The sequence below is a fragment of the Molossus molossus genome, unplaced genomic scaffold (genome assembly GCF_014108415.1).
Source record: "Molossus molossus isolate mMolMol1 unplaced genomic scaffold, mMolMol1.p scaffold_m16_p_19, whole genome shotgun sequence".
NCBI lineage: Eukaryota > Metazoa > Chordata > Mammalia > Chiroptera > Molossidae > Molossus > Molossus molossus.
In genome coordinates this window covers 32543140-32804628 of record NW_023425354.1, presented here as the reverse complement: position 1 = coordinate 32804628, position 261489 = coordinate 32543140, and the positions used below count along the sequence as shown (strand labels likewise).

General features: G+C 49.1%; 11 protein-coding genes, 1 long non-coding RNA gene, 1 other non-coding gene and 3 pseudogenes across 30 annotated transcripts; 7 read left to right on the top strand and 9 right to left on the bottom strand.

Moving 5' to 3' along the window:
* Positions 1 to 16422: 16422 nt before the first annotated feature.
* Positions 16423 to 31044, top strand: UBTF (upstream binding transcription factor). 7 transcript variants are annotated; one of them, XM_036268107.1, is made up of 21 exons: positions 16423 to 16838; positions 19682 to 19816; positions 21210 to 21385; positions 21998 to 22081; positions 22180 to 22335; positions 24708 to 24772; positions 25058 to 25178; positions 25528 to 25638; positions 25980 to 26113; positions 26261 to 26402; positions 26668 to 26709; positions 26834 to 26947; positions 27045 to 27200; positions 27536 to 27691; positions 27798 to 27908; positions 28603 to 28691; positions 28788 to 28977; positions 29737 to 29784; positions 29884 to 29955; positions 30046 to 30189; positions 30274 to 31044. In XM_036268107.1, the coding sequence occupies exons 2-21, from the start codon at positions 19759 to 19761 to the stop codon at positions 30397 to 30399; spliced, it is 2295 nt and encodes a 764-aa protein (XP_036124000.1). In that variant the 5' UTR covers positions 16423 to 16838; positions 19682 to 19758; the 3' UTR covers positions 30400 to 31044. The 7 variants fall into 7 exon arrangements, with proteins under 7 accessions (XP_036124000.1, XP_036124001.1, XP_036124004.1 ...); XM_036268108.1 differs by lacking the exon at positions 16423 to 16838 and adding an exon at positions 17114 to 17269; XM_036268106.1 differs by lacking the exon at positions 16423 to 16838 and adding an exon at positions 18502 to 18555.
* A 7035-nt stretch (positions 31045 to 38079) lies between these two features.
* Positions 38080 to 45176, top strand: ATXN7L3 (ataxin 7 like 3). The gene is given in 14 exon segments (XM_036268092.1): positions 38080 to 38511; positions 38514 to 38539; positions 39167 to 39277; positions 39576 to 39708; positions 39905 to 40076; positions 40251 to 40348; positions 40534 to 40556; positions 40837 to 40903; positions 41112 to 41140; positions 41459 to 41527; positions 41811 to 41854; positions 42127 to 42198; positions 42290 to 42447; positions 42548 to 45176. Coding segments are annotated over 14 exon segments (1386 nt in total). The 5' UTR covers positions 38080 to 38276; the 3' UTR covers positions 42697 to 45176.
* Positions 45177 to 45235: 59 nt separating this feature from the next.
* TMUB2 (transmembrane and ubiquitin like domain containing 2) lies at positions 45236 to 49674 on the bottom strand. Of its 2 annotated transcripts, none has more exons than XM_036268094.1 (3): positions 49618 to 49674; positions 46699 to 47265; positions 45236 to 46499 (listed from the first exon to the last, which is right to left on the bottom strand). In XM_036268094.1, exons 2-3 carry the CDS (start codon positions 47238 to 47240, stop codon positions 46133 to 46135), a joined length of 909 nt encoding a protein of 302 aa, XP_036123987.1. In that variant the 5' UTR covers positions 47241 to 47265; positions 49618 to 49674; the 3' UTR covers positions 45236 to 46132. The 2 variants fall into 2 exon arrangements, with proteins under 2 accessions (XP_036123987.1, XP_036123986.1); XM_036268093.1 differs by having other exon boundaries at positions 49564 to 49664.
* Positions 49675 to 55620: 5946 nt separating this feature from the next.
* Positions 55621 to 64097, bottom strand: ASB16 (ankyrin repeat and SOCS box containing 16). The gene is given in 9 exon segments (XM_036268465.1): positions 55621 to 55700; positions 55703 to 55805; positions 56320 to 56434; positions 56795 to 57218; positions 57221 to 57285; positions 59614 to 59863; positions 62276 to 62467; positions 62470 to 62573; positions 64066 to 64097. Coding segments are annotated over 9 exon segments (1365 nt in total).
* A 2145-nt stretch (positions 64098 to 66242) lies between these two features.
* LOC118635143 lies at positions 66243 to 66369 on the top strand. The gene has a single exon (XR_004960481.1). It is a non-coding gene; the product is annotated as a small nucleolar RNA SNORA25 (small nucleolar RNA).
* Positions 66370 to 67754: 1385 nt separating this feature from the next.
* Positions 67755 to 104962, bottom strand: HROB (homologous recombination factor with OB-fold). The gene is made up of 12 exons (XM_036268459.1): positions 104951 to 104962; positions 104460 to 104606; positions 104293 to 104376; positions 84757 to 84807; positions 79615 to 80781; positions 77366 to 77449; positions 76226 to 76366; positions 75307 to 75415; positions 75036 to 75121; positions 74555 to 74680; positions 71960 to 72074; positions 67755 to 67846 (listed from the first exon to the last, which is right to left on the bottom strand). The coding sequence occupies exons 1-12, from the start codon at positions 104960 to 104962 to the stop codon at positions 67755 to 67757; spliced, it is 2214 nt and encodes a 737-aa protein (XP_036124352.1).
* On the bottom strand, positions 97782 to 97879 carry LOC118635099 (annotated as a pseudogene).
* Positions 104582 to 142251, top strand: HDAC5 (histone deacetylase 5). 4 transcript variants are annotated; one of them, XM_036267852.1, is made up of 27 exons: positions 104582 to 104621; positions 109965 to 110175; positions 117167 to 117238; positions 129113 to 129372; positions 129464 to 129605; positions 129707 to 129821; positions 130097 to 130227; positions 130359 to 130505; positions 130594 to 130706; positions 131018 to 131149; positions 131499 to 131721; positions 132938 to 133149; positions 133411 to 133707; positions 134428 to 134593; positions 135466 to 135599; positions 135956 to 136076; positions 136555 to 136604; positions 136760 to 136867; positions 137277 to 137332; positions 137465 to 137552; positions 138475 to 138594; positions 138849 to 138946; positions 139118 to 139236; positions 139742 to 139875; positions 140142 to 140226; positions 140356 to 140521; positions 140600 to 142251. In XM_036267852.1, the coding sequence occupies exons 2-27, from the start codon at positions 110154 to 110156 to the stop codon at positions 140637 to 140639; spliced, it is 3351 nt and encodes a 1116-aa protein (XP_036123745.1). In that variant the 5' UTR covers positions 104582 to 104621; positions 109965 to 110153; the 3' UTR covers positions 140640 to 142251. The 4 variants fall into 4 exon arrangements, with proteins under 4 accessions (XP_036123745.1, XP_036123744.1, XP_036123746.1 ...); XM_036267851.1 differs by having other exon boundaries at positions 117164 to 117238; XM_036267853.1 differs by lacking the exons at positions 104582 to 104621; positions 109965 to 110175 and adding an exon at positions 110851 to 112626.
* A 392-nt stretch (positions 142252 to 142643) lies between these two features.
* On the bottom strand, positions 142644 to 148218 carry G6PC3 (glucose-6-phosphatase catalytic subunit 3). Of its 3 annotated transcripts, XM_036268742.1 has the most exons (6): positions 147860 to 148218; positions 144593 to 144699; positions 144120 to 144210; positions 143829 to 143947; positions 143483 to 143624; positions 142644 to 143290 (listed from the first exon to the last, which is right to left on the bottom strand). In XM_036268742.1, the coding sequence occupies exons 1-6, from the start codon at positions 148075 to 148077 to the stop codon at positions 142927 to 142929; spliced, it is 1041 nt and encodes a 346-aa protein (XP_036124635.1). In that variant the 5' UTR covers positions 148078 to 148218; the 3' UTR covers positions 142644 to 142926. The 3 variants fall into 3 exon arrangements, with proteins under 3 accessions (XP_036124635.1, XP_036124637.1, XP_036124636.1); XM_036268744.1 differs by lacking the exon at positions 143829 to 143947 and having other exon boundaries at positions 142645 to 143290; XM_036268743.1 differs by lacking the exons at positions 144593 to 144699; positions 147860 to 148218 and adding an exon at positions 144361 to 144581 and having other exon boundaries at positions 142645 to 143290.
* A 2678-nt stretch (positions 148219 to 150896) lies between these two features.
* Positions 150897 to 178784, top strand: LSM12 (LSM12 homolog). Of its 3 annotated transcripts, XR_004960325.1 has the most exons (6): positions 150988 to 151158; positions 153637 to 153770; positions 172567 to 172676; positions 174064 to 174190; positions 174986 to 175144; positions 178615 to 178784. XR_004960325.1 is itself a non-coding variant. In XM_036268347.1 (5 exons), exons 1-5 carry the CDS (start codon positions 151035 to 151037, stop codon positions 175076 to 175078), a joined length of 588 nt encoding a protein of 195 aa, XP_036124240.1. In that variant the 5' UTR covers positions 150897 to 151034; the 3' UTR covers positions 175079 to 176657. The 3 variants fall into 3 exon arrangements, 2 of the variants coding, with proteins under 2 accessions (XP_036124240.1, XP_036124241.1); XM_036268347.1 differs by lacking the exon at positions 178615 to 178784 and having other exon boundaries at positions 150897 to 151158; positions 174986 to 176657; XM_036268348.1 differs by lacking the exon at positions 178615 to 178784 and having other exon boundaries at positions 150987 to 151158; positions 153637 to 153761; positions 174986 to 176657.
* An 11137-nt stretch (positions 178785 to 189921) lies between these two features.
* On the top strand, positions 189922 to 193564 carry TMEM101 (transmembrane protein 101). The gene is made up of 4 exons (XM_036269952.1): positions 189922 to 190149; positions 190430 to 190610; positions 191400 to 191546; positions 192545 to 193564. Exons 1-4 carry the CDS (start codon positions 190013 to 190015, stop codon positions 192851 to 192853), a joined length of 774 nt encoding a protein of 257 aa, XP_036125845.1. The 5' UTR covers positions 189922 to 190012; the 3' UTR covers positions 192854 to 193564.
* Positions 193565 to 193803: 239 nt separating this feature from the next.
* On the bottom strand, positions 193804 to 199184 carry NAGS (N-acetylglutamate synthase). The gene is made up of 8 exons (XM_036269951.1): positions 198759 to 199184; positions 197917 to 198191; positions 197591 to 197804; positions 197163 to 197343; positions 196432 to 196603; positions 196159 to 196341; positions 195169 to 195444; positions 193804 to 193846 (listed from the first exon to the last, which is right to left on the bottom strand). The coding sequence occupies exons 1-7, from the start codon at positions 199182 to 199184 to the stop codon at positions 195264 to 195266; spliced, it is 1632 nt and encodes a 543-aa protein (XP_036125844.1). The 3' UTR covers positions 193804 to 193846; positions 195169 to 195263.
* A 10081-nt stretch (positions 199185 to 209265) lies between these two features.
* On the bottom strand, positions 209266 to 210076 carry LOC118634141 (annotated as a pseudogene).
* A 26256-nt stretch (positions 210077 to 236332) lies between these two features.
* PPY (pancreatic polypeptide) lies at positions 236333 to 246155 on the top strand. Of its 4 annotated transcripts, none has more exons than XM_036268698.1 (4): positions 236333 to 236492; positions 245417 to 245607; positions 245791 to 245862; positions 246010 to 246155. In XM_036268698.1, the coding sequence occupies exons 1-4, from the start codon at positions 236436 to 236438 to the stop codon at positions 246032 to 246034; spliced, it is 345 nt and encodes a 114-aa protein (XP_036124591.1). In that variant the 5' UTR covers positions 236333 to 236435; the 3' UTR covers positions 246035 to 246155. The 4 variants fall into 4 exon arrangements, 2 of the variants coding, with proteins under 2 accessions (XP_036124591.1, XP_036124593.1); XM_036268700.1 differs by lacking the exon at positions 236333 to 236492 and adding an exon at positions 244622 to 244658; XR_004960337.1 differs by lacking the exons at positions 245417 to 245607; positions 245791 to 245862; positions 246010 to 246155 and adding exons at positions 239365 to 239456; positions 239592 to 239838 and having other exon boundaries at positions 236380 to 236492.
* On the bottom strand, positions 241972 to 247872 carry LOC118634275. Its single transcript, XR_004960339.1, has 5 exons — positions 247805 to 247872; positions 243442 to 243549; positions 242755 to 242876; positions 242263 to 242495; positions 241972 to 242113 (listed from the first exon to the last, which is right to left on the bottom strand). It is a non-coding gene; the product is annotated as an uncharacterized LOC118634275 (long non-coding RNA).
* A 5087-nt stretch (positions 247873 to 252959) lies between these two features.
* On the bottom strand, positions 252960 to 256019 carry LOC118634139 (annotated as a pseudogene).
* Positions 256020 to 261489: the final 5470 nt, after the last annotated feature.

Here is a 261489-nt window from a genome sequence, read left to right as displayed (position 1 = left end):
AATGATGAGATGGTTGAGACTGAGAGTCACGGTGTGATAGAAAAAAGGAGGCTCTGGACCCCTGACAGAAGGCCCGTGGGTACATCCCTGAAGGCCGACGGGACAGCTGCCTCCCACCTCTTCACTTCTGTAAAATTGTCACGATAATGGCATCAGTCTCTAGAGTTGTTATAAGGATTAAATGAGACAGTGCGTGTAAAGTCCTGCTTAACACAAACCCTGGCCTCAGGCCTCAGAGGAAGAGCTCAATAAATATTAGCTGCTGGTTTTGTTATTCTGCTTGGGACATCCTTGCTCCCTCCTTCCCTCTGTTCCTTGAACACTGGAAAAAAAGTCACCCACTCTGCTAGCCCCTTCCCCTCCATGCCTGGGAACAGGCGCTGCCAATAAATGCGTCTGGTGGAGGGACTGCTGTGCTGGAGTTCCTCTCCGAGGGGTCTTGGTTGGACCAGGTGGACACGGTATGTGTGGTGCAGAGCGGGTGCAGGGCTGAAGCCCTGGGGGGCACGGAGAACTAGGCTGGGGGTGGCACGGGAGCTGGGGAGAAGGGGCAAGGCTGGTGGCCCCTGAGCTCTAGGGGCGGAGAGGGTCAGCACAGAGTGAGGGGCAGAGAGCAAAGGAAGCAAGTTTACACTCAGGACATCCTTCTTCTCCAGAAAAAGCAGGAGCCATGGGGGAGGGGAGGGGGCTGTAAAGAGGCCTGGCCCCTGCTTCTTGGACTGAGGACCCCACATCCCTTTGAACCAGTCGGTCCCTTAGCCTGGACTCTTCAACCTGGGCAACATCTCTGAGAGGGATCAGCAGAGAAGAAATGCAGTTGGCTGTCAGTCACAGAGGAACAGCATCTCTTTTTATTTTTATTTTTTGATATGAGCCCCTAGTGGTAACTGAACCTGGGACCCTCTGGTCCGCAGGCCAATGCTGCAAGCACGAGCCAAGCCGGCCAGGGCAGAACATCATCTCTTGACCAGCTTCCCACTAACCCCCACTCTGATCCCCTTGAAGACTCTGTCCCCCCAACCTCCCCAACCTGCTCCCAGACACTTTCAGCAATTTTAGGGAGCTGTTGGGTCAGATGTCACCCAAGACTGGAGAGGAAGATGCCAGAACATACTCTTTCCCCACCTTCCCCAGCCTTCCAGCTAGAGGTCAGTGCAGGGCTGGTCCGCCTGGCTTCCTTCCCTGGATCTATATTTACTTGCTGCCTATCCCCAGCTGCTCTCTCCCAGACTGGCCAGGGCAGCCACAAAGGACTAGGGAGCTACTGGAGCCCCAGGCAATCCCAGCCGCCCCCCTCCCACACACAGCAGCTTCATGTCCCACTGCCTTGGCCCTGTCCTGAGCTTGACAGAACCCCATTCCCCACCTTGAGCAAGGAAGGCAGTAGAAAAAATGTGAAGGGCACAGAAATCAATCAGGATCTGACTTCCTGTCTGGCCTGAGGCCTTACTCCCCCTGCATTTCCTGCCCCTGCACAGATGCCCTGTGTATCCCCACTCCCTGCATTTCCTTTCATGGAAACTCCCTCAACTTGAATTAACTGTCACAATGAGGTCCACCTTTTTAGGTGAACACAAAGTAACTCCACTCCTGGTAAGGGGATAGTTCAACAGAAGCAAAAAGCTCTAAACCTGAAGATATTCTTTGCAGGACTAGCTATGAAAGCAAAACACTAGAAAGAACCCAAATTCTCAGGAGTGAAAGAGCAGTTAGTAAATTACCCTACATCAACATAAATGGACCATAGGCAGGCCTTAAAAATAAGAATGATGAGCCCGGCCGGTGTGGCTCATTGGTTGAGCATTGACTCATGCACCATGAGGTCACCGGTTCGATTCCTGGTCAGGACACATGCCCAGGTTGTGAGCCTGATCCCCAGTAGGGGCCATGCTGGAGGCGGCCAACCGATGTTCTCTCTCATTGATGTTTTGATCTCTCTCTCCTTCTCCCTTCTTTTCTCTCTAAAATCAACAAAGGAAAAAAATTTAAAAAAAGAAAAGAATGATAATGAATAAGCTGTTGGATCAGCTTGGTACAATCATATACTCCTGGGTGTTTGAGGCAAAGGGGTTTGGAATTCCAACTTTGTCATGTATTAGGAAATAAACAAAGAACCTCCTTTCTGAGCTCAGTTTTCCACATCTGTAAAAGAGATACTGTGATCACAGACCTAGAGGCCCTAGCCCAGGGATGGCACTTGGTGAACACAAGTTCATTCCTATTACTTAAGCAAGGCACAAAGTCACATAGGCCATGGTGAAAGCCGTGCAGTCTAGTTGGTGTGCACAAGAGTGAAGGGTAGAGGCTTAGGCTGAGAAAGTTAGAGTGCCAAGGCGGTAGAATGATAGGACATAATTACAGGATATCAATTTCCTCCTCTTTTTTTTGGTCTTTAGGTGCAGAGGGTTAAGTTCATCCTCCTCAGTTCAGGGCAAATGATCATTGAGCATAAATGTTTCTTCCTTCCCTTTTGTCCTCATTTCCTGCTTCTATTTTCTTTCCCCTCCATGGACATGTTTGATGTGTATCTCTTTGTGTGATGATGTTCTTGAAAATATGTATCATTGATATTTTTATTTATGGTAAAAGTTTTAATATACATGCCAAAATAGAATAGTACAATAAACCCCTATATACTTATCTCCCAGACTCAATAACTATCAAGATTTTGCCTTGAAGTTTTGCTTAAATCTTTGTTTCATTTTTCCTTTCACTGAACTAAATACTTTAAAGTCCAACGCAGACATTTTATCCCTCTCTTTTCTATGCACCTCCTCCCACACTGAACCTAAATGTAATACCACCATCACACCCAACAAAATTAGCAACAATATCTAATATCTAAGTTATAATAAAATTTCTCAAAATGTCTCTTTGCATTTGGTTTGTGGTGTGTGTGTGTGTGTGTGTGTGTGTCTATATATTATCGCATTGTGTTGTGTGTGTTGTAGGCCTCACTCTGCTGGTCCTCTTCTCACCCAGCACTTGCTTTTAACCAGCTGCTTTGACAGCTACACAGTTCTCTGCAGGGCATCCCCCACCGTGGGCCTCTCCACTCCTCCAGGGAGGGACCCTCTGACTGCACCCAACTCCCCTCCCATGATGCTGCAGTGCCGTCCTCGGACTTATCCTCTTTGCATCTGGCGAGAATTTCTTTGAGTTCTATACCTAGGAGCCAGGAGCGGATTTACTAGGCCATAGGGTATAAATATATCTGTCTCAATTTGACTAGATACAGTCATGGTTTTTTTCTACACTGTCTGCACCAGTTCATGCTCCCCCAGAGTGCAGGAGGCTCCTGTGCTCCCTTGTGATTGACATTACCCAGCTTGTGATTGACATTATCCAGCTGTCCGATGTTTGCTGATCTGACTGAGGTATTAGCTCATTATTGTTTTACTTGCAGTTCTCTGATCACTAAAGAGTCTGATCAGCCCTGGCTGGTTTGGCTCAGCGTTAGAGCGTCGGCCTCCGGTCCGGAGAAACCCGGGTTCGGTTCCCGCTAAGGGCAGGTACCTCAATTGCATTTTGTCCCCGGCCCTGGTTGGGTCGTGCGGGTGGCAGCCACTCGATGTGTCCCTTTCACGTCGATGTTTCTCTCTCTCTCTCCCTCCCACTCTATCTGAACAAAAAATGGAAAAATGTCCTCGGGTGATGATAAAAAAAAGAGTTTGAGCAGCTCTGCATTGCTGGTTATTCTTTAAAGATTTCCTTTTATATAAATTGTCTTTTCATATCATTTGGTCATATTTCAATTGATGTTGATGTCCTTTGGATGTTGATTTGCAAGATATCCTGGAAGATTCTATCCTTTGTTGATTTTAGACCTTGCAAAAATATTCTCCCATCTGGTCATCTTGCTCTTAACTTTGTCCACCTCACTAAACAGAAATATTCCCTTTTGATGTAATTAAATACACTCAAGAGCAAGAGTTTGGACTTGATTCAGTAGGCACCAGGGAATCACTGCAGGTTCTTGAACTGCGGAGTGACGTGAAGTGATTCACGTGGGAGCTATGGAGAGGAGGGATTGGCTGCAAGGAGGCAAATTGAGACTGCATACAAGTGAGTCAGTAGCAGGCGGGTGGACATAAGCCCCTATCCTCACAGGGCCTCCAGTCAGCATGGGAGCCAGGTGTTCAACAAGAGTGATGAGTATTCTGCGGGAGTGGTGGGAGCAGAAGTGGGGCAGGGTTAGGCAAGGCTTCCTGGAGACAGAGACATTTGCTTTGACTGCTGAGGGTAAAGTAGGAGCTGGCCCAGTGACGAGAGGGGGAATGCCTTCAGGGAATAAGGGTTCGGAAAATGGAAAACATCCAAGAAATATCCTGAAGATAAAGGGGGTGAATTACTCAGCAAAGTCAAATGACATGGTGGAAAGCCTGCTGGGTTGGCAGGCCACATGGTGACCTCAGAAAGTTGTTTCTTTCCCAGGCCCCTGGGCCCAGAGCCAGATGACAGGAGGTGAGGAAGGAAGGGCTGGTAAGGAAGCAGAAGCAGGAGGTGTGGTCCGGGAGCTTGGCAAGAACAGGACAGGCAGAGAGTGTCCAGCTGACCTTTTTCCAACATGAGCAAGAGAACGCTTTGCAGGCTGAGAGGAAGCATTCATAGGCATGCAACCATCCCTCTTCTTCCCTATAAAACATATCTTTATATGTTCAAATTTCAGAAAGGATGCATGTATATTATAAAACACTTAGGATTATGGAACTATTTAACATAGAGAATAAAAGCCTTCAAATCCACCCCCAGTAACCACTGTTAATAATTTAGAGTATATTCCTCCAGATTTAATTATACGTAACACTAATTTACATATATATTTTAGTAGGGCATATATATATTTTTTTTTTCCAATTTTTTTTCTTTTATTGATTTTTTTTTAGAGAGAGAGGAAGAGAGAGGGAGAGAGAGACAGAAACATCGATGAGAGAGAACATCCATTGGCCACTTCCTGCATGCCCCCCACTGGGGATCGGGCCCACAACCTGGGCATGTGTCTCGACCAGGAATCGAACTGGTGACCTCTTAGTGCATGGGTCGATGCTCAACCACTGAGTCACACCAGCCAGATGGCATATATCATTTTTTTTTTTTTTTAATCCTCACCCGAGGACATTTTTCGATATTTTGTTCAGATAGAGTGAGAGGGAGAGAGAGAGAGAGAAACATCGACGTGAAAGCGACACATCGAGTGGTTGCCACCCACACGACCCAACCACGGCTGGGGACAAACTGCAACCAAGATACGTGCCCTTAGCGGGAACCGAACCCGGGTCTCTCCGGACCGCAGGCCAACGCTCTAACCGCTGAGCCAAACCGGCCAGGGCGATATATCATTTTTAACAGAGTTTCAAGTACACAAACCAAAGACTGATGGAACTGAAAGGAGATAGATAAATCCACAATCATAGTAGGAAACTACAACCACTCTCTCAGTAATCCATAGAACAAGTGGACAGAAAATTATTAAGGCAATAGAACACTTGAAGAGCATTATCAACTTACATGACCTAATTTATATTCATAGAACATTCCAACCAACAATAGCAAAATACTCACTCTCTTCAACTGCACATGGATCACTCACCAAAACAGACCACACTGTGGGCCATAAAACAAATCTTAGCAATTGTAAAAGAAATGAAATCATAGAAAGTATAATCTATGTCCACAACCGAATTAAATTAGAAATCAGTAACAGAACAACATATGGAAAACCCTAAATATTTGGAAATTAAGCAAAGAACTTCTAAATAACCCATAGATCAAAGATGAAGTCATAAAGAAAATTAGAAAGTATTCTGAACTGAATGAAGATACAAACATAAAAATTTGTGAGATGCAATTAATCAATGCTCAAAGGGGAACGTAGTATTAAATACTTAGCTTAGAAAATAAGAAAGATTTCGATCAGTAATGTAAGCTTCTACCTTAAAAGCTAGAAAAAGACCTGGCCATTTTTGCTCAGTGGTTAGAGCATCAGCCTGAGGACCAAAGGGTCACAGGTTCGATTCCTAGTCAAGGGCATGTACCTGGGTTGCAGGTTCGATTCCCAACCCAGTGGTTGGGGTCATGCAGAAGGCAACCAATTGATGTGTCTCTCTCACATGGTTGTTTCTCTCCCCACCCCCTTAACTTCCACTCTGTTTAAAAATCAATGGAGCCCTGGCCAGTTTGGCTCAGCGGTTAGAGTGTCAGCCTGCGGTCCGGAGAGACCTGGGTTCGGTTCCCGCTAAGGGCACGTACTTCGGTTGCAGTTTGTCCCCGGCCCTGGTTGGTCGTGCGGGTGGCAGCCACTCGATGTGTCCCTTCACGTCGATGTTTCTCTCTCTCTCTCCCTTCCTCTCTCTCCCTCCCACTCTATCTGTACAAAAAAATGGAAAAATATCCTCGGGTGAGGATAATAAAAAAAAAAAAAATCAATGGAAAAACATCGTTGGGTGAGGATTAAAATAAATATTCTAGAAAAAGAAGAGTAAATTAGATATAGAGTTGTACACTTGAAATATACATGGTTTTATTAACCAATGTTACCCCAATAAATTGAAACTTTAAAAAAAAGAATAAGTGAACCCTGGCTGGTTGCTCAGTGGTTAGAGCATTGGCCTGACATCCAGAGAGACCCGGGTTCGGTTCCCACTAAGGGCATGTACCTCATTTGCAGTTTGTCCCCGCCCTGGTTGGGTGGTGTGGGAGGCAGCTGCTCGATGTGTCCCTTTCATGTCGATGTTTCTCTCTCTCTCTCTCTCTCCCTCCCTCCCACTCTATCTGAACAAAAAATGGAAAAATGTCCTTGGGTAAGAATAAGGGGGAAAAAAAGAATAAATTAGACCCAAAGCAGGCAGAAAAGAAGGAAATAATAAAGATAAAATACAAATCAATAAAATAGAGAACAAACAATAGAGAAAATCAATAAAGTCAAAAGCTAGTTCCTTAGGGGAAATAAATCAAGAAAACTGATAAACCTCTTGCCAGACTGGCCAAGAACAAAAAAAGAAAAGACATAAATTATAAATAGTAAAAATGAGAGGACATCACTAAAGATATTAAATGGAAAACTACAAACATAAATATCCATAAATTTGAAAACTTAGATGAATTTTAAATTCCTTGAAAAACACAAACACTCAAAGCTCGCTCAAAATGAAATGGAGACTATGATTTCACTTATATTTGGAATCTAAAGAACAAAATAAACAAACAAACAAAATAGAAACAGACTCATAGATTCAGAGAACAGACTGACAGTTAACAGAGGGGAGTTGGGGGACTGGGTGAAAAAGGTGAAGAGATTAAGAAGTACAAATTGGGGCTAGGCCAGTGTGGCTCAGTGGTTGAGCATTGACCCATGCACCAAGAGGTCACCAGTTCGATTCCAGGTCAAGGCACATGCCCAGGTTGTGGGCCAAATACCCAGTAGGGGGCATGCAGGAGGCAGACAAACAATGTTCTCTCTCATTGATGTTTCTATCTCTCTCTCCCTCTCCCTTCTTCTCTGTCTAAAATCAATAAAGAAAAAAAAAAGTACAAATTGGCCCTGGTCGGTGTGGCTCAGCTGGTTGGGCACTGTCTCATGCAACAAGGGTTGCTGGTTCAATTCCTGGCCAGGGCACATGCCCAGGTTGTGGTTGTGAGCCCCATTCCCTGTGGGGGACATTAACCAATTGTTTCCCTCTTACATTTCTCACATAAATGTTTCTCTCTTTTTCCCTCTTCCTTCCTCTTTTTAAAAATCAATAAAAATATTTTGTTAAAAAGAAGTACATATTGGTAGTCACACAGATGTAAATTACAGCATAGAATGTAGTCAATAATATCATTATAACTTTGTATGGGGCCAGGTGGGTTCTATAAATATCAAGAGGACCACTCTGTAAAGTACATGATTGTCTAACCACTATGAAGTATATCTGAAACTGAATACTATTGAATGTAAACTATAATCTAAAAAAAAGAAAAGAAATAGAGACTGAACAATAACACAAACCAACCTGATTCAAAAATGAGCAAAGGAGCTGGACTGGTGTGGCTCAGTGGTTGAGTGTCCACCCATGTACCAAGAGGTCGCTGGTTCGATTCCTGGTCAGGGAACAGGCCCAGGTTGTGGGCCTGATCCCCAGTGGGGAGCATGCCGAAGGCAGCCAATCGATGTTCTCTCTCATCGATGTTTCTATCTCTCTCTTCCTCTCCCTTCCTCTTCCTCTAAAAATCAATAAAGAAAAAAAATAATTAAAAGAAAAAAAAACCCCGAAAACATAAAATACTTAGTTAAAACCACAAAAAGCCCTGGCTGGTTTGTCTCAGAGGTTAGAGCATCAGCCCTCAGATGAAAGGGTCTTGGGTTTAATTCCCAGTCAAGGGCAGGTACTTGGGTTGCAGGTTGATCCCCTCCCCCAGGTCGAAGTCCTGTGGGAGGCAACTAATCGATGTGTCTCTCTCACATCAATGTTTCTCTTTCTCTCCCTTCCACTCTATGCTTTTAATGAAAAAGTATCCTCAGGTGAGGAATGGCAAAAAAAAAAAAAACTGCCCTGGCCAGTTTGGCTCACTGGTAGAGCGGCGGCCTGCGGTCCCAAGAGACCCAGGTTTGGTTCCCGCTAAGGGCACGTACCTCGGTTGCAGTTTGTCCCCGGCCCTGGTGTTTCTCTCTCTCTCTCTCTCTCTCTCTCTCTCTCGCTCTCTCTTGCTCTCTCCCTCCCTCCCTCCTACTCTATCTGAACAAATATCAAAAAATGTCCTCCGGTGAGGATAAAAAAAAAAAGAAAAATGAATTGAACTATTAAATTCAACATACTAGATGTGTTTGTAAATAAACTTATGGCATGAAAAAATATATATATATATTCCAAGAACACATAACAATCCTTAATGTTTTGGGGGCCTAACAACAGAGTATCAAAATACATGAGGCAAGCTCTGGCCTGTGTGGTTCACTTGGTTGGAGCATTGTCCCATACACCCAAAGGTGGTGGGTTTGATTGCTGGTCAGGGCATATACCTAGGTTTCAATTTTGATCCCCAGTTGGGCGTGTTCAGGAAGCAATCAATTGATGTCTCTCTCTCTCTCTCTCTCTCTCTCTCTTCCCCCCTTCCTCTCTCTAAAACCAATTTAAAAAAAACACATTTAAAAAATTTTTTTTCTTTATTGATTTTAGAGAGAGAGGAAGTGAGAGGGAAAGAGAGGGAGAAACATCCGTGAGAGAGAACATTGATTGCCTGCTTTCTGCATGACCCCCCGCTGGGGATCAGGCCCATAACCTGGGCATGTACCCTGACCAGAAATTGATCCAGCGACCTCTTGGTGCATGGGTCAATGCTCAACCACTGAGCCACACTAGCTGGGCAATGACTTCATTATTATAGCTGGAGACTTTAACACTCCTCTATTAGCAATAGACAAATCTAGCAGGAGGCAGAAAAACCAGTAAGGAAATAGTTAAACTAAACAGCCCTGTGAATAAATTGTATAGAATTGACATCTGTACATTACTCACCCAAAACAGCAGATTGCACACAGATTCTCAAACTCACATGGAATATTCACCAAGTTACAGCACATTCTGGGCTAAAAAGCACATTGTAATGAATTTAAAATATTAGAAACATACAATGTCTAGTTTCAGACCACAATGGAATTAAACTAGAGATCAACAAGAGAAAGATAGCTGGAAATTCCCAAAATATTGAAAAGCACCCTTCTAAATAACACATGGGTCAAAGAACTCTCAAGAGAAATTTTTAAATATTTTGAACTAAATGAAAATGAAAATATCAAAATTTGTAGGATGCACCATAAACATTGTTTAGAGGAAAATTTATATCATCGAATGCATATATTATAAAAGAAGAAAGATCTAAAATCAATAGTCTAAGCTTCTACCTTCAGAGACAACAAAAAGAAGAACAAATTAAATCCAAATTTATCAGTAGAAAAGAAATAATAAAAATCAGGGCTGAAATCAATTAAATTGAACATAGGAAATCAGTAGAGAAAATCATCAAAACCAAGAGCTGGTTTTTCAAAAGAGCAATAAAATTGATAAGCCTATAGCCAAACTAACTAAGAAAAAAAGAGAGAAAACAAATGGCTAATATCATAAATGAAAAAGGGGACATGAACATTAACAGGATAATACAGAAATGTTAAAAATAATTCTATGCCCATACATTTTTTTTTTTAATGTTCACCCGAGGACATTCCTCCATCTTTTATTCAGACAGAGCGGGAGGGAAAGAGAGAAATATCAACGTGAAAGGGACACATGGAGTGGCTGCCACCCGCACGACCTAACAAGGGCTGGGGACAAAGTACATGCCCTTGGCGGGAACCAAACCCGGGTTTCTCTGGACCGTAGGCCGACGCTCTAACCGCTGAGCCAAACCAGCTAGGGCTATGCTCATGAATTTGATAACCTAGATGAAATGGATTAATCCCTTGGAAGATACAATCTGCCAAAATTTACACAAGAAACAGATAATCTGACTAGGCCTATACCTATTAAAAATTGAAGCAATAATTAATAACCTTTCAAAATAAGAAGCACCAGGCCTAGATGAGTTCACTGGTGATTTCCACTAAAGAGAAATTAAGGAAGAAATTATACCAATTCTCTTCCAGTATATAAAGCAGAGGAAATACTTCCTAACTCATTCTATGAGGCCAGCATTACCCTAATACCAAAACCAAAGACATTAGAAGAAAAGAAAACTATTGATCAATCTCTCTCATGAACAGAGATGCAAAAATTCTCAATAAAATATTAGGTAATTGAATTCAACAATGCATAAAAAGAATTATATACCCCACAACCAAACAGGATTTATCCTAGGTATATAAACATTTGAAAATCAAGTAATGTAATCTATCACATAAACTTGCTAAAGAAAAGAAATTACATGACTACATCAATAATGCATAAAAAATACTTGACAAAATTCTATATCCATGAATGAAAAAAAAAACTCTCAGCATACTAGGAATAGAGGGGAACTTTCTCAATTTGTTACAGAACAACTACAAAAAAATACATCATACTTGAAGTTTTCTCCCTAAGATTAAGAACAAGATAAGTATGTCCCCTCTCACCACTACTTTTTCAACATCTTACTGGAAATCCTAGTACTGTAATAAGAAGAGAAAAGAAAAGATACACAGATTGGGAAGGAAGAAATAAAACTATCTTTGTTTGCAGTTGACATGATTGTTTATGTCGGACATCTGAAAGAACCAACAAGAACAAAAAAACTTCTGGCCTGAAACTAATCAATTATTATAGCAAGGTTGCCAGATACAAGTCTAATATACAAAGGCAATAGCTTTCCTATATACCAGAAATGAACAAGAGAAATTTGAAATAAAAAACACATTGCCCTGGTCCTGGCCAGTTTGGTTCAGCAGTTAGAGCGTTGGCCTGTGGACCAAAGGGTCTCGGGTTCAATTCCTGGTCAAGAGCATATGCCTGGGTTGCAGGTTTGATCCCTGATCCTGGTCGAGGTTGTGTGGGAGGCAACCAATCAATGTTTCTCTCTCTCTCTCTCTCTCTCTCTCTCTCTCTCTCTCTCTCTCTCTCCCCCTCTCCCTCCCTCCCTCCACTCTCTCTCTCTCTCTTCCACTCTCTCTAAAAATCAATGGAAAAATACCCTCAGGTGAGGATTAACAAACAAATTATCATTTACATTAGCACTGAAAAAATGAAATACTTAAGTATAAAGCTAACAAAATATGTATAAGAACTATATAAGGAAGACTACATAACTCTGATGAAAGGTATCAAAGAAGAGCTAAATAAAAGGAGAGATTTCCATGTTCAATGATAGGAAAACTCAATATTGTCAAGATGTCAGTTCTTGACATTTTGATCTACAGATTGAAACCAATACCAATCAAAATCCTATCAAGTTATTTTGTGGATATCAACAAATTGATTCTGAAGTTTATATGGAGAGGCAAAGACCCAGAATAGCCAATACAATATGGAAGAAGAACACAGTTGAAGTATCAGTTCTTCAAGACATGATATAAAGCTACAGTAATCAAGACAGTGCCATGTTGGTGAGAGAATAGACAAATAGATCAATAGAACATAATAGCCCAGAAATAGACCCACATTAATGTAGTCAACTGATCTGCAACAAAGGAGCAAAGGCAATACAATGATGCAAGGATACTTTTTTCAGCAAATGATGCTGAAACAACTGGGCATTCACATGCAAGAAAAAAAAATGTAGTCTAGACGTAGATCTTATATCCTTCACACACACAAAAAAAAACTAACTCAAAATGGATCATAGACCTAAATGTAAATCACAAAACTATAAAATTTCTGGAAGATAACGTAAGAGAAAACCCAGATGATCTTGGGTGTGGTGAGGACTTTTTAGATAAAAAAAAAACAAAGGCGTGAAAGATATAACTGAGGAGCTGACCTTGACTAAAATAAAAACTTCTGCTTTGCAAAAGATAATATTGCCCGGCAGGTGTGGCTCGGTGGATTGAGAGTCATCCCAAGGACAGAGGTGCCGGTTAGATTCTAGTCAGGGCACAGTGCCGAGGTTTCAGGCTCCATCCCTTGCAGGTGTGTGTGTGTGTGTGTGTGTGTGTGCGTGTGTGCTGGAGGTGGTGGGGGCATGCAGGAGGCAGCTGATATTGTCTCTCACATGGATGTTTTTATCTCTCTCTCACTTCCTCTCTCTAAAAAATCAATAAATACATTTTATTTTATTAATTTATTTTTTTATCCTCACCTGAGGACATTTCTCCATTTTTTGTTCAGATAGAGTGGGGCCCTGGCCGGTTTGGCTCCGCGGTTAGAGCGTTGGCCTGCTGTTTGGAGAGACCCGGGTTCGGTTCCTGCTAAGGGCATGTACCTTGGTTGCAGTTTGTCCCCGGCCCTGGTTGGGTTGTGTGGGTGGCAGCCACTCAATGTGTCTCTTTCGCATAGATGTTTCTCTCTCTCTCTCTCTCTCTCCCTCGCATTCTATCTGAACAAAATATCGAAAGATGTCCGCGGGTGAGGATAAAAAATAACAACAACAAAAAGACAGGAAGAAATCTTTATGTCATTATCTTAAATAACAAATTAAAAACAGGACATTTCCAAAACACATTAAAATATATAACTTTGAAAATAATATGTTCATCTGTACACCATGTAAAATTACTCCATGAACACTGGGAATTCAAGTACCATGTTTTGATTAACGCATTCCAGGCACACTAGGGGTTTTATATGAGCTGCTGCTGGAATACTGGCAACCCAGGAAAAGGTTGGGGCCAAGTAGAGAGCTTGTAGTTAGGATTATGCCTTGTCACCAGCCTGGGCTGGGTTTGTGGAATGCTGAGGCTCTGCTCCAAGGCACAGGGCAGAAAACTGCAAGGGAGGGGAGGATGAACTGGGAAGGGAGGCAAAGAAAAAGGACCAAGGGCAGATTCCCTCATGCTCTGGCCCGGAGCCCACGTCCTAGACTTCTGACCTCACCAGAGACGCAATAGATGTAAAACAAGCAATCGGTTTCCAAGTAGGAAGAGTGCCAGCCATGATTTTTGCTGCCCAAGGAATGAAAAGTCAATAATAATCATTCTTATGATTCATGTTCATCCCGTTTTATTCCAAAGCACTTTACCAAAAGGTCCTTTAGCCCAGCCAATAAGTTCGGGGCCAGAAGCCAGGACACCTGGACTCCAGATCTGAGCGTGGACGACTTGGACATTTCTTGAGGTCTGTTTCTCCCACTGTCATTGTGGCAAGTAATATTGTGAAGAATTTTACAGTTTTACCTATATCATTTCACTTGACCCTCCAACACTGGTGAGGGAAGCCGAGAACATAGGATTGCTATTCTAATTTTTTTTTTTTATCCTCACTCAAGGACATTTTTTCATTTTTTGTTCAGATAGTGGGAGGGAGAAAGAGGAAGAGAGAGAGAGAAACATCGACATAAAATGGACACATCAAGTGGCTGTCACCCACACAACCCAACCAGGGCCGGGGACAAACTGCAACTGAGGTACACGCCCTTAGCGGGAACCAAACCCGGGTCTCTCTGGACCGCAGGCCCACACTCTAACTGTTGAGCCAAACTGGCCAGGGCTGCTATTCTAATTTTATAGATAAGGAAATTGGGATCTGGTGAGGTTAAGAGGCTCAAACTTACACACTGTTATCAAGGTGAGGAAGCTTGGGAAGCTGGGACTTCTCATTCCAAATCCTCTGCTGTTTCCCAGTCAGAACAAGAAAGTCAGTCCCTGTGAGATGGATTGATCCTACACAAAATGTCCTGTGTATGTTTCAAGAGCATACCTGGGTTTCTGGGACTTGTTTACTTTTTTTTTTTCCCCCTGGCGAGGGGAACTCTTTTTTTCTCTTTATTAATTTTTAGAGAGAGAGGTACAAAGAGGGAGAGACAGCCCTGGCCAGTTTGGCTCAGCGGTTAGGCGGTCCAGAGAGACCAGGGTTTGGTTCCCGCTAAGGGCACGTACCTCTGTTGCAGTTTGTCCCTGGCCCTGGTGGGGTCGTGCGGGTGGCAACTATTCGATGTGTCCCTTTCACGTTGATATTTCTCTCTCTCTCTCTCCATCCCTTCCACTCTATCTGAACAACAACAACAAAGAGAGGGAGAGATAGAATAGAAATATTGATATGAGAGAACATGACTGGCCGCCTCCTACATACCCCCACTAGGGATTGGACCCACTGGGCCCACAACCTGGGGATGTGCCCTGACCAGGAATTGAACGGTGAATGGGTCCACGCTCAACCACTGAGCCACACCGGCTGGGCAGGGGGCAAGTCTTTTTGTTTGTTTAATCCTCACCGGAGGATATTTTTCCATTTTTCTTCAGATAGCCTGGGATGGAGGGAGAGAGAGAGAGTGGAAGAGAGAAACATGAAAGGGACACATCAACTGGTTGCCTCCCGCAGGATCCGGGCCAGGGCCAGGGCCAACAGCAACCAAGATACCTGCCCTTGATGGAATCTAACCCGTGACTCTGGTCCGCGGGCTGAGGCACTCACCGCTGAGCCAAACCGGTCAGGGTGAGGGGTAACTAACAAAAATATCGATGGGTCAAAATTAAGTACAGGGCCTTATACGACCCTACAAACGAGGGGCCTTAAATTTCAACTGCATTAGCATTAAGGTAAATCCATCTCTCCTACAGGCTCTGCCCACTAAAAAATCTGGACACACCAAATCTTACCAGGGTTTTCCTCCCTGTTTGTGAAATGTGGCAGATGAGGGCTGTGTAAGTCCTGGGAAAGGAATCTCATTTCTCCCAAGGGACAAGATGGATTACAACAGCAGCGAGGCCCTTTTTGTGAGGATGGAGAAGCTGGTGGCCCAGCTGGCGGAGATGGGGGCAGGAGCAGTGTTGGTGTGGGAGACTGGCAGCCTGGGAGCAGGAGCAATGGCTGCTCCTGGAGCGATGGCCCAAACCGTGGGCACGCCTGTTGGAGGCAGGCGTTCTTTTACACTGTCTCCCGACTCCCGGCGTTCCGGTAAACCTTCCTTTGAAGAGGGGAGGCTGAGACAGACAACCACAGCCAACAGCGGTGGGAGGGTGGATCGTGGTCCCCGCCCAGGCCTTTCGATCCCCGGCCCGCAGAACGCTGGAGTGAGGGAGGCCTACGTGAAGGCGGCCCTACGGCGGCTGGGGCGGAGAGGCTAGGGTGCCAGGCTCCCTTCTCGGCTCCCCGCTGCCTGTGGGGTAGGGGAGGAGGAGAGGGGTGGGGGCAGCGCCCATGGCCTGCTTTCCCAGGGCTGGCGGAGCCTTTTTGACAAGCTGATTGCGTGGCGGGGATTGGCTGATCCCGGCGTGACGCCGGTTAACAACAAAGGTGGAGTTGGAAGAAATTAGATTAAAGGAGAGAAAAAAATTAAAGGGGGAGCTGGCTGGGGACTGGAGGCAGAGAGCGAAGGGGAAGATGTGCGAAGCCTGGTCTCCTGGCTCCGAATTCGCCCGGGAAGGGAAGCCCCTTCCGAAAACCCACCGGGATTTTGCTCTCCGCCCCCACCTCGGCCCAGCTAACGAAGCCTGGGTTTGAGGAATGGCTACCGCTTCTTGAGAAATCCCCCCAATTCCCACCTTGACACCCCTTGATATGGCTCAGGGAGAGAACTTTTTATTCGGACTCCTCGGATCCTAAACCCAGCGGAGGTGAGGGGCATTGAGAACCACGCGAGGCTCGCTCTAAAACCCGGAAGGTCCTAGCGGGGCACCGAGATCGGACAAGGCGGGGTGATCCCCTGGTTTTTCCATGTGTTGCAAATCTAAGAGCTTCTTTCTTGCCCTTTTTTTTTTTTTAAACAACCCCCCTCCCTTTACTCCCCCCCACCCCACCCCTCCGCTTTGGCTTCAGGGTTGCAAAAGCAAAGAGCAATAAAAAAAAAAAAAAAAAAAAAAAAACCGCGCACACACTCAGACACACACCAGTGGCGACAGGGGAGAGTTGGAAAGACGCAGGAGAGAAGCAGGAGGCAGCGGGGAGGGAGCAATGGGAGCGAGAAGCAGGAAGGTTGCCTCGCAAATTCCCCTCCGGCCCCACGTCGCCTCGTCGGCCCCGGCAGGGGAGCGAGGAGCCGGGCGAGCAGATGGAGGAGTGGAGCTCGCTCTAGGCAGCGGGCTTGGCCGGAGAATGGAGGAGCCGCCAAGCGACCGGCTGATTGGAAGAGAAACGCAGAGCGATGGAGGCGGGGGTAGGACGATTTCTCTGCGGGGACTGGCGGCGGCGTATACGCCCGGGTCGGGCGCTGCAGAGCTTGGCTAGCTTTCAACCCGCGCTCGCCGGCTCCAGCCCCGCGAGCCCCCACCCCCAGCCCTCCCGACAGCTCCGCAGGTGAGTGCGAGCTTGGGGCAAAAGACCCAAAAGTCTCAACACGCCCGCCCTGCCAAGAAAAAAAAAAAAGGAAAAGCATTTTTTTTTTTTTTTTTAATTTTCGTGCAGCCCCCAGCCTGGTGGGAGGGAAAGGGTGAGGCTGAGCAGCCCCGAGGAGGCGGAGGGGCCTGGCGAGGCCAGGATGGCCCGGGAGGCGGCGGCGCCGAGGCGGCTCTGACGGTCGAGCGCTCGGAGCGGCGCCGCGCTGCGCCGAGGCGGGCGGGCGGGCGGAGCGGGGCGGGCGGAGCGCGGCGCGTGGGGCTCGCCATTAGCCGTCGCTCCGCTTCGCCATCTCGGGCTTTGTCTGGCGACTCTCTGCCCCGGCATCGGCTGCGGCTCGGCTCGGCTGCACCCTTAGGTGCCCCTAGCCCGCACTTCCATTCACACGCTCGGTAAGTGAGCCCCAGCGCCGTGGATTTCAGGGGAGAGGGCTTGCTGCGAGTGGCAGTGGCGCCGATCTCCATGCGTCCGGGCAGGCCTGGGGAGACATGCCGGGCTGGATTGAACCGGCTCCCTGAGAGGCTCCTCCGCCGGAGCCCATCGCTCCCTGGCCCTTGCTAGGGTAGAAGAAACAAAGGGGATTTCTTTTTTTTTTAATTTACAGGAAGGGCATTTTGTAATAGTTTTTTTTGTTAAGTTTTGTGTGTATGCTGCTCAGCAGCGAGGGAACCGCGGGGTAGGCACCGAAGCCTGGCGCCGCGATCGGCGTGCGTGCGCCCCAAGCTGGTGGCTACGCTCGGGGATAAGGGTGGGCGCAGACCACCCGCTCCAAGAGGCGGGAGAAGGGAGCAGACAAGGGCTGGGGTGGAAGCCCGAATCTGAGCGGAGAGAGCTTGGGGCACAGCTCCTGGAGCTCCGGGCACCCCCAAGCCTCCCTGGCCGCCGAGGGGCCCTCCAGGCACCCTCTCTGCGACCGCGCCTCGCGCTCTCCCTCCCGCGCCGGCCAAGCATGCCAGTTCCCCCGCGGGTCTGGCGAGGTCGCTCTCGGAGCCCGCCCGCCCGTCCCGGCTCCGAGCTCCGCCGCCATCCGGGCGGCTGCGTGTCTCCCTGCCCCGGCCCCCCCTCCCCGGCAGCAGCCGCCGCCGCCACCACCACCACCGCCCCCCCTCCCCTTCTTCCTTCCCTCCGCCTCGGCCGCCCGGGTCCCCCCAGCTCCCGCCCCTCCTCCCAGCTGCCCCCCGCGGAGCCCGCCCGGGCAGGCTGTGGGAGGGAGCGGAGCCGGCAAGGCGGGCGGGCTGGCGCTCGCTCCCCGGGGGTCGGTGTGCGCTCCACGGGGAAGGACGCGTTCGCTGCCCTGCTTCTCCCGCCCCCCTCCCGCTCCTCCTCCTCCCTTCTCCCTCCTCCTCCCCGCTCCGGCGGCGGAGGCTGCGGCGGCGGCGGGGGGTGTGCGAGCTGAGGCCGGGGCCGGCGGGCGGGCGGCGGGCGGGCTGCCTGCAGGCGGAGGGCGCTGTGCTTTGTGCTTTTCGCCGCGAGGAGCAGCAGGCAGCAGCCACAGCCGCCGCCACAGCAGCAGCAGCAGCCGCCGCCCCAGCGCCGCCGCCGCCGCGCCCGGAGGAGGAGCCGCTGCCACCGCGGGAGGGAGCTGCGGCTGTGCCCGGCCGAGCGGGGGAGGGCGCCGCCGCTCAGAACCGGGGAGGGAGCCGCCGGAGCGGGAAGCCCGGAGGCCGCGCCGCGCCGGGTAACCGAAGAGGCTTGGGACGCATCTGCGATCAGGGCCGGGCGGCGGGGACAGAACAGCGGGTGCGGTGGACGCCCGGATGGGTCCTGGGTAGACCTCCGGGCAGAGGACTGGGCGAGAGAGGACCAGGGCACTGGAGAGGACGCCGAGAACCGGGGGAGGGGAGGGCAGGAAGCGAGGCCGGAGCTGAGCCCCGGCCGCGAGCGGAGGAGGCCGCGCTTCTCCGAGCCGGCAGGCGCAGTTCTCGCCGGCCGCCGGAGGGGGCGGCGGGGCCGGTGAGCGCTGCGCCCCCGCCTCCGGGCCGCCGTCCTCCCGCCCTCTCCTTGGCTCGGCTCCCCGGAGGCCGGGGCGGGGGCGCCGGCGGGGCTGGGCCGCAAGCTCGGGGAGGAGGCAGCGGTTCCCGCCGTGGTCGCGCCTCTGCGCCGGGTTCTTCCGTGCGCGTCGGGGTAGCTCGGCGGAGGCGGCCTCTCTGGCCCGGGTGGGTGGCTCGAGGGCGGGGGGCAGGCCTCTTCTCTCCGGCTGCTCGCCCGCCCAGGCGGGCAGGGACGGCGTCCGGAGCCCGACGGGGGGGGCGGCGGGAATCCGGATCCGGTCCCCGGGGGCGGTGCGGCCGCTGCGGTCCGGGGCTGGCGGCGGCTGCGCTGCGTCCGGGTCCCCGCCGGGTTGCGGAGGCGGGGGGAACCGGCCGGGGGGAGGCGGGAGGAGGAGACTGCGGCGCGTGCCCGCTTCCGCGGCCGCGCGCGCCCTTTACCCGCCCTTCCTCCTCCCCCGCCCTCCAGCCTGGGGCCTCCCGCGGGCGGGAGCTTAGGGGAGGAGGAGGTTTTTTTTTTTTTTTTTTTTTTGGCCTGGGTGGGGGAAGGAGGGCCGAGGGCGGGCGCTAGCTGCACGCGGGAGCTGGAAGCAGTCTCTCGCGTGGGCAGGGGAGGGCGCACGCCGCTGAGCCCGACTGCAAGAACTGGGGGGAAGGAGAGTTCTCTTACACCCACCCGCCCATTAAACCTACTAGGGCTCTGACGGGTCTCTTTGAGAGTGGGGACTTGTGTCCCCCTCCCCTCTGGGGGAGGGAGGAATAGAAAGTCCCTCACCTTTCTGCCTGCCTGAGTAGAGGCTGATATCTCTTCTAAAGGGTGAGGTGGCTTTGAACCCAGATTGCCAGGCCAACGTGACCGAGGAGGTGACTAGAGGTGGCTGGACAGCTGGAGAATGAACGGAGAAGCAGACTGCCCCACAGACCTGGAAATGGCCGCCCCCAAAGGCCAAGGTAGGAGCCCCCACCCTTAGCCCTCGTTAACTTAAATTCTCTTTTCTCACATGGCTGTCTCCATGGCCCACTCCCCTTCTAAAGGGTTTCTTCAGTCTGTGTTCTCTGAATTAAGATGTGGGGAGAGTGGCTGTAAGAGTCAAGCATCCCTCACTGGGGGTTTGGCTCTTTCCAAATTATTAGGCTTTGTATTTTTCACATTCCCCCCCCCCCCAACATTAGAGGGGGGGAGGCCCCTGCAAGCCTTCTGGGGTTTCTAGTCAGCCCAGGGTGTGTCCTCGCCCTGGGTCCTGGAATAGGAGGATGAGGAAAGTGGAGGAAGAAGAGAGGGATTGGGAAGGATTTTCAAGGTTTCCTATTACTAAGACAGGGTTTTTGGTGAGGTATTTGGAAAGGGTGTATTGGTGGTTTGAGATCCTAAGCCAAGGGACTTGTGTACATAACTAGACCCTACCCTAACCAGTAGGGATCCAGTGTGTATGGGGGCAGGGGATAGGATGAAGCTGAGCATCTGGCAAGGCCTGTGGGACACTGAGAGGAGAGAGGATTATGGGTTTATGTGACCTGGCTATAGAAACCCTGGCCCAGGTTACCAGATGTAAATGCAAATGAGGAGCCCTTTTGACTCCTAGCCTTGGACAGCTGTTCTTCCAGCTCACCTTCCAGGGTAGCCACCCTCCAGAGAGGCCTCACTGGAGCTGCATTTCAGAGACTGGAAATAGCTGCTCCTGAGCCCCTTCTGGGGGTTGTCCCTGGAGCAGGGCTTTGAGAGCTTTTGCCCACCTGCCTGCCTTGCCTTACAGCTTCCCTTTATGGAAATGAAAGAACCATTTCAATTCCATTTTTCTTACTTGCCCTAAATTCTCCTTTGGTCTTCCTTGAGAGGCCGAAGGGGTGGTGGTGGAATACCCATTTCTTTAATGTTAGTTTTCAGCTGTGCTAGAGAGAAACATCTCTACTGGTTTTCCTTACTGCCCACAGCCCATCCTCAGTTGTTGAATACCTAGGGTATCTACCTAGAACTTGGACTTGAACTTGGCAACCACATTTAGAAATGTTGCCTTCTTGCTTCCCTCCCCTCTCTGATAAGCTAGCTGTTTTCCTCCAGGGCCCCAAATCACAGTAGCTTCATTTTCTCCCGTCCCTATGAGGAATAGTACCTTGTGGTACTCAAGTCTGGCTTTCTAGGTATGACCTTGTCTGGGCTGGAATTCCTGCTCCAATTCATATGGCCAAAGTTTTTCCTTAGGGCTGGACCATGTTTTGTGTGTCTTCAGATGGGAGGTAACCAGGGACTGGAATGCTCTTGGGAGAGTTGAGCATATAGGGACTGGGGAACAGATGGGGTGGATAACATGAGCCAGGCATGATTGCCTTTCTTACCCCTCTCCAGACCGCTGGTCCCAGGAAGACATGCTGACTTTGCTAGAATGCATGAAGAACAACCTTCCGTCCAATGACAGTTCTAAGTTCAAAACCACTGAGTCACATATGGACTGGGAAAAAGTAGCATTTAAAGACTTTTCTGGAGACATGTGCAAGCTCAAATGGGTGGAGATTTCTAACGAGGTAACTGATACCACCCCCTTTCTGACACATAGGAGCACACATCTATACAGACCCCTGCCTTAACCTTCCTGGTGGGGGAAGACGAAACAGAAGTCTATAAACAGGAAGGAAAGAGATGGGGCGAGGTGCTCATGTGATTGCCCTTGTGCATTTTGGGAGGTGGCACGGTTGACAGCACTGGCCTAAAGTTCTCAGTTCTGCCACTTTCTGCTTTGTGGCCTTGAATACTTACCATCTTGGAACTTATTTGTCCTGAGCTGTTTTGGGGATTGAGTGATGTGCTGGCACGGACAACCATGTTGAGGTCAGGTGGTCCCCTCGTTGCTGTCCTTTAGTGTGTCTGACTGCCTGGGCCTCTGCAGTAACTCTTTGCCTGGTTTGTGCACCCTGGCTGTGGGCTCTTGTGCCCTTGGTTCTAGACCCAAAATAGAGGGAGTGTCTCCCTTGATGTCAGGAACTACCTGAGTTGTGTGGCTGTTGGCCTTTCCCCCTCCTCTTTTGATGAATTTAGTCTAGTGGAAAGTAGAGGAGACCCGTTGGAAAATGAGGGTATGCTACTGGGTAGTGTCCCCTCTTCTAAACTTCCCCTTCCACTCACTTCTCTTCTTCCAGGTGAGAAAGTTTCGTACGTTGACAGAATTGATCCTTGATGCTCAGGAACATGTTAAAAATCCTTACAAAGGCAAGAAACTCAAGGTGAGTTTTCAGGAGGGAGGAGCACAAGGGGTAGGAGAGGAATGGTCCAAAGAATGGATGGTGTCTCACCTTCACTGTGTCCTTGTCCCTCTTTCCAGAAACACCCGGACTTCCCAAAGAAGCCCCTGACCCCTTATTTCCGCTTCTTCATGGAGAAGCGAGCCAAGTATGCGAAACTTCACCCTGAGATGAGCAACCTGGACCTAACCAAGATTCTGTCCAAGAAATACAAGGAACTGCCTGAGAAGAAGAAGGTGGGGGGAGGGGGGCCAAGGTGGTTGGGAGGGAAAAGGCTGGGAGCAGCTGGTGTTGTGTGGGTCAGCTGTTGGGGTCAAGGGGTCAGCCTCAAACAGGGATTTGGCATCAGGAATGTGGGTGGGTCAGCAGAGCAGTGTAGGGTCTTGGGCAGCCAGACCTGATCACCCACTTCCAGGCCCATACACCATTAAGTATAGGCACTGTCACAGGTGTAACACAGGCTGAGGCAGGTGCTGGGACCAACCACAGTCACGGTGTTCTCTTATACAGCTCTTTTTCCATGCGTACGTCCGCACTGTTAGACCTGCACAACAGTTCTTCACCCTTTGACATGTCCTGACATGGTCTCATTTGATGCTTGCAGTGTCCTCATAAAGGCAACCTCAGGAGAACAGGTTATTCCAATTTTGTGAGCAAGGAACTGGAGTGCAGGAGGGTATCACATCCCAGGTCACACAACTAATGATGCTAGAGTAAGAACTTGGGTTTAGTGCTCCAGGCTCCCTGTCCAGTGCTCTTCTCATCCACATATTAGGTGGGCTTCTTACCCATGCACGTGTTTGCCCACGGATACTTATTGTCCCTGGTGACCTCATGCTACCCCAGACCATTGGAGGCTGTTAACCTTGAGCAGAGGTTGCCCTAGGCAGGGATGGATGGTCAAGTACAGTGAGGTCAAGCAGTCCCTCAAAGAGAGAGGCAGCAAAGCACTGGAGGACCCTGCAGCTGGGACATGAGTGAGATGGGGTAGGGAGAGAGATGGGCGTAAGTAAAGAAGAGATGCTAGACAGTGAAGGTGGAGCCAGGGAGAGGTGATGAGGGGCAGCAGGAGAAACGAGACAACAGAGTTGTCTACAGTCAGCTCTCAGGAGGTGGCACTGGCGACTGCTCTGTGAGTAGCTCTGCCTGGTTTGTGCACCCTGGCTGCGGGCTCTCATGCCCTTGGTTCTGGACCCAAAAAAGAAGGGAGGTTGGCTGGGTAAAACCAGCTGTGTGCAAGTGCTGCCTGAAATGAGCCCGAGCCTGAATTGCTGGAGTTGTTCTTGACCTTGGATGAAGATCTGACTACAAACAAAACCCAGTTACTCATAGGATGGGAGGGAGAGGCAGAGGGTTTGAGGGACCAGGAGGGATGGAAGAAACGATGTGGTAGAGGACAGTGTGCTGGCTTAGGGGACATGAGAGTTGGGCTCGTTCTAGCTCCCACTGAATCGCTGTGTGTGTGTGACCTTCGGTAAGTCACCTTATTTCTCCAGTCCTGGTCTTACCTGACTGAGGTGTGGAGGCTGAGCCTGAGCTCTGTGGTGCCTTCCAGCTCCAAAAGCTGCTGCTGTGTGTGAGGAGGGCTGAGATTGGGGTTGTGCAGGCTAGGCTCTGCTCCCAGTTTTCTGCGGGAACCTCAGAGGAAAGCGGGGCTTGCTTTCTGTGCGTGATGTCTCTTGAGAAGCAAGAGTTGGGCTCAGTCACCATGAGCTCCCGGCCCCTTCCAGTGCTGATGATTGTGAATCTAGGAAAAGGGGGGAGAAAGGAGAGATGAACACTGAATGGGAGCCAGGACAGGAGGTAGATCAGGAAGGAGAAAGATATAGGAAAGGAAGCAGAGAGGAGTGTGGAGAGGTAGGAAAGATGCAGGGAAGAGTCAGGTGATGGTTGGAAGGGAGGGCCAGGTTGATGGAAGGGGTGGAGGAGAAGACTGGGAAGCCAAGTGACGGGGAGAAGGGATGGCTAAGGAGGGAAGATGGTGTCAGAATTATGAAGGACAGCTGGGGACCCAGAAGTGGTGGATGGGGGAAAACATTCCAGTTTAGAAAACAGTTCTATTAGGATGTGATTTGCATTGAAAGAATTCACTCTGGGTTTCCTTCAACACACTCCCCTCATGCCTGCCTTGGAAGCAGGACTCAGCTTGCCCCTGGCCCTGTGGGCCACCTCTGAGGGGGTAGACCAGTATCAGTTGCCACAGACATGGGAGGAGGGAGCAATGGAGGCAAGTCCTACACCTCCTGATTCCTTACTGTGGGAGTTTTGAGGTATTAGGGAAAAACGTGGAGGGGTAGGTTTCGGGAGAGTCCCAGCCACATCACAGTTTACTATGTGACTGGGTAATGTCACGTCCCTCTCTAGGACTCCCTACCTTAAATGGAGGGAATAGGATGGATGCATTTTGGGAGACCCCTGTAAGCTCCCACTAATCTCGGCTACAGTTGAGCCCAGGCCCCACTGGAAGGCAGGCCAGCATCCCCTGCCTACCCATGCCATCCTCCTTTCCTCCACCAATTGGGAGGCAAACTAGCTAGCAAGAAGGACTCAGTGGTTTTTATAGCTCAGGCCTTGGGTTGTATGTGACCCCGTCCCCTCCTCCCCCCAGATGAAATATATTCAGGACTTCCAGAGGGAGAAACAGGAGTTCGAGCGAAACCTGGCCCGATTCAGGTAAGGCAGTGGAGCCCAGAGAAGGGCCACAGGGTGCTTGGTGTGACAGGATAGGGTAACACTGACCAGAGCCTCAAGCTTGCCATCCTTGAGGCATGGAAGACGGATGGGTCACGTGTAAACCCTAGTGGGTCATGCTCAAGGGCAGGGACAGTCAGGCAGCCACTGTCCCACTAGTCTCCAATTGATAGGCCTAGGAGCCTTGGTGGGCGGGGCAGCTGGCTGGGTCTGCCCTGGCAGGATTTCCCTCCAACTGCTGATTGTTGCTCCCCGCGCCCTGGCTAGGGAGGATCACCCTGACTTAATCCAGAATGCCAAGAAGTCGGACATCCCCGAGAAGCCCAAAACCCCCCAGCAGCTGTGGTATACCCACGAGAAGAAGGTGTATCTCAAAGTTCGGCCAGATGTGAGTGTCCGGCCAAGGGGTGGGGGCAGAGGGCACATGGTGGTGGCAAGGGGGGGAGCCGCGCCAGGTCGGCTGGGCACGGAGCAGGAGAGGAGGCCCCTCCCCAGGGGTGGGCTGCATGGACAGGGCCTGGGCCAGCTGGCGTGCAAGTGTGTGTGTGCGTGTGTGTGAGCCTGTCCCCTTGCACCCAGGCGGGACCCCCGCCTCTCTGCCTTCCCCTCCTGGCCTGTGGGGGACACTTGTGTGACCTCCTGTGGCCTGAGGGGGCGGGGGCCTCTGTGCCCCCTACCCCCCTCCCTTCCTCCTGCCCCTGGCTGCCTGTGTGTGTCTGACGGCTTTTGGTTTGCAGGCCACTACGAAGGAGGTGAAGGACTCCCTGGGGAAGCAGTGGTCTCAGCTCTCGGACAAAAAGAGGCTGAAATGGATTCATAAGGCCCTGGAGCAGCGGAAGGAGTACGAGGTTAGGCTTCCGCTGCGCTCCTCCCCATCCGGCTCTTCATGAGCCTCTGCCCTCTGACTCTGGCCTCCGCACTCCGCGGGAGGCAGTCACTCCCCATCCTTCCATTGAGGGAGGGGCCTTCTTGGCCCCTCACCTCTGCCCCTACCTTCCCCATGCCGCCCCCCCACCATGAGATCTCAGGCTAGGGCAGGGCAGGGCACCATTTCTCGTGTGACTCAACAGACACACGGCCATCCCCCAGCTTTGCTCCCTGCCTCCCCTTCCCAGCGGCTCTCCCCCTTTCCTGGCCCCGGCTAACCCCACACCCCCGTTGCCCTCCATCCTCCCACCTCACTCTGCAGGAGATTATGCGTGACTATATCCAGAAGCACCCTGAACTGAACATCAGTGAGGAGGGCATCACCAAGTCCACCCTCACCAAGGCCGAACGCCAACTCAAGGACAAGTTTGATGGGCGACCCACCAAGCCACCTCCGTGAGCATTGCCCTGGGGTGGGTGGGTAGGTGGGTAGGTAGAGCTGGCCAGTGAAGGACCTCAACCCAGGCTCTGGAAGTGAGGCCTGCTGCCCTGGGCCGCCCTGTTGCTCACGGAGATCCTCCTTCCCTGCTGCGGTTCTCATAGGAACAGCTACTCACTGTACTGCGCAGAGCTGATGGCCAACATGAAGGATGTGCCCAGCACAGAGCGCATGGTGCTATGCAGCCAGCAGTGGAAGCTGCTCTCCCAGAAGGAGAAGGATGCCTACCACAAGAAGTGTGACCAGGTGAGCTGTGGTGGGAACTACTCCTGGAGATCCTTGGGAGCCTTGGGGGTTTGAAGCATGAGGTCTGACCCCTTGGGCACCTGCTTCAAACTTGGTGTTGTGCTGGGTTTAGCATCTGGGCAGACCAACAGACATTGGGCCTTATGCTTACCATCTATGGAGGGACACAGGGCCCCATACAGGCTCTAGATGGCTTGCGGAGGGCTTCTGCCCTTGACCAGGGTGCCTGCCCTTAGATTGACCCTGATTCTCCTTCCTTACCCAGAAAAAGAAAGATTATGAGGTGGAACTGCTCCGTTTTCTAGAGGTGAGTAGGTGAGGCAGTGGGCAGAAAGAAGCTTTGGGAATAGTGGGCAAGGCCCTTTGGACGATTTGGGAGCAGATTGGGAACTGATCACGCAAACCCTTGCTACCTCTTCTTCTCGGACCAGAGCCTGCCTGAGGAGGAGCAGCAGCGGGTCCTGGGGGAAGAAAAGATGTTGAACATCAACAAGAAGCAAACCACAAGCCCAGCCTCCAAGAAGCCCTCCCAGGAAGGGGGCAAGGTGGGCAGGAGCACCACTAAGCTGGAGGGGATGGAGGATGCAAGCTGAGCATCCTCTCAACACTCCATCGACTCTGATCTTCTTTGCATATCTACAGGGCAGCTCAGAGAAGCCCAAGAGGCCAGTGTCAGCCATGTTCATCTTCTCTGAGGAGAAGCGGCGGCAGCTACAGGAGGAACGGCCAGAGCTCTCAGAAAGCGAGCTGACCCGCCTACTGGCCCGCATGTGGAACGACTTATCAGAGAAGAAGAAGGTCAGGCTGGCCAGACCGAAGGGCTGCCAGGCGTCTGGCTATGGGCTGCTTCTCCTCACCCTTGCCATGTGCCAGCCACACTAGTTCCCCGGCTCAGATGCTGAGGCTGGGAGCCCTGCAAGCCGGAAGGCGGGAAGCTGTCAGCTGAGGGCTGTTGGCTCCCTGGGGAGCGGGGCTGGTGGGCGGGGCCCAGCCCCAAGCTGGAGTTGTCTGCACCAGCCCTTGCCTCTGCTCCTCCCACCTTGGAAGCAGTGGGAGCCTTCAACTGCTGCATGGGGAACGCGCGCCCCCTGGGGGTGGCCGGAAGGCTGACGCCTGGTAACATCCCTCTGCAGGCCAAGTACAAGGCCCGGGAGGCTGCGCTGAAAGCCCAGTCTGAGAGGAAGCCTGGCGGGGAGCGCGAGGAAAGGGGCAAACTGCCGGAATCACCCAAGAGAGCGGAGGAGATCTGGCAGCAGAGTGTCATCGGTGACTACCTGGCCCGCTTCAAGGTAGCAAGGACAGGGAAAGGGGTGGTTCCTGCCGCAGCTGGCCCATGCAGACCTCCTCCAGCCCCAGGTGATCCCGCCCACAGCTGACACTCCTGTCTATCCCCAGAATGATCGGGTGAAGGCCTTGAAAGCCATGGAGATGACCTGGAATAACATGGAAAAGAAGGAGAAACTGATGTGGATTAAGAAGGCAGCTGAAGACCAAAAGCGATACGAGGTGGGAAGGGGCTGCTAGTGTAGTGCAGTGGGGTGGGATGGAACTGGGGCCACATCCCGCCACTTAAAACTTGGGAGTCCCCTTTTGGGTGTCCAGCTTTCTTTACTGCATGGGGCTTAGAGGCCAAAATCCCAGTCTTGGTTGTATGACCCAGACTAAGTCTCTTGACTTCCTTCTCTGAAACTCAGTCACACCTTAGTGAAGTAAAATGGATATGACGATTAAAGTCACATGAATGCAATTATGAAAGTACTTTCAGACAGCAGTGCCCAACACAGGTGTGAATTGTTAAGTTTCTCTCTGGCCAGTGTTCTCAGTGGTTAGAGTATCAGCCTGCGCACCAAAGGGTTGAGGGTTCAATTCTTGGTCAAGGGCACGAACCTGGATTGTAGGTTCGATCCCCAGTCCCATTTGGGAAGCATGTAGGGGGCAATTGATGGATGTGTCTCTCAAATTGATGTCTCCCTCTCTCTCCCTCCCTCCTTCCCTCCTCCCTTCCACTCTCTCTAAAAGGAAAAAGAAATCAATGGAAAATATATCCTTAGGTGAGGAGTAACAAAAAAAAAGTTGCTCCTTGGCTATGCCTTAGGTTCTCCTCGTTCCTGGCACATAAAAAGAGTTAGCAAGGACAAGAAGTAGGAATATGTTGGAGGTGGGGATGGGATGAGTGTAACCTTTCCGGGTATCCCCACAGAGAGAGCTGAGTGAGATGAGGGCACCCCCAGCCGCTGCAAACTCATCCAAGAAGATGAAGTTCCAGGGAGAACCCAAGAAGCCTCCCATGTGAGTCTGGAGCCCACCCTGGGAGTGGGGAGGGTCAGGGATGGAGGGTTGCTTGGATGGCATCTGGACCCTCCCTGCACCACCCCCACTTCCCAGGAACGGTTACCAGAAGTTCTCCCAGGAGCTGTTGTCTAATGGGGAGTTGAACCACCTGCCACTCAAGGAGCGCATGGTGGAGATTGGCAGCCGCTGGCAGCGCATCTCCCAGAGCCAGAAGGAGCACTACAAAAAGCTGGCTGAGGAGCAGCAGAAGCAATACAAAGTGCACCTGGACCTCTGGGTCAAGGTGAGAGGGGGCAGGGGACCCTTGGAAGAGGGAGGCATCATGCTGGCTGGTCTGCATTCATGATTTTATTCAGTGTCCCAGCAGTCCTACAAAGTAATGATTACTAGCAAAGACAAGAAGACCAAGGTTCAGAGAGGTTAAGTAACTTACCCAAGATCACACAGCTAGTAAGTAGAAAGATCCAACTCAGACTGCCTTTTCCTTCCCAGCTGGGACCAGGGCACCTCTCCTAGATTCTAGCTTGGCCTCCTTCTGTGCCTTGGTTTAGCAGTCAGATCTGTAAAGAGTCACTTATGTCCCCCTCAGCCACCCAGGCAGGTTGGCCAAGGACCCAAGGAAATAGCAGGGCTTAGGTATTCAAGAAGTTTGGCGAGTCCCAGACTGCTTTGTCAGAGTCCAGGCTTGGTGTTAGGGTGGGAGTGATGATGCCAAGCTCTGGGGCAGGGGCTGATATCATAGGGAGGCTTCTCTGAGTTGAGGAAGGCCCTGACTCTGGAGCTTTCATTTGAGTAAAATAATAGGGACATGAAAAACAACAGTCTTAGGACAGGGTGGCTAGAAAAGGATTCAGAGCAACTTAAGCAGATATAGTGGAGCTTGGTTCTCAAATCACAGGGGCTTTCTGCAGAGACCCAAGGTATAGGGAGATTGAGAAAGATAATGGTGGGTAGTGGTAGATACTTGGCCCACTGCCTGGCACTTGGTCAGCAGTAGTCTGGGTGGTGTTCCAACACTTACCTTCTCCTTTGTCTCCTTTAGAGTTTATCTCCCCAAGACCGCGCAGCATATAAAGAGTACATCTCCAATGTAAGTCTGGGAGCAGTGTGGCACTGGGGTAAGGGGTGATCAGAGGCCTCTGGGACTCATGGCTGTTTCCTTTGTCTGCATCTCCATCATCTCCTACAGAAACGTAAGAGCATGACCAAGCTGCGAGGCCCGAACCCCAAGTCTAGCCGGACTACCCTGCAGTCCAAATCTGTAAGGAATCCCCCTCAGGGTGGGGGCTGGGAGGTCCTTGGTGCCTGGAGTGGTTGGCAGAGACCACTGATGTATCTCTGTCCCTCCCAGGAGTCTGAGGAGGATGAGGATGAAGATGAGGATGAAGAGGACGAGGATGAAGAGGAAGATGATGATGAAAATGGGGACTCCTCTGAGGATGGCGGGGACTCCTCCGAGTCCAGCAGCGAGGATGAGAGCGAGGATGGGGATGAGGTGGGGTGGATGGACATGGTGGGAAGGGAGGGTGGGGCCCTGCCAGGATGGCCATCTAGTGATGGCATGTTTCTTGCCCCCCAGAATGAGGAGGATGATGAGGATGAAGATGATGATGAGGATGATGATGAGGATGAAGACAATGAGTCTGAGGGTAGCAGCTCCAGCTCTTCTTCCTCGGGGGACTCCTCGGACTCTGACTCCAACTGAGGCTCAGCTCCACCCGGGGCTCCCCTCTTCAACTGACCGCCTTTGTTTCTCCCTCTTGTTCTGTCCCCTGCCCCTGGCCTCCCCCACGTTCTTTCTTTCTTTCTTTTTTAAACAAAACATGGTGGGGGGTGGGGCTGGAGGAGCCCAGGCCAGGACTCTGCAGCCTCAGACATCAGCCCTGGGGGCCCTCCAGGGAGCGCAACCATCAGACTGAGCCACCACTGGACTGGACTGTCCCACCCCTCTTCTGCACTGTGGTTCCGGCATGGACAATGGACCTGGGAGTGGGGTGGGGGTCCCAAAGAGTTCAGTGAGGCCCTCTACACCTGCAGTCCAACTTAAGGGTGGGTGGAAGGTTGGGGAGGACCCCTCCCTTCACAGAGGGGCTTGCTGCCTAGACTGGATCCCTACGTTGGAACTGGAGGCAGGGAACTTGGAGAGAGGAGGGTAGGTGCCTATGAGAAAATAGGCACTGCCCCATAGCCCTCTCTCCTGCCCCCTGCAGGAAGGAGCTACCTGGACCCACTCGTGGGGGGAGGGGCAGAGGTGTTTTTTATATATGTGTATATATATTTTTTTTTAAGCTCTGAGCTGTCAACGAGACGTTTCCTACCGATCTCGGCTGCCGTCTCTGTTGTCATTTCTGGGAGAGGGAGGGTTTAGGGGGGTAGGTTTGGGACTTTTTAAAAACTTGATACATATGGAAAAGTGAGTGTGTGTGTGCGTGCGTGTGCGTGTCCTGTACATAGCATGGGTGTACCTGTGGATGTGTGCAAAGGCACATGTATATGTGTGTGTGTAAGAGAGGGGGGAGCCCATGTCAGTCCTTCAATCTGGTAAAAGGGTTGGTGAAGGCCAGGGAGACCTTCATCCTGGTGGGAACAGGGTGGGGTGGCCCCTTTCTCCACATCCTCTGCTTTGCCTAATCTCTGATTCAATTTAAGGGGGTGTACTGATGCCACTCTCTGATGCTTCCTACCACCTTCCCTCTGCCAGGGTCATATGACTCTGAGCTGCTGCTGGTCTCCAGTACTCTCAGCAGGATGGCAGGGAGGGGGACAGACCAGGTGAAACTTAGATTTTATTTGGTGGGAAACTCCTCTCAAACTCATCCAAGGGGTCACCTGGCCACCCTAGGCTTAGAACCTGGACTTCACAAAATGTGTTGCAAGCTCTTATCCCTCCTGCCTTTCCCTCATATCCTTCAGCTCCCCTGCCCCCATTTCCTTTGATTTCTCAGGTCTACTCCATTCCCAACCCCCAACCCCCAAACCTACAGCTGGGGAAGAGGTGTACAAAAGCTGCTTTTGCAGCTGTCCCTCTAACCCTTCCCAACCATCCCTAAAATTTTGGTACCTTGATTCCTAGACTTAATAAGCCAAGCCACCTTGTCTCTGTGGGTTTCATTTTTTGTTTTTGATTAAATTTTGGCTTTTTTTTTTTTTTGCAATCATGTCAATGACCTATTTAATTGGGGCTCTGCTTTTCCACCTTCCCCCTCTGAATGAAAGCCAGAGATGGGGGAAGAGTGGGAACTCCACCTAAGAGGTGGGATAGGAAAGGTGGATCCTGCTCCCAAAGGAAGGCAAATAATATGCCTTGGACGTGGTGCTGGGGTTGGGGGAGCTAGGGAGGGACACTCCCCACTCCCCCCCCCCTTTTGTCCCTATCCTGGAATAGGCACAGGGGTTCACAGGTTCTACTTCTTACCAAGAGCCCCTGCAAAGAACCCCATTCCCTGTTTGAGTGCCCCTGTGCTGTTGTGTTTTAGTGGAATGTGTTTTCATTTAAAAACAACTTTGGGGCGCTTTTTTTTCCCTGTTTTAAAAATTGAAAAATTCTTACAGTACAAACAGGGCTGTGGGGGTGGGGGTGTTGGTGCTGTAAGAGGTCACTCTGAGTGCATTTTGGCACTGGGATGGGATGGCTGGGGTGGGAGGACCCCCACTCCCCCCCCCTTTTTTTCTAATATTTAAGGAGTGTTTTTGTAGGTTTCAACAACAACCACAACTTGAATTTGTATCATGGGAGGGGGAGGGAATGGCTTAGAGATGTCTGCCTAAGCTTAAGGCCAACTGTGGAAGTTTTGTTTTCCCTTTTTTTGTACAATAAAGTGAAAAACAAAGGTTTGACTGCTGTGTGGTCACTGGAATCAATGAAGGTGGGAAGCAGGGTGACAGCAGGTTCAGTGTGGAAACACCACTGAAGCCAGCTTATTTGCCTCTTTTTCTAGGACTATCTTCCTCTTTCATGAAAATTCCATAGGCAACCTACCTTCACATTGTTCTGTGCTCCTGTTCTTGTACTTTGTCATTTCAGTTTGTTAACCTTGGGTGGTCAGACCACTAAGAACTGAGAAGAGAACAAGTGATATTATTTTCTCCCAGAGTGCATTGCCTTGGGAAATTGGGGGTGATGAACTATTAGGGTCAGGGTTTCTCCCTGGTCAAGCATTGGGAGTTGGGACAACCCTCCCACCTTGAGTTCTTGGCCTCAGCCTCACCCAAGGTTAGCAGTGACTTCCTAACCACCCAGATGTCTGATGGGAAGTGGGCTGGGCCTCGATGACTCGCTCTTTTCTGTTAAGGAAGACAGCCTTCCCTGCACATGCCTTGGCTGGGTTCCTGGAACCACCAGGGGCTGAAGACCCAGGCCCTGCCCAAGAGCTTTTGTCTGAACTCCACACCCCTCTCCTACTCTTGTTGATGCTTCTGAAAAGCGCATTGTCCCTCATGGTCTCCTATTTCCTCACCTCCCATTCACCACTCCCCTGAGGTGACTAAAATCACTAACATGTTCATGGTTACATCCAGTGGGTACTTGTTTGTCTCTTCTTGGTCTACTCTGCTGGTATCAGCTCCTCATTCTATCCTAGGTGTTCATGTCAGTCAATGAACTTCCAATTAGGTAAGCATTCCAAAAGGTGGTATCTACAGAAACCACTTCCAAACCACAGGCCTGTGTATACTTCTGCGTATCCTCTGAGATACCTTGCAGGCATCTCACACCTCAAGACGAAAAATGATCACCAATTATCTCATTATTCAATCTAGAAACCATGGTTTCAGCCTTGATTCCTCTCTCACTTCCACATTTATTCCTTTGCCCAGACCTGTCCATTTTACATCCTATATCTCTCTGAAACCTGTTTACCCTTCTCCACTGCTACCATCCCATTGCTCAACTTCCGTCAAGACTTCCTAAAGCTGGTCTTCCTGCTTGCACTCTTGCCCCCTACAGTCCATTCTGCACACAGCAACCCACATTGTCTTTTTTTTTTTTTCCCTAATCCTCACCCGAGGACATTTTTCCATATTTTGTTCCGATAGAGTGGGAGGGGGGGAGAGAGAGAGAGAGAGAGAAACATTGACGTGAAAGGGACACATTGAGTGGTTGCCACCCACAAACCAGGGCTGGGGACAAACCGCAAGTGAGGCGCATGCCCTTAGCAGGAACTGAACCCGGGTCTCTCTGGACCACAGGCCGATGCTCTAACCGCTGAGCCAAAACGGCCAGGGCCCCACACTGTCTTTTAAAAACAAATCTGAGCCCTTGTTAGTATGGCTAAGTGGTAAGAGCATCGCCTGTGGACCGAAGAGTCCTGGGTTCGAGTCCAAGGGCACGTACCTCAGTTGCAGTTTGTCCCCAGCCCTGGTTGGGGTTGTGCGGGTGGCAACCAATGGATGTGTCTCTCTCATGTCAATGTTTCTCTCTTTCCCTCTCTTCCTCCCTTTCTCCCTCCAGCTCTATCTGAAGATTAATGTAAAAATATCCTCGGGTGAGGATTAAAAAAATAAAAATAAAAACAAATCTGATAATTTCTGTACTTAATAATTTACCATGTCTTAACCATGACCCTACAAGGTCTGGCCCTGTTTTCCTTCCTCCCACCTTCATTTACCTCACTCTTCCTAACCACTCAAAATTATCCAGCCAAGTAATCTCTCTTTTGTTCCTCAAACATGCCTACCACAGGGCCCTTGCACTTGTTCTATCTGCCCAAAATGCTATGCCCCCAACTCTACACATAGCTGATTTTCTAATTTATCAGGCCTCAGCTCAAATGTCACCTCACAAACAGGCCTTCCCTGACCACCCTCTCTAGAAAGGCCTCTTAATAGAGCTCCTTGTTTGTGTATTTGTTTATTTTCTCTCTCTCCAAGTAGAAGATACCTTATCTGCTTGTTCATTACAGATAAGGTCCCAGTAAATCTGCCTGGCATACATTTGACATTCAAGGAACAACAGCCATCCATGTCTCAGACATACCACTCTCTTCTCGGGCCTGTACACATTCTGCCTATATATGTAACAGTTCCCTCTGCCTTGAATGTTCCTCTTTATCTGTCCACCTAGGTTAATTCAGGGTTCCACTTAAAAGATCACTTCCTCCAGGGAAGCCTCACTTGATCTTGACAAAAAAATCTCCATGCCATTTGTTTCTTCAATGATGAATGGCAAATTGGATGCCATCGTACTCAATTTTATTTCTTCCACATCAGCCTTTTGCTAGGCTGTAAGTTCCATTAGGACAAGTATGTCTCTCTGTAACCCCAGGGCCTTACCCAGAGCCTGAACCAGTGTAGTCTTTAGTGTTTATTGACTGGTACTAACTGTGGAGACTGGGCAGGGGCCCAAAGAGGTCACCATCACATAGCAGCCCAGGCCAAGTGCTGAATGAATATACAATCCAGTTGTAAAGAAGTTTGGTTTGAGGATGGCCACAGGTGGGTAAGCAACAGAATTTAGGCAAATGGGAGGAGACAGGAAGGCTTCCTGGGCATGTATAAATTCCTTAGGGCAGGATATACCTGGCATATTTATAGAAAGAGCTCTCACTGGAGTGGAGAATTCCTGATTCATGCTGTGGAGGTACTTGAAGGTCTGGCCTCACTCCTTTACTCTGCACCCAAGTTCAATCACCTCTGAGAGTCTCCACCAGCTGATCCCATAGTAACTCCAAAATATTCCAAAGTGAATTTTGTCATTCTGTATCATCTCCTCCTCAGAGTTCCCCATCTTGGTTAAAGAGCAGAGCGACCTTGGTGTTTTCAGGGTCTCTCCTTTACCCCAAACACCTCAATCAATAATAAAAACCTACTGCTTCCAATATTGTATCCAGACTCAATATTCCCGAGTGATCTACTTAAAATGCAAGTCTGTTCAAATGATTCCCCTTGAAGACTCCTCATGGCCTATAGCTTTACAGCCCACAAAACTCCTCAGCACACTCTTAGTCCTGTGTGGTCTGACCTACTCACCTGCTGCTACTTCCCCACCCATTCCTATGTTCCAGCCAGTATCCAGACTGAGCCATACTTCTGAAGCTTGCTGTTTGGGATGTCTAAGTGCCAGCGCCTTCTTGGCTTACTTTGACCTGGTTCATCTCCCACTACAAGAAGGCTTTCCTGACCAACTCTCTTACATCATTTGATCCCTCATCCTGGCCACCTGTCTCCTATGTATACCTTTTTTTATCACATAGTTTGGCAATTATTTTCCTACAGATCTGTCTACACCACAAATTGTGAACTTGGGAAAATATAATTGTCATATTTCATGTTTGCATCCCAGCACAGATAAGAATTCTTACAGAACTTCATAAGAGTAACAGCTAAGTTTTACCAGGCACTTACACTGAGCTAAGAGTTTCACATGCACTGACTTGTCAATCCTCACAACCATATGAGATAGGTACTATCATTATACCCACTGACAATAGAGGAAACCGAGGCAACAGAGACCATTTGCCCAAGTTCATTTGTCAAGTCCACAGATTTAAACTCAGATCTGATTCCTGGTCTTAACCACTTAGTACTATCTACTCTGTAAATGTTTGCTAAAGATTAAAGAGCCAGTGGTGGTCCCAAAATATATGATTTAAGACTTTCTTCGTTTAATCTTATTTTCTGAGGAGATAGACTGTCATACACACGTTCCAGGACTCCAGACAGAGTAACCGAGATGGAAGCGCCAGTCTAGGTATCGACTGTGGCTGGGAGGCTGGGAAAGGCCTTTTCCTCTAGAAGGTAAAGGGGGACTTGAGAGCTGGCGGATATGGGCACACCCAGGGGCGTAGAGCTGGATCGGGGGAAGGGTCCGGCCGGTGCCAGGCAATGTAAGAGGTGTGTGTGTGTGGTGGGGGGGGGGGGGTCGTCCAGCGTGGGTTCCGGAAGCAGGAAAGGCGAGCAGGTGTGGGATCTATATTAGGATGAGGGCGAGGAGGACGCTCTGCGCAGAAGGACACAGCTCGGCCTCCGCCCTCAGCGAAGCACCCTCATCTCCGGAGTTTGCTGGTTCGCAGGCCTGGAGTGGGCTAAGACCTATCCAGAAACGGGGAACGGAGGTTCAGACGAGCCCCTTCAACTCCACGGATTCTTTTGCCCTGAGGTGCTAACTGCGCCCCACTTTAACTCTGGCCTCTTCACAGAAGTGGCTGCACGCCTTCAGGGTAAACGCCGGACTGGGGGAACGGAGAAGTGGATGGAAGAGCCCGGAGCCCCGAGGGAAGGGCGGGGGAGCCTGGGCCGGAAGGCGTCCCAGGCTCGGCTGGGAGCCGGCGCTCTCTTTAGACGCCACCCGCTGCCCCCGCCCCGGAGCCGGCCGGGACGGCACAACGTCTCCGCCCCTAACGCACCGCGCACCTCACCTTGAACGCCGCCCCACCCACCGCCAACCTATTGGGCCGGCCGGGCCGAGGCGAGGCGACGATTGGTTGAGATGTCTCCCGAAGGCTCCGCCCCCGTCCCCGCCCCCATCCCCATCCGCCGGTACTTTGGACGGCGGCGTGGCGCCCCTCCTCCCCGCTCGGTCCCCGCCCCCTGGAGCAAATGCTGCCGAGCTGCGGCCGCGGGGCAGATGCACGCGCTCGGGCCCTTCTAGCAGGCGCGAGCCGTCGCTGGGCGCGCGAAAGCGAAAGAAGGAAGAGGAAGGGAGGGCGGGGGCGGGGTGTTGAGGAGGGGCGGGAGGAGGAAGAGGAGGAGGTTGGAGCGCGCTCACGCTTGGCCTCGAGCCCGCGCGGAGGGAGGGGGAGAGGGGCGCGCGCGCGCACGCTCGCGCTCTCGCTCGCTCCATCCATCCATCCTCCGGTCGCGGCACGCGCGCGCGCTCCGGGCTCGCGCCGCACCCCCCGCCCGGGAGAGGCGGGCTGGAGTGGGGGGCGGGGGGAGGGGCGCGCGGACGGCGCGCGGACTGCGCGCGGGCGGGGTGAGGTGAGGAGGAGGAGGAGGCGGCGACGGGACGAGAAGGGAGGGGAAGGGGCCATGGCCGCCCGGTGAGGCGGCGAGGCGGGGGGGCGGCCCGACCCCCCGGCCCCGGGCCCTGGGCCTCGGGGAGAGACGAGGACGGACCGACGGACATGGGGCTCCGGAGCAGCCGCCGCCGCCGCCGCCGCCGGAGGACGCGGCCCTGAGAGGCCGCCGGGCCCCGGCGCGGCCCCCCGGGCGGGGTGAGTACGGGACGGAGACGGACGGGGGAGGGGCCTGCGGGGGGCGGGGCCCGAGGCGGGGCTTGGGCCCCCTCCCCCCAGGTCTGGGTCAGCGCCCCTTCCCCTCCCCCCGGGCCGACGCGGAAACGCCCGGCTTCCCCCGGCTTCCCGGCCCGGCCGGGGGCCCCTGCACTCCCCCTGTCTGGGTCCCCCCTGGGCGGGGCAGGGCCGGCCGGGGAGGGGGCGCGGGGCCTTTGTTAGGGAGCCAGGCCCCAGCCCCCGGGACAATAGAGACACCCTCCCGGACTCCTCTCCCCGGCCGTCCGGGTCTGTCGGCGGGTGGGGAAGGAGAGTGGCCGGGACGCGTCCCACTCTGCCCACTCTCTAGGGGTCGGTCTGTCCCGGACCGGCGCCGGCCTCCGGCAGCTCGGCTCTCCTCCCCCCAGTCGGTATGATGCAGCAGCAGTGCCGCAGGGACGGGGGAAGAGCCGAGGCCCGGCCTCCTACTCTCCCCAGTGCCCCTGGCTCATTTGTCAGTCCCCACCCCACTCTAGGCCGGCTGCTCCTTAAACTCGTACCCACCACTCAGAGGGGCCCCGGACTGTGGGCACTGTTTCTGAATCCTTTGGTGCGAATTCCTGGACTTTGGGGCTCTTGGAGAGACTTCCGGGCAGGTCCTGAGGGAGGGAGGGTGGTTGTCTAAAAGAAGAACAGGTAAGGGGAGTGCCCACTGCTGGCATGCCATCCCACCGGGGTTCTACCCCGTCTTGCTCTTGGTGACTAGAAATGCCCCTCTAGCTCTAGGTTTCTATGGGCTCTGGCTCCCCTCCTGTAGTGGCAGGCTTATTTCAAGGGAAGACAGTAGGGTGAAGGTTGTAGGGTCTTAGGGCCATTCCTACTTCTGGTAGCAGTACCCCCCCAAGTGGACATCCTGGCTGAAAGCAGAGGTGACTCTGAGGAGAGCCTAGAGAAGGGGGGTTGTATTTAGGAGTCTGTGCAGTTCTTTGCCACACCCTATGGGGCCTTAGAGTTCCTTCTCCTCCCCCTGCTGCATTGCACCATGGGTATCAAAGAGGGGTTTGAGTTTTGGGGACCTGGGGTGAGCTGCTGCCTTCTATAGACCCAGACTCTGATTGGCAGTAGAGTCCAGGGCCTGGGTTAAGGCCTGGGAAGGACTAGGCCAGGTTCTGAAGGACCATCCAGACTTAGTGAGCCTAGGCCTTAGGGAGGGGTATATCCTGATGCCAGGATTAAGCTCTGGGCAGCGAGGTATGGAGGGGAGGTGGCAGTGTTCAGAGGTACCTTGGACTCATACCAACACCCCCATCCCCTTGTGTGCAGCCGTGTTGCCGCCCGCTGTGCTATGAGCAGTCAGAGCGCCGTCTCCACAAGAGTTTACAAATGAAAATGGAGGAAATGTCTTTGTCTGGCCTGGATAACAGCAAACTAGAGGTGAGGGCTCCCCCACGTGTGCCTCTAGTTCTTTCTCTTGATGTCTCTACGTCGTTATATCTGGCATCCACACCAAAGAGGAATTTGGGTAGTCAGCCTTGTTCCTTAAAGGGAATAGAGCCAGCTGAAAAGACCCAAGGATCCAGAAGAAGAAAGAAGGCAAAGTCAAGATGGGGGAAATGGCAAAGAAAGCATTATTTTTGGCCAGGGCCAATTGGCAGGAGATTGGTTGGTGAGAACTGCTTTCAGTCCACGGGGCTGTGACACTCATGACGATGGATGCTCTCCCCTACCCCAGGCCATCGCTCAGGAGATATACGCTGACCTGGTCGAGGATTCTTGTTTGGGATTCTGCTTTGAGGTACACCGGGCTGTCAAGTGTGGCTACTTCTTCCTGGACGACACGGATCCTGATAGCATGAAGGATTTTGGTGAGCTTCAAGGTTGAAGGAGAGCAGTCCAGCCCTGCCCTGGTAGTGCTTGGAAGTTCCTTCTCTGGAAATTGCATCACATGTAGCTCCTGAGAGCTCCTGAGAATTTAGGCAGGGAGTTGGAAGAGGCCATGGGGATGGGAATGAGGTGAGGGTCCCCTGCCTGCCCTGATCGCCACGCCTCTCCTGTCCCCAGAGATCGTGGACCAGCCGGGGTTGGACATCTTTGGACAGGTTTTCAACCAGTGGAAGAGCAAGGAGTGTGTTTGCCCCAATTGCAGCCGCAGCATTGCCGCTTCCCGCTTTGCTCCCCATCTGGAGAAGTGCCTAGGAATGGGTCGGAACAGCAGCCGAATTGCCAACCGCCGGTGAGGGCTTCTCCCCCTGCTGAAACCAGAGCTGCCTATCTTTTGCAACTTGTAACATGGTGTAGTTCCCTGGGGGCATTTGTAGGGTACAGAAGGTGGGTCATGCTGGCCCACCTATATGGGGGCAAGAGTGAGGTGGCAACCTTGGCCCTTTCTCTTTTCTACCCTTGTCAGGATTGCCAATAGCAACAGTATGAACAAGTCTGAGAGTGACCAAGAGGATAACGATGACATCAATGACAATGACTGGTCTTATGGCTCAGAGAAGAAAGGTGTTTGGGGATCTGGGGAACCTTGGGGGCAGTGGAGTGAGGTGGGCCAGTGGGAACTGGGTATGTAATGATCACAAGTTATTATTTTGAATAAGTGGGGAGAATGTAGCTTTGTACTTTCCTTTCGGTGCCCTTAGATTGGGAACTTAAAGTGACCCTGCCCTTTATCCTTTTGTCCTACACAGCCAAGAAGAGAAAATCAGACAAGGTGAGAGCTGGGGCAAGCATGAGGGAAATTTGGGCGAAGGACAGATACCCTCCCCTTTGGGCAGGGAGTCCTCGGGTATCTTGACTCAAGTCTGAGGTCTTTGGGTGCCTCTGGGTTCTGGGATGAGGGTGTCTGTGGTGGGCAGGAGGGCAGCAGAGGCCTTGGGGGGATGGAGATGGATATGGATAGAAAGAGTAGGAATTTGAGGATGTTTCTTTGTCAAATCTTTTTTCCTTCCCTGGGTTCTCGGCTCCCCCTTATCGTTACCCTTTCCCCAAAGCTATGGTATCTCCCATTCCAGAACCCCAATTCCCCTCGAAGATCCAAGTCTTTAAAACACAAAAATGGTAAGTGGGGCTAAAATAACGTTAGTAATTCTAGCTGTGCTTTCTGGGACTCGTTGCTGGAGGGTGGAGGTGGGAGGCTTGGGGGACAGGGGTATCGAGGGAGGGCCTGTGATCCTTCTGTCACCCCCACTTCCTCTCTGGTTATTTTCAGGGTTCTCTGTCTGTACCTCTGCATCAAACACCCTTCCCCTTCTTTTTTCTTCTTCAGGGGAACTTAGCAATTCGGATCCTTTTAAGGTGAGTAGGGGCTGCCCCTCTTAGGTTCCCTTTCATTTTCCTTGTTGTGGGTTGGCTGGGATTTAGACAAGTAGGGGTCAGAATGCTGACAGCCAGAAGCACACAGTGGGGTATTTAGACTTTGCATATTTATGTTCTTTCTGGGCTCCAACCCCTCACCATGTGCAGGTGGAATAGAAGGAATCATTGGAAAACTACTAGCAAGTCTTAAGGCTTCCTCACTTAGAAAGGGTTTAGAGGGATTGGTTCTCCACCCCATCCCCATCCTTCTTTCTTTGGCTGCTGCTTCTCTAACCTGTATCTCTGGTTCTCCCCCAGTATAACAGTTCAACTGGGATCAGCTATGAGACCCTGGGACCTGAAGAGCTGCGTAGCCTGCTCACCACGGTGAGGGACCAGGGAAGGGGAGGCCTTTGGGAGTGGGCCGAAGCCACAGGCAGTGGTCAAGGCCCTGGAGGAGGCTGGTGACATAGCGATCAGGGCTATATATATATATGTAGTTCCCTCTCTGAATTTAGATTTCCTGGCAAATGGTGGTCTGGGACCATCATCTCTGGACACTTGGGGACCTTTTTTGTTTGTGCAATCTAGCATTTATACAGAAGAAAATGTCTAGTGTCTAGAGTAGGTTCCCCTCCATCCCTCTTTTCAGCTTATATTCCTCTTCCAGCAATGTGGGGTGATTTCTGAACATACCAAGAAGATGTGCACAAGGTGAGCTCAGAACCTAGAAAGGGGTCCAGGAGGTTCTCCTGCACACTAACTCTGGGCATGGGCAGGAGTATCCCTGGACTTGAGCAATGGGACTCCCACCCTTCCCCTCCCCTCCTCAAATGGTCAGGCCTTAGGCCACAATCTGGGGGCTCTGTGTTCATCCCTTCCCTATTATTGTCCATCTCTTCTGCCTCTGCTGAGGGTAGGGGCTTCACTTGAGTTCCTTAGACCTTTACTGTCTTATCAGGGTCTGATCATTCTCTCCCCACCAGGTCCCTGCGCTGCCCGCAGCACACGGATGAGCAGCGGCGAGCCGTGCGGATTTACTTCCTCGGACCCTCTGCGTAAGTGGACCCTCCAAGAAGGGTAGTGGATTGTGAAAGGTTAGGATGATTGGTATCTGTAAAGTTCATCTCTGGCCCATCCCCTTTCCAGCGTCCTTCCAGAGGTCGAGAGTTCGCTGGATAATGACAGCTTTGACATGACTGACAGCCAGGCCCTGATCAGTCGGCTTCAGTGGGATGGCTCCTCTGATCTCTCACCCTCTGATTCAGGCTCCTCCAAAACGAGTGAGAATCAGGGATGGGGTCTAGGTAAGTGATTCAGCTGGGCCTGAAGCAAAGGAGTGGTCGGGGCACCTTGTGTTCTCCTGCTACAATCTTGCCCTCATCATTTGTGTCTCTTTATCTTCAGGTACCAACAGCTCCGAGTCAAGGAAAACCAAGAAAAAAAAGTCCCATCTAAGCCTGGTAGGGACTGCCTCCGGCCTGGGCTCCAACAAGAAGAAAAAGCCAAAGCCACCGGCACCCCCGACGCCCAGCATCTATGATGACATCAACTGACTTGGGTGCAGAGGATAGCCTTTGGCTAAGCAGAGCTCTCTCTCCCGACCCCCACCCAGGTGGCATAGCCTGGCAAATGGACGGCTGCTGGGGGTCTGGGCTTGGGAAGCTTGGTGGGCCAGGCAGGCAGAGGATCCAATTATGCGCCCCTGGGGGGTGTCCGGTCCTCTGCGATGGAGTACGACCCCTCGGCATGCAGGACTCAGACCTGGACATATTATGCCTTGGACATAAGTTCGGCGGGGAGGCGGTTTTCATATTTATTCTGTGAGTTACTGGATGTCCAGCTAGGCCAGGGGCCTGACATGGGCACTCTGCCAGGGCACTGCCTGCCCCCCAACCCAGGAACTGGACTAAGCCCTGCCGAGGAGCACTGAGGCTACCTGGGAGGCTGTGGGTTAGAAGCTGAGCCTGGAGGGGGCCTCCCCCAGCTGCCCTCAGCAATGTGAATGGGTCCGGTGCTTGGAGCTGAGGGGCAGGGCTGGGTGTTCCTGTGTGCAGAATCCTATCAAATGCCCCAAATCCCAGGGGTAGGCAGGCACAGGGAGCTGTCTGCTGAGGTAGGCGTCCAGAACTGCCGCCACCTTCCCTGCCCCTCACAGGGGCAGCCCTTTCCCCTCAGTTCCCATGGGCCTCCTCAGCAGCAGGAGCTGTCCTTTTGTTGTTGGGTGCCAGGAAAGGGCCTCCAGCCTCTACAGCTTCAAATAGGCAAGGGGAGGTAGGAAGAGGGAGCTCTGTATTAAAATGACTCCCCCTACCTTTTCTTCTTGACCCAGGGCTGGTGAGGAGTGGGGCCCCAAGGTGAGAGGGAACGGTGCTGCTTTATTTGAAATGTTTTCTTACCTCATTCCCTGCCCCAGGAAGGGGCTCAGCCTCAGCCTCACCCTCCTGGGGTGGCCCCATGTTCCTCCTGCCTACCCTGCCCCACTGGCCTTCCAGGGCAGCCCATGTTCCCAACTGCTGCTTGCCACGCCCCTCTTTCACCTTGACCAGCTTCAGTTCCTCTCTCAGTGCTCCTGCCTCCAAAGCCTGCCCTGTTTCCCTTTCCTTAGCCGCTTTTAAGTTATTTATTCTGTACTTGTGGTTTGGGGCTCCGAGGAAAATCCTGATCTTTTACCTCTTCCCCTTTGCTAGGAGTGGGGTGGGAAGAGAGGGTAGTCTCTATGCTCTGGGTTATCAGTGGAAGGGAAGGGGGGTATCATGTCTAGGCATTGCTCCTCTGTGGACCGTCATGCCAGTGTGCCCACCTGCCTGGTCTACATCCTGAAGAGATGTACCGTCCCACCTCCATGCAGGCGCCATCACTCCCAGGAGCTGAGCTGGAGGAATGCAGTCTGGGCTGGGAGCAGAGCTGACTGACACTGGTGGAGATGACCCTAAGCCAAGTTCTCTGGCATTTGCTGGATGTGTCCCCTGTCCTCCTCCCAGGAGGAGTTATCCCACATTGGGTAGCTAGTACCCAGGACTTGGACTGATTTGGATTAGGGATCCTAGAGGGTTAAGGGAGCAACATAGGTGGGGTTGTAGTGACCCTGTCTGGAACCCCAATCTCCTCCTGGGGTGGTTCTACTTGTGACTGATGCCTGGTTGCAAATTGGTTTTTAACCCAAGAATTGTGATTATTTTTTAAAAAGCCAAATTTTGTCAGGAGTTAGAATAAATCCTGGGGCCTGGGCTCCTCCGTTCTTTACCCTCCAGTCTTCTCCCTCTAAGGGGAAGCCAGAGGTAAAGGAGGATCTCAGCCAGCTTCCAGCCTGCTTCCAAATGACGTCTTGGAAGTAGGTTGAAGGTGAAGGGAGGAAGGCCAGGGGCCATTCTCCCTTCTGAGAGGCAGCTGCAGTTCAGGCCCTAATATACCCTTTCCCCTCTGGCCTCTCCCATTCTCCCTTCTGTTTGGAGGAGGGAGAAGTGGGAAGTAGTTTGGGAACTGGTTTGTCCACATCCACTTCCCCATTGTTCCTTGGCTTCCCTCAGGGCAGAGCCCCCTGCCCAGGCTGGGTAAGAGATGGGCTTGGTCCAAAAGGGACCCTGAGGGAACAAATCCCTTTCCTTCCCAGGAAAGTATGCCCCCCCTACCATGTAGCTGACCAGGGGCTAGGAGCTCCCCACTCCCCTCCCTCTAACAGCAGGCTGTGTGGGTTTCAATTCCCATCCTTCCCACCCTGGCTAGGTGTTGTCCACCCTGTATCCTATCATGTGTCTGAGTGTGTGTGGGGGGGGTTCTGTACTAATTTCCATGGCCGGTGGCTTTTCCTTCCATGCATCACTCCCCCCCGCATGCCCAGGGGCCACCCGCCTGGCATTACCGCATGCTGGGGTCATTGGGGGAGGGGGGTGGGGGCTCACGCTGTCCTGTGGTCTTGAGATTTTTATTTTTGCATATGTAATCCATCCTGTACAGGTAGCTAACTTTGTAAACGCTGTGTATTTCCCCTGCCCCCATGGCTGCTGGTGTAAATAAACTGCATCTCCCGTTGGTAGCCTGGCCTACCCACCCTCATTACCATGTTGCTGTGGGCAGAGCAAAGCCATTCTCTTAATTTCACAGAAGGAGGCTCCACAGCCACAAAATGGAACTTTATTCAGTCACAGACACTGACCAGAGGCATGGGCCTGGGGCACAGTGCTCCATACCTAGAGCTCCTTGGAGCTGGGCAGCACTGGCTGAGAGCCAGAGCTGTTTCTTGCTTACAGCCTTAGCCCTAGGGTAGCAGCAGCTGTGGCCTGGCCTCTCCCAATGCTGGGGGGCTTGGCTTTGTGCCCCAATTACCTTCCTGATGGAGTTCTATAAAGGACTATTAAAAAATAATAATAAAGAATACAAGCAAAGTGCTTTGAAAAAATAGAACACTGGAAACTGTCCAGAGCATGGAGAACACCATATTCCTGCTACAGGGGTAGAGGGAGAAGGGAGAGGCAGTTAGGTGCCTATAGGGCAAGCTGACACAGCCTTCATTCCTGCCTGTGTGATTTTAGTCTCAAAAAATGGGTATTCCACTAAGGAATTAAAAGATACTCCAGGCTCCCTACAGAAGTGTCCTGGGGCCATGCTAAGCTGCTCTGGCAGGTGGCCCTGGATGCTGAAGAACACACATGCAGGACAATGGGAAGAGCTAGGGTCACTGCTAGGAGAAAATCCTCAGAGCCTAGGCTCTCCACTAAGCTGGGCCACCAATGTGGCTCTGAACTCCAGGACCCTAAAAGTGAAGGAAGAGGACATCCTCATTTCTACCTGAGTTGTGCTTGCACAGAGGAGATGTCTGTACCCTCATGGACATGAAGGGGAAGCCCCATACCAGCCTCCTTTGTCCTATGGAAGGGGACCCACCTTATCCTTTCCACCCCTCCCTCCCAGGCCCTTGGGCCCAGCTCTGGCCAGGAAAGTGGGGAGGCTATAAAGGAGGAAGACCATGCCTTTCATTTTCTCCCTATGTCCTTATCGTCCATACATCCCGAATACTAGGAAGCTGAAGAAGACAGTGACCCCAACCAGGGAGACAGTGGCAGGTGCTGTGAAGAACTGGCGGTAATTGATACGGAAGTACCAGACTACACCTAACAGCACCACAAACACAGGCACCATGAGGCTGCCCACACTGACACCGAGACTGGGGGCCTCAGTGGCTGAGGAGGGGGCCAGGGAAGCTGAGGAGCCTGGAACAGCTGACCCTGGGGGTGAGCGGTGGCAGTGAATCACACAGTTGTTGGTAATGTTCAGGGAACGAAGTGTGCAGGCTGGGTCCTGCAGCAGGCGGCCCTGGTAGATCAGTTTCATCTGGCTCTCTTGTCCAGGGAAGTATTTACTGTTAGGAGGAAAGAAAAGGAAAGACAGAAGGCAAGGGATGAGAAGACAAATAGGCCTGAACCAATAAAGCAGGGCAACGGGAAAAACTGAAGGGTGGGTTTCAAAGAAATCTCACTCATTCCTAATAGGGGCTGGATCTGACACTTCCCGCTGGGGACATGGGGTAAAAACAGCCTCCCACTTTCCAGCTCACTCACCTCTTTAGTGTACCCACAGTATCTTCTGGCCTGGCCACAGCCAGCTCCTCGGTGTCATTGAGGAATTTGAGCCGCACATTGATGAGGCCAGGGCTGGGAGGCAGGCAGGTGCTATCCTCAGATCTCAGAGGGGCTTCTGGACTGCTGCTCTCTGGGCCTACTTGTCTCTTGGGCAGGCCTTGGATGTCAAGCAGATGCTCAAGGCTGGGCTCAACACCACCTCCAGCTCCAGGCTCCCCTGCAGAGTCTCCCCCACTTTCTCCAGCCTCTTCAGACTTCTCCTCATTACCCTCTGATGGATGGGGGAGTTCAGTTGGCTCAGGGGTGCCTTGGCCCACCACTAGATGGTCCACATGCCCCAGGTGGAGGACGGATGTGTCGCCAGCTGACACAATAGTGCCTAGGAAGTGGCTGCTACTGCTGTCTGCTACATAGGTAGAAAGCCAAGCTAGGACCAAGGCTAGAATCAGCACCACCACACCTGCCACCACAGTCACTTCATTACCTATACCCTCAATAAGGGTGACATCAGAGAGTTCCATGGCCTGGCTGCTGATGGGGTCCACACTGCAGGAACAAAGGGGGATAACATCAGCAGGGCCTATGGGGTTACAACCAGGTTTCTAGTTTGTTTAGGTTCTAACTGACTCAGCCCTGAAAGAAAATGGCATTTACTGCCCTGTAGAAGGGGAAACAAACCTTCCTAACTCTGAACCTCCAACCTAAATCTAAGGATTTACCCTTTACCTCTATTGTGAAACTCCTTCAGGTTCCACACCCTTCCTCTCTCACAATCCAACCCCCCCCCCCCCCCCCCCAATGAGCATGGATGGATCATCAGGAAAACCTTACAGCTTTGATGCTGTTGCAATTGTTTGTTGCTTTTCGGGCAGGTAGGAAAAAACATTTGCTTCTTTGAATCCTGAGTTTCTCTAGGACTTCTATCACTTGCTCAAGCAACTATGCCCCTTTGAAGAGCCTCCAAGGTGGCCTCAGAGAGACCAAAAAGCCTGTAATATTTCATTTTGGGGCCCCTTTGGAGGCATAATGCAACCATTCTTGCCAGATTGTCTCATTTAAAACCCTATCTCACTCATAGTCACATTCCTAGGACTAGATGTCAAGAGCCAAAGAAAATTAGTTTATCATCAAAAGCAATGTCAGCCCTGGCTGGTTTGGCTCAGCGGTTGGAGCGTTGACCTGCAGAACAGAGAGTCCCGGGTTCGGTTCCCGCTAAGGGCATGTACCAAAAAAAAAAAGCAATGTCAGATCTCCTCAAAGGACAAGAGAGTCAGAAAACCCCAAAGGCCTTGTAGACACTATACAGCAGGCACTATATAGCAGACACTGTGTCTGCCTCCTAAGAAACTCTTCTGGCAAGCTCTGGGGAGCAAAGTAGGTCTGACACCAGACACACCACCCTCCTGGGTCAGTATAGGCTCACAACTAAAAAACCACTACCTGAGGGGAACAGATCTGGAAAATTCCCAAAATATCTGTCACAATCTACATCTAGTCTCTCTTTCTGTACTGTGTAGGTTCTCCGTTGTCAATTTCTTAGAAAGGTAAGATCTCAGCTTGCTCCTTGGAGTACCTACTCTTTCCCTTGGAGAATCTGCTGCTTTCACAGCTGTCTCTGGGCAAATTCAGTCTAATGATTATGATTACCAGACTATCCTCACAGCAACTATAAGAACTCACTATATTCATCTAACTGTCCATCTCTCTGTATTAGACTCCTAGAAGACAAGGATTACATGTATTTCTCTATGTACTGTAGTGCCCAGCATGATATAGTAGTTGCTCAAACAATATCTGTGGAATGTACCAACATCTGACTAGTTTCCACATCCTAACTTAGTATATGGGCTCTGGAGTCAGGGAAAAAAAAACTAATTTATAATCTTGGTCTTGCCTCTTACTAGCTCTGTAAGTTTGGACAACTTTCTCAGAACCTCAGCTTTTTCATCAGTAAAACGGAGTTAAAAACAGCACCTACCTGCCCTGGCCGGGTGGCTCAGTTGGTTGGAGCATCCTCCCATACAACAAAAGGTTGCAGGTTTGATTCCTGGTCAGGGCACATACCTAGGTTGCAGGTTCGATCCCCAGTGGGGAATGTAGGGGAGGCAACTGGTCCTTCGATGTTTTCTCTCTCTCTCTCTAAAAATCAATGAAAACATATCCTCAGGTGAGGACTAAAAAAAACAAAACTGATCCCATTATTGCTCTGCTAAAAATAGTACCTACATCATAAGGTTGTTTTAAAGATGACAGGAAATCATCGAAGCAAAATACTTAGCAGAGTGCCTGGCACATTACAACTGTTCAATAATTAAATGGCACCAATTATTTATCACTCCCACAACTGACCCCTGATGGTAAGAAAGTTAATGTCATTAAACCCGATTTACAGAAAAGGAACTGCGGCGAACAGAGGCGAAAAAGGCACAGATACAGGGAACTTTCGTAGGTAGGGGGCCGGACAAGACCCCAGGTCTCCCGCGCCAGAGGCCTTCGCTCTCTCCTCAGCCTGTGAGCGACCCTGACCGCGCGGTGAGGGGGCGTCCCCTGCCTTTTCTGAGGCGAAGTCTCCGCGTTTGGGCGGTCCTATTCTCGCAGCACTGGAGAGGGGTCCGTGGGCCCACCCGAGCCGAAAGGTTGCCTGGTCCCAGCCGCCGAGCCCTAGCCCACTTCTACCAGCCGGTGAGGGGTGGAATCGGGTGAGTGGGTCACAAACCATCCACACCCCTCAAACTTCGGGGCGGGGCCGGGGGCTGAGGGCGGGGCTTGAGTACGCGGGGAGTCATGGGAAATTAAGAGGGGACTGGACCAGTACTACACCTGGATAGGGAAAGAAGTCCTCACCTGAAACGGCCAGACTAAGTGTTTTGACTTCGTCAGGACGGCCCATGGACTCACCTTTCCGTAGGGGCCGGGGAAGGGGCTTGCTAGCCCCGATTCTGTCCAGGATCCAGTCTCTTCCGGCTTCTCCCGGAAGCTGTTAGAACCAGAGACAGGAAGTCCCGCCTCCTCGCCTTGCACTGATGACGCAAAATCTACGTAAGGCGGGCTGACGTAAACATATTCTTTAAAGGGGACAGGTTTCCCAGCGGAGGGAGGGGCGGAGTCATTGTTGGCGGGATCTTGGCCCTCCCGGGGCAGGGCCACGCCTAGTGGGCGGGGTCAGAGAAGCCGTGAGTTAAGGGGCGGGGTTAGAGGGAGTAGGGGGAGGTGCTTGGAAGGGGCGTGGTTTCAGGTCTGGACGATCGAGCGAGCTGGCACCGCTGGGCAGAACCCGAGCAGCACTTCCCTCTTTCCAGTCTTATTCTTCCGGCCTTGCTTCCTGCCTCCCCGTCTGATACGATTTATTACTGCTCCGGGTTAGCGGGATCAGAAAGTTCTGATCTTTCTGACCTCCGAGAATTCAGGGCTAGTAGGAAGACAAACAGGGAGACAATTTTGTTACCATCCGGTGCCCCGAGAATGCGGCCCCAGGTAGTGTGGGACTTGGGTAAATTATGCAAGAAAGCTTTTCAAAAAAGGCACAGATTCAGCGCAGGTTTAGAACATAAAAAAAGCAGGAACCCAAGAAAAGGTTCAGCTTCTAAGAACTTATCCAGATTTTTGCAATACATTTTTTTTCTAAAGGCGTGCTAGGGTTTTTGCTGTTTTCTGGTAAACTATTGATTGAAGTATAAATAATGGAGACAGGGGCAAACCCGTAACGAAGAGCTCGGTGCTATTCGCCAACAGAACGCACCAGTGGAACTAGCATTTGGAGCAAGAGATAGAAAATGACCCATAACTCCCCTACTTGTCCTCTTCCAGGCACTAACTTACAAAGATTAGTCACAATCTGACTTCTGTCACCATAGATTAGTTTTCTCTGTTTCTGTGCTTTGTGTAAATGGGATCAAAGAGTATATGTACTCTTTGGTGTCTTAATTTTTTTTTTTTTTCCTCACTCGAGGACATTTTTCTATCTTTTTGTTCAGATAGAGTGGGAGGGAGAGAGAGGAAGAAAGAGAAACGTCGACGTGAAAGGGACACATTGAATGGTTGCCACCTGCACGACCCAACCAGGGCTGGGGACAAACTGCAACCGAGGTACGTGCCCTTAGCGGGAACCAAACCCGGGTCTCTCGGGACCGCAGGCCGACGCTCTAACCGCTGAGCCAAACCGGCTAGGGCTGGTGTCTGAATTTTTTTCAAGTCTTTTTTATTATGGGCAAATATACATAAAACTTACTTTAACCATTTTAAGTGGCTAGTTCAGTGGCCTGAAGTACATTCACAATATGCACCCATCACCACTATTCATTTCCTGTACCCATTCCTCCTCCTCCCTATATTCTGCTGTCTATGAATTTGCCTATTCTAGGCAACTCATATAAGTGGAATCATACAATATTTGCAATATTTGTCTTTTTGTATCTGGCTTCTTTCTTTTTGAGAAAGAAACATCAGCCTGACCAGGGATCTGTGTTCCCTGACTGGGTATCAAACCTGTAACCTTAGTGTATTGGACCAATACTTTAACCAACTGAGCTACCCAGCTAGGGCTGGCTTATTTCACTTAGCATGTTTTCAAGGGTCATTCATGTTGTAGACCATATCAAAATTGTATTCCTTTTTTTTTTTAGACCAGAAGCTCCCTTTTTTTTTTTCCTTTATTGACCTTTGAGAGAGAGGAAGGGAGAGGGAGAGATACAGAAACATTGATGAGAGAGAACATCAATTGGTGGTCCCCTGCATGCCCCCAACTGGGGATCAGGCCCACAACCTGGGCATGTGTCCTGACTGGGAATCGAACCAGCAAACTCTTGGTGAATGAGTCGACGCTCAACCACTGAGCCACACCAGCCATAGGGCTGTATTCCTTTAAAAAATTTTTGTTGCTGTTGTTAATCCTCACCCAAGGATATTTTTCCATTGCTTTTTAGAGAGAGTGGAAGGGAGGGAGAGAGAGAGAGAGATAAATATCTATGTGAGAGAGCGACTGGGGCCAGGGATCAAACCTGCAACCCAGGTAGGTGCCCTTGACCAAATTAAACCCATGACCCTTTGGTGCACAGGCCAACATTATAACCACTGAGTCAAATGGGCCAGGGCAAAATTGTATTCCTTTTTTTTTTTATCCTCCCCTGAGGACATTTTTCCATTTTTTGTTCAGATAGAGTGGGAGGGACAGAGAGGAAGAGGAGAGAGAGAGAAACATCGACGTGAAAGGGACACATTGAGTGGCTGCCACCCGCACAACCCAACCAGGGCCGGGGACATACACGCCCTTAGCGGGAACCAAACCCCGGTCTCTCCAAACCGCAGGCTGACGCTCTAACCTGTATTCCTTTTTAAGGTTGCTTAATATTCCTCTGTATGTATATACCACTTTTTCTTCATCCATTCATCTGTTAATGGACATTATGTTCTTTTCATTTGGGTTATTATGAATAATGTGTCTATGAACACTGATGTACAAGTATCTGTTTGAGTTGCTTTCAGTTTTTTTGTATGGCTTCTTTTGATCATATTTTTTGAGAGGAAAGGTACTGTTTTAATTTCTGCTTATATGTACCTTTTAGGTTTAAGTATTAGTGCTTTTATTTTGAAGGACACAGGATGGGGCATGACACTATAGGACGGTTCATGACACCATAGGACGGTTCAACAGAATTTTGAAGAATGAGTAGAGATTTACCAAGCAAAGTTCCAAACAGAGAGAGACTAAGAGGTTCAAGGCTCTCGGATATTTGAGGGAATGAATAAACTAATTAGTTAAACTACTGTTTATGCTTTTGAGAGTTTATTATGTGCTAGGTACTGTTCATTTGGAATCCCTCCCCAGTTCCTTCCTGATGTGGGTACTATCCTTTGTAAGGGCTGAATTGTATTCCAGAGCATGGATTTGTTTACCACCTCTCACTTGCCAAGTTGTTGCAAGCAATGTCAGAATGAGGATTCCCATATGCCAGCCTTTTGTGTAACTGGAGAGCAATACTTAAGGATACTGTTAAATTGCCCACCAAAGAGGCAATTTCCTTTCCCACCAATAGGGTGTGCAAGAACTTTTTTCTCCATATCTTCACAGGCTCTGCATATTATCAGTCTTTAGAAATTTCCCCAATCTAGTGGAATATCATATTGCTGTTTTAATTTGCACTTCTCTGATTGCTGGTGATGTTGAGTATCATTCATTTACTTGACAGGTATCTGAGTGTCCAGTCTCTTGCTAGGCACTGTAGAGGCACCAAGTCAACATTGGTAATAAAACAGATGTCATTCTTGCCCTCTCAAATCAAGGGAATAAAATATTTTAGCTGTACTACATTTTCCAATATTTTGCCTCTTTTTTTATCCTCACCCGGGGACATTTTTTCATTTTTTGTTCAGATAGAGCAGGAAGGAGAGAGAGGAAGAGAGAGAGAGAGAGAGAAACATCGATGTGAAAGGGACACATCGAGTGGCTGCCACCCACACGACCCAACCAGGAAAAAACTGCAACTGAGGTACATGCCCTTAGTGGGAACCGAACCCGGGTCTCTCTGGACCGCAGGCCGACGCTCTAACCGCTGAGCAAAACTGGTCAGGGCCAATATTTTGCCTTTCCCTGTATTTATGATTTGGTGTTTCCATAAAACTTTTACTGGATCCATATCTATTAATCTTTTCTTTTGTGCTTTTACCCTGAAAATCTCCTACCCTCAAATAATATACATAATCACATGTATCTTTTGTTTTCTTTAAACAGATATCTTGTAGTTGTAAATATAACAGAAAAGGCTGAGCTCGGTGGGGTCAGCCTGCTGTGAGAAGGTGGATAGCTCAGCAACCTCCCCTGAAAATGGGGCTCCCAGCTTGGGCCCAGGACTGGAGAGGATTTCACTCTCTTCTCTTGGGCCTTTGGCTCTGAAACTGTCATCCAGAAAGGAGAGGTTGCTGTGCTGCATACTGAGGTAAAAACCTGTCTTTGTGTTGGTCAAGGGGCATCTCGACAAATACAGTTCCATAGAGGAGGGGAGGATCAGCAACAGCTGCAGGAGGCCAACTCCAGGGCTCCTGACTTGTCTCTACTACATGACTCCAAATGGTAATGGTGCTGGGGATCCCAGGGTACCTCAGCAAAAGTACAGGAGTGCAGGCTGTTTGGAGCCCCTCCTCAGTTTCCTTCCTTGGTGGGGTGGGTGCTACAGGCTCAGGGGCTGGGAGGGGCCTCGTGTTGTTCTTATACCCTTTTTCCTATCACAAGAGTAACAGTTGCTCAGTGCAGACAACTTGGGAACCACAGAAGAGGACAACGTGGGGGAAATAAACACAGAGTGATAGGTATCTCAGCCACATTTCAACCTAATAACATTCACAGATTGGTACTGTGCACAAATCATTTATTTGCATTTATAAAAACTAGCTTGGCTTGAAAAGCTTCCTCTTAAAGATGAATGGTGGTACATTCGACTCTGGAACCAGAGGAGGAAGTGAGATAGAGAGCGGGGACAACTGGTGGCTGGTCTTCTTGTCACAAGCCCTCAGAGATCACGAGTGTGGTGACCACTGTTTAAGACACCATGTATCAGTGGGGTGGGGATGGGGTGGGGGCACAACACAACCATAAATGAGTCCTAGGCATCATGCATTTATTGCTCCCTCAACAAGCATTTACTGAAATGCCCATTCAAGGAATATAGTGCCAGTCTCAGCCTAGTTCAGGCAGACACAGGCTCTTTTTCTTTTCTTTTCTTTTCTTTTCTTTTCTTTTCTTTTCTTTTCTTTTCTTTTCTTTTCTTTTCTTTTCTTTTCTTTTCTTTTCTTTTTGTTAATCCTCACTCGAGGATATTTTTCCATTGACTTTTATCTTTTATTTATTTTATTTTATCCTCACCCAAGGACATTTTTCCTTTTTGTTGTTGTTGTTGTTGTTCAGATAGAGTGGGAGGGAGAGAGAGAGAGAGAAACATCAACATGAAAGGGACACATCGAGTGGCTGCCACCCACACGACCCAACCAGGGCTGAGGACACTGCAACCGAGGTACGTGCCCTTAGCGGGAACCAAACCCGGGTCTCTCTGGACCGCAGGCCAACGTTCTAACCGCTGAGCCAAACCGGCCAGGGCTTCCATTGGCTTTTAGATTGAGTGGGAGGGAAGGAGAGAGAGAGAGAGAAACCTCAATTGGTTGCCTCCCGCACGGCCCAGCTGGGGATCGAACCTGCAATCCAAGTACGTGCCCTTGACCAGGAATTGAACCCACGACCCTGTGATCCTCGGGCTGATGCTCTAACAACTAAGCCAAACCAGCCAGGGCCAGACACTGGCTCTTAAATAGGCATGATACCAAGGAAGGCTACCTGCTGTGTTGATCAAATAGTGCTGTTGTGCTGTCTTGAGGATAATTTCAGCTTCAACCAGTGGATAAGGGGAAATGTGGGAAGGGTATACCCAGGAAGGGGAATGCCTGGAAATAAAGGGTTTCAAGAACATAGGTTTCAAGACCAATCAGTGAAATCCTCCTTTCAAATGACAATGACAGGTTGGGCTGAGGCAGTATAGCTAGAGGCAGAGTCTGTCACTCTTTAGGAAGCTGGCTGTTCAGATACATTGGTGGCAGAAGATGAGAGGGTTGCTGCAAGGATCACCACCTCCTGGCTTGGAGCCTAGGTGGATAGAGGGGTCATAATCCACTTAGACAAAGAAGAGGAGGTGGTTGAGTCTTTAGACTGAGTCTTTAGACTTTCCCATCAGAGGGAGGAGCTGGAGCTCAGGTCGGGTTGGAGGTCAGCAGTTGGCTCAAGAAGCCAGTGGAAGAATGAGCTGGCCCAGGAGGATATGCAGAGTGTAGACAGAGGCCCAGGGACTGGTCCTCTAGGGTTGGTAGGATATGATAGATGGAGAAAGCAGGACAAGCTGTGGGAGCAGCCTGGCATGGGGCTCACTGGATGCGCCCCTCCACGTGCAGTAGCAGGTAGTCCCTGAGTAGCTGGGGCAGTGGGAGTCAGGTGGTGCCTGTCAGCAGCGGTTACCCAAGTGAGCACGTGCAGCCAGCCGGGCCAGGTGCTGCAGCTGCCTGGGCTGGTTCACCATGGCCGGGGCTGAGCTGTAGAAGGCCTCATGCTCCTAGGCCAGGAGTGGAACAGGGTGAGATGGCCCAATATCCTGGTCTCTGCCCTTCCAAATAGGGGCCACCTAGTGGTAGGGCGCTAGGATTTTGCAACGTAAAATTTGGTGCATCCTGAAGGATTCATATTCAGAGCCAGAGAGGCCCTGCAGGGGTCATGGGAGCTGGGACCACACTGCAGAGCCCTCTCTCAGCCATGTCTGCATCCACCCCTACTCAAAAGATGCTGGCACAGTGCCCACTGAGTCAGAGATGCCTAATAAATATCTGTGCCGATTGATGCAGATGAGAGAGAGGCTGGAGAGGTGTATAGAATTAAAGGTTATTCTGAGCTGCTAGGGGGTAGGGAGAACCTAGAACTCGGGTTTCACTCTGCCTGTCCTCCTCCAGCCCAGGGGCCCTGCTGCTCCTCCCTGTAGGAAGCCCATCTTGGAGGGATAGGCTTAGGGCCCAATCTTCTTTTCCATCTCTCCCAGAGTCCAGGATGGATTTGTGCCTCTGGGGTGGACATACCTGCCATAGCTCTGGGAGTACTGCCTCTACCCAGGTGATACAGGATGGGACACAAGGGTAGGTATTAAGCAAGACCTTCAGGGTCCTTGGGAGGTTGGCACAGTGTTTCAGCATCCAGGAATCAAAAGAGGGTCTCATAAATTAAAAAAAAAAAAAGAGGGTCTTAGGAGTACCATGCCTCTCCCAACCTGGGACAGATCCAAGTCCAGAGCGGTCCTCATACTTTTCCATGCTCGGTTTACCCCACTTTCAAGGTTACTCCACAACCTCCTGACTCCAGCTTGGGACTTCTCTCCCTTGGATACTTTTCCTCATAGCCCTCACTGGTCCTTCCCAAGATGGGGACAGACCTCTGGCCGCAGAGGGTGGGCTCTCAGTCTCTTGGCTCCCTCTCTTCCCCTGTGGTGGGGCAATTCCACAGCCACGCTCCCCTCCCCCAACTGGTCTCTCCTTTCACAGGCTCTCCCTACATACCTCAGGGTGCACAGGCTGGGCCCCGCAGTCCAGCCCCGCTGTGAAGAGGACCTCAGGTTCCCAGTTGGGGGCATCCTGGACAGTCTGCAGCACGCAGTCCATGGGTGTGTGGCCTGCTGCACTGGGGACTCCAGCGTAGATCCCGTGGCGCAGCAGCAGCTCAGCTAGGGCCTCATAGCCATTGGCACAGAAGTTGTGCTGCGGTGTGTGGCACCTGCGCCTGACCACCCAGACATCAGCCCCAGCTTCCAGGAGCTGGCACGCCACAGCCTGGTGCTTCTAGCCACTGCCCAGGCCCTCAGCCCCCAGGCAAGCAGCGTTCAGGGCTGTCTCACCCCGGCTAGTGCACAGGCTCACATTGGTTCCACGCTCCAAGTAGAGCGCCACGTGCTCCTCCAGGCCTCGTGCTGCCACCACGTGCAGAGTGTCACCTTGCTGTCCCTCACAGCCACGTTCATGGTAGCTCCTGTCTCTAGCAGCATCTTGGCGTATCTGGGGGCAGAGCACAAGGTGCCAAGGCAAATCTGGAGAGACCAAGGCCTGGCCTGGGAACTCCACAGCCTACTATCATCCCTTACTCCCTTTCTTTCCACCCCCTGCACCTGAAGGCGAACCTGGTGTCCACCGTCAGACTCAGAAGGCCCATGACAGACAGAAGAGCTGGAAGGCGCATGGCAGTCACCAGGAGCATCTTCAGTTTTCACATAACAAAGACTGTGAAAGGTCCAGAAAGGTCACTGCAGCTAAGTACACACACACACATCGGAACTAGTACTCACTGCCTCAGACAGTCCCTCCCAATCTCACTGGGACTCCAAGGCCTGGTTCTGAATCATTTGTGAGTAGATAGCACACACTCACAAAATCGAAAGCTCACTACTGTGTACACTATGAAATATAAAAATTAATAAGTATGAATCAACAAGAGAAAGTAGAAGTTTCATGTTTTCTTCCTGCCTCCAAACTTGAAGACCACCCTTCCAAACCAGTCACATCCGCTCCAACAAAAGAAGGGACTTGGCGGGGAGGGGAGATAAACCAAAGAACTTATATGCATATATGCATAACTAAGAGACACAGATAACAGTGCCATGAAGGGGGGGTCAATGGTGGGGGAGGAAAGGAGGGATAGTTATAATACTTTCAAAAGTAAAGATAAATTTTATTATTATTTTATTTTTTGTTTTTTATCCTCACCTGAGGACTTTTTTATTTTTCGTTTTTTGTTCAGATAGAGTGGGAGGGAGAGAGAGAGAGAGAGAGAAACATTGACGTGAAAGGGACACATCAAGTGGTTGCCACCTGCACAACCCAACCAGGGCCGGGGACAAACTGCAACTGAGGTACATGCCCTTAGCAGGAACAGAACCCGAGTCTCTCTGGACCGCAGGCCAACATTCTAACTGCTGAGCCAAACCGGCCAGGGCTATTATTTTTTTTTATCCTCACCCGAGGACACTTTTGCATTTACCTTCAGACAGAGTGGGAGGGAGAGAAGGGGGAAGAGACTGAGAGAAACATCTATGTGAGAGAGAGACATGGAGTGGTCGCCACTCGCACGACCCCAACCAGGGCCAGGGACAAACTGCAACCGAGGTATGTGCCCTTAGTGGGAACCGAACCCAGGACTCTGGTCCACGGGCCGGCACTCTAACTGCTGAGCCAAACTGACCAGGGAAGTAAAGATAACTTTTTATTTTATTTTTTATTTATTTATTTTTTATCCTCACCTGAGGACACTTTCCCATTTTTTGTTCAAATAGAGTGGGAAGGAGAGAGAGAAAAACATTGACGCAAAAGGGAGACATCGAGGGGCTGCCACCCACATGACCCAACCAGGGCCGGGGACAGACTGCAACCGAGGTACGTGCCCTTAGCGGGAACCGAACCCAGGTCTCTCTGGACCGCAGAGCCAAACCGGCCCGGGCACAATTTAGAATGTTAAAGCCAGAATGGCAGCCACTGGAACTCAGGAGTAGATTCATCAACTTCAAAGAAACCCTGATGACCAAGTGTCCTTCCCCCAAATGGCCAGAATTCCAGCTCTCCTCAGTGCACATGTCCAGTAGGCACTTGGCTTAGTGGCCAAGAGCTGAGTAGCAGCCAGTCATCCATAACTACTGAATTTATTTCCTTAATAACTTCTAATCATGAGTTAATTTTTGTTTTCAAATATTAAATTTGTATAACACTGAAAAGCTCACTCAGTAGGATTCCAGTAAGTGAGATTATTCTTACTGCTCTTAAAAGGATGAAATCTGCTAGGAAGTGTACCATGTACCCATAAGAACTAAAGAAAGGGCTGGAAAATTTGGATCACTCTGGGTCCATCACTGATCTAGATCTAAGCAGGGGAGAGGTTCCCAGCGTGTGAGCTATGAGTGTCTCCCAGGAGCCCTTGACTCCTTACCACGGCCAGCCCAATCTGTGGACCTGATTTGTAAAAGTCCAGTATCGCCCTGTAGGGGGTCCAAGAGACTGTTGACCTTAAAAAGGTGGGAAGAGGAGGTGTGTAGGGCCTCGTACTAAGGTTGGGAAACACCAAGCTAGATCTTTTTTGATGCCTACCTCAAAACAGCTAGGAATTTGGCTACAGTGGGTTCACAGGGAATAAGTAACTGTAGTTGGAACAGGGTTTTGCCTTCTGGGCTTAGTTGATTTGATCTAGGTAAGTCACTAAACCTTTTTGAGGCTCAGTTTTCTCATCTGTAGAATGAAACCTGTCATGAGTATATAAGGTGCTTCTCCCCTTCTCCAGGCCATGTGAGCTGCACACACACATACATCCTCCCCACACTATCGCAAACCCTAGGCACCTACTGCAAGGATCCAGAGGCTGTGCAGAGGGGCAAGGGTGTTGTGCCTTCCTCAGACAACACATTGACCTTGGCACTGAAGGTCAGCAGCAGCCGCACAGTCAGACTGGGTGCAAGGCTGCCCGGCCCCCCAACCCAGGCACCCAGCTGAGCTCTCTGCCAGATGAGATGGCTGGCACAGTTGGTATAGCCTTGGGCCACAGCAATAGTGAAGGGCACCGTCTGCTTGGACTTAGGGGTCAGTACCCAGAACCCTGTGGAGAGCAGTGTTTAGAGTGGGGGGTGAGACTGGTAGGCAGGGCAGGCTCATGGTGAATGGCTGATGCTGGCTTTTTTTCTGTACCCATGGCTGAACACAAACTCTGTGCCAGTCTGTACCTGTGGAGAGGGACTCACTTTTAGAACAGTTTGTCAATCCGTAACGAAACATAGTATGTATGTCATAGAAAAAATAATTAATTGCTCTTTAAAACCATAAGGGCAACTAAGGAGGGTGAATCCTGTTAAAGAAACCTCTGGGTGTTTGAGCTGCTGATGGAGTTCTTGCCTCTTTTGGCTCACTTGGGGCTCTGGTGTAGGGGATGGGGAGAGTTATGAACAGGAGGTCCTGGAGCTGATCTTGGAAGTGGCAATGAGCAGAGCTGAAGGAACCATGAGTTTGGTGTTCTAGGACAATCCTGGGGTGGGGAGGGTGGGGGCGGAAGTGGGAGAAGAAGCAGGGAGGAAGAGGAGGGAGGGGAGAATGAGAGGTGGGGTGGGGAAAGGAAGAGTGGGGAGAGTGTGTGATCATGGGACTGGTGTTGCTTCCAAGTTGCAGAAATGGCCAAGGACTTGTTTATTTATTTATTTATTTTCTTTCTTGATTTTAGTGAGAGAAGGGAAAGGGAGAGAGAGAGAAACATCGATGAGTGAGAACATAGATTGGCCACCTTCTGCATGCCCCCCACTGGGGATTTGGCCCACAACTTGGGCATGTGTCCTGACTGGGAATCCAACCAATGACCTCCTGGTACACTGGCCAGGTGCCAAGGACTTGTTTAAAGGATATAGATGCCTAATATCCAACTGTAAATTGTTTGCATTATGGTGAAGCATGTCTGAGTTTCCTAACTCTTGGGTAAAGCATATTTTATTTATTGTTAGAATTGAAATAAGACCAAATGCTATTTGAGGGATGATGGACATGCTGCAGGATGAGACCAGGATGCCCTGGGCAGGGTCACATCCCTAACAGTTGAAGCCATGCTGGAATTGGGAGCCTGTGGTGACCGTGAGAACATATGCTCTCCAAGGATTCTGAACCCCCAAGTCTCTCCAAACCCATGGGTGGGGTTGGAGGCAATCTCTCTCTCTTTTTTTTAATGTTTTACCTTTCTTTTTAAAAATTGATTGTAGAGCCCTGGCCTGTTTGGCTCAGCGGTTAGAGCATCAGCCCACGGACCAGAGAGTCCCGGGTTCAGTTCCCACTAAGGGCATGCACCTCGGTTGCAGTTTGTCCCCGGCCCCGGTTGGTGTCATGTGGGTGGCAACCTGTCGATGTGTCTCTCTCATATCGATGTTTCTCTCTCTCTCTCTCTCTCTCTCTCTCTCTCTCTCCCCTCCCTCCCTCCCTCCTGCTCTATCTGAAGATAAATGCAAAGATGTAAAAAAAAAAAATTGATTGTAGAGAAAGATCAACTTGTTGTTCCACTTATTTATGCATTCATTGGTTTATTCTTTTTTTTTATTCCTCACCTGAGGATATTTTCCTACTTATTATCAGATAGAGTGGGAGGTAGGGAGAGAGAGAGAGAGAGAGAGAAATATCGATGTGATAGAGCCACATTGACTGGTTGCCTCCCACACGACCCGACCAAGACTGGGGACAAACTGAAACCAAGGTACGTGCCCTTGACCAGAATCGAACCTGCAACTCATTGGTCCATGGGCCGACGCTCCTACCACTAAGCCAAACCGGCCAGGGCCATTGGTTTATTCTTGTATGTACCCCGACCAGAGGTTGAATCTACAATCTTGGCATATGGGGATGACGCTCTAACCAACTGAGCTTCCCGACCAGGGTAGAGGCATTCTTTTGTCGATGGAACAGGGCAATCTCAATTGAGGTATTTGTTTTACATGGACAAACCCTCTGGTCAGAATAGATCCTAAGGAAATCAGCTGGCAAGTACACAAAGCTGTTCATCATATTGCTATTTAAAGTCATCTTAAAAAAAGAAACCCAGTCTATCCAATCTTTTGGGGGGCTAGTTATATAAATCATGGCATACCCATACAGAATTTATACCCCTATATAAAATATTATGTTGACGTATAGTTATTGGCATGTTACATGAAAAAAATCAGATTGTAAAATAGCAGATGGATTATAATTTCATTCTGTTGAACGAAAAATATTCATGTGTGGATATATATTCATAGAAGAAATTGCATTAGAATATAATTGTGTTCCTATGTAATTAATGTTAATATAACTAATTCGGATAAAAACATACAAACCACTAACCATGCCTCATCTCTGTTTAGGAGGGAGCTAGAATGGGCAGTGGGAAAGGATAGTGTAGTGTATGGTCTGGAGGGAGAGGATGGGGCTGAGATGCGCCCCCGCTGCCCCACCCCACCTCTTCCCTCTCCCTCCTCTTCTGCCCACACCTGCTGCTCCCTACCCTGTTCAGGCGACCAGGCCAGCTGGTTGCTCACAGTCTCCACAATCATGTTGGCAATGTCTTCATCTTGGAACAGGGCTTGGACCTGTTGCAGGTCACTGGAGATCAGGGCACTGTAGACTGCTGGGTCTCGGCAGGAGTGGCGAGGCCTAGTGAGTTGGGCCCAGGAACTTGGGGGGCACCTTTGGTTCCACACCACTGAGCTGCTGCCCTGCACTGGTCCTCCCACTCCAGCCACTCTCACTGCTGGCGGAGAGGGTGCAGCGTGGAGGAGGTAAAGGGGAAGGTCTCTTCTGCACTGGAAGGGGCCCAGGGGTCTGGCCAGTAGCAGCTGGGCAGAGCCCAGTGACTACCACCCTTGTTTTGAGGAGCCACCCTGCCCCCTCACCGGTGACCCAGAGCAGCAGCTGAGGCTATAAATAGGCCCTTTGCTCTCTGGTAAACACAGTTTGCCCAGAGTCTTGATCCCTGTGCAGAGAAGGTGTTGGGCCAACCCCTCACCCAGCCAGGGGGTAGGGCCAGCCCCCGCCCCTGCTGATAACCCTCAGATGAGGCTATCCCTGCACCCCAGGGTCCATATCCTCCCCCTTCTCAGGAGTGAGCACCTGGGTTGGCAAGGTCTGAGGTAAGTGAAGCAGTCAATCAGGGAGATGAACAGGGCAGGGAGGAGGAGCCCCCCAGCCTCTCTGATGTCACTTTTATATCCATCTTTACTCAGTGACCATACTTCCTGGCTCACCTAGGTAAACAGTAAACTTGGTTTTGACAAAGTATATAATCAGGCCAATTATCACACTCGAACACCTCTGAGATGGGTGGTCTTCACGTCTGTTTACCAGTGAGGAACTAAGGCTCAACAAAGTAAAGCTGCTTGCCAATGGCTGCAGTTTGTGAGGGGCAGAGCCAGGACTAGGACCCCAGCTGGCCTGACTCCACAGGTGTCGCACTTTGGCTCCAGCTGCTATGGCCATGTGAGGGTGAAGACAGTTGTGAGCTTCTCCCCACCCTCCAAGCAGGACAACATGGTCTCTAGAAGCTACCTTCAGTGAGGCCCCTCACCCCAAACCCACCCCAGGTCCTAAAAGGGCTCACATGCTTGCATGAGGGCCAACGGCTTGACCTTGCAACTCTGGGGACTCCGGACCAAGATCTTTAAGCCATGAACCTCTTCACTCAGGACAAAGCAGCTCTGCTTCCAGGAGCCTCTAGGGGGAGGAATGAGGCCATGAAATAACAGTTGGTGTGGTTGCCAAGCCAGGCAAGGGGAAGTGGGAGGGATGCCAGTCCCTTCCCCAGCTCTCCTAACCCAGGAGCTCACTCAGTGTGCAGACCAGCTGGCCTAGCCCCAGCTTGGCTGCAGTGGCTGGTCTGTCTCCCTCAGCATTGTAGCCTCCTCCTGGCTAGTCTGCCCCTGCACCTCCTCCCCTCCCTGGTTCTGCAGCAGCCCTTGCCCAGTTATCTCTGACTTCTTCCTCTCCCTGGTCCCCTCACACAAAAGCCAGCTCCCATTCTCACATTTTCGGTCACCATCTCAATGTCTTTAACCTGGACCAGCCCAGCCTCCTACCAGGTTTTCCTTCCGCTGGCCACAACCCCTCTGCTTCACTGCCTAAATGGAATGATCTAACTAAAATGATTGATTCCTAGCTTGAAAACTTCTGACTTCTGACACCTCCCCTTTCCCACTAAGCCCCAATTCCTTAGTTTGGCCTCATGTCACATAGCTCCTCACCCTTCCCTGCCATTCCCTCTGCTTGGAATTCCCTTCTGACTCATTCCTCAAAGGTCACCTGCTCTGGAGATATCCTTGCAGCAGCTCCATGTTCCCCACTCTTACGGTTCCAGCCACTCCCAATCCATGCACTCTGTAAAGCACCTGTCCCAGTGAACGGTGGACGAGTCAGCTGTCCTGGATGTGGGCTCCAGAGGAGGCTCCGCATTTACTGTTAGGTTTCTGGTCCCAGCAGCGCCTGGCACATAGTAGGTCTTGACGTGATGTTTAGGGGCACTTGGCACATAGCAGGCTGGACTCTTATATGTAGTGCATTGACTGAGGGCCCCTGTTCTCTGCCAGAGCAAACACTCATCCGCCTGCCCAAGTGGGTGGCAGCAACCTGGGCTGTTTCCAGTATTGCCTTTACTCTGCTGTTCACCCACTCTGGCCCCAGCTTCTTGGTGGTATTCCAGGGTGCGGGATCCCAGAGGAGGAATGAGATCATGCACAGCAAGGGCTTGGCGATCCTCAGAGAAAGGCGCCTCTATAAATGACGCAGTGATTAACCCTGTTGGAACCCATTCAGTGTTTTAATTGCCCCGCCAACGGCCTGGGCTGAGCACCCACAGCTGGGTTCCCAGGGTTGGGAGTTGGCAAGGCCAGGTAGGGCCACGAAGGGCCAAGATGGGTGGGCGTCCCCTCCCTCCTGAGGCACATGATAGTCATGGCGTGTGGGCTCATGATTGGGCTGACCTCCCCAGACTCTCTGTAGACCTTCTTGTCACACAGGCCTGAAGGTGCTCTGACTACTGCTCAGTCCCCAGAGAGACCATGTGTTCTGTCTTCTGTCCCTAGCATTAACTTCCTGAGGGCAGAAAAACTGTCCTTAGCACTAACTTCTCGAGACCTTTACTTCAACCCACACAGGAGCCCACAGGGAGCCCAGTTCTACTGGCAGGAGCAGTGCCAGGCAACTGGATACGCAGCCTGCCCTCTGGGAGCTCAGAACCCTTGAGGAGTTGAAGCACACCACGAGAAACCAGGTCATCAGTCAGGACTGTGAGCAGGAGAGATCAGGGCTCAAGGGTGTTAAATGGGGCCCTGGCTGGTTTGGCTCAGTGGTTAGGGCGTCGGCCTGTGGTCCAGAGGCACCCGGGTTTGGTTCCCCCTAAGGGCACGTACCTCGGCTGCAGTTTGTCCCCGGCCCTGGTTGGTCGTGCGGGTGGCAGCCACTCGATGTGTCCCTTTCACATCGATGTGTCTCTCTCTCTCTCTTCCTCTCTCTCCCTCCCACTCTATCTGATCAAAAAACGAAAAAATGTCCTCTGGTGGGGATAAAAAAAAAGGGTGTTAAATGGGGAAGGGCACTGCAAGCCAGGGACATGGGGCGGTTTAGGTGCAGGAAGACCACATGGCCCAGATCCAAACTGCAAATACAGAGCTGGGGAGTTAGCAGCAGGTAGAAGACAAAGAAGTGCAGGTAGGAGGATCACATGGGAGTGCAAAGGGGCAAGGGTGCTGGTGAATTAACCCTTTCTTGCTCCTGGGCTTAGAACATAAAAGCCTTCTAGAATAGGACCCTACTGCAATCAGCAGCTAGCTGAGCATGGAGTTCTTTATTTTCACTTATCTTCAGATAGAGCAGGAGAGAGGGACAAAAAGAGAGAGAAACATCGACATGTCTGAGAGAGACACATCAAGTGGTTGCCACCCACATGACCCCAACCGGGGCCGGGCACAAACTGCAACCGAGGTACATGCCCCTGGAGGGAATAGAAACTGGGACTCTGGTCCGCGGGCCAATGCTTTAACCGCTGAGCCAAACCGGCCAGGGCTGAGCATGGAGTTCTTAAAGCACTTGTTCACTTCAGCCTCTCTTTGGGAAAAAAGAGATTAACACCTTCCCATAGAGCAGTACCAAACCCATGAGAGGACCCTGACTCACAGCTGCTTAGTGAAGACAGTGGGACGCAGGGGAAGCTGGTGGTCAAAGTGGGGTCTTTAACCCACACCCCCTCATCCACGAATTGGGAGAATCTTCTTTTCTTTCCTTCATTCCAGAAAAGGAAAACAAAGTGCCTATACCCCACCCTTATCCCTTGTGGAACTCCGGTCTAAAATGTGGTATAGAGAAGCTATAGTGACCAAAAGTTGCTTGACAACAAAATAAATAAAGTAGTATTAGATTATAACTCAAAACTTAGAATACCCGAGTCCATACTGATATAAATGAATAAATAAAAAATGAGGGATAGGTCATTTCAAAGAGTGTTCAGGGGACCCAAACTAGGAGCTCTTAATGCAGTGACCTAAGATTTAAGTTCTCCATAGGATGTAACAGATACTCAATAGTGCTGTGTTTTCCTGAGGAAATAGAAGATCTAGCTATTCAGATCAATGATTAGTGATGTGGAAAAGTAAATAAATGTTTTCCAATTAAAAAATATATATATATGAGAGAAAATAGGCCAATCTCCCATGTAGAAGAATTCCAAATAATCTGTGAATATGCTTCCCTTAAGGAGGTGGACTATAACTCCTCACGCCTGTGTGGACTGCACACAGTGACTTCCTTCCAAAGAGGACAGTATGGAAAGGGAGAAGAAAGAAGGGTGACTCTACAGTGTACAAACCTGACAAACCCTACCGCAGCCAGGTGATCAAGGCCAACATCAACCTTTGACATGATGTGATGAGAATAGCACCTTACCTCTGTGATCTTCCTCCAAAAACCTATAAACCCAGTCTAATCATGAAAAACAAAACAAAACCATCAGGCAAATTCCAGTAGAGGGGCACCCTATAACATGCCTGAGCTGCACTCTGCAAAGCTGTCAAGACCACAAAACAAGTCTAGAAGAAGAGCCTAGAGAGACATGATGACTAAATGTAATGTGGGATCCTGGAACAGAGACAGGACAGCAGGAGAAAACAGTAAACCTGAATCAAGTATGGATTTCAGATAATATATCAATACTGGTTCTTTAATTGTGACAAAGCTATCATACTAATGTATGATGATAATAATAGGGGAAATTGTGTGTGGGGTATTTTGAGAACTCTCTGTAATATCTTTGCAATAATTCTGTAAATCAAAAACTGTCTAAAAGAAAGTTTATAAAAGAGAGAGAAAATGAGGAGCCTGGCTCGGCCTGGTTAAAGCACCACTGGCAGAGGAAACAGGACAAGGAGCAGCAAGGATGGAAAGGAGAGGGAGGCAGGTGAAGCAGGCAGCTGCTTTATTTCAGAACAAGATATCATTGCCACAGCCCTGCCCCCGCACCTGTGAACCTTCAACACAGGTGAGCTGGGCAGCTATAGGCATCTAGACAAAGCAGAGGGAAGTCTGAGTGTGTTCCTTCCCTGTCCACAGGGACAGATTGCCACTGTAGTGTGGCTCCCTCAACTCCTCAGTTGTACAGAGACTAGGGAGTAAAGGGACCAGGCCCAAGATCCTCTAAAGAAGATAAGGTGGGAAGGCAACATGCCTTCCCTATTTACGGGAGAAGAGTGATGCGCCCCAGAGCCTGGAGGATAGCAGGGCAGGAGAACCAGTCTTGGGCCAAGTTCTTGTATGCCAACGAAGACCCAAAGTGACGGCAGTGCAGAGTCCAAGGGTCGAGAGGGTTTTCAGGGAAAGCATCCAGGGTGGGAGCAACCACAGAAACCCTGAGCTTTGCCTGTTCTCCAATCATGCTGGTCTTCCTCCCCCTTGGCATGATCAGATACAACCAGAGCGTTGCCTGGTGTTCAGAGGTTGCCTGCTCATGGTGGGTGCCCTGACTTGGGGCAGTCCCAACCGCTGGTCCCACAGAAGAAGTCTTCAGAGAGCTCACTCAGGAGTCCATCCAGGTCATCTGCAGGGGGCATGGAAAGGATGGGCAGACAATGACAACATTAGGGCTCCATGTGACTCCAGTCCAAGGTTCCTGCCCTTTAGGAGAGCCTGAACCTGGCAGGTTAGGAGGTGGCTCTCCCTGGGCAGTGGTGTCTGGGCCAATAGACTTGAGGCTGGCCTGACCTCCATCTTCCCTCTGCTCCCCACATACCCACACATGACAAAAGGCAGGGGCCCATTCTTCTGAAAAAAAAAAAGGCTCCTCTTTGGCCTCAGTGGTTCCTCTCCTTTTTTTTAAAATTTTTAATTTATTGCCCTGGCCAGTTTCTCAGTGGTTAGAGCGTCAGCCTGAGGACTGGAGAGACCCGGTTTGGTTCCCGCTAAGGGCACGTACCTCAGTTGCAGTATGTCCCCGGCCCCAGTTGGGGTCATGTGGGTGGCAACCACTCAATGTTGTCTCTCTCGCATCGATGTTTCTCTCTCTCTGTCCCTCTCTCTCTCCCTCCCGCTCTATATGAAGATAGATGCAAAAATGTCCTTGGGTGAGGATTAAAAAAAAAAACGACTTTGATTTTAGAGAGAGAGAGAAACATTGATTTGTTGTTCCACTTATTTATGTATTCATTGGTTGATTCTTATATGTGCTCTGATGAGGGATCAAATCCACAATCTTGGCATATCAGGAAGAGGCTCTAACCAACTGAGCTACATGGCCAGGGCCAGTTCCTCTCTTTCCATCCAGAGGAACAGTGTCTGAAAAGATAGGCTTCAGAGGTCCCCTGGTGCAATGCTCTCATTGGACAGAGGGAAAAACAAGGCTGGGGAAAGCCATTAGATACGTTCAGAGTCACACAGTTCATTAATCTGGCTTCTCTTCTGAAGAGTGGGAGACAACAGTATCCCGTCCCCTAAAGTGCTTTTGTGGGCCTAGGGAATAAAAGTAACTGTTCCTAAGGTGGGGTGCTTATGGCTGAGAATTTGGAAACCAAATTGACCTCAATAATCCCTGTTGCTCCTTTTACTGTTAACAATAGCAGCACAGGGCCACATGTTACACTCCTCACTTAGTTTATGTCTCACAGTACCCCTTCATAGGGCATCTCGTGGTAGCTCCTGTTATAATCCCCTTTGCCTGAAAGATCAGAGTTTATTTATTTATTTACTTATGAATATGATTTTTGTTTTTAGAGAGAGAGGAAAGGAGAGATAGAAACATCGATGTGAGACAGAAACATCAATTGGCTGCTTCTTGCACACCTCCTATTGGGGATCAAGCCAGCAACCCAGGCATGTGCCCTGACCAGGAATCATACTGGGACCTCTCAGTCCACAGGACACTCAATCCACTGAGCCATACCAGCCAGGCTAAAAGAACAATGTTTAAAGAGGTCAAACCAGCCTGGCCAGTGTGGTTCAGTAGTTAGGCATCAACCCATGCACCAAGAGGTCGCCAGTTCAATTCCCGGTCAGGGCACATGCCCAGATTGTGGGCCAAATCCCCAGTGGGGGATATGCAGAAGGTGGCTAATCGATGTTCTCTCTCATCAATGTTTCTGTTTTTCTCCCTCTCCCTTCCTCTCTAAAATCAATAAATAAATTAAATAAAAATAAAGAGGTCAAACTTGCTCAGGGTGGCATACTTAGACTCCATCTGATGCCACAGCCATAGCTTCCACCAGAAAAAAAATTTTTTTATCCTCACCCGAGGACATTTTTCCATTTTTTTATTCAGATAGAGTGAGAGGGAGAGAGAGGAAGAAAGAGAGAGAAACATCGACGTGAAAGGGACACATCGAGTGGCTGCCACCAGCACAACCAACCAGGGCTGGGGACATACCGCAACCAAGCTACATGCCCTTAGTGGGAACCAAATCCGGGTATCTCTGGACTGCAGGCCGACGCTCTAACCACTGAGAAAAACTGGCCAGGCCCACCAGAAAATTCTTAATGGATGGGATCAGGCAGCCTTAGGAATAAGTCAGACAGGAAACTACACCTGCAGAGCCTAGCTCCCAGTGTGGTACAGAGCACGCAATAAACATTTTTGCTCGAAGATAGAAGTCAGATTGGGGCACTCAAAAATTTTTTTTTTGTCCTCACCTGAGGACAGTTTTGCATTTATCTTCAGATAGAGCAGGAGGGAGAGAGGGGGGAAGAGAGAGAAACATCGATGTGAGAGAGACACATCGAGTGGTTGCCACCCACTTGACCTCAACCGGGGCTGAGGACAAACTGCAACCGAAGTATGTGCCCTTAGCGGGAACCGAATCTGGGACTCTCTGGTCCGCAGGCTAATGCTCTAACCGCTGAACCAAACTGGCCATGGCGGGGTACTCAAAATTTAATTAAGGTGACCAACACTGTTATCAGGGAAGTAGGACTGGAATTTGATTACAACAAAAAAGTTGCCCCTCACTAGCTACATTATGACTATTTGAAGAAACACTATGTTAAATGAAGGGAAATGAGCAGTCAGGAAACTGAGAATCAGAGTAAGAATTAGTATTTGTGTCTCCAAGCCTGCCAGCCACCACCAGCAGCTGTGTGTTTGGCAGATCTGCCCTTATAGTGGAGATGTGATACCAGCTGCAGTATTCTACAGGCAACTCTCCTCACTCTTACTCTATGACCCCCAGCAACCTTCTGGTGATGGTTTGGCTTGTCATCAAGTTTACCTACAAGGAGACTGCAAGTTTCTATAGAAGATTCCAATATAAGGGATACTTTTTCATAGGATACAAATAAATGGGCCTTGTGGTTTATCCATTGGTCTACTGTGAATTTGGTTAATGTGGTATCTACCCATAATCCCATGAACTTTGGGGCCGGACAGCGTTAAGTTTATGGAATAAAAAAGCTAAGGGCCAGTCCTGTCTGGTTTTGCTCAGTGGTTAGAGTGTCAGCCTGCAGACGGGAGAGTCCGGGTTTGGTTCCTGCTAAGGGCACGTACCTTGGTTGCAGTTTGTCCCCGGCCCCAGTTGGGGCCGTGGGGTGGCGACCACTAGGTGTGTCTCTCTCACATTGATGTTTCTCTCTTTCTCCTTCTCTCCCTCCTGCTCTATCTGAAGATAAATGCAAAAATGTCCTCGGGCGAGGATAAAAAAAATAATAAAAAAAGAAAAAGCTAAGGACCAGACCTGGAATGTTCTGGCTTCACTTGGGTGATGCTGCCTCCTGAGGAACAAGCTGGTCTTCCCCTAAGACATCTGCCTTTGGATCTCTAAGATCTGTATCCTGGTCCCACCCTATCCACATGGATGTTTAACTCCTCAGCAATGCCTGGAGGACCTCTGCGCTTAGGAAATCTGTCTCTGTGGTCTGGCCATCAGCCCACAGAAGATTCAAGGGGTGCCCAGCCTGTGTGGCTCATTGGTTGAGCGTCGACCCATGCACCAAGAGGTCACTGGTTCGATTCCCAGTCAGGGCACATGCCCAGGTTGTGGGCCTGATCCCCAGTGGAGGGCATGCAGGAGGCAGCCAATCGATGTTTTCTCTCATCGATGTTTCTCTCTCTCTCCCTTTCCTTTCCTCTCTCTCTAAAATCAATAAAGAAAAAATAATAATAATAAGACTCAAGGGGTGGCACAAAGATGGTGTCAGTCCCCCTCCTCCTTGTGGAACACACATACCCCGGAAATGGCAGAGACCAGTGGATCACACTCTATTTGCTTTATGTGGCCCCTATCACACTGTTAGTTAGTTTGTGGCCTGCAGGTTTGCCAGAGAAGATACCACATCTGATTTCTGTAAGATTCCATAAGATCCAAAAATTCATGGGAGGAATAAGATGCAGACAGAAGAATTTGGCTGAGCAATTCAAGAGGAAATAGAAGAGCCCTGGCCGGTTTGGCTCAGCGGTTAGAGCGTTCGCCTGCGGTCCGGAGAGACCCGGGTTCGGTTCCCGCTAAGGGCATGTACCTCGGTTGCAGTTTGTCCCCGGCCCTGGTTGGTCGTGCGGGTGGCAGCCACTCGATGTGTCCCTTTCACATCGATGTTTCCCTTTCTCTCTCTTCCTCTCCCTCCCACTCTGTCTGTACAAAAAATGGAAAAATGTCCTCGGATGAGGATAAAAAAAAAAAAAAAGAGGAAATAGAAGAACTTCTTTTGCTCCTGGGTGGGCTGATTGCTTTACCTGCTTCTGGGAGTTCTCCTGGGGATGCCCCTGCCTCTGGGTTCTGTGCTGTTCTCAGGTCTTTCCCAGGCTCTACAGTCTCATGCTGGAGGCTGCCATGGAAGCTACCTGGATCCTGGAAACAGAGGATTTGGTTACCAATGCCTGTGCCTCTGAAATCCCTCTGAACAGTACTATCTCCACCCCGACAACCTCAAAGGAATAAGTGGGGGCTCAGGAAAGACAGGATGAAGGCGTGTGGCAGGGGTCAGTCACCCAGGATCATGCTGCAGGGAGGGAGCTGAAATATTAGACATCTAAAACAATAGATAATTAAAAACACAAAACAGAAACAAAAAAAAAGTTTTGGCTGATTTTCTTTCCTAGTTCTATTTTTATCTGATATTTTAGGGAATCTATATAACTGGAACAGAGACTAAAGGGGTCACTCAGAAATATGTTGAGGAGTTAGCCTGGGATTAAGAATGAGCTGCTAACAATCCCAAACTAGCTAATATATGTACAGGTAATTTAAATTAGTAACTAAACCATTAACCATGGTTAGCTCTGGGGAATGTTGTGAAGAGGTTAAGTTGCATGGTTTGCTCTATTCTGTACTATTTCAATGAGTATGGATGACATAAAATATTTTTAAAAAATAAAGATTTATTTGAAGTGAGATGTTTTATTATTTTTATTTTTTTTATTGATTTTAGAGAAGAGAGAAGGAAAGAGAGAAACAATGATGTAAGAAAGAAACAATGACTGGTACCCAAGACCAAACTCAACCTGGGCATGTGCCCTGACCAGGAAACAAACCAGCAACCTTTTTTTAAAAAATATGTTTTATTTTGTTTTTGTGTTTTTAGAGACAGAGAGAGAGAGAAACATTGATCAGCTGCCTCATGCATGCATGTGCCCTGACCAGGAATCGAACCAGAAACCTCTTGGTCCAAGGATTGATGGTCAACCATTGAGCTACACCGGCTGGGCCGAACCAGCTACCTTTTGATGCATGGGAGACACTCAACCAAGTGAGCCACATTGGCCAGGGCTGCGAGATGTTTTTGAGAGAATGTGGAAGGTTAAGTAGAAAGATGAGGGAAATGGGCCCAGCTGGTGTGGCTCACTGGTTGAGCATTGACGAGTGCACCAAGAGGTCGCCAGTTTGATTCCCAGTCAGGATACATGCCCAAGTTGTGGGCCAAATCTCCAGTGGGGGGCATGCAGGAGGCAGCCAATTGATGTTCTCTTTCATTGATGTTTCTATCTTTCTCTTCCTCTCCTTCCTCTCTCTCTAAAAATTAATAAAGAAAAAAAAATTTTTTGCCCTGGCTGATTTAGCTCGGCGGTTAGAGTGTCAGCCTGCGGTCCAGAGAGACCCGGGTTCGGTTCCCGCTAAGGGCATGTACCTCGGTTGCAGTTTGTCCCCGGCCCTGGTTGGGTCGTGCGGGTGGCAACCACTCGATGTGTCCCTTTCACATCGATGTTTCTTTCTCTCTCTCTCCCTCCCCACTCTATCTGAATAAAAAATAAAAAAATGTCCTCGGGTGAGGATAAAATTAAAAAAAAAAAAAGAAAAAAAAATTTTTAAAGAAAAGAAAAATGAGGGAAATGGAAGTAGCAGATTAGAGCTAAAGATATTACTTGACTAGCCCTGGCCGGTTTGGCTCAGCGGTTAGAGAGTTGACCTGTGGTCTGGAGAGACCCCATTCGGTTCCCACTAAGGGCACATACCTCAGTTGCAATTTGTCCCCCGCCCTGGTAGGGTCATGTGGGTGGCAACCACTCAATGTGTCCCTTTCATGTCGATGTTTCTCTCTCTCTCCCTCCCTCCCACTCTATCTGAACAAAATATCAAAAAATGTCCTTGGGTGAGGATAAAAAAAAAAAAAAGATATTACTTGATTAGAAGTCATTGATTCTAACCCACTCATTTTATAGATGAAGCAACAGCAGGGGAGAGGACAGGACTTGCCAAGGTCACATTACAAATTACTAGCAGAGCGGGGACAGGACCCAGGTCTCCTGAGCCCAAGGCCAGGCCATGATACCAGCCCAGGATCCTGGGAAGGGTGGGGTAGCCACAGAGGAGACGCCATGTGCCAAGTCAAGGCCAAGCTCTGTACTCTCTCCCTGGAGGTGACCTGCCTGGAAGCCCAGTTTCCCTCAGTTCCCAAAGGGAGTGTCCCCACCTGAGTTCTGTGTAGGTACCCCCTCACTTAGCAGAGGGAACACGCAGAGCAAGTGCTGGCTCACCTGACAAGCCATTTGTAGATAACTGTTCTCTGCACTGCCATCTGTAGTACATCTGACCCTCAGTCACTTACCGAGGGCCACTACCCTTGATGAACTCTCAATTTGGTTAGTTCTCAAGTGACTCCTATCCTCTCCAATGTTCAAGTCCTGCCATTAGACTCTCAGGGGTCACCAAGAAGCCAATTGTTCCACTAGGTCCTATTACTGTGCCATCTGGCAGGCAGCTGACCAGGGACAAGAAGAGATGGCCCTGTCCCTGAAGGCATCTCTTAACCTCAGGATAGAGGAGGAGAAGAAATCAGAAGACCAAGGCAGAAAGTGGCTTTATCTGACCTTATTCCATCCCATTCCTCTTACCTTGGGGAAGGGCTGACATGACTTGAGGAAGTTTCCATCCCCAGAATCTGGACTGTAAATATGGACCAGGTTGTTGGGTGTCACATTGAGGTAGTGGTTTCGGAGTGAAGGAGAAAACACTCCAATCTGGAGTCAAGGAAGAGGAAGGTCAGTGCCCTGATGAAGCACTAGGTGCTGCCAGATGGCCACCTAGTCCACCTGCTTCTCCCTTGGTGGCCTCTGCACCAGGGTCACACAAATCGCTCCTGCCCCAGCCCTGGTGTCAGAGTAGAACCACTTATTACACCCTTCTCTGCACAGCACAAACCCCCATCCCAGCAACCCCAAAGAATAGGATCAGGCCTTTACCCAACTCCATTAAGCCAGGGTCCAAGCATCAGCCCAGCGACTCTCTGCCTGGGTACTGGGAGGAAAGAGAGCCATACAAAGAGCTCAGGGGCCTCCCTCCAAGGCAGGAGGGGTGGAGAGCAGCTCCCCATACCTGCTTTAGCAGCAGCACTGAGCCAGGCTTCAGCTCATTCTGGCGTGTCTCAAGCAGCAACCTATGCACCGTGCCCTGCATCTCTCCTGCAAATACCACATGGTCCATCAGTCTCAGGGTCAAGGGCAGTACAGAGACTGGTCTGGGCTCTAGCTGGAAAGTGGGATGCTCACTATTTCAATTTTCCCAACTACAAATGGAGAGGATGACTCTTCCTCACCTCCTGACCTCAACGAAGGCGACTTATCACTCCAAGGACCTAACTCCTCACCTGTGGGGTCCTTGAAAACCACACTGGCATCCATCATGCTCCGAGTCAGGGACTTGATCATCACTGCCATGTTGGGGACCTTGTTCCTGGGAAGCTGCTTCAGGGCCGCCTGGTTACAAGGAGAGGAATTTGCTGAGCCAGCCATGTCCCAGCTGTAAGGTTCCCAAGTGTACCAGGGCAAACTAGGGGGTGGTGGGGGCCAGAATACAGGTGTTGTGATGACATTCCTTAGTGGAGAGTAAAGAGGCAGTTTAAAGGGTTCATTTCATTTCCCTCTGGCAGACCTTTATTTCTCTCCCCCTGCCTTCTTTTTTTGTGTCTGTGTATTTAAATTTTTAAACAATATGTTTTTATTGATTTTTAGATAGAGAGGAAGAGAGAGGGAGAGAGAAACATCAATTGTCTGCCTCCTGCACATCCGCTACTAGGGATCAAGCCTGTAACCTAGGCGTGTGTGCCCTGACCGGGAATCGAACCAGTGACCTCTTGGTGTATGGGACACACTAAATCCACTGAGCCACACCAGCTAGGAAATGTGTCTATGTATTTATATAGAGCTCTATCATGGCAGGTCATGGACAAGGATATGTTTGCACATGTACTAACGTGTCTGCACATGACCCCTGACCTCTGGGGAACTCTAAGGGTAGCAATAGCCTTACCCCACCCCATCCAGGGCCTGGATGTGCAGAGACATGCTCATAATACACTCTCTCCTTCTGCCTATGCCCAATACTGTGGATGGTAGTGGAAAGGTAGGTGAGTGGACGATACAACCAAACGGACTTCATGCTACCATTAAAAAAAAAGGCATTGGGGTAAGAGGAAGCACCTCTTTCCTAAGGTAGAGTAGGACAGAAAGTTGGTGAAAAGGACAAAAACGTTCTTCCTTTCAGGTCTCAGCACTCAGGACTCTTACCTTCCGCAGCACCATGACGATACTGTAGGTACAGAGGAAGCAATTGGGATCTCTCTCATCCAGGCCCAGAGCAGATTTCATGGTCAGCCAGGGCCCTCGCCCAAAATCTTCCTCCACCGATGTCTGGGAACTAGTAACAATCTGGCACTACAGAGCAGAGGGGGAACCTGCATGAATGGGTCCACCTTGCTACAGACCTCAGTTGGGATAGGATGGAGGTGGAAGAGAAAGGGTGAGTTCCCAGTAGCATGGTGGCCAGTGTCTTCTTTCAATTATATCCAAGGTCAGAAAATGGTATATGAAATCTTGTTGCATATCACATATCACACTTAGCAACAACAGTAAAGGTACTCTTTCTTTTATTTTAAATCAGGTCCTGACTTCAATTACATTGAAGCAAAAGGCTATCCATGTTTGTCTCTTGTATTAGACTTGAAAAATCTCAGGGCTAGGGAACCCCCACATACATTTATAGGCTTGTATACTGCCTCAGCTATTTTGAAACCAATTGTACTTTTTTTCTTCTTTGAAACCAGTCATATTTTATTTGGGATGCCTCTGGCTACAACTATTAATCTTCTTATATCAAAAAATTATTTGATGAGTATTGATTGCTTTGGATCTGAAATGGACTGATGGATCTATAGCAAAGAAGAAAACTGCTATAGAGAATTAGAAGCAAAAGTGGGTCTGAGGGCAAAGCAGGTCAACCAGAATGCCAGGAAGGAGGGAGGCGGAGTCTCACCCACTGAAAAGGAACCTACTGGAGGCAAGATGAAGGCAGATGCTTCTCAGCTTAATTCTCAGAAACCAGAGAAGTGTTCCTGAGATACAATTTCCTAATACTTATTACATGCTTCTCCCAAGAAAAGACAGTTAGCTGGGCCTTTCTTTCTTAGATGGGAAAGAAGACTGGCTCACGGCATCGGTTATCACCCAGCTGGCATCAGGGTAGGCTTCACTTCATGCCAGTAAAATTGCCACTTCCCCAAACTGCCTTCCCCAAACGCCTTTTGGTATGAGACCCCAGGGAACAGGCCTAACAGCATCAATGCTGATTCTCAACTCCTGAAACATGCAGGAATATCCCTCATTATTAAATGATGCTCAGGAAGTTACCATTTGCACAGAATTAGTTACCTCTGTCCGGAATTTAGCCAGAGCACCATGAGTTGGAGTCTGGGGCATGGAAACCATGATCTCCTCCAGATTTTTCCCACTATGCTACAAGGAGAGAAGAAAACGAGAGCAAGCTCAGCAGCTGTTATTTACAAGTGCAGCTTCTTGTCTGGGTTACATAATGAGTTCAGGAAACTATCAGGGACAATTAACACATATTACATCTCTCCTAACAAAGTCTCAGGAGCCTCATTGGCAGCTCAAAAAAGATTCTTTGGGAATAGTTTTGGGAATGTGAGGAAGTTGGAGCTGGCCTAGGGCTTCCTAAAGCGGGCAATGACCCGAATAGAAAGGCCTGTGATATGCAAAAGGGACAGCTCTCCCCAAGTCCTTTCTCAGGGACCTAACCCTTCCCTACAGATGTCCAGCCTAGGAAGAATGTAGACAGCCTGCTTGGATTTCTCTTAAAGTGCTAGGGAAGAGCAACTAACAGGTAGAAACTGTTCCAAACACCTTTAAAATGCTAGAAAAAGCCCTGGCCAGTTTGACTCAGCAGTTAGAGCGTTGGCCTGTGGTCCAGAGAGACCTGGGTTTGGTTCCCGCTAAGGGCATGTACCTCGGTTGCAGTTTGTCCCCGGCCCTGGTTGGGTCGTGCGGCTGGCAACCACTCGATGTGTCCCTTTCACGTCGATGTTTCTCTCTCTCTCTCTTCCTCTCTCTACCTCCCACTCTATCTGAACAAAAAAACGAAAAAAATGTCCTCGGGTGAGGATTAAAAAATAAATAAATAAAATGCTAGAAAAGGCCCTGGCCAGTTTGGCTCAGCAGTTAGATCGTTGGCCTGCGGTCCAGAGACCTTGATTTGGTTCCCGCTAAGGGCATGTACCTCGGTTGCAGTTTGTCCCCCGCCTGGGTTGGGGTCGTGTGGGTGGCAACCACTCGATGTGTCTCTCTCACGTCAATGTTTCTCTCTCTCTCTTCCTTCCTCTCTCCCTCCTGTTGTATTTGAAAATAAATGCAAAGATGTCCTCAGGCGAGGACAAAAATACAATAAAATAAAAAAAAATAAAATGCTAGAAAAGGGGTGCACCTACCATGACCAGACCAGATCCTCAGAGTCCAATGATCTAGGATCTGATTCAAGACTAGTTTGATGGATGCTGCCGCCAGCCCCCACCCCCTGCTGAAAACCGAACTCTCAGCACAGCCCCAGCTTCCCCACGTGGACCCCATATACCAGTCACAATGAACTTTCTGTGGCTCTCCAAGAGCATCCTGCTCTTATGCCTCTGTACCTTTGCAAATGCTCTTCCCTGTCTTCCCACTGAAATGTCCCCCAGAGCCTAGCTTTCTAACACATGCACCTGTTAACCTCCTATTTCCCCATCGAAAGCCCACTGAGCAAACCCAGTGTCTCTCAGCATCCTGGGAAAGACCTCTACTCACACTGTGCATTTTATGTATAGTCGTTTGTTTGCATCTGCTTCTTCCCCTAGAAGAAGCTCCTTAGGACAGGAACTATTTCTTTCTTTCTTTCTTTTTTTTTTTTTTTTGGTATGTGCCCCTAGCAGCAACCGAACGTGGAACTCTCTGGTCTGCAGGCTGATGCTCCAACTGCTGAGCCAAACCGGCCAGGGCATAACTATTTATATTTTATTTTATTTTAATTTTTTTAATCCTCACCTGAGGATATTTTTCCATCTATCTTCGGCTAGAGTCGGAGAGAGGAAGCGGGAGAGAAACATTAACATGAAAGAGACACATCGACTGGTTGCCTCCCGCATGACCCCAACCAGGGCTGGGACCAAACTGCAACTGAGGCATGTGCCCTTGACTGGAATTGAACCCAACACTCTTTGGTCCGAGGGTCAATGCTTTAATCTCCAAGCCAAACCGGCCAGGGCAGGAACTATTTCTATTTTATTCTGTATCCTCAGTTCCAAGCAAATTGCCCAACCTAGCAAATATAAGTGAACATGCCTCAGTGTTAGCAAACAGTAGGTACTCAACAAACATAAACATTGTGACGTTCTCAGAAACTTAAGCACTCCTCTCATGTGGTTTTTTCAAGCATTCAATCCTTCCTTCCCTTCTTTAATTCTTTCACAGATTTGAAGACCCTCCCCCTCTGTACTTCCTTCCTTCCTTCACTCCCCCCAGGAATGAAGATATTCTGGGACTGGACAGTGCTGGAACTCTGTTTCTTTCCTTTGCCCACCACCCCCATCCTGGATGGTTCTGGCTTCTGCCAGAAAGATGCCGTCACTCACTTGGTGAGGTAGGATCCCTGCTGGGCCAGGAAAGCGGCGTGTTTTGGCTCGGGTAGTGGTGTGCGTGGGCTGCTGGGGTGTCCGGTTGGCAGCAGTGACCAGCTGTACCAGGTGGTTGGTGACTATGGGCGTCTGCAGAGTTGCTTGAGGAACCAGGGAGGAATGGGGACCCATGGGGGTGCTGACAGGAGACTCGAGAGAAGACACTGAAGCTCGGAGTTGTAAGGGCCCCCGAGGGAAAAATCCAGTGAGTGTCCTTGAGAGAGTAGAACAGCTTGAGCTAGGAGTTCGTGGAAAATTAGGTTTGCCACTTAAGTGGGCATTTGGAGATTGGAATGACTGCCTGGGGGCACGATTTTGAGGGCTGCTCTGAATAGGCCTCCCTGTAGCTTGGAGAGGATGAGTTCCTCGAAGTGTGGAACCCTTGGGACAGACTTCCCAGTGGGTTTGCGGAGCAGGAACTGTCGAGGCAGTTGGCATAGGAAGGTTACCCATGGCACCAGTTCTCAAGTGGGGCTGTGGAGTCCTACAGTAGACAACAGGATCTGGAGGCTGACCCTGGGCTGACGTGATGTGGGTGGCAGGTATGGGCCCCTTTGGGCAAGACCTGCTGAGATAAGCTACCCGAGCCTTTTTAGCCAATACTGAGTCTTCCTGATGCCAGGTGGACAGGATTCCTGTTGCCTCACTGTTAACTCCAAATTCCAGCTCCATGCCAGGCCCTTCTAGTTCCATGCTTGCCAGGACCTTGTCAAATTCATCTTGTTCAGTTCCCTCAAAGCCACCAATCACCTGCTGTTTGCTCTGAAAGGTAAGCAGGGGGTGGGAGGCTGAGGACTGTGGTCTTGCTGGCTCTTTGAGCACTTCTGTTAGTGTCGCTCTTCTCTCAATGCCAGTCCAGCTGCTGGAAGTTGAGAGAGGCCGTAGAGGGGTTGTGGAAGGTGGACTTCTGGTGGCCCTGAGCATGCTAGAGGTAGGAAGGCGGAGTCCCAGAGCTGGTAGGTCCGAAGCCTCTGAGGAAGCAGTGGGGCATGATGGCAACTGCTCAGAAGACCGTGCCTGCGCAGTCTCTTGTGGCCTGGAAGAGACAGGTCTGAGGCACCCAGCATTCACAGGTCCTGAGCCAGCAAACTGGTTCTCTGTATCCTCCACAGCAGACAAGAAATCCTACAAAGAAGCAGAGACCGTGGGAAATCAAGAAACACTCTGCTTTTACTGTTTCAGGCACGTGGTGTATATGTATGTACAGGTACACACAAGCAAGAAACCAAAGCATGAAAGGCAATGGTTGCAGGGAAAAAGGAGAAACATCTGAAACAAACAAAAAAAAGGCAATGGTTGAGTCTCTCACCACCTTTGACCTTGCCCTTGAACCCACCAACAGGCTTCTCTACCAGAAAACATTCACAGGCTAAGTCTTCAGGTAGCTTCTCTCTCTTTATTTAATCTTGAGTGGAGGTTGGGAGGTGGGAGGTGGGCAGTGCTGACAGCTGAGGAAGAAGCAGGAGAAGCAATATACTAGGGTACCAAGGTGTCAAACAAATCACCTAAGATCACAAGAAGCCTAGCTTTCTGGTGTCCAGCCTGTGGAACAGGGATCTGTCCAGCTGGTCATGCTGCATGTCTTTACCCCCACCACACACACACACACACACACACACACACACACACACACAGAGCCTTCAGTAAGCCAGAGAGGCCTAATAGGCAGAAGTTAAATATAGCTTTTCAGGCAAGTTAAATTAAGTATGGATTCCAGTTGGGAAGCAAGGTGAGATTGACACCTTTGAGAGCAACAGACCTGTTCCGAGGGTGTTTTTGAGTCAGAACTGCTGATTTAACTGACAAGAAGGTCCCCACTGCCCCCACCCCCGCTGCTGCACTGGATTGTCTGGGCTAGAGAAAGATTTTTCCTGCTTTTTGTATTATCAGGAGAGTAGCATAGTCCAGCACAGCTACCTTAGAATTTAGCAATGATAATAATAATAATATCAGAATTACTGTAGCAGTAAAATTCTGATGACCCTGGGCATTGATGGATTCCTTTTCTCAGGAGGAGCTCACTTTCAGACATGATGTCATCTGCCTTGGGAAAGGGGAAAGGGACTGGTCATGGAACAGAAACCTCAGCTGTCAAAGTCCTTCACTCTTAATTTTATTACTAGCCTAGCAGTCCTACCATCACCTGGTAAGAGCCAAGAAGGTCACTTTAACAGTCATTTTTTTCAGCCTGTAATCACACATCTTTAAAGCTAAAAGACAAAGACAAGGGCATATCTTCTTGACAAAGCTGGCAGTTTTAAATTATTTGTTAAAATAACGGTCAAGTCTCCAAGTAATAACAAAAACATCTAACATTTGAAACCTCCCTGGGTACCAGGTACCATGTAAACTTTTTACCAGAATTTACTCAATGAATTCTCACATTGGTCCTATGAATAGGTACCATTATTATTCTTGGTTTTTGGATGTAGAAACTAAGACTTAGAGAGGTTAAGTAACTTCACAGAACCAGGACTAGAACCTATATGTGCCCTTGTCACTATGTCTTGGGGCCTCAATGAATGGACTGATTTTTAAGAGGTCTGATGAAGACTGTCTTTCCCCTTCTAACCTCATGTTTCAAAAACCTCATAGAAAGGAGAGTATGGTGTTGGGTCTGCCAGAAGGGTCCTTGATGCACCATTCACCATCATATTCAGCACAAATTAGGCCACCTGGAGAAGTTGTAAATGTGATATTTAAAGCAAAGCGCTGGGAGACAAAAAGTAAGTTTGAATGGCTTGTCACTGATAAAGTAGAACAATTTTATTCTATAAATGTAGTTTAGTAATTTCCATGTATGTTAGACTTGAGTCAGGGGCTAAGACCTCATCCTGGCTATTGATGCTTTATTCTTTTCTTTTAATCCTCACCCGAGGACATTTTTCCATTTTTTGTTCAGATACAGTGGAAGGGAGAGAGAAAGAAACATCGACGTGAAAGGAACACATTGAGTGGTTGCCACTCGTACTACCAACCAGGGACAAACTGCAACTGAGGTACACACCCCTAGCAGGAACCAAACCTGGGTCTCTCTGAATTGCAGGCTGACACTCCAGCTGCTGAGCCAAACCGGCCAGAGCTTGATGCTTTATTCTTAAACAGGTTAATTTATCTTTTTGGTCTTTACTCATTTAAATCCTACTTCTTTGTGAAAATAATTGGAGGTCACAATTTTGGGCCTCTCAAATGAAACTATATCCTTTGGATCTTAGTGGGAAGAGAGCTATGGAAATCTCAAGTTCAGTAGTCTTCAGCTGCAACCAGAGGTTAGAAATACCCCTCTCTGAGTCCATTCCCAAAATTCTGATTTGATTGGTTGCGGCAGAACCTCAATAGGGGAGATTCTAATGTGCCAGCTTCAGATCTAGTCTAATCCCTCATCTTCTGAGGAGAGAGAAGAAATGAAAGAACATTTGAGGCAGAATGCTTCCCATGCTGCAGAAGAGAAAATAGAAGGCCAGAGAATGAAGTAATTTGCACTGGCTCATAGAGCCAGTTGGTGACCCCAGGCCTCTTGTGGTCCAATAGCTGTGATGTCTGGCTCTCCATAAACTTTCTTCCCACCTCAAGTATGTCATCAAAAAGGTGAATCAGCCCTGGCCAGTTTGGCTCAGCGGTTAGAGCACTGGCCTGCGGTCCAGAGATACCCGGGTTTGGTTCCCGCTAAGGGTGCATACCTCAGGTGCGGTTTGTCCAAGGCCCTGGTTGGTCGTGCAGGTGGCAGCCACTCGATGTGTCCCCCTTTCACGTCGATGTTTCTCTCTCTCTCTCTCTTCCTCTCTCTCCCTCCCACTCTATCTGAACAAAAAATGGAAAAGAATGTCCTCAGGTGAATCAGTGCTGGCCAGTTTGGCTCAGTGGTTAGAGCGTTGGCCCACGGACCAGAGAGTCCCGGGTTCGGTTCCCGCTGGGGGCATGTACCTTGGTTGCAATTTGTCCCTGCTCCGGTTGGAGTTGTGTGGATGACAGCCTGTTGATGTGTCTTTCTCACATCGATGTTTCTCTCTCTCTCTCTTCCTCCCTCTCTCTCCCTCCCGCTCTGTCTGAAGATAAATGCAAAAGTGTCCTCAGGTGAGGATAAAAAAAAAAAGGTGAATCAGCCCTGGCAATGTGGCTCAGTTGGTTGGAACATCTTTCCATGTACCAAAGGGTCATGGATTTAATTCCCCATCAGGGCGCATACCCAGATTGTGGGTTCAACTCTCCATCAAGATACAAATGGGAGGCAACCAATCAATGTTTCTCACATCAATGCTTCTCTCTCTCTCCCTCTCCTTTCCTCTTTCTGTAAAATCAACAGAAAAGCATGTCCTTGGGTGAGAATTAAAAAAAAGGAAATCCTGGCCCATGTGGCTCAGTGGTTGAGCATCAACCCATGCACCAAGAGGTCGCCAGTTCGATTCCAGGTCAGGGCACATGCCCAGGTTTCGGGCTCAATCCCCAGTAGGGGGTGTGCAGGAGGCAGCCAATTGATGTTTCTCTCTCACATCAATGTTTCTATCTCTCTCTCTCTCTAAAAACTCAAAACATAGTTTTAAAAAAAGAAAGTGAGCCCTGGCCCGCAGACCAGAGAGTCCCAGGTTCGGTTCCTGCTAAGGGCAAATACCTCAGTTGCAATTTGTCCCTGGCCCCGGTTGGAGTCATGTGGATGGCAGCCACTCGATGTGTCTCTCTCACATCGATGTTTCTCTCTCCCACCCCCACTCTATCTGAAGATAAATAGAAAAAATATCCTCAGGTGAGAATTAAAAAAAAAAAATGACTGGGGAAGAGTGCTTGAAAATGTTCTGGGCCTGGGTGCTTACATCTTTTTTTTTAAATCCTCATCTGAAGATATTTTTCTATTTATCTTCAGATAGAGTGGGAGGGAGAGAAAGGGAGAGAGAGAAACATCAACGTGAGAGGGACACATCGACTGGTTGCCTCCCGCACGCACGACCCTGAGCAGGTCCGGGGACAAACTGAAACCGAGGTACATGCCCTTAGCTGGAACTGAACCCAAGACTCATTGGTCCTTGGGCCAAATCACTGAGCAAAAGTGGCCAGGGCTATGTGTTTACATCTTAAGACCTCTTCTGTTCACCAACACTTCCTTACCTCATCTTCAAACTCCTCTTCCACAGCAAATAGCTTCTGTAAACTGCATGCCTGAAAGGAAAACACAACAATTGAGTTTGGAGGAGAAATACCATTTGTAAGTACATTTTGTCCTCACTGCTTCTTCTCAATTCTAGCAAGACCATCAGGTGTACTGTTTTGTTTGTTTTGCTAGTGTTGGGAGAGGAATAAAGGGTGAGAAAAGATAGGATTTACTTAGAGACTTAGATAATTTCAAATCCTTTCTCCAGTCCAGCCAGTGTAGCTCAGTGGTTGAGCGTCAACCCATGCACCAAGAGGTCGCCGGTTCAATTCCTGGTCAGGACACATGTCCAGGTTGTGGGCCTGGTCCCCAGCGTGGGGCATGCAGGAGGCATGTTCTCTCTCATCGATGTTTCTATCTCTCTCTCCCTCTCACTTCCTCTCTCTCTAAAAATCCAAATAAAGGGAAAAAAAAACACACACACAAAAAAATCCTTTCTCCATAAAATAATCTACTAAGGTCCAATTGAATTAATCTTGGAAGAGGAAGAAGCAAAGGAAAGGCTGCCAAAAGAAGCATGGGTCATTCTTTAGACTCAGCACTGCACACTTGGCCATAAGGATTTTGCATAATTCCAAAGGCATGGCCTGAGGAACCTTTGTCAAACATAAGACATGACCATAAATCCAAGCATGCCTAGCACAGTGGCCTTGTTTCCTTCCATCTAATCCCATGTCCAAAGGCCAGGGTCCCAAGAGGATGGGATGCCCCAGGGCACAGTTCCTTCTTTCTGGGCAGCAGGGCTGCAGTGGCCAGCTCTGGGATGTGTGTCACTCAGAACGAAGGACTGTGTCTAACCCCAGATGCTGGAGCTGCAAGAGCCACAGTTAGGGATACCCACCCCCAAGTGACCACGGATCAGAGTGGACGAATTGGGGGCAGAAGGTCGAGCTCAGGAGGAGTGACGTTTGAGCGCACCGGTAAGGATGAACAGGAGTTGCCAAGAGATGGAAGGCCAAGGAGGGAAACTAAGGCCCAGAGGGAGGTGGGTGGAGAGCTTTCCCAGGGAGTACGGGCGCGTCCCTGCCAAGCCCTGACTCAGTTTTCCTGACCCCTCACCTAATTCTCAACCAAACCCTAAACCGGCCCTGTAGCCCGCCCGGGTTGGGAGCTGGAACCCGGAAGGCAGTTCCTGGTCCCTGGACCCAGAGGCCAGTAGGCCCCAGAGGCGGTATTACCATGGCGACGGCGGGTGACCTTCCGCCAGGGGGTTAGCCAGGCAGGCCCCAATTCAGGTGGCCGCCGAGGCCTCGTACTTGGTCCAGGGCGGGAGGGTCGGAGTCCGGGTGACGGTATCTCTGGGGCGAGGTCGGAGAGGTCCCTGCGACCCGGGCGGGTACCGAGAGAAAGTCGCCGGGAAGGCGAGAGCCAGTCCCAAACCGCGTTCGAAGCCGCCGCCAAGCCAGCGTCTCCGCCCTCTTAAAGGGGCGGTTCTATTTTATCCCGCCGACACAAAGGCCCTTTATCCGCCAGTCTTCCGCCCTGGCCTTAAAGGGAAACAAATGGGCTCTCGGTTGCCCTCCAGCGGCTGCTCGAGCCAGGTCGACTGGTTCAATTAGCATTCTGGTAAAGTTGGCAATTTGGGCCCTTGACGCCTAATCCTGCCCACCCTCCTCTCTTGTGTTAAACATACTAGGGATTAGGTACTTGAGCGTGACTCTCTTACACACCAGAATATACCCCGTTGGTTGGTCTGTCTGTTCATCTTTCTATCCATCCATCAATCTTTGCAACACATTTATTAAGTAAAGATGTTCTCGGTCTGGCTCTCTCTTTCTTTCTCTCTTTCTTTCTCTCTCTCTTTCTCTCTCTCTTTCTCTCTTTCTCTCTCTCTTTCTCTCTTTCTCTCTCTCTTTCTCTCTTTCTCTCTTTCTCTCTTTCTCTCTTTCTCTCTCTCTTTCTCTCTCTCTTTCTCTCTCTCTTTCTCTCTCTCTTTCTCTCTCTCTTTCTCTCTCTCTCTCTCTCTCTCTCTCTATCTCTCTCTCTCTCTCTCTCTCTCTCTCTCTCTCTTTCTTTCTTTCTTTCTTTCTTTCTTTCTTTCTTTCTTTCTTTCTTTCTTTCTTTCTTGTGCCCCTAGTGGGAACCAAACCCAGGACTCTCTGGTCCGCAGGACGATGCTCCAACCGCGGAGCCAAACTGGCCAGGGCGGTCTGGCTCTTTTCATCTTTCATGTTTCAGCTGAGATCTCAGATCTTCCCTGTCATCTATTCTGGTATGGAGCATCCCTTCCCCCATCACTATTTCCTTTTCAGCACTTTTCATAATTTATCATTGTCATGGTTTACATCTTTATTGTGTGTTTTTTCCACTAGAATATGAGCTCCTTGAAGGTAGGGACCTTGTCTGGCTTGTTCAACTTTGTATCCCCAGCACCTAACACAATAAACAATAGAGTTATTGAATGACACAATGGCTAATATGTACTGGGCACCGTGCTTGACCCTGGGGATAAAGAAATGAATGACAGCTTGTGCCCTCAAGTTCACAAACAAGTCAGGGAGACACAAATCAAAAGATAGAGTCCAGGAGATCTGTGCAGAGAGATGGGTGGGGGTGTAATGAGCTGGGAAGGTCAACTTTTGTCACTAATGTCTGCTGTGGTTAACGACCCTCAGTCCAACCTCAGTTTCTCTTCTTGCTTTTCACTACAGGGCTAGTCAAATGACAGCTAGGGCTACATAGTCTTGAGGACTCAAAAGACAAGAGGAAGGTCGCTGACTCGAATTCTTAACCATCTGATCTGAGCCAGTCCTGAATTTTCCCTAAGGTAATCTGGCCTGGCCTCACCTCTGACAGCCTATGGCTCCCATCAAAGCTTTATGTGAACCAGCTTTTTGTTACATCAGAATGGAGGCCAGAATGGCAATAGGAAAGAGAACCTGGATTCCTAACTTTCACGCAAGTTAGCAATCCCCTCAAGGCCTTTGTGTTTCTGAACTGGGGGACAAATCCTAATCCTCCCACTTACAGGCCTCCTCTCCTCACAGGAATCCTAGGTACAACTCATCCTGCACCACTGTGGATAGTCCTGGAAACCCAGTTATAGGGCCCCTTGTGAATCTGACCTCTGTCAACTCAGGTTGCTGGGAGATCACAGAGCCCAAAAGGCTAAGAGGAATAACGATAACTCCTATCTCTGCAGCTTCCAATTTTAACCAATTGCTCATTTTGTGGTCATAAAAATTCTCTAAAGAACCTTGCCTATGTGCCTTAGTGGATTGAGCATCATCCCATGGACCGAGAGGTCCTAGTTCGATTCCCAGTCACGGCACGTGCCCGGGTTGCAGGCTCAATCCTTGGTGCGGGGTGTGCAGGAGGCGGCCTATCGAGGTTTCTCTCTCACATCGATGTTTTTTATCTCTCTCCTCCTTCCTCTCTCTCTAAAAAAATCAATGAAAACATTTAAAAAATTATGTAAAGAGGGGCAGATATTACTTTATAGATTAGGAAACTGAAGCCCAGAGGGGGAAGGAATTCTCTCAGGATCACAGTCTTTCAGTGGTGGATCTTCTGGTTGGAAATCCTATGCTTTTTCCTCCATCACCTTTCTAAGCTGTATAAACTTGGTATCTATTGCCCCACCTCCTGTTAGAACCTAAAGGGGTGTGGGGGCAGTGGCTGGAGCAAATGGAAAATGTGGACCTGGGAAATTTTAGAGAGCACCTGACAGGACACAATGTGGAGGCTGTCTGTGATTTTAGAATTGACTGACTGGGTAGCTCAATTGGTTAGTGAAGTGGTTTTCAACCTGTGGGTCGCGACCCCTTTGGGGGTCAAACGACCCTTTCACAGGGATCGCCTAAGACCATCGGAAAACATATTTCTGATGTTCTTAGGGACAGAGACACTGCTCCTTTATCCGTCTCCAGGTGGGTCTGCCCACATGCAGATACGCCCACATACAACATGAGGAACTGTATTAAAGGGTCGCTGCATTAGGAAGGTTGAGAACCACTGGGTTAGAGTATCATTCTGATACACCAAGGTTGAAGGTACGATCCCTGGTCAGGGCACATACAAGAAGCAACCAATGAATGCATAAATACGAGGAAAAACAATCAAATGTCTTCTTCCTAGAACTATAATCTTAACGTAAAGGCAAGGGCCAGGTCTCCATGATGATGGGCTCAGGTCCCCTTCCTTCTCTTAGAAGAGGGGTTAGTGGGCTTAACTCTAATAACTAAGCTTGAAGGTAATGGAGACCTAGACTAAAAAGGAAGTGGTGGGTTCTGGGAAAGGAAGAAGTGGGTGCTGGGACTTGGACAGGAGGATCCACACCAGAAGACACCAGATCCCCAGCTGTGAAGTGGGGTACAAAGAGGAGTGGGTGTAATGAGAAGTTCTCAGTAATGCTGTGATTTAACCTAGAATAATAACAGCCTGTATTTCTGAGTACTTTTTGTGTTCCAGGCAAGGTACTGGGCTCTTTATGTGTATCAACTCACTTGATCATTGTAACAAGCATAAATAAATATGCTTTCTTTTAACATAAAAAAAATTCTTCAGGCCCTGGCAGGTTTGGCTCAGCAGTTGGAGCGTCGGCCTGTGAGTCCCGGGTTTGATTCCCGCTAGGGGCACGTACCAAAAAAAAAATATCTTCAGCCCTGTCCATGTGGCTCAGTGGTTGAGTGTTGACCCATGCACCAAGAGGTCGCTGGTTCGATTCCCAGTCAGGGCACATGCCCAGGTTGTGGGCCAAATCCCCAGCAGGGGATATGTAGGAGGTGGCCAATCGCTATTCTCTCTCATTGATGTTTCTATCTCTTTCTCGCTCTCCCTTCCTCTCTCTCTAAAATCAATAAAGAAAAAAAAAAATTTATTTTTAAGTCTTCAATCCCTCCCAGTCACCAGAGGGTGACATATAAGATCCCCAGGATCTACAATGCCCTGGCATCTGCTTCACTGCCTTCAACCAACCTCCCAGTCAATACCAACCCCTCTCTTCACCCCAATCATTCTTCATGCCAGAGGTCACAAGCTACCTCTGCTAAGAAGCTTTCCTTAACTGCCCCAGGCAGACCCAAGTTTCCTTCTCCTTAGATCCCTGAATTTGGGGCCTAGCTCCAGGATAACTTGGGTTTCTTGTATGCCCTGTATTGTCTTCAGGTTTCCTTCATACCTCCTTGCTGGACTTTGAATCCCTTCAGGGCAACGATGATGGCTTTTCACTTTTGTGAACCAGCACTTGGCACAGGACCTGGCACATGGAAGACACTAAACAAGCATTTATTGAATGACTTAATGCCATTTGTCAGGAGGGAGTGCAAATGAATCTGGGCAACAACTCCAGGCTCACTTACGCAAATACCTGCAGTTGCTGGATGAGGAACCTCACCTTCTCACCTTCTCAGGTTCAAAGGAGAGCATACTCGGAGTGTGCGTGTGTGTGCGTGCATGTGTGTGTGTGTGTGTAAACAGCATTCTACATTAGCTATGGAGTCAGACAAATCTTGGTTTATATTTGACCCTGCTGCTAACTAGCTGTATGACTTTGAGTAAGTTACTTTACTTCTGAACCTTAGTTGTTTCATCTATGAAAATGGAATAACACATGTTCCTCACAGGATTGCCATGTGATTAAATGAATTAATGCACTGAAATGGCCAACTCCATGGCACTTTGGCAGGGACTCAACAATATGGGTTCCTTTCCCCCCTGTTAGAGTTTGCAAACATGTGCTGAGATTTGTTATTGGAACCACATGACTTGAGTTTGTATCTATTTCAGCATACTTGCAAATGCATTTTGCCCTAATTTGTATTTTTATCATATGTACAGTTGTATGTGAGTCAGTGTGCTGATGAATGTCTTGATGTGTTTCTATTGATATTCGCCTTGGTATGGAAAGTGGCATACATGGGTGTGGTTGTACACACACTGAAAGTCTTGTGTGGTTGTGTTGGTGGGTGGGTGTTGCATGTTGAGTGTGTGAAATGTGTGTGGAATAAAATGTGTGTTGTGTGCAGCATAAGAGGGTAGGAGTCTGCCCTGGCCGGTTTGGTTCAGCGGTTAGAGTGTTGGCCTGCAGTCCAGAGTCCAGAGAGACCTGGGTTTGGTTCCCGCTAAGGGCACGTACCTTGGTTGCAGTTTGTCCCTGGCCCTGGTTGGGTCGTGCAGGAGGCAGCCACTCTATGTGTCCCTTTCAGGTAGATGTTTCTCTCTCTCTCTCTCTCTCTCTCTCTCTCTCTCTCTCTCTCTCCCACCCTCCCTCCCACTCTATCTGAACAAAAAATGGAAAAATGTCCTTGGGTGAGGATAAAAAAAAAAAAAAGAGGGTAGAGGTCTGAGTGTATGGAGGTGGGGAAGGGCTGGTCTGTTTCTGTGGCTTTGTGTGTGTGTGAAGGCGTGGGATAAAACTTTCTGTGTTTATGGAAATTTTTTTTTAATCCTTATTCAAGGATATTTTTCCATTGATTTTCAGATAGAATGGGAGGGAGAGGGAGAGAGAAAAATATCAATTTGAGAGAGAGACACTGATTGGTTGCCTCCCGCACAACCTAGACCAGGGCCAGGGATCAAACCACAACTGAGGTGCCCTTGACAGGAATCAAACCCTCTACTCTTTGGTCCATGGACCATAGCTCTAACTGCTGAGCCAAACTGGCCAGGGCATATGGAAATATTTTCTATCTGAACTGTCCAATAGATCAGCCACTAGCCACATGTGGCTATTGAGCACTGTAAATATGGCTAGTTAGAGCAACTGAAGAACAAAGTTTTAATTTAATTTAATTAATTTGAATGGAAATAGCCACAGGTATTCTATGGACAGAAACCTCAGATTTGTTGTCCACACACCAGTGGTGTGCATTCTTCTCCCTCTTAACAGGAAACCCATCTAAGGTTTCCAGCAGATGAATGGACCCGCTGGAGCCCCACTCGCACACCCGGGAGATGTACAGAGGGGGCCATCGGCTTCCCTCCTCCCCAAGTCCCCAGGCGAGCAGTGAATCAGCCTGACAATGATGTGAGTCATTCATGAACTGCTCCAGGCGACCCAGCAGGCGGGAAGCAAACGTCAGTGAGCCACCCAGCCCTCCCCTCCAACCCCCCAGTGGGATCTCTCAAACCCCACGCACTGCAGATGTTGAAGAAACTGACGCAGGCGAATCAAGGCACCAAAGCTCATCTCCTTAACCCCTCCCTCTGCTTTGCAATTCATTCATTCTCCAGCCCCTTTCTCCCCTCCGGTGGCATGTGAGTCATCTCAAGATCTACACCCCCAATCCAACCCCCACTACCCTAAGCATCCTGATTTAATCTTTCTCCAAAGCTGGAGAGTGGGGGCAGGGAGGCTGAACCCCTGGTGGAGTGCCATGGTCTGCCTTTGGAAATGAGGCTGACCCACTGAGGGCTGTGGGGTGGGCGGGGCTCAGGGCTGGCTGCAGCTGGCTGCATTTCCAGAGTTGGCACCCAGCTTGCTTGGAGGAGAATCAAAATAAACATGAGGGCAGCAGGGAAGGAGTTAATGAAGCTTCTGCCTGGAGCACCGATGGCTGGTGGTGAAGAGGGGATTTGGAGGGGGCAAGAATACTCCTGTGCTTTCCAGGGAAGTCCTACACAATGTCTCCCCAATCAGTACCTGACAGTCTTCAGAGCCTGGTAGCTTCTGCATTCCTTCACCTGTTCCCTGAAACCTGTATCCCACTACTCCCCATCAATCAGCCTTCTTCTCTTGGGCTGAACCTTACTTGAGGATTCTGACTTGGACAATTGGGTCCCATTGTCCCTTACTGGGTCAGAAAATATCATCACCATCCTTGCTGGGTATCTCAGTTGTTTAGAGCATCGCTAGAATACACCAAGATTGTGGGTTCAATCTCCAGTCAGGACACATAAAAGAATCAACCAATGCCCTGGATGATTTGGCTCAGCAGTTAGAGCATGGGCCCACAGACCAAATGGTCCTCGGTTTCCCAGTCAAGGGCATGTACCTGGGTTGCTGTTTCAATCCCTGGCCTTGGTCAGGGGTCGTGTGGGAGACAGCCAATCAATGTGTCTCTCTCACGTTGATGTCTCTCTCTCTCTCTCATCCCCCCTCCCTCGCTCCCTTCCTCTCTTCAACTCTATCTAAAAATCAATTTAAAAATATCCTCAGGTGAGGATTGACAAAACAAAACAAAAAAATCAGCTCCACTTCTAAGGATGTACCCTAAGAAAATAATAATTGATGTAATAATAATTAGAGCATGGGCCCACAGACCAAATGGTCCTCGGTTTCCCAGTCAAGGGCACATACCTTGGTTGCAGTTTGATCCCTGGCCCTGGTTGGGGTTGAGTGGGAGGCAATCAATCGGTGTGTCCCTCTCACGCCAGTGCTTCTCTCTCTCTTCCTCCCTCCCTCCCTCCTGTTCTATTTGAAGATAAATAGAAAACATCCTTGGGTGAGGATTAAAAAAAAAATAGAAGTGATTTATTTTCTTCTGTGTACTTCTCAGCTTCCCCCTTCTCCCAGAATTTCTAGATTAAGAGTTTGTGACTTTTTACAGCAGAAAAATAATTAATTAATTAAATGTTCTATTTTTATTTTTAATGATTATTATTATTATTTTAATCCTCACCTGAGGCTATTTTTCCATTTATCTTCAGATAGAGCAGGAGGGAGGAAGGGAGGAAGAGAGAGAGGGAGAGAGAAACATCAATGTGAGAGGGACACATCAATTTGTTGCCACCCACATGACCCAACGGGAGCAGGGGACAAACAACAACTGAGGTACATGCCCTTGGCCAGAATTGATCTGCGGGCAGATGCTTAAACGCTGAGCCAAACCAGCCAGGGCTATTTTTTTTTTTTTTTTTTTTTTTTTTTTTTATCCTCACCCGGAGGCCCTTTTTTCGATATTTTGTTCAGATAGAGTGCGGAGGGAGAGAGATGAGAGAGAAACCTCGATGGTGAACGCGACAACATCAGTGGTTGCCACCCACCCGACCCAACCAGGGCTGGGGACAAACTGCAACCAAGGTACGTGCCCTTAGCGGGAACCGAACCCGGGTCTCTCCAGACCACAGGCCGATGCTCTAACCGCTGAGCCAAACCGGCCAGGGCCAGCCAGGGCTATTAAATGTTTTTTTTTTATTTTTATCCTCACCCGAGGACATTTTTCCATTTTTTGTTCAGATAAAGTGGGATGGAGAGAGAGGAAGAGAGAGAAAGAAAGAAACATCAACGTGAAAGGGACACAACGAATGACTGCCACCCGCACGACCAACCAGGGCCGGGGACAAACTGTAACCGAGGTACATGCCCTTAGCGGGAACTGAACCTGGGTCTCTCTGGACCGCAGGCCGACACTCCAGCCGCTGAGCCAAACCGGCCAGGGCGCTTTTTAATAGGCCCTGGCCAGTTTTGCTTTTTAATAGGCCCTGGCCAGTTTTGCTTTTTAATAGGCCCTGACCAGTTTTGCTTTTTAATAGGCCCTGGCCAGTTTCGCTCAGCGGTTAGAGCATCGGCCTGCGGTCCAGAGAGACCCAGGTTCGGTTCCTGCTAAGGGAACGTACCTTGGTTGCAGTTTGTCCCCAGCCCTGGTTGGTGGTGCGGGTGGCAGTCACTCGATGTGTTCCTTTCACGTCGATGTTTCTTTCTCTCTTTCTTCCTCTCTCTCCCTCCCACTCTATCTGAACAAAAAATGGAAAAATGTCCTCGGGTGAGGAAAATAAATAAATAAATAAATAAATGTTTTAAAAAGCCATTTTTGGATGTGGTCATGAGAATTCACTGTAAACGGACATTATATTGGGGTGATGAAATATTTTAAAACTGGATTATGTGATGGTTGTACAACTTGCCAAATTTAATTTAAAAATGTTGAACTGTACACTCAAAATAGATAAATTTTACGTTATGTAAATTATACCTAAAGTTGTCTAAAAACTCTTAACAAAAACCATTTGCTGGGCTGTCCATCATTAAGGTCAGTCTTCCAACCTAACTTCAAGGTCTGGTGGTAGGGATGACAGACCAAATACAGACACTCACTTGAATTTGAATTTCAGATAAGGAGTAATTTTTAATATAGGTATAAAATAAATAATATAAGTTTAAAAAGTCATGAACTGTTTTTTTTTGTTTTGGTTTGGTTAATCCTCACCCGAAGATATTTTTTTATTGATTTTTAGAGTGGAAAGGAGGGAGGGAGGGAGAGAGGGAGGGGGAGAGAGAATGAGAATCATCCATGTGAGAGAAACACATTGATTGGTTGCTTCCCGAATATCTCCTTCAGGGCTGGGGATGGAACCTGCAACCCAGGTATGTGCCCTTGACCTGGAATCAAACCCAAGACCCTTTGGTCCACGAGTTGATGCTCTAACTGCTGAGCCAAACCACCCAGACCAAGTCATGAATTCTTAATGTAAGTATTCTACAAAATTATTACTTATGCATTTGAAACTCAAATTCAACTGGGCAACTTGTGTTTTTATTTGCTAATTCTGGCAATCCTGGTCTGGAGTCCTTGCCAGATCCTTGGGGCAGGAAAACAGACTTGGAGATGGACATCTGGGCTCGCGCCCTCCACCCCCACCCCCACCCCTAGGGCAATTTTACAGAGCCTAGGAGAGGGAGATGGAGAGCTCAGGAGGGGGAAACAACAGATGAGAGGGGCTGGGGGTCGAGGTCATTTCTAGTGTGGAAGGTGAGTACTTTGTTCAGAATGAAAGTGGTCAATAGTGCTTCAGCTGGTTCAGAAGCAAGGAGTGGGAACACCAAGGCTGGAAGTGAGGGTGGGGCTTACCCTTTGCGCCCTGTGCTAGCCCTTCACACAAGTACTCATGTCATGCCCCAGCAACCCAGTGATGAGGATGTCATTGTCCATTTGTATAGGTGAGGAAACAGGTTCCAAGAGACTAAGTACATTTCCAAGTTCACAGCTAATAGGTGTCAGAGCCTCAAGTCAAGGCCTTTACCCTTTCACTGAGGTGAAATCCAGTGGTTAAACTGAACAGGCTCCAGGCTCCCATAACCTGGGGTCAGATTTCTGCATCTTCACTTACTGGATTTGTGGCTTTTGGCAAGTTCCTTAATTCTCCTGAACCTTGGGTTCTTCATCTTACGACTGGAGATAATAATAAGAGTAATAATATGCACTTTGTCAGGTAGGGAGGATGAAATGAAAGTCTGTTGTCTGATGCTCTGTCTGTCCACTGGGCAGGAAGTGTCCTCATGGATGTCCAGAAACCGTACTGCTTAAGGATGATGGAATATGCTTTCTAGACACGTGAATTGAGGACTTCCTGCCAGGGTGTCCTGGGTCCTCAAAGAGTTCCCAGGAGAAAGAGGACATGGCTGTCTCTGTCCCTTGGAAGAGGCCCCTCAAACTTGGGGAGGCCTCATCTGGTCTTGCACCCAGGGAGCCTGGGTTCTGCCCTGGCCCTGCCCCTTACTGGTTGTTTAACCCTCCTGAGCCTCTGTCTCCTTATGAGATGGAGTACATAATATCTATGTTATAGACTTGTTGTGAGAACGATAATATATGTGATGAGGCCTTTCAATAAATGTTTATGAAGAAAGGGGAGCAAAATGTATGTCAACTGGAGACTACTTGCTGGAAGAAAGGCAACTGGGCCAGTTTTTGTATGGCTATCATCCATGCCCCTCCCTACATCATGAAAGTACACTGCGTCTTGTTCTCTACTGTCTCATGACCTCAGGGCCAAGAGGCCTTCCAGAATCACGTGGTTCACCCTCTAATCACAAAGGGTACACTGGGGCTCAGAGAAGGCAAACGATTTGCCTGAACTTCTACAGGCAGAGCTGGCCTGTGTCTCCCAGGCTCTCTCCTTCCCCACTGCTCCATCCTGCTTCTTGGGACTCTGCTGTTTCCACAGGATCATAAGCTCCCAGAGGGCGGGCACATTTGCACCTTCTGTCCCCTCCCTGACATGCATGTCCTACTCAGAGAAGACACTCTGCAGGAACCTGCAGACATGTGAGATGTGACTGGCCATAGCTGTCTTGGCAGTGTCGTGTTCATGTGGCCTTGACTCCTCAGAAGGCAGTCAGGATCCTGGTGGAGTCCAGGAAATCCTGGGCCTCAGTTCCAGATCCCAGCAGGGAGGTGGGGGGAGTAAACAGGTTTCCTTTTCAGTCATCCCCCTGGACCTCCTGTGCTTCTTGCTGCTAGAGGGGTAAGAAGGCTCCATGTGGGCCACTCTATGTTCTTGAGGGGAATTGGGCTGAGAAGCCTTGTCCTAGGTTCCACCTCTATCCCAGGCCTTCTGGTCACCTGCTGTCCTTTAGTAGGTAGCTGAGGCTGCTGTGAGAGGCTCTTGGTTGATGTGGGACTATAGACCAGGGGACTGGCAGTATTTTCCGTGTGTGTGTGTGTGTGTGTGTGTGTGTGTATAAAATATTTTTTTTTAATTAATTAACTTATTTTTGTTACAGATGTTTCTCCTTTTTCCCACATTGATTCCCCCCTCCCCCATTTTCCCCACCCTGTCCCTAGCTTTGTTGTCCATGTCTATTGTTCATGCACATATATATATAAGTTCTGTGGTTTACCTCTCTCCCAAACTCCCTCTTCTGGGGATTGTCAGTCTGTACCCCACTTCCATGTCTCTGGGACTACCCCATTCCTCAGACTGTTATGTTCATTATATTCCACAAATAAGTGAGATCATATGATACTTGTCTTTCTCTGTTTGGCTTGTTTCGCTTAGAATAATACTTTCCAGGTCCCTCCATGTGGTCTCAAAGGATAAGAGATCTTTCTTTCTTACAGCTGCATAGTACTCCATTGTGTATATGTACCACTGCTTTTTTATCCATTTGTCTACTGATGGACATTTGGGCTGTTTCCAGATCTTAGCTATTGTAAATAATGCTGCTACAAACATGGGGGTACATATATTCTTTCTGATTGGTGTTTGAGGCTTCTTAGGGTATATTCCTAGAAGTGGGATCACTGGGTCAAATGGCAGTTCAATTTTAAATTTTTTGAGGTAACACCATATTGTTTTCCATAGTGGCTGCACCAGTCTGCATAAAAATATGGAACGCTTCACGAATTTGCATGTCACCTTGCGCAGGGGCCATGCTAATCTTCTCTGTATTGTTCCAATAAAATCTTTTTTTGTTTTAAGTTTATTTAGCACTATCTCATTTCAAGTTCAGAGCTAAAACGCTTTTTCCTTTATTGATTTTAGAGACAAAGGAAGGGAGAGAGAGAGATAGAAACATCGATGAGAGAGAACATTGGCCACCTTCTGTGTGTCCCCCACTGGGGATTTGGCCCACAATCTGGGTATGTGCCAGGAATTGAACCAACAACCTCTTGGTCCATGGGTTGATACTCAACCACTGAGTCACACTGGTCATGCTTATCTTTCCTTTTTTTTTTTTTTTTTAAGGCATCATGAAAAACGGTGGTACTGCACCCATAATAGTTTTCATTCACAGCTTGTTCTAGGAGCCATTATGCTTATTTTCCCCAGGCTTGGTCATTGCTGAGTATACAGACAGTAGCCTGCTCCCAATCTCTGAGCCAGGAAGGCAGGAGCTAAGTGTCAAGGGCCACGTAAATCTCTCAAGTGAAGAATGACTGAGGCCCTCGTCTCCAGTCAGGCCCTCCTTTCTTTTATTTTTTAAAATCTTTATTGTTGAGTGTGTTACAGATGTTCCTCATTTTTCCCCCATTGACCCCCTCCTCCCCACTCCTGCCCCCCTCCTGCCTTTTCCCACACTGTTATCTGTGTCCATTGGTTATGCATATAAGATCTTTGGTTTATTTCTTTCCAGCCCCCCCAACCCCCTTCTGTTTGAGGTTTGTCAGTCTAGCAACCAATTTGTTCTTCTTAATCCCTTCACCTATTTCACCCATTCCCCCAACCCCCCTCCCATCTGGCAACCAACAAAATGTTCTCTGTATCTATGAGAATGTTTCTGTTCTGCCTGTTCATTTTGTTTGTAGATTCCATTGTCAATAGATATATATTCATTGCCATTTTGTTTGTTCATATGTTTTATCTTTGTCTTCAAAAAGATCTTTCAGCATTTCATATAATAACTGTTTGGTGGTGATGAACTCCTTTAGCTTCTTGTCTGGAAAACTCTTTATATGACCATCAATTCTAAATGACAGCTTTGCAGGATAGAGTAATCTTGGTTGTAGGTTCTTGCTTTTCAGTTTTTTTTTTTTTAAGCTACAACTCTAGCCCAGCCAGTGTGGCTCAGTGGTTGAGGTCGCCAGTTCGATTCCCAGTCAGGGCACATGCCCAGGTTGTGGACCGGATCCCCAATGAGGGGCATGCAGGAGGCAGCCAGTCGATGTTTCTATCCCTCTCTCCCTCCCCCTTTCTCTATCTCTAAAATCAATAAAGAAAAAATATTTAAGCTACAACTCTAGAATTGTTAGCTATCAGAGCTAGAAAAATCCTCAGAAGTCACTCATCCAATCATACAATTTTACATATGAGGAAAATTAAGTCCAGAGGGGTGAAGGCTTGCCTAGCAACCTGTCTGTCTCTCTTCCCCCAAACATCTTAATCAGTCAGGCGTGACTCTGTGTTGGATGCTGGCCAGGAACCAGTTTCCTTCTGCCCTAAGCCCAAAAGAGAAGGGGGAAGGGAGGAAATGGGGAGAAGTAGGGGAGGAGGGACAGTTTTGCCATCCGTCTTTTTCAGCTTCACCTGTAGAACCATCCAGAACTGTCTCCATCTGGAAGGAAGGAAATCCAGTCCAACCCTCTCGTGCTGCAAGTAAAGAAACAAAAGGCCGCCCTGGTTAGTTTGGCTCAGTGGTTAAAGCGTCGACCCGAGGGCCAAAGAGTCTTGTGTTCAATTCTGATCAAGGGCACGTACCTGATTGCAGTTGGGTCCCTGGTCCAGGTCGGAGTCGTGCAGGAGGCAACCAGTTGATGCGTCCCTCTTACATTGATGTTTCTCTCTTATATGATGCAACTCAGTCCTCAATGACATGCCTTTGCCTTGTGTCTTGGGCACATGAATTGTTTTCCCTGAAATAAATTCTCTTCTGGCAGTTGAGCATATTATAAAAGGCTTAAGGGCAGGATTGGACCTTAAAGCGTCCTGAAGGAATGAAGATTCGGCTTAAACTTTGAAGCCTAGTACTATACTGGATGTGATCACATCTGCCGTCACATCTAATTAGGAATTCACAAGTATCAGAACTGAAAGGGACCTCAGAGAATATAAGTCCAAGTCCTGTGCCCAAGATAAGGACATTAAGGTCCAAAGGGGAAATGATTCATCCAACAACACACAGAAATGAAGCTGATCCTAGGATCCAGGTTTTCTCATCTCCTTTCCTGATTATTTGTTTATTTATTTGCTGTCCCCATAGTACCTAGCATTGTGCTGGCCTCATAACTTTTTTTTTTTTTTTGGTAGCAATACTAATGATCATTTATTGCTATGCCTAGTTTTGTGCAAGCATTTTTTGTGTATGTGTGCTTTGTCACCTAGCCCTTACCACAGACATAAGGTAGGTACTAATGTCCTTATTCTACAGGTACACAAACTGAGGCACCCGAGATAACGTAATTTAACAAAACCACACAGATAAGAAGTGGCACAATCAGGCTCCTACTTACAGTACCACACTTAACCTACACTAACAAAGGCTTGGAATCCACAATCCTCATCACCCACCAACTCTGCACCTGAGCCAATGTAGATGTCAGACATCTCCAGACCCAAACCTCTGACCTGTCCTCAGAGATTGGAGATCATGCATATGTTCTCAACAGCGACATCCCTAGCATGGAGCTGCAGCTCCCAGCAGGCTCCATAACTTTTCAATTTGCTCAATAAATTCTTGCTGAATGGAATAGGAACAAGGTGCCTTTATGTACAAGTTGCCCTTTGTAATTATAGAAGCTTTAAAGAATGCGTATTTCCTTTCATAGATTATCTAGTGAATGCTTATTGCTTGGATTTATCAGCTCTGTTCTTCCTTATTCTGTATTATTTTCTGCCTGAGGCTGAATTTAAGCAGAACTGGACAGTTTCCACCCCAGGTACTCTTGTTTATTTATTTATTTATTTTGTTAATTCTCACTCGAGGATATTTTTTTCCATTGAGTTTTAGAGAGAGTGGGAGGGAGGGGTAGAACGAAAGAGAAACATCAATGTGAGAGAGACACATTGATTGGTTGCCTCCCACATGACCCCAACCAGGGCTGGGGATTGAACCTGCAACCCAGGTATGTGCCCTTGACCAGGAATCAAACCCACAACCCTTCGGTCTGTGAGCCAACACTCTAACCATGGAGCCACCTGGCCAGGGCCCCAAGCACTCTTTGGAGGCCAGCAGGGCCACTTAACTATTGTTCCACCAGGGACCAGAAAGGTGGGCTAAACCATTCTAGCCCATGGATCTGAGGATTTCCACCCTAGGAGAAATTTTAGGTGAGAGTTTGAAGGTGAGGGAGGGCACATTGGAGCTGGGTACCCTGTCTGTTCCCCACCAATGCTAACTTTAGAGGGCACAACCCTAGGTAAATGAGACGGGATGTGGAGGAGATGGGTGTTAGCTGTCAATACAGCAGTGTCCACCAAGCAGGGAGGAATGTTGCTTTCTCTCCTGGTCCAGGTACTAGCCAGGACTCTTCTCATGATTCCAGGCAGGAGTAGCAACTCCCAGAGCCCCTAAGATGTTGCTAAGTACTTCTCATTCCCCTCCCCAACCCTGATGCCTCCTTCTCAAAGTCCAATAGTGGTGCTAACTTGCCAGGTTAAATGCCTGTCTCTCCTCCAAGACTGATTTTCTTCTACCAAGAAGCCAAATTCACCACTGGGTCCCAGATACAGAAGTTCTACATTGGGAAACTGAGGCAATGATTAACAAGACAGCCCCATGACACCTGTTTCCATGGTGAATGGTCCTAGCAAATCCATACCCTAGGGACTCATAACAAAAGACACTGTATTCTCTGTGAAGAACTCTTAAGTTCCTTAAAGACAGATTCATTTCTATATTCCCAGTACCTACTACAGGTACTCAAGAACATGTAGAATGAATGTGGAATTGTTTAACCCACACTTACCTGAGAAGGGGATATCTGAGGGCTATTCAGGGCCCCATATGTTGAATTCTATGAACTTCTGGGGTATTTGACCACTGGGGACCAACATATTAATTTCAGGGACCTCCAGAAAAGGGGGCTAGTGTGTTGGGCGTCAGAACCCACATCCCCCAGGCCCTGTTCCTTGGGAGACAAACAGAGAGACCTGGGTTTGAGTCCCTCTTCTTGCTTGCATGAACTCAGTGACTTTTGGGCAAGTTATTTAGTTTCTTCATCTACGGAATCAGAAGTGCCTAGCAGAGGTTTTCCATGAGACAGTCATTGACATATGTCTTACCAGATGGGATGGAGAGATACTTTCCTCATATTCTGAGATCTTGAGAGAAGAAATTCTAGTCTTCAGGGTCCCCAAGTCTTTACTGAATACCTGCTATGCATGAGGTGATGTGCTAGGTGCTGGAAAGGCAACAAGAAATTTGATCTTATCACTTTTCTCAAGTGGCTCATACTCTGCTTGGAGAGGCAAAACATAAGCACAGAGAAAACAAAATCCCAACCCAACCTAATTGCCAACAAGAGACAACCTAGGTTGTATAAAAGGAACAGCAAATGGGTGGCACCATCATTACAGGACAGAGTAAGGAGGATCCCTGTCTTGCAGTGACATGGGATAACTTTGTGGGGGCAGGTTTTCTGCTCAGAATCCTTTGTCCAGACAAAAAATGCTCACTTTGGCTTAATCTTTTAACATTCATTCATTTCATTTAATGAACTGAGCATCATCCCATTAACTTAGAGATCCCGGTTCGATTCCCAGTGGGGCACATGCCCAGGTTGTAGGCCCCGTCCCCGGTGGGGGGCATGCAGGAGGCAGCCAATCGATGTTCTCTCTCATTCATTGATGTTTCTATCTTTCGCTCCCTCTCCCTTCCTCTCTCTCTTCAAAAAAAAAATTTTTTTTTGTTCCAGGCACTGTGCTGGTGGAAATGTGTGGTTTCTATACTCAAGAAGCTTACAGAGATGAACATTGAACCAATAATGCCATAAAGAAATGTATATTTACAAATTGTTATCAGAATCAATAAAAGTATATATAAAGTAAGCTCTGGATATGAGATTCAGGAATTAGCATTTTAAACTAATTTCTCAGGCAATTTGTAAGAACCCTAAAGTTTAAAAAACATTTTTTAGCAGAGTTGCTCAGCGGAAGCATGCTGGGCCCTTAAAAACATTTTTCTGGGCCAGATACAGGTTCCAGTAAGAAAGTCAGAAAGGTTTTAAACCCTCTCTTGATTAGATGTGTGTTCTAAAAAAGGTCTGATTTTGGGAGAAGGTTAGGATGGATGCAGGGAGTGAACTAATAGGTGAGGCAGATATAGTATCTCAGGTGAGGGGTGATTTGGCTTAGTACAAAGGGTGGGTCAGAAATGTGTCTAGGGCTGGAGAGGGAACTGATTCATGAGATACTTTGTAGCAAGAACATTTATCATTTATTCCAGAAACATTTATGTATGCAATTTACTTTTTCTGATTAGATATATGATAGTTGCAAAACTTCAGGCATACAGGAAAAGATAAAGAAAACAAAGGTAAATATTTGGTATTTATTCTTCTGGCTCTTTCTATACACACATACTCAGACATATGGACATAGTTTGTTGTTGTTTACAATAATGGAGTAATTCTTTAGTACTTGTTTGATTCCTGATTTTCAAGAAAACAATATATCATAAGCATCTCTTCCGGTCAATATAGACTTATATTAATTTTAATGTCTAGATTCCACTTAGTAAATGTGCCCTAGTATATTTGCCAATCCCCTACTGAAGGATATTTAGGTTGTTTCCAACTTTTCACATCATTATACTCTCTTTTCTTCCATACTAATTTTTGAACATAAAAATGTTTATTTCCTTAGATAAATGTTGTTAGTGGAATTACTGAGTCATTGACAAACTGTCTAGGTTTAATCACCAATACTCATATGGTGTCCTAAGGGGAATTGTAGATGAGGATGGCACCAAGGTCAGGGACCGGAAGTCTTTTTTTGAAGGCTTTGGACTGTTACAACCATATCCTGGTTTTTCCCAGTCTTTTCTTTTTCTTTTTTTTGGTCAGGCTTTATTGGGTACACTCCGGGCGGGTTCACCGACTCGGGGGACAGGAGTCGGAGAAGCCGCCTTTCCCAGTCTTTTCTTTCCCTGGTACAGATGTAGTGTGTGCGGTCCTAGCTCAACACTTGTCCCAGTCATCCACCCCTAGATTGGCATCTTGGCTGGGGCCTCCGCGGCCCTCCCAGCCCCAGGTCCCCTCCCCCACCGTGGTAGGGCGTGTTAGGAAGAAGCTTAGGCAGGCAACGATTGCACCATCCACGGTTTGAAAAGGAAGTCGAGAAAGCGCGGGGAGGAAAATCAGGCTCCCCAAAGGCTGAGCTCCAGCAGCCTTTCCCGGCCGCCTGCAACGCTCCTTCCAGCACTATTCGCTGGGCTCGGATCCCTTGCCTTCCACTACCTTCCCAGCCCAGCTCTTCGTTGGGTACCAGCCCTTTAAGAAGCTGTCCCGGTGGCTCTGCTGGCCCCGCCCCGCGGGGAGGGCCTAGAGGCAGGGGAGGGGTTGGTGGTAGATGAAGCGAGAGTGGGGGGGGGATTAGGTCTATTTTTAGCTCGGGGTCGGGTCACGTGACTGGAGTGACGTCTCCGAATGTTGTTGTTGGTGGCGGCGGCGAGCGGAGCCGGAGGAGCCGCCGCAAAGATGGAGGAGCCGTCGGGGAGGCGCTGCCGCTGCTGCCGCCGCCGCTGCTGCCGCCGCCGCCCGCGAAGCCGGAGCTCGAGCCACAGGGGGTGAGCACAGCGCACCACCCCGGATTCCACCTCCCCTGGGCCCCCGGGACGCGAGGCGGCGCACCCTCCTCCTGCCGTCGCTGTCCGCAGGCGCCCCCCGCGCGCCGCTCTCCGCGTCCCCCTTCCTTCCTGCCGGCTCCCGGTGCCGGCCGGCGCCCCCCGGGAGCATCGCCAACCCGGGAGCCGGGCCTCGGGGTTACAACGCGCGCCCCTCCCCGCCCCTTCCGTGCAGGGGCGCCTTCCTGCAGGTAAGGGAGGGGCCCGTCTTCCCGCGACCCTCACTCCCAAATGTCCCGGACTCGGCCGGGTCGATCTGATTTGTCCCCTACCGAGTGGCGCATGTTGCGTTGCAGAGTGATTTGAGTCTTGCATCCAAATTCTCTGCAGACCCCTCTTCGCCGGGCACCCCTTTCTTGGTACCCTGAGGTGAGGAGCGCTGCCCACCTCACAGCGCTTCTACCCAGACCTAAGAACGCATTCTTCATTTTGTGTCCTTGAGTTGCGTGCCTGAAGAGGGGGTCTACGGGCCCACCTTATTTCTCTCTCCCATTATTCTCACCTCCTCTGTGAGGCGTTACTGCGTTTGTTCCCACTCTCTTCTCCCGTCTGACACCCTGGAGCCAGAGGGGGGGGGTAGGATGGGAGCTCCCCGCTCCTTGTCTGGGATGGATGCCCCCCCATTTTTTTCCTGGGTCTGTATCTCATGGAGGCAGTGATACTGCCTGTGTCTTTTAACTTGGAGGAGGCTGCTTCCCTACCCCACCCTTATCTGGGGCCCTGGGGAAGATGAGACTTGCTGGGTGATAAGTAATTAATCTGGGAGTCTGGTTGTTGGGGGAGAAGAAAGGAAGGTGATGGTGCCCCATTTGGGGGAGGAGGTGACCACCTGATACCCCACTGTTGGCCTTCTTAGATGAGGTTATGGGTAGCGTCTGCAGTTGCTTTGGGGGGATGCTCAAGAAACTATGACAGTGTTGTTCTCCTGGGGCTTGGAATTAGCTTTGGCGGTTGGGGGTGGTGATGATGGTGATTGGGTTCAGGGTCCAACTGGGAGGGGAGAATGGAGCCAGATCATATGAACAAAAGGATCCAGGAGTCTTGGCCCGAGAGACTCCTGATCAGACTGCCTTGTGGGACTTGAACTAGGGGCTGGGTCTTGCCCTGGGCCTTTTCAGGCTCATAGGATATAAGCTGGGAGTGTCCTCAATCTGTGTTCCAGGCAGCAGGGCCCCTAAGCCTATACTAGCTGTTGAAATGCTGGGCTGGGGATGGTGGGCGAGCCATGTTGGGGCTGCCTGCTTCTTCATACCAGTCTTCCCTCCTTCTTCTCCCTCCTAAACACAAAGCTTGGGGGATCTCTTGGTTTGCTTCCTGCCCCTCCTCTTGAATCTTCTCTTTGCTCTGTCCCCCCTTGGACTTGGATCTAGGCTATGCCTTGACAAGGCAGGCAGGGGTCTCTCTGAGTTGGAGGGGTGGGCCCTTAGTATCTCCACTCCTTCCTGGAAAAATATGCTCGCCAGGGATCAAAGAGACAGATACCAGGTGCAGGTTACTTGGGGGCAAGGATGGAGGACATGTTAGCTCTTTGCCAGCCTTTCCTTCCTCTCCAACATTTTCTCCTCTGGCTGCATCCCATAGTTTGGAGGGAGTAGGGGGCAGCAGTATCACATGCCCCACCCCCTCCAAGTAGCTGCAGAGACAAAGGTTTGCTTTTCCTTCCCTAGGGGTGGCATCTTAGCTGTGTGTTTAGAAATGAGGCCTGGGGATGGGGGGGTAGTTTGTGTTTCTGCATAAGAGGGGAGGAGGGGGACTAACTATAGGAGCTGGGGGGGAGTACAGTCGGTGCTGAAGTACCAGCTGCTCTTTAATAATTAATTCTTCCTACTCACATCCCTTTGAGGAGGGATGTCTGGAACACGGCATCAGGCTCAGCCAGCCTGCTAGAGGGTGCACTCCTGTTGGGGGGGGAGGAGACTGCAAGGGGGGGGCGGTTCTTGGCATTTTTGGAGCACTGTTGCTTGCTCATGAATGAAAACCTGATGCAGCCTGCCTGTGAGGGGGCCTATTGTAGCCTGTAGCCGACTTTGGCTAATTAAACTTTCTCTGCCTTTCTTCTCCCCTACCCCACCTCACCCCAGCCCTCTCTTGAATGAGGACCCTGTCTAGTAGTGCTGGGGAGGGGGTATCATTTTGCCTGAAGTTTTAGGTCAAACAGACCAGGTCTTCTGCCCTCTGCCTCTGCCTCCTCCCTCCCTCCTCTCTCAACCCCCACCCCCTTTTTTTTTCCTAGAAATAGCAGCCTCCTCCATCTGGTTTGTGCAGATGCCTGGAGCTGCGTCTGAGCAGACAAACAGAAATGGGCTGATTGCAAAAATGAATTTGTCAGCCTGGTGCCTTTTTTCCTCCCCTGTTGTTCTCCCCCTTTCTCTTAGTTTGGAGTCTGGACATCCAAGTCAGCTAACCCTCATGACTCTGATAATCCCAGGCTTCTTGGTGGTCGGTCCAGCTTGGGGAAGGAACAGGCAGTGAAAGTTCTTGGAGGCTGGGGAAAATGGTCTCCCATGGCTACAGTCAGGAAGGGTCAAGATGACAGGTCCTTTGCGCCTTGGGATGGAATGTATGGGTTTGTATCTTTCAGTTGAAGTCTTTGGGGCAAATCTCAGATTGTGGACAATTTTAGATTCACAGGATTTGGTTTAGAAGCTCACCTGGCTGCCTGTGACCTGGGCAGAGGACCCTGACCACAGTACTCAGAACTTGGGCCTGTAGCAGGGCCACAGCTGGTATGTTAGGACAAGGCTGCCAGGTGGTGCTGGCATCCAGGTTCCAGAGAGGCCCTCAAAGGGACACCTGACTCCCCAGGAATTCTGAGGGAGCTATTTGAGGGACAAGATCCCTGCAGGGCAGCACTGTAAACTTGTGGTCTTTGGAGCATTACATTGGTGTATATCTCTCTCACTTGTCTGTCTTTCTCCTCCCACCCTCTTCCAGAGTTTTATTGCTCATGAATGGGGTGTATGTGGGGGGGATGTCACCCCAGGGTTTTTGCCCTAATTCCCCTGGCTTAGCCATGAGCTTGTAGGGTGAGATGCTTCCCTCATTCCTTGCCCTACCATCCTGGCTGGAGGTTGGAGGTGAGTTTGGGGCCTAGGGTGGGACAGGGGTCTGACAGACCAAGTTGAGTCTCCTGGAGTCTGCCTTCTTATGATATCAAGGAAGCTGGGCTGCTCACTAGTTTGCCATCCAGGAGCCACACAGCTCTTAGTCCCCAACTGCCCACTGAGACCCTCGTATGACAATAGTCAGCAGTGATTTTTCTCTGGCAGAGGAGGGACCAAAGAGCTCAGATTTTAACCATCAAACTGCCCCACCCTAGACAAGAATCTACGCTTGTCCTGATCAGGCAGTGAATGCTGCTTTGTTTCCCATGGAGGCCTCTGTTCACTGGGGAGGCTTGATGGGAGTATTGGCTGACACCCTGGAGGTGGACAGGACCCAGGGGTCTGCTGCATCTTGCAGGGTGGGGAGGAGTCCTGAGCTCTTGGGAGTTCTAGGGACCCCTCTTTCCTCTTCTCCCCAAGGGGTGAGAACGATGGGGACTTGGGACTGATATTGACTTAGTTTTTGTACCTTTGAGGCTCTACTTCTGAGCAGCTTTTGTACCTTTGAGGCTCTGCCCCTTCTGAGCATCCTGCTGTGGAGGTGTGTTTTACTAGGCAGATGGGCTGGGCCATTTGGGTTGCTGGGAATCGTGGGAATTTCTGAAGCTGTGTGCCCCAGCCCACGGGAAAGGGTGTGAGCAGGACTGGGCGCCAGCCCGGGTGGGCACGGGCTGGGCACAGGTTGAGCTGCCTGCCCACACTGGCCCTGCCAGGGCACCAGCAGCTCCACCTGCTGCATTCCTGAGCTTGGCCGCAGCCCTGCACAGCCTCTTTTGTCCTTGCCCCACACCTGTGCCTGTTGACAGCCCCTCAGCCTCTTCTCACCTCCCCAGTCTGAGTGCACCTTTCTCCAGCTACAGAGTCCGAACCGTGTGGGTAAGAGCAAGCAGCAAGTAGGCCTATGAAGAATTGAGGTCTTCCTAGTGTGTGTATGAGTGCATGTGCATGTGTGTGCTCTTGTGTCCCCACCATGGCTGACTCCCAGGCTACTCCCTTCCACATGGACCCTACCCCTGGGAATCCTTGATGAGAATTTATCTTGCCAGGAGGTGGGACTATCCAGAGGCAGAGCTAATTGCCTGTTCCTGGCTGGGGGAGCATTGTTAGGGCTTAAACATCCAGCTCCTCTTAGCCTCATCTGATTGCTTCCTGCTATCTCAATTTCACTGGGTATTGGAGGGCTTACCTTCTTTTGGCAGAAAATGAATGAGATCATGTCTGGGGTGGATTGTGGGCTGTTTAGGGATGGGCTCAAGTGGGTGGGTGAGTGTGTAGTATCTGAGGCTTAAGGACTAGCTCTGGGAGGAGTGGGGACAGGTTGGCAAACTCATGGTCTTTTAATACTGGGACATCCTCCTCTATTACTATATTGGCCTTGGCAGGCCTACGACTGGGCCTTTTGCTGCCTTTGTACAAACTGGAAAACTGTGTCCCTTATTCTGGTTGGACTCAGCCTGGGTGACCCGTAGCCTGAGCACAGGCAGAGCACAGGCTGGATTTCAGACCTTAAACAGGGCACAGCCTGTACAATATACACAAAGCCCTGAGCTTGGGCCCTGGACCCAAGTCTGGGGGTCACTGGATGTGGGGTGAATGTCTCTGCCTTTCCAAATTCCTAGAAACAGGATGGGTTATGTGTAGAAGAGGGTTACCCTCTTTCCCTGACCAGTTGTTAAATGGGGGAGACCCAGATAGAAGCACATCACATTTTGAGAGTTAACACAAGGATCAGAGAGTAGGGAGATGACACTCACCTGAGAATCCCAATCCAGGCTGCTAGGGCTGGGATACCAGTTTCTCCCTTAACCAGGGACTCCAGGTCAGCCCTGCATCTCCCCACTGCCATGGACAGAGTTCATGCACTTTCTCCTTTGTACACATCTAGTCCCACTTGGGGTACCCTTGGGAATCTGTAAGGTATCTCCACCTGGCAGTGGGCACTGTCACCTGAAAAGGAGTTTGTATGGATGTGACTACTATAGCCATTTTCCTTGAGTGCTGGCAGCCTCACCAGTTAGAAAGAGATGAAACCAGGGTTTGGTTCAGTTCTGCCAATTCCCACTGTGCCTCTGGGCAGTTGTCCCTCCTTCTCTTCCCCAGGCGTAAACTGACAAGCTCTGAGGTCTCCTTCAACTCCCAGATTCCTGAGTTGGACCTCTAACCCTGCTCCATCTCTCTCCAGGGATGCCGTTTTGAGTGCCTGACTGCCTCACCCTGAAGGATGGCCTCGGATGGGCATTAGAGGCACAGCGGTCCCGGGCTCCTGTCCCGTCCGTCTGTCTGTTATCGTCTGTCTCTCTTGACATCACCGCAGCTCCATTCCCTCCCATCCCAGCCCCCAACGCCAGCTTCCTGCAGGCCCAGAGCCGGCATGAACTCTCCCACCGAGTCGGGTAAGAGCTGGGAGGCTGGAGAAGGGCACCCTGGGTGGCTTTGGCTGCAATGGACTTAGAACCTAGGCCAGTTTGAGCTATAAGGGAACAAGGGGGTCAGGAGTGAAGAAGCATTGTGAGAAAAGGACAAAGGTGAACCTGAAGTTATTAATCACAGGGTATACCTGAGAATTGATGGGTCAACAGTCTGGACTGGCCCTTGGAGGACATGGGTCCAACTCTGTCCCTATGCCTGCCCTCTCAACTAGGGGCCCTTTAGTTTTAGCCCTGTCCTGCCCTGTTCACCAAGAAAGGCAGGCCTGAAAGGGGGTGTGGATCCCTGAGTCTCTCTGGGCAGTCCAGAGATGGTGTTGGAAGAAGTTCCCTACAATAGCGGAATACCAAATTTCCTTTTTGTGGTGGCGACTCTCTTCCTGGTGGCATGTTTCTCTGTGTCCCATACTTTTTTTTTGGTGGAGGTTTGCGGGGTCTTTGGGCTTGGTCTGTGTTGGGGGGTGTGGTATTGGGGTGGGGTTGCAGTGACGTGTAGGTGGAGGAGTCTTGGCTCTCTCCTTTGAGTCAGGTACACTACCCTTTCTCCCTTTGGACTAGACATGGTGGATTCCTAATTTGGGGTCTTTGACTCTGAGATTTCCTATTCTTCTCTGCTCTTAGGAGCCTGCCTCATGTTGCCAGAAATAGTCTCTGGGTGGGACTCCAGGCAGCTTTGTGTGTGGGTGGGTCTGGGTGTATGCCCATGAAGATGTGTCCAAGAGGCCTGAGCTGGACCCTCAGGAGTTTCACAGGAGGGTCATGGGTCAGTGTGGTCAAAGTAATAACTGCCTTCTCTCCTTGGCTGTCTCCTTTTGTACAGTCTTAAAGGGTCAGAGCTCTTCTTGCTCAACAGCCTATCCTATCCCCCACATCTTTTTCTGTAAGGGTGGAGGGATATTTTTTTCTTCTTTTAGAGATAGGGAAACTAGGGCCTAGAGATGAAAACCTGTTTGCAAGAGAGACAGAAGTAGCATCAGGGAGGAATCCAGGCCCCTTCATGTCTCCTTCCCCTTTGTCAATTTGCTGGGCCTGGTGCTTTCTGTTGTGGGGCTCTGCTGGCGATATGTGGGAAAGGCCCTGACCAGGTCTTGGGGGGTCCAGCAGACTCGGAGAAACTGGAAGCTGGTGGGATTGTTTGGCTTTGTGACATTTGTTTTGGTCAAGGCTGTGCCTGCCCCCTTTCCTTTCTTTCCTTCCCAGCACGACATGCTCAGGGCATAGGCTGTGGGCAGAGTGGAGTGCCAGCTGGAGAAGTCTGGACTCCTGAGACTTACTGAGTCAGCTCTGCCTGGTGAGCCCCCTTCTGCAGGGGTTGTGCTTCCCTCTCAGATCCTCCCACCTCTGCCCTTGCCTTCCCTCAGCCTGTAGGGGTTCTGCCAGGTAGACATGGAGAGGTCTGTGTGACTTGGATAATGGAGGTTGGGCTATTGAACTCTGACTTCCTGCTTCCTCCTCTGAGTCTGGGCTAGTGAAGGGAGAGGAGAGGCCTGGTGGGTTCTCATCAGTCCCTTGTCCACCTCAGCTGGACACTGTTCCTTAGTAGGGTTGGTTGTGCCTGGCAGTAGTGCCAACTGGGCTACTATGTTGACCTGTCCGGGAGCCACCTCCAGTCACACCAGGCCTAGAGTCTAAGCCACGACCAAGGGAACAGAAGCTGTCCAGAGGCATCTGTTGGTGGCTTGGGAAGGACATTTCCCAGCTATGAGATTTTATTTCCTTAAGTAAAAGGCTAAAATAATCAACCTTGAGTTGATGGGTTGCCTTTCCAGATATTGGTGGTCCCAGTTCTCCTTGCAGCTACTTCTGCCAGGGTTGACAGGAGTATGGTAGTAGCTGAAGGCTTCCACCAGCACCGGAGCAGGCAGCCTGGGAGCAGCTCTGTGCCCTGCCAGGAGGGGCCTCCTGAGGGGGCCTGTAGAACTGGCTGTGCCTCCTGGCGGGCTTTCCAGATCCCCCCAGTAGGGGGAGATGCTGTCTTCTCTTGTTTGGGAAGGAGGGAGAGGAAGAGGGAACTGGAAACTGGGGACCTCATTTTAGGACTATGGGGAGGCCTCAGAACTGGGATCATTGATTGGGAGCACCCCTCCCCTCCTCAGGCCCTTCCCGCCAAGTTTTCCTGGGGCTCCAGGACTGGCTGTCCCACTTGTAGAGTTAGAGCTCCTCCAGGGAGCACCTCCACCCAGCTTGTCCTCTTCAAGGGGTTCTGCGTCTGCTATTCCCAGAGCTCAGGGTGGCATCTGGGCTGGGGTTGCAGGTGCCCAGTGCCAGGCAGAGGCTTGGATACCATGTGCCTTTGGACTCCACGAAAGTAAAATGAAACCACGTATTGTAGCTGGAGCACTCAGGTGTCTACTTCCCCTGTGGACACTCTTCAGAGAGGCCCAAGAAGAGCAGGGGACCACGAGGCTAGGGAGAAAGGTAGGCATGATGAATGGTTAGTCCCCAGGGTCTGGGTGGCCCAGCCCCTGAGCATTTCCTTCTTCTCTTGAATTCCCAAAGACTCGTTCCTTTTTCCTTAGGACACAGAATAGTCCTGTTTTTGGGTTCCCCTAAATTTCTGTCAGTGCAGGAGCTTTCCTGTTTGATAAGTTCTTGCTGACTATCCGCAACATTTGAGACCTTGAGCTCGGCTTGTGGGAAAACAGAAGAAAAATAGAAGGTGGCCCACTCCTGCCCTCATAGCAAACAAGTTAGTAAGAGGAAGTTCTGGGTGAGGGGTGGCAGGTAGACACTTGAGGCGATTTACTTCTGGAGTTTACCCCTCCTCCTGGGATAGTGGGAGCTGACTCACTTATCTCTAGGTTGGGCCCAACAGCAGTATTTCACCTGATGTGCTTGTTTCCCAGTCCTGGGTACAGGCAGAGCTCACTGAGGGGGCTGCCTGCTTTCCTGATGAAGCCGCTTCCTGGTGTCTGGCTTCTCTTCAGGCAAAAGGGGGATTGAGAAGTTAGGCTTCCTTTATTTTTCTGGAACTGATCACTTTTGCTTCTCTCAGTGGGATTGAAGGACTGGCAGAATCTGTCCCCTGCCTGGGCTTGGCCCTACTAGTTTGAAGGAGCTGCCCTGAGACCTAGGACCTAGGCCTGCTCTGGTCACTGCCCTGTCCTCCGTGCTGTTGCCCAGAGGAGAGGGCAGGAGTGAGGCCTGCTGTGTGAGCCAGTTTAGATGGCGACAGGGCCCCAGGAGAAGGCAGCCAGGTTCTTATCCACAGCGTGGGAGGGAGACAAACTTCATGACAACACCTGCCTGCCTAGCACCTCCCAGCATACTCCACACTTTCTCTCCTTCCCTTTCCCAGGAGGGAGGGAGGGAAGGCAGCTGCCCCCTCCTTTCTGGGTGACCAGAGAAACTGGGGCATGGGCATGGGGTGGAACCAGGAACCTGGGCGGCCTGCCTCCCAGTCTCCGGCTTAGGCTCTGCCTTCGAGCCCCTGGGGAAGGTGAGCAGCCAGCCCCGAGGAGAAGAAAGTGGGTTAGTGCCAGTGTGGGGTGGGGGTCTGGGAAGTGGATTCCTGGTGTCACTTCTCCACTTAGGTGCCCCCAGTGCACCTCTGTGCTCACTAACAATTGGGGTCTGCTCCACTTCCTCTTCCCAGCTCCATCATTCCAAAGGGATTAAAGGCTTAGCATGGGATGGTAGGAGGAGACAGGGTCAACCCTGAGGGGATGTGAGGATGCCAAAGTAGGTGTTCATGTTTTTCCTGAACTTGGTTTCAAATGAGAGGGTTCAGCCAGCACCTAGCATGGGATCTGCATATGGCAGCTTCCAGGTGATGCCAACAGGCTCCAGCATGACTGGGCTCAAAGGGCAGGAGAGAACTGGAGGGCAGCAGGCCTGATGACTCTAGGACCCCAGGGAAGCTGGCACCCCACACTCTGTCCGGGGTGCTCCTGGGCCAACCCTTGGCTTTCGTATTGTGCACAAAGCAGACCTTGCTTTCTTCCTTTTGGACAGGTCCCACCCCAGTCTTTTGGGCCTAGGAAATGGGAGCCTGGAGGAGCCTAAGGAGCCAAGATTAGGTTCCCCTCCTCCAGATGTAGGGAGTTGGGAGGTCTGACCCCAGTGTCCAAGGGATGGTTCTGAGGGGATGGTGCTAGCTCTGAATGAGGCTTATGTACCCCCATGCTTTGTGGGTGCTCTGTAAGGTTTGTAGTGTGACACATGGGAGCAGTGGATGGGTGGGGATGCAGTAGAGACATGAACCACGAGGAGAGGGGCTATAGAGCAGGAAGGATTGAGGTTAGGCATTAGGAAGATATTGATGCATCACTTGAAACTCAGAAGTAAAAAAAGTCACTTGTCCCCATCTCCTCTTATTCCCCTGGAGGATTCTGAGAACCACATTGAGGATTGTTTGGCTGTGTCTGACACTTTGCTTCCCACTTCATGCTGTTACTGGAAATCATAACAGTGCTGGTAATTGCCCCAAGCCCCTGGCTTTGGCCTCTTCTGGATGCCCAGTCTCCTGAATGCTCCTGTCTTCCCTAAGCAGAGTTTTTTCCTTAGGTTTCTGGCTGTTCCAGGTTCTGGAGGCCCTGCTTTGAGTCATTATAACTGGTGACTTCCTCTCTTCCAGAACAGGGCTCCCCTGCCATACTCTCCTGTGCCCGGGGCAGACAAGAGGGCCAGGACAGGGCTAGCCAGCCCTTCCGGTTGCTAACAGCGTGGGTGGGTGGAGTCCTGGGCTGGGAGGGGCTGCTGTCCCTGGCTTTCTGGGCTCCCTTGAGTCTGCTACCCATCACACCACTGAGGGGACCTTGGCCTTCCTTTCCCTTCCTTTTGAGAGAACCTAATTGGCTGGGATGAGTTTGGAGTTGAAGGTAGTAAACGAGGTCCTGTGACCTACCTTGAGGTGTGCATCAACTTCAGACCCCTGTTGGAGTACTACTCCATCACCATTTTTCTAGAGTCTGCCTTGGCTAAGAAGCTGAGGCTCCAGATATTTGTTTAGGTCCTGTTGCCCCCTACCCTCCAAATACACATCTTGCCAGCCACTCTATGACCTGGGAAAGCTTACCTGTGCCACCTCTCCTGTCAATGTGCTCTCCACCCAAGGATAGGAGGTACCTTTGCTGTTCCTGGCTGGCAGAAGCTGGTGGGAAGATGGGCTTCAGGAGCCACAGCCCCTGTGTCCTTGGTTGGCCAGCTCCTTCTGGGCTCCTGACAAGAGGGTGAGGTCATCCAGTCCAGGGAGAGGACAGGTGTCCCTGGCTCTGTGCCTGGAGTTGGGGGCAAGAAGGGGCCAGGAGGGGGCTCCAAAATAGCAACTGTGACATCAGGAAGGGGGAGGGAGATACAGACCCAGGAATAACCAGGCTATTAAAAGGCTCCAGTGAGGTCAGGGGGCCAAGTGGGATCTCTGTACCAGTGGGAGGCACAATCTGAGGAGAAGAGATGGGCCAGCAGTGGACAGGGTAGGTGGGTGTCACTAATTCTCTTGGGGCACCAGCCCTAGATCCCAGTAGCACCCCAAAACAAGAGCTGCTCTGTCAGTTCTGGGGCTTGTGGAGAAGGGCTGGATGCTGGCAGCCTCTTGATTCTTCTTAGAGGGGCTCCAACCTCAAGTCTGTTCCTAGCTGGGTTCTATGGTTCATACCTGTAAACGGAAATCCTGGGGTAGCTTCCCTCTGTTGTGCAGGAGGCAGTGGGCTGTGGTAGTTAGAGGGAAGACATTCCAGCCCTACCATTTATGCAGTTATAGGACCAAGGGTGAGTGACTTCATGTCTCAGTGCCTCAGTTTCCTGATCTACACCTATCTCCTGAGGTCATCATGCAGAATAATTGAAGTGGTGTATGTGCTGTTAGCATTGCATCTGGCACATTGTGGGGGAAGAATACCTGTGTTCTGAGAATGGGCAGCTGTGCTCCCAGGTCTTCTTCCCTGGGTGGGAATGAGTCCTGTCCAGGAAGTCTCCTGCTCCCTGGAAGGAAGTTGAGCAGCCTCCAGAGGTGATACCCCAATATGTTGAAGGGAGTTGCCATTTAGCTGATGTGCAGGGGTCTCCCTGTTGGTTGAGGAGGTAAAGAGGTCCTCCCAGCTCTGAGGAAGGGCAGAATTTAAATAAACTTCTATCAGGCTCTTAGGAGGACTCCAAGGAAGATGCGAGGTTGGCCAGGTGGCCCTGTCTGCCACCCTCTCAAAGACCCTTCCTCTTGTTCCTAAACGTGCTCTGGATACGAGAAGGAAGATAGAGAATAGAACTGTTTTTTGGTCTCCAGCCCCTCGCCTGCCAAGAGCAGCACCAGAGCTGCTCCCAGATGCATGGGTACTCTTATGGTGCCCTTCCCCAGCTTAGACTCTGGCCACTGGCTCTGTGGCCTTGGCCCTGAGTGCAGGCCCTCCCCTGTTCCCATCCCCCTGCCTGGCGCTTCCTCCTGGGGTGGAACGCGCCTCCCCCCATGGGGCCTCGCCAAGCCCTGGCTCCTGGCAGCCAGCCTGTGGCTCCCTGAGCATGCTCCACCTATTTATAGACAGGGCCCTCCCCCAACTGCTATTTCAGTCTCCTGCCAGCTGCCGGCGGCTCATTCGGGAAGGAGGAGCAGGGAGTCGGTCCCAGAGCTGTCACCCAGGGCTGGGAGGGAACACAGAGAGCCCGCCTGCCTGCTGAGCTCCTCTTCCTGTTCCCTGAGTGCTCTGCCATACTCCAGCTCCTGAGAGCTGGGACAAGCCGATGGTCTGATGCCCCTCTAGGGGAGAGCTCAGCCTGTAGCTCTGGGGCCTCCTGCCTCCTCTTGCCGTCAGGAGTGCCCAGACCGGATGAGGCACCTCCTTAAGTGCGGGTCCCAGCAGCAGTGGCCTGAGAGAGCCCTTGAGCATTGAGGGCCCACCCAACTACCTTTCCTTTGGCTGACTCCCGCCTCGGGCGGCCCCCTCTGGCATGCTGCTGGTGCCCAAGGCTCAGGGGCTTGTGGAGATGCTGCAAACCATCTATGAGACAGAGTCCTGTTTCTCAGCAGATGGGATGTCAGGCCGGGAACCATCCTTGGAAATCCTGCCTCGGACCCCTCTACACAGCATCCCTGTGGCAGGTAAGTGTCTCAGTGTCCCCACCTGTCCTCTGCCATTGGGCATCCTTGTCTGTGGGGTTGAGCATCTGGCTCTGAGCCTCACCCAGATGGGGTCTTGCTTAGGTCTTGCTGGGGGGCTTTGTGTTGAGAATATGGGTAGTCAGGGAGCCATGCTTACTGAGGCGGGTTTTCCTGCCCTCCCTTCAGTTGTACTCTTCAAGGCCCTTTGGCCTCCGGCAGGGTCAGCATTAACTGCTGGGTCTGTGGATTGCTAGAGGATCCTGGCCTAGTTGGCACCATGGTCAGAGGGGAGGAAGTAGGTCAATGACCTGCCTCCAGGCTGCCCACCCCCCAGGTCTGGGCAGGGGAAACAGCCATAGCTGAGTGTGCACATGAATAAGGCTGCCTGAGCTCCTCTGGCTGGGTTCTGAGGATCAGAGGGTCCAGTACAGTGATTTCTGCAAGTCCTCAGTCAGGAGTCCCCTGGGAATCAGATACCTAGGGAAGAGGCTTGTGCAGCTGTGGTAGAATTAGGCAAAGGCTGGCAGGGGGATGTCAGGGGGACTTTGCTGCCTTAGGTCTTAGCTCCCCTGTAGCTCTCCTCCTCCCAGGCCTTGGTTTGTTTCCATCTCATGAGGGCAAAGAGATGTCTTCATATAGGCTTGAGGAGCCCCTAACCCTGCCACCTTCACAGCAGGGACTTTTTGGCTCTTGGCTGGGGGTGGGGTCCCCTAGAGCTGGACCCCTCCCTTCCTCCCTCCCCTCCTCCCTCCCTCCCTCCCTTCTTCCCTCCCTCCCAGGAACCTGTTGGCAGCATCAGGCCTTTCTGGCACAACCTTCCCACCAGGCCGGCACCACAAGATGCTTCCTCGAGGGAGGGGCCTGCTGGATCCATGCCCACTTGGCCCCTCCTGGTGGCGGCTTGGCACTTGGGTGTGGGTGTCTGTGTGTGTATGTATGGGGAGTCTTTGCCTCTGGGTACGTGGGCGTGGGTCACAAGCTTTGAATTGGAAGGTGGGAGCTGTGATTTGGCTTTAAACCATCCAGGGATAAGGTTGCAGCTGAACTGGGTTGTGTCAGAGGATGAATGTTTCGGGAAAATTTGGAAAACGATTGGAACAAGGCTTGCCATCTGCCTGGGCAGGGATGCCCGTGTAGTCTCCTAGGGTAGGGGCATAACTCTGGAGATCAGCCCTGCAAAGTCCCTACACTGTTCCCTGGGAAGGAGTGTAAACATTGAGGGCTGGTCTAGCCCTGGTCTAGTTTAGTCAGTAGTTGTAGCTAAAGACCCTATCTGCTGACCCCTATCCCAAAGCCTCCAGGAGTCAAGGTGGTCTCTTGGAAAGCAAAGGATTAACTCTGCAGAGCATCTGCTTGGGGCAGCTCTACCCCATTTGGCTGATGCCATATCAGTTCACCCATCCTGCCCTGTTTCCACTGTCCCTTGCCTTTCAGCAGCAGTTGGTAGTTGGACTGAGGTTTTCTCCTCAGCATGTTCTCTCACCTTCTTTCAAGTTAAACCCCAGAATCTTTGCAGTCTGGAACCCCACTACCCCATCTATTCCCTAAGGCTGCCTGTGCATAGAAACCCCAGCCAGCCTCTCTCTCCAGAACCTGTCTCACCCCTCGACACACACACTGCCTAGCCTTCTGAGTGGTGGCGTGGTCCATGCTGGCAGGAGGGAGGCGTGAGTCACCTCAGCAGCTAAGAATGATCCCCCTGCGCAACTCTGATGCTGTGTCTGTGACGCGGCTGGGGACAGATATAGGCCGGGAGCTCGGCTGCCTTGGCTTTTTTTCTTTTTTCTTTTGACTCTGGAATGTAAATAGATGTTTCAAATAGAAACACTTTAACCTTTGGGTTAAAAAAAAATCCACCCCTGATAAACATGGCCATGAGGGTTCAGGCAGCTTGATCTCCCTCCCTCCCACCCTGGCCCCACACATACCACCCAGTCTCTTGATCGGTCTCCAGACAGGATGCAAGAGCCAGTGGCTAGAAAAGCAGGTGTCCAGGGATGCTTTTTGTGCAGTGTGTGTTGCCAGTCCTCTGCAGCATGAGGGGTTGGGCAATAGGGGCTCTCCAGGGTGGACTCTGCCTAATCCAGCAGCAAGTATGGAACCCCATTTTAGGGACATCCATTGCTCTTTGGGTTGTCTTGTTCACAGCCATTTCCCAGCATTAGCACAGTGCCTGGCACATGGATGAATGAATGATGCTTGAGGGGCTAACGTCCAGGGCTGATGGCAGGATTCCTAGGCTCTATTCTGGGCCTTGGCACTCTGGGTAAATAGACAGATATGGTAAGTTGCCCCAGCGGGTGAGCCAGAGTCTTGGCAGGCAGAGCCCATGAGGGATGCGGGACACTCTCTTGTTCTTGCTTGAGGAGGGGGACATCACAGCTTAGTTCTTCCTAGGTCTAGTGCCATCCTGGGTCTTCCTTGAGGGTTCCTCCACAACAGCCTAGCACACAGTGGGCACTCATCTAGGCCTAGCTTGGGGAGCCTGAGAGCTTGAACTCTGCGTGGCATTCCCCAGAATTTAGCGCAGGGGCATCCCCTGCCTCCCGTCTTTGGGCCCTAGATTCCCCTTCAGCCTGGACTGGGCAGAGCTGATGTTTGGGCAGCGTGCAGGATATTATGAGCAGGCACAGAAGAGGAGTCTCCTTTCTCCAGTAAGGGTGTATATCCTGCTTATATCAGGAAAAGATGCCGTGGATATTGGGATATTGAGAAGTGTCATGGTGTGGTATTGGGGTTTCCCCTGGATATTCATATTCACATTCTTTAGATCCTTCCAAGCTTGGCTTGGAGTAGGCGTAGGGTGTGGGGAGGGTAGGAAGGGTGAGACTCTGATTGGAAGGGAACTAATAGTGTACCAAGTCACAGGGTTTCAGGTGCTTCCCTTACCTTATCTCTTCTAGGAAGGTATTAATAGCCTTTTTTAAAAAAGAGGGTTTATTTATTTATTAAATCTTCACCCAAGGATATTTTTCTATTTATCTTCAAACAGAGTGGGAGGGGGAGAGAAAGAGAGAGAGAGAGAGAGAGAGAGAGAGAGAGAGAGAGAGAAAGAAAGAGAAACATCAATGTGAAAGACACTTTGATTGGTTGCCTCCCACATGACCCTGACCAGAGCCGGGGACCAAACCACAACCAAGGTCAATGCCCTTGACTGGAATTGAATCGACAACTCTTTGGTCTATGGGCTGATGCTCTAACCACTGAGAAAAACCAGCCAGGGCTTAATAACCATGTTTTATTTATTTATTTATTTATTTATTTATTTTTTATCCTCACCCGAGGACATTTTCCCATTTTTTTGTTCAGGTAGAGTGGGAGGGAGAGAGAGGAACAGAGAGAGAGAGAGAGAAACATCGATGTGAAAGGGACACATCGAGTGGCTGCCACCCGCACGACCGACCAGGGCCGGGGACAAACTGCAACCGAGGTATGCGCCCTTAGCGGGAACCGAACCCGGGTCTCTCAGGACGCAGGTTGACGCTCTAACCGCTGAGCCAAACCGGCCAGGGCAATAACCATGTTTTATAATTGAGAGGGATCAGAGAGGTTAAGGAACCTGCCCAAGGTCACAGAGTAAGTGACAGCTGGGATTCAGACTCAGGTCTCTGTGTAGGGCCACTGCCAACCCATGCAAGAGCTCCTTTGTGCAAATTTTTAAAAGTGGCCCTTCTTTCAGGTGGATATCCTCATACCAGAGTGCATGGCTTAGCAATTGACTGTGGGCTGGATTTTAGTCCCCAATTTGCCCCTTTTGGTCAGGTGCCCTTATGCATTTCATAACCTGCAAATCTTATGTAGTTGACCTGTCTTTGTATCTCTAATTTTGTGCTCCTAGACAATAGAGACCAGTCTGGCCTTGAGGAGACTCTAGAGGTTTCTGAGAGGAGACTGTTTTCTGTAAATACTAGGGACCACTTGGTCAGCTGTTTCCCTTCCCATAGGGATTTCAGTCCAACCGGAGAAGGGGCCTCAGGAACAGAGTTGCACACCCTGTCCCTTCAGACAGCTTCCCCTGCCCCATCCCCTCCTACTTCATCCCCTCTTTTTGTTTTTGAGACCCTCAGCTGTCCTTTCCCTACTGCACAGCTGCCAGACAGGAAATCAGATTAACTGTGTCCACACACACACAGCTGTAACAGCTGTCAGGTTGGCAGCAAAAATGAGTGCAGGCAGCCCTAGGACTCTGTGAGAAAGTAATTCTCAGACTTTCAGTTTCATTGGAATTACCAAAGGAATATAATAAAATGCACATTCCTAAGACTTGCCCCATATACCCCCAGGTTCATATCCTTTAGGGCAGCCCAGAAGCCAGCATTTTAGTACATCTCAGGTGATTCTGATGGGAATAGACTCGGATCATGCTTGGAGTGGACAGGGGTCATGTGGACAGTGGTTATGGAGCCCAGTATCCTGCCAGTGAGTGTCACCAGCACCCCTGGAAGGCCTCAGTGGGCTTTAGGACTCTTGGGAGAAGGGCTTAGTGCAAAAAGAGGGAGATTGTTACCCCAGTCAGAGTCAAATCCAGCTCCAAGCAGCCTGGCAGTCTGGAGAGGGAGAATGTCTTGAGATGCTGGGGAGCAGGTGGCTAAACCCCAGCCGGAGTGGGAGATTATGGCAAGTGGCCAGGTGGGCAGGCGGGCAGGCTGCCCTGCTGGATGTTCAGGGCTGTGTTATGCCCTGAGGCCCCTGCTGTCCACCCCAGGTGTGGAGTGAACAGTCCCAGCAACAGCTGCAGCCTTTGAATGGTTATCGTGCCTTTTAATTGCCTCTAGCTTGGTGCCCAAGTGTTTCCTGGAAATAGCTGGGCTGGGAGAAGTGAGTCTATTTCTCCCCCACATGGCAGCCCAAGATCAATGATGAACTCCATCTTCACTAGTGAGAGACATGTTGTGCGTTGCACTTGGGCTCTGCACCCCGAGGCTGAAGGTCCTTCAGAGGCATGGTCTGTCTCAAGATTTCTGGGGATTCCATCTACTTGGCTCCCTTCTACCCTGTTCTCCTGGTCTCTGGTGTTTTGGGGGCTTTGAGATCCCTGGATCCTTGATACTGAGTTTGGCTCCTCACTCCATCTCTCATTAAATTCAGGAGCATCCCTCAAGGTTTCTCCTACTTTTTTAGTGGGAGGTAGAGAGAGAGAGCCAGAAGAGCTGGTGTTAAGCCCTGACTGGCTCCTACACCTCCTTACTAGATGTTTTTGGACAAATCTCTTCTATCTCTGGCCTTACTGTCCTCTTCTGTCAACTAGGGGAGTTAAGTTGCTGATTTACAGGCCCTTCCTGCACTAACATTCTAAGAGTTTCTGAAGCCAGATTCAAGTTGCTTCTGCCTTGCAAGAAGAGGGGCCCAGGAAGATGTGAAGTAGTACTGAGGTGTTGACTGCAGCGGGCCCAGTAAGGTTACATACCAGGGAAGACTTTCTGGTTGCTCGTAACTGGGGCCCTGAAAGCAGGGCTCAAAACTCATGCTCATCTCTATTAAGTAATGCTTTTGAGGGATAGGAGGGATTCTGCTGCTACGGGCTAAGCTGAGCCACAGAGGACAGAGTGGCCTTTCTTGGAGGTACAGGGCAGGAGAGAAGGCCTGGAAGAGCCGTCTTTGGGAGGAGTCTGTTCCCAGAGGTTCCTTCTGCAGCACTGAGATCCAGCTGCTGGCTTCACCAGCTTGTGCTTTGTGGGGCCCACAGGAAGGGCTTTGATTGGGACAGGACCATAGAGCGACCTTGGGGCAGTCTAAAATGAGAGAGCTAAGGCCTTACTCTGGCAGTGATCTGAGCCTGACTTCCTTAAAGTTCAGGTGGTCTGTGAACTTGGCCCCACATAATTCTAAGTATTTTATTTCATTCACTTTAGAAACATCCTGAGAAGTGGTTTGTAGGCTTCACTAGACTGCCAGGGGTCCAGGAAATGTCAGGAGCCATTAATAATAGCCCTGACTAGCACCTCCTGAGATTTCCTGGCTCTGTGCCAAGCTGCTCTGTGTGTGTTAGCTCTCCTGAGCCTGACAGCTCTGGGAGTTAGGTGCGATTCTTACTCCCATTTCACAGATACCTGCACAGAGCACAGGGAGGTGCTCAGTCCCTTGTCCTAGGAAGTGACAGAGCCTGACTTGAACCCTGGTCTTCTCTTACTCCAGAGCCCTTGCTCTTATCCATTATGTGGTGTGTATTACATGAGGCATTGTGAAAATTGCTAGGTGAGAGTCATCCCCAGCTTGCACATGTAGAAATGCTGTCTGAATTGTGGTAGAACCTGTTGAGCCTAAATTGGCCTCACTAATCACGTAACAGCACAGAAATAGATCATGGGAAACCGTCCTTAGTGGGGAGGGGTCATCTGCGTCATGGGGAGGAGTGTGAAGTGCTATTCCTTGCCTCCTTCCAAAATCCCTCAAGACCTGGAAAGGGACAAGAGCCTTTTCCCATTCTCCAGGGGGACAGAATAAGGTCATTAGACATTAAGGAAGCTGTTGACTCCCTAGCCTACTACTGAGGGTATTGGTGCTGGTAGAAGGCGCTGCCCTCCAGAGTGGGCTGCCAGCCTGTTGCTCTCCAGAGGGTCCAGTTATCTGGGTCTGGTAGATGCTGATCGCCTGGGGTGCCCGCATTGGAGCCAGGCTGCACAGGCTAGTGTTAGAGCACCTGCCTGAGCTGGGAGTCAGGACACCTGGTTTCAAGTCCCTAGTCCCTGCTACTTAGCTGGTAGAATCTTCTGCGCAGGCGCCTAAGAGTCTTGGTTGACTCATCTGTGTAACTAGGGGATTGAAACAGATGATCTCAAAAGCCCCTTTCACCTTCTCTCCTCTTTTGTTAGGGTGGCTCTTCAGATCAGGGCTTATCAGCAAAGGTCTCATTTTTGTCCTGTGTAGACATTTCAAACAGCTTAATGTACACCTTCTCATATTCTACATACACTTGGTCTCCTTTTCCTCCCTAGACTTCTGCGGCTGGTGGCTCCTGGGAGTGGGGTCTTTTTAGAGCTAACTGTTAAGCTTTTTAGGTCTGCCGGGCAGTTTCACACACTCTGCTGCCCTGCTCCCTCCAGGGCTTCTCCAAGGGGAACTAAAGGTACCATTTTCCTGCTGCCATTGTTTGGGTTGCAGGTATTCTGGAGTTGGTTACTTCTCCAAGAGAGGGCTTGGAGCTGGAGCATGGCTTTTGGTGTATTCAGAGCAGGAGGAAGGCTTGGCCTTACTCTTGGGCAGCTAAATCTGTTTTTTATTTTAACCCTTCTTTTCAAAGGTGCTGCTAAAACCACTGTCTCTTTGGCTGGACACTGTCTTTCTCGTCTAAGGCTGTGCTAGAAGTTGTCCTAAAGTTTGCCCATAAGCACCTGCATTATCTTCCCCCAAAGATCTAGGCTATCCCTGGTTGTGCTGCCCAAAGAATCTGCTGTGGGAGCCCCCACTGGACCAAGGGGGTTCATGGAGAGGCAGGAGGCCTAGCTAGACGGGAAGAAAGTGTCACCAAGTTGTCGCCACTGCCCTGTTGTGCCCATGAACTTTGCAGGGAGGCTCCTTCTGAGCCAGAGCCTGATATGTGTAGGGTCATTGTGATGGCTTGAAGTACTCAGCCCTGCCTACCCAGCTTCCTGGTCTGGGCTTCTCCACAGGGGTAGTATCCGTCAGACCTGCAGAAGGCGAGAGGACAGGATGGTATTGCCGCTTGTTCCTAGGGCCACCGCTCCCAGGAGGAAGGGTCAGAATCCCCAGGAAGGAGCAGTCTGGAGTAGGGTAGACAGTGTTTCCACCTTCCCCCTGTAGGAGATTGCTGTGTCAGCTGTTTGGCTTACTTTTGTTAATTCTCACCCTGGGATATTTTTTTCCATTGATTTTTAGATAAGAGTGGGAGGGAGGGAGAGAGAGAGAGAGAGAAACATCTATGTGAGAGAAACACATTGATTGGCTACCTTCTACACGACCCAACTGGAACTCAGGTACGTGCCCTTGACCAGGAATCGAACCTGTGGCCCTTCAGTCCGTAGGCCGATGCTCTAACCACTGAGAAAAACTGGCCAGGGCTGTCTGTCTGACAGCTCTCTGTCAGAAGGAGGTATGGGGGTAAAGGAAGGACCCAGGGCCTTGTCCTTCCACATGACCCCCTCCCCTGGCCTTTCAGTGGTCTCCTTGCTAGCAAATTCCCAATTTGTCCTGCCCACTCTCTTTCCTTTCCTGAGGCTCTCCCACCTTTCTCTGTCCACCAGGAGGTGATCGAGAGCCTCCTCTCATGACACACCCATTTCACCTTCCAGATGCTTGGTTGTGATGGCAGCTACTGCCACCTACTCTGCTCATGCCAAGCATGTGGAGGGCACAGATCCTTGAGGGGATGCAAGGCCAGCCAGGTCCCAGGTCTTGTGCCCAGCAGACTACATTTAGGGGCTCAGTGCGTCCCCCTATCCTTTCCTTAACTCTAGCTGCTCAGATGCAGCCCCTTCCATTTTGGATGGAGCCAGGTAACTACCTGGCAGGCCCCTGGGGTACTGCATCTTGACCAGGCTCCAGAGGACCTTCAGGTTAATGTTTTCCAGTTGCCCATGCTTCCTTCTTGCGTGGGAACAATGCTACGTGGCAGAACCTACTGGTCATCCCACCACCTGCATACCAGTGGGGTTGCTGCTCTCACTGTAGTGCAGGGGCTAGCATCTTGTTGGCAGTGGTGGTGGTGGCTGTGGTTTTGAGGGAGCTCTTGTGGGAGATTCCCATCACCTGAGTCCATGCCCTCTCTGCAGGGCTCCTGCAAGGGAAGCCAGCACTGCTGGTGGCAGTTTCATCCTGAGCAGGATAATATCCCAGGAGCCAGGAGTGCTTGAACCCCTGCCCTTACATGGGCAGGGGGCTGGCATCGGCTCCCTCAGCCCCGGCACTGCCGGAGCAGCAAGTTGAAGCCTGTTTACCTCCTGGCTGAGTGATTGGAGTGCACCCGGCCAAGCCAGGCTTACCTAGGAACTGATAACTCTCCAGCCAGCTTGGAGCTTTTTTCTCTCTCAAGGTTAATTTGTTTGTTTGTTTATTTATTTATTAGTCAATCCTCACCCGAGGATATTTTTCCATTGAATTTTGGAGAAGGTGGAAGGGAGAGAGAGAGACATTTATGTGAGAGAGACATGTCAACCAGTTGCCTTCCACATGACCCCAACCAGGGCTGGGGATTGAACCTGCTACCCAGGTCCAGGTACATGACCTTGACCTGAATCGAACCCATGACCCTTTGGTCCTAGGGCCAATGCTCTAACCGCTGAGCCAAACCAGCCAGGGCTGAAGGGTCATTAAAAAAAAATATATGGCCGGCCGGTGTGGCTCAGTGGTTTGAGCATCATCCCATGGACTGAGAGGTCCTGGTTCAATTCCTGGTCAGGGCACATGCCCGGGTTGTTGGCTCAGTCCCTAGTGGGGGGCGTGCAGGAGGCAGCCGATAGATGTTTCTCTTCACATTGATTATTTTATCTCTCTCGCTCTAAAATTTAATCAATAAAATTATTTTTAAAAAATATATCTATATATCCATATGTAAATAGATATATAGATAGATAGATATATGTTTTTATTGATTGTGGAGAGAGAGAAGAAAGGAAAGGAGGAGAAAGAAACATCAATCAGCTACCTCCTGCACGCCCCCCACAGGAGATCAAGCTTACAACCCGGGCATGTGCCCTGACCAGGAATTGAACCAGTGACCACTTAATGTATGGCACAACTTGAACCCCACCAGCCGGGGCAGCTTGGGGCCTTGATGAGCATTTCCAGGGCTGGGGAGGGCTGAGGCTGGCTGCTGGCTCTTTGCTGCCACCCTGCTTTGTACCCTGGATGATGCCAGCGACCTGCAGAAAGGCCTTGGTGCTGGGACAGGACATGGGTTAGGCGGAAAAGTGGATGTGTGTGTGTGTGTGTGTGTGTGTGTGTGTGTGTAGCCCCACCCTCTTGGCCATATCTGGCCACTCCTACAGATGTGGCTCTGGCCTCCTGACCGCAGAGTCGTCAGTGTGGCTGGTGGGCAGACCACAGAGGAATGTGCCTAGCAGTGCTGGGGGGCGGGTGGGAAGGGGCTGGTGGGGACTGAGAGAGACGTTCTGCTCAGGCTACACCTCTACACACCCAGTGGGTTCCAGAGGCCATATTCATGCATGAGGGTTGCACAGCCTTGGCCTTCAGCAGGCCTAGCCCCTGCCTTAGTGACACTCTTTCAGTGCAGGTTTCCTGGAGAGATCTCGCCCCATAGACCGCACAGGGTGTGGGAGCCTCTCTCACCTCAGCCTTCACCCCCTCCCTGGATTCCTGATGAGGGGTGGTGGTGGGGGCCTGAGCAAGAGGCCTGCTCACAAGGGCAGGAGACACTGGCAGGCATCAGGATGTTGGGGTCCTTTTCTCTGGGTCTGGGCTGGAGTGGTCCCTTGCCATAGGAGTCTTCCCAGAGGCCAGCTCCCTGTGGCCTCCCTGGGCTGGAGTGAGGAAAGTGAGGGCTTTCTTTGGAGAAAGAAATGGAAAAGAAACAAGATGGGTTGGCCTTGCCTCTCTCACTTCCTCCTTCCCAGGCGGTTGGTAGCCTGCCTTTCCCTTCCTGCTGGCGTCAGGAGGCTTTGTGGGGTGTGGGCTGGGTTTGGGGCTCCTTGCTGGTGTGGGATTTGCCCTGGCAACCACAGGGCAGTGATGGGAAGTGACATTCAGTGACCAGAGGATAGTGTTTAGGGATCAAGAGGTTGAGACCTGTCCTTCCCATTGGAACCCTTTGCCACTCCCTGGGGCCCACCAGCCCATTGTCCACATGGGGGCCTGGACCCAAGGTCTTGGGACCCAGCAGGGTCCTTTTCCCCTCCCAGCGGGTTGTCCCTGGGACCAGAGTTCTGAGCTCTCTGTCTCAGCCCCAGCCCCCCTTTACCCCTTTTCCTGTCTGATTCCCTTTCCTTTCCTGTCTCCTCCTCCCACCTCCTCTCTGCGCCTGCCCTCCTATTCTCCCATTCTCATTCCCTCCTCCCTCTAGGCACAGCTGCTGTTTGGCTCACTCTATATATAGCGGCATTTTCAGGGTAATTACAATAAAACTGTTGAAAGGAGATAATCCAGCAAAGGAAGCAAGTCTGACTCCCAGCCCTCTCCTGTCCTTGGTTTGGTATAGCCCTGCACCCCCTTTCCCTGAGGTCTCCTGCTTCCACCTCATCCCCATTCCCTTAGCCTCTCCTTTCAGCTTTCATCTGCCCTAGGGGGTGTGGGGAGGAGAAAAGGGTAGGGATGTCTAGAGTGTCCCCAAAGGCCTCTCCTGGGTTTACCGAGGGCCCTGGCTACTGCCCTATCAGTTCTAGAACCAACCTCTGTGCCTCAGTTTCTCTTTTAGTATAGGCTTCTTGGTGGGGAGTGTGTGGTGTTAAGAGGTAGGGGAGGAGGCACAGTAAGGACAGTGGTTAAAAGCATAGCATTTGGATTCACATTCTGGTCCATCGATTACCTGTCTGTTTGTCTGTGGTCATGTTACTTAAGCCTCTCGAAACCTGAGTTTCCTCATCAGTAAAGTAATTCATATAAAATACTCAGTGGTGTTAACTGTCAATGACAATAACATGGGTTGAGCACTCACAATCTTCTAGTTACAGTGCTTCATGCTTATGCATCTTTTCTTACTGAAGTTCATGGCTTCATCCTCATTTAACTGAGACAGAAGGCTGTATCCCCAGAGCAGAGGATTTGACTTCCCACCTCTCTCTGTTCTTTCAGTCCAGTAGTCCTGCTTGGTAGCTCTCTGGTCCACGGGCCAGTGCTCTAACCGCTGAGCCAAACTGGACAGGGCGCTGCTTGGTAGCTCTCTAGGTGCTAGGCATGGCTGCCAGGGCCTAGTGGGATCTGGGATCAGACCTCCTGAGCCCTATCTGTCTCTTCTCCCCACAGTGGAGGTGAAGCCGGTGTTGCCAGGAGCCATGCCCAGCTCCATGGGTGGTGGGGGTGGAGGCAGCCCCAGCCCAGTGGAGCTGCGGGGTGCTCTGGCAGGCTCTGTGGACCCTGCATTGCGGGAGCAGCAGCTGCAGCAGGAGCTCCTGGCGCTCAAGCAGCAGCAGCAGCTGCAGAAGCAGCTCCTGTTTGCTGAGTTCCAGAAACAGCATGACCACCTGACACGGCAGCATGAGGTCCAGCTGCAGAAGCACCTCAAGGTGAGCGAGGGGGTTGTGGGGGGGGGCACCCAGACCTCTGACCCCAGCCCGGACCTGCTCACCCTGTCTCCCCACCCTTGTGCCTTTGCAGCAGCAGCAGATGTTGGCAGCCAAGAGGCAGCAGGAGCTGGAGCAGCAGCGACAGCGGGAGCAACAGCGGCAGGAGGAGCTGGAGAAGCAGCGGCTAGAACAGCAGCTGCTCATCCTGCGGAATAAGGAGAAGAGCAAAGAGAGTAAGTCCTGGGGCCTCCTGGGGCCAGTGGGGACTCCTGCCCCATCCCCAGTTCTGGGGTCCTGTCGCCAAGCACCCTGTCAGCTATGCCCTGTCCTGCAGGTGCCATCGCCAGCACTGAGGTGAAACTGCGGCTCCAGGAATTCCTCCTGTCAAAGTCAAAGGAGCCCACGCCAGGCGGCCTCAACCATTCCCTCCCACAGCATCCCAAATGCTGGTAATGACCCTTGGCGGGCATGGGTTGCAGAGGTACCCTGCTCAGGGGCTATCTTCCTGCAGGCTGGAAAGGGGTTTCTGGCCTGAAGCCATATGTGGGCCCTGCAGTCTCTCCTAGAAAATCTCACTCTTAGTTTCTCTCCTCAATTTCCTCTTCAGGATCCATTTTCTGTCCCTACATACAGTGGGTATTTCATAAACGTAGACTGCAAGATGGCAGGTCCAGCTGTCTGAGTGATAACAGATCTGTCTCTATTCCCACCTTGCAACCCGTAGGGGAGCCCACCATGCTTCTTTGGACCAGAGTTCCCCTCCCCAGAGTGGCCCCCCTGGGACGCCTCCCTCCTACAAACTGCCTTTGCTTGGGCCCTATGATAGCCGTGATGACTTCCCCCTCCGAAAAACAGGTGAGTGAATGCCCAGCCTGGTCTTCCAGAATATGGCTCCTGGGAGGTGGAGGAGGGAATGTAGAGAGGCTGGGCTTCAGTGTGTGTCCATTTGTGTGGATGTGTCTGAGCCCTGGCTACCTTCTCTCCAGCCTCTGAACCTAACTTGAAGGTGCGTTCAAGGCTAAAGCAGAAGGTGGCTGAGCGGAGAAGCAGTCCCCTCCTGCGTAGAAAGGATGGGACTGTCATTAGCACCTTTAAGAAGAGAGCTGTTGAGATCACAGGTGCCGGACCTGGGGGTAAGGACTCCTCTCCTGTCCCTGTTCCGAGGGCCTGGGAGTAAAGGTGGCTCTAAGCAGGCCTAGCTGACCGCCACTTCTCCTGTAGTGTCGTCAGTGTGTAACAGCGCGCCAGGCTCTGGCCCTAGCTCTCCCAACAGCTCCCACAGCACCATCGCTGAGAACGGCTTTACTGGCTCAGTCCCCAACATCCCCACCGAGGTACAGGCCTGCCAGGGTGGGACGGGCGGGACTGAGGTACTTCTTTTCCCTTGGAGGAAGAACAGTAGTTCTTTTGATCTGTCTCACTGGGAGTGCCCATCAGGGTCCTCTCTTCCTATGTAGATGGGTTGGAGGGACATGTTGCCCTGGAGTGGGATATGCCCCATGGGCCCCTGAAGGGCTGTGACTCTTAGTCCCCTGCAGATGAGGCCTGATGGGGGGAGCAGGGCACTTTTTAGAGCCCTCAGTTTTAGCCCCAGGTGGCCCCCCTTTGCCTATGCTCATGCCTGTCTCTCCTGACTGCTCCCCAGATGCTCCCCCAGCACCGGGCCCTCCCTCTGGAGAGCTCTCCCAACCAGTTCAGCCTCTACACGTCTCCCTCTCTGCCCAACATCTCCCTAGGGCTGCAGGCCACAGTCACTGTCACCAACTCGCACCTCACCGTAAGTATGGGCACATACCCTGCCCTCTCTCTGGTGTTGAGTTCTTTGGCCCTGGATGGCCACTACTGGAGTTTTTGTCCTCCCTAGGCCCTGAGGGAGATCACATGGCCTACCTCAGAGGTGGGAGGTGGGTAGAGGGTAGGTGAGGGATTCTGGTCTAAAGTTTGGAGGACTGCCCTGGCTGGTTTGGCTCAGCGGTTGGAGCATTGGCCTGTGGACGAGAGAGTCCCGGGTTCGGTTCCCATTAGGGGCACATACCAAATAAATAAATAAATAAATAAATAAAGTTAGCAGGACTGGGGGCAATATAAGCTCCTCCCTCATCTCTGTCTCCCCACTCCATTCCCAGGCCTCCCCAAAACTGTCAACACAGCAGGAGGCCGAGAGGCAGGCCCTTCAGTCCCTGCGGCAGGGTGGCGCACTGACTGGCAAGTTCATGAGCACCTCCTCTATCCCTGGCTGCCTGCTGGGCGTGGCACTGGAAGGTGACACGAGCCCCCATGGGCACGCCTCTCTGCTACAGCATGTATTGCTACTGGAGCAGGCCCGGCAGCAGAGCACCCTCATTGCTGGTGAGTGGGCGGGCTGCTGTGCAAGGAAGCGGGGTCAGGCCCCACTTGTGGGGCTCAAGGCAGATCATCAGGGAGAGCCAGCCAGGGATACTTTCCAGCCCTGTCATAGCTTCCCTCAATGGCATCACTGATTTCTTCCACAACCTGCAGACTTACTGAGTACTTACAGCCTGCCAGATACCATTCTCCGTAACATTTGCTGCCGTGAGGGAGCTCACGTTTCAGAGCAGCGCTGTCCAGTAGAAACATAACAGAAGCTGCATATGTAATTTCTAGTAGCCACATTAAAACATGTAAAGAGCCCTGGCCGGTTTGGCTCAGTGGTTAGAGCGTCGGCCTGCGGTCCAGAGAGACCCGGGTTCGGTTCCCGCTAAGGGCACGTACCTCGGTTGCAGTTTGTCCCTGGCCCTGGTTGGTCGTGCGAGTGGCGGCCACTCGATGTGTCCCTTCATGTCGATGTTTCTCTCTCTCTCTCCCTCCCACTCTATCTGTACAAAAAATGGAAAAATAGCCTCGGGTGAGGATAAAAAAAAAAAAACATGTAAAGAGGAGCAGGTGAAATTAGTTTTAATAACGTATTTAACTCACTGTGTCTAGAATATTATCATTTTAACATATAATCAAAATAAGCTATCAATGAGATATTATTTTACTTTGTGTTTCACACTCTCTTGAAATCTGTGTGTATTTCACACTTAGAGCACATCTCAATTTAGACAGGCCACATTTCAGGTGCTCAGTAGTCACGTATGGCTGGCAGCTGTGGGATTTGACAGCACAGCTTTGGACAGTCAGCCCTTAAGTAGTCTGTGGCATTAGAAGAGGTGCTGCTTAAAAGACATGTGATCCTGGCTCCCAGGCTCCCCAGCTTGGTGGGGTCCATGTTCATGATCAGGGAGGTCTTATTGTGGATGGAGAGAACTAGCCATTGTTTTCACTCACATAGAGGACCTGAGACTGTATGTGCAAACATAAGTGAATCAAAGGGAGAGAATGGAGAATCCAGGAAGGCTTGCTGGAGACAGTGGCTCTGAGCTGTGAGACTGTTCAATTATGGAAAGAAGGAAGAACAGGGCTCAAGTTTTGGGACAGGGTGCTCCAGGCTCCTCCACAGTTTTTCCTGTGCATGTAGGTGGCGGTATTTCAGGAAGGAAATAGTCTTGGGATGGGATAGAGGCCTGACAATAATGGTTACTCCCCCCCTTGCACCCCACAGTGCCTCTCCATGGACAGTCCCCACTGGTGACAGGTGAACGAGTGGCTACCAGCATGCGGACGGTGGGCAAGCTCCCGAGGCATCGGCCCCTGAGCCGCACTCAGTCCTCGCCGCTACCCCAGAGCCCCCAGGCCCTGCAGCAGCTGGTCATGCAACAGCAGCACCAGCAGTTCTTGGAGAAGCAGAAGCAGCAGCAGTTGCAGCTGGGCAAGGTGAGCTGGGAGAAGCAAATGTGCAAGGCTCTGCTGGGGGCAGGACCAGTCTGGCAGGAAAGGAAAGGGGACTGACACCCTAGGTCACTCCTAGGTGCTGTATCTGCTCAGAGGAGCCACTTTGCCTTTTTCTAATTTACATAACTCTGTATGGGCTGGGTGGCTGCAGGGGAGAGGGGAGGGAAGGATTGGCCCTACTGGGCCACAGACTGCATAGCTGCTCCTGCTCCCAGCTGATGTGCCCCCTCTGCTCTGCTCCAGATCCTCACAAAGACTGGGGAGCTGCCTCGACAGCCCACCACCCACCCTGAGGAGACAGAAGAGGAGCTGACAGAGCAGCAGGAGGCCTTGCTGGGGGAGGGAGCCCTCACCATACCCCGAGAAGGTTCCACGGAGAGTGAGAGCACGCAGGAAGATCTGGAGGAGGAGGATGGGGAGGAAGAAGAGGAGGAGGAGGAGGAGGAGGAGGAGGACTACATCCAGGTCAAGGATGAGGAGGGCGAGAGTGGTGCTGAGGAGGGACCTGACTTGGAGGAGTCCAGTGCTGGTTACAAAAAGGTACCCTTCCCCCAGTCCTTGATCACCATCCCTCTGTTCTTCCTGCCCCCTTTCACCCTTGCCTTTCCTTCTCCCCAATCTGCAGTGCCCGGGCTGTGCAGGGCCAGGTTTCTGAAGAGAGCAAAAAGGGAGTAGGAAAGAGACAAGGGGCTGTGTAAGGGAGGAGCTGCTTGTGTTGGTCTCAGAGCTGTCTGTCAACACCAGTCACCAACTCTTCCCTGCCTCTGTATCTGTGACTGCCCCCGTCTGTCTGCGTGTGTGTGTGTGTGTGTGTGTGTGTGTGTGTACAGGGACATGTGTATATGTGGCTATATCTGCGTTTCTGCTTGCGTAGGGTCGATTGTGCGTTGGTCCCTGTGCGTGAATTTTTGCGTGTGTACACACACGCCCCCACTGTTACTACAGTCTGCCCTGTGCCTAGCATGCACTTCATTCATTGCGGACACAGCTGAGCCCTCCGGGTCTGACTCATCCCACCCTCTCCCACACTCTCTTACCTCAATGCTACTCTGGCATGACTCATCACTGTCCTCCCATCCCTCCCCATCTCCGAGGAGATGGAGACAAGGAGTTCTTCTGTTCCTGGAGGGAGGAGGTGGGGGAAAGAGAAGTTTTAGAAGGGCTGGATTGGGGACCCCCCCTAGAAGCCCCAGCGTACCTGTCCTCACTTCCATCTCAAGCTAAGTCTCACCTAGACTCCCTCCTACTCCTCCTTCCTAGGTGTTCTCAGATGCCCAACAGCTACAGCCACTGCAGGTATACCAGGCACCCCTCAGCCTGTCCACTGTGCCCCACCAGGCCCTGGGCCGAACCCAGTCCTCACCTGCTGCTCCTGGGGGCATGAAGAGCCCCCCAGACCAGCCCACCAAGCACCTCTTCACCACAGGTTAGCCCTACTACTGCCGACAGCCCTTCCCCTTTGTGCCAGGGGCCTGTGCACGGCATTCAGGCTGTGAAATTATGAAGAGATATAGTTTGTGCCCTGAAGGGATTGCCAGGGCCCCTCAGAGTGCCCTGAAGGGAGGGAAAACAGGCCTTTGTTCTCTCTGTTCTCTCCCTATGCACCATAGCCACTTGTAGTAGTGATGACAGACTCTGCCCACTGGGAGGGGGTTGGGTGAGTGCCCTGTCCCCACCCACTGGGGCAGCATCTTTTTCAGGGCCCCACCCACTACTGCTGAAGGGACCACCTGATTTTGTGCCATCACTACACAAGCCCTTCAGTGGGTAGAGAAAGCCCACTGTCTTAGTTGGATTCTGTCCTTCTAGCTTCCCCTTTCTCCCTGTGAGGTCAAGAGTGAGGCCTCTGTCCATTCCAGGAAGCTCTTCCACATGAAGCTGCCCTGTGCTGGGTTCTTAGGGGGCCACAGATGCCTGAGGATGATCTCGTCTCACAAGTGGGGAGTGGGGGTGGGGGGCAGCACACAGGAGCCATGACAGGAGTAAGAAAAGGAGGATGTTCCATGAGAGTACAGTGTTGGGGGCATGGTGGGCAGAAATCAAAACCAGTGTGGATATCAAGAGCAGCCTGGTTGAGGTTTGAGGAGCAGGGAAGTTTGCATAGGCAGTAATGGAGGAAAACCTTTCAGGAGGAGAGAAGAGGGGCAGGTGTGTGGGAGGGTGGCTGGGGTGGCCCTGAGGAGGTATTTGGGCCGGGGTGGGCTGGGGAGAGCTCAGTGAGCTCTTCTGAGGATTGCAGTGGCCAGGCCATCACACAGCCTAGAGCAGAGCTGGCTGACAGGTGTGTGTCTGGCTCAGGTGTGGTTTACGACACATTCATGCTGAAGCACCAGTGCATGTGCGGAAACACACACGTGCACCCTGAGCACGCTGGCCGTATCCAGAGCATCTGGTCCCGGCTGCAGGAGACGGGCCTGCTTAGCAAGTGTGAGGTAAGGGAGCCCCTCCTACCTCCAGCCCCCAACTCAAACCCAGAGAAGGCCTTTTTGTCTCCCTGCTGGTGAAGCCTCTCCCCGTGTCTCTGTTCAACCGCTGACCTCAGTACCAGTCCCCTCAGCTACCTCCCAGTTCCATTCCTTTTAGCCTGTTTTTCCCCATGGTCCCCAGCTGAATGGGGGAGGGTGCTGAACTGGGTCCCTGGTGGGTCTAGGGTATACTTTCTCAAAAATCTTTGGATCTCCTGAGGCCAGAAGTGGTTCCATGTGCCCCAGTCTGTGGTGCAAAGAGAGGGTCTGGGCATCAAGGAAAGCTGGACCTTCAGTGCCACCCTTCTGATCTCCCCTGCCAGCGGATCCGGGGTCGAAAAGCCACACTGGACGAGATTCAGACAGTGCACTCTGAATACCACACCCTGCTCTATGGGACCAGCCCCCTCAACCGACAGAAGCTGGACAGCAAGAAATTGCTTGGTAAGCTGGCAGGTTGATGGGCAGGGTGTGGGCCAGGCCTTGCCTACTGCCTGGGTGGGATAGCGGGCTGTCAGGAAGACTGTTTGGCCAAGGTAGGCAAGTGGGTCCTGATGAGCACAGGTCATCCCCATGGCAGAGGTGGTATGGTACCGTATCGCACACCTCCAGGGGACTCCGTTGACATAGAATATGCATTGCAGGGTGGAAGGTAATGGGTCAGACTTGGTGATAGGGTTGTGTTTTGCTTTTTTCCCCAACTAATCCTGCCCCTCTCTCCCTTCCATCTGCCCCAGAGATAGGATATACCTCCAGAACAGGGGTCAGACATCTCCCAAGTGGTATGGGCTGCAGAAGCCTATCCTATGCTTGGGTCCAGCCTTCTTTTTCTGTTACTGAGCTCACTGTCCTCTGCAGACCCAACCTACAGCCCTGGCAGTGGAGGCAACTTCCAGAGTAGCTCTGTTTCTCTTCCCTGCAGGCCCCATCAGCCAGAAGATGTATGCCATGCTGCCCTGTGGGGGCATCGGGGTGAGTAGGGCACCTGTCAATGGGGTGGGGGGGTTCTCCCACTTCTGGCCCTTCCCTTCCTGCCCAACACAGCTGCTGGCTGTCCAGGTGCCCATCCCCATTCTTGCCCTCCCCCTGCAGGGGGCACGCTGAAGCCTGCTCTCCTGCCCCTGCAGGTGGACAGTGACACCGTATGGAATGAGATGCACTCCTCTAGTGCTGTGCGCATGGCAGTAGGCTGCCTGGTGGAACTGGCTTTCAAGGTGGCGGCTGGAGAGCTCAAGGTGAGTGTGTGCAAGGGGGCCTCAGCACCACTTGCTTGGTCCTGTATCCTCAGGAGCCCAGGATGGGGCAGACTTAGCTTTCCTTTCAGTAAGGCATGGTCTTTGCAGCATCAACTTTCAGGTGCCAGAGTTGGGAGGAGGTGACAGTTCCAGGGCCAGCGGGGGGATGAGGGGTAATGAGGGACCGACAAAGTAGCATTAATATCTGGTGCTCTCGTGGGTATCTCAAGGCCAGAGATGGTCTGCCTGTCTGCCCACGTGGCCCACAGCTGTCCACAGATGTGTATGATAATGTGTTTCTGACTTGTGTTCTCTTCCTTGCCTGGCTTTTCTCCATCTGTGTCTACCCCTCTGTGGCCACCTTGCCTGCCTGTCTCTCTTGTCTCTGTTCCTGTCTGCACTTCTTCAGAATGGATTTGCCATCATCCGGCCCCCAGGACACCACGCTGAGGAATCTACAGCCATGTGAGTGCCTTCCCAGCCCTGCCCTAGACCTGCTGTCCTCACTTCCTCTCAGCAAAGTGATTTGCGTATCTTGGTCATGGAGCAAACCGCTTTTAAAGCTGACCTTTCTGCCCTTTTTCCCTCCTCCCCCAGGGGATTCTGCTTCTTCAACTCTGTAGCCATCACAACCAAACTCCTGCAGCAGAAGCTGAACGTGGGCAAGGTTCTCATCGTGGACTGGGTAAGTAGTGGGCTGCTGGGGCCAGGGTCAGCCTTTCAGAAGCCCCCACCCAAGCCTGCCCCCTCTTCCTCAGGAGCTGGGCCTGATGGCTTACCTTATATCCTCCAGCTGGAGCATTAGCCCAAGCCTCCTTTCCTTGGGGCTCCCTCCTCACTAGAAGACTCAAAAGTGGTTTTAGCCGCTGGTCCATCTTGGCCCCCACTTTGCAGCCTCAAGTAACTGAGAGGACTTTCTACCTTGAACGGTAGAGACCAATACCATCATTGCTAGAGCCACTCTCAACTGGGGCTCACCATGTGTCTGGACACACAGTGTATTCATGCCACCTTGCATAGTAAGAATTAGGATGTCTGTTTCTATATATGGAGACACAGAGCTGTTGGGTGACTTACCCAACCAAGGTCGCTTAGCTTAGGATGTTGGCATTGGGTTTCAGATCGGGCCTTTTGGCCCAGCACTTCTGCTCTTGTTCCTACACAGTGCTTCTCAAATCCTGCCTCTCTTGGCAGAGGGAAAGGCACCCAGCACTCCCTGTGAGCTGGGGAAGTAGCCAAAAGCAATTCTCATCAAGGGTGAAATCTCTCTGAAGCCCAACTTTGGCTTGAAAATTCACGTCAATATTGAATTTTTATTCAGAATGTATCTGTTTGTTTTTAGTTCCTTACTGGGCTTAACATTGTCCTCCACACTGTATAGAGAGTCGCCACATTCACCTCACGGCTTATATCTCCCTTGCACAGACCCTGGTTAGAGAAGCATGAGGTGATACTTACTGTTGTGAACAGAACACAGATGCCCTGTAGCTAGTGGTGGGCTGCACCCACAGAGTTCACCATAGGGTGAGGGTAGGGGACAAGTGGAATTTTAACTCTTGGGTTAGAGTCTGGGCCATTTTCCTGATGCTTTTACTTCTCCCCACTAGGACATTCACCACGGTAATGGCACCCAGCAAGCATTCTACAATGACCCCTCTGTGCTTTACATCTCCCTGCATCGCTATGACAACGGGAACTTCTTTCCAGGCTCTGGGGCTCCTGAAGAGGTACACCTCCTGGGCTCAAATGTGGGGCCCCTTGGGGAGGTAGCAGAATGGGATCTGGCCAGGAGTCCTGCAGGCCCTTGGTGGTGCTGGTACCTGGGGAGTTTGGGCTCCTAGTGGGAGGACCATGCTGGCCACCTGCTCCTCCATGCAGAGCAGAAGTCAGTGGAGTGAGGGCTGGAGGCAGGACTGAGGGTGGGGCAAATGTCTGGGATCCCTAGGCAGTGAGAATAACCCCTCCTCCACCATGCTGCCAGGTTGGCGGAGGGCCGGGTGTGGGGTACAATGTGAACGTGGCATGGACGGGAGGTGTGGACCCCCCCATCGGAGACGTGGAATACCTAACAGCCTTCAGGTGAAGACTGAGAAGGGCCAAGGGAGGGGTGGGAGTCCCCCTGGGCCCTGCTGTGGGAGGGGTAGAGGCACTCAGTTCGGTGTAGGTGGAGGGGGTTGTCTTGGGGGGGCACAGTGGGATGAGGCCTGGCTCAGCCTCCTGCCAGGGTCAGCTTGGGCCCTCCCTTTGCAGGACAGTGGTGATGCCCATTGCCCACGAGTTCTCACCTGACATGGTCCTAGTCTCCGCCGGGTTTGATGCTGTTGAGGGACACCTGTCTCCGCTGGGTGGCTACTCTGTCACCGCCAGATGTGAGCCTGCTGGGGGATTAAGGGAGGCTGTGGAACAGTAAGGATGGGTCGAGTTGGGGCATGGAGCAGGTATAGACTGATATTGCACAGTTGGGAGGTGAGCTGGGGCAGGTCCAAGACTTGGAATCATCCTGGCAGTGCCCCCCAGTCTCCCTCCGTCAACCTTGGCCTTGAGGGGCAAGCAAGGAGGGGTGGTGGTGGGGTAGCAGAGGGTGTACCTCCTCCTGGAGTCCTAGGGATGAAGCTTGTTGATATGTCCTGTTTCAGTGGTGTTCCTTATAAGACATGTAATTGCATTTTTAAGCCAGTCTGTGTTTTGTCTTTAATGGGGCATTTAGTCCATTGACACTAAATTTTATTATTGATATATATACATTTGAGTTAAAATCTACCATCTTATTTTATGCTGTTTGTCCCACCTTTTGTTTCTATTTCTTTCCTTTCTTACCTTTTCTTGAATTGATTTTTTTTTAACCATTACATCTCCCTTCACTTATCCCTAAAGGTTTTGGCCACTTGACCAGGCAGCTGATGACACTGGCGGGGGGTCGGGTGGTGCTGGCCCTGGAAGGAGGCCATGACTTGACCGCCATCTGTGATGCCTCTGAGGCCTGCGTCTCGGCTCTGCTTAGTGTGGAGGTGAGGAGTTCAGGGAGGGGCTGAGGTATGTGGGACAGTAGGCCATGGGCTGAAGTACCTGTAGGTTGGGCTCCTTCCTGCGTCAAGCAGTACCAAGCGCCCTTGGGAAATTTTTTCTGGGTCCTAAGGACAGCTGGTGGCCAGGAAGGGCTTTTTGAGTAGGGGTTCCTTCTATCATGAGATGTCTGAGGCTGAATGGGGTGGTTAGAGCAGCTGGCACCACCACCCATTCCCCACCCTAAGCCTTCTCTTCTTTCTCCTGCCAGCTACAGCCCTTGGATGAGACAGTCTTACAGCAAAAGCCCAACATCAACGCAGTGGCAACGCTAGAGAAAGTCATCGAGATCCAGAGTATGTGGGCACAGGTGGAGGGGCTCAGACCTTGCCAGGGAGGGTGGAGCTTAGGGGTGTGCCAGTGCTGGGGATGGACATATGGGGGTTTCTGCCTTTCATGACTCCCTGCTTGCCTCTTATCCACAGGCAAACACTGGAGTTGTGTGCAGAAATTTGCTGCCGGTCTGGGTCGTTCCCTGCGGGAGGCCCAGGCAGGGGAGACAGAGGAGGCCGAGACTGTGAGCGCCATGGCCTTGCTGTCAGTGGGGGCCGAGCAAGCCCAGGCTGTTACAGCCAGGGAGCACAGCCCCAGGTGAGGTTCCTTCCACCTTTCTACCCTCAACTAAGCTGAGGACCCCACTCAGTACCCTCCATGTGCTTGTCCCCACAGGCCAGCAGAGGAGCCTATGGAGCAGGACCCTGCCCTGTGACGCCCTGGCCCCCATCCCTCTGGGTTTCATCATTGTGATTTTGTTTATTTTTTCTATTAAAAACAAAAAGTCACGCATTCAATGACGTGTGCCGTGTGGGTCTCTCAGCCTCGCCCCTCCTGTTCCTCTAAGCTGTCTCAGGCCCCTTCCCCTATGGCCCACATCTTAGCTCTAGAAGTTTGCTCCCTCTGTAGGGTATGGGGGTACCTCTTGCAGCCCCTCCCCATATTGTATCTCTTACCCACTTTCCCAAATTCTGTTCTTTTCCCCCTTGGAGCCTGGGCCAGCTCAAGGTGGGCATGGGGGCCCAGATAGTACCTTCTGGTTCTGGAGTCTCCCTGAGTGAGGAGAGAACAGGAAGTTTGGTGCCTTGGCTTCAGCTGACTTGGGGGGAGATGCCTTAATTTCACCCTCCTCTCCTCTCCAACTTTGGGAGGTTCTGGAGGGTCTCTATATGGTCTAGGATGTAGAGTGGAGGGGAGGTGGGCTCTCATCCAATGCTTCCCCACCCTTTTTCCCCTCTGTTGACCTCACCATCTTGTGCAGGTATCTTTCTCTCCTCCTTTCTCTTGGCCTCAGCACCAGAGGGAAGCTTATGCCCTAGGATGTGGGCCTGAGGTCTATGGGCAGGGCTGTCTTGCTTTACACTCCTCAGGACCTATTTTCCCTTCCAAGGGCTGGAGTGGATGGGGAGGGATGGGGCTGGACTCCTGGGTTCTGAGGGGCCCGGGGGAGCCACAGATTGAGGCCTGCTTTCTACCTTACTCTGTTGGCCTTGCCCCTCTGCTGGCACAGACTAGGGAGGGGAAGAAGGTGGTCCCTGCAGGTGGCGCTGGAAGCTGGTGAGAGCACCCTGTTGTTCAAGACCAGATTTCCAGCATGCTGCAAGTAGTAGGGTCAGTGGCCCACCTCCCTCCTGAGACCTTTTGCTTTGAAGCCTGGGGATGGTGAGAATGGGGGCTCAAGAAGGGGCAGGACCAGAACCTGGAAACCCAGGAGTCTACCCTCAGCTGGAGCTCCCCTTCCTCCTGGGCTTCCTTTGCTGGCCACCAGCCCACGGAACCTAAGACCAGGAAGGGGTACTGCCCTTTCTCTTTCCTAGGAGCCCAGCCTCGCCCTGTTCTGGGGCTGGGGGCCCACAAGGCTTCTAGAGAATGCTGTCCAGCCTGTAGGAAACCAAAGATGGGAAGTGGCTCCTAGGGGGCTGAGTCTGCCTTCCTCCTCCTTCCCAAAACTACATATATTTCTTTCATCCCATCCCTAGGGCCCCACCAATCTGTTTACATATTTATTATCCTGATGGGGGCCTGAGCAGGGTTGAGGGAGTCAGGGGAAGGGCAGGAGTCCCACCACCATCAGTTCATTGTGCACTTGTGTCTTGTATGTTCTAGATCCTCCTGGGAGATGGGGATGGGGCTGGGCTCAGGGTGTCAGGCCTCCCCATGCTGAGCCCCAGCTCTGGACTCCTTACCCCCCATCTTCATGTGGTTGGTCTGGTTCTCATGTAAACCCATTCCTTGCTTTGTCTCCCTGGATATGGTTTTCAGTTAAGTATTTTGTAACCCATTACATTGTGTGTCCTTGTATAAATAAATTTGTTTCTGGCAGTGCCTTCTGGAGCCAGTGTCTCTGTTCTCTGGGCTCCCAAATAGAGTCGAGGTTATTTCCCCTCTTAGCCAAAAAAACTGCTCTTCTCTCCAGCCCCTGGACTAACCAATTTGGGAAACAGGAGGCCAGGGTAGGAGGGGGTGGATCTTTGTCCAGTAGGTTAAAGACAAGGTTTCACTGAATGTAGCCACAGCACCACATAGGACCTCTCACATGGCCTAGGTGGTGATAGTGCCCAGGGTCTAATGTCTCGACTGAGTTTACAGCCCTCCCCTTTCGATTCTGCCTCTGTGAAAACAGGGTTGGAGTGGGTGGTGAACAGGCAGCCCAGCCAGGGTTCCACTTGCACACACACGGGCAAGTTCAGTGATGTATGCATAAGGCAAGAGAGTCCAGAAGTGTTGAAGGGCTTTATTGGGGCCACTCTGAACCCCTCACAGTGTTGTAGGAACCCACTGGTCTTGCTATTGCCTTTGCCTTTTGGGGACTTGGAAGGGAAGGCAGGAGGAAGACCAGCCTTTCTAGGAGAAAAAAGGCCCTTCTTTGGGGCTAAGCTAGTTGATGGGAGAAGTGGGAAATTTAAGATTAGCATGGCCTTTTGGGGGTGTTGGAAGGGGATGGGGCTGCCTCCTGGAGGGTGGAGGTCGTGGAGTGTTGGCTTTGTAGGAGAAACCAGAAATCAGGAAGAGCGGATGGGTGGTGCTTCCTGGGCACTGAATGTGAGCACCACCCAGGGCACGAGGGCCAGGACCAGGCATGGCCAAAGGGTATATTTGAGGAAATTGAAGATGTAGAAAAGGCTAATCTGAGGTGGGTAGCCCAGCCAATCCAGGGGGCCCAGCAGCCCCATAGCCAGCACAAGGCAGGCTATCTTCTGGCCATTTCCCAGGTATGCTCGCCTTACTAGGGCATAGCAAGGAGAGTGTACGGCGATGCCCAGACCCAGGGCAGCCCCTGAATCACGACTCAGGGAGGCAAAGGGCCGGCTGTCCATGTGCACCCACTCAGGCCGCTCACACCACTTGGAAGCTAGGCTGATGGACCTGTGGGGAGAAAGAATCTTTGTCAGGAGAGATGTTTCTAGAACCTACAGAGCCAATGGCTCTTACCCCCATTGGGGCCTACTCCCATGTTCTGAGACCCCAGGACAGTCTATGTTTATGAACAGGTAATGTGTCCTTTTTAGTACAGTGAACTGGAGACCCAGCCTGCCCAAGCTTCAAAGTAGGACTTACCATGAAAGATCCAGGCCCAGTGTAAAGAGGGTCCAATAGATGAGGCTGGCACCCAGCAAGAGGGCCAGAGAGGTCAACCCATAGAAGCTTAGCTCCCGCTCCACAGGCACCCGAGGGGCCATCAGCCAGCCCAGGACAGCACCTGGGGGAGTGGAGTGACAGCAGCTTCAAGGAGTTTGGGGACATGACCGTCCCTCCCCCTCTCCCCCAAGCTACAATGCAGTTTGACAAAACAGACAGACATAAGGGAAGCCTTGAGGTTGGCTGTACAATGGGAAGATCCTAGACTGGTTCTCCCACTACCAACAGCACCCTCTGGGCCCATCCTGTTGTCCCAGTTGCTCACCAGTTATCAAGCCAGCCAACACCTGGTGAGGGAAATGTGCTAAGAGGAAGATTCGGGACAGACCAACAGCCAGTAGAAAGGTGCAGTAAGCCAGGCTTGGCATCACCCTCACCCAGCGGCTAAAAAGAAGAGGCAAATGGTCCAGGGGATGTCTGGACACAGCTTGGCTTCCCACAGCACAAATGCCCAGTGTCCCCAGAACGCCAGCTCCCAAGCTGCCCTGCTGGTGGGTCTTTTGGGTCCAGGGTACCATTGCACCTACCCCCACTGGTGGATAATGCCCATGTGTACCTGTGAGCCCGAGTGGCGACCTGGGAAGAGATGGCTGTCATTATGGGCCAGAGGGCTGCTCCTGTGATCATGCAGTGTCCAGAAGGGCTGCCTGTGGGGGATACAGAAATTTGTGAGAGGATGGGGGTGGAACCCAGGTGCCCCTGGTGATAGCTCGATAGAACTACTTCCCCCTGGCAGGGAAGAGAGCCTTTCCCCAGCACTGGTCCATAGCTCCCTCTGCCCTGAAGCTTTGTCTCACCTCTCCCTGTGGCCACTGTTGTACTCTTGGCTCTACTCTAAACAAGGTGGGCAGGTGGCACACTGGCATGGGTACTCTCCTGCCAGAATTCAACTTGGTCTTCCTAGGATCTCTTCGTTCTCTGGTCTGGTAATTGTGAGGTGGGCCTCTTCGTTGGGCCCTAGCTGAAAAGTACTCTGAAACACTCATCCAAATCCTAACCACTGGGAAAGGGAGGTTTGAGGCTTCTCACCTGGACCGGTTTCACAAGAAGAGGGGAACTGGTGAACTTGGGCTGGGGCCTGGCTGTAGTACCCAGACTCATGGACCCACCAGAAGGGCCTATCTCCAAAAAGGAGCCTAGAAGAGAACAGATGCAAGATGATGATGTGTTCACACAGAGCCAGGGGACAGGAGAGGGTCAGAAAAACACCTGGAGTACTCTGGAGGGCTTGTGGGGTAGTCAGAAAGGGAGTCCAATTCTGTGCTGTTACATTGCCATGGATGTTTTACCTTGGAACAGGAGAAAGCACACTATTTTTTAAAAAGTGATAATGAGGCCCGGCTGGTGTAGCTCAGTGGTTGAGCGTCGACCCATGCACCAAGAGGTCACTGTTTTGATTCCTGGTCAGGGCACATGCCCAGGTTGTGGGCCCGATCCCCAGTAGGGGATCATCAATGTTTCTCTCTCTCCCCCTGTTCCTTCCTCTCTCTTTAAAAATCAATAAAAGAAAAAAAAATTTTTTTAAAGTGATAATGAGGTAAGAGATTGTGGGAGGTGTGTGTGTATGCTCTGAGATGCTCAGAAGTCCTACTTTTATCCTTCCCACTGCAGGACCAGCTCTGCTCTTCTAATCCATCGAAAGCCTCTTGCTTCTCCCTCTCTCCATTTCCCAAATTCCAGCCCAAATTACCTACACCTGAATTACTTAGGTTACGTTTCTTGTCTGAAAACGGGAGTGGGGAATGGACAGAGAAAGCTGAGAAAGAATAAGGAATACAAAAAAATTCAAACTCCCCTGACCTAGGAGGTGCTTGGCTGGACCCTGGGAAATCACACAGTGAAGAGGCTGCTGTGGCCAGAAAGGGGTGCAAGAGCAGAAGATAGGCTGGCAGAAAATCAAGTGCTGTGGAGGGAAGTACAGAGGGGACTGCTTCTCTTCACCAAACAGTCTTGTTCTCACACCAACAAGCTCAACACATACTTAGCAAATGAATGGGGGTTTTGTTAAGTGGGAGGAGGGCTGGGGGGCAATAAGACTACCTTAGGGGTTTGTCTGACTCTTAGGGGAACAGGACTAGAGAAGGAGGCTTACATAGCTCTGAGGGAGAACACAAAGTAAAGGGCAAATAGGCAAGAAGAAAATTATCAGACAACTGCTTTTGTTTACAGGAGGGGTGAAAGCCTTGCAGAGAAGAGTAGAAGGGATTGTCCTGGCCAGTTTGGCTCAGCGGTTGAGCACCAGCCTGCAAACCAGAGAGTCCTGGGTTCGGTTCCTGCTAGGGGCATGTACCACACACACACAAAAAAGTAGAAGGGATGGTAACACCAATTCTGTTTTTCAGAAAGTCATTCCAGCCCATACAAGTGTCTTCTATGAGCCTCCCTTCCCTCCACCAGGCTGGGGATCTGGCAACGGGCTGAGGTGAAGGGAGGTGCAGTTACATGCCCAGCAAGAGACATAGCTACTTCTGCACCCAAGACAGAACAGGTGGCAAAGAGATAAGCCCAAGGGCCCCACCCACTTGCTTGTGATTCCTGGTTTATAAATCTGTGTGAAGAGCCTACTAGTGAGTGAAAGGAAAAAGAAGAGAAAGTGTGCCCAGCCGGTGTAGCTCAGTGGTTGAGCATTGACCCATGCACCAAGAGGTGGCTGGTTCGATTCCTGGTCAGGCCACATGCCCAGGTTGTAGGCCAAATCCCCAGTGGGAGGCATGCAGGAGGCAGCCAATCGATGTTCTCTCTCATCGATGTTTCTGTCTCTCTCTCCCTCTTCCTTCCTCTCTCTATAAAAATAAAGAAAGAAAAAACAACAGTTTAAAAAAAAGAAGAGAGCTTGACCGGTTTGGCTCAGCGGTTGGAGCGTCGGCCTGCGGACCAGAGAGTCCTGGGTTTGGTTCCCTCTAGGGGCACGTACCAAAAAAAAAAAAAGAGAGAAAGTCCTCCCTGGGTGGCAATGAGCCCACGGCTTTTCAAACTTTACACATGAATCACCTGGGATACTTGGTAAAATGCAGGTTCTGATACAGTAGCTCTGGCCCCAAGCCTGAGAGTCTACATTTCTAGCAAGTTTTCAAATGTTCCCTATGCTGCTGGTCATGTTCTGGGGACTACACCTTAATTTGCAAGCCTTCTCGACTTCAGCAGCTAGTGTGAAGCCTGTCACAAAGCATGTTTCTTAAAAACTATGTCAAATAAGCCCAGCCTGTGTGGCTCAGTGGTTGAGCTTTGAATCATGCACCAAGAGGTCGCAGGGTTTTATTCCTGGTCAGGGCACATGCTTAGGTTGTGGGCCACATCCCCAGTGGGGGGCATGCAAGAGGGCCAATTGATGTTCTCTCTCTCCTCCCTTCCTCTCTCTCTCTAAAATCAATAAAGAAAAAGAAAAACTTGCTCTGGCCGGTTTTGCTCAGCAGTTAGAGCATCGGTCTGCGGTCCAGAGACCCGGGTTCGGTTCCCGCTAAGGGCACATACCTCGGTTGCAGTTTGTCCCTGGCCCTGGTTGGTCATGTGGGTGGCAGCCACTCGATGTGTCCCTTTCACGTCGATGTCTCTCTCTCTCTCTCTCTCTCTCCCTCTCTCTCTCCCACTCTATCTGAACAAAAAATGGAAAAAATGTCCTCAGGTGAGATTAAAAAAAAAAAAAGATAAAGAAAAACTTAAAAAAAAAAAAACCAACTATGTCAAATAAATGAGTCAATAGGCTACTTAAATCACCATGAATAAAATACAGATTCCTAGCTCCTCTGCTGGAGTTTCTAAATTATTATGTCTTAGGTGGGATGGGGTATTTGCATTTTATATATTTACGTATTTGTTAAGCCTCACCGGAGGATATTTTTCTATTTATCTTCCGACAGTGGGAGGGAGGGAGAGAGAAACATCAACGTGAGAGGGACACATCGACTGGTTGCCACTGGCACAAGCCCAACTAGGGCTGGGGAACGGCAACCAAGGTACGGGCTCGGGCTCTTGAATGGAATCAAACCGTGACTCATAGGTCCGCGGGCTGACGTTCTAATCACTGAGCCAAACCGACCAGGGCGGTATTTGTATTTTAAACGTGCCCCTTAGGCGATTTCTGATAAGGAGCTTTTGGGAGACACTGGTCCAATGAGCATGATGGAGACTCGGAGGTCTGAATCCAAGATGGGTGGTCTAACGGCCAGGTGTTCACTGGTGGTGGTGGTGGGGGAGATCTAGCCTTTGAGGCACCCGCTGAAAGACCAGGGCTTGCACAGGACTCAGGGCCCTTGGGAGTGGGGGAAGCAGGACGGCCGGAGGGCTTCGCTATCTCACCACTTGAAGATGAGGTTGAGCCACTCGGTGATGAGGCTGATCCACAGCACTGCGATGCCCACGCGGCGAGAGGCGTAGTAGGCCGCTGGGAAGTAGAACAGAAAGAGGCTCTTGGGATCGCCCAGGAAGGTGACCCAAAGCCACACTTTCTCCAGCCAGGGCAGCTGATTCTGTAGCGCCTCGGCCATCGCGATGCCCGCGCTCAGCGTGGACTCCATGGCGAACCACTAACTGGCCGGGCCGAGTTTTACTCTAGGGCAGAAGCCGAGGAGTCCGGGTGACAAGGAAGCTACTACCAACGCCCTCCAAAGCCCACCCGAGCGAGACCCAGGCCTCGCCTTTCCCGCCAGTGGCCGGCGCAGGCCCCGCCCTCTCCCCTGCCCGCTTCTGGCAGCCCTAGGCTCCCGCGAGCCCCGCCCCGGCGGGTATCGTTTCCTCCAGCTCTTCTTAGGCTTTCCTCTCTACTGGGCAGCGCAGGGGACAAATCTTTGCGAAGGCGTTTCCGCAAAGCCCCACGTGGCCGCTGTTGCCGGCACGTGGGCTTTGGGCGTAGAGGTGGTTACAGCTACTGTTCTGGGTTAAGGGACAGACTAAAGCAAGAGTCTGCGGCGCGCTCAGGTCCCTGCTTTGCTGCGAAGATGGATGTGTAATCTCCAGGGCCAGGATTCCTTCAGATCAGATATCCCTTCTCCAGTACTGCTGCCCTCCAAAGATATTCTGAAATCTCTTGTAGAGGGGGCTACAGACACCCCCTCCTCCGGGGAACCAGACACACGTACTTGGTTGGCGTTGAAGTGGGACCCTAAATTTGCACACGGCGCTAATCAGTCTGTGCCTTCCTCCACAAGCCGAGACTGCCCTGCCCAAATTCATCCACTGTTGATTTGAAAGCTGACAGATAAGCCTTTTGATTTTGAGTAGTCTTTCCTAAAGACTTGAGAATGCTTACACACAGGAGAGTCCAAGTCATACTTCTAGTTCTAAGTTTGCCTAGCCCCCCTCCTTGCCTCCTCATCCCTTCAAAAATCCAAATGGGCATATGAACCATGAGATAGTGTGTTGCAAGAGGAGAGGATACACACCCACAATACAATTTGGAATAATCTTGTGGAGGAACACACACAGAAATAGAAATCTCAGCTATTCTAGGTGAGGCCCTGCATTAGAGGCAAAGGGGAGTGAGAGGGGAGGCTGTTGAAGCGACTTCTCAGTTCCTACCTCAAGCAACTTTGTCTTGGAGAGTTTTCTGATGAGTGGATGAAAATGAGAATGTAAATCTGGGTATTCTTGGAAAAAGATTAATTTCATGAATTAAAAAGTTGTGGAAAAGGGAACTTGGATATAAATCTCATTTCACTATCTGGCTAAATGTTTTTCTTTTTCTTTTTTTGGTACGTGCCCCTAGCGGGGGCCAAACCTGGGACTCTCTGGTCTGCAGGCCAACGCTCCAACCGCTGAGCCAAAGTGGCCAGGGCCTGGTTAAATTTTTTTTTTCTTTTCTCTTTCTTTTGGTTAAATATTTTTCAACTGCCTCATGGAGAAAAACCTAAATTTTTGAAATCTTTGAAAGTTTGCTATGGGTTCTTGCCAGACAACCTTCAACAGCCTATCCCTACACTCTATTTCATAATACTTTGGAGCTACTTTATATTCCTTGAAAACACCAAGCTCTCTCCTCTTAGGTGTCCTGGCACATGCTGTTCCTTCTGCCTAGAACATTCTTTTCCACCTTGTCCTCCAGGTCTCAGATTTTTCACTTCCTCCTGGAAGCTTTTCCCAACAGTGCAGTTACATATGAAAACCTATAATCACAATGCCATATCAAAAGTGGAATGGCAGTTACATATGACTTGTTATGGGGGCCAGACATGAAAGTTCTCTGAAGAACCACAAGTATGAGAGAGCAATGTGTTTATTCCTATTAAATGATTGTACTAATATATGCCCAACATTAGGAAGTTGATGTCTCTTGCAGGGCAAGGAAACATTTTTGAACTTTGTGTTTAGGTTAAGTAGTGCCAGGGCTGGCTATTTGCCTCCCTCTGGACTAGAGAAAGGTCAACCTGTTATTCATACATGAGGCTTTAGAATTTCTACATGGGAGGGTGGCAAATGGGGAATAGGTAGGTTAGGAATAGCAATTGGTAATGATAGGATTTAAAAATTCATCTGCATAGTACTTATGTGTACTATGGTTTGGTTCCAAACTCTTGCCCCAAGCATCCTTTGTCACTATCACTGCTCCTCACTAGAGAAGAGGGGCAAGACTGTAGGGAGATGGGGAAGCATCCTCAGTTCCAAGGGTGACGTGTGATCTTAGAGGAACTACCATTTACCTAACCACTACATGCCATGCATTTATACAATTTATCTCATTTAACTTCTATGTGGTATTATGTAGCATAGTATATCTGTAAATAGCACCGTTTTTTGTTTTTGTTTTTAAACAGGTAGACCAAATCCTTCCTAGTTGGGCGACTCTGGACATGTTTAGTTTCTCTTAATACTTAGTTTCTTCATTTGTAAAATGAGGATATTGATTCCTACCTCAAAGTGTTGTTGGGTGCTCAATAAGTGTTAATACAGAAGGAAGAAAGAAATAGGATCAGAAAAAAGAAAACAGAATTTAAAAAAAGAAATAGGAATAGGTTTAGTAAAATGCTCAATGTCATATAACTTAGCAAGTGGCAGACCTAGGATTTTATTCTGGTTTAGCCAGTTCTATAGCCAACGTTCTTTCCACTACCACTTTGTAACTAGGTATAATCATTTTGGGTAAGTTTTGTGTTAAGTCTTGAGCCTTGGATTCCTCACATATAAAATATAGAGTTCATTCATCAAAGGCTGTTGTGTCAAGGTGTGTATATAATGGAGACTACAGTTCTCTCCTCCTTTCCGTTTGCATTTCACTTAGGTTATCTAGCTTTAACTTCTAAAACGGATCCTTCAAGTTCTTTACCAAGGAGGCGCAGCTGCACAAACATAATTTTATTCAGCGTCCCCTTTATTTCCTCTTCCTTCCTCTTTCACCTAAGCGCCCGCCCCACCCAACACTAGGCCACGCCTCGGCGTGTGACGTCAGTACGGCCCGTGCGTCGCGGCGCGGCGCTCACTGGGCGCCCGGCTTTCGCCCGCTGCTGCCGCCGCCGCCGCCGGCCGCGGCTGCTCTCCCAAGATGGCGGCTCCTCCGGGCGAGTACTTCAGCGTTGGGAGCCAGGTGTCGTGCCGGACGTGCCAGGAGCAGCGGCTGCAGGGCGAGGTGGTAGCCTTCGACTACCAGTCCAAAATGCTGGCTTTAAGTATCCTTCTCTGCGCGGAGCCTGAGGCCGGGCCGGCGTGTATGTGCGGTGGTGGGGGGGTGGGGGACGACGGCGGCGGCTGGGGCCCTCTCCGGGCCTAGGGGCGACCGGCCACCGCGGCGCCTGGAGCGCATGCGCACGGCCCTAAGCTCCCTTCCCCCTCTCAGGGCTTCCTTGGTCTGCTTTGGGGACCCTGTCTCCCACCCCTTGTGGGAGCTGGACCCCGTGCGAGGGTCGGTGGGTGGAGGGGCAGCTTGACACGCGGATGCCTTTACGAGAGGAACGCTGTGAGAGGGGACACAGTGATCAGGAGAGGAGGGTGGTCATAGGAGGGGGTTGTGGGAAGGGGTTCCCGGATGGAAGAGGAGCGGATAAAAATCAAATGGGGAGGGGGTGTGTAGAGTAAGGAGCTGCTAGTAGGGCAAGGGAAGAATATGGAGTTTAGGACGGGGTGTCTATTAATGGGTTTGGTCCAAGGAAAGGCGGTGGGGTGTTGACCAAATGGGCCTTGCCTGTTTGAGGGGAGAGTAACTGCAAGGCAGAGTTTGTATCTGAACTGGGGATAGGGGCTTGTTTTGCTGGTTCGTGTGTGTACGCGTGGTGTCATTGGGGGCGGGGAGTACTGAATTTTAGGTTTCTCAGTCATTTGAATATTGATCTTTGGGGGAATGTTTGCATTGGAAAACTGATTCAGACAGAGGAACACGTTTTTCAGGGGCTTATGTAGGGATGTGTGGGTTACAGGTGAAAGAGTAAGTTAACTTCTCTTGCGCAGCCTAGTACACATGGAGTGGACTTTTTCATAGTAGTAGTCTCCCTCCCCTTTTAAGAATAGCAGTGATAAACAGATGGAAAAGGTGGCCTGCTTCTTTGGGGTGGAAATGCTTTCTAAATTACTCCAGGAAATTCAGTCTTGGAAACAAAATGCTTCCTGGTTGTAATAAATGTGCCACCCCTACCTCTTTTATTTGAGCCACACTTGGGTTTATTTGGATTTTTTTTTTTTTGAGGAGTAATCATTTTTTTGTAGCATCTTTCAAAAGGAAGTTTTCTATTGCATTTGAGTGGCAAATATGTTAATTAATTTGCCACTAGTTGTAGGTCTAGTTTAGGAAGATGACCTCTGAAACGAATACAGCAGGAACAATTGCTTTTAACTCTTTTTTTTTATCCTCACCCGAGGATATTTTTCCATTTTTTGTACAGATAGAATGAGAGGGAGAGAGAGGAAGGGAGAGAGGGTGAGAAACATCGACGTGAAGGGACACATCGAGTGGCTGCCACCCGCACGACCATCCAGGGCCGGGGACAAACTGCAACCGGAGTACGTGCCCTTAGCGGGAACCGAACCCGGGTCTCTCCGGACCGCAGGCCGACGCTCTAACCGCTGAGCCAAACCGGCCAGGGCGGAACAATTGCTTTTAAAAAAACTATTTATTATTGATTTTAGAGAGAGAGTGTTGTTTCACTTTTTATGCATTCATTGGTTGATTTTTGTATGTGCCCTGACAGGAGAGTGAACCTGCAACCTTGATGTATCTTGGATGAAGCTCCAACCAACTGAGCTACCTGGCCAGGGCTGCTTTTTCTTTCTTTTTTTTTATCCTCACCCGAGGACATTTTTCCATTTTTTGTTCAGATAGAGCGGGAGGGAGAGAGAGGAAGAGAGAGAGAGAGAAACATTGACGTGAAGGGACACATCGAGTGGCTGCCACCCGCACGACCAACCAGGGCCGGGGACAAACTGCAACCGAGGCACGTGCCCTTAGCGGGAACCGAACCTGGGTCTCTCTGTACCGCAGGCCGACGCTCCAACCGCTGAGCCAAACCGGCCAGGGCTCTTTCTTTTTTTTTTAATACAAGAATTCATACCAGATAAGACTATTTTACATTAGTGGTTTAGTTGGAAGGGTTAGGGAATAAGGAGTTACTCTGCCTTTAATTGGCATACAGTATGTTCTTAAATAGTTGGAAAATGAATGAATAAATGGGTTAACTAGCTGGTTCACCTTCTCTTCTAGTGCTATAGTTTTCTTCTCTGCAAAATGGGAAATCTAAAGTCCGAAAAAGTGATAAGAGCACTGTACAGATAAAAGGAGTATTACACCAAGAGCAGAAAGCACTGCCTATTCTATGTGGTTCATTAGGTTCAAGACAAACAGTATACATAAGGCATTAAAACTGCATTATGCCTCCATAAAACTGGTAGAGAGAAGGTAACAAAAATTCTTTCAAGGCTTCTAATTTTGCATTGTATATGGCTTTGAAAAGCTTGAGATCTTGGTTATGAGGTTGAGCGGGAGGAAGGTGATAGGCAGAGATTTCCTGAGGAGAGTTTTGACTCTTGTAAGGCTCCCCCCTCTTGTTTGAGGCACACCTTTTACACAGGTCTTTTGTGAATTGTGTTTTCCATGCTCTGTTTGGGATCTGTCAGTGCTCTGCTTGCCCCTGTTTTCCTTAACTTTATTTTTTTATCAGAATGTCCCTCTTCCAGTGGAAAGCCCAACCATGCAGACATCTTGCTCATAAACTTACAGTATGTTTCAGAAGTGGAAATAATTAATGACCGAACAGAAACCCCACCTCCCCTAGCTTCACTCAATGTTAGTAAGGTAAGGACTTGAGGGTAGTTCTGGCTCTCCAAAATAGTGGGAAAATTGAGTCTCAATTGACTCTTGATAATACGTACATTGTCTATTGTTTGTTTTTCATTGACTTATAATTGATCTGATATCTTTTTTAAAATGTTCAGTTTTATTCCTGGATATCTTCAGAAGACTTTAAGAAACATTAATGCCCAAATAGAGAAATAGAGTTGAGAACTTGCTTTTGTCCTTTGTGAAAGAGAACTTTTTTTGGGGGGTAATCCTCACCTGAGGATATTTTTTCCATTGATTTTTAGAGAGAGTGGAAGGTGTGTGTGTGTTGGGGGGCGGGGGGAGAGAAATATTGATGTGAGAGAGACATATTGATTGGTTGCCTCTCACACACACGTGCCCCGACCTGACCCGGGGAATCAAACCTGCAAATCAGGTATATGCCCTTGACCAGGAATCAAACCTTCCACCCTTTGGTCTGCAGGCTCATGCTCTAACCACCGAGCTGCATCAGCCAGGGGGAAAGTGGGCTTTTTTAAAAAACCTGGAGTCCATGAGTGAACTTCTGGAGTTGATGGGGATAGGTAGGGGTATTGCCTGTGCAATCTCCTGAAATTGCATGTGTGTGCACACATGAATATATGTTTGTCCTGGGTGAAAATATAGAGCATTCTTCAGATTCTCAGGGATTCATGACCTATAAAAATTTTAAAGCCACTGCTTTAGAGCTTCATCTTGGTCTTTATGTTTGAATTTTGAGGTCTAACTAGTTGAAGGTTTAGGATATTTTAATTTTGGATGTACAAATGATCTCTGGGAACCCCCAAATCACTTTTTTGACTCTTCAGTTCTATCAGCCAAAGTTCATGTTGATTAATAATAATAATATCCTAAGCCTTCACTGTCCCCTGTACTTGAAACACTCCTTCCAAAATGACTGGAGCCTTCTCCATCAGGACTTAGTTAAATGGCACCTCTTCTAAGAAGTCTGATTACCCAGGCTAAAGTAACTTGCCCCCATTATTCTCTTATGGTACCTTATCCTTTGAGCTAAGGTGGTATATCATTTATATTCCAACCTGGGACATTTCTTAAAGGGGATTGCTTTTGTTTTACACTGGGACAAGTATAGATCAGTGTGCCCTGGGCACATTGGGACCAAGATTACCCTATTCATAGCCTTTTTGTAATTATAATTGTATATCATTTGTTTACTTTTCTATCTCACCAAACTTTCTTTTGTCAGGATGGGAACTATACCTGTTTTGTTCATCACTGAATGTACAGAGCCTTGCACAGAGTAGGTGTTTAATGAATATTTGTTGAATGAATAAGTTAGGCCTTCGATTTTAGTAGCAGTTGCCTTTCCTTAAGTCTCTTGAATTAGTGTGGTGGAAGTTTTTCCCTCCAGAGGAGTCTTGTAATAATGTATATTCTCTTGCCTGTCTTGGGAATGTGGTGTGTGTGCTAAGAGTTGAGCGAAACAAGGAAATATTTGGGCAACTGAAACAATAGAGGGTAACTGAGGCTAGTAGAATGTAGTTACTTCAGATACAGAGCTCCCTTTCCAGATTCCAGGGAAATACCACATGTTTTTTAGTGATGGCTGAGGACAGATTGGGAAGGGTCTTAGGTTTCATACTAAAGGCTGTTGCATACAGAACACCCCATTCTTAGAAACAGAAAGGTTTTTGAAGCCCTGGCTTAGTCAGGTACCTCCTACTAGAGTGTAGGAACTCCTTGGATGGTTTTCTATTAGCTGAAGAGATTTTAAAAGATTCAAATGAAATAGTTTATTCCTAGTATGTTGAAAGAAATAGGATCTAAGTTATTCTTTGGTATCTATATGGTATGTGAAGTCTGTCACTAAATAAATGGACCTTTACTGAGTAGTAAAAGAAAGATTACCCGAGAGATGATTTTCTCAAATTTAAAAGATACTAATTTCTTCTCTGTGACCAATAAGTGCTACCATTTATCTGAGAGGGCTTGGAGTAGTGTAAGGGAAGGGTTGTTAAGAAGTTCTCTTTTATTTGACCTTGGGTATAAATACAGGGTGGGGCAAAAGTAGGTTTATAATTGTGAGTATGCAAAACAGAGTTTGTTCTTGTATTATTACTTATTAAATACTGTATTATTTTCAATAGGAACAATAGTAAACCTACTTTTACTTCACCCTGTGGTTTGTGGTTATTTAGCTTGTGTATTATCTTCACTTCTATGATTTTGCTTTCTGCTGGTCAATTTTAGTTGTTTACTAGCATTGTTGTAAACCAGTTTACCTACTTGTTCAAGAAAGCAATAGGAAGTAATAGGCTGGGGAAAACCAGAAATCTTTACTTTTCTTACATTGTGGCCTGCTTATAAAGTCTTGAATAAGGTTTTCTGGGAAGAAAAGTCAGAAACTAAAAACTAAATTAGGTTGGAGGGCTGTATTTGGATTTCTTTCTAGTTCTTCCATTTGTAGAGATATTTATGAGTAAGCTATATTGGCTTTCCCTTGAAACCAACCTTTGAGGCTGCTTTGTGATTCCTCCTTGGATTCATTTAGGATTAGAAGAGCCTGCTGGGCTGTTACTGAAAACAGCTAATCTTGGCAGCTGGTAACATGTTGCTTAAATGACATGAAAAGTTCATCTCATTTAAGAGCATGGACTTTTGGGTTTTTTAAGATGGAGGATTGTTTAAGCATGCTAGAAGAGAATTAAAGTGCCCTGAGATTCCTGAAAGAAAACTGTTGGTGTTTGTGGTCTAGGGGAGCACTACCTGTGACCTCCACTTCCAGTGGAAAATACCATCACATGTTGGCTCATCTTGCTGACGTAGTAATTGCTCTGTTTAATTAAACCTGTTGATATAAACTGTATATTTGTTTACTCCGACCCAGCAGGAAATGGAAGAGAAGGCCTTTTAAAGGAAATACTAAATTCCAGCCCAACTAGAGAAGGTATGAACTAGCAATTGGAGATGAGCCTGTTTTGCTTTCTGTTGGCAGTTCACTGCAGGCTAAGAAGTCCTATGTCTATCCACAGCAGTGGGATGTAAGAGGAAGCTTGGAAGAGGACAGTGGAGTTGCAGAAGGTGGAAGTTTTGAATATCGTTTTCTCCACAGTAATGGAAGTTTTGCATATCACTTTATCTCAGTAACATTGTACCTCTTAAAATGTTCCAAATTTTCTGATTATAAGACAAAAGCATTTAAATAAAAGTACAAAAACATACCAAAGCCAGTCATAAATGAGGGTCAGTTTATTTGCCATGTGGCTTATTAGTTTACTCAGTCATGAGGAAAGCTTAAATATTGCTTAAGGATGAGAGCCCTAGGGTCCTCATGGTAGGGTGAATTAAGATGATTCTTAACAAGTTCCTTTGAATTGACTTTGCTTCTTGTTCTCTGGGGATAAAGATTGCGCATGGGTTAGTAGTGCTCTGAAAAGATGATTTGGGACATGTCAGCATTAACAAAGTTCCCTTTTATGTTGCATTTATCAGACATTTACTGAAATCTGTTTTGTGCAAGGCATTGTGGTAAGCTCTGTTGGGGACCATAGCTTACCTTTTTCTAGTGCTTTACAGTTTACAAAGAGCTTTGACACATTCGTTTCATCCTCACAACCACAGAGTGATCTTTCGGTGTAACAGATGAGAAAACAATCTTACCTGTTCAAGTGACTTGTTTGAGGTTATATGGCTAGTGTAGCATATTGGTGGGAACTAATATTTTCACAAGCCACCCTCTGAACTAGCAATTACTAGACATCTCGTTTAATCCTAACAACAGTTTTTATGATGTGGGTACCATCACCATTTTTTTTTTTATCCTCATCTGAGTATACTTTTTGCATTTATCTTCAGATAGAGCAGGAGGGAGAGAGGGAGGAAGAAAGAGAGAAGCATCGATGTGAGAGAGAGAGAGAGAGAGAGAGAGAGACACCTCAACTGGTTGCCACCCACACAACCCCAACCGGGGCGGGGGACAAACTGCAACCAAGGTACGTGCCCTTAGTGGGAACCAAACCCGGGTCTCTCTGGTCCACGGGCCGATGCTCTAACCGATGCTCTAACCGCTGAGCCAAACCAGCCAGGGCCCATCACCATCTTAGACAGGATGAGTCACTAGCTTAAGGTCATACAACTAGTACATAATAGAGCTGGAATTTGAACTCAGGTCTGATGTTTTGACGGCAAAGTCACATTTTTTCTACTTCTGTGTTTTTAGCCTAGGGAGTTTATAGAGTAGTTTGGTGAAGTGAAATGAGTACCTAAATATTTGTAATTTTAAATGTTTCCAGGTACAGAAAAACATCTATATCACAATATGTGGTTAGGAGTATTGTGGTCTAATAGAAAGAACATTGGAACCAAGCAGATAAGTCTTTTAAGTCACTTTTCTGTCACTTAACCATACCAGACATCAGTTTCCTCACTGTAAAAATTGGATAATGTTAGTACCTGTCTCATAGAGTTGTTAATGAGGATTAAATCAAGTTGACTAGACTTGGCAGACATTAGTTCTGGTCTCCCTCAGCTATGTGTAGTCAACTGATATTCCTTTAATGATGGGATAAGGGGCAAGAAGGGGGAAAGGGAGCAGTATAACAAAGGGAAGGCAGCCAAGAACATTGATGCTGTTACTATGTCAGTCTTCCCTGGCATTGGATCTACATTTGCTCGGTTGTTGGAATTTGCCAACCCAAGATTGGGGAAAAGCAAAGTTGTATTTGATACTATTAATATATAATATCTTATAATTAAAAGGTGTTTTTAAGAGAGACCTCTTGTTGATGTCCAGAATTAACTTGAATTTCCACAGCAATGTTAAGAGGTGGCATAGTTAGTGAACACTTGTCTGACTACTGGAGGTTAGAGTGAGCAGTCCCAGAACGTAGGAGGCTGTGCTTTCAATTTCTGAGATTTAGGAAATAATTCATTGACACAGCCAAGACAAGTATATAAATGAATTTGTTTCAATAATAGGATCCAGTGCATTGAATGAGATGTAAGTCTTCCTATCACCTTGCTGAGTTGGAGAGGACTTTTCTGGAGAGAGATTTGTATATTGGGGGAGGTAGGAAAAGGGACAAAGCATGGAAAATTGAAATCCACAGATAAGCTATCAGCCTTTTATCCTTTTATCCCCTCACAAACATACAGTGAATGAGTAAATGGAACCAGGAAGAGACTCATAGAGCTTATCATCAGTTCCTGGTAATGAAGAATGAGTTGGCTGCCTTTGGATAAAAATGGTATTTGGAGATTGGTCAGTGAGTGCAAGGGCCTGGTAAGGCTGCGAAAGTGGAAGAGACATAAAGTTCACTTTTAAAAGAAATGGACATCAGTCCGGCCGGTGTGGCTCAGTGGTTGAGCGTTGACCCATGCACCAAGAGGTTGCCGGTTTGATTCCCAGTCAGAACCACATGCCCAGGTTGTGGGCCTGATCCCCAGTTGGGGGCATGCAGGAGGCAGCCAGTAGATGTTCTCTCTCATTGATGTTTCTCTCTCCCTTTCCCTCCCCTTCTCTCTAAAATCAGTAAAGGAAAAGAAAAAAAAAAGACATCAGTGCCTTACCTTGAGGTATGATGTCACACTGAAGGAAGTATGAGTTCTACCATTTTCAAAGCTAAGATTTAGGGTAATCATAACTTTCTGGTTATTTGAAGGTTAACCCTCAAATAGTAAATCCCTGGGGTAGTTGATAGACACTGCATTATGACCTATATTCATGGACCTATCCTATTAGCCGGGCTCTTGACCATATAGCTTGATCCTAATATGTTGAGGTATGGAGTTACCACCAAGCAAAATCAGATGACCTGGCTGTCCTGTGTTTAGGCATGTGTCAGTTGGTAGGAGGTAGAAGGTGTTCATATTAGTGTAAATGTGGGAAGGGAAATAACTACGTGTCTAGTGAAAGCAAGACTGTTTTGTTAGATAACATTTTTCTATCTTCTATCTTCTAGAAGCTATACTATATAACCTGTTGGCTCACTTGATTAGAATGTGTTGTCAAGGCCACAGTCCCAGGTTAGAGTCCACCAATAACTTTTGCACCTGGCTCTGAGCAGACCAGTTGCTTCTTTACAGATGTATTATGAAGATACAAGTGGGTGGCTAATGGCAGGTGAAGAGGAAGAGCCCATTACTGCTAAGTAATGAGGCATGTTAAGTAGTGATAGTGTCATTGAAGTCAAAGAGGTAGAGTGATTGTCATTTAAAAATTTTTTTTAGCCCTGGCCGGTTTGGCTCAGCGGTTAGAGCGTCAGCCTGCGGTCCGGAGAGACCCGGGTTCGGTTCCCGCTGGGGGCACGTACCTCGGTTGCAGTTTGTCCCCGGCCCTGGTTGGTCGTGCGGGTGGCAGCCACTCGATGTGTCCCTTCACATCGATGTTTCTCTCTCTCTCTCCCTTCCTCTCTCTCCCTCCCACTCTATCTGTACAAAAAATGGAAAAATATCCTCGGGTGAGGATAAAAATAAAAACAATAAAAAAAAAAAATTTTTTTTATCCTCACCTGAGGACATTTTTACTTCAGATAGAGCGGGAGGGAGAGAGGAAGGAAGAGAGAGAGAGAGAGAGAGAGAGAGAGAGAGAGAGAGAAACATTGATGCGAGAGAGACACATTGACTGGTTGCCACCCACATGACCCCAACCGGGGCAGGGGACAAATGCAGCCGAGGTACGTGCCCTTAGCTGAACCTGGGACTCTTTGGTCTGTGGGCCAGTGTTCTAACTGTTGAGCCCAAACTGGCCAGGGCAGTTGTCATTTCAAAAATCACTGGCCTGCCCAGCCCGTGTGGCTCAGTGGCTGAATGTCGACCCATGCACCAAGAGGTCGCCGTTTTGATTCCCAGTCAGGGCACATGTCCAGGTTATGGGCCCGATCCCTAGTGGGGGTCATGCAGGAGGCGGCTAGTCGACGTCCTTTCTCATTGATGTTTCTATCTCTCCTTCTCCCTCTCTCTCTAAAATCAATAAAGAAAAAAAATTTTTTTAATAAAAATAACATCTTTTGAGGCAGGTCACATTCATTGGCATTCAAACTTGGGGGTCAGCCTGAAAGAGCCATAGTTAGGGGTACAGTGCTCTAGGCTAGGGCTCATGACTCAGTTCAGGCTATAGTGCATGGCAGCCAGCTGCCTCAGTACTGAGGGGTCTCCCTTATTAGGTCAAGGATTTGGTTCTTAAGGGGGCTTTCTTGATATGGAGGTCTGGGGAGACCTGTCTGCTTGAAATGACAAGTTGCTGAGCCCAAGTACTCTGGCAGAGTTGTGCCATAGGTGTGTTGCAGCCATCTCTGTACTCTTACCTCTTTGAACAGAGACAATTCAAAATAAGGACTTTAGTGTTGGTCAGTAGTAGCATCTCTTCCAGTGTTAAGAAAGAGGCATTTCATTGGTTTAATTTTTCTGGCAGAGAATAGGTGTGGGGGTTGGAATTTTGAAACTAGCTTAGGTAAATGCCAGAAACTATCCTAGAGAGAGAAGCAGAGTTTGCCTCAACTAGAAAGTTAAAGGATCTACCCAGAATGTGAAGAGCTAGCAGTGTGGTGTGGTAGAATGTGGGAAGTATGAAGAACTGGGTTCTTTTTTTTTTTTTTTAATGTTTTTACTGGTTTTTAGGGAGGGAGAGAGAGAAAAACATTGATAAAAGAGAAACATCTATGGGCTGTCTCCTGCACGCCCCCTACTGGGGATGTAGCCCACAACCCTGGCATGTTTCCTGACCGGGAATCGAACCTATGACCTCTTGGTGCATGGGTCGATGCTCAACCACTGAGCCACACTGGCAGGGCAAGAACTGGGTTCTTTTCACAGTTGGGCTGCTAATGAATTTTGACCTTGTGTTAGTCACTTAACCTTTGGGAACTGTTAGTTTTATGAATCAGTAATAATCAAGGTTTCTTTTCCTTTTATCCACCTTCCCTCTCTCTTCTCCTTCCTTCCAGGTGCTTGGAATGTCAGGATGATTAAGACACTGCTTTGCTCTTAAGAATCTCATGTTCGTTGGGAGTACTGAGGGACAGCAACATTTATCTTAATGGTAACAATATGGCAGGATCAGTGTTAGTGGAGGTGTGAGCAAGATTCTGTGATAGCATAGGTCAGGGGCAGCAAGCTTTTTCTGTAAAGGTCCTGATAGTAAATATTTTAAGCTTTGTGGGCCATACATTATCTGTCATAACTACTCAACTTTACCTTTATAGCAAAAGCAGCCATAGATAATATGTAAACAAATGGTCATGGCCATTCCAATAAAACTTAACTAAAACAGGTGGTTGGCTGAATTTGACTTACAGGCTATAGTTTGCCCACCCTTTGCATAGAGTAGTGAACATTTTAGGGAAGGCTTCTCAGATGTAGTAGTGGGGTAGGATCTTGAAGAATAAGTGGTAATTAGATAAAGGGAGGGAAGTTAATGTAATTAAGCTGATTTAGAAGGTGCTTAGTTTGTCCATCTCTCCAGTTTAGAAACTCTTGCTGTTCTGTCAGTGAGCTAAACTAGAGATGGTTCTAAAAATGGAGAGAAAAGACTAGTTAAGTGCCAGTATTGGTGTTAGGTGCTTTACATGTACAGTTGACCTTGAACAACATGGGGTTAGGGGCGTCAAACTCCCATGCAGTTGAAAATCTGGATATAACTACAGTGGCCCTCCATATATGTGGATTCCCAACTGCAGAGTTGACCCTTGAACTGTGTGGGTCAGTTGAACAAAATCTGCTTATAAATGGATCGCTTGAACTCAAGTGATTTGGTTTTTGTCTTTTACCACTTTAGACTTGGCCTGTCAATAACATTCTTTTTTATTTTATTTATTTATTTTAAATCCTCATCTGAGGATATTTTTCCATTTACTTGCAGAGTGGAAGGGAGAGAGAGAGGGAGAAACACCAATGTGAGAGAGACACATCCATTGGTTGCCTCCCACGCGACCCCACCAGGGCTGGGGACCGAACTGCAACCAAGGTATGTGCCCTTGACCAGAATTGAACCTATGACTCTTTGGTCCACGGGCTGACGCTCTAACCACTGAGCAAAACCAGCCAGGGTTCAATAGGATTTTTTTTTTTTTGTATCCTATATATATATATATATATATATATATATTTTCTTTATTGATGTTAGAGAGAAAGGAAGGGAGAGAGAGACAGAGACATCGACTGGCCACCTCCTGCATGCCCCCCACTGGAGATTTGGCCCACAACCTGAGCATGTGCCTGACTGGAAATCGAACTGGCGACCTCTTGGTGCATGGATCGATGCTCAACCACTGAGCCACACCAGCCAGGCTCAATAGCATTTTTCTTTTTCTTTTTTTGTTTATCCTCACCTGAGGACATTTTTTGCATTTATTTTCAGATAAGGAGGGAGAGAGGGAGGAAGAGAGAGAGTGAAACACATCAAGTGGTTGCCACCCACATGACCCTAACTGTAGCTGGGGACAAACTGCAACCGAGGTACATGCCCTTAGCAGGAACTGAACGAACCCAGGACTCTCTGGTCTGCGGGCCGACGCTCTAACCTCTGAGCCAAACCGGCCAGGGCTCAATAGCATTCTTAAGAGACTATTTTGACTCCTACTCTACAGCTCAACAGCTACTTGGGTGGTAACTGACCTTATGCTGTTTTTGCTCTTAAAAGATTGGAAATAGTTATCAAGGGTCAACTGTATGTATGTCTTCCTGAACTCCCAACAAGAACCCTTCAGGATGGGCCCCAGATGAATGGATTAAAGCTTAGAGGTTATGCAACTTGCTCAGGTTCATATAGCTAGTGAGTGGTAGGCAGGGATTTGAACTGGAATCTCTTTTTTAGGTGTAAGGGGGTAAATTTTCTATTTTACTTTGCTTTTTCTGTTCATTTCAGAGACCAGGAAGCAGTAGCGTATGGCTTCTTCACTATCATTGAATAAGATCAACACTTTACTCCATAAGTGGAGCCCCCATTTTGGCACACAAAGTTAAAGTCATTTTCCAACTTATTTATTTCAGTTATATTTTGGAAGATATTCTGTGTAGAACTTGCAGCCTCTCTAGCAGCTCTTATAGAAAGTAAAAGGGAGAACACTGAGCTCATTGGCCTTAGGAAGGTTGGATTATATGGATTTTTCTGAAATGACCACTTTCTTTTCTAATAATAATGATATAATAACAGTGTTAACGGCTAGTATTTGTACAGTGCTTTACAGCTCACCTAGTACTTTCACCCATGTTATCTTTCTTAATCCTCACAGCCCTGTGTGAGATGGCTAATGTGAGCCATCATCAGAGGTAGGTTGTTATGGTCAAATTTCAATTTATATCCCAGCCAGTTTTCTCTCTGACAGGCATTTGGTGGTTACACAACAGAACTGGTTTCACGGTCTCAGGACTAGGAAATTACTCTTTTGGTATCCAGGAGGTTTAGTTGTCTGTTATAGCTATGAATGCATTTGGTGATGAAACTGCAAATAACAAAAAACGTTGACTCTGCTGACAACTAGTTTTTGTTTCAAACTATGTGAAAAATAAAACTTTGCCTATAGAATGTACTGACTGACTAGAGGCTGGTCTGTACTGTACAGCAGCAGTAAGGTGGTTTGACAAGTATCGTGTTGAAGTCTGGAGATTGAGGTGGTGCTGTGGCCTCTGGATTTGAGCTATTAATCACAGCTCAGAGCACTCAACATATCTTAACACTCAAGTGCAAGAGAGTTGTTTGACTTCTCTAGTCTTGACACATCAGAAAATGATGGATCCAGGGAATACCTATCAGTATTGACTTGAAATGCTTTCTTACACAGGATCTGTTCTCTTGAAAGCATTTCTGTGAATTGCCTTTAACAAAAGAAATAAAGAATGTCCTTGGGGTTTAGGGTGAGACTTGGGCCCTTTTCAGAAAAGAGAGGCCCTTCACTAAAAGGGAGACAGAGACAGTTTTGTTTTTTACTGGGGGTATTGATGGAAATTCCAGAATTCACTGATAAAAAGAGATGATGGTGCTCTGGCCAGTTTGGCTTAGCAGTTGGAGTGTTGTCCTGTGGACTTAAGGGTCACAGGTTTAGTTCTGGTCAAGGCCACATACCTGGGTTGCAGGTTCGATCCCTGGCCCTGGTCGGGGTCCTATGTGACGCAACCAATTGATGTGTCTCTCCCATTGATGTTTCTCGCTCTCTCCCTCCCTCCTTCCCTCCCACTCTTCCACTCACTCTTAAAAAAAAAAAAATCAGCCCTGGCCAGTTTGGCTCAGCGGTTAGAGCGTCGGCCTGCGGTCTGGAGAGACCCGGGTTCGGTTCCCGCTAAGGGCACGTACTTTGGTTGCAGTTTGTCCCCGGCCCTGGTTGGTCGTGCGGGTGGCAGCCACTCGATGTGTCCCTTCACGTCGATGTTTCTCTCTTTCTCTCCCTCCCACTCTATCTGTACAAAAAATGGAAAAATATCCTCGGGTGAGGATAAAAAAAAAAAAAAAAAAAAAAAATCAATGCAAACATATCTTCAGGTGAGGATTAACCAAAAAAAAGAAGATGGCAGCTGAGTCTTAAGATATTTTGTCTTGCCCAGCCAGTGTGGTTCAGTGGTTGAGCATCAACCCATGCACCAAGAGGTCGCTGGTTCGATTTTCGGTCAAGGCACATGCCCAGGTTGTGGGCCTGATCTCCATGCAGGAGGTGGCCAATCAGTGTTCTCTCTCATTGATGTTTCTATTTCTCTCTCTCCCTCTCCCTTCCTCTCTCAAAATCAATAAAGAAATAAAAAATATTTTGTTTTAAAAACAGTTTCTTTTGATTCAAATTTATAACTAAAATTTTTATTTATTTATTTATTTATTTAAATTTTTAATTCTCACCCGAGGACATTTTTTGATATTTTGTTCAGATAGAGTGAGGGGGGGCAGAGAGAGAGAAACATTGACGTGAAAGGGACACATCAAGTGGTTGCCACCCACACAACCCAACCAGGGCCGGGGACAAACTGCAACCGAGGTACGTGCCCTTAGCGGGAACCAAACCCAGGTCTCTCTGGACTGCAGGCCAACGCTCTAAGCACTGAGCAAAACCGGCCAGGGCTATAACTATTTTTTTTTTTTTTACTTTTTTTTTTACATTTTTTTTTTGTTCCGGTAGAGTGGGAGGGAGGGAGAGGAACAGAGAGAGAGAGAGAGAGAGAGAGAGAAACATCGACGTGAAAGGAACACATCGAGTGGTTGCCACCCACACAACCCAACCAGGGCCGGGGACAAACTGCAACCAAGGTACGTGCCCTTAGCGGGAACCGAACCTGGGTCTCTCTGGACCGCAGGCCGACGCTCTAACCGCTGAGCCAAACCGGCCAGGGCCAGGGCTATAACTATTTTTAACAATAATTTAAGCTTATTTTTCTTAGGTGGATCTGTTTGAGCGTAGTGCAGGGTTAAGAATACAGCCTCTGGAATTAGACTGGTTTCAAATCCACTCTCACACTTGTAGCTTAGTAAACTTGGGCAAGTTCTTAACAGCTGTGACTAGTTTCTCCATCTGTTAAGTAGGAGTAATTTTAGTCTATTTCATAGGATTGTTATGCAGATAAAATGTTTAATACATGTAAAGTGTATAGCTTGGTGCCTAGCATGAAGTAAACTCTTGTTCAACAAGTTCAACAAGAACACTAGAATTTTAGTGTTCACCCCCTGGCCAATTTGGCTCAGCGGTTAGAGTGTCGGCCTGCAGATCAATGAGTCGTGGGTTCAATTTTGGCCAAGGGCTCTAGAATTTTAGTGTTCACCCCCTGGCCAATTTGGCTCAGCGGTTAGAGTGTCGGCCTGCAGATCAATGAGTCGTGGGTTCAATTTTGGCCAAGGGCACGTACCTTGGTTACCATTCGTCCCCAGACAAACAAGCATGGGCCCTCAGGGTCATGAGGGAGGCAACCTGTCATTGTGTCTCTCTCACGTCAATGTTTCTCTCTCCCTCCCTCCCTCCCTCCCTCTCAGTCTATCTGAAGATAGAAAAATATCCTCTGGTGAGGATTAAAAAAAACAACAAAGAATTTTAGTGTTCACTACCAGGCCTTTTTTTTGCTCTACCATTCTGGTATTTGATTAAATGTTTCTATTCATTTTTATTCTAGGATACAACTTCAAATGGAGTACTCTATTTTTTGAGTTCCCAACTATTCAAGGTTGTAAAGAATAGTATTAGAAACTTTTATTTATTTATTTATTTTTTTGTTTTGTTTTTTTTTATCCTCACCCGAGGACATTTTTCCATTTTTTGTACAGATAGAGTGGGAGGGAGAGAGAGGAGGAGAGAGAGAGAGAGAAACATCGACGTGAAGGGACACATCTAGTGGCTGCCACCCGCACGACCAACCAGGGCCGGGGACAAACTGCAACCGAAGTACGTGCCCTTAGCGGGAACCGAACCCGGGTCTCTCCGGACCGCAGGCCGACGCGTATTAGAAACTTTTAAATAGAATCTTTTAGTTAGGGAACAAGAAAATTTGGGGATATTGGTAGTTGGAAGAAATACTTTTTTTTTTTAAATCCTCACCCGAGGATATATTTATTGATTTTTTTTTTTTTTTAAGAGAGGAAAGGGGAGAGAGAGAGAAAGAAAGAAACATTAATTGATTGCTTCCTGTATGCACCATGACCAGGGATTGAACCTGCAATGTAGGTATGTGCCCTGACTGGGAACCGAACCCATAACCTTTTTGGTGTACGGAATGATGTTCTAACCAACTGAGCCACCCGGCCAGGGTGGAAGAAATACCTAAGAAACTGTTTGTTGCTAAGAATGAGGGTTTTCCAAGAGAGCACCTCAGAATTCAGACAGCAGGAACAAGCATGGGCCCTTAGGATGACAGTTGTTCTTGGCTGTTCTGGTCTGCCATCCTTCAGCCTCCATCAGGCCTTGCAGGCAGCACTGGCAGTTCCAGGGCAGCAGCTGCAGTGCTTCCTAACCCCTCTGAAAGGGCAGCTGGTTGAAAGGCCTGAAAACACAGAGAAGACAAACTGAGAGTGGCTTATTGGAGTCAGTAGGTCACATCCAGCAGGTTCCTCTCTGGGCTCTGCTTCCCTTGTTTTATCAGCTGTCACAGCCTGCTAAATACTTGCAATAAGAATCCCTCTGGATTTCCCACAGCACCTGTGCTTTCCTGGACTGAGTGTAGAAATAAAATGGTCTAGCTGGTGACTAACAAGATGAAGTGTATATTTGGATTTTGTTGTGGCTGCTTCCTCTTCTCCATGTCACTGAGTGCATGAAGATGTGTGCTGTTGGTGTTACATTAATACACTGACTCAAGGGATAGCCAGCAGTAGAAATGTCTAGAAGCCTTTTAATATTAATGTGCTTCGTTGCCCACATCAAGGTGCTATATATAAAATGGCTACAGGTTAGTATACTAGGAATAACTTTTTACTAGGAAACACAAAATGAAGAGAGGCAGGTAAGCACAAGTTGTCTTATGCAGTCATTTTAACTAATCTACATGTACATTCGTAATAGATATTTGTGGGTTTGTATTTCTTGGTTTGCCTGAACCCGAAGTACTCTTAAAGTTGGTGCCTTTAATATTCCTTGAGATTCTAACCAGTTAGTGCTTAAGTTTTTATTGGGAGAAACCAGCAGCCTACAATGTTTGCATTGAAACTGAGTGTAATATGGTGATAGTCATTGAATTTAAAATATTGCAGCCCTGTCCTGGTTGGTGTGGCTCAGTTGGTTGGAGCGTTGTCCTATACACTGAAAGGTGATGGGTTTGATTCCTGGTCAGGGCGCATACTTGGGTTGCGGGGGTTCAACCCCTGGTCAGGGTGTATATGGGAGGCAACCTATCAATGTTTCTCTTATCACATCAGTGTTTTTTTCTCTGTCTCACCTCTTCCTTCCACTCTTGAAAAAAACAAAACAGTAAAAAACATATCCTCGGGTGAGGAAAAAAATAAATAAAAATAAAAATTGCAGTCCTGACGATAACCCTTCCAAGCTAAGATGGGTCCTGATGACCCTCCCACCTTCTCTACTAAGGGCAGCTTATTGGTTCCCTCTGGCAGTTTGACAATACCATATACTTACTAACTTGGAATAACTGGACCATATACAGATATGCATTAGTTTACAAAAATAGGATGTGGGCAAATTTAGATCTATATAATAGCTAACTTAAGGGTAGAGTGATAGTCACTTGCTTTACCAAAGGAGGCTTATCCACATTTTTCATCAATTTTTAGGAACATGCCAAAAAAGAAAGTTAATTTCCCTCTCTTATTACCCCCCGTTTTGAGAAGAAACACTTTTAGATTCTTTTTGTGAGGGTGATCTTCCTCATGTCTAGTTGATGGGGTCCTCTGTGGAAGAAATTTACCCTGTACAACTTCCTGGTGAGAGCAGATCTGTTGAATATCAGATACAAGCATTTTTCCGATTGCCATGAAAATATAGTCTGTAAAGTGACAGCTGGAGTTTTCAGGGTTTGTGGTGTGTCCAGACTCAAAGCACAATTGTAGGTACAGGTAGAGTAGTTGAGGATATTGGAGCAAATTGAAATATAGTCAACTTACACTGATTTCTGCTGACTTTTGCAAGGTTCTCATTTGGGATCTTTTTACACCATGAATTGACATGGAGAATCATCCATTCTCCTTTGCTTTCAGAGGCTTTATTTTTATTTTATTTTTTTTATCCTCACCCGAGGATATTTTTCCATTTTTTGTACAGATAGAGTGGGAGGGAGAGAGAGAGAGAGAGAGAGAGAGAGAGAGAGAGAGAGAGAGAGACATCGACGTGAAGGGACACATCGAGTGGCTGCCACCCACACGACCAACCAGGGCCGGGGACAAACCGCAACCGAAGTACGTGCCCTTAGCGGGAACTGAACCCGGGTCTCTGGACCGCAGGCCGACGCTCCAACCGCTGAGCCAAACCGGCCGGGGCTCAGAGGCTTTATTTATTTATTTAGGTTAATCCTTACTCGAGGATATTTTTTTTCATTGATTTTTAGACAGAGTGGAAAGGAGAGAAACAGAGAGAGAGAGAGAGAGGGACATCGACATGATGGACTGGTTGCCTCCTGCACGACCCCGACCAGGTCTGGGGACTGAACAGCAACTGAGCTACGTGCCCTTGACCGAAATCAAACCCGTGACTCTTTGGTCTGTGGGCCGATGCTCTAACTGCTGAGCCAAACTGGTCAGGGGTGATGTTATGTTTTTAACCTACTATGTAAGGTGACAAGGATATTTTACTCTGGGTACCCAGACTACATAATCAACACAAGCTTTATAGGAGCAGCTTTGTCTGACCCAAAATTGGGAGATGTTTTTGGTTTTCAGGGATAAATATTGTTTAAAAGACCTCAGAGTGAGATCCTCTTACATGTTTGTGGGGTAAATAAACATCTGCCTGACCACCAGGCACTTCCCAAGAGCTGTGCAGGAGCTTGGTTAATCCAGGGAAGCTCTGTAGCCCTCCAGTTTTTCCTTCTTTCCTTGGAAACCAGATTTTCTACAGGGCTGGGAAAGGAAGACTCAAGAAAACTCCTTGTTTATCAGGGTTTTCTTGGTGACTGGGTAAGCTTTGCTTGTTGCTGCTCAAAATACACCATTAACAGTTCTCTTTCCATAGAAACTGAGTGCTTTCAAGCCACATGCTTTCTTTCTATAGTTGGGATTGCCAGTGCTCAGAGGAATGCTGTCAGCCCTATCCACTTATTTCTTTGTGAAATTGTAGCCTTGTGGGGCCAAATGGCAGGACTGGGCTTGAAAGATTATTTACTGCTGCTATCTGTCTCTCTCCATGTCCTGGGGACCATGTGAAAACGGAGCTCTGGCTTCAAATCACTGCAGTGTCTTGACCTTTCTTCCTTTGACCTGGGGAGACTAAAATGATAGTGAGTATGAGCTAGCTCTTCTGTGCTCAGATCCCTCCTCCCTCAGACAGTCTCTGAAACTCAGAGGCAGGGATGAGACTCCCCAGTTCCTCATAACCCATTTGAAGGCCTCCTTTTCTTATCTTTGTAGTCAACCCACACCTCAATAAAGTGCTTCATTTTTTTTTTTTTTTAATCCTGACCCGAGGACATTTTTCTATTTTTTGCACAGATAGAGTGGGAGAGAGAGAGAGAGGGAAACATCGATGTGAAAGGGACACATCGAGTGGCTGCCACCCGCACGACCAACCAGGGCCGGGGACAAACTGCAACCGAGGTACATGCCCTTAGCGGGAACCGAACCCGGGTCTCTCCGGACCGCAGGCGGACGCTCTAACCGCTGAACCAAACCGGCCAGGGCTAAAGTGCTTCATTTTACCAGCAAACAGCTAGATACTTTGCTTTTCCCCTTGTAGAACAATAGTTAGTTTATGGTTTGAAGGGTCACTGTTAAAGCAGAATACAAATGTTTAAGAATTCCAAGCATCTAGGTACTTAGAGAATGTGCTGGAGGTATGATTACCTCTCTTTGTATTTAAGGTGCTGGTGTTTTAAGGCAAATTGTGTGTTTGTGCCTGTCTTTTAATGTGCTGCAGCATCAGTATATTAAGCTGTTCATGTATCTGAAAATTTCCAAATTATGTGACTTTCAGATGCATTATCTGTCTTTTGTTTGTTTTAACCATCTTGTTTAGCCTATTTGTTTGTCTTAATAGTCAGATTTAATTTTCTTTCTTTTTATTGATTTTAGAGAGAGAGAAAGGGAGAGGAAGAGAGATTGAAACATCGATGAGAGGGAACATCTGTTGGCCACCTCCTGCATGCCCCCCATTGGGGATTTGGCCCACAACCTGGGCATGTGTCCTGACCGGGAATTGAACTGGTGACCTCTTGGTGCATGGGTCGACGCTCAACCACTGAACCACACTGGCTGGGCCAAGAATATTTTTTCATCGATTTTTTTTTTTTTTTAGTTAGAGTGGAAGGAAGGGAGGGAGAAAGAGGAAGGGAGGGAGTGGGGGTGGCGGGAGAGATCAATCGATGTGAGACACATCAGTTGGTTGCCTCCTCCACGATCTCAACCAGCGCTGGGAGTTGAACTTGCAACCCAGGTACGTGCCCTTGACGGAATGGGACCCGGACCCTTTGGTTTGCAGGCTGACGCTCTAACCTCTGAGCTAAACCAGCCAGGGCTAGTAGGATTTCTTTGGATCAGTTTGTGGTTGTTTCACTAGGGGGCAGTTAAGGAACAGACATGAAGTAGAATGCAGACCCTTTCTTTTTCTAAAGAGCAGGATCACTCTTAAGCTCAAGCTGAAGGTGGACAATATCCATGGTTAGGTTTACTTGAGTTTTGGCTCCCTGTGTGAGCACAGATAATGATGCTAGAAAGGTAGAGTCTTTACAGCCTCAAATTCTGGTTTGTGATGGTGTGGTAGACATTTTCTAAACCCAAGGCTTTAGCACAGTAGCTGATAAATATTCTTAATTCCCTCCTTTCATAGAACTGTTTGTATTATCTTTTATCTCTGACCATCACTTTCCCATCAGATAGCTCCCCAGTCACACTGTATCCCTTTGCCCTGCTCTGTTTTCTTCCTAGCACTTACCACTGTGTAAAGTTACCTTGCTTATGTTTTTGTTTATAGTCTTATCTTCGCTCCCCCCTTGAATATTGTACCTCTAGCTTAACATAGTGAATGTCTGGCACGTGGTAGGCATTCAAAATATTGAAAGGAAGGGATATTTGCCAGGAAAAGCACTGATTATTCAGGTATATTATGTGTATTTGTTTCACTTTTGATCTCTGAGAAAACTGAATCTACCCAAACCTGCCTTTTCTGGCCTCCTTTCCTCAATTTTGGCCTGACTGTTGGAAAAAATGAAGATGAATGCTTTTCTGAGTCTCTCCTCTCCCCCACTTTAGCTTGCCAGCAAAGCACGGACAGAGAAGGAGGAGAAGCTGAGCCAGGCCTATGCAATCAGTGCTGGTGTCTCTCTAGAGGGCCAGCAGCTCTTCCAGACCATTCACAAGACGTGAGTTGGGGGAGTATAGGGGTCCCTTGTCATGGCGGGGTGATGCTGCCTGGTTGTGCTCTCTGGTGGCTGACTTTCAGGTAGCTATGTTCCTAAAAGGCACCAGAGAAGCTGGGTAATGTGTTGGCAATACCTGGACATCGAGTGGTATGGATGTTTGTTGCCTTTCCATGTAAAAGAATGGTGTAATTGTAGAAAAAGTTGTCTTCTCTGTCTTCAGTTTTTCATCTGTAAGACTTAATTTTGGATTGGGTTATTTCTAAGGGTCCCTTCCAGACCTAGTATTTCATAATTTAGAGCTAGTGATTTCTTTGTCTTTTATTATTTTAATCTTGTTGCACCTTTCTCTAAAAGCTTATGCAGTTTTATTAAGGAAAAGTTAAATCTATTTTGTTCTTCCCAGTTTACATTTGGATGAACATAGGGAATTAGGGAGAGCAGAAGGCCACCTTATTACCACCTCCTAAAAGACATTTTGTCACAGCAGAAGTCATTTGACTCTCCACTAGCTTCCCTAGTTGCTGAAAAACTGAAACATTTGACACTCCCCCTCCCCCCCTGCTGCCTTCTGTTACCCTATTTAACCACCTGGGTCTGGTGCACAGATGGCAGCTGGCATCAGAGCTGTGTGAGTCCATGGTGTGAGTATCTGAAAATTTACAGGTATGTGAAGGAATTCTCTTAGTAGAGTATCAGCTGTCCTGGGTTTCCCCAAGTGTGAACTGGAATGGGTTTTCCCAGTCTGGCAAGTGCCCAGCTGTCTGATAATTGAGAGGAACCAATTTGAGGAGCAGCTTCCATTTTAGGTAGTGGGCAGAGTACAGGTCACATAGGATGGGGAATTTGTTCTCCTGTTTTCCTAAAGGTGCCATTTCCCCCTACGCCAAAGGTTAGCAAACTACAGCCAGCAGGCCAAATCTGCTTATTTGTTTATATATTGTCTGGTTGCTTTTGTAGTACAGTGGCAGAGTTTAGTAGTTGTGACAGAGATAGTATGCCCTGCAAAGCTTAAAATATTTGTTACTTGATCTTTTATATAAAATATTTACCAATCCCTGCTGTGGGTTGCTACCTAAGTTGATTCTAGTGGCCTGAGCCTAGCTATTTGTTTGTAACTCAATTTGGTTTGGACTTCTGGGGCTGCCACCACGTTTTCTATGGTTTTCCAGGCCACTAATGCTTTAGAGCAACTCTTTTGGGCCCTCCTCAGAGTATATGTGCATCAGTTTCATTGCTTTTCCTAGCCAGTGGTGCCCAGAAAGTGTTTCTTGGCTACTCCTCCCTTTGGGCTGCTGGCAACTATTGTTGGCTGAGTGTTGAGCTCGGAACTTGGGAGGTGCGGGATGCCTGCAAGAGGTAATTTTCACCTGTTCTCTTTTTCTTCCAGCATTAAAGACTGTAAATGGCAAGAAAAAAACATCATAGTCATGGAAGAAGTTGTTATTACACCCCCATATCAAGTGGAAAACTGTAAAGGCAAAGAGGGGAGTGCACTGAGCCATGTACGCAAAATAGTAAGTAAAGGAGACAGACATTACATTTTAGGTAGAGGATGATTCCTTAGCCTTCACTATCCAGGATCAGGAGAGGACAGTGTGGCTACAGTTCCTGCCTCCTCTGACACAGCCAGCTTGTGCGTATCCCTGCTTTGCCACCTGCCTCCTTGCAGTGTGCTGTTCTGCAGTTGTGGCTTGGACACTCCTGTGGGGGTGGAACCACTGCATAGTGTGGAATAAAGCCAGAGGTCATTTGCATTGTGGTCCTCTGTAGTTGTGTGGCTTTTTGGAATTCCATGGTATAGGCCTGAGGAATTTCTCTTATCTCAGCCTTGGTTCTTCTCAGGAAGGGCTGGTTGGAATAAATTAGTTGTCATTGGTGTTTCTGACCCTGAATATGTCACCTGACTTTTTAAATTGAGTTGTAGCATTTCTAAAAACAAACAGCTTTGAAAGACCAACATTGTGGATGTAAAAAGTTTAAGACTAATTCCCCACCAGCTTTTTGTTCTATACTTGTGCGAAGACAGGAGAGGGAGTTTTGGATTATAATCTATCTCTCTAGTTTCTATTTTAGTTTCTAGATTCACCTTCTTTTAGCCATCTTAGCTGAAGCTGCAAAAATGTGGCTGAAATGGGTGACCTCCACCTGCCTTGTTAGAAGGGCCAACATTCAGCAAGGGCTAAGGTGCCTGAATAATCCATGAGCTGGCTGGTCAGCCAGGATGGGGTTGTTGAAACCTGGAATGGACTGTTTGAGAGGCCTTGTGTACCGATCTCCTTTTCTGACCTAGGCTGACTGATCTCTTTCAGGTTGAAAAACATTTTAGAGATGTGGAAAGCCAAAAGATACTGCAGCGTTCACAAGCCCAGCAACCACAGAAGGAGGCTGCCCTGTCATCCTGAGTCCACATACATGGAGGACTCTTCCAGCATCCAGCCAAGGAGGCGATGGTGGTGGCTTCATCGGAGGCAGGCCGGGGGAGGGAAGGGATCCTATATTTCCAGTTGGCTCTTGTTAACAAAGAGTCAGCATTTCTAAATCTTAGACTTGAACAAAAAAAAAACACCCAACAAAAAGAACAAGAGAATAATTTAAAAGTTGAATCATTACTTGACTAACAGACTTTGGTCCACCATGTCCTTTTCACAGCCCCCTTCTGGAACAGTCACCTTGTTAATTTTATTTTTGAAAATTTCTTTCTGGCTCTACCCTTTCACCTCTGACTTTCATTTCCTAGTCTCTCCCTGCCATTTTGTTTTTATAAGTGGCTACACTTGCCTTCTGAATGATTGAAAGAAACTTTTACATCTTCTCTTTCAAAATAAAAATAACAAGCTGACTGTGATACTTAAGTTGAGACTAGAACAGCAGAGGAGGTCTCACTTTAAATTTCCTTTTTTTTTTTCCCTTTTTCTTTTTTTGCACAGGGCATGGCTTGAATTAGTTTTATTTTTCTTAACTTTAAATATATATATGAAAATATATATTAAAATGTTCTCTAAATATTTTCTGCTTCTTGCAGGTCTCTTTTTACTAGATCATGGCCACTCTTCCCACCTCATCCTTCTGAAAATAAAAATGTATTGCCCTCCCCACCACCCATAGCCAGGCAACTAACTTGACTTAGTTCACAGCAAGACTCTCTGGCAGCACTTTGTAGAGCTAGTGTATGCACATGGGAGATGGCTTTGAGGGTTCCTGATGGCTTTTAGTCTTTATGTGTGTACCAATCTCACATTTGGCTGAAACCTCAGAATTCTCCCTCTGCCTTTTGTCTTACTTCATGGTACTAGAAGAACCTCTTCACAACTCTCCTGTCTCCTAGATGAGAGAGTCAGCTGCCCTTTTCTCCAGTGTCCTCTGCAGAACTACTTTGCATGGCACATCTCAGTTCCTCCTTGAGGGATGACATTCTTTTATCAGAAACCTGGAGTCTGTCTGCCTATCCCAAACTCTCTTTAAGTATGTATCCAGAGTCACCACCAGCCCAGGAGAAAACTTGGGTTACCTATGGTTTCTTTTCTGCCAACCTCCTACTCTTATGCCCACGCCCATTCCCTTTAAATTTTACAAGCTTATGACAGTTTGTATGTGCTCAGCCGATGGGCAGAAAGCCTGGAAAGAATTCTGGACTTTAGCCTACCAGTTTGTCTGGTGTGAATAACCTGCTGAGAGCCAAAACTGGCGCCCGTTGCCCCACGCCTTCAGGGCAGTCCAATGGGGCAGAGTGTGCCACCATCTGAGTATGGGGCACTAAGTGGGATATGGGTGATGCTCATGTGACTGGCTAGAGCTTTGGGGTGGGGTGGGGGCTAACTACTATTTTTTTTGGCCATGATCTCTTTCCCCTTCCTTTTTTTTTTAATTAAATAAATGGATCAAAATTAAATAATTCAAGCCCTGCCTTCAAAATGAATTTTTTTTTTTTTTTTTAGTATTGTTTAGCAAAAACAATAAAAACCCAAATTTTTTTAACCATCACTCATGTCTCAGGTTTGTGTGTGCTTTTTAGAGGAAGAGGATCTGAGAGTATGTGTGTTTGGTTTGACTTTTCCCTTTAGTTTCTTTCCTTCCTCCTCTTTACCCTCTTCCACTCCTTGAGAACTCATCCAGAAATACCGAACGAAGTGTGTAATTTAAGAAGAGCATCCAGGGTTGAGAGTTGTGTAAAAGTGGAATAGGAGAAGAAAGGGGCTGGATATATTCATAAAAACCATTTGTAACGAGGAAAAATGAGAGAAGACTGAGAAGTAAACTTTGATATTCACCTGCCATTGGCCAGAACTTAAAGTACCATGCCTTTGATTTAATAATATATGGAAATGTAGACTTCTGGAGAAGGTAAAAGGGGGGAAAGTGAAGAGACCTCACAAGATCTAGAAAACCTAAGAGGTATAATTAAAAGAGTGAAGGTGATTAGTGGGAAATAGCAAGCCCAGGAGGAAGTTCTGTGTCACATGTCCTATGTTATCACTCCCTCCCTATTCACCTCTAGTTCTGTGAGTGGGAGATGGTACTATTTCTGGTAGGAAGCGCTTTTTTTTTTTTTTTAATCCTCACCTGAGGATATTATTTCATCTTTTGTTTCAGATAGAATGGGAGGAAGAGAGAAACATTGACGTGAAAGGGACGCATCGACTGGTTGCCACCTGCACGACCCAACTGGGGCCTGGGACAAACTGCAACCTAGGTACATGCCCTTAACGGAAACTGAACCCAGGTCTCTCTGGACCGCAGGCTGATGCCCTAATCGCTGAACCAAACTAGCTAGGGCGGAAGCACTTTTTTGTTGTTAATTCTTACCTGAGAATATTTTTTTCATTGATTTTTGTTGTTGTTGTTTAGAGAGAGTGGAGGGGAAGGAAAAGAGAGAGAGAGAGAGAGAAACTTCGATGTAAGAGAGAGACTGTGGCCAGGGATTGAACCTGCAACCCTTTGGTGTGTGGGCTGACGCGTTAACCACTGAAAACACCTGCCAGGGCAGGAAGTACTTTTGACTCTTCAGTTTTAGTTTATGAAGTGATGTGGGGAAACTTTTAAAAAAATCTTTTTTTTTTCTTTATTGATTTTTAGAGAGAGGAAGGGAGAGGGAGAGAGACAGAAACATCAATAAGAAAGAACATTGATTGGCCATCTCCTGCATGCCACCCACTGGGGATTGGGCCCACAACCTGGGCATGTGCCCTGACTGGGGATTGAACCGGTAGCCTCTTGGTGCATGGGTCGATGCTCAACCACTGAGCAACACCAGCCAGGCAATGTGGGGGAACTTCAAGCAGTTCGAGAGACAAGAATTAGTATCGTGGGAAAGACAGGCAGTGAAGGGTAGAAAACAAGGGCTTTGGAGACAGACAGAAAGACATTGATGTGAGAGAGAAACTTATCAGTCGGCTGCCTCTCACAGTCACTCCAACTGGGGATAGAGGCCTTAACCTGGGTGTGTGCCCTGAACCTGCCACCTTTTGGTGTAGTGGATGACGCCCAACCAATGTAGCCATACTAGCCAGGGCTCATATCCTTACATCTTTATTTTCTCACCTAGTGACTGCAGATAAGTTATTTCACCTATCTGAACCTTAGTTTTCCCAGCTGTAAATATGGAACTAATACCCATCTCCTAGAATTGGTGTGATGGGTTAAATAAGATATTTAAAATACCTGATATTTAGAAGGAGCTCTATAAATGTTAATGTAAATGTTAACTTGGTCCTGAGATGGTTAAGTCTGGATGAGATGGGATTAGATGGTTTCCAGAGGCTCCAACTTTGTTTTAGAAGTGTGTCTAGATGGCATTGTAAAAAGTGAAGATAAATGTAAAATATTTGGGCAGGGGTAGGGGCCTTAGAGCCCTGTCCTCTCAGTCACTCACAGATCTCATCTCTACCACTTCCCTGGAATCCCTGAGGAGTTCATAATTTGAAAACCACTCATTTTACAGAAAGAAGGGGAGTGAGTTCCACCAGAAAGAGTGGCCTGTTAAGAGTACCACTGCTGCCTGTGGTGGGGGAGCTGGAACAAAACCGTGGGCTCTTACTACTGCTTTGTGAGTTTTCAAACTGTTGGCATGTGTACTGCTCACATTTGTTTGCCAGGTTTAGGATGGAACACAGAGGAGACAGGTGAGGGGCAGAAATTGCTCCTTAGATTGAAAGAACATTGGACTGTTGAAGAATGTGGTGCAGAAGTCTTCCATTTATGATGAAACATACAGGTAGTTTTGCACTGTCTCCTTCGCTTTGAGACATTCTCCTTCCTCTCCAAATACACACATACCTCTTTTTTTATCCTCACCCGAGGACATCCTTCCATTTTTTGTTCAGGTAGAGTGGGACGGAGAGAGAGGAACAGAGAGAGAGAGAGAGAAAAACATCGAGTGGCTGCCACCTGCACAACCGACCAGGGCCGGGGACAAACTGCAACCTTACCGGGAACCGAACCCGGGTGTCTCAGGACCGCAGGCCGACGCTCTAACCACTGAGCCAAACCGGCCAGGGCCACACATACCTCTTTAACCCAGCACACACGTTCACTTCCTCATTGCTACATATGCCTTTGGGTTTATTGCTATAGAGCATCCAGTTCGTTTGGTATAAACAGCCTTACTACACTGAGTTGATACTGAATCTGCTATTTAAATTGAGCAACTCGTTACTGATTTCTGTTTAGTGTTTTTGAAAATTTGAAAATTGCTCAAGCACTTCAATATTGTTTCAGGGGCTCCAGCCTGGGAACCGCTGATGCAGGGTAAAGGTTCCTTGACATTTTTTTTTCTTTATTGATTTTTAGAGAGAGAGGAAGGGAGAGGGAGAAGAAACATTGATTAGAGAGAAATCAGTTGGCTCCCTCCAGCATGCCCCCCACTGGTGATTTGGCCCACAACTTGGGTGTATGCCCTAACCGGGAATCAAACCAGTGACCTCCTGGTGCATGGGTTGATGCTCAACCACTGAGCCACACCGGCTGGGCTCCTTGACTGTTTTTTTTTTTTAATCCTTACCCGAGGACAATTTTCCATTTTTTATTCAGATAGAGCGGGAGGGAGAGAGGGGAAGAGAGAGAGAGAAACATCGACATGAAAGGGACACATTGAGTGGCTGCCACCTGCATGACCTGACGAGAGCCAGGGACAAAGTGCAACTGCAGTACATGCTCTTAGCGGGAACCAAACCTGGGTCTCTCTGGACCACAGGCCGATGCTCTAACCGCTGAGCCAAATCAGCCAGGGCTCCTTGACTTTTTTTTTGTTTGTTTTAATCCTCACCCGAGGACATTTTTCCATTTTTTGTTCAGGTAGAGTTGGGGGGGGGGGTAGAGAGAGGAACAGAGAGAGAGAGAGAGAGAGAGAAACATCGATGTGAAAGGGACACATCGAGTGGCTGCCACCCGCACAACCGACCAGGGCTGGGGACAAACTGCAACCGAGGCACGCGCCCTTAGCGGGAACCGAACCCGGGTCTCTCAGGACCGCCGGCCGACGCTCTAACCGCTGAGCCAAACCGGCCAGGGCCTCCTTGACATTTTTGAAGCTAAGAAGGTGTGTGTTAAAATCTGTTCTTTCATAAGACATACTGATTAAGGAAGGAGTAGGTTTTCAGTCATACAGAAATAGAATCTACTGTCCTGTTGACAGGGAGGATACCATGGTGAGAATGTATAATATTAGAAGCTACAATGTACAAGATGAGTGGTGAGGGTGGGAACAGAGTGGTCATCTCAGTTGGAAGATGATCATTGTTTATGTGGCAGATTTGTTTTCCCATTACTGCTGCAGGCTATGGGTGCCAGAGAATACCCTTTTAAGAAACTTGAAATCATCATCCCGTAACTGCCTAAACTTCTGGGGTTTAATACCATGAAGTACCTTACAGGTGAAAAGGGGATGCTATTGGGCTGCCATCCATTGGTAATGGACTGCTGCTGGGTTATAACATTTCAAAACAAGTTCTTCTATGTTCTTATATGGCTTATTACAGGAAACTTAGAAAGTAAGTTAGACATTTTCCATCTCCCACCTAAGACATTGTTGACATTTTTTATACCCTCTAGGTTCTAAGATGCTTTGTCCTGTCCCTTGCATTTCTGAAAATGCAGTGCACTTCGTAATGTCTAAAGAAACTTGTCAACTCATTCCCTCATCCCTGCCCCATAAAGTGCACTTTATAATCTGTTGGCATGTTAGATGTGCGATATGGCTCAGCGGTTAGAGCATCAGCCTGCGGTCCAGAGAGACTAGGGTTCGGTTCCCGCAAAGGGCATGTACCTCGGTTGCAGTTTGTCCCCGGCCCTGGTTGGGTTGTGCGGGTGGCAACCATTCGATGTGTCCCTTTCGTGTCGATGTTTCTCTCTCTCTCCCACTCTATCCAAACAACAAAAAAATGGAAAGGTGTCCATACAGCCTAGTTATTGAGTTCTGTCTTCTCTGTCTTATTACAATGCCTTGCTTCAAAGCTACCTCTGAAGCCATTATTGATAATTAAAATGGAAAGTGATTCCTGTAATTTGTTTATGTCATATGTCATATGGCATGTATGACTTGTATTTACTTGTTTAGGTTTATCTCTAGTGGCCTAATGGGGAATTTTGAGGCTCTAAGGCAAGGATTATGACTTAACACATGTTTGTATTCCCAAGCACCCAGTCATTGAGATAAGACTGAAGGTAGTTTTAAAAGGCATCAGTTTAATAACTAAGTTGTCTGAGCCAAGGTAAAAAGTGATCCAGGACTGACTGGTTTTGAAGAGTTTGAAGTCAAGTTTGAAAAGAGGACAAGGGACCAGTAAAGGACATGGGAGGAAATGGGAAGGAAGGTATACCTTGTTCCAGCTTGAGAAGCAGCAGAGCTTGCCCCAGTTTCTCCAGAGCAGACGCAGGCAACTGGGACGAAGACTGGTCAGATTGTGGCCTCCCTGTCCCATTTTCCTTTAATTTTCAATTTTGAGAAAAGTTTCTTCCTGAACTGGCAAGGTGAGGGTAAGGCATATTTCTAGTGACTTCGAAAGTAACCTCTCCTCCCTTTTCCTCAACTAATTCTGATGCCGATTCCAGCAGGTAGTCGTGAGTGGAGGGACTAATGTGTTGTTTTTTTTCCTGTTCTCGCCCCCTTTATTCTGGTCTGTAGCTTGCAGTAGTTGCTTATGTTTTACTATAGGAAGGTATGTGTACTGCTTTAAAGAGAATATTCTAGGATGGCCTCTGAGATGTGATTTAAACTGACATTTAAAGAACAAGGAGTCAGCCCTGGCCATTTTGGGCTCAGCGGTTAGAGCGTTGGCCTGCAGTCCAGAGAGACCCGGGTTCGGTTCCCGCTAAGGGCGCGTACCTCGGTTGCAGTTTGTCCCCGGCCCTTATTGGGCCGTGCGGGTGGTAGCCACTCGATGTGTCCCTTTCATGTCGATGTTTCTCTCTCTCTTGTCCTCTCTCTCCCTCCCACTCTATCTGAACAAAACATGGAAAAATGTCCTCAGGTGAGGATAAAAAAGAAAAACAAAAACAAAATAAAGAACAAGGAGTCAGCAAATTATGCTCAGATAGAAGAAACAGCAAATGCCAAAGTTAAGGTTGACAAGAACTTGGGATGTTTAGGAACTGCTGGAAGATGGGTGGCAGAAGTGTAGTCAGCAGGATGGAGAAGTAGGCAGGAGTCACATAATGCAGGACCTTTAGCTATTGTAGGGACTGGCATCTGTTCTTGGCACAGTGGGGAGCTGTTGGAGGGTGTTAAGCTGTTGAGGGAGTTGATGTTAGGTGGCAACTGTAGAAGCAGAAGGACTGTTAGGCGATTGCAGTGATTTCAGGACTGATAAGACTTGCTGATGTATAGGATCTGAGGGCAAGGTGGTGAGGGAAAGAGGAACTGAGTGACTTCTGGGTGGATGACAAACAATGGGAAAGGAAGAAGTTTGTAGAAAAACCAAGAGTTCTGTTTTGCCATTTGTCTTACTAATGAAATAATTGAGCAGATGGCAGCTGGGCAGCTAGAGAGTGATCCTGGAATTCAGAGAGGACTTGGCCGGAGCTAGACTTTTAGTTGTTACCTTGTCATGAACTCCACAAAAATGGGGGATGAGATCCATGGCTACAGTAGATACTTTGGCTTCTGATAGGAGCAGGCCCTTCCTTCACAAAGAAGAAAGGAGACAGTAGTACATTTGAAGGTGAGTTTGTAGATTTGGCAGGGAGGTGAGGGCATATCCTGTGGCTCCTAACTTCTAAGATTGCTGAGTTCCCTTTAGAGACATTTAGGGTGTAGCCAGCCAGGTGCTCATTGTGTGGCTTTGTATAACTTGTGTCATGTGACTTGGGTGCAGACACAGAAGATGGATGTTCATCAGGTCTGTATTGAGGGAGAAGGGATTTCAGCTGAGGATGTTTGCTAGGGAGTAATTATAGTGATGGATCCTTCATCCCTACAGATGGTGCTATCATCAAATACACTCCGGTTTTTGTTCAGATTAGCCTTTCTGAAAGTGCCGGCTATAGGAAAGATATGCAGCCATGTAAATCCAGGAGTCAGTATGTGAACTGTGTACAAAAATATAGGATGCCTTCAGTGTCAGGGCTGGCTCAGATATGGTATGGGAAGCACAGCACAGATATCCCAGCACTTAGAGATGCCAGGGATCTTGGCACTCATGTGGAATAGTCCAGTCTCCTAGTTGAGTGTCTATAGCATCAGCCGCAGACTGCCCCTACTTGAGCACTTTGGTTGATGAGGAGCTTACTGCTTTGAGAAACAACGTAGGGCAGCTGTATTGTACCCTTTTGTCCTCCAAGCAGCTGCTCATTTATAGAACTGAGGCTAGACTAGGCTCAGGTCTCCGGCATGCTAGTACTTGCTCTTTAAGATGTTTTCTTTTCCTGGCAGCCCTTGGATGAGGGGCACAGAAGTTGCTAAACTGGCAGGTGTGGCTAGGAGTTGTCTTGTTTTCAGTTAAATGGCTTATTTTCTAGCCAACAATTCTAGCCTATTAAGAGCTTTTTAAAAATTTTGATTTTACAATAGACTAGTTATCCCTCCCAATGTTGTGTTAATTCCAATTTTTATAAACTGTCTTCCAAAGGGATATCATGAAAGACTAATAAGATCCAGATGTTTGTCTCTGACGGTCATCTGTTAAAACAAGGAAATCAAGTTCTTTGAGAATCAATTATTTTTAGTAAAGTCATGTGGGCACCTAGTGGTCATCATGTTTCGGTAACTAGTTACAACCTATAATGAGCCCTTTTTGGATTTTGTTAGTTGTTACACTTGTCTGACTTGAAAATTGGAAATTTTGCTGAGCTCAAATCTCTGGCAACCTGTTTGTAATGTTTTCTCAAAGATTATTGGCAGTGATTCCTCAAGTTTTTGCAGTGTAATTTGCTTGAGTGAGATTACTTGAGTTAATTCAGAGGGCTCAGTCTGATTAACTAAAGGCTTAGATTCATATCCTGGGTTGGTGGTGGCTCAGTTGCTCTTCCCATTCTGGGGACAATCTGTAGACTGATTTTTTAGAGAAGTGTTTGGCTGGCATGGGGGACAGTGGTCCGGTCTTTGTGGCACTGTAGTTTAATGGTTAAGAGCACGGCTAGATTCAGATAGGCTGGAGTTGTGTCCGATTTCACCTCTGCCACTAATTAGCAGTATGACTTGGCAACTTACCTGGCTTTGCCTAGCATCAGTTTCCTCATCTGTAAAATGAGTCTCAGTTGAGGATTAAATGAAGCCTTTAATGAGATGCTTGGCCCTTAGTAACCATCTCTTCCAAGTGCCATTATTCTTTTAAGAATTTGCTGGGTGGAGCTAATGAGCACACTGGGGAACATAGAGAAAAAGTAACTTGTTTGGCCTCTAGGGCCAGGCAGAAGCGCTGGGTACAGATAGCTGGCCCCAGAGCCCTCTCTGTTTCAGAAGGAGATGCTGGGCACTCTTTGAAAGCCAGAGTGGAGTATTTCGACCTTTGGACTAGTGAGAACAAGAGAGCATTCCCTTCCTTTGTGTCTAGACAAGACCTAGGTGAATTATAGATGATGGCAGATTTATTAGGCAGGCAGTATAGAATGAAAGAGGAGACATCTGACTCCTTCCTGACTTGAGGGTGGGCTCGAAGGCACCTCAAGCTGCCATTCTGATAAGAAATAGAGCAGAGTGTAGGGTTCCAGACTGGAGAAAAGGGAGGGGGTTGGACCTGTTTTTAGAAAAATAGGGCAAGGTCCTGTTTTCTGGATATAAGACCACAAGGCCTTGGGGAAAAAAAATTTTTTTACATTTTCAAGGTAGAATTATTTTAATCCTCACTTGAGGACATTCCTTCCATTTTTTGTTCAGATAGAGTGGGGAAGAGAGACAGAGAGAGAGACAGAGACATGAAAGGGACACATTGAGTGGTTGCCACCCACACGACCCAACCAGGGCCGGGGACAAACTATAACCAAGGTACATCCCCTTAGTGGGAACCAAACCCTGGTCTCTCTGGACCGCAGGCCGCTGAGTCAAACCGGCCAGGGCAGGCCTTGGAAATTTCCTCAACCTTTGTCTCATCCCCACTCTCAAGGCTATAGCTTCCCTGAGAGCTGATCTCTACTGCTTTTGGGGTAGGATTCTGGTCTGAGGCCAGGAGGGGAGGTAACTACAGCTGAGATTCTTTCCACTGCTGTTCCTGGGCTGGGGCTGCATTCAGTAGGTGGTGCCAGGGATATAGATGAGTTCACTGGGCTTCTGAGGCCTCAGGCCTTGACCTCAATGGCTAGGTTAGGCCAGGATCTAGTCAGGGTTCTATCTTGTAGGCTGGAGAAAGCATTTCTGCTAGGGCTGTGGGGGCAGTAAGTTAGCTGGGTTGTGAAGTTGTAATGAAAAAGGGATCTGGAGGAATAAACAGATCCATCTTCCCTGATCACTTTTTATTCTAGTAGGAATAAGAGGATTAGAGGTAGCTAGGGATGGGGGATCAGGATGCTGGGGTCTTCAGCTAAGGTGGCTTTTGCCAGAACCTAGGTAGCAGGTAAAATAGTGGGGGATGCAGGGAAGATTCCTAGAGACCATGTTGGGGGGAAATGATAAGATCCCTGAATGGCGTCTGCTTTTATTTCTCTCTCCTAGCTCCCATGCTTGCCCAGCATTCTGGGTGGAGGAGAGCATCCATGAGTACCTTGATGCCATCCTCACCCCAGACCCTCAGGGGACAAGCAAGGATGGGACAGGTGTGGCCACTTCATCATCGCAGTGGCCATGGCCACAATAGTGACATCAGCCTCGTTTGGGAATCTGGTGGCAGCATACCCAGTACCATGCACCTGCCCAGCCATGGGCAGCGTGATGGACTGTGGGGGCCTCCACCTGCTCATCCTTCCAGGCTTCCTGACTGAATCTAGCTCTTGGAGTTGAGCCACAATAATCTAGCCACCTGCCAGATGGCTCCTTCCAGGGCCTGTGGGGACTGTGGGTGCTGCTGCTTTCTTACAATGTCCTATGGGATCTGGCTCATGGAGCACTGCGGGGCCTGGGTGTCCTGGAGCTGCTGGACCTCAGCTACAACCGGTTCGTCTGATTGTCCCTGGACTTCTTGGCCATCCTTGGTTCTCTGCTCTGCCTGGATCTCTTTTACAACCTGCTTGCCACCATGGACTTCTGTAGCCTTGGGGCCTGGGGAACCTGGAACAGCTTAACTTGAGCCACAGCCAGGCTCAGGGGTCTCTCCCACCTACACTGGCTCTTGCTGGCTGGGAACCAGCTGCAGCGAGTTGGGGATGTGGCACTGGCCACCATGCCAGGCCTGCAGGTCCTCTGTCTAGTTGGGAATGACATCAGCAAGCTGGAGGCTGAGGCCTTTGCAGCCCTGCAGGTTTTGGGCCTCCTCTCTCTAGTAGGCAACAGCACCTTGAGTTCAAGGCGATAGTGGGCATTCAGACAGTATGCACATGGCTGCTGCTGGCCAGTAACCTCTGGGTGTGTGGCTGTGACCTGCAGTGGGCCTTTGGTAAGCTGGACCACCTGTGGCACTTATATGTGGCTGATTTGTGCATCCAGACTTGTGCTGCACCTGGGAGGCTGGTGGGGGCAGTGCTGAGCAGTGTAGAGACCTGGCTCTGCCTGTCCAAGACAGCGGCTGTGCTGGGTACCATGCTGGTCACCGTCACTGTGGCTGTGGCAAGCGCAAGTTCAGGTTGGAGGAGCAGGGGAGTCCTCCGGAGAGGTAGGGGTTGTTGCAGAGGAAAGTTGAGGCAACTGGACTGGGGAAAGCAGATGGAGCTGTGGGAGAGGAAGAGGGATGTTCCTCAGAAGTCTTATGGGCTGTTGTTCAGGCAGGGTTGGAAGGAATGGTGGCAGGAAGAGGGACAAATTGCTGTGTTCATCTCAGGTCTTAGGAGCCTCCTACTCACCTATTTATCTTGTGATCTAGCACAATACCAGCATCTTTCCCAGCCCTAGAAAGAGGGATTTGGCCCCTAGTCTTCATTATCCTTTTGAGGAGAGGGCAATAAAAGGTAGTAGAGATTGAGCCCTGGCCGGTTTGGTTCAGTGGTTAGCGCATCGACCTGCGGACCAGAGAGTCCTGGGTTCGGTTCCCACTAAGGGCACGAACCTTGGTTGCAGTTTGTCCCTGGCCCAGTTGGGGTGCCAACCAATCGATGTGTCTCACACTGATGTTTCTCTCTCCCTTCCGTTCTATCTGATGATAAATGCAAATAAATAAAATAAATAAAAATAAAGGTTTATTTCTTTAGAAAAAAAAAAAAAAGGTAGAGATTGAACACCAGAGGAAATTAGGATGGGATGAGTACCAAGGAAAACTTCACTAATCCTATTCTCTTTTCCCCAAAGTTATGATGGAGATGGTCTGGGGTAGGGGAATGTTCCTGTTGGCATAACCTGGGCAGCTCCTAAAACTATTTTAAGGACATATACGATCCCATATCCAGTCCTTCTCAACCTTAGCTTCTTCCCAAGCTTGTGTATCTTGTCCCATTTGAATCAGGGATGGGTGAGGAGATTAGAAAAATAGTCAATTGGAAAGTTTATTCTGTACTTATGTGCTTGTATTATGAAAATTTACCTCATGGTTGTCACTGGTGAGCAGGAAAGGTAAAATGACTTTTTTATAATCCTCACTTGAGTATATTTTTCTATTTATCTCCCTCCCTCATCTGAAGATAAATAGAAAAAAGGAGGGAGAGAAAGAGAAATATTGATGTGAGAGAGACACATTGATTGGTTGCCACCTGCACGGCCCCAACCAGGGTTGAAGACGAACCGCAACCGAGGTACCTCCCTTGGCTAGAATCAAACCCGGGACTCTGGTCCATGGGCTAATGCTCTAACCACTGAGAAATACTGGCCAGGGCCAAAATAACCTTTAATCTAGGTATTTTCTCATTCCCCTTGCCTGGAGATGCTACCTTTTTTGTTGTTAATCTTCACCTGAGGATATTTTCCCATCGATTTTTAGAGAGTGGAAGGGAGGGAGGGAGAAGCTTTGATGTGGGAGACATTGATTGGTTGCCTTCCACACAACCCTGATGGGAGGGTGTGTGTGTGCGTCAAACCTGCAACCCAGGTATGTACCCTTGACCTGGAAATCAAACCCTCGACTCTTCGGTCAGTGGGCTGATGCTCTAACCGCTGAGCCAAAACTGCCAGGTCTGATTGGAAATTTTTAATCTCTTTATCAGAAATATACTGTTTGGACATGCGTATTTTTCCCCCAAGGGAACTAAAACCAGACCTGAATTTTTTTTTTCATCCTCACCCAAGGACATTTTTCCATTTTTGTTCAGTTAGAGTGGGAGGGAGAGAGAGAGAGAAACATCGATGTGAAACGGACACATTGAGCGGTTGTCTCCCGCACAACCCCAACCGGGGCCAGGGACAAACTGCAACTGAGGTATGTGCCCTTAGTGGAGACCAAACCCCCGTTCTCTCTGGACCGCGGGCTGATGCTCTAACTGCTGAGGCAAACTGGCCAGGGCCCAGACCTGAATTAAATGTACTGATGGAAGGAAGTGCTTGTACATTTTTGGTTTTTGGTTAATCCTCACTTGAAGATATTTTTTCCATTGATTTTTAGAGCATGGAAGGGAGGAGGGAGTGGGTGGAAGGGAGAGAGAGACATTGATTGGTTGTTTCCTGTTCTGTCTCTCCTGGAGATCAACGCTGCAACCCAGGTATGTGGCCTTGACTGGGAATGGAAACAGACCCTTCAGTTCTGAGGGCCAACACTCTAACCACTGAACCACACCAGCCAGGGCACTTGTAGAGTCTTAACTTTGGTATTGGAAGATTAATTTGTGTTGTATGGTGGTGTGTGGGGCAGCTTTGTGGTGGCAATCCCAGAATGCCCCTAACTTTTGCCCATTTATTTATTCAAATAATTGCTAAGTAACAACTATAAGATACAGTGGCAACACCTTTTGTTCACTTTATTCAGCACATATTTCTTGGATGCATGCATCCTGTATACTAGGCCCTGAGAATAGAGTAGTAAACAGAAACCAGACCCTATCCTTGGTCTGGAGCTCACAATCCATTGTTAATATAGTCGTTAATAGAAGAATCACAAATATATAATTGCCTATGTGCAAAATGATTCAAAAGAAGCGTACCTGATGGTTATGAAAACAAAATAGGGGAGCTGAGAACAAATGAGGGTAAAGGAGAAGTGGGGGTGACCAATTGGAAACCTGCTGTAGTTAAACCCACAAAAGATGGTAGTTTGGGCTAAAGTGGGAGTATGGGGACTGAAAAAAAAGAATTGATGAGATGTCCCATATGTCCACATCAGATCTCTCAGGGGACATAGCAGAGGCAGGACCAAGATGAGACTTCACAGGTGACTCAGGAGAACCTTCTTGAATTTGTACAGTAGCAGATTTCTGCTGGTTTGAGTATGTACACCGTTTACTGAACCTCTGTGTGCTAGAATCAACATCACATTTAAACCTCACAACAACCCTAAAGTAGATGTCATTTCCATTTCACAAATTAATCTTGAAAAGTGTAGCCAATATGCCCAAAGTAACGGTTGGAGTTAGGACTGAAGCCCCAATGTAGCTGCATTCAAAGATTAGTTCGCTTCATTAAGTTGTGACTCAGGGTTTCTCATGTCCTGAACCCACTGTTTCTTCCTTGAGTCTAGTTTTCAATTTTGCAGCTACAGAAAGGGGCCATAAGCCTCCATGGGCAGAGGGAAAGACAACTCTGTTGCTAGAACACCACCTTTGATCCAGAACTACAGAACGAGCGCCTTGTTTCTCTACGGAAGGGTTAAAAGCAAACCCCGTGAGACCGGAAGTTGGGTGTCGCACCCCGGCGCCAGTCTCCCTGACCCGGTTGAGGCCGCAGCGGACTGCCCTTCCCTAAGATGGCGTCGAAGGTGGGCTCCAGACGATGGCTACTACAGCTGCTCATGCAGTTGGGCTCGGTGTTGCTCACACGCTGCCCCTTCTGGGGCTGCTTCAGCCAGCTCATGCTGTACGCGGAAAGGGCAGAGGCGCGCCGGTGAGCTGGCCCCCGCGGTGGGAGGTGGTACGGTGCGTCCTAGGAACAGGGATGCGGTGAGGTGGGGCCCTTGGGCTGGGAGAAATTGGAACCTCGGACTTGTTAGGAGCTCTGGACTGAAGCAAGGTGGACATCGAGCATAGTGTGTGTGGGGCGGGGCATGGTCATGGGAGGGGGCTCCGGTTTGGGCGAGCATTAGAGCTGGTGGGAACTCAAGGGGTCTCAAATCTGTCTCCCTTATTCATTCTGATACCGTTGTTTACCCCCTCCTGGCTTGCAGGAAGCCCGACATCCCAGTGCCCTACCTGTACTTCGACATGGGGGCGGCCGTGCTGTGCGCTAGCTTCATGTCCTTCGGAGTGAAGCGGCGCTGGTTTGCCCTGGGCGCCGCACTCCAGCTGGCCATTAGCACTTACGCTGCCTACGTTGGGGGCTACGTCCACTACGGGGACTGGCTAAAGGTGAGCGCCTCGGCCTTGGGGAAAACTTTGCTAGGGTGATGGGGAGCTCTGTGCGTGTGGAGATTATTACAGACTGCAAGAATGGCAGGACCTTAGAGATCATACAAGTTTTCCTTACAGAGTGTGGAAACTGAGGTCCAGAGATGGGAAACAGACTTACCCAAATTCACACCACAGTTATCATTACAGCTGGAATCAGGACCCAGATCACCTGGTTTCCAGAACCCTTTAAATCATTAGTAATCTCAGACTCATAGGGCAAAAGTAACCTTAGAGAGTGCCTGACATTTTAGTAATCCCAGTGCAGCATGTAAGCCTGTAAATGACAGAACTTCTGCTGGGCATTGTGGGCTTGGAGATAGGCCTGGACAAAGGCACTACCCTCGGAGAATTTGTCCAGGACAGGAGGCAGATGTATGAACAGCTATAGGACAGTGAGATCAGTGGGTTTTTAAATTTGTTTTGTTTTGTTTTTATGGAGCAGACTATACTATATAGCAGAAAGAACACTGGGATTCCAGTCTGCAGGCCTGAATGTGGGAAGGAGACAACACTTGGTATCTGGGTTCTGTCACTTACTTTCTGTAGGACCTTGGACAATTTTATTAACCCTTTTGGGCCACTTCTGATAAAAAGAATCTCTGCTGTACCTGCCCACCACACTTGGAAGTAGTAAGAGGGTTCATCAGATGGAAGGGGATATATAGAGAGGACATTTCTGTGCTCTGGGCAGTCAGGAGATATGTGGCAGTTGCAGTTCCTGACTGGGGTACCCTTGCCTTGATCTAGGTCCGTATGTACTCGCGCACAGTTGCCATCATTGGCGGATTTCTTGTGCTGGCTAGTGGCGCTGGGGAACTCTACCGACGGAAACCCCGTAGCCGATCCCTCCAGTCCACCGGCCAGGTCTTCCTGGGCATTTATCTCATCTGTGTGGTAGGTTGGGGGACTGTTGGCTGGAGGTGCTTGACTGGGAATAAAATGTGAGCCCATGCTTGGCAGAACCCAGGAAGGTGGGCAGAAGGCCTTGCATGTAGGTCCTGATGAATTGCTCCTGCCAGCTCTGGGCCTCAGAGGCCCTCCGGGTACCTGAGACCTGACCAATATTCTTCCAGTATTATTGCCACCAGGGAGAGAAAAGTTTGGATTAGCCATTTAATCCAAAGCCTGAGAACCAGGAGAACAAGATAAATTGTTTCTCTCCTGGGTCTGGCTCCCACGAGATGGGATAGGGGACAAAGGAGAGGTTTGGTGGATTCAGGCCCCAGCTGGGACTCTACCACTTAGAACTGATGGGGGCAAATTAAAAAAAAAAAAAAAAAAAGCCCTGGCTGGTTGGCTTAGTTGATTGGAGCTTCATCCCGTACACTGAAAAGGTTTGGGTTCAATTCCCGGTCAGGGCACATACCTAGGTTGTGTGTTTAAGCCCCCGTTGAAGTGTGTATGGGAGGCAACTGATCGATGTTACTCTTTCACATTGATGTTTCTCTCCCTCCCTTTTTCTCTAAAATCAATAAACATATCCTCAGGTGAGGATTAAAAAAATAAAATAACTGATGAGGGCTGCCTAGGGTAGTCAATTATGGTCCTCCCTAGTGCTCTTAGGGGAGGCTAGTGTGGATGGGGATGTTACTAGGCACCATATTCCATGTGCAGAGCTCTGGATTCAGAGGTGAGAACCCCAGTATGACTATGGAGAAACACTTCCTATCTTCTGAGCTCCCAGAGTAAGGAGAGGAGAGACATAGGCCCTAGTTTCATGGAGTGTCTTAGTCTGAGGGGGGATGTAGGCCCTATTTTCAAAGAGCCTTAAGTCTAAGAGAGGGGAGTCAGAAGCCCACCTTGCAGAGGCTGACTTGCAGGTGCCATCTTGGGTGGGCTTCTGACAGGCTCCTCAGCCTGTTCTACAGACTTAGAAGATGGTATGTCTTTAGGCCTACTCACTGCAGCACAGCAAAGAGGACCGGCTGGCATATCTGAACCATCTCCCAGGAGGGGAGCTCATGATCCAGCTATTCTTCCTGCTCTACGGTGTCCTGGCCCTGGCCTTCCTGTCTGGCTACTACGTGACCCTGGCTGCCCAGATCCTGGCTGTACTGCTGCCCCCTGTCATGCTGCTCATTGATGGCAATGTTGCCTACTGGCACAACACACGGCGCGTTGAGTTCTGGAACCAGATGAAGCTCCTTGGAGAAAGTGTGGGCATCTTTGGGGCCGCTGTCATCCTGGCCACTGACGGCTGAGTTGCATGGGGAGAGACTGAGCGTGCAGGGAGCCACTGAGGGCCACCCCACCTTCCTCCTTGCTGGTCCAGTTATGTTTATTTATGCTTTTTGGTCTATTTGTTTGATCCTTTGCTCTGTGTGTATGTGTGTGTGTTGGTAAGAGGCAAGTGTGTTCCCCAATTCCTGGGCCCAGCCCTTGAGGGGGGATCCCTGATGAAGATGCCTTACAGGGTTTTTTTCCATTTGTTAAGAGAAGAGCTGACATCAGCTGCTCTCCTGGGTCTTATGTTCCAGAGAAGAGAGTAAGGCAGGGCTGGGTTAGGGTATTGAGAGTGGGAGACAGAGGGAGGAAGACTAAGAACTGGAAGTGAACAAAAGTGAAAAATTCCTTTTGACCCTGGCAGTTGCAGCTAGGCTTTGTAGTGCTTTTCGGAGACTGAGAATGTGTTTGTATGTTTACACTTGGATCAGGCCAAGAGGAGCAGAGAGGCTGGGCTCCACAGAAGTCACATGGGTTCTCAGGATATGTCAGGGGCAAAAATAACACTAATTGTCACCTACCTTGAGAGCAGAGCAGGCCCCAGTCTTCTTGGGTGTGAAAGGGTGGGGCAGTCAGCAGCCAACTTCCTGCTTCCTGCCTTGTTTCCAGCTCTATGGCTGGCCTGGTGGGGGTGAGTGCCCTCCCAAACACCAGACCACACAGTCCTCCAAAAATAAACATTTTATATAGACATTTGGCTTTGCTTCTCTGTTCTCCCCATGGGGCACTTTGCCATTGGCTGGGATTGACTTTGGGATTCTTGAAAGACCATATCTGGTTAAGCCCAACCATGGTCCTCTTGTGATCTTCCTCCTATTCTGAAAGTTCCCACAATTTTTTGGCTCTCTTCAAGGATCTCTTAATCCTCCCTGTAGTATATTCTTTTGACCTCTCACCTCAATCTTCTTGTAGGTTATTTTTCCTCCCCATTTGGTGTCAGCTGTTTTTGAAGAAGTCCTTGGTGGGGGTAACTGGAGGGAGAGAACTAACATTAAGTGTCCACTATGAGGCCAAGAATTTTACATTTTACAGGTGAGAAAGTGGAAACTCAGAGAAGGTAAGCAGCTTCCCTCAAGCCAGAGGACAAACCCAGCCACAGAGCTGAATTGCAGGTCAGGTCTGTCTAAGGCCAATGCCCAGATGTATACTGAATGTCACCCCTCTCCTGAGGGAAGACAGGCTGCTCTCAGGGTTTGGTCCTCTCACAGCTGCTGCTGTGCTATGGTGGCCTCTTTTTTTTTTTTTTTAAATATGTTTTTATTCAATTTTAGAGAGAGAGGGAGGGAGAGAGCGAGAAACATCGATGTGAGAGAGAAACATCCATCATCTGCCTCCTGCATGCCCCCTACTGGAGATTGAGCCCACAACCGGGGCATGTTCCCTGACTGAGAATCAAACCGGGACCTCTCACTCCACGGGAGGATGCTCAATCCACTGAGCCACACCTGCTGAGCTATGGTGGCCTCTTAATTGACCCTCGCCCTACTTGACCCTGTACCTCCTGGTAGAAAGTAGCCCCAGCAACCACTATGGTGCCTGGCACATCACGGGGATCAAAAATGTTCAATAAAACCTCCAGCTTTGGGCTACTGCCTGTCCGCTTGCACAAAAATGGAGACAACCTCTAGGGGGCCAATGGGAAAGGATCCAAGTCTGGGCTTGGTTCTGAGCCCTGCCTGAAAGGGAGCTGGGGCTTTTGTCTGTCAGGTCTGTGGAATGGAGGATGTTTCCCCCGAGTAGGGGAGCCCCTTTGGGGGCTGCATTGAGGGACATGGTGGCAGCATTCATACTGGGGCCCCTCCTTCTCATTTAGCTCTTCTATTCTCTCTAGGAGTCCCCTGGGTTCTCAGCCCTCAAGATCTTGCTCCCAGAGAGCCACTGCTTATTTTCTTTCAAGTGTGAGCTGATTTTCAGACAAGTATTTGCATTTTAATCAAGGCCTCCTGAAAAGTTGCAAGACCCAAAGGGATTAAAATGAGTGGTGGGATTTCAGGCAGATAGGGATAATATTTTGGGCAAGGGAGTCTCAAAGCAGCACAGAGTTCACAGAAACTGACCTACTCTTAATGTTAGCCCTGAGTAGAGCCCTTGAAGGCAAGCCCTCCCCTGCCCCCCAAATCCCTAGACTGAAAATTAAAGGCCATCTAGTTGTGGCTTTGGAGCAAGTGGGGTTCTTGGATGGACCCTTTGCTTTCCTGTGCTTGTCCAACTTCATCCCCCCCACCACCACCACCTCTAGGGCAGAATAGAGTAGGGGCTGCTTCTTCCTCTGTAGATCAGTCAGCCAACAAACCTTGTCCAGCCTGTGGCTGCCTGGAGTCACCTCCAGCAGACATGGCTTTTGGTCCACCCTGGTTGTCCCAGGGCCTGCAGGGCCGGTGGTGAGGGTCAGCTGCCTGGCTTGCTAAAGGAGTCCTGCAGTCCATGGTCAGAAGCTGGCTTGCTAAAGGAGTCTGGCAGCCCCTTGGCATGGTTGACCAGTTCATAGGAGTCTCGGATATCAGCCAGGCCAAACCAGAAGAAGATCCACTGCTTGTTGGAAAAGCTGCCATCACTGTGCTTGAAGTACCTGGTAGTGGTGGTGGGAGCTTTTAGTGCAAGGCCAGTGCTCATTTCTCGCTGGTTCATTTATTGAGGACCTCCTACATGCTAGACATCCTGCTAAGACCTGCTGTCTGTTATCTGATTGTATCCTCACAGCAGCAGCTAAGAGCCTGGTGTTGGTATGCTTTCACAGAAAAGCAGCTAAGGCTCAGAGAAGTTAGGTAGCTTGCCAGAATCTCACAGCAATGGTTAGAATGAGGACATCCCTTGCTCTCTCCACACTGCCTTGTGTTCTTGTTCACCACTTGGTGCCTACAGAGCAGGGTAATAGGGAGTGAGGAGTTGCTGAAGGAAAGAGAGAAGAGGGGTTTCTGCTGGAGATGCAGTGGGCCTGAGGTCAGAGTGGACAAGTGGGCCTGGAACAGAGCCTGAACAGAATTTTCTGGGAGCCTGGGAGAGTTGGTGGTTGGTGGTTGTCACTTGCTTTTAGGAATCCTCTGTTGCAGGGTAGGGGCAGGAAGGGGCGGGGTTATGTGTAGTCAGCCTGTGAGGAAATCTCAGGCTCTCTGTGTGTGGTCCTGGGAAATGTTGGGCCACAGTAGGTGAGTCCTTTCCTTGGGAAAGGACAGCTAGTGAAAGAAGGGGACAAACACCTAGCCTTCCTGGCTGGTGGGCCCCGGGATGTGGCTGGTGAGAGAGGGGTAGGGTGCCCAGTCCAGAGCTACCTACCAGCACCTACCAGGGGTTGATGGGGTTTGTTACTCGAGAGCGCCAGAAAAGCGTCTGCAGGTCCCGCCGCAGACACTCCCACAGCATCTGGCCAGATCCTTGGCCCTGGCGGCTGGAGCTCACCACAAACTTGTCCAGATATGGGGTGCCCCCCAGTACGGGCTCCGTGGTCAGAATGGCGGCAGCGTTGTACCTGGTGCAGCGGGGAAGAATCAGGTTGGGACTTCTCCTTGGTCTGAAGTGACCAGCTGTGTCCCTTGGTCCCTGAGGTCCACAGGCTCACCCCTCAGAGACGTAGACAGAGTGTAGCCGCGGGCGCAGCGAGGCCAAGTAGTCGTCACGGAGTTTTTTGCCGAAGCTGGTGTTGACCAGGTTCACCAGGCGGCGCTGGTCGAGGTCGTCCAGACTGCGCACTCGCAGCATCCGCTCGACATTCTTGAACAGGGTCCCGGACCCTGGGGGTGGGACGAAGGACGAGCGGTTAGTTTAGCGGGAGATCTAGGTTCCATCCACTCCTCTGTTTGGGTAGGCTGGTGGGGGTAGGGGGTTTCATATAGGACGGGTGGGGGCTGATGGAACAATTACTCTCTTTGGGAGATCTCCCTAATGAAAAGCTTTCTGTGGTCTGCATAGATTTTGAATGTGATTTTCACTAAAGGAGATGCATTTCCCAGGCAGTTTGTCCCTGAAGGTCAGCCCCGCGCCTGCAGTCCCACCTACTTCGCCTAATCCCGCCCCCTCCCACCTCTCCTAGTCTGGTACATTCCACTCCAAGCTCCGCCCTCTAGGTCCTCCCACCCCCAAAGTCACACCCATCTTGTCTAGTTCCACTCAACTTCCAGCCCCGTCACGTGCGCCCTGCTTACCTCCGCCAAGTTAAGCGAGATCTTCCTTTGCAGTGGAGTCTCACTATGGCCTACTGACGAGGAGGCCGCTTCCCCTGCTTACCCCATCCCAGTGGCCGGTACTCACTCCCTGGACCCGGACCCCCATCCCTCTTGTTGCTGCCCTTACCCTTGTTGCTGAAGAGCTCGGTGAGCAGCGTGCTGGCAGCGGTAATGGCGGCCGAGGAGTGGTGGGGCAGGCGGCTGAGCACCTCCACAATAAGCCGAATCTGCTGACGTTCCTTGGTGCTCACCCACTCGGCACTGGTCACCAGGTCCAGATCAGCGGGCAGGTTCACATTACTCAGGACCTGCCTCCGGGGCTAGGGAATGAGCCTCCATCCGGCAGCCTGCCCTGGACCACCCTGCCCCACGGACCTCTCCTTGCTGACCCCTTTACTCTTACCACCTCCCAGAGCCTTTGGCCAGAGAGGGCTCAGATCTGGGCACTACAGGCTGAGACTCTCCCTGACACTCCATTCCCGGCTCACTGGGCTTGAGAGGGGCTCAGCTAGGCCAGGAGTTGTGGGAAGTGAGGCCTGAAAGGAGAGGACACACCTTGTGACTGCTGTCCCGCAGGCCACCTGTGGTATTGAGGAAGATGATTTTAATGGGCTGCAGCTCCTTGGCCAGCGCTGCGGTCACCTCCAGCGAGTCAAGGAGCACAGAGCGGCGAGCAGTGGTCTCCCCAATGGGGCACAGGATAGGGATGCTGCCAGACTCCAGGCACCACTGTAGCAGATCCTTCTCCACCGAGACCACGCCCCCATAGCTGTGGGCCAGACGTGATGTTCAAGAGGGCCTCTTTCAGGCCTGTTGGGCTGGGGCAGGGCAGGCGGGCCATGTGATCTGACTACTAAGGGGCAGGCAGGGCTGGCACTAACCTGGCATGGGGGGCTGGCTCAGCAGCGCCTAGCACCGACCCACCACCAAAAAAAGGCACAGCTGTAGCAGCATTGTGCCGCAGCGCGTCCACCAGCACCTTGCAACTCTGGGCAAGCTGTGCCTTGGCCTCCCAGAAGGAAAGACAGCCGGAGGGTGCTGTGGGAGCAGGCAGCCCTAGGACCACCATGGGCTTCATGTCCATGCGCTGCAGAAAGGCCAGTGCGAAGGCCAGGCTGGAGACGCCCTGCTGACACTTGAGCACTTCCTCCTCCACCTGCGGAGGAGTGGGCGTTCAGAAGACATGACAGTGGTCCTGACTCCTGCTGCACCTCCTTGCTCCTACAGCCCCACCTTCAGGGCCCTCTAGGTGCTCCCACCCTGTCCAGGAGCTTTCAGGCCCTATTTCTGGCTACTGGTGCCTGCCTGCTCCGCCCTTTGCTCCTTTGGGTCTTGCCATTCCCTTATCTCACACTAGTGTTCCTCCCTCCGCTCCTCCCTGCGACCTTGGACTCTAGGACACTTTGGGGGAGGGGTGATGAAAGTGACTCCTGTTCAGGTTCCCCACTTGCAATCTGAAGCCCTAACTGTGCCCATGGTGGGGGCCTTCTCCAGCGCATCACACTTGGCGGGTTAGCGTCCCAGGCTCCGCACTAGGGCTGGGCGCCAGACTTTTGGAAGAGCTCAAAGCCTTGCCCAGTCCCAGGCACTCCTCAGGAATCCATTGAGCCTCTTCCTGGTTCTGCTGTGCAGAGTCTGCTACCGGTCCTGCCTACCTGGCTACATGTCGCCACACAACCCCCAAACCCTCGCTGTGATATGGCCGACACCAGGCTCCTCTCACCTCGATAACGGCAAAGGGCTTGTCCAAGGAGTGGTGGCAGGTCTGGAACTGCGTGAGCCAGTGGCGCGCCTCCCCGGGGCTGGCCCCGCACTGGTTCAGGAAGGCCTGAATGTCCCGCTGCACCAGCGAGCGGCTGCCTGGGGACCCCGGGGGTTCAGGAGGCACTGATGGCGCGGGGGGCGGCGTCCACGACGGCTCCTCAGCTGCAGGTGAATGGGCATCGTCCTCGGCACCCACGGCCTCCTCTAGTGCTGGCTGGGTGGGCGCCCAGGCAGTGCTGAGCCGGCGCCCGGGGCTAGTGCCCCTCGCTGCCCACTGCCGCGTGCTGCCGCTCAGCCTGCGCGCACCCCCAGTGCCTTGGGGACTGCGCAGCCTCCCCGCCGCAGCAGTGGCCCACACAGCCCAGGCCAACCGCACCATCGCCATGACAACCAAACCAGCTCGACCCTCACCCCTCACCAGTGACCCTCTGTCGGGAGCTCTGGGTTCTGGGGTACTCTTAACCTGCGTAGGGCGGGACGGGGCTGGGCTGGACCTGCCCAGGCAGTGGCAGGGGGCTCGAAGTCGCCTCTGGGTGCGTTTGAAGAGAGTCAGACCTAGGGTCAGTGGGCGGGGCCCATAGGATCTCCCGCCCCTGGTGGGAGGGTTATAGAACCTATTAGCGAGGGTCACTTGGCAGAGATAAAGCATGCCGGTGTCTTTAATCTGCTGCCAAGGCGGGTTCCAGGAAGGGCTCAGCAGACTCAGAGATGACTTTAGGGACCTGCGGGGACTTGGATGATTAAAGAGGAGTCTGACTAAGGCAAGAGGGGAGAGCAGGTGGTAGTTACTCCCTTCCAGACACTGAGGGAAGGGACTGGAAGAAGAGGTGGGAGAAGATTGAAAGAAAGGAGCGTGGAGGTGTGCCAGTCCTGCTGGAGGCCAGGCTTGCCTCTGTCCTGTTGTCCCAGCTCAAAGACTGTTTTCATGAAGTTACCAGGGTTTGCCACACAGCAGCCACTGAGTACTACCTTCAAGAATTTTGTCATATCCTCAAATCACCCCTTATTAGCATTAATTTTTTTCTTTTAACTTTAAAATTTATCCATAACAGGGCTGTAACTAGAAGGCCAGAAACACTGACCATATACAGAAGAAAGCCTTAAGAATAAAGCAATGTTATTAAATTCCAGCTAGATAGGGTTACCTGCTTTCTTGGTAACACAGGATGGGTGTTATTATTACCATTTTACAGATGAGGAACCTGAGGCACAGAAGTATGTGAGGACTAAAGTTACTCTTCTCATAAGCAATGGAGCTGGTCTTGAAGCAAAGCAGGTCTACTCCAGATCCATACTCTGAAGCAAGAATTAAAAAGGATTTGCAGCCCTGGCCAGTTTGGCTCAGCGGTTAGACCATCAATGCAGGAACCAAAGGGTCATAGGTTCGATTCCGGTCAAGGACATGAACCTTGGTTACAATTAGGTCCCTGGCCCTGGTTGGAGTTGTGCGGGAGGCAACCAATCGGTGTGTCTCTCTCACATAGATGTTTCTCTCTCCCTGCCTCCCACTCTATCTGAAAATCAATGGAAAAGTATCTTCTGGTGAGGATTTGAAAAAAAACAAGATTTACAAACTTTGGCAGGATGTGATTCATTGTTACTTATTACTGTATCCTGGTGCTGCCTCAAAGCACATAGTGTACTATCAGTTGTACACATCCTACATTGGGTACATGCTGATCAATGGAGTCCCACCCTCTGTTTTTTTTGTTTTGTTTTGTTTTTTAAATATATTTTTATTTATTTTAGAGAGGGGAAGGGAGAGGGAGAGAAAGAGAGAGACATCCATGAGACAGAAACATCCATCAGTTGCCTCCTGCAAGCCTTCTACTGGGGATCGAGCCAGCAACCTGAGCACCTGCGCTGACTGAAAATCAAACAGGCGACCTCCTAGTGCATGGGATGAAGCTCAACCAATTGACCACACCAGCCCAGAGGAAACAGCAACTGTAGAGGGGTTGTGTCTTTGCCAAGGTCACACAGCTTTAGTGTCATGGCCAAACTCCAGGCATCCTGTGTTTCCACCGCCTGTTCATTCCTTCCTTGTGTACGCGTCTGTGCTCCTCATGCTAGCAGACAGGACTCCTGGGGCTCTGCCTCAGTGAGGATCAATGGCCTGGGCTTTTTCTCTCCTGAGTGTCCCAGAGGATGCTGGATGAGTACATCGACCCTTTCTGGGGATACCCCTCCAACACACACATGCACACATGCATGCACATACACTCACATGTATGCACTCACAGGCAGAAGACTTTTGGCAGGGGGTAGGGGGAGCTGACCTTTGTGACCTCCTCCAGTAACTTTTTTATTTTCTTGCTTAGGAATCCTTGGTTTCATAAGGGAGTGAGGCAATGGTATGGAGGGTCTGTATCCCCTACCCTGTGGGACCACCTCCAGGGCCTTCGTTTTCTTCCTGCTTTATTGCTGCTACCCCTCCACCCCAACATATACATACACTTCCCAGAATCCACGAGGGAAGGTGGTCTTAGCCCCTGGGGCACAATTGTTTTCCTCCTCTCTGCCCTCAGAACCCCCAACCTCAGATGTGCCTCCCCTCCTGGGCTCTCTATTGGAGCCCCTCACCAGAATGCCCATCCTCCCTGCCCTCCGCACTCAGGAGTCCTCCTCAGTCTCTCCCTTTGGCTTTTCTGGGTCTCTGCCCCTGCACTGGCTTTTCTCTACTCTTTCCCACCCAAATGTACACCCCTTCCAGTCCTTCCCCCCAGCTGTGACTGAGTCCTGGCTCCCACCAACTGGGGGCCCCTGTGAGGGCAAGGATGGTCTCTCCCTTCAAACTGGAGCTCCCTGAAGGCAGGGTTGATGTCTCTCTCCTCAGACTGGGGGCTTCCTGAGGGCCCAATCATTTCAGTAGCCAATAGCATCAGCCCCTTTTCCCCAGGACATGGGGCAGACACTGGCTAGGGAGCTGATTCCCACTTTGGGCTTCAGCCCAGAGGGCTGTGGCCCTAGGCAGCCAATGGAGCACAGGGATACCCCAAGTAGATGATTAACTCCAGGCCCAGTGAGTGACCCTGGGACCATTATGTTCCCACTGTCTCTCCCTGGAGAAGGCCAGCCCCTGGTTGGGGAACTGGCCCTGTAGGTATATGGAGTCAACACCCAAACCTGACCACAGTCCTCTGAACTGAAGGCCTATAGGTTCATTGTTGGTCTGTGGTTCCACTAAAATGTTATTTTTTTCCTCTCTGAAGCTAGGTGTTGTTTTTCAGAGCAAAGCCTCTTGTCAATGCACCCAAAACTGAGTTTCTGGCTTCTCACCAGGTCCCCAAGCCTTGGGTTTTAAAGATGTTGGGAGCAGACACAACCTTCCAACCCTCCAGACACCTACCCTCAGCAGGGACCTCAGTCCTGAGCACAGGAGCTGGTTGGAAGGGCCAAGGCTTTCCATTTTATTAGAGCCTCCCTTGGCCGTTCCTCAGTGTCGTGGGCCTGGAGGTGACAGAAATCTGGGCAGGCGAGGGGCCAGGCTTGGCAACTGAGAGTCCCAATCATAGCACCTGAGGGGAGACACCGCCACAGAGACAAAGAGTACACAAATGTAGAGACCCACACCATCTACTGAGATGCACACAGATATATAGGTGTGTGGACACACAGGCATACAGAGATACACAGGATATATAGCATCTATACTTACACATACACCCATGTAAACATAGAGCGACATGTGTGTGTAGATGCACAGCTGTACAGAGACACAGATTCTCTCAGACACAAGTTTGCATACAGAATTGTACACGTTTACAGAGGCTCTCTCAGCCACTGTCGTACGTAGAAACACACACACACATACATGGAAAGATACTGAGAACACACAAATATATGCCCAACTGTAGTCATTAACAACTACTGGAACACTTAGATCTGGAGACATGAATGTATACTTGTGTAAACACACACACACATGCAGACACACACCTCTTGAGACCATACCCATCTGTCCATGTACAGAGGCACTTGGCCACACTCATTCACATGCCAGACCCCACTCTGGCATGTGAGTGGTGTTCAGTAAATATTTATTGAATGAATGAATGAGGAGAGGACAGAGAGAAAGGAGGGGAGCCTGTGGAAAGGGAAGTTTGGCTCTGTGGTTTGCAGGGGCTGTGGAATCTGTGTTTGTGGGGTTGGCTTTAGGACTCCCCAGGCAGCCCTTTCCATCTGTGCGGAGGTGGAGGCCAGTGGGCACTGTCTCGGAGCTGCACCTAGAAGGTGTGACAAGTGGGAGTTTACACAGGCTTTTTCAGTCAGCTGCAGTTTTTTTGAGTACATACTGTGTGCCAGGTGCTGTTCCGAGGATGCAGTCCTATTTTTCCTGGCTGGAAGTTAGGAAGCCTGGGCTCTGCCACTTCCCAGGCTGCAAAAATTTGGCAAGGCATTTCATTTCTCTGAGCATCTGACTTGTCAGTTTTCTTACCTGTGAAATGGGGGAACGAGAATAAAACTTAATCTCATTGCATTGTGGTGAAAATGAAAAGTTCTCCATGGGCATGCAGCCAGTAAATCCAGACTGTGGGGAAGTTTATAGGATAAATGACCTGGTTTCTTCAACAAATAACTTGCAAGAAAAAGTGTAGGAGTGGAAAGGATGAATAAATAGATTTAAAAATGTGTTTTTAAAGCTGTTCGGTTGCTCTATCTCCCTTCCTCTCTCTAAAATCGGTTTTAAAAATAAGTATCTTTTAATTCTATTTGGATTCAGATTCCATCAAACCATAAAAAAAATTAGACAGTTAGGGATATTTGAGCACAAAGGATATTAAACATTTTTTTTTCTTTATTGATTTTTAGGGAGAGGGAGAGAGAGATAGAAACATCAATGAGAGAGAACACTGATTGGCTGCCTCCTGCATGTCCCCCCACTGGGGATCAGGCCTACAACCTGGGCATGTGCTCTGACCAGAAATCAAACTGGCGACCTCTTGGTGCATGGGTCGATGCTCAACCACTGAGCCACACTGGCTGGGCAAGCACAGAGGATATTTAATATATTATTTTAGGCATGATAATGATTGTGCGTTATATTTTTACAAATATTCCATATCGCCCGGCTGCTGTGGCTCAGTGGTTGAGCATCGACCCATGCACCAAGAGGTCGCCAGTTTGATTCCTAGTCAGGGCACATGCCCAAGTTGTAGGCCTGATCCCTAGGGGGGCCATGCAGGAGGCAGCCAATCAATACTCTCTCTCATCAATGTTTCTCTGTCTTTCTCCCTCTCCCTTCTTCTCTCTCTAAAAATCAATAAAGAAAAAATTAAAAAAAAAAATTTCATGTCTTCTCCTGGCTGGTTTGGCTCAGCAATAGAGCGTCAGCCTGCAGACCAATGAGTCGCGGGTTAGAGTCCAGCCAAGGGCATGTACTTTTGTTGCGGTTCATCCCCAGCCCTGGTCGGTGTCGTGTGGGAGGCAACCAGTTGATGTGTTCTTCTAATGTTGATGTTTCTCTCTCTCCCTTTCTCTCTCTCTCCCTTTCTCTCTTTCTCTTTTCCTCTCACTCTATCTGAAGATAAATAGAAAAATATCCTCGGGTGAGGGTTAAAAAAAATATTCCATATCTTTTAGTCTATAGACTGAATATTTATAAATGAAATGGTAAGATGACTTGAATTTGCTTCAAAATAACCCTGGAGGGGAGAAAGTGGCTGGGGGAACAGATGCAGCAGACTGGCCATGAGTTAGGAGTTGATACCCATTGAAGCTGGACAGTGGGTACCAGGAAGTCATTATACTACCTTGCCACTCTTTCTTTAAAAAATTCTTTTTCCTTTATTGATTTTAGAGAGAGAGGAAGGGAGAGGGAGAGAGAGAGAGATAGAAACCTTGATGAGAGAGAACACCGATTGGCTGCCTCCTATATGCCCCCCACTGGGGATTTGGCTCACAACCTGGGCATGTGCCCTGACCGGGAATCGAACCAGTGACTTCTTGGGGCATGGGTTGAAGCTCAACCACTGAGCCACACCAGCCTGGCTCTCTCCACTCTTAAATATGCTTCCACATTTTCAAAATAAAAATAATCAAAGAATGGCCATATGTGCAAGTTCCCAGTACGACATAATGTAAATATAAGTTAGTTTGCTTCTTCAATGTATCATTTGAAATAAATCTTGGAAATACTAGATACTGCACAAATACATAGTACAGGTAGAGGAGGGAGCCCTCTGATCCACCGATTTAAGATGTTCACTACCAAGTGTGCTATGAGCCTCTTGTCCAGCAGGGAGCTTCCTAGTCTCTGCTTCTCTGGCTACTACTGCTCTGGGGGCTCCTTAAAAGGAAGAGAGTATCAAAAGTGTAAGACAGGTATCACTGACAGGTTAACATCTCAGTAGGGACCTTCTCTCAGAGATGATTAGGAAAAAAAAGACAGGAGATAGATAGATAGATAGATAGATAGATAGATAGATAGATAGATAGACAGACAGACAGATAAAAGGATTTGTCCAGCTCTGGCCCAACAGCTTAGTTGGCTGCAATGTCATCCCATACACCAAAAGGTTTCAAGTTCGATCCCTGGCTGGGGCACTTATTGGGAGGCAGCTGAGATCAATGTATCTCTCTCATCGATATTTCTCTCTCTCCTCTTTAAAAATCAATAAACAGCCCTGGTCGGTTTGGCTCAGAGGTTAGAGTGTCAACCCGAGGACCAGAGAGATCCAGGTTTGGTTCCCGCTAAGGGCACGTACCTCTGTTGCAATTTGTCCTCCTGCCCCGGTTGGGGCTGTGTGGGTGGCAACCAGTTGATATGTCTCTCTCACATTGATGTTTCTCTCTCTCTTCCTCTCTCTCTCCCTCCCACTCTATCTGAAGATAAATGCAAAAATGTCCTAGGGTGAAGATAAAAAAAAAAAATCAATAAGCATATCCTCAGGTGAGGATTAAAAAAAAAGAACCCTGGCCACTGTGGTTCAGTGGTTAGAGCATTGACTCGTGCACTGAAGGGTCTTGGGTTCCACTCCTGGTCAAGGGCATGTACCTGGGTTGTGGGTCCCCAGCCCCAGTCAGGAGGCAAGCATTCGGGAGGCAACCAACTGATGTGTCTCTCACATTAATGTCTCTCTCCCTCTCTCTCTTTCTCCCCCTCCCTCCTTTTTAGTCTCTAAAAATCAATGAAAAAATATCCTTGGGTGAGGATTAATAGAAAGGGTCTTCCTTCAGGTTATAGTCTCTGGAGGTTGAGGGTATTTAGCAAAACTACTATCTTGAAGATAATAATAGCAAACTCTTCCTTAGGCACTGTTCCAAGCACATGATAACTTATTGAATTCTCACAATAATGCCATGAAGTAGGCATTGCCATTATTACAGAGATCCTGGGAGGCTGGTTTATATAAATGGAGATACTGTACTTTCAGGACACAAGTGGAGCTTCCTAGCAGCCCCTAAGTGTGGGCATGAACTGCCACAGAGCCCTCAATGTATGTCAGAGCAATCCAGAGAAGGAGGCACACCAGGAATCACGCAGCATCTACAGGTGGAGATGTTTCAGGAAGGAAAGGGCAGCCCAAATGTAGACACCTCAAAGCCTGAGAAAAGGCCATTGGCTTCACTCATCAGTGACTCTTTTGAGTCAGTGGGCTGATGGGGAGCTAGGGTGGGGAATCCAGGCAGCAGAGGGTTGGGGAGGGGTCTGGGATGAGACCATAGCATGGAACCCCTGGAAAAAAATGTGGCCAGAGAAAGAAGCAGAGGCTGATGACTCAAAGTGTGGTCCATGGCATCACCTGAGACCTGGTTAGAAATTCAGAATCTGGGCCCACTCTTGGCCTACTGATTGAGAACCTGCATTTTAACTAGACCCCAAGGGATTCTATGTGTATTAAAGTACAAAAAAAAATAGTAGAGCAGAGATGTGGACTGGTCCCTAGAGATTAAAGAGGTGATGTTCAATATGAGGATGTCCCTAGTGAGTTTGAGGCCAAGGAGGAGGTGGGAAGGGAGAGGTGAAAACACTGCAATGGAGCTGCACTGAAGGGTGTTGTGTGTGAATTTTAGGGCTGTGTGGGGCTGGGGTGCTCTGCGGGACTCGCGATTCAGGTAGTGTAGTGCTATGTGGTATGTCCTGTCCCATGGCTGAAATCTTCTTGAGGGCTATCCATCTGTGGAGAGGAGAGAGTATGAGGATGAGGTGTGGGGCAGAGTTCCTGTGTGTCTTTTGGATGTTTTTGTGTGATTTTACATGTTAAAAATAGTCAACTACTAGAAATTTTATATGGTTAATCCTATTTATGTGCATGTCCCAAGGTCAGAAATTGTCATAGTTTGATAAATAGTATAGTAAGCCTCTTTAATTCTGGGAAGTTAGAACACAGGTCCAGATCCCAACTATCCATTCTGTCCTCAGCGGGTAGAGGACGGAGATTCCACCCTGGCGTCAGCCAGGTTGTAGATTTGCACTGTTGCCACAAGGGGGCGATGCCGGCCTGGCTGCGCGGTACCAGGTCCGGGTGAGTCCCTGCTTGTGGTGTCAGGTCTGCTAGCAGTGCTGAGAGCCACCTGAGGGGCAAGTGAGAACGTGCCCTGGGTGACGCATTGTGACGGATGTGGGGGTCAACTCCTGGTCCCCTCAAGCCGCAGCTTACCAGCCCCTCCCCACCCTAACCAACGCCCTCTTCCGTGAGGACCTAAGGTGGGCGGGGAGCGTAGTAAGGGTGCAGCCTAAGTGGGTAGTCATGGGCAAAGACATTAGGAGTGGGAGGATGTGTGGGAGGATGTGGGGCAAAGATGGGAAGAGGGGCCTCAGGCATCCTCAGTCGGGATATATATATATAATATATATATATAAAAAAAATATATATTATATATATATATTTTATATATATATTTTATATATATTATATATATTTATATATATATTATATATATATTTATATATATTATATATATATTTTATATATATATTATATATACTATATATATATATAGTATATATATTATCCTCACCGGAGGACATTTTTGCTTCAGATCAGATAGAGCAGGAGGGAAAGAGGGAGGAAGAGAGAGAGAGAAACATCGATGTGAGAGAGACACATGAGAGAGACACATCCACTGGTTGCCACCGGGGCGGGGACAACCAAGGTACGTGCCCTTAGCGGGAACTGAACCCGGGACTCTGGTCCGTGGGCGACACTCTAACAGCTGAACCAAACCAGCTAGAGCTCAGTCAGGATATATATATATATTTTTATCATCCTCACCCGAAGGATATATATATATATTTTTTATCATCCTCACCCGAGGACACCTTTCCATTTTTGTTCAGGTAGAGTGGGAGGGAGAGAGAGGAACAGAGAGAGAGAGAAACATCGACGTGAAAGGGACACATCGAGTGGTCGCCACCCGCACAACCAACCAGGGCTGGGGACAAACTGCAACTGAGGTACATGCCCTTAGCGGGAACTGAACCCGGGTCTCTCTGGCCCGCAGGTCCATGCTCTAACCGCTGAGCCAAACCGGCCAGGGCAAGTCGGGCTATTTTAATGGCGCATAGACTGTACAAGGCTGGATGTTGGGAGAGTGGAACTGGGCACAGGGCGTGGCCCTTGCTTTGATCTGGGATTCGAATACTCTGGTTCAAGTCCAAGCCTCATAGACTGGCCTTGGGCTGGCTTCGAGAAGGACTTGCCCTCCCACTGTAGGAGACCTTCGTGTGCGTCTTCTTAATAGGAAGAAAGGTCGTTTCTCTACCTTAGTGTGGTGCGGCAAGGGAAGGTCTGGGAAAGGGCAAAGCCCAGGGAAGATTGAGGTCAGTGGATTGGGTGCAGGTTAAGGAGACCTGGGAAGCCACTGCAGGATTTTGAGGAGAGTGGCCTGATCCCAGCTGGACTCTTGGAAGATAAGGAGTGGATTGGGGGATGGTGTGGGAGTGGTGGTGGTGGTGGGGTATCAGGCAGAAAGACCAGGGACCTGACAGTGGGAATGAAAGTGGAGCTGATGGTTATAATTAGGATATACTTAAAAAAAAAACAAAAAAAACTGGGGGCAGGGGTCAGTTGAAGAGGGCACATGGGGTCAAATATAGTGATGGAAAGAGACTAAAACTTTGGGCGATGAGCATACAGTGCAATCAATATACAGATGATGTATTATAATATTGTACACTTGAAACTTATATAATCTTATTAACCAATGTCACCTCAATAAATGTAATAATAATTTTAAAATCCAACAAAAAATAAATAAATAATTTTTTCACTATAAAAGTAATGTAGGAAAATTATTGAAACTACATAAAAGAAAACTTCCTAGGCTACTAATACAGCTGCTATTTGCATTTGGTCTATTTCCAAGCTCTTTTTTATAATTTTAAAAAACATGGCTGTGTTATTGTGTACATACAATTAATTTTCCTGAGTTTTCACCTATCAGGATGCCATAAACATTTTTTTTTCAGGAGAACAAATCCACTTATATTTACTTTTCAAATAAGTGTACATTTTTGAGGATTACGGGGTTGCACGGATTCTGTGTCCAGTGGCCTTAGCAGGAAGGTTGCTTTGGAATTTGGCATGATTAACGCCACTGTTTCCATGGGCACAAGTTACCTTCCCCAGATCACTCTGGTTTTGTTCAGTTTGCCACCAGCAGTCACTGTGTTGTTCTTTGCTTTGTACACATAAGCACATCTTTTGCCTAGATAGAATTCAATTTCATCTCAAGCATAAACACCTTCAATTTTTAAAAAGTGTTTTTTTATTGAGTTCTTAGAGAGGAAGGGAGAAAGAGATAGAAACATCTGTGTGAGAAAGAGAAACATCTATGGGCTGCCTCCTGCATGCCCCCTACTGGGGACAGAGCCGAAGACCTGGGCATGTGCCCTGACCGGGATCTCTCAGACCATGTGACAAAGCTTAGTCCACTGAGCCACACCAACTGGGCAACACTTTCAATTTTAAGAAGAGCTGTGTGCTCCCTCTGGTTTTGGAGACCCCACTTACAGCCAGCAAAAATGGTCTTGGACCACAGCCTTCCAGACATATTCGTAGTTTTAGAAGTCCTGTTCTAGCAGTCCTCCGCGGGCTCCAAGGTGGCGGAGGGAGGAAGATAAACACTTTTTATATTGCTTCCTGCCCTTCCACAAACTGGGTGGTTTAAAACAACAGAAATGTATTATCTCACAGTTCTGGAGGCCAGACGTCCAAGATCGAGGTGTCATCAGGGCCATGCTCCCTCTGAAGCCTGTAGGGGAGTATCCTTCCTTGTCTCTTCTAGCTTTCGGCGTTTGCTGGCAAGCTTAGGCATTACTTGTTCTGTAGATACACCACTCCAATTGCTGGTCCCTCGTCACATGGTTATCTTCTCCCTGTCTGTGTCTGCTCTTTTTTTTTTTTTTATCCTCACCTGAGGACATTTTTCCATTTTTTGTTCAGATAGAGTGGGAGGGAGAGAGAGGACAGAGAGAGAGAGAGAAACATCGATGTGGGAGAGAGAGGACAGAGAGAGAGAGAGAAACATCGATGAGGGAGAGAGAGGACAGAGAGAGAGAGAGAAACATCGATGTGAAAGGAACACATCGAGTGGCTGCCACCCACACAACCGACCAGGGCCGGGGACAAACTGCAACCGAGGTACGTGACCTTAGCGGGAACCGAACCCGGGTCTCTCAGGACCGCAGGCCGACGCGCTAACCGCTGAACCAAACCGGCCAGGGCTGTCTGCTCTTCTTATAAGGACACCAGTCATATTGGATTAAGTGCCACTTTACTCCAGTATGGCTCTGTTTCCAAATAAGGTCACATTCTGAATTACTGGGAGGTTAGGTCTTCAACATATCTTTTGGGGGGACACTATTCAACCCATAACACTTCCTAACTGTGACTTTAGTGACTGCCTAAGATTTCAACATGAGTAAAATTCTATTCAATAATTTTTTTTTTTAAATCCTCACCCGAGGACATTTTTCCATATTTTGCTCAGACAGAGTGGGAGGGAGGGAGGGAGGAGAGAGAGAGAGAGAGAGAGAGAGAAACATCGACGTGAAAGGGACACATACGAGTGGCTGCCTCCTGCACAACCCAACCAGGGCCGGGGACAAACTGCAACCAAGGTACATGCCCTTAGTGGGAACTGAATCCGGTTCTCTCTGGACCGCAGGCCGACGCTCTAACCACTGAGCCAAACCGGCCAGGGCTAATAAAATTTATTATTAAACACTTGATTTGCATCCAATTTATATATGATTATAAATATATTATAATTAGCACTTTATACATAAAAATTTTCCTCATATTGTTGAATTATTTTTATTTTATTGATTTTTAGAGAGAGAGGAAGGGAGAGGGAGAGAGAGATAGAAACATAGATAAGAGAAAACATCAATTGGCCACCTCCTGCATGCCCCCATCTGGGGATCAGACCCACAATCTGGGCATATGCCCTGACCAGGAATCGAACTGGCGACCTCTTGGTGCATGGGTTGATGCTCCACCACTGAACCACACCGGCCGCACTTGAATTATTTTTAAAGGATAGATATTCAGAATAGGGAATATCTGAACAAAGTTTATGAAAAGTTTTAATTATATTGTGGGTTTGGGGAGAGGTATGGTGTGGAGAGAGGAAGCACAGAAAAGCAAAATGAAGAAAAAAATTACCGATTGGCCCATCAGACAGAGTTTGCTTCTGCCAGTCTGCTGTGCATTTCTCTGGACCTCAGGCCAAAGCTCTAACCGCTGAGCCAAACTGGCCAGGGCGTGTGTATTTCTCTATATACTTACTCCCCGTATTTTTTTTCTGGTTGAGATCTTATTGCAGGTAACAGTTCATGTTCTACTTCTCCCACTTACCATTAAATTCTAAACAGTCTCTCATCTCAAAAACTTCATAATCATCATTTGGGTGACTACATAATGTTATACTGTAGGAATATTTCAAAATTTAATATTGAATATAGGCTATTAGATATTTATAATGCTTCCCAGTTTTTACTATTATAAAGAAACTGTGGTACATATTTTCTGAATTGAGTTTATTTCAGTAAGTGCCTGGAAACTAAGTTTCTGGGTTAAAGCACATGGATAATTTTAATGATCTTGAGTCTTTGAAAGTTACTTTTCAAAAGAGTTGTACTAACCTACATTCTCATCAGCCATGAATGAGTGAGTGTGCCTATTTCCCAGCCCTCTTGCCAGCAGTGAGTTTTTAATTTTTATTTATTTTGAAATCTTACCAGGTAAAACCATGGTATCCTGTTTTTTCTTTTTTGGTTACCAATGATACTGACTATTAGTTCTATGCTGTGTTATTTTTTTTCCCCTCTCTCTCTCTTTTGGAGTTGTTTTTTCATGTCTATTTATCTTTTGGGGATCTTAATGTTTTACTTAGAGATTTATTTATTCATTTTATATATAAAAGATAGTAATCCTTTGTCATAACTGCCATATAGATTTTTTTTTTAGCCTGTTGACTCTTTCATTAAAAAAAAAATAGTTATTGGGAAATGCAAATAAAAACAAGGGTGAGATGCCACCTCACACCCATTAGGGTGGCTACAATCAAAACCTCCAGGAAATAACAAGTGTTGGTAAGGATGAGGAGAAACTGGAAACCTGTGCATTGTGGGTGGGCGTGTAAAATGGTAACCCTGTGAAAATAATATGGCAGTTCCTTAAAAAATTAAGATGGTAAATTTTATGTTATGTGTATTTTAACTACATTTTTTTTCTTTTATTTTTTATTTATTTATTTTTTAAAAATCTTTATTGTTGGATGTGAAATGTATTACAGATGTTCCACATTTTTCCCCCATTGACCCCCTCCTCCCCACTCCCGCCCCCCTCCCACCTTTTCCCACACTATTGTCTGAGTCCATTGGTTATGCATATAAGTTCTTTGGTTTATTTCTTCCCACCCCCCAACCCCTTTCCCTTTGAGGTTTGTCAGTCTAGCAATGAATTTGTACTTCTTAATCCCTTCACCTTTTTCACCCATTCCCCCAGCCCCCTTCCAAATGGCAACCAACAAAATGTTCTCTGTATCTATGAGAATGTTTCCGTTCTACCTGTTCATTTTGTTTGTAGATTCAATTGTCAATAGGTATATATTCATTGCCATTTTGTTTGTTCATATATTTTATCTTTTTCTTCAAAAAGACCCTTCATCATTTCATATAATAACGGTTTGGTGGTAATGAACTCCTTTAACTTTTTCTTGTCTGGGAAAGTTTTTATATGTCCATTGATTCTAAATGACAGCTTTGCAGGATAGAGTAATCTTGGTTGTAGGTTCTTGCTTTTCATCACTCTGAATATTTCTTGCCACTCCCATCTGGCTTGCAAAGTTTCTTTTGAGAAATCAGCTGACAGCCTAATGGGAACGCCCTTGTAGGTAACTAGCTGCCTTTCTCTTGCTGCTTTTAAGATTCTCTCTTTGTCTTGAACCTCTTGCATTTTGATGATGATGTGTCTTGGTGTGGGCCTCTTGGGGTTCATCTTGTTTGGGACTCTCTGTGCTTCCTGGACTTGTATGTCTGTTTCCTTCACCAAGTTAGGAAAGTTTTCTGCCATTATTGTTTCAAACAGGTTTTCGATTTCTTATTCTCGCTCTTCTCCTTCTGGCACCCCCAAGATGCGAATGTTGGCATGCTTGAAGTTGTCCCAGAAGCTCCTTACACTATCCTCATTTTTTTGGATTCTTTTTTCTTTTTGCTGTTCTGATTGGGCATTTTTTGCTTCCTTATATTCCAAATCGATGGTTTGCTCCTTGGATTTACGTACTCTATTATTGAAGCTGTGTAAATTATTCTTTATTTCAGTTAATACCTCCTTCAATTCTAACTGTGTATCCATGATTTCTGACTGGTCCTTTTTGTGCTCTTGAGGCCCTCCCTAAGTTCACTGAGGTTCTCACTAAGTTCATTGAGCATCCTTATAAGCAGTATTTTGAACTCAGTATCTGTTAGGTTGCTTAATTCCATTTCGCTTAGTTCTTTTATTGGGGTTTTGTTCTGTTCTTTCATTTGGGACCTGTTTCTTTGTCTCCTCATTTTGGCTGCCTCCCTGTGTTTGTTTCAGTGTATTACTTAATGAGAGGTATGGGGCTCGCTGAGACCAGATGCTGCTCGTTTGAAAGAATTTAGGAAAAACCTGAAGCAGGATCCAAGACCGGCCAATCCTATGGTTAAGCAAATGGCAACAGCTTGGGTGGGCTTGAAAGTTGGGTGGGGCGGGGCCGGGCGGGGCCTCAGGGAGTCACCAGGGCGGGGCTACCAGTGTGAGCCAGGTTGCTGGAGTCCCAGATATGGCGACTGTCTGCCGCCCCCAGGAAGGGCTCACCAAAGGAACAAAGGCCTCTTACAGCACGTTTGTCCCAGAGAAAGCCCCCTCTCCAGCCCTCGCTCCAGTGCCAAACAGCTCAGTTCTTCCCTGTATGTCTCTGGTACCCCTCGAGCTGCCTCCCCTCCAAGCTTAGAGGGAGAGAATCCGATAAGTTTGCGCGGGCCCTTTAAGGAGCTGCCTGGGGCTCCAGCTGCTTCAGCTTCCCTGAGCCTCAGTTCCCGCTGGTTTTTCCAGCTAGAAGTTATGGGGACTCTCTTCCTGGCACTGGAACCCTGAGCGGGGCACCTGGTGTGGGACGGGGACCTCTTCGACCTCAGGAAAGACCTTCCCAGCCAGGTATCCTGATTTTTATCCGCCACACTTGGGTGTGGGACCAGCTCGTGGCGCCGCAGCTGCCACCGCCACCGCTGCCCCTCGCGCCTCCGCCCCTCCTACCAGTCTCCATGTGGCTGCTGCTTTAATTTCGTAGTTATAGGACTTCTGTTCAGCTTGATTTCAGGCGGTTTTGAATGATGGTTGTTCTGTAGTTTAGTTGTAACTTGGATTTGGATGTGGTTGTGGGAGGACGCGATACCGCGTTTACCTACCCGCCATCTTGACCGGAAGTCCCTTAACTACAATTTTACCAAAAGCTATATAACTGAAAAATATAACAGATATCCACCAAAAAAAAAAAGTTACTGAGTTCCACTCTGTATAAAGTATCTTTGTGTTGGGCATGGAGAATATAAAAATGATAAGATGTCAAGGTGCCCATGGACTGTGAGGATGGAAATGGGAACCAACATTCACGGCACAGCTTCCCCCGTGCTTGATCGGGATTTGAGCAGCAGTGCGGGGAGCCTTCAGGGGCAACAGACAGTCCATTGTCAAGGGGTGGGGGTGGTCATGGAGCTTTCCTTGTGGATCTGCATCCAGGACAAATTAGGAGTTAACATGTCAAAGAGAGAAGGGTCAGTTCCTAATTTCAGTCATGTGCTATGACACACACGTTTCACGCTTACGTAGGAAGGCTGTTGACCTTTCTCCTCGTGATTTCTTTCAGTGTTTTTACGCTCATAAAGGTCTCCTACCTCAGGAGGTCTCATTTTATTTCTTCTTGGTTTTCTAGGAATCCATTTATTTTTATATTGAACTCTTTAATCTACAACAGAAGTTATTCTGGTGATTGGTAAGGGGATAAGGGCGCTTGGTGGAAGGGTGAAGAAGCAGTAAGGGAGGGTCGGGCAGCGGCAGGAACCCTGTTTTCATTCTGCTGCCCTCCTTCTCGACGCAGTGGCTCTGGGGCTCCTACATTCATCCTCTCTCCTCCCTGTGGTTGTTTTAGGTGTGAGGTGGGTGTGTGGCTAAAATCTGGGTGATTGGAGACGATGATCCAGCAAGACCGTGGTGGACGTGAAGTACAGGGGATGTAAGGACTTTCATCATAGGGGTTAAACAGGACCGGATGGAGGTAGACATGCTGTCTTTCCCTGCTTACTCCTGCTGCCCAAGCTCTAGCTGTGCTCTCACTTTCCCCTTCTTGTAAACAGTTTTATTTATCTGTTCATTCACTTGTTCTGGCTGTGTTCTTTTTGTTGTTCAGATAGAGTGGGAGGGAGAGAGAGGAAGAGAGGGAGAGAGAGAAACATCGACGCGAAAGGGACACATCGAATGACTGCCACCCGCATGACCAACCAGGGCCGGGAACAAACTGCAACCGAGGCACGCTCCCTTAGCGGGAACCGAACCCGGGCCTCTCTGGACCGCAGGCCGACGCTCTAACCGCTGAGCCAAACAGGCCAGGGCCTGGGCTGTGTTCTTGCTAGACCATAAGCTCCTAGACTCCTTGTCTGCCTTGCTCCCTGTCATAAGCCCAGTGCCTGGAGCAGGGCCTGGCACAGAGGAGGTGCTCAGGGAATATTGGGTTGAATAGATAAAAGGAAAGAGTGGCCTCTCCGTGCTGGCCCTGTAGGGGTGTGGGCACATGGAAAGCTAGGAGGAGCCCCTGTTCTGAGCTGTCTGCTCCAGTACCTGTGGGTAGGCTGCTGGATGAGGGGCTGAGGATCTGGATCTCCAATCTAGAGCAGACCCTTCATGGGGCATAGATGTTTCAGGGCTGGGAATCTCTCACCTGCAGATGCCTTGATGAAGCTGGGGCTGGGCCTATGTCTGGGTTCAAGGAACAGGGCTGGGGGAGGTAGGCTGAGTCATGGAGGCACTACTGTTGCTGAAGTTTCCCGTCTCAGGGGCTCAGAGACATTCATTACAACCAGGAGAAGTAATTAAGCCAGAGAGCGGGAGGGGTGGGAGGAGAGGGAGGACTGATGTTCTCTGAAGGCTCCTGGTGCAATTAAGAAGGGCAGGCGGGGGGAGAGCTCTGCCCAGCCTGGGAATAGCAGTAATAGAGACATGGCCTCAGGGCTACCGCCACCCACATCTGTGCTGACCACAAGAGGAGGAGTGGACATAGAGGCCGGAGGAAGTGCTGGCATCAGGCTCCATGAGGCGGCCTGAGCTAGAGGGAGGAACTCAGGCCAGAGCCAGATGTGCCTGAGCTTGAGCCCTGGTGTTGCCTTTTGAACCTCAGATTCCTTATCAGTAGAATGGAGTTAATAACACGGACCTCGTAGGATTGCTAGGGAGATGAAATGTGAAATGCTTAGCAGTGTGCCTGGCACGAAGAAAACACGTAGAACTGGAATTCAAAGAGTAGTTTGTGCTGGCATGAGATCCACATGTGAGTGGATGATGAGGAGGAGGGACAGGAACACATGGGCTCCCCTGACAATGGTCCATAGTGCTGAGTCCTGGGACAGGCATAACAGCCTCAGGTATGGGTCAGTGGATACCTACTCTGGGTTTGTTCTCCATTTCTTGTGGTCCTCACAGTGACTTTGCAAGGGTATTTTCTCATTCCCATGTATAGATAAGGAAACTGAGGCTCAGAGAGCAAAGTGGCTTGTTGAAAGTGAGCATGCTCTAGAGCTGGGATTCCAGTTGGCCTGTCTGGTGTCACAGTCCTCAAAGTATTCTTTCCTTTAGGTTGCAAGGCTATAGAAATTCAGGGTGCCCTAGGCACAGGAATCACATGACCCAGTCCTGGGGTGAATCATGGGGATTGATGGGCACCTGGCCTCCTCCTCACATACCCCAAATGACATCTCTCCTGAACATACACTTGGACATGTGTTATCAGGAGAGAAAGACTTGGACACTCACCTCTCTCTATGGGTCAAGGAGGTGTCCCCACTCTGTTGCCTAATCTTGGAGAATCTTAAATCTGTCCCTCCCAGGCACTAGGCCTGGCTGGCCTCTGCTTTTTCACTGCTGAGACCACAGCCTCTCAGGCCCTCATTCCTGGCCAGAAGCTGGAGCTGGGCTTTGAACTGGAGCAGGGGGTGGTGGTTGCAGTCCTGGGGCCTTAGGACAAGATGTGGGGAAAGGAGAAAGGGAACTGATGGACAGAACAAACCCCACCTCCCAGAGGGAAGGCAGGAAAGGGGGATGGCAGCAGGTAGAGTTTGGGCAAGACACCCATAGCAGGGGTGGGGGTGGGGTGGGGTGGGGAGGGGAGTTCCTGCAGGCGGGCCTACCTGAGGGCAGCTTTCAGGAAGTCTGGGAGGCCCACAAAGGAGCAAGTGGGGCCTTCTATCTGAGAAACTTCAAAAACGTGGTTCCCTGGCCTGGGCTAGATCGCCAAAATGACGGAGGAAACAATGCTTTACAGATTATATATACTTTTGTTTTCATTTCTTGTTTGTTTTTTATTTTCTCCATTACAACTTTTCAGATTATAGAAAAATTTATTGTAAACTATAAAAATGACAGAGAAGTATAAAGAAAAAAATCACCTGCAATGCCATCCCAAGAGATAATCACTCTTTTTTTTTATCCTCACCCGAGGACATTTTTGCATTTATCTTCAGATAGAGTGGGAGGGAGAGAAGGAGGAAGAAAGAGAGAGAAACATCGATGTGAGAGAGACACATCAAGTAGCTGCCACCCACACAACCCCAACCAGGGCCCGGGACAAACTGCAACAGAGGTATGTGCCCTTAGCAGGAACTGAACCCTGGACTCTCTGGTCCGCGGGCCGACTCTCTAACCCCTGAGCCAAACCAGCCAGGGTGAGATAATCACTCTTAACTTTTTTTTTCTTTATTGATTTTAGATAGAGGAAGTGAGAGAGAAAGAGAGATAGAAACATTGATGAGAGAGAACATCGACTGGCTGCCTCCTGCATGCCCCCAACTGGGGACTGGGCTTACAACCTGGGCATGTGCCTTGACCAGGAATCAAACTGGCGACCTCTTGGTGCATGGGTTGACGCTCAACCACTGAGCCACACCAGCCAGGCTTAACATTTTTATGTATTAAACATCCCTACAGGCCTTGGCCAGTTTGGCTCAGCGGTTAGAGCGTCGGCCTGCGGTCCGGAGAGACCCGGGTTCGGTTCCCGCTAAGGGCATGTACCTCGGTTGCAGTTTGTCCCCGGCCCTGGTTGGGTCGTGTGGGTGGCAACCACTCGATGTGTCCCTTTCACGTCGATGTTTCTCTCTCTCTCTCTCTCCCTCCCACTCTATCTGAACAAAATATCAAAAAATGTCCTTGGGTGAGGACTAAAAAAAAAAAAATAATAATAATAATAATAAACATCCCTACAGGATTTTTTCATATATTCATAGACTTGGAAGCATTCTGTATGTACTATTTTTTTCCCACAGTTTTTTTAAAAAATTGATTTTGGAAAGAAGAGGGAGAGAAAGAAACATTGATTAGCTGCCTTCTGTACACACCCCAACCAGTGTTCAAACCTGCAACCTGGGTATGTGACCTAACCAGGAATCGAACCTGCCATCTTTCAGTATATGAAACAATGCTCCAACTAACTGAGCCACACCAGCCAGGGCCTGTATGTACTGGTTTATTTTCTTATTCATCACCCCCGGATATTTTTCTATTTATCATTAGATAGAGTGGGAGGGAAGGAGAGAGAGAGACAGAGAGAAACACCGATATGATACAACCACATCAACTGGTTGCCTCCCACACGACCCCGACCAGGGCCAGGAACAACCGCAACAGAGGTACATGCCCTTGACTGGAATTGAACCTGGGACTCAGTGGTCCATGGGCCAATGCTCTAACCACTGAGCAAAACTGGCCAGGGCTGTACTGTTGTTTTTTTTTTGTACTATGCTTTTTTCCCCATGCAAGCATATGTCAGATATTTTGTGTCATTTTACATTTTTTTCTAAAACATGATTTTTTTTTATTTTATCCTCGTCCGAGGACTTTTTTCCATTTTTTGTTCAGATAGAGTGGGAGGGAGAAAGAGGAAGAGAGAGAGAGAGAGAGAGAGAGAGAGAGATGGACGTGAAAGGTACACATTGAGTGGCTGCCACCCACACGACCCAACCAGTGCCGGGGACAAACTGCAACCGAGGTACATGCCCTTAGCGGGAACCGAACTTGTGTCTCTGGACCACAGGCCGACGCTCAAACCGCTGAGCCAAACCGGCCAGGGCTAAAACATGATTTTTAATTGGTCCATGATAATAGTACATCTTTCATATATACTATAATTTACCTATTGTTGGACATTTTGAGTATTTGTGTTGTGTCCCTCTTTGTGTGTGTGTTATTGTTGATTGCTGCTGAGATGGGTATCCTTGCGCTTATCTCTGGATATGTCCACTGGTTACACTCACAGAAATGGAAACCAGGGATAAGAGGGTAGGTACATGTTAACTCTCAACTGGCCTCCTGAAAGGCCTCTTACAGTCTCATCTCTTGTGTTTTCAAAGGGGCCTACCTTGGTCTGGCCAGCACTGACATTATTATTTACAAAAATCTTTGCCAAAACGTTTATAATTTAATAAAAAAGTAGGTCTTTGTTTTAATTTGAACTTTTTTTTTTTTTTTTATCCTCACCCGAGGACATTTTTCCATTTTTTGTACAGACAGAGTGGGAGGGAGAGAGAGGAAGAGAGAGAGTGAGAAACATCAATGTGAAAGGGACACATTGAGTGGCTGCCACCCGCATGACCAACCAGGGCCGGGGACAAACTGCAACCAAGGTTCATGCCCTTAGCGGGAACCGAACCCGGGTCTCTCCGGACCGCAGGCGGGCGCTCTAACCGCTGAGCCAAACCGGCCAGGGCTTAATTTGAACTTTTTGATTAATAATGAAACTGAATAAATATTTTACACATTAGTCATTTGTGTATTGTACTTGGTCATCTTTTAAAATGGGGGAAGGGTCTCTGTCTTTTCTTATTGATTTGTAGGTACTCTTCATATATTCCAGATCTTTGGTGGTATATGTTGGGAACATGGTTTCTTAATTTTGAGGCCTGCCTTTTAACCTAGTTTTAACTGTATAGAGAAGTGTTACATTTTAATGTAGTCCAATTTATAAAAATTTTCTTTATTTCTTTCATTGTTTTTTGTATTTAGAAGGGCCTTCTCTTTTTCATTATAAAAGTCATATAACCACTTTACAAGTTTGGAAGAGAAACAATGTCATGCTGTGTACCACCACCTCATGGAACCAGACTGGATTTAATAAGGAGCAAAATCGAGATTTAACGATCCCACCACGGGCTCTTCTAGATTTCATACAATTAATTGCAGTAACCTCAGAGTGCACTTGGTGCCTGACACCCAGATGCGGTGGGCAGGGCACTGCCTGGTGGCCGTGCCTGAGTTTCCTCATCAGTAAACTGGGGAGGCTGGGCCAAGCGGCTGGCATCCTAGGAGGAGGCCAGTGCAGGCTCTGGGTTCAAAGAGCACCGGATTCAAATCCATGTGATAAGGTTTTCAGCCTCCTAAGTAAGCAGTGTCCATCTCTGTAAGATGGGGATGATAACAGTGACCCCTCACTGAGTTGTTGAGAAATTGTTGGGAAAATGAAATCAAATGATAGTATTGCTTTTCAGGCAGCCCTGAGTCCCAATTAAGCCTCGGTGGAGTTAGATGTCAGTAGTATCAGGGTGGTGGTGGTAGTGTTTAGGAATTCCTGAGGAGCCTCCTGCTCCCGCCTGCTGGGAATCCAGGTCAAGACGCGGGTCCTTGGCGGTGTGGATGACCACGGGGACGGGGTGGGGAGGCAGGGCAGACAGGTGTACGTGGGGCCACCTGGGCTGGGAGAGGGGCCGCCTGAGCAGCACGGGCAGCAGAGCAGAGGCGCTGGAAAGGCTCCCCCCACCCCCGGGTGGGGCCCCCTAACAGCTACTCCATCATTTCTCCGGATCTGCAGGGCGATGGGAGGCGGGGTGGGCGGCAGGGAGTGGCGGTCCCCTCCGCTCCCTCCGGTCCTTATCAGCGCTGGCCGGAGAGCGCTGGGTTCCGGTGGCCGGGCTAATGGAGGCTGCGGGCGGCCTGTTTGCGGAGATAAGCGCCGCCGGGCGCTCTGTACACAGAGGGCACTTAGCTGCGCAAACACCGCCGCTCGCCTCGGGACTCTCCCGCCTGGCCTGGCCCCCGCGGTGGGGCCGGCGACAGTGCCGGCCACCAGCCAAAGCGAGCGGTGTGGGCTGAGGGGTGGGAGAGTCTGGAGTGGGGGTGAATGAGCCCATGGGTGCTGTCACGTTCGTGGCCATTCCCGCGTGGGAGTCTGAGTGGAGGCGTGGGCCACTGTGCAGCCGCTAGGTCCCTGAGAATGAGCTTTGGGCGCCTGAGCTGTGGAGGGCAGTATGTGCACTAGTGGGGTCCCAGGGACTGTTCCTGTGGCGTGGGAGTCTCCTGGGCACAGCCCCCACAAGGACCCCTCCAGCCAGGCCCTGCTCCCTCCGCTCCTAACAGAGGACCTCTCTCCACTGCTGCCTAGCAGACCTCACCCTCTTGCCACTGGGGACAGGCAGCCAGACCTTTGGATTCCCAGCAGTGGGAGGCTCAGGCTGCCTGTGTCAGGCAGGGCAGGGTCTGTGGGACACTGAGCAGATCCCCGAGCTGGGGGTTACATCAGACAGGGGCCCTGGTGGGAGAGCCCCTGGAAGGCAACCCCCTCACTGCTTCCTTCATCCTGGGCTGTCAGTTCTGCCCCCAAATTCCTCCTTGGCCTCCTCTCTCTCTCTCTCTTTTTTATCCTCACCCGAGGACATTTTTTGATATTTTGTTCAGAAAGAGTGGGAGGGGGAGGGAGAGAGGGAGAAACATGGACGTGAAAGGGACACATTGAGTGGCTGCCACCCGCACAACCAACCAGGGCCGGGGACAAACTGCAACCGAGGGACATGCCCTTAGCGGGAACCGAACCCGGGTCTCTCTGGACCACAGGCCGACGCTCTAACCACTGAGTAAAACAGACTAGGGCTCTCTCTCTCTTTTTTTATCCTCACCCGAGGACACTTTTGCATTTATCTTCAGATAGAGTGGGAGGGAGAGAGGAAGGAAGAGAGAGAGAAAAACATCAATGTGGGAGAGACACATCTACTGGTTGCCACCCACACAACCCCAACTGGGGCTGGGGACAAAATGCAACCGAGGCACGTGCCCTTAGCAGAAACCAAACCCCGTCTCTCTGGTTCGCTGGCTGACGCTCTAACCACTGAGCCAAACCGGCCAAGGCGGCCCCCTCTCTTTTGCTGCCAGCTGCTTTTAGAACCTCAACATGCTACTGGAGGCTACAGACTTGGGGGCCACCACCCTCCTTCTCCTTAGGACACCCCATGCCAGGGAGAAACAGTCTTATCTAGGACAAAATGAGCAGCTGCCCTCAGACTAGAGATGCCCGCTGAGACTGGCCATAGGCATTGGGCCCAGACTCCCAGTTGAGCACAGAATCTCACTTGGCCCAGCTTCAAGCATAAGCCTTGGTGACATCTCATTAGTTTGACAGACTGTCCAGTTCTGTCCCATCAGGCTTGTGTCAGTTACATGCCCAAACTGCTCTTTTCCTTAGGACTCCTGCTTCTGCCACAACCTTGGCTAAACTTTCTCTGGTTTTGCCCGATTCCTGCCTGAAAGCAAGGCCTCCAAGTACCAGCATTCAGTCTGTGTGCTGCACAAGAGCACTGACTCTCGGGGGCACTATTCACACTGCAGACGTAGACCAGTATATATGTGAGCCTGCGGTGGCCCCCTCATCAAGTCCTGGGTCAGTAGGGGAGCCCCTTTCTACACAGGCACCCAGGGCCATGCACGTGCTTGGGAAAACACATGCACTGGCTCACACATGTGCAAGTGTTTCACCCCGTCCAAGTGTGCTGAATCTTCTGCCTTTTCCTGACAGCCTGCCATTCTGGGATGTATTCCCAGCACATCCGCTCTGAAGTGGGGGTGCTTGCCAGTTAGTGTTGACTGGCATTCAATTCAGAGGTGATGTATGTGGGTGAGAACGTGGGCCCAAGTGTGTGTGGCTAGGTCTGCCATCCTCTGGGGCTCTGGAGAGCTCCCTGAGGCAGAGATGAACAGAGTTGGGAGTGTATCTATGCAGTGACAATTTCATTCAAGTCCTAAGAGAATGTGTATTTTCTCTGGCTGATGATTTAAAATGTTTATGGAGCCCTGGCCAGTTTGGCTCAGCGGTAGAGTGTCCCTGCGGTCCAGAGAGACCCGGGTTCGGTTCCCGCTAAGCGTATGTACCTCGGTTGCAGTTTGTCCCCAGCCCTGGTTGGTTGTGCAGGTGGCAATCACTCGATGTGTCCCTTTCACGTCGATGTTTCTATCTCTCTCCCTGCCCACTCTGTCTGAACAAAAAATGGAAAAATGTCCTCGGGTGAGGATAAAAAAAATATATATATTTATGGAAATTGCTACATTGGACTGTAGTGATCATACCATGAAGAGAGTTGAAAGGCAAGCCACAGAATGGAAGAAGATATTTGTAAAGGATTCATATCCAAGATATATGAAGAACTTTTACAAATCAATAAGAAAAAAGTAGACAATTCAGCAGAAAAATAGGCAATCCACAAAAGAAGATATCCAAATAATCAATGACTTTATTAGTCATCAGAAAAGTACAAATTAAAACCACAATGAGATACCACTACATATCTACCAGAAGCGCTAAAATGCAAAAGAGAGATAATACCATGTGTTGGTGAAAACGTGAAACACCAAACTCTCGTACACTGCTGATAGGAGTATAAATTGGTCCAACCACTTTGGGAAACTGACTATATCTACTAAAGCTTAACATATACCCACCCTACAACCCAGCAATTTCACTCGTAGGGATATATACTCAACAGAAATGTGTATACATATTCACCAAAAGACACTTTCAAGAACATTCATAGCCTTAACTTTCATAAAATCCCCAAACCTGAAGCTACCCAAATGCCCATCAACAGTAGAATGGATAAATAAATTATGACATATTAGCAATGGAATATTATATAAAGATGAGTATGAACAAACTATACACACAATAACAAGGATCAATTTCACAAACATCATGAATGAAAGAAGCTGGATGTAAAAGTTACCATGTGATTTCACTATGTTAGAACTAAGGATGATTATCCTCGGCAGGGAAGTGATAGAAAGGGGGCACTAGGAGGACTTCTGGAGGGATGGTGATGTGCTCTGTTTTTTTGTTTTGTTTTGTTAATCCTCATAAGAGGATATTTTTTCTATTGATTTTTTTTTAGAGAGAATGGAAGGGAAGGAGGGAGGGAGAAGGAGAAAGAGAGAGAGAAATATGGATGTGAGAGAGACACAATGATTGGTTGCCTCCTGCATGCACCCTGACCAGGGCTGGGGATTAAATCTGCAACCCAGGTACATGCCCTTGACTAGAAATTGAACTCGCAACCCTTTGGTGCAAGGGCCGACACTGTAACCACTGAGCAACATTGGCCAGGGCAATGTGCTCTACTTTTTATGCTGGGTAGTGGTTACACTGGTGTGTTTAATTTGTGAAAACCCATTAAGCTGAACATATACAATTTATGCATGCTAATGTGTAGGTGCTAATTTCCAATGAAAAGTTAAAAATGGTCCTGGCCGGTTTGGCTCAGCAGTTAGAGCGACGGCCTGCGGTCCGGAGAGACCCAGGTTCAGTTCCCCGGCCCTGGTTGGGTTGTGCGGGTGGCGGCCACTCGATGCGTCCCTTTCACATTGATGTTTCTCTCTCTCTCTCTCTCTCTCTCTCTCTCTCTCTCTCTCTCTTCGTTTCTTCCTTCCCCTCCCACTCTATCTGAACAAAAAGTGGGAAAAATGTCATCGGGTAAGTATTAAAAAAAAAAAAAGAAGTTGAAAATATTTTTTAACATTTATGGAGCCATCATTTGGATGAACTTAAGCTCTATGCCACCAATTAAACTCTCTCTGCCCTGTTGTTTACTCCCTTCCTCCTTCCCTCATCTATGTGCCCACATCTCATTTCCCCCAGTTTGGCCTGTTTCTGGTTGCTCAGGTCGTGCAATTATGTTTAAATATATTTTAAAACCTTTTTGGTTAGCCTGGCCGGTATGACTCAGTGGTTGAGCGTCGACCAATGCATTAAGAGATCACTGATTCGATTCCCAGTCAAGGCACATGCCCAGGTTGTGGGCCTGATCCTCAGTGAGGGGCATGCAGGAGGCAGCCAATCAATGTTCTCTCTCATTGATGTTTCTATCTCCCTCTCCCTCTCCCTTCCTTTCTCCCTCTCTAACATCAATAAAGAAAAAATAATTTTTAAATAAAATCTTTTTTTGTTGTTGTTAGAGAAATGAAGTGCTTAGAAATTTATTTTTCCCCCACAAAAATGCTATAGGCAAGTGCAGTCCTTGTCTGGAAGTTTTGTCTTCCCTATGACGTTCTATCAGTTGGAATTAGGTTCAGCTGTGAATAAAGAAAAACTCAAATTATTTAACAATGCCCTAAACCAGTGGTTTTCAAACAGGAGCATGCATCAGAATCATGTGGAGGGTTTGTTAAAACACAGATTGCTTGGCCCCACCCTCAGAGATTCTGATTCAGTAAGTCCAGGATGGGACCTGAGAATGTGTCTTTTTAACAAGTTGCCAGGTAATGCTGTTATCATTGATCACAAAACCATACTTTGAGAATGACTGCCAAAAACATACAAGGTTTTTTTCTCTCATGTTAAAAAGGCCAGAGGTTGGCAACCTAGGACTGGTGTGGCGGTGAATAGTAGGGATCCAAGGTCCTTCAAACTTTTTACTCTGGCTGCCTATGATGTGTCCCTTGCCTCATGGTCCAATATAGCTGCTTGAGCTCCAGCCATTAGGCCTTCAGTCCAGCAATCAGGATGGAGGAAAGGGCAGAAAGAAACAAAACAAAACAAAACATTATGGTGTCTTAAAGTGTCTTTAAGGACATTTTCTGGAAATTATAAATACCACTTCCATTTGCAATCCATTGGCCAGAACTTAGTCATATATAAATAACCTGTTGTAAGGGAGGCTGGAACTATGATTTTTATTCTGGATGGCCAGGTGCTAGGTCAGGGGTTATGTGACTAATGAACAAGGAAAGAATCAATACTGGGGCCAACCAGAAAGCGTCACACCATCTACTCAGGGCCTGGGATCCAGGCCTGTGCTAGGGGCCTAGACCCAGTAAGCTAAGATTAGGTGACCTCAGACAAAATAAGTCATCTTACCTCTTTGCGTCTCATATCCTTGTCTGTAAAATGGGGACTCATTTATGTCTCCATCCAACACACATTTATTGAGGCTCTTTCCTGGCCTGGTGCTGGGCTGGGCCCAGGATAGAGAGGAATGAGTCAAGGGCACTGGATATGAGGTGCCCACAGTCCAGGGACAGAAGGACAAATACCTCTGCCCTCTGGTGCAGGGTGTTGAGGGCTATTCTGGAAGGAGCACAGGGAGGGGCCCTGACCCAGCCAGGGAGTGGGGGTGTGGGGGTGGCCTCTACAAATAGCATATCCTCCTACTTTTAGTGTTGTTGTAGGAGCAGCAAAAAACAAACAAACAAACAAACAAACAAACAAACAAACAAAACCCAGATGTAATGGTGGCTTAAAGTACTGTAAAGAAGTTTGTTGCTTTTCCGTCTGAGGCATAGACCCAGATTGAGTGTAGAGGGTGTAATTCCCAATGCTGCTGAGGCCTGACAGCAGGTGAGGTGATCTGGAGGGTGGTGGGGCCTTTATACATGGATAGAAGCCAAGGACGCTCTTCCCTGGGAAGATGTACTGCAACACAGATTTTGCCATGCAACTTTAAGGGGTTTACAGACCCCCGAAGCCCACTGAAGGACCCCATTTAAGAACTCTTGTGCCTGGCTAGTGTGGCTCAGTTGGTTGAGCTCCAGGACAGCAGTTTCAAGAGGTTTTCTTGAATAGTGTCAACCCCGGAGTCAGGACCCCTGTGGCAGTGGCAGAGATGGCTGAGGCTGGGCTGCAGTTTCAAGGGACCCCAGTGCTGGGCAGAGGAGAAAGAGCAGAGAGAGGGTGAAGAGGAGGCAGGAGAAAGTGGACAGAGGAAAGGGAGCATGGCAGTCAGGAGGGCCACAAATGCCTAGGGCCAAGGACCAGACAACACCTGTAAGTGGGGCGGGGCTGAGGGGGTTGGGGTAGCCATCAGAACAGGCTTCCTCCACCTGGGGGCAGTACCCTCTGTGTCCTGGAAGAGGAGAGAATTCCTGGTGCAAAGTGTATCAAGGTGAGACCCCAAGAACCCTAGTTTCTGTGCAGCTGGCCTGGGCCTTGGTCTCCCTGGCAGGTGCCAGGAGGGTAGGAGTTGGGTTGTTTCTTATTTTCTTCTCTCTCTGCTGTCACCCTCCAACCCTGTCTGATGGATGGTACAGACTGTCACAACTAATGGCTTTCTGTGGAGCCCTCAGAACTAATGAAGCTGCTAACAAGTACTTCAGTAAATGAGTCAACACCACTTTATCACTCTCCCCATGCCACGACCCCCTCCACCAAGGGCCATGGAGCAGGCCACAGACTGCACAGTGGCTCATGGACACTGGGAACATGGAATGGGGTGGGGGTGGGGCCTGTCACTTGAGCTGGGCAAGGGAGATGGGGAGGAGGGAAGGGGGAGGTACAGAATGAAGGAGGAGAGGAAAATATGTAGAAAGGGAGTTGGTGAGAATGGTGGAGAAAGGCGGGGAGATGCAGGTGGCAGAGACTGGGAGAGAGGAGGAGAAGGGATATTTGGGGGTAAGGGATGAAGTTGGGGCCCCCCTCAGTACCAGACATGGGAGTGCAAAGAATAGGAAGCCTCAGGCTGAGGAGACTACAGTTTGGATGGAGAGGGAGACAGATCTATCCATTATTTTTGTTGTCAAAAGAAGCCTGTGGCACAAGCTTTATCCTTTCCCCTTTACAGTCAGGTTCTGAGAGGTCAGGTCACACAGCTGAGAAATGCAAGTGAAATGCAAACCCAGAGCAGTTTGACTCCAGGATCCATGCTTTCCCACTACCCCTGGTTCACCAGTATGTGGAAAGGAAAGAACAGATTACTCTGGATTTATCTGATTTGCCCTGTTAATGGAATTACTTGGTTGGGTGGAGGTGCCACAGCCTTTTTGTGTCTGGATTTCAGCAGGGCCTTTGGCAAAAATCTTTCCTGACATCCTGTGGATACAAGGGTGATGTGGGGGGAGAGGTGGGGAATGGCTCAATGGCTAGAGGAATTCCTAAATAGATGGGGCTGATTCTAAAGGCAGTCTATGACGGAACCGAGGCTATCAGCGGGAGGCAGTGACTTTGGACTGTGGGGCTCTCTGTCTTTGGTTCTGTTCTGGTTAACATTTTTGTTTTTAAATCCTCACCTGAGTATATTTTTCCATTTATCTTCAGATAGAGGTGGGGGCGGGGGGGAGAGAGAGAGAGAGAGAGAGAGGGAGAGAGAGAAACACTGATGTGAGAGAAACACATTCATTGGTTGCTTCCTGCAGGACTCCTACCAGGGCTGGGGACCAAACCGCAACTGAGGTACGTGCCCTTGACCGAAATTGAACACAAGACTCTTTGGTCCTCAGGTCAATGCTCCAACTGCTGCTGAGCCAAACTGGCCAGGGCTGGTTAACATTTTTTTTTTTTTTATCCTCACCCGAGGATATTTTTCCATTTCTTGTACAGATAGAGTGGGAGCGAGAGAGAGGAAGGAGAGAGAGAGAGAAACATCGACGTGAAGGGACACATCGAGCGGCTGCCACCCGCACGACCAACCAGGGCCAGGGACAAACTGCAACCAAAGTACGTGCCCTTAGCGGGAACCGAACCCGGGTCTTTCCGGACCGCAGGCGGACGCTCTAACCGCTGAGCCAAACCGGCCAGGGCGGTTAACATTTTTTTTTTACTGCCTAAGTAATATATGTCTACCAGAGAAAAATATAAACTATAGATAAGTAAAAAGAAAGGAAAAACATTCTAAATCTCACTAACAATACTCACTGAACAGTCTTTTCAACTTGCTGTAACTGAAATTTTCATAATAAAATACTGGGGATAGCCCTGGACGTTTTGGCTCAGCGGTTAGAGCATTGGCCCTCGGACCAATGAATTATGAGTTTGATTCCGGCCAAGGGCATGTACCTCGGTTGCGGTTCGTCCCTGGAGCTGGTCAGGGTCATGCAGGAGGCGATCTTTCGATGTGTCACTCTCAAGTGGATGTTTCTCTCTCTCTTTCTCTCCCTCCTTGCCACTCTATCTGAAGATAAATAGAAATAATATCCTCTGGTGAGGATTTTTTTTGTTTATATTTTTATTTTTTTGGCATTTATCTTCAGATAGAGCGGGGGTGGGGGAAGAGAGAGAAACATCGAGTGGCTGCCACCCACACAACCCCAACCGGGGCCAGGGACAAACTGCAACCGAGGTACGTGCCCTTAACAGGAACCGAACCCCGGCCTCTCTGGTGTGCCGGCTGACGCTCTAACCGCTGAGCCAAACAGGCCAGGGCCTCCGGTGAGGATTTAAAAAATATATATACATATATATATATACACACATATATATATTTATATATGTATATATATATTTATTTTATTTTATATTTTAAATGTAAAATAAATATTTTAAATTTTAAAACATTTTTATTGAATTTATTGGGGTGACATTGGTAAATAAAATTATATAGGTTTCAAGAGTACAATTTTATCTGCCAATCTCTTTATTGCAAATAATAGCAATAAAATGTAGCATTTTATTGGGCACTTACAATGAGTTGGCAATGGTGAGAGCATCTTACAGGCATCATATCATTAAATCCTCATAACTCTTTACAAGTCTTTTCTTTTTTTTTGTTCAGGTAGAGTGGGAGAGAGAGAGAGGGAGAGAGAGAGAGAGAGAGAGAGAAACATCGATGTGAAGCGACACATCGAGTGGCTGCCACCCACACGACCAACCAGGGCCGGGGACAAACTGCAACCGAGGTATGTGCCCTTAGCGGGAACCGAACCCGGGTCTCTCTGTACCGCAGACTGACGCTCCAACCGCTGAGCCAAACTGGCCAGGGCTACAAGTCTTTTCTTAAAAAATATTTTTTCTTTATTGATTTTAGAGAGAGAAAGAGAGAGGGAAGGAGAGAGAGAAACATCAATGAGAGAGAACATCAATTGGCCCCCTCCTGCATGCCCCTCACTGGGGATCGGGCCCACAGCCTGGGCATGTGCTCTGACCAGGAATCGAACCAGCGACCTCTTGATGTGTGGGTCAATGATCAACCAGAGAGCCACACTGGCTGGGCTACAAGTCTTTTATGATCTACTTTTCACGTGACAAAGCTGAGGCTCAGAGATGAAATAACTGGCTCTGGACATAGAGGCTGGGTGAGCGGCTAAAGCAGAGTTTGAACCAGGATTTATCTGACTCCAGAGCTGAACTCTGAGCAAGTACTGGATCCTGTGCTCCCCAAAATGTGGCGAGACCCACTTCCACCCTCAGTCAGCCCCTTTCCACCTCACCCCCTCCTGGGGAGCTGTGATGCAGGGTGATCGCGACTCTTCACGCTGCTTCCCTTCTGCTTGGCTTACAGCATCTGGGGACATCACCTAGGATGCCACTCACAGAAGACACTGATCCCAGCAAGAGTCTCCTGGTCTTTAACATTTTTTTTCCAATTACAGTTAACATTCAATATTATTTTATATTAATTTCAGGTGTACAGCATAGTGGTTAGGCACTTATATAATTTACAAAGTGATCTCCCGGATAATTTTGGTACCTTCCTGGCACCACACATAGCTATTACAATATTATCGACTATATTCCCTATGCTGTACTCTACATCCCTATGACTATTTTGTAACTACCAATTTGTACTTCTTAATTTTTCCCCCTTTTCCCCCAGTCCCCCAATACCCCTTCCATCTGGTATAGATGACCAATAGGCATATGAAAAGATGCTCAACATCACTAATCTTCAGAGAAATGCAAATGAAAACCACAATGAGATATCACCTTACACCTGTCGGAATGGCTGTCATCATTAAATCAACAAACAACAAGTGTTGGTGAGGATGTAGAGAAAAGGGAACCCTCATGCACTGCTGGCAGGATTGCAAAGTGGTGCAGCCACTGTGGAAAGCAGTATGGAGGTTTCTCAAAAAATTAAAAATGGAACTACCTTATGTGTCAGCAATTTTACTTCTGGGTATGTATTTGAAGAAATCCAAAATTCTACTTCGAAAAGATATATGCACCCCATGTTCATTGCAGCGTTATTTACAATAACCTAGATGTGGAAGTAACCCAAGGGTCTATCAATAGATGAATGGATAAAGAAGATGTGGTACATATATACAATGGAATATTACTCAGCCATAAAAAGAATGAAATCTTACCATTTGTGACAACATGGATGGACCTAGAGAGTATTGAACTAAGTGAAATAAGTCAGACAGAGTAACACAAACACCATATTATTTCACTTATATGTGGACTCTAAAGAACAAAAAAACCCAAACAAACAAAACAGAGTCTCCTGGTTTTTAAACAGCCCCAGCGGGCATTTCTCATGTTTCTTATATAGGTAGGTGGCTCAGTTCTTGGAAAAGCCAGGGATTTATTCTATTTTCAAGTAGCAAACACTTTTACAGCTTATTATTTTCCAGGTATGTTTTAAAGCACTTTAGAGAATGATAACTTAAAAAAATTAAAAAATTTACATACAGCCCTGGCCGGTTTGGCTCAGCGGTTAGAGCATCAGCCTGTGGTCCACAGAGACCCGGGTTCGGTTCCCACTAAGGGCATGTACCTTGGCTGCAGTTTGTCCCCGGCCCTGGTTGGGTCGTGTGGGTGGCGGCCACTCGATGTGTCCCTTTCACATCGATGTTTCTCTCTCTTCCTCTCTCTCCTTCCCGCTCTATCTGAGTAGAAAATGGAAAAATGTCCTCGGATGAGGATAAAAAAAAAAAAAAAAAAATTACATACAAAAATATTGACTTTTTTTGGTTTATGTACAGTGCTGGGTTTTAATACATATATATATTCCTGTGATTACCACCATAGTTGGGGTACAGAATAGTTACATCACTCTGAAGGACTCCTTAGTACAAAGGACTTATATTGTAGTTCCTCCTCCTCATAGCCCTAATCTTTGGCAACAGGGTATTGGTTCTCCAACACCTAGTTTTATCTTTTTGAAAATGTCATATAAATGGAATTATACAGTATATTAACCTTATGAGACAGGCTTTGTTCATTCAGCCTAATGTCTTTGACTTAATTCAATTTGTTCTGTGTATAAGGAATAGTCCATTCCTTTTAAATGCTGAGTAGTAAATACCTTGGAATATGAATATCTATAGTTTGTTTATTCAATCACTCATTGAAGGACATTCGGGTGGTTTCCAGGTTGGGGCAATTATAAATAGAGTTGCTATAAACATTCATGTACAGGTCTTTGTGTGGACATATGTATTCATTTTTAAAAAATAAATAGTTGGGCGTGGGATTTCTGGGTCATACGTAACCGTATGTAACTTTATTTTTTATTTTATTTTTTTAAATCCTCACCAAAGGACATTTTTCCACCTTTGTTCAGATAGAGTGGGAGGAAGAGAGAGAGAGAAACATCAACATGAAAGGGACGTATCAAGTGTCTGCCTCCCACACGACCCCTACCAGGGCTGAGGATTAATTGCAACCAAGGTATGTGCCCTTGACCAGAATCAAACCCGTGACTCAGTGGTCCCCGGGCTGACACTCTAACCGCTGAGCCAAACTGGCCAGGACTCCTTTAGCAATTCTTTTACTACAGACCTGCTGGCAACACTGTCTCTGAGTTTTATTTCACTTTCGTACTTGAAGGATAATCTCACTGGATATGGAATGCTGGGTTGACAGTTACTTTCTTTTAGCACTTAAAAAATGTTCCACTTCTTACTGGTCTCGTGGCTCCTGATGAGAAATCTGAGGTTACTTGTGTGGTTGTTTTCCTACAAGTAACACATTTTTTTTTTCTTGGTGGCTTTCAAGATTTTTTATTTGTTTGTTTTCAGCAGTATGGTTATGATTATAATTTGTCCTGTTTGGGTTTGAGGAGGTTCTAGAATCTGTACATTTATACCTTTTGCCAAATTTGGGAAGTTTTCAGTCATTATTTCTTCAAACATTTTTTTCTGTATTGCCTTCTTTTTTCTTTCCTTCTGGAACTCTGATGTCATGAATAGTAAACCATTTGGTATTAACCCTTCATATCCCTGAGTTTCTGTCCATGTTTTTTCCCCAGCATTGTTTTCTGTGATGTATTCTGAATAACTGCTATTGACCTATCTTCAAGTTCACTGGCTCTTTCCTCTGTTATCTACATTCTATTTGAGCCCATTCAGTGAATTTTTATTTTTGTTATTTTATTTTTTCTGTTCTAAAATTTCCACTTGGCCCTGGCCGGTTTGGCTCAGTGGTTGGAGCGTCGGCCTGCGGTCCAGAGAGACCCAGGTTCGGTTCCCACTAGGGGCGTGTACCTCGGTTGCAGTTTGTCCCCAGACCTAGTTGGGTCATGTGGGGGACAGCCACTTGATATGTCCCTTTCACGTTGATGTTTCTCTCTCTCTCGTCCTCTCTCTCCCTCCCACTCTATCTGAACAAAAAATGGAAAAGTGTCCTCAGGTGAGAATAAAAAATAAATAAATAAAATTTAAAAAAATAAAATAAAATTTCCATTTGGTTATTTTTAAATACCTTTTTCTTAAAAATTATTTTGGCAGTCGGGCTGGTGTGGCTCAGTGGTTGGGCGTTGACCCATGCACCAGGAGGTCGCTGGTTCAATTCCCAGTCAGGACACATGCCCAGGTTGTGGGCCAAATCCCCATTGGGCAGCATGCAGGAGGTGGCCAGTCAATGTTTTCTCTCATCGATATTTCTATCTCTCTCTCCCTCTCCCTTCTTCTCTCTCTAAAATCAATAAAGGAAAAAAATTTTTTAAAAAATTACTTTGAAAAGCTATTCTTTTCTTTCTTTCTTTATTATTTGTTGTTGTTCATTCTCATCTGAGGATATTTTTTCATTGATTTTTAGATAGAGGAGACGGAAGGGAGGGAGAAAGAGAGAGAGAGAAACATTGATGTGAGAGAGATGCATTGATTCATTGCCTCCCACATGACCCTGACTGGGGATCGAACCTGCAACCCAGGTGTGTGCCCTTGACCAGGAATGGAACTGAGTGCTGACACTCTAACCACTGAGCCAAACCGACCAGGGCTTAAATATCTTTTATGTAATAGCTAAGACTTTCTATCTTTTCATTCGTTTAAAGACTGATTATTTGCCCTTGCTCCCTGGAGCATTTTAGATAAATCCAACATTTGCAAGTGTCATCTCAGCATTTGCAAGTGTCTGGGTGAATTGATGATTTTCCTGGTTCTAGTAGCTACAGAATGCTAGCTTGTATCCTGGATATTTTAAAATATTATGTTAGAAGAATCTGGCTATTGTTTAAATTCTTCAGAGAATGTTGGCAATTTTGTTTTAGCAGGCAACTGACCCAGGTGGGATCAGGCTTCAGGACGTGATCATTCTGTGGGTTATAATTTCAATGTCAGAACTTTGGCAGTGCTCTTTTTTTTTTTTTAAATGTATTTATTTATTTATTTATTTTTATGGTACGTGCCCCTAGCAGGAACCAAACCCGGGACTCTCCAGTCCGCAGGCCGACGCTCAACCGCTGAGCCAAACTGGCCAGGGCGGCAGTGCTCTTTAGATCTGTTCCACCCAGTGGCCAGTCTGGGACCTGGGCAGTGATCTTCCCCCTAGTCCAGTTCTCAAAGCCTTAGATATACTGCTTAGGACCGGTCTACTTGAGTGCCGCTTGAGGGGTGAGCTCAGGAGTTCATTAACAACTTGATGAGGTTTCTTTTCCCTCTCTGTGATTTCGTTCGCTTTCTCATTCCATGGGGCTTCCCTTTTTTTTAATCCTCACCTGAGGACATTTTTTGATATTTTGTTCAGATAGAGTGGGAGGGAGAGAGAGAGAGAAAACATCAACGTGAAAGAGACACATCGAGTGGTTGCCACCCACACAACCCAACCAGGGCCGGGGACAAACTGCAACCGAGGTACATGCCCTTAGCGGGGACCGAACCCGGGTCTCACGAGACCGCAGGCCGATGCTCTAACCGCTGAGCCAAACCGGCTAGGGCTGGCTTCCCTTTTTTATTCTCCAGTAAGAAAACTGGGGCTTGAGTTACCCTGCTCTGCTGCACACTTCCTGTGACTGACCCTGTGGCTATGTGACAGGAGGAGAGAGAGAGAGAGAGACAGAGAGAGACAGAGAGAGAGAGAGGTGCAATGAGGTTCACTCCACCCTCTTGGGACCCTCTTTTCATCAGAGGGAAAGTTCCTCTCCTTCAGAGCTGCAGGTGTCGGTGGGCCCCGCAGTCACTGATGTTACTGTCACCACTGTGACTGCCATGGAATTGACGGGGGCCGGAGAACGAGAGGGTGCAGAAAAGAAAAACAGGATTCTCTTTACTCTCTGAGTGTGAGACCTGTTCCACTCCTCCAGCCAGAACTAGAGAGCTTTGGCTGGAGATCTCTCTTCACCCTGGTGCCCATTCTGGATTTGGGGCAGTCTTGTGTCCCAGGTGGGGAAACAGTCACTGTCAGCCAGCTCAGTGGAACTTAGAATTCTGACTTTCTTCCTCAATTTTCCTGCTGCTCTTTACTTTTCAGACTCCTCAGAGGGCTGTTCCATGCATTTCTGTCCAAATTTTATAGTTGCCTTCAGCAGGAGAGACAGAGTGGAGTGGGCTTACTCTATTTTATCTGGAACCTAACAGCTTTTAAAATTGGCACAGCCGTGTGGAGTAGGCACCATTGTTATCTATATTTGACAAAACAGGCACATGGAGGTTAAGTAATTTGTCTAAGCACACAGCTAGTAAGTGGCCAACCCAGTCCTCCTGGCCCCAGAGTCTGCTCTTAGCCACTAGTTCTGCAACCTCAGAGGGAGTGGGACACCAGCTCTTAGGGGTGAAGCATGGTGTCCAGCCTGTTGTGGGCAGGCCCTGACATCACCCACCCTCTCGCTTACGAGGTATGTAAAGGGAGAGTACATAGTGTTTAGGGGATTGCTTTGTTCCTTGATGAAGACCTAGACTGCAGTGGGAGGGGAATAAACTTTGTCTTTAAGAATGTGTACCTGCCCTGGCCGGTTCTCAGCGGTTGGAGCGTCGGCCTGAGGTCCAGAGAGACTCGGGTTCGGTTCCTGCTGGGGGCGCATGCCTCGGTTGCAGTTTGTCCCCGGCCCTGGTTGGTCTTGCGGGTGGCAGCCACTTGATGTGTCCCTTTTGCGTCGGTGTTTCTCTCCCTCTTCCTCTCTCTCCCTCCCACTCTGTCTGAACAAAAAATAGAAAAATGTCCTTGGGTGAGGATTTAAAAAAAAAAAGAATGTGTACCTGTGTCAATACACGTTTATATATATGATTATGTGTAAACTATGTGGCTACTGAAAGTGAGGATGTGAATTTGTTTATTCAGCAAGTATTGCTGGCCCCCCACCATGTGGTAGACACTTTTCTAGGTGCTGGGGATACATCAATGAAAAAAACAGACAAAACCTCTGCCTTCATGGAGCCTATATTCTTAGTTTGTTCCATCTGTAATAACAAATTACCATAAACTTGGTAACTTAAAAAGCAAAATTTATTTCTCACAGTCTGGAAATTGGGAGGCCCAAGATCAAGGCAGGTCGGGAGGCCCAAGATCAAGGCAGGTCGGGAGGCCCAAGATCAAGGCAGGTCGGGAGGCCCAAGATCAAGGCAGGTCGGGAGGCCCAAGATCAAGGCACTGGCAGATTCAATGTTTGGTGAGGGCCCGCTTCCTAGTTCTTAGAAGGCTCTCTTCTCCCTGTGCCCTCATGTGGTAGAAAAAGTGAGGAAGCTCTCTGGAGTCCCTTGTACAATGGCACTGATCCCATTCATAAGGGCTGCATCCTCATGACCTAACCATCTCCCAAAGGCCCCACCTCCTGATGTGATCACATTATGGGGTAAAATGTCAACATATGAATTTTGGAGGGACACAAACATTCAAGTTCATTGCAAATGAACAGACAATAAACATAATAAATAAGTTAATTATTTGTTAACTAAGTATGATTGAAGATGGTGAGTGCTATCTGGAAAAAAGTAGGATCGAAAGGGTGGCTGGGGGTGCAGGGGGGAGGGTCGGATGTATATGTGTCAGCGTGGAAAGCTGTCTGTGATGTATTGTTGAATGAAAAAAAGCAAGTTAAGCCGCAGTATATACAGTATATCCCATTTCATATTATGGGCAAAAATGTGTTCTACAAACAGTAAGGAGGGGATTGCGTTAATAATCAGTTATGGCTATGTGGTAAAACCTCCATAAAACTCCTTAAATGTTGGGGTTCAGAGAGCTTTCAAATTAGTGAACCCATCCACATGCCAGGAGGGTGATACACCCCAACTCCACAGGACAGAAGCTCTGGCACTCAGGACCCTTCTGGACCTTTCCCTATGTACCCTTTTATCTGGCTGTTCTTTTGTATCCTTTCTAATAAATTAATAAATATAAATAAAGCATGTTCCTGAGATCTTTGAGCTGTTCTTTCAAATGATCAAACCGGAGGAAGGGATTGTGGGACCCGCGTGCTCAGAGCCGGTTGGTCAGAGTGGTAAGGAGGTCCGGATCTGGCATCTGAGGTGGGCAGTGTTGCAGGACTGGCTCTTCAGCCGCGTGGTCTGCGCTAACTGTGGGTAGTTAGTGTCAGAACTGAATTAAATCGTTGGTGTCGGGAGAATCAGAGAATTGGTTGCTGGTTTTGGAAGTATGGGAGTAGATGATACCCTGATGGCGGGGACTATCTATGTATGCGAGGCTCCCTCCAAGCTAGGAACAGCCTTACAAAGCAATGGTCACAGGTCCCACAGGCTGGAGAAAACGTGTCTAGCCTCCCGCTCCCCAACTCCATGCATGGACAGGCTAGGGAAGATGGAATCTCATTCTTGGCCCAAGGGCCTGCCCAGGAGTTTAGATCAAAAGGCTTCCCTTCTTCAGGAGGCTAGAGCTGCTGTTGAGCAGCTGTGGGGTGAAGACTGGATTCAGGCTAGATATCGGGTCCAGGGAGCCCTTGAGTCTGAGCTTGGCAGTGCCACTTGCGAGGTAGAGACATTACCCACCGTTTGGGTGTAAGTTCAGCGATCTGATGGGGGAGGGGAGAGGAAGGGAGGAGGAAGGGCCATTCCTTGCCTGGCTCCCCCCTCCCCTCCCTTTCCAGGCAGGGATATAAACCCTGCTGCAGCCTGACCTGCAGCAGTCCAGCCCTTGGAAGTCCTTGCCTTCCCCTCCTGCTCATCTCTGCTTCCGGAGCTACACTGTGAGTGGCCTGGAGCCCAGGAATTGTCTGGTGCCAGAGAACCAGGATATTCTGTGGGGAAACTGAGGCTGGGATGCTAGAAACTGGGGCTGAGTGGCAAGCAGCTAGGTTGGAAGGGCCAGCAGAAGTGAGAAGGAGAGAGGCCCCCGAGGCCCCCTGCCAGTGTAGGCCCTTCCCCCATCCACCGTTCTGGGCAGCACAGGTGTGAGGAGGAGACAGGCAAGGCTCGTGCCTCCCTGACAGATGGGGAAACTGAGGCCAGAGACGGTGCAGTGCCTGAGAACAACAGCGAGCCCATGTGTCGAGGCTCGGGGTGACCCATGCTCCAATGCAACTTCTGCAGATAGCAAAGGTGCACAGGTCGTGGCCTGCGATGGTCACAGTGCTGTGGGCTTTGCTGTGTGCCTGGTGGCGCTGGCGGACGCCTATTCACCCACCCAAGCCCCTGGGTGAAGATGCTACTCCCAAGGGGCAGAGCCTCTGTTACTGTCTCTGGGGTTCCCACCCGCCGCCCAACTTCACCAGGGGTGTGGCATATCTGACCACGCCCATCTCTGACCCGGTCCAGGAGTCTGGGAACCGCAGCAGACTGGAAATGTTCTCTTGAAACCCGAAACCAGGAAGGATCTTACCCGCCCCGGCCTGCTTATTCGAGTGGTGGTAAAGGCGTCCCCGTGTCACTCGCCCTGCGGCCCCATGGAGCCCCACCTGCACTGCCATCTAGAACTTCCCCCATCTCACCTCCCCAGACCAGAGGCTGGGCTCCTTGCAGTTCCTCTCCTTTCGCTCCTACAGGTCAGGAGACATCTTCAGAGGTTGACACTCCAAGGCCCACTGGGAGAGATGCTATCTACATAGACCTCAATTGCATGTCTGCCCCACACCCTGGACCCTGGGTTCCTCCCCACTGCCCCCTGTGCAGGGAGGCTTCCGGGCGGGGTCCTCCTTCCGTGTCTCCGCCCCGTCCCTACCCCCCACCATGAGGCTGGAGGGCTGTGTGTGGTCCTTCCCTGATCCCTAATAAAGACCAAATTTCATGTACTCGGAACGTGCGCATTTGTATTTCCTTTCGCTTCTCCTCCTCCGTGGAGGTGGCATCCTGGTGGGAGTGGAGGGTGGTGGTGCCAGAGAGCCTGTGGAAGACTCCATGCCTCAGATGAAAGGCTCCCCAGAGCTGGGGTGGAGTGGGGCCTCCCTCTGCTCTGAGCTAAGAGAAGACATTCTGCCCAGCACCGGGGGTGGACAGGGCCCAGACAGGGCCACTGTGGAACTCTCCAGTCAGGTGGGAGGGGGGAAGGTTAAGAGTACTTGAAAAGGGATAGTGGGGGGGAGGAAGAGTCACCTAGAGGATGGAGAGGGTAGAAAACAGCATGCTAGGCAGCCTAGGAGAAGAGAGGGAGACAGGGCACCCCCTCAGATGGAGGCAATAGGGAGCACCAGCTAGGCATGAACCCCGAGGGAGGTTACCCTGAGGATATAGTAATACATAGTAATACCCCCCAGGGCTGTCGTGGCTGGGGGTGGCGATGGGAGCCAGGATAGGGCTGTGTAGGAAGAGTCATTGGGAGATGAGGTATGTGTGTGTGAGGGAGCCATTGCAAACACCCCGAATTCCCTCTGCAGGAGGAGCACTGGGAATGTGGAGGCCGCCCTTTCCCTCAGCAACCACTCCCCTTGCTGAATTCACACTCGGTGCATAGGTCACTAACTGTGCCTTCCTGGTGACAAGGCCATGGGGACACCCTCCTGTGCAGGGTACCTCTCCCTTCCTCTAAACTAGACTCTGAAGGCTGAAGGCACTGTGGGTGTGTAAAATGAAGTCTAAACATCATCACTCTCCACTCCTATGACTGAGGATCCCAGAGCCTGTTTGAGTGGGAGGATGTGTATTTGTGTCCATAGTTCCTTGTCTGTCGTTCTGTCTGGGAGGACTGTGGTCATTTTGAGACTAATTCAAGAGGCCCCTGGTATGTATTCTGCATAACCACAGACAATTTCTGCCCAGCTTGACATGTCTGGTTGACTCTCAGAGACACAGTTAAGCTCTCATTATGTAGAGGAGTGTTGAGCAAGTGGTTAATCCACTGCTGATCAGACTCAACCCACGTTGGAGCAGAGGGAGACTTAGATGTAATATTAATTAATGATGATGATGGCAATAGCTACCTTTTAAAAACAGCACTTATGTGCTAGACACTGAGCTATTTGTTTTAAATATGCACTATAGCCCTGGCTGGTTCGGCTCAGCGGTTAGAGCGTCGGCCCGTGGACCAAAAAAACCTGGGTTCGATTCTGGACCTCAGTTGCAGTTTGTCCCTGGCCCCAGTTGGGGTTGTACAGGTGGCAATCAATCGATGTGTCTCTCTCACATCGATGTTTGTCTCTCTCTCTTCCTCCCTCTGTCCCTCCCGCTCTATCTGGAGATAAATGTAAAAATATCCTCGGGTGAGGATTAAAAAAATAAAAATAAATAAATAAATATGCACTATATTGCTAGAATATTGATTTGGCTTCTTTTTTCTTTTTCTTTTTTAATCCTCACCCTAGGACATTTTTTTCCATTTTTTGTTCAGATAGAGTGGGAGGGAGAGAGAGAGAGAGAGAGAGAGAGAAACATCGACGTGAAAGGAACACATCAAGTGGCTGCCACCCGCACGACCAACCAGGGCCAGGGACAAATTGCAACTGAGGTACATGCCCTCAGCGGGAACTGAACCCGGGTCTCTCTGGATCGTAGGCCGACGCCTAACCGCTGAGCCAAACCAGCCAGGGCTGATTTGGCTTCTTAAAAAAATTTTTTTTTAATCCTCACCTAAGAATTTTTTTCCATTCATCTTCAGATAGAGTGGGAAGGAGAGAGAGAGAAATATTGATGAGAGAGAGACATTGATTGGTTGCCTCCCACACAATCCCGACCAGGGTCGGGGACTGAACCTCAACCAAGGTATGTACCCTTAACTGGAATTGAACCCTTGACTCTTTGGTCTGTGGGTTGACACTCTAACCACTGAGCCAAATCGACCAGGGCTTCTTTTTAAAATTTTTATGTATTTACTTATTTATTTTACTTTTTTCCATTACCATTTATCTCCCTATACCCTCTTCCATCCCCCACGCCCCTCCTTCCTGTGATTTGGTTTCTTAAATAGAGACAGAGTTAACAGTAGCTTAAACAAGACAGAAGTTTATTTCTCTCTTTCTCTCTTACATAAAATGTGAGTGGCATCTGGGTAGTCGGCAGCTCTGCTCCACAAGGACATCTGAGAGCCCAGGGTCCTCTCTGCCGGCCTCACTAGGTGGCTTCCCCGTGCCCTCATCTACATGAATGAAGATGGCACAGCATCACCCCTTCTGGTCTCCCAGCCACTGGGAAGGGAGGGAGGGGTAAAGGGTCGGGATGCCGGTTACGATGCTGCATAATAAGTTACCCTAACTTAGGATCTTAAAAAAAACATATTTTACTCACAATTTGGTAAGTCAGGATTGGGAAGGGCTTGACTAGCCAGTTGTCACTTGGAGTGTCTCACATAGTGACAGTCAGGTTGGCTGGGACTGCGGTCATCTGAAGGCTCCACTGGGCTGACATCTAAGAAGCTCACTCCCATGTCTGCTGGGTGCTGCTGGCTACTGGCTGGGAGTTCAGCCTCTCCAACACGTTCCAGGGGTAGCTGGACCTACATGGTCACTCTGGAGACGCTCCTGTGAGAGGGGATAAGGGGACCCCCATTCCCCTTACACTATACACTCGCCTTTACCCTGTAACCCCAGGGGTTTCTGGGGTGTTCCTTTCCTAGTCTCATCACAGCCCTCACTCCCTCCTTAACACTGCTCAGTGCCATCTGCCCTGTCCCGAAGGGCATGGGGTTGGGGGGGGGGAGAGGGACCACTGTCATTTTCATTTAGCCCACCTGCAGGTGCTTCTCTAAGCAGGGCTCTGTGACAAGTCCCGGGAACTTACAAAGATGAGTGAGTGAGAACCAACTGTTCTGGACATGGCCATACTGGTTAGGAAGCACATCCACTATCTTTTTCCTCCTCGATTGTCACAACATCCTGGAGAGGACCCAGAAGATGAATTTGCTGTTTGCAAAGGAGAAAAATGAAAGCTATAGGTTCAACTGACATTGTGAAGTACCTGTCATTTCTTAGGCAGTGACAAAGCTGTTTACAAAACTATAAATATCCTCAGCACTTGAGTCAATCCTCAGATCCACCATCTGTCTGTGGGGGCTGGGGCTGGACCAGGATAGCGGCCAGGACAGGTCCCACCGGGCTCTAGTCTTGTGGGAGCTCAGACCCTTCCAACTACGGCTGGAGCCTAGCGCCCCCTGGTGGCATGCTGCAGCCTCTGCCGGCCTCACTAGAGGCGCACAGGGGACCCACCACTAATTCACCTCCCTTGATTTGGGAAGTCAGAACAGAGGACCAGAGAAAGGCAGGAGCATGTGGAGACACAACCACCTCCATATTGCTTTGTGGAAAGTAAGTTGTTGGGTGAAGCATTGTTCTTGTTGCCAGAGTCCGAATTGAGAGGAATAAGCAGAACACCGATGTTTCCTATCTTGAGGAAAACTGAAGCTCAGATTTCTGTGGCATCGCCTCCAGTCCTTACCCCGCTGCCCCAAATTCCTCTCCTATTACTCACTTTTGGTGTCTTGATCTGGGACAGCAGAACTTCAGGGGTGAGAGGTCCTTTGCTCCCTTCTCAGGCTTCTGTGTGTCATTCAGGCAGAGCCTTGGCCTGTTCCTTGGCCTGGGGCGGGGAAAGGACAGAGCAGGGAAGACTTGGAGGCTCCTGGGTGGGGTTTGGAAATCTAGGCCAGAACTTGAGTCCTAGGTGGCTGTGTGATCTTGGACAAGTGTCTTCACCTTTGTGAGCCTCATGCTTCTTAGCCAAAAAGTGGGAAATTATAGCAAAACTTTGACAGCCCCATTTAGAAAAAAAAGAGATTCCAGATTTTGGAGTTAGACTTTATTTCAAATCTACTACCTGAATCTATTTGAATCTACTACCACTGACCAGTTATGTCAGACTTAATGACTCTGAGCCTTAGTTTCTGAATCTGTAAAGTGGGTTGTTGTAGGGACTCAGTGAGGTGACTGAGCTGGAGCACTCTGGAAAATTCAAGGCTTTACAAATGATGCTGGTTTTTAACCATTGCCCTGGAATAGGGGCTCTGAGGTGGCTACCAGAAATTGGTACCCTCATTTCTCTTGAACCCAGGCACATCAGTTCTAATTTTGCATCCTACACACCAGCCAGAGAGTGGGCTTCTCCTTGCCTGGGCCCCCCACTCCTTTTCACATTGCCAGCCTACCTGAGGAATCTCCTCCATTTCCACCTTGTTCTCATCACAGACTGGAAGGGGTCTCCATCCCTCATCCCTGCCTGGTCTTAGAGCCCCAGCCTCAATCTTCTGCCCTGAGGGAATTTGTGGGATGCTTTGGGTTACTCCTTGGGAGGGGCTGCTGTTCCAAGGCTTGAGACTAGAACCTTTCATTCATCCTGAGGTCCCAGAACCCAGTCCTCCTTGGACCAAACCTGCTCTTAGTGCCCAAAGGTAGACGGGGGCCCACAGGAGACGAAACGTAGTTCACTTTTACCTGTTACACTGCCAAGTCTGGCACTCATGACACTGCCCTGTCCCTCTTCTGTCCCTGTCCCCAGTGAGCTGGCAGGCGTTGTTGGTACCAGAGAGACAGTGGGGGGGGGGGGGAGGGCTGGGGAGTGAGAAAGGCTGACAGTAGGCGGGGACTCTGGGGGGCTGAGGACTATAAAGGGGCAGGGAGCAGGGAGCAGGGTTGCATCCAGCCTGAGGCCGGCATCTGCTTTGTCCAGAGCCCACTAGCTCAGGACTCAGGGTAAGTGGGCTCAGCCTGCCCCAAGGTCTGGGGGACCTTGGAGAACTTCCTGGGACTAGGGCCTGGGATAGGGGGAAGAGTTGATGCTTTGCAGGGCTGGGGGCCTCCGAAGGCCTGAGGTCCTGTGTGGGTCTAGTTCTACATCTGGACACATGTGTCACCCTGGAAGAGCAGAATGTGACTAGAAGATTGCACATATGTGTGGGGAGTGGTTGGTGGTGGCTGTGAACACAAATGTGTGAGGGACTTCAACCTTGTAAGTGACTGGGATCCATGTGTGTGATCATGACATTTGCATCTGCATGTCTATCCCTGGCAGGGGGTGGGGGAGCAGACCCACAGGCCATTGATTTCTGTCTTTTGGTTCACAAGTTCATGCTGTGTGCCCTGCCCTGTAGGTGAGGAGTGCCCTTACTTCCCACCAACCCCTTCCCTCCAACCCCTACCCCACATCTGCCTCCTCAGAGCCATCAGGCCCTGGACGTCATGTGTCCTGTCTCCTGCCCCATGTCCCCACCTTCTCTGCTATACTTTTCTACTTTGCTGAGGCCCAGGCTGAGCTCCAGCTGTTGCACTGTCCATGAGAAGAGCTGTCCATACTTTCTGAGGCAGTGTCTAGGAGGTGGGGTGATCAGGTCTGAGTGACTCTTTGCTCCACCCTCTTGTCTCCAGGCTTGGAGATGTAGGTGACGGGGTAAGGGGCTGGGTAGGTGGGCTCTGTTCTGCCTCCATCTCCCCTTCCACTCCTTGCGCTTCAGATGGCTGCCACACGCCACTGCCTCTCCCTGCTGTTCCTGTCCATGTTTGTGGCTTTGTTGCTGCAGCCACCTCTGGGTGCCTTGGGGGCCCCACTGGAGCCAGTGTACCCAGGGGACAATGCCACACCGGAGCAGATGGCCCAGTATGCAGCTGAGCTCCGCAGATACATCAACATGCTGACCAGGCCCAGGTGTGTAAAAGAGAAGAGAGAGGCCCCTGCCTCTTCCACATTCTCGGGAAAGCACAACCTCTCTACTGACCGGGCCTGGGCCCATGTGCCCCTGGCAGGATGGTACCCAAGGACAGGCAAGTGGCAGATGGGCTGGCACCTGAGCACAGTGCTTGCTTGCCTCAGCTGCCTCTCCCCTTCCAGATATGGGAAAAGAGACAAAGAAGACATGCTGAACTTCTTGGAGTGGGGATCCCCCAACAAAGCTGTCCCCAGGTAGGTTTTATTTCCTGCCTTACATGCCAGCTCCCTGGGGGTGAGTGGGGGTGGGTGGGGAGAGAACAGGGGCCCAGGGCTGGCCTGAGGTCTCCCGAGGGTATGAAGATTGCCCACTCACTGCCATGTTCTGCCCTGTCCTCAAAGGGAGCTCAGCCAGATGGACATGTAATGCCACCTCCTGCCTTCTCCAACTCCAAGGGCAGTGACCGCCCAGCTCTCCCCTCTACACCCTAGGCTTTGGTCAAAGCTTGCTTCCTACTTCCACAACGGCTAAATAAAGCAAATCAAAGACCGAGTCTCTGTGTATATATCTTTGTGGACCCCTGGTGGGGCAGGAATAGCCAAAGGCGCAGTATAGGAAAGGGGGAGGGGAGGGAAAAAGGAAAGGAGGGTGCTATGAATGATCCAGAACATCTATAGGTCATCAGAGCCATTTAGCTCATCCTCTCCACTTCACAGAGGGGCAAGTTGTGGCCCAAAGGGAGGTAGGGACTCCCCCAAGGTCACTTAGGGAGTCTTGAACTTGACTTTTTTTTTAAATTTTGTTTTTCCTTTATTGATTTTGGAGAGTGAGGAAGTGAGAGGGAGAGAGAGATAGAAACACTGATGAGAGAGAACATCGACTGGCCACCTCCTGCATGCCCCCTGGGGATCAGGCCCACAACCTGGGCATGTGTCCTGACCGGGAATCGAACTGGTGACCTCTTGGTGCATGGGTTGATGCTCAACCACTGAGCCACACTGGCCGGGCTTGAGCTTGACTCTTTCATTGACTCTCCTGATCATCAGCCCGATAACAGCCCTGTCCCTGGATGTACCCAATTCTTTCCTATTGTTTATTGTCCTTGGCATGGGGGCAGGGGTGACAGCCTAGAGGAATGACTGGTGCTAAGACAGTCACCAGCTGCATTGATGGCGTCAGATCTGCCCTCCTCTGGGCAGGTCACTGTAAATGTTCAGTTGGAGCTCGTTAGGGGGTACAAGGCTCAGCATAAGCATGGGCTGAGTAGGGGGACAGTGAAGAGGAGGGGTCTGGAGATGGTGTCATGTGCAGAAAAGGAGCCTACTGTGTGCCAGGGGTATTTAACCCTCCCAACAACCCTGTGAGGGCAATAACTTATCCTCACTCTACAGAGGAGTCTCGGAGAGGTACAGCAGTTTGTCCAAGGTCCTGCCACAGACAGAATTCTAATAGAGGGATCCAGCATCAGTGTTAGAGTCAGATGAACCTAGATTTGAATAGGAATCTGCCAATGTCTGTCTGTGTGCTTTTCCTGGGCTATGAGCACCTGTGGATAAGGGATAGTCATGGGGTTAGGGGTGGGAGGGAGAAGTGACAGAATCAGAACTTTTCTGGTTCCTGGAATGGCTTCTCCTGCCTCCCTCACATGCTCCACCTGCAGAGATGAGGGCTTGTGAGTTTGGTGGCTGAGGGGATCCACTTTCCTGAGCTCAACACCTCACACTGACCCCATGTCCTGGCTGTGTCTGGCATGCAAATGATCTGAAAGTAGAACCGGGTCCTAAAGGCAAAGGGCTTGAGAGGATGCAGCTACCAGGCAAACTCATGGCTCAGGCTGACTCTTAAGTCCAAGGAGATGTCTGAGTAGGGGGCTGGTTTCAGCAAATCCGAATTTGAGTCTGGATGACGGAGCCTGAAGTCTTGTCCCAGAATTTTCTCTGGCAGCTGAGGGGATGGGTTCTGAGTAGGGAGAGGTGTAGATACTTCTTAGGGTCAGGAATTAGGACCTTGCTCAGGACATACCTGTGTGTGAGTTGAATCTGCCCCTGCCCAGGCCTCTGTGATGGCCACCAGCTCCCAGAGGAGAGTGCCGCCCTCTCACCAGCTTCTCAGGGGCAGCCCTGGCTGGGCTCCTACCCCTTCCCCTGCTCTGTTCGCTGAGCAGAGAGGATCCAGGAGGCAAGGGTAGGGCCTTACCTATGCTTTGCACACTAAGGGGCAGGCAAAGGCACTGCTGCTGCTGTTCCTCCCTGCGCCAACCTGACGTCCTGGGCTATCATCGAAGCTGCCCTGCTCTGTGTAGAAAGTTGGGGTGGGGGTCTGGCTGAAGCCCCTCCTTTGGGGTTGCTGGAACCTGCTTCTCTCAGTCTGTTCTCCCTTTCGGTTAGAGTCCCAACCCTGGCAGTGGGGTATGTGTGTGAGGTGGATAGGTTGCAGGGAGAGGCAGCGAAGGTGCTGCAGCTGAGGTCTTTGCCTTAGCAGGAGCTCCAGGGTCCTCTCTTTCTTGAAGGGCAGGTAGGTCGGAGCCCACATTAGTCACGGAAGCAATAGACATTCTATTTCTCTTTATTCTTCTCACTGAGGGTGGGGTGGAAGGCATCAGGGCCCCTCTCACAAAAAAAAAAAAATATAAAGGATATCGGTGGGCAGGGAGACTGGAGCCAGGCGTCTGGTGGTGAAAGCCCGGCCTGGGGAAGACGCTGTGGCCTGGTGTCGCCCCCGCCCCCAGGGCTTCCTCTCGCTCCCCCCCAACTGCTCCCAGTTCCGAGGCCCCCGACTGGTGCCAGCTGTGCCCAGACTCTCCTACCTGGGGCCCTAGGAGGAGGTCGGTGGTCGCGATCGCGCGGCGGCCCGCGGTGGGGGGTTAGTGGAATTCCGCAGTGGGAATTCCGCGGGTTTCGATGGAAGAGGTTTCGTGGCGTTCGCTGGTGGGGCTTTTGTGCTGTTTTCGGTTTTCTTGGGGTTTTTAACGTCTTTCTTGGTATCCTTAGACCTCAAGATGGAGAACACGTTTTTGCAGAGGTGGGGCTGCGACGCGCAGAGGGGTGGGAGGAGGTGGGGTCCATCTCCTCCCCCTGCTTCCCTCCCTCCCGCTCTCCGCCCGCCTACTTGCTGTTGAAGAGCTTCTCTAGGTACTTGTTGAACAGGCCGAAGCTGCTCAGCCAATAGGCGGCCCTCGGCTCGAGGGGCTGCCGCGGTTGCAGCTCCTCCCCCAGGGCACCCTCGGGCCGCTGCAGCAGCACCGCCAGGTACATCAGGGCCAGTGCGCACGCGCAACGCAGAGCCGGCGTCTGGAGGGGGCGGAGCAGATAGAGCCGCGGGCGGTCACGTGAGGCCCACCCCTCGGATTTTTGTACTGGTTGGGAGCTGGGGCGCCTGGCTCAGACGCTGGCGGGGACGTGTGTGGCACTGGGCTGTGCACGAGCGCCGATAGGGACATCCAGGTGCCCAGGCCGAATGGTGCACCCCTGGACTTGCACAGTGACGCGTACAAAGCACCAGGCAAACCGGGACCATGGGGATAGACCGTGAGGCACGCCCTGAGATGGACACACGAGGATGGCAAAGAGCCGTTGGTCAGCGCCCTGACCTCGCTGACCTCTTCCATAACTCCTTGCTCACCCCACTGCACCTCTTCTGCCTCCTGGCTGCTCCTTTAAAATGCCAGACATGCTGTTCTCTGCCTGGAAGACTCTCCAGATATCCTCATGGCCAACTTCCTGGCCGCCTTCAGGCATCAGCTCAAAATTCACCTTCCAGTGGGTCCTACTCTGATACCCTTGTTTAAAATTGTAATCCATCCCTTCATCTTGCTCTACCCCCGCCCCCCTCCGTAGCACTTTCTAACTCACTATATTCTGTGCTTTAAAATTGTCTTTGTTCCGCCCTGGCCGAACCTCGGTTGCGGACCAATCGATTAAGGTCAAGGGCAGCTACCTCGGTGGCGGTTAGTCCCTGGTTCTGGTCGGGTTGTGCCGGAGGCAACAAATAGACGTGTGTGTGTGTGTGTGTGTGTGTGTGTGTGTGTCAGGATGTTTCTCTCCCTCTCACTCTATCTGATGATACCTAGAAAAATATCCTTGGGTGAGGATTAAAATAATAGTAATAATAATAATAATAATTGTCTTTGGTTCCTCCTAAGTGCCCCCTGCCAATGTAAGTACAAGTGCCCTGGCCAGTTTGGCTCAGCAGTTGAGCGTGGGCCTGCAGACCGGAGTCCTGGGTTCGGTCCCTGATAGGGGCACGTACCACAAAACAAAAACAAAAACAAAAAAACAATGTAAGCACAATTATAGCTGGGTTCTTGCCTGTTTTGTTCACTAATGTATTTCAAGAATCTAGAACAGTACCTGAATAATACATGGTGCTTAATAGGTGCTAAATAATACATGTTAAATGAATGACTACTAACACAGTTACATACACCTACATGTGCACCCCCAGCCATGCACAGAGAGTATACACACACAGGCACACACAGCAATTCACATATGATACCCATAAACATGATACAACCCTTCCTGCCCACCCCCAAACCCTTAAGACACTGAACTCTCTCTTGACCAGAAAATGCCCTCATCCCCACCAGCCAAAGCTGCCCTGGCCTCAATCCTTCATGTCCTTAATGCCCTGGGGAAAGGCAGTTGGTGCTAGCCTCCATCCCCAAGATCCTGGAGAAGACAGCTGACAGGGGCCACCAGACATTACCATGGTGCTGGGCAGGTACAGAGAAACACAGCAAAAGGGTCTCTGGCCAGGACCTCCAAGGCCCTTTATATTCCTTCAGATCTATGCCCCTTTTCTCTTTAAGGTCCCACCCCCAGTTTGATCTCCTTATCCTGCTCCTATGTTATAACCTGGGAGTTGGAACAGGGAGATGGTGGGGGTGGAAGCACATGGACTACTAGCTGTCCTGACCTGGGCACAGTCCCTGCCAGAGGCCCAGAGGAGTGGGTGGCAGAGGTGGGAAGCACTGGGGAGTAGGGTAACTTATTGCTTCAAGTCTACAGATACTAAGGAGGAACCGCCACTGAGGTTGAGAGGGGGCCCTGCTTTTCCCAGGGGCTGCTCTCAGAGTTGGGAGGGGGGCTATGCTGAGAGACCAGGCCTTTCTATGCAGCTGGATGCAGGGTGTTTCCTTTCCCTGTTGAGCTACTGTGAGGCCTCAGCATCCTTATTCCCGGCTTCTAGGCCTGCTAAACATGGGGAGGGTGAAGTTGAGGTTTCTGCCTTCGGGTGCAGGCCCTACTGCTCATCCTTGATTTTCTTGGCCTGCCTAGCCACTTTGGAGCCCCTGATGGCTCACCTGCAGAGCCTTCTGAAAGGTGGTGGGTCTTGGCTGCCTGATTGAAGAACTCGGCCTTTGGGCTGCTTCGCGTCATAGAGGTTTGGCTGTGTGGCCTGTCAGGGCCCCTCTAGCTCTTCAACATTGCTGCTTTTCTAGGGCAAGGTTATGAAATGTGGGCTGATGCTTTTTTATGCCCATCCCATCCCCAGAAGGGGCACAGTAGGAAGAGCAGAGGCTTCTGGATAGGAATCCTGACTTCACCACTTCCTGACTGTGTGACTTTGATTAAGGGACATTGTGTCCCCTGAACCTCTATGTCCTCTTCTGTGAAATGGAGCTGATTGCACCTATAGCATAGGCTGTTGTGAGGACTGAGCTGGATGATGTAGCTGAAGCCCTTGGACAGCTCCTGGCACCTAGGTGATGAACATGTGTGAGCCCTCCACTCCTGGATGCACCCTTTTCCCCCATCCCCACTTCTTTCTCAGGGAAAGCTCATTGCCAATGCCACTGAAGTTAAATGGGATGGCTCAGTAGCCAAGCGAGACCATGACTGCATTTCCACGGAGCCAAGAATCTTTAGAAAAAGAAATGAGATTCCTAGGATAAAATTCCATAGTACGAGGTGGGAGGAGAGATCCAAGGGCCAGCGTATCCCAAATCCCAACAAACAGGATATTGCTTATTCCAGTTATTCCAATGCTGATGCCCTCATTCCCAAAAGAGTTCAAATGATGTGTCCCTATTGCAGCTTTGGCTGGGAGAACCCAGACTTCTTAGCTTGACATTTAAAGTCCTTAACAATTTGATCTCAGCCTTAAAAAAACCAAAACCTTTTAAATCAACTTCATAGAATAAAATTTATACACAATAAAATTTGCCCATTTAAAATATACAGTTGAATAAGTTTTGACAAATAAGTACCCACCCCACAATCAAGGTACAGAACATTTTCATCGGCCCAGCAACTTTCCTCCTGCCCCCTTCCAGTTCACCTGGCCCCAGGCAACTGCTGATCTGATCTCTATGGATTAGTTTTGCCCATATTAGAACTCCGTATAAATGTTATCAAACAGTATGTTCTTTTTCTGCCTGACTTCTTTCACTCAGCACAATGTTTTTAATATTCTCTGTGTTCTTAGGCGTAATGTCCTTTCGCTCTCTTTCGTTGCCGAGTTGTACCATTCCTTAGTGAGGACAGACCACAATTTGATTATCGCTCCCCTGTTCTGGAGGTCTGTGTTTCCACCCACTCTCTTTAACTACATCTCCCGCTGTTGTTCTTCCCTCATTGTACCTGTCCAACCCTCCACCTGTTAGACTCAGTGGTCTCCTGAGTAGCCCTGCATTCCCCATCTCCCCACCAGCCTTTGCTCCTGCTGCTCCTTCTATGCTGAATGAGCCGTGTCTACTCTTCTGCCCGGCAACATTCCACTGGGGACACAGTTCTGGCAATTCCCCTTCTGTGAAGCCTCTTGGGTTCCCTCCCTGCCTTACCCTGGGCTCCTGGGGCTCATTTTCTGCTCAGGTAGCTGTGATGGCATTTATGGTGTCTCCTGCCAGGTGGTACTCACGTCCGGCTCCTGTACCAGACTCCAGGAGAGAAGAGGGAGCAATGCCTTACTCACTCCCATGGACACTGCCCAGGGCCTGGGATGGAATAGATGCCTGGGGTTATTTGAGTGAACATGTTACCTATCAGGGTATGGGCTTCACTTCATTGCTCATTCTGAAGGGGGATAAAAGAGGGCAGGGCAAATCATCCCCCAGCTAGGGCCAAAGCCACCTGGGAGGAATGAGAGCCTCAGAGGGAAAAAAAGGAGTCAGTTCTTGAGCCTGGTTTCTCCTTTCTGGTCTTGGTTATAGGGTCTAGTCCCCCTTGGCCCAGGCCTGAGACTCCTCCTGAAGGAGATAGGCCTGGTCTCTCCTCACAGCCCTTGAGTCTGAGAGCCTCAGACTCAAACCTTTGTCTCAAGGAATTCCTTTGATGATATGGGCTAACCCTTAGGAAGCTGGAGGGGCTGTTCTGAGGCATGGGACCCAGTAGGTTAATCTTAATTGTCCTCACCCAAACCCTTTGTCCTGCTCTTCCCTCTGGGCCTCCAGCCTTGAACGGATCTGGTTAAGCCTCTTGGCTGGATCCCAAAGCAGAGTAAGAGTGCAGGTCTTCTAAGAAGATCTCTTGTCTTTGCAAAGGGGAGTAGCCTGGAAAATTCCAGACTGGGAGTCCTTAGGGGCCTGCTTCAGTTCTAGGAGTCACTTGACATATTCATTGCATAGGATTTATTGAGCACCTGTCCTCCTGGAGGGATTGCAAGGACTGGGGACACACCAGTGAATGCAACAAAGTCCCTCTTCCAGGAGCTTCCATTCCCTACATCCCTTTTTATTGGGTAAAAGTTTTTTTTTTAAAGAATAATTCACATACCATACAATTCATCCATTTACAGTATACAATCCAGTGGTTTCTGGTGCATTCACAGAGCTGTACAACCATCACCACAATCAATTTTAGAACATTTTGAATGTTCTTTAAAGAACATTTAAATATAAAGGTCCCATACTCTTTAGCAGCCACCTCATACTCCTCCCAGCCCTAGACAACCAGCAATCTATTTTCTGTATAGATTTGTCTATTCCAAACATTCCATATAGATTCAATCCTGTGCTACGTGGTCTTTTGTGATGGGCTTCTTTCACATAGCATGTTTTCAAGGTTCATACATGTTGTAGTATGTGTTATTCTGTGAAGTTAGAGGGACAGTTCAGAAGTCTACCCTCACTTTTTTTTTAAGTGACAAAAGAATGGGATTACATCTTTATTTACAGAACACTGCAAGATATGAAATTCCACATAGAAATCAGAAACCCATCAAGAGAAGCTTTATACAGTATGTACAGTTTGGAACTGTTCAAGTATAGTTTCATTATAAAAAATGCTACAATAACAAACCACATTTCAATAGAGTTATTAGTAGAGAAACAGTAAGACAAACTTCCACCAAACACAGAACACAACAAACAACTGTATGCCTCAGCTGTGCCATCCTGAGCTTGGAATGTATAGCCTTTAGAGGTAGTTTCTGGCACAACATTTTGACCTTCTACTTCCTCTACAGAGAAATACTTCTCAATCAAATGTAATGGCCCAACCAGTGTGGCTCAGTGGTTGAGCGTCGACCCATGTACCAAGAGGTCACCAGTTCGATTCCCAGTCAGGGCACATGCCCAGGTTGTGGGCCTGATCCCCAGTGGAGGGGGCATGCAGGAGGTGGCCAATCGATGTTCTCTCTTGGCGATGTTACTATCTCTCTCTCCCTCTTCCTTCCGCTCTCTCTAAAAATCAATAAAGAAAAGAAATTAAAAATAAATAAATAAATAAATGTAATGGAGCTACATAGTCTCATTTTCATGGTTTTGTATTTCTTCAGTTTTGTCCAAACCTCCACATTTTTCCATCAGTATGCTAAGTTTCTCAGTTTCACCTACTTTCTCAGCAGCCTGAAAGAGATTTGAAATGGCATCCAGAGTAACCAGAATACTTTGGGTATCTGTCGCAGGTAAGGGGTTCATCAGTGTTTCTATTGTGCCCCATGAACAAGGCATACTATCTGTCCAACTCTCCACCACTTGTAGAGTTGGTCACAGTCCACACAGCTTCCTTTTGTGACTTAAAGTCTGCCTTAGAAACCCAGTGACTAACCCATGATTCACAACTTGCTGTAGCTGGTCCTAGCAGTCAGGTGTGATGTTTGACATTGTCCATTCCTTCTGAATATTAGTTTTGGAGTTCATTAGCAGGCTGGGAAAGTGGAAAGTACTCCTACATGTATTACAACTTGAGTCTGTTCCTCTCTCTCAGTGACAATATTTCCTATGGCTCTTAGCACAGGAGTCACAAGTGGCAATTCAGTAGTTCCTAGGAGCTTCACAAGTTAGGGGTACAACTGTTTTCATCACCATTTCAATTCATTCATTTGGACCACCAGTAAGGTAGGCCATGGCCCAGCAGCTGTCTGCTAATACTTCTGGGTCATTGTGATGCAAGAGACAAACTAAAGCAGGAAAAATCTGCTCAACAGCATCTAACAGAGGTGCAGGGTTTTGTGACAAAGGTTTGAAAGTGTCCAGGTAAGGTTACGTAAGTAACCACATGCTAAATAAAGATGACATATCAGGAACTGCAAGAAGAGCCAACAGTGGGTCAACGGCACCATGCTTGATAACCAAGGGCACCATGCTTGATAACCAAGTCTCAGAAGACTGAACCATCACCTGCAATGTTTCCTAGAGCCCACCTGGTTTGTTCACTGATGTGAGCATGAGGAGATGCCAACAGAGAAATGAATGCTGGGATAGCACCTCCATCTACTACAGCCTTGGTCTGTTCTGATGTCCTGGAAGCAATGTTAATGAGGCCCAAGCATATTCAAACTGAGTGGGGCTACAATCAGTTCTTCCCATGAAGGACACAAATTTTGGAACCAAACCAGCTCAGACTGTGTTGTCTATGGGGGGCTATTTTTCCCTAGAAAGCAGTTTCCTAGCAGCTTGCCTATTTGGTGATGCCTCTTACTCTTTCCCCTTGTTCGTGAATCTGTAAGGTGGGCAGCTGGTGAATTAGCATTCTCAATGGTGGACGTGGTTATGAGACAAGGGAGAAATCTACACAGCCAGCTCACACTTTCCCAGGAGATGCTGCAGGGTGCGCAGGCTGTAGTTAGGGTGCTCTGAAAATGTCCATCGTGGATTACCCTGAGGACGGTGTCAAGACCACTCAATTTTGACATCAGTTGCAAGTTTGGGGATTCCTGAGACTACCATTAGAGTTGATCATTTGCTAGAAGGACTCACAGAACACACAATGCAAGCTATTATGCTCATGGTTACTGTTTATTACAGCCACAGGATATAGCTTAAAGTCAGCCAAAGGAATAGACACATATGACAGAATTCAGGAAAGTTTTAAACATGACGCTTCCAGTTGTCCTCTCCCCTGGAAGTATGGATAGCATTACTTTCCCAGCAGTGACGTGTGACAATATGCATGAGTATTGCCAACCAGGGAAGCTCAACTGAGCGTTGGTGTCCAGAGTGGCTACTGGGGCTCCATCACATAGGCATGGTTGACTGCCCATATGGCTGATCTGTCTCCATCCAGCCCCTCCAGGGGTTGAGATGATGCCACGTGGTCCCTCCCACCCCAAATCACATTGTTAGACAACCTGGGGTGATCCAAGGCCCGCTGGCAAACAAAAAACTCCTATAGGTGTGACTTTCCACAGGCTTAGAGATTCTCAGAAGACAAGGGACAAAGGCCAGACCTCTCGCTGGGCAAGGTTAAGTTCATTACCACACACATTCCTTTATAGCTGAATAATATTCCAGAATATGGGTGTACCACATTTATTTATTCATTCACCAGTTGATAGACATTTGGATTGTTTCCACTTTTTGGCTGTTATGACTAATACAGCTAGGATCATTTGTGTACATGTTTTTGTATGGACGTAGTTTTCATTTCTCTGGGAGTGGGATTGCTGGGTCATATTATAACTCTCTGTTTAACCTTCTGAGGACCTGCCAGACTGTTGCCCACAGGGGCTACACCATCTGTTCCACACACTCTTACTGAGTGAGGCCTCTCCTGGGCCAGACCAGAGCGAGAACCAGTTAGCTCTCACTTTTTCAGAAAAACAAAATGCCAGTAATTTCCAGACCAGCATCCCCCACACCCAGCCTCAATTTAAGGTCATATTATTTACATTCTTATTATTTTAATATTTAGTATAGTAATGAGGTCTCCATGTATAACCTACTTAATTGCTTAACATGGTATCTACATTTTCTCGTATAATAACAGAGAGAACTGTTTCCTACAGAACCCTCCACGCTGGACTGCATTCTCGCCTGATGGGAATGCCCAGCCTCGTTTCCCTGTCAGGGTAAGATGCCTCCTTGCCTGGCTTCTGAGGCCTGTGCTGAGAGAGGAGGGAGGAAGAGGAGGAGGAGGAGGGTGGGGAGAGGAGAAAGAGGAGCTATTTTCTCTAAAGTGTTGCTGGTAGGGGGCTCCCTTCTATCTTGTAATCCCCAGACCCAGGAGGCGAGGAAAGACAACTCTGTTATCACTTCACTTCATCATATCACAAACCAACAAATGATGTTTCCTCTGCTCAGCACCCCTCCTCCTTCCAAATGGGGGTGCCTTGAAGAGGGATGTTAGCCTCACAGCAGACTCAGGGGAAGCAAGAAGGAATTTGGCACTAACTTAATAAAAATGTCTGGTGAAACATTATATATATGTTTCATTTATAAGTTCAAACACACACAAATATATATATATATATATATATATATATATATATATTTAAACTTCACATAAAGAAACATTTTATTATGCATATGTTGATCAGCTGTTTTTATATGTCCTTTTTAAGGGCAGGACAATTTGCCCTGAGTTAGGGGACAGAGCTGACTCCTGTTGACAGCATCAGCTCTATTCCTGCTCTCAGATGCTATGCCAGGGATGGCGGGACCATGGAGCCACGAGCTGGGAGTGGTCAGGGCTTTGGTGTCACCTATCTCTCTGTGCTTCCGTGTCCTTAGACACCAAAACAGAAGCCCCCTTCTCAGAGTAGGCTGTGAGGAGCACCACGGGCCTTCTGTTCGTGGAGGCCTCTTCTCTTCCCTTGTTCTGAGGGGCTCATTCATCTCCCTCTGCTCTGAGTTGCCTCAGCTCTTCCTGCTGCCACGTCCACAGCTACCTCAGGGCTCCTCGCAGCAGTCCTCACCTGTGCACGCACCAGCCCCAGCCTCATACCCAAGGGCCACGGGTCACATCTCCTGCTGACAGTCCCTTACATGCACCTTTAACCAGCCTTGGCATCACCTGGCAGCTTCCTAAACTACAGCTATGTAGTTCCACTGCCAGAGTCTGCGCCGTGTGTTAGCTGAGCACCTACTTGATGGCAGGCGCTGTGCGAGGTGCTGGGGTTACAGTGGTGGTAAGATACAGCCACTGTCCTCAGAGAACTTCACAGGAGTGGGAATTGGTATTGAGTGGAATAATCAGTATTTTAAAAAATATCTACCAAGAGGCCACCTCTTGTAAATCCCTGTTGGAAAGAAGGGATTTTTATCCGCTTTCTGAGGCAGTGGGACGTTGTCTTCTTAGATACACAGATTGATGGAGTTGGAAGAGAATTTAGTAAACGAGTCCCTGTGTCTCAACCTCCCATTTTGCAGATGAGAAAACCAAGGCCAAATGGCCAAGTTTTCCACACTGGAGGAGGAAGGTGGTCTTTGAGAGCCAGAAGGCTCTGGCATTAGGGTATCCCTGCCAGCTGACCTTGGGAGCTGCGAAGCTGTCCTCCAGTCCAGTATCTGATGCCAAGTTAATAAAAGATCTAGGGCGCATTAGTAAAAGTATTTTAATCAAGTCTACATAAGTTCAAGATTAATTAAGCTGTGATGGATAAGAGCTAAGGATTAGCGAGAAAGATTATACATTGTTTTTAGGTATTTATTTCTTTTAATGCTGATGATTACATGATACTTTTAAATTAAGTCACATTTAAATGTATTAAAAATGTTAAGTTTAGCCATTTTTGTGAGTTATATTTTTGTAAATTAAAGAATAACTGACGGGAAACTAAGCAAATCCCTTTACTCTCCAAACCTACCACACCTCCCTCTGTCACTTGCTTGTTATGTGATCCTAGGCAAGTCATTGATCTCCTCTGACCTTCAGTTTATTCATTCGTAAAATGAAGCAAATGATAGTAACTATGAAGTGAGTTGCATCATATACAGTGGAGCCTGAGGCCAGGTGACCTGGGGTCACATCCCAGCTCCACCACTTACCGGCGTAATGCCTTTGGGAAAATGCTTAACCTCTCTGTGCTTCAGTTTCTTCTTCTGTAAAATGGGGTAGTAGTATTTCCCACCTCAGCAAATAAAGTCACACATGTGAAGAGACTGGGACTGCGCCTGGCAGAGCGTTCACAAGTGGCAGCTCCAGGATGGGTGACGGTTGGAGCACAGAGCTGTGGCCCATGATTGCAGGATACAATTTTGAATTCTGAAGATTGAAGAATGCAAATCTAAGCAGTGGGTGAACTGCCCCAGACAGTGGAAAGGATAGATCTACCGCTTTCTTCTAGTCCCAGCCCATCTCCTCCCAACTCCCAGGAAGAATGTACTAGGGCTTGTATGGTCGAGGGAATGGGGTGCTGGGACACAGCGTGCACACAGCCACAGACACACAAATGCGCACACATAAACACACATCCACAGGTACCTCCCTGCACACACTTCAGGCACACTGAGCATCATGCTTGGTGTCTGCACGTGCCTGCGCATGTCTCACAGGTGTCTTTCCAGCTGGCTCAGGAAAGTCTGGAGCTCCTGGGGGGACACTGCAACCTGGGTACTTCCTTCTGTCAGCCCCAGTGCTGGTCCTTTGGGTGGAGTAGGGGATGGCCAGAAGGGGGGGTGCCTGGGGTATTCCTGCCATAAGAACTGACCATGCCCCTCCAACACAAACCCTGGGGCCTGCTGCCCAGGAGCCCCACACTCCCAGTCTGCTTGGGGTGATGGCGAGCCCTTCCACACTTTGTACTTGGGGGGGGGGCAGCCCGTCTCCCAGTGACCTGGCCTGGAGAAGGGCAATGGTGGAGGGCACAGATGACCTGGACTTCTCTTGCTCCTAGGGCTCTACCTGCTCCCCACACCAGCACCCCAGGGCAGGGAACTGAAAGCGGAGAAGCCAGAGGGCTTAGAGCTCCTGTGGTAGGGCAGGAGGTCCCCCACATTGCCCCCAGGCACCTCAGAGAGAAGTGCACAGGGTGGGCCCAGGATGGCTAAATCCCAGTGCAGAGGACAGGAGAAGGCCCTGGGGTGTGGCTTGGAGCTGAGTAGTCTGAGCCAAGCAGGGCTGGGGGCAGAGCTGTTGTGTGGTAAGGGCAGGAGAGGGCCAGAGAACGGCTCTGCGACAGGGGCTCTCTGCCTTCCCAGGAATGGGACATTGGGACATGGCCCGGTTGTGCCCTGGGTGCTCTGGCGCCTCTGCCATGGCTTGCAGAGCACTTTTATGTGGGTTATCCCCTCCAGCCTGTACAGAGCCTGTGAGCTGGATATTACCCAGCCGAGGTCAATGATTTGCCCGAAGTCACCCAGCAAGTCACCTCAGTGCTCTCCACAGCCCCTGTTTCTTCTGCCTGTCCCAACCCTCTGTAAGTGTTCTCTTGGCCAAGGGCAAAGGGGTGGAAAGCAGCACAGGGCTGGTGTGTGTGTGTGTGTGTGTGCACACGCGCGCACGTGCGCGCGCAGCCCTCCTGCAAATGGGGACACTCCTCTCTCTTTTCTTTCTGTTGGAAAATAGCAACTCAAGCCCTGGCCGGTGTGGGTCAGTGGTTAGAGCGTTGGCCTGTGGTCCAGAGAGACCCGGATTCGGTTCCCGCTAAGGGCACGTACCTTGGTTGCAGTTTGTCCCCGGCCCTGGTTGGGTCGTGTGGGTGGCAGCCACTCGATGTGTCCCTTTCATGTCGATGTTTCTCTCTCTCTCTCTCCCTCCCACTCTATCTGAGCAAAATATGGCAAGGTGTCCTCGGGTGAGGATTAATAATAATAATAATAATAATAATAAAAATAGCAACTCAAGTGCCTCACACAGTCCCCAGAGCATCATTCCATTCCCTTACCTTTGACATCCCCTTTCCCTGCCCTGTTCAAGGTCTTCAGGGGCACTCAAGGCTCAGTTGACTTGTGGGGGTCTCCAGCAATGGACATTGGACTATTGGAGTGGCTACCACGACTCCTCATTCCCATGCCCTGCACAGCCTTTTGCAAGCTTGTCCCTACTCTGACAATGGGCCGCCTTTTCCTGGCCCCCTTACAGAGTGCCCACAGCAACAATTTGGCATTTCAGTGGGGGCACTGGAGGGAGAGGAGAATAAGAGAAGTGAGTGGCATAGATAGGACAGGGCAAGATATCACAAATGGGTGTGTGAGCAGCAGGAAGGGGACATGCTATCCCTTACCAGATATCTGGGGTTCCAGAAGCCCTGGGGTGGACCCTGCCTTCCCCAGGAGGACCTGAGGTCAGTGATAGGCACATATGACAGCCAGAAACAGACACTAACCACCCACTGCCCATCTGGCATCTAGTTAGAGCCTTCTCAGATCCATTCCTAGGAAGGAATCACATTTGTGGAGCACCTTCTATGTGCCTGGCACTGTGGCAGCCACTCTATATTTGTCCTCCCCGGGGCGGAGGCTATTATCTCCATTGTGCAGATGAGGAAATTGAGGCTCAGAGAGGTTATGTGACTGGCCTAGGACACACACATAATGTAGCCAAACCAGGATTTCAACACAAAATAGTCTAGTTCAGAACTTCCCACTTCATGGGATTGTGGTGGAGTAAAGCAAGGAGGCAGGGTAAAGAGCCAGTGTTGGGCCAGGGGGAGGAGGGCAAGGAGGCTGCTTCTGGGAGAGGTTTTTTTTTTTTCTTTATTGATTTTAAAGAGAGAGGAAGGAAGAGAGATAGAAACATTGATGAGAGAGAACATCGACTGGCTGCCTCCTGTATGTG

Bases quoted from the DNA above. Each gene is read 5' to 3' on its own strand.
- UBTF (XM_036268107.1), top strand. From the start codon at position 19,759: ATGAACGGAGAAGCAGACTGCCCCACAGACCTGGAAATGGCCGCCCCC. The intron at 26,403-26,667 runs GTGAGCTGTGGT...TTCCTTACCCAG, and splicing joins ACCACAAGAAGTGTGACCAG to AAAAAGAAAGATTATGAGGT. The intron at 26,948-27,044 runs GTGGGCAGGAGC...GCATATCTACAG, and splicing joins CCTCCCAGGAAGGGGGCAAG to GGCAGCTCAGAGAAGCCCAA.
- TMUB2 (XM_036268094.1), bottom strand. From the start codon at position 47,240: ATGGAACTCTCTGATGTCACCCTTATTGAGGGTATAGGTAATGAAGTG. The intron at 46,500-46,698 runs GTGAGTGAGCTG...TCCTCCTAACAG, and splicing joins ACTGTGGGTACACTAAAGAG to TAAATACTTCCCTGGACAAG.
- TMEM101 (XM_036269952.1), top strand. From the start codon at position 190,013: ATGGCGTCGAAGGTGGGCTCCAGACGATGGCTACTACAGCTGCTCATG. The intron at 190,611-191,399 runs GTGAGCGCCTCG...GCCTTGATCTAG, and splicing joins ACTACGGGGACTGGCTAAAG to GTCCGTATGTACTCGCGCAC. The intron at 191,547-192,544 runs GTAGGTTGGGGG...GTATGTCTTTAG, and splicing joins GCATTTATCTCATCTGTGTG to GCCTACTCACTGCAGCACAG.
- HDAC5 (XM_036267850.1), top strand. From the start codon at position 117,088: ATGCTGCTGGTGCCCAAGGCTCAGGGGCTTGTGGAGATGCTGCAAACC. The intron at 129,373-129,463 runs GTGAGCGAGGGG...GTGCCTTTGCAG, and splicing joins AGCTGCAGAAGCACCTCAAG to CAGCAGCAGATGTTGGCAGC. The intron at 133,708-134,427 runs GTACCCTTCCCC...CCTCCTTCCTAG, and splicing joins CCAGTGCTGGTTACAAAAAG to GTGTTCTCAGATGCCCAACA.
- PPY (XM_036268698.1), top strand. From the start codon at position 236,436: ATGGTGTCCAGCCTGTTGTGGGCAGGCCCTGACATCACCCACCCTCTC. The intron at 236,493-245,416 runs GTATGTAAAGGG...CTTGCGCTTCAG, and splicing joins CCCACCCTCTCGCTTACGAG to ATGGCTGCCACACGCCACTG. The intron at 245,608-245,790 runs GTGTGTAAAAGA...CTCCCCTTCCAG, and splicing joins AACATGCTGACCAGGCCCAG to ATATGGGAAAAGAGACAAAG.
- G6PC3 (XM_036268742.1), bottom strand. From the start codon at position 148,077: ATGGAGTCCACGCTGAGCGCGGGCATCGCGATGGCCGAGGCGCTACAG. The intron at 144,700-147,859 runs GTGAGATAGCGA...GTTCTCTTCTAG, and splicing joins CTCAACCTCATCTTCAAGTG to GCTCCTTTTTGGAGATAGGC. The intron at 143,291-143,482 runs GTAAGTCCTACT...TTCTCCCCACAG, and splicing joins CTGGGCCTGGATCTTTCATG to GTCCATCAGCCTAGCTTCCA.
- NAGS (XM_036269951.1), bottom strand. From the start codon at position 199,184: ATGGCGATGGTGCGGTTGGCCTGGGCTGTGTGGGCCACTGCTGCGGCG. The intron at 198,192-198,758 runs GTGAGAGGAGCC...ACTCCTCCGCAG, and splicing joins AGCCCTTTGCCGTTATCGAG to GTGGAGGAGGAAGTGCTCAA. The intron at 195,445-196,158 runs GTAGGTGCTGGT...CACCACTACCAG, and splicing joins ACAAACCCCATCAACCCCTG to GTACTTCAAGCACAGTGATG.
- LSM12 (XM_036268347.1), top strand. From the start codon at position 151,035: ATGGCGGCTCCTCCGGGCGAGTACTTCAGCGTTGGGAGCCAGGTGTCG. The intron at 151,159-153,636 runs GTATCCTTCTCT...TTTTTTTATCAG, and splicing joins GTCCAAAATGCTGGCTTTAA to AATGTCCCTCTTCCAGTGGA. The intron at 174,191-174,985 runs GTAAGTAAAGGA...GATCTCTTTCAG, and splicing joins TGAGCCATGTACGCAAAATA to GTTGAAAAACATTTTAGAGA.
- HROB (XM_036268459.1), bottom strand. The intron at 76,367-77,365 runs GTAACTAATTCT...CTGTAGTGCCAG, and splicing joins TGGCTAAATTCCGGACAGAG to ATTGTTACTAGTTCCCAGAC. The intron at 67,847-71,959 runs GTAAAGCAATCA...TGCCCCCTGCAG, and splicing joins AGGAGAACTCCCAGAAGCAG to ATGACCTGGATGGACTCCTG.